This window comes from Lytechinus pictus, chromosome 8 (assembly GCF_037042905.1).
Source record: "Lytechinus pictus isolate F3 Inbred chromosome 8, Lp3.0, whole genome shotgun sequence".
Lineage (NCBI taxonomy): Eukaryota > Metazoa > Echinodermata > Echinoidea > Temnopleuroida > Toxopneustidae > Lytechinus > Lytechinus pictus.
The window spans coordinates 10395811-10680436 of record NC_087252.1 but is presented as its reverse complement, the minus strand read 5'-3'; the positions used below and the strand labels follow the sequence as shown (position 1 = coordinate 10680436).

The 284626-nt window shown below is 36.2% G+C and overlaps 10 protein-coding genes and 1 long non-coding RNA gene across 12 annotated transcripts; 5 read left to right on the top strand and 6 right to left on the bottom strand.

Annotated features, from left to right (window-relative positions):
• The first annotated feature begins 6108 nt into the window (after window positions 1-6108).
• LOC135154997 (uncharacterized) lies at window positions 6109-13230 on the top strand. Its single transcript, XM_064103268.1, has 2 exons — window positions 6109-10261; window positions 10430-13230. Exons 1-2 carry the CDS (start codon window positions 6109-6111, stop codon window positions 13228-13230), a joined length of 6954 nt encoding a protein of 2317 aa, XP_063959338.1.
• A 4842-nt stretch (window positions 13231-18072) lies between these two features.
• Window positions 18073-22623, top strand: LOC135154996 (uncharacterized). The gene is made up of 7 exons (XM_064103267.1): window positions 18073-18364; window positions 18740-18987; window positions 19465-19593; window positions 19693-19855; window positions 20122-20155; window positions 20547-20815; window positions 22589-22623. Exons 1-7 carry the CDS (start codon window positions 18118-18120, stop codon window positions 22621-22623), a joined length of 1125 nt encoding a protein of 374 aa, XP_063959337.1. The 5' UTR covers window positions 18073-18117.
• A 698-nt stretch (window positions 22624-23321) lies between these two features.
• Window positions 23322-30036, top strand: LOC135154863 (uncharacterized). The gene is made up of 7 exons (XM_064103084.1): window positions 23322-23558; window positions 23974-24081; window positions 26158-26475; window positions 26766-27014; window positions 27115-28212; window positions 29296-29430; window positions 29889-30036. The coding sequence occupies exons 1-5, from the start codon at window positions 23447-23449 to the stop codon at window positions 27498-27500; spliced, it is 1173 nt and encodes a 390-aa protein (XP_063959154.1). The 5' UTR covers window positions 23322-23446; the 3' UTR covers window positions 27501-28212; window positions 29296-29430; window positions 29889-30036.
• A 764-nt stretch (window positions 30037-30800) lies between these two features.
• On the top strand, window positions 30801-34934 carry LOC129266813 (uncharacterized). The gene is made up of 3 exons (XR_010294405.1): window positions 30801-30835; window positions 31360-31652; window positions 33724-34934. It is a non-coding gene; the product is annotated as an uncharacterized LOC129266813 (long non-coding RNA).
• A 9307-nt stretch (window positions 34935-44241) lies between these two features.
• LOC129267238 (ankyrin-3-like) lies at window positions 44242-46716 on the top strand. Its single transcript, XM_064103266.1, has one exon. It carries the CDS (start codon window positions 44242-44244, stop codon window positions 46714-46716), a length of 2475 nt encoding a protein of 824 aa, XP_063959336.1.
• Window positions 46717-95320: 48604 nt separating this feature from the next.
• On the bottom strand, window positions 95321-124790 carry LOC129266334 (fibrous sheath CABYR-binding protein-like). Its single transcript, XM_054904177.2, has 9 exons — window positions 124319-124790; window positions 108664-108734; window positions 107954-108150; window positions 105512-105710; window positions 101534-101878; window positions 101049-101180; window positions 99450-99854; window positions 98592-98626; window positions 95321-95404 (listed from the first exon to the last, which is right to left on the bottom strand). Exons 1-8 carry the CDS (start codon window positions 124470-124472, stop codon window positions 98615-98617), a joined length of 1515 nt encoding a protein of 504 aa, XP_054760152.2. The 5' UTR covers window positions 124473-124790; the 3' UTR covers window positions 95321-95404; window positions 98592-98614.
• A 5990-nt stretch (window positions 124791-130780) lies between these two features.
• LOC129266335 (protein sel-1 homolog 3-like) lies at window positions 130781-172998 on the bottom strand. Its single transcript, XM_064103562.1, has 22 exons — window positions 172547-172998; window positions 166460-167129; window positions 165670-165796; window positions 164779-164903; window positions 163555-163670; window positions 160528-160722; window positions 159822-159960; window positions 157451-157662; window positions 156579-156716; window positions 156174-156291; window positions 155586-155647; window positions 155079-155198; window positions 152694-152837; window positions 145870-145932; window positions 145245-145418; window positions 144791-144915; window positions 142805-142979; window positions 141994-142081; window positions 140618-140724; window positions 137055-137188; window positions 135983-136082; window positions 130781-135113 (listed from the first exon to the last, which is right to left on the bottom strand). Exons 1-22 carry the CDS (start codon window positions 172637-172639, stop codon window positions 134820-134822), a joined length of 3519 nt encoding a protein of 1172 aa, XP_063959632.1. The 5' UTR covers window positions 172640-172998; the 3' UTR covers window positions 130781-134819.
• Window positions 172999-181699: 8701 nt separating this feature from the next.
• Window positions 181700-191442, bottom strand: LOC129266336 (zinc finger protein 91-like). The gene is made up of 4 exons (XM_054904180.2): window positions 191369-191442; window positions 189445-189535; window positions 187408-187651; window positions 181700-185611 (listed from the first exon to the last, which is right to left on the bottom strand). Exons 2-4 carry the CDS (start codon window positions 189472-189474, stop codon window positions 182700-182702), a joined length of 3186 nt encoding a protein of 1061 aa, XP_054760155.2. The 5' UTR covers window positions 189475-189535; window positions 191369-191442; the 3' UTR covers window positions 181700-182699.
• Window positions 191443-206653: 15211 nt separating this feature from the next.
• LOC129266337 (zinc finger protein 11-like) lies at window positions 206654-223240 on the bottom strand. 2 transcript variants are annotated; one of them, XM_064103561.1, is made up of 5 exons: window positions 223104-223240; window positions 215545-215823; window positions 214829-214969; window positions 213392-213469; window positions 206654-212260 (listed from the first exon to the last, which is right to left on the bottom strand). In XM_064103561.1, the coding sequence occupies exons 2-5, from the start codon at window positions 215821-215823 to the stop codon at window positions 210092-210094; spliced, it is 2667 nt and encodes an 888-aa protein (XP_063959631.1). In that variant the 5' UTR covers window positions 223104-223240; the 3' UTR covers window positions 206654-210091. The 2 variants fall into 2 exon arrangements, with proteins under 2 accessions (XP_063959631.1, XP_063959630.1); XM_064103560.1 differs by having other exon boundaries at window positions 223092-223218.
• Window positions 223241-228912: 5672 nt separating this feature from the next.
• On the bottom strand, window positions 228913-246975 carry LOC129266338 (zinc finger protein 184-like). The gene is made up of 5 exons (XM_054904182.2): window positions 246400-246975; window positions 241886-242081; window positions 239995-240423; window positions 237265-237792; window positions 228913-232247 (listed from the first exon to the last, which is right to left on the bottom strand). Exons 1-5 carry the CDS (start codon window positions 246480-246482, stop codon window positions 230112-230114), a joined length of 3372 nt encoding a protein of 1123 aa, XP_054760157.2. The 5' UTR covers window positions 246483-246975; the 3' UTR covers window positions 228913-230111.
• Window positions 246976-260129: 13154 nt separating this feature from the next.
• LOC129266339 (TLC domain-containing protein 5-like) lies at window positions 260130-277582 on the bottom strand. Its single transcript, XM_054904183.2, has 4 exons — window positions 277400-277582; window positions 267946-268193; window positions 265728-265948; window positions 260130-262217 (listed from the first exon to the last, which is right to left on the bottom strand). The coding sequence occupies exons 2-4, from the start codon at window positions 268181-268183 to the stop codon at window positions 261768-261770; spliced, it is 909 nt and encodes a 302-aa protein (XP_054760158.2). The 5' UTR covers window positions 268184-268193; window positions 277400-277582; the 3' UTR covers window positions 260130-261767.
• Between the last annotated feature and the right edge of the window lie 7044 nt (window positions 277583-284626).

Genomic DNA, 284626 nt, shown 5'->3' with positions numbered 1-284626 from the left:
ATTTTTTCGTCATCACCAATTTTTCCAAATGGCAGATAGCTCTGGGGAACCTTGATTTAGTGGTCTTCCTTAGGGCAGGGATTGAGGACACAAAACAATACATATTTGTTTGTTATTTTGTGTCCTAAAGCCATGCCCTGAAGCAGACCAATAGCACAGGTCGAAAGCTTGGCAACAAAACTACGTTGGCATAATATTATAATTGCACTTGCTCGTTTGTATGTAATCCCTTAGAAGGTAAAACATCCACAATAATCTTCAAATTTTATTCCTTTTTTCACAGTGGGTAGCCCATCTAAGACCAACGTTGCCCAGCGCGTACAGGAAATTGAGTCAAATATGTACATGGCGTTCAATTGACCGCGAGAATGTTAAGCCGTTACATCTTGAACTGGATAGTCACTATACGAAAATCGACGGTCCCGAGTGAGCGTTTAACAGAGGAGAGTGTTCCGCATGCCTCTGTGGGCAGACTCATGCTTTTCTCCTTATACCTGACCGGACTGAAAAACATTTTTTTTTTGGGGGGGGGGTGGGGGCAGTATCATATTTATGCTGGCGTTATTCAGATTTTCACATCGTTCACACCTGATTCAGTTTCTGCCGCTGACGCGATCCAGAACCTCCAAACTTCTGTAAAGGATGTGTACATAATTGGTTGAGCTCACATTCTTTAAGGGTATTTTTTGCCACTTGAAATTCTTACTGCAAGACTCCAAGACTAGTTGTTATCTATTACGTCCATTGACATGGCAGGTCTCATTTTGACATTTTTCATGTTTATGGTAACCTAGGAGTTTTTCTTGATTCAAACATGACAATGTGCACACACGGTATCATGTAGACAGATTCGTGACACCAACTCAGATGAGTGAAGCATTTAAAGTAAAACTGAAGTATTACTCTGCATAGTAGTATATAGTTTGATGTTGTTTTGTGTTGTGTATTAGATAGGCTATTCCATTCACTCTACAAGCGGTGATATACAGAAAAAAAAATCAATTAAAAGTCTATGCGAAATCAGACTCTTGTGCATTTTATTTTTGAGAGAGACTCGACTGGCATTGTCTTTAATTCTGTTTTTAATTTATCAGATATATCCAGTTAAGATTATAGTTTGTTATAGAAATTATCATAGTAGTTGATTTTTGAACTGAATTGTAAATATTGTTGTGCTTTCACCTTTTCTTGCAATAATCAAAATAAATATTAATTATTGTAGGATTAAGAATCATAAATGGTTGAAATTCTTCGATGATACTAAATACAGGAGGTTGAATTATTGTATTTTTCATCAATCATTGTTTCCCTGTTTAATGTTATATATTAGATTAATTTGCAGGATTATAATTCTGAAATAAATGATAACTGTCTTATAAGTATTGTTTATTAAAACAATTCATTAATTGTTTCAACTGTCCTGTGCCTTTTGATATCTCACACTGTTAAAAAAAACTGATTTTACAGAAAAAAAGATAGAAGATTTTGCAAAAAGCAATAACAGAATCATTCTGTAAATTCATAAAACAGGAATTTTTCTGCAGGTTAACAGAACAGGTCTGTTTAAAAGGGGAAAGGTTGTTTTATCAATTGAAATGTGTAGGGTTAGATAGACCAAATACCAATTTCCTGTAAGATTACGCAATCTGGTAAGATTACAGGTGTTCTCGAGACTCTGCTGTAGGGACTTCTTTTATTTTAAGGATACATTTACTACCAGTGCACCTATTCAATATGCAAAGATATCTATCAAAATTATGTAAAAATTGTTTGGAGATTTGTTCCGTCCTACATTCTACACCGATATTAGTTTTGAAGTATTTACTTATTTTGACTGTCCATTAACCTGAGTGTGTTTGTTTTCATTGTACATGTACAGCAGTAAGGTAATGTGTGATTTTTCACTTAGCATAGAAAGAATATTTCAGTGGTAATTATGAAATTCTGTTCATAAATGTAAAATGGAAGGAATAAAAGCAAGATCTACGTTGATGAAGGTATAAAATTGCCCGGTATCAATCATTTCAATCACTATCCAATGAGGATAAATTATACTAGATCTGCCATTTATCTGCATCAAACAACACACATAAATCCCATAAACATGATAAAGGTGAGATTTAGGAGAGTTGAGAGTTATTGTATTGCCAATTTTTAACTTGAATTTGTAATGTATAGTCTAGTAATATGTAAAATGTAATGTTCACGATGATTTATAACAAAATTAGACTCTCCTCATCAATCACAGAAAAAAAAATCAAAATGTTTATTACAATAATAGAAATAACGATAACAACAATACTGTGGCTTGTTACATTCCAATGTGCAGAACAAAACTATATATCTTTTCGCTAAATTCCATCCATTTTAAATATTAAAAACACCTTGAAAATTGTGTTTAATAGCCTTCATTTGAACATTATTTCAATTTAACCTTGATTTAACAATATTTTATATTATACATGTAGATCAAGTGATGTAACTGTACATATACATGTAGTTAAATCATGTGTTGGGTTATAATTCTGACGTTGTGATGGTACATTTCGATCAAATCTATTAGATTTTTTTTTACTTTACCTTATAAATTTGTCATTCAAAATGAGTCTTTCAATGAACAATCAGTGTATTTCGAGTAGGTATTTTTATGTCTTAAAAAATGAAATATATTTGTATATTAGAAGTGATTGTAGAATATATCTTAAATGCTATATTTCTTGATTAGTAAACAAACCATGTGAACGATTCACTATTTATATTCTAATTCAATTGTGTGTACATCTATGAGATTCTATTCATTGTAAATTTCATTGTGTGTTGTGTGTATTTTGTACAAACTATTTTCGAGAAATAAATTCTAGATTCAGTTGCATTTAATATCTGGTTTTAGTGTGTTTTTTCCAACTTCAAAACTGGAGATTGCAGGTACTTATTGTAATCATGACTAGATAGATATCTAATTAAAGATTTGATGGAAGCCCAAGCTGAAAATTTTTTATTTTCCGATTTGACAACTTGACACACTATGTGAACGGCCACCTCACAACTACCAATAATTTGATTTTTATTGGAATTAAAAAACACATCCCAAGCTTTAAAGTTATATAACTTTTCATAATCTATCTAGAATAGCCCACATAATTACTTGATTGAATGGAGAAGAAATTCCTTGAGAGCTTCATATAATAAGGAGAAAATTAAGATTTGAAGTTTGGGGTTCACTCAATCATGAGATGTACACACCACAAATCTCATTTAAATTTTGAAGTAGTCTGAACAAAAAATGGTGTCGGACAATTTTATCTCGTGTTTTGCTTAACTTGACACTTTAAATTTTGGCTCTGGGAAGAATTAATCTTTCAAATAAGTTAATACTAACATTTTTTATTTTCTGAAGAACAAATCACTTTTTTGGCCACTTACACAGGGTCTGGGGAGTGTTTCATCAACATTTTTGCCTGACAAGTCGTCAAATCTGACGTCTTTCCTTGATGTTGATTGGCTAAGAAGCACTGTTACTATGGCAACTGTCGGATAAAGTGGGACTTGTCGGGAAAACCGTCTGACAAGTCCTTTCATAAAACACTTCCCAGGTCACCTGTACTTAATGTAATGTAATCATGAACTGGATAGGCATCTAACAAAACAATTGATGTGAGCGCGAACCACGAGCTTATTTTTATTTCAATTTGTAAACTGGGCATTCAAGGGACTTATACATAATTTGTATAATAAACAGGATAGGCTGATGCAAACGCGATGCCCAAGCTAGTTTTTAAATTTCCATTTGCAAACTTGACATTCTAAACACTTTTTGTAATTAAACCATGACGAGAATGAGTATCTGATTAAACAATTGAAGTCAAGCGTGAAATGAACTTTTTTTTATTTTCCGACCACAAATCCTATGCACTTTCTAGCTATTAACATAATCTTAACTAAATAAATGGTGCAAGCGCGAAGCACTATTTCTTTTCATCTAAAAAGATATTTTAAGCAACTTGTTTTAAAAAATGCTATGTGTAATATAATTCGAGCGCGAAGCACGAGCAGATATTCTAAATACTGACTTGAAAGGGTTCTTTATATAATAAGCGCTCATTCCCCGGGGGGGGGGGGGCACTGAGTATATAATGCATAGTGGGTATGTGCCGCAGAGGGGACCCCCATTTTCACACTAAAATTTCCGTTCCAAGGCATAGCATTTTTGTCTTTTTGAGAAAAAGAACAAAGAAAGCCGCTCCAAAGCATAGCATTTTCTTCTTATCGAGAAAAAAGAAGAAAGATATCCGCTCCAATGTCGGTGCGACATTATCGGTTGTAACATGCCCGTTCCATTGGGATGCACACGCAGGCGACCCGTTCCAATGACCCCCGTTTCCACAAACATTTGCAGTTCCGAAGCCCGTTCCGAGGACCCTCCTTTTTACAATAAGCCCGCTCCAAGGCCCCCGTTTTTTGTCTCGCCCGCGGCACACCCCTACCACTTTTTTGGTCGAGTGCCCCCCCCCCCCCGGGCTCATTCCACTTCTAATTGTTACTCTTTGTTCTTACTTCTCTTTTTTTGTCTTCTTCCCTTTTCTTTTTATTTTCTTTTTTTGGATGCGGCTGTTTTGGCCCAATGGATCTGCCTAGACCTAGATCGATACTCCATTCGATACTCCAATACATATATATGCGAATAAATTACATTTAATGAAGACATTTTAACTCGAAAGGAAGATACAAGAATTTGTTTCTGTTTCCCTATTAAGTCAGTCCCACTGGTAGCATTTTAAAATATAAAAAAATCCTAGTATTTTCCTATTTCTCTCACTCATACGTCAATGTTTACTTTGTCATTGTCTGCAATGTTAACCTTTGTCATTGTTACCGCTTCCATTTTTTCCTCCGCTTATATTGCCATTTTTACCTCTGAAATTTTTACCTGATACCTTATTATTTCCCCGGTCACCAGATGCTTGCAATGGCCGCACACAATGTATAACTCCACTCCCTTTGGAGCATTTCAGCCAGAGTTCCAAGACTCAATTTATAAGGCATACTATTAGGCTTTGTAATCTTATCAGATACACATTTAACATCTGGGTGGAGAGTGGCAAAAATGAAAATATGATAGAATTATGATTTTGATTGATAAAATAAGGAAAAGTGGAGGACATGCCATCATAAATAATGAATATTCATGAAAAAATGCATATTATTGTTTTCACGTACCAAACATTACCGAAATTCGAAATAAAATAACTATATACCATCTTCTAAATCTTCTAACAGATTTCGATGATATTTTAGCATTTTTTGGTTAGATTTTACTATATTTATTTATATTTTATTGTTTCCAGCCTCTTATACCCCTTTGAAGAATATCTTACATTAAGCACGTGTTCAGTCCATTCAAATATAATCAATCTCAATTCATGTCTTCTTTATATATTTTTGTTTTTGCTATTCTCTTTGGTCTCTTTTACTATTAGATTTTTTAATTTTGATGCACGCAATTCTGACCTTACCTCAGCATTTTATGTATCCCCCATGTGTTTTCTCTCGAAATAAAGATGATGGTTTTAGATCTCATTACATGCATGATAACAACACATACCTACATGTACGTTTTCACAAAAGTATGCATTCCGACATTTGATTAAATGCAGTCATCTGTCCCTTCATGAACTTGTGAATTCACGTTATTTTTTTTTGCATAGTAGCTGCTTTGAATATAGGGTGGTTGTGAGCTGTGAAATGCCCTATTGAATATGTGACGTCAGTATTTGGTACATGAATGAATAGTTGGAAACGTTGTTTTCATGGTGGTAACAATAGAATGAATTAAGGCGCTGACACCAATCAACTGGCTGATTCAGCTATTCCGCGAGGTGTATTTCTTCATAACATAATGAGTTTCGAAATTGCACTTGAATGGCGGTGAGCAGACTGTCATAGGTTTCACAAAACTTCGTGTATCATTTACCTCGCAAGGGATACAGAAGGGACGGAAACACTTCAACTATGCCACCAAATTAAGTTCGAGATTCCGAATAAAACATAAATTTCGAAGCTACATGATGTGTTCAAGGCTTAACTGCAGTAGCCAGTATATTTGACAGTATGGATTTGCTAACGGCAGTATCGGAAGGGAAGATTACACAAGTAAGACAACTGATCAATCAGGGTGCTAACATACACCAGACAGACCAAGATGGAAACACGTGTTTACACATTGCAGTGAAGAAAGACCAACTGGATGTCATCGATTATCTCATTAAACATAGAGCTGATGTCAAAAAGACTACGTCAACAGGGCAAACACCCTTACATCTTGCTGCCTCACAGGGACTCCAAAAGGTGATGAAAATTATTCTCAGTCATGGAGCTGAAGTGAATAAAGGGGATGAGGATGGGTTGACTGCATTACACAGTGCATCTAAGAATGGTCATCTTGATGTAACCAAGCATCTCATCAGTCATGGAGCTGAAGTGAATGGAGGGGATAATATTGGGAGGACTGCATTACACATTGCAGCTAAGAATCGTCATCTTAATGTCATCAAATATCTCATCAGTCAAGGAGCTGAAGTGAATAAAGGGGATGAGGATGGGTTGACTGCATTACACAGTGCATCTAAGAATGGTCATCTTAATGTCATCAAATATCTCATCAGTCAAGGAGCTGAAGTGAATACAGTAGATGAGACCTTTTTTACTCCATTACACAGGGCAGCTCAAAATGGTCATCTTGATGTTACCAAATGTCTCATCAGTCAAGGAGCTAATGTCAAAAAGACTACGTCAACAGGGCAAACACCCTTACATCTTGCTGCCTCACAGGGACTCCAAAAGGTGATAAAAATTATTCTCAGTCATGGAGCTGAAGTGAATAAAGGGGATGAGGATGGGTTGACTGCATTACACAGTGCATCTAAGAATGGTCATCTTGATGTAACCAAGCATCTCATCAGTCATGGAGCTGAAGTGAATATAGGGGATAATACTAAATGTACTGCATTACACAGTGCAGCTAAGAATGGTCATCTTAATGTCATCAAATATCTCACCAGTCATGGAGCTGAAGTGAATACAGGGGATAATACTAAATGTACTGCATTACACATTGCAGCTAAGAATCGTCATCTTAATGTCATCAAATATCTCATCAGTCAAGGAGCTGATGTGAATAAAGGGAATGATACTGGTTTGACTGCACTATATATTGCAGCAGATTATGGTCAGCTTGGTGTCATCAAGCATCTCATCAGTCAAGGAGCTGAAGTGAATAGAGGCAGTGATACTGGTTGGACTCCATTACACATTGCAGCACATAATGGTCACCTTGATGTCATTAACTATCTCATCGGTCAAGGAGCTGAAGTGAATAGATGCAATGATACTGGTTGGACTGCCTTACACAGGGCGGCTCGGAATGGCTATCTTGATGTCACCAAATATCTCATCAGCCAAGGAGCTGAAGTGAATAGAGGCAGTGATACTGGTTTGACTGCATTACACAGGGCGGCTTGGAATGGCCATCTTGATGTCTCCAAATATCTCATCAGCCAAGGAGCTGAAGTGAATAGAGGCAGTGATACTGGTCGGACTGCATTACACATTGCAGCACATAATGGTCACCTTGATGTCACCAAGTATCTAATCAGTCAAGGAGCTGATGTGAATAAAGGCAATGATACTGGTTTGACTGCATTACACAGGGCGGCTCGGAATGGCTATCTTGATGTCTCCAAATATCTCATCAGCCAAGGAGCTGAAGTGAATAGAGGCAGTGAGACTGGTTTGACTGCACTACACATTGCAGCAAAGAATGGTCATCCTGATATCATCAAATATCTCATCGGTCCAGCAGCCGAGGTGAATAGAGAGAATGATACTGGTTTCACTGCATTACACCTTGCAACAGAGAATGGTCATCTTAATGTCATCAAACATCTCATTAATCAAGGAGCTGAAGTGAATAGAGGGGATAATATGGGTAGGACTGCATTACATCTTGCAGCTCAGAATGGTCATCTTGCTGTCGCCAAATATCTCATCCATCTAGGAGCTGAAGTGAATACACAGAATATAACTGGTGGGACTGCATTACACAGTGTAGCTGACAATGGTCATCTTGATGTAGCCGTATATCTCGTCAGTCAAGGAGCTAAAGTGAATAGAGGGGATAATATTGGTAGGACTGCATTACATCTTGCAGCTCAGAATGGTCATCTTGCTGTCGCCAAATATCTCATCCATCTAGGAGCTGAAGTGAATACACAGAATATAACTGGTGGGACTGCATTACACAGTGCAGCTGAGAATGGTCATCTTGATGTAGCCAAATATCTCATCGGTCAAGGAGCTGATGTGAATATAGGGGAAACAGATGGTTGGACTGCATTACACAGGGCAGCTCATAATGGTCATCTTGATGTCACCAAATATATCATCAGTCAAGGAGCTGAAGTAAATAGAGGCGATGATACTGGTTGGACTGCATTACACATTGCAGCACGTAATGGTCACCTTGATGTTTGCATATATCTCATCAGTCAAGGAGCTGATGTGAATATGAGGGAAATAGGTGGTTGGACTGCATTACAGATTGCAGTTCATAATGGTGATCTTGATGTCACCAAGCATCTCATCAGTCAAGGAGCTGAAGTGAATAGAAGGGATAAGAATGGAGGTACTGCATTAGACAGTGCAGCTGAGAATGGTCATCTTGAAGTTGCCAAATACCTCATCAGTCAAGGAGCTGAAGTGAAAAGAGGCGATAATATTGGTAGGACTGCATTACATCTTGCAGTTCAGAATGGTCATCTTGCTGTCGCCATATATTTCATCCATCTTGGAGCTGAAGTGAATGCACAGGATATAACTGGCGGGACTGCATTACACCGTGCGGCTGAGAATGGTCATCTTGATGTAGCCAAATATCTCGTCAGTCATGGAGCTCATGTGAATATAGGGGAAACAGATGGTTGGACTGCATTAACGATTGCAGCTCATAATGGTCATCTTGATGTCACCAAATATATCATCAGTCAAGGAGCTGAAGTAAATAGAGGCAATGATACTGGTTGGACTGCATTACACATTGCAGCACGTAATGGTCACCTTGATGTTTGCATATATCTCATCAGTCAAGGAGCTGAAGTGAATAGAGGCGATAATATTGGTAGGACTGCATTACATCTTGCAGTTCAGAATGGTCATCTTGCTGTCGCCAAATATCTCATCCATCTAGGAGCTGAAGTGAATACACAGAATATAACTGGTGGGACTGCATTACACAGTGCAGCTGAGAATGGTCATCTTGATGTAGCCAAATATCTCGTCAGTCATGGAGCTGATGTGAATATAGGGGAAACAGATGGTTGGACTGCATTACATCTTGCAGCTCAGAATGGTCATCTTGATGTCACCAAATATATCATCAGTCAAGGAGCTGAAGTAAATAGAGGCAATGATACTGGTTGGACTGCATTACACATTGCAGCACGTAATGGTCACCTTGATGTTTGCATATATCTCATCAGTCAAGGAGCTGAAGTGAATAGAGGCGATAATATTGGTAGGACTGCATTACATCTTGCAGTTCAGAATGGTCATCTTGCTGTCGCCAAATATCTCATCCAACTAGGAGCTGAAGTGAATACACAGAATATAACTGGTGGGACTGCATTACACAGTGCAGATGACAATGGTCATCTTGATGTAGCCAAATATCTCGTCAGTCAAGGAGCTAAAGTGAATAGAGGGGATAATATTGGTAGGACTGCATTACATCTTGCAGCTCAGAATGGTCATCTTGATGTCACCAAGCATCTCATCAGTCAAGGAGCTGAAGTGAATAGAGGGGATAAGAATGGAGGTACTGCATTAGACAGTGCAGCTGAGAATGGTCATCTTGAAGTTGCCAAATACCTCATCAGTCAAGGAGCTGAAGTGAAAAGAGGCGATAATATTGGTAGGACTGCATTACATCTTGCAGTTCAGAATGGTCATCTTGCTGTCGCCATATATTTCATCCATCTTGGAGCTGAAGTGAATGCACATGATATAACTGGCGGGACTGCATTACACCGTGCGGCTGAGAATGGTCATCTTGATGTAGCCAAATATCTCGTCAGTCATGGAGCTCATGTGAATATAGGGGAAACAGATGGTTGGACTGCATTAACGATTGCAGCTCATAATGGTCATCTTGATGTCACCAAATATATCATCAGTCAAGGAGCTGAAGTAAATAGAGGCAATGATACTGGTTGGACTGCATTACACATTGCAGCACGTAATGGTCACCTTGATGTTTGCATATATCTCGTCAGTCAAGGAGCTTAAGTGAATAGAGGGGATAATATTGGTAGGACTGCATTACATCTTGCAGCTCAGAATGGTCATCTTGCTGTCGCCAAATATCTCATCCATCTAGGAGCTGAAGTGAATACACAGAATATAACTGGTGGGACTGCATTACACAGTGCAGCTGAGAATGGTCATCTTGATGTAGCCAAATATCTCGTCAGTCATGGAGCTGATGTGAATATAGGGGAAACAGATGGTTGGACTGCATTAAAGATTGCAGCTCATAATGGTCATCTTGATGTCACCAAATATATCATCAGTCAAGGAGCTGAAGTAAATAGAGGCGATGATACTGGTTGGACTGCATTACACATTGCAGCACGTAATGGTCACCTTGATGTTTGCATATATCTCATCAGTCAAGGAGCTGATGTGAATATGAGGGAAATAGGTGGTTGGACTGCACTACAGATTGCAGTTCATAATGGTGATCTTGATGTCACCAAGCATCTCATCAGTCAAGGAGCTGAAGTAAATAGAAGGGATAAGAATGGAGGTACTGCATTAGACAGTGCAGCTGAGAATGGTCATCTTGAAGTTTGCATATATCTCATCAGTCAAGGAGCTGAAGTGAATAGAGGCGATAATATTGGTAGGACTGCATTACATCTTGCAGTTCAGAATGGTCATCTTGCTGTCGCCAAATATCTCATCCATCTAGGAGCTGAAGTGAATACACAGAATATAACTGGTGGGACTGCATTACACAGTGCAGATGACAATGGTCATCTTGATGTAGCCAAATATCTCGTCAGTCAAGGAGCTAAAGTGAATAGAGGGGATAATATTGGTAGGACTGCATTACATCTTGCAGCTCAGAATGGTCATCTTGCTGTCGCCAAATATCTCATCCATCTAGGAGCTGAAGTGAATACACAGAATATAACTGGTGGGACTGCATTACACAGTGCAGCTGAGAATGGTCATCTTGATGTAGCCAAATATCTCGTCAGTCATGGAGCTGATGTGAATATAGGGGAAACAGATGGTTGGACTGCATTAAAGATTGCAGCTCATAATGGTCATCTTGATGTCACCAAATATATCATCAGTCAAGGAGCTGAAGTAAATAGAGGCGATGATACTGGTTGGACTGCATTACACATTGCAGCACGTAATGGTCACCTTGATGTTTGCATATATCTCATCAGTCAAGGAGCTGATGTGAATATGAGGGAAATGGGTGGTTGGACTGCATTACAGATTGCAGTTCATAATGGTGATCTTGATGTCACCAAGCATCTCATCAGTCAAGGAGCTGAAGTAAATAGAGGCGATGATACTGGTTGGACTGCATTACACATTGCAGCACGTAATGGTCACCTTGATGTTTGCATATATCTCATCAGTCAAGGAGCTGATGTGAATATGAGGGAAATAGGTGGTTGGACTGCATTACAGATTGCAGTTCATAATGGTGATCTTGATGTCACCAAGCATCTCATCAGTCAAGGAGCTGAAGTAAATAGAGGCGATGATACTGGTTGGACTGCATTACACATTGCAGCACGTAATGGTCACCTTGATGTTTGCATATATCTCATCAGTCAAGGAGCTGATGTGAATATGAGGGAAATAGGTGGTTGGACTGCATTACAGATTGCAGTTCATAATGGTGATCTTGATGTCACCAAGCATCTCATCAGTCAAGGAGCTGAAGTGAATAGAAGGGATAAGAATGGAGGTACTGCATTAGACAGTGCAGCTGAGAATGGTCATCTTGAAGTTGCCAAATACCTCATCAGTCAAGGAGCTGAAGTGAATAGAGGCGATAATATTGGTAGGACTGCATTACATCTTGCAGCTCAGAATGGTCATCTTGATGTCACCAAGCATCTCATCAGTCAAGGAGCTGAAGTGAATAGAGGCGATAATATTGGTAGGACTGCATTACATCTTGCAGTTCAGAATGGTCATCTTGCTGTCGCCATATATTTCATCCATCTTGGAGCTGAAGTGAATGCACAGGATATAACTGGCGGGACTGCATTACACAGTGCGGCTGAGAATGGTCATCTTGATGTAGCCAAATATCTATTCAGTCAAGGAGCTGAAGTGAATAAAGGTGATAATATTGGTAGGACTGCATTACATATAGCAGCTAAGATTGATCGTCTTGATGTAGCCAAATATCTCGCCAGTCAAGGAGCTGAAGTGAATAGAGGGGATAATATTGGTAGGACTGCATTACATCTTGCAGCTCAGAATGGTCATCTTGCTGTCGCCAAATATCTCATCCATCTAGGAGCTGAAGTGAATACACAGTATATGACTGGTGGGACTGCATTACACAGTGCTGCTGAGAATGGTCATCTTGATTTAGCCAAACATCTCGTCAGTCATGGAGCTGAAGTTAATAGAGGGGATAATATTGGTAGGACTGCATTACATATAGCCGCTAAGATTGATCGTCTTGATGTAGCCAAATATCTCGCCAGTCAAGGAGCTGAAGTGAATAGAGGGGATAATACTGATTTGACTGCATTACACCTTGCAGCTCAGAATGGTCATCTTCATGTTTCCAAATATCTCATTAGTCGAGGAGCTGACGTGAACAGAGAAGATAATGATGGTCAGACTGCATTGCGATTTACTGACCAGAATAGTCATGTTGAAGTTATGGAATACTTGATAAGTCGAGGAGCGAAAACAGACAAATGGATGGCTTATGGCGGTGCTACAGTAATCTCTACCGTTCAGGATGATCGCCGTGATATCGTTGCTGATCTCCAGTCACCAAGAGCACGTCCTGAGGTAGACGAAATCCACGGAACGATTCATCTAGAGCCCACTTTGCTGCCTGGGTTCCAAAATATCGCTGAGAGTTTAGTCACATGTTCCACGTCCGAGGTAAGATCTTTATATTAATAACACTTCAATAATACAATACAATAATACATCAAACATCAGATGAAAGTTCAAACAAAACTTCAAGCACAAAATATGTGCCTCAGTACAATTTTCTCGTCCAAGTCTACCACAACAAAATTTGATTTTAATAAAGATTCAAATCAAACAAGTATACCACTTAGAATTTCATCAAAATGTAATATAAATAGGAATAAGTTATGGCATTCAAAAGATTCGCATAATTTATTTACATCCTGGTCGGTATGCATATGAGGGAACTGAAATTTCACCCAGTCACTTTTCGATCTATTATGTTCAAATATAATACAAGGGAAAGATCAGACCGTACAAAGAGCGCGCAATGAAACACTCGGAAAGAGTGCCATACAGCGTTAAATATATATAACGACCATTTTTTTTACCTTTCCGTATCGCGATATTATTATGTGAAAAACATATGACAGAAATAGTGAAACGGAGAAGGAATAGACGATATTTACATTTCAGGATTTTTTTTCCTTCAGTTTTTGTTAAATCTTAAAGTAGAGATGAATATATTTCAAAGGTTTCTGGGTAATAAGAGGTGAAATTGTCCACATGCGTAGCCCTTGTGCCTTCTCCAAATTCTCTCATTTTCCCCATATGTTTCATACACAGTAGCGTGCCGATGTGCGAAATATTTACCTACTCAGCGCTATTGGGCGTCCTTCCCCATGAGCATTACTAGAGCGTTTTGAAAAATTCACCGAAGTGTCCAAATCTTCCCCTTATCGTATCTTCAATGGTATGATAAAATATATGTGATACTTTAATTTTCTCCTCATTGTCATGTGAAAAAAGCTCCCTGAACATGTTAAATTAACAATTTTTAGTAGTCTATTGTTTAGTAAATTTTGTCCTTATTGTCAAATCTGTAATGAAAAATGGAATATTCCATTACTAAATCAATGAATATCAAAATGAGGGATGCCATTTATTTTTTTTTTCATTTTGATATTATTGAGTTAGGCATAACTTATTTTGTATTAAAAAAAGGGAAAAAGCGAAAATTTTAAATGTGATAACATTCTTATTTTACATCCGACTTTGAAGAACTTTTGAGTATTAAATGTATGTTTGTTTGATATTCTCTCTATTAACTGAAACCAACATTTTTCTTGGGTGGACCAAGGAGGTTTCAAATGAGATGGAGTAACAGCATATAAAATCTCTTTGAACAAGGTTAAAAGCCGCCAGCAGAACGTATGTCAGGCATGCACTTTGCTCAACATCTCTTGCAATTATGTAGACAAATGATTCCCGCATGACTCGCAGCTATAGGTCATACATAAAGGGAAATATGCTTTTGTGATGATAATTACTTTTTCGCGGCATCTTCATGAGCTTGGTCTGGTTATATGTGTAGTACATAATTCGGAGGCATGCGAAAATAAACTATGCAATATGTCCTGAAATATGACTCAAATTTGCTCAACTGGGCATATGCGGGCACTCATCTGGCATATACAGTAATGAACAACAATATTCCACCGACCACATTTGAATTTTTTATTCGCCACAAGCGATCGGAAAAGTGTTAAAATCTGGTTTCAGTAAAGGTCAAATTCTTTCTTTTTTCACCAATTAAAGGTTAATTGATATAGTCTGGGCAAATATCTTGTTGTAATAGTGGGCAAATATCTTGTTGTAATAGTGCTTGGTTATTGATGTTTTGTCATGAATTCAAATTTCAGTTGGTTATTAATAGAAAAGATGGAAAATCGATACAAATGAATATTCGTAAAATTTCACGCCTCGGATTTCTTCACTGAAACTGGCGGCTTCGAAGGTGGACATCAAAAGGGTCCTTATTGTCGTTCTTTCTTTTGTGCTTCTTTAGAAATGAACAGCTGCTTGAATAAATTTGTTGACTATTGTTACTCCAGTCATAGAATCTTTTTGGGTGGACTTTGTACAATAATGGAAAAGTAGACATTTCCCCCCAAAAAATGTGTCTTCGTTTTTCCTATATATGAGATAAACATTCTCTATGCCCAGGTCACCCGGAGTAATTTTCATCACGCGATACAAGGCGGTCATACCTCTGATGTTGAGGATCTAGTCAATCATGGAGCAGATCTTAATGTCCAGTCAGCAGACGGTCAGACGTGTCTTCATGAAGCAATCAAACTTTGCTACAGGACAGAGAGAAGTGTACAATATAGTGACACACTTAGGAATGTGAGTAACACTGAACATTTTTAGCCTACAATTGGCCCATGTGCAAGATGATTAGTGCTGAAAGTGTCAATAAACATTATCTCACTGACGCTGCTGAACAAATCATAACGTTATGTTTGTCTGAAGAGGATCTTTAGGGTGTTCATAGTACTCTACAGTTTAACAAGGCAGTTATATAACAAAGACAATTCATCCTGCATATGAGAGCTATTCTCATATTATTTTGCACCTTTCATATATTTGAAAACTTTACAAACTATATTTTTATTTATTCAAATATATGAAAACAACATAACAAGCTCATGTTGGTCCTGTATAAAAAATATTATGTACTCATAATATTTTCTCGTAAAAGACTAAATACATATATGTGACATATACGTGTAAACCAAGACTGTATCTTATCTTTGATAGATAATGAAGCGTAAATGAAATTAAGAAATTGAAGCAATCGAACAATTATAACTGCAATCAGTTCAAAAGAAAGAAATGTTAACACGAGGATATGAAAATTACACAAGTAAACAACAGAACGGTTACGTTAAATTCATTTACGAGGGGGAGGTCGCTTAAGCATTTAGGAACAACGTTTTTTTTTTCGAATTGAAGCTGTTTCCGGAATTAGAGTTTTGCAAATTATTGGGAAGTTCATTCCAGACTTTCGCACCGGCATATTTGATCGTTTGTTAAAACAATTCTGTCACATTTTGGTATAACTACTTTGAGGGAACCGGCATTTCTAGTATCAAATTCGTGAGATGAATACCATTTCAATTTCGTTACACAGACGTGATGACATTAGGGTGGCTAGAAAATAATCACGCCTTTTTCCAATACTTGGCCAAGATAAATTCTTCATTAGGTGGTGCCATTCCTAGTCTCATGATTAAAGTTACCTATGACATTTTGAGCAGCTCTTGTTTGCATTCTCAAGCGTTTCTTACTGAAAAACATCAGGGCAATTTGCACAAGCGCTAGTGTTTGTACATGGATGTCAACATTGTAACTTGGGCACTCTTAATAGTTTTCAGCAAGAGGCATATTTCTTGAAAGTTGCAGATTTCTGCTGAGTTTTACGGTGGAGAACTTTCTCCCAAGAGGGCCTTAGTGTTCCATCTTCTTGAAAATGGAGCCAAGATAGATGTGGAAGATAAGTCAGGCAAGCTACCAATCCATTATGCCAAGGATGAAGTGGTCAAACAGATGATATTGACAAGGTATTTTTTCTTTAATCCTTATTTGAGTCACCTTATCTATTCAGTATTTACAATTCGGTATATACATGATTTACAGAAATATATAAATGAAGAACAATTATGAAGAAGAACATTAAAGACTCAAAGTAGGCATATTTCGACACCATTTTACATCAAATCCCATGTGATTATACTTTCTTCCCCCCAAAAAAATAAATAAATAAATCTGCCATTAATTCTTTGCTAAAATAGAGAATAAAGTTTTGTTTTCAATTCTAAAATATTATCCGTTGTAATTTCTAGAAACGACAAAATAAAAGTCAAAATGATTAACAGCACTCCTTTCTTCTATCAAAATAATGACCGTTGGCATATTTTTAGTTAAAAAATATAAGCTCGAAATGAACAAAGCATTTGATAACTATGAACAATTTTCAAAAAGAACTTTGTAAAAAAACAAAATAATGATTTTTGACAATAATATGGCAAGTGATTTTTTTTTTCAGGTTGAATTCCCTTGAAGACATCAAATCTTACCGAGGTAGGAACTCCTGCACATTAATATGTTTCACGTTTCTAAAAAACTGTGAAGTAGGTTTAATTGCCTACTGTAACCCCATAAAGAATTTTCATTAGTCAATAATGCTATGATCACAATCATCACTGTAACATTATTAACCCTAAATGCTTGAGAATTTCATAACTTTGACGCCTAACTAAATAGGAGGGGGTGATGATAAAGTCAGCAAAGATTCCGGACAGAAAAACGACATTCATGTACGTTACTTTACAAATTCTAGTTTATTGATCCAATTTTTTTTCATTAGTTATTAAAGGTAGTTTATAGATGACAATCACATTCCGGCTGTCTGTCTTGCATGTGCGTAACGCACAAAATTACTTCACAAATTGAATGGGGGATTGATCCAATATTATCAAAGTTTATTTTTATTAATTAGTTAAGATAGATAGGTTGCAATAATTATTCTGATGTCTCTATTTTATGACTTTTGGTGTTTTTAACTTTTTCGTTTGTTTTTTACTGCTATATTTCCATGTAAACCACGATAGCACTTTACTTGTCGTAATTAATAAAGAGTGTGTCAATGTTTAATAAGTAGAAAAATAATAATGATACATTAATGACTTTAAGCTTGATAAAGAATTCGAAATGGATTCGTATAACATGATGAAAAGTTTATGAAGATTTGGGATCCATCATGCACCTGGAAAAAATACCGTGAAGGCTTGAATATCACTTCTTCTTACTTGGGCGTGGCAAATTTAATTTTAAATGTTACATTAGAGTTACGAGCAACAAACTATTAATATTGCCTGATTGAATTATCAAAATTATTTTCATCAAAATGATATTTTCGACTTAATGGTTATTAACAAAACAGAAAAACAACCGGGACCTTCTGTAAGCTGCGCCAAAGTCGAAGAAGATCTCTCTCAGAAGATTTCACTTGATGACCATGGCGTATCAATGCTCATTCCACCCGAGGCTGTACATCTGGGTGAATCGCAAGAGATCACCCTAACCCTTCTACGGGACCCTCCTTGTGTTGACATCCAGGATGATGAATCAGTGGCCTGCTATGGGGTCAGATGTGATCCTCCAAACATGATATTCCTGAAACCTGTTAAGATCAGGATACCTCATGCTGCACTGGTCACCAACCCAGATAAAGTTAAGCCAGATATCGTCTCATATGAATGGGATCCAGTTAATGGTAAGCCTATTGGATGATGTAAAGGTTAAATTTCCGTCTTTTGGCTTCAGTAAATAACCCAGGGAACATTTAGGTAAGACATTGGTTGAGCTATTGATGATTACATGTTTGTTCTAATCTTAAATCGTCTTCAATCTTTTGTCTGCAGTCGAGTTTGATAATACGGGTGAAAGTCGAAAACGCCTGTCTTAAAATCTTCCTCCAAAGATGTCACGCCAAATTCTAATAACTTTTCTCCACCCCCTCCCCTCTTAATGGTTTGTGGTTGACTGTTGCCTTTACGTACCAACTCCTCTAAAAACATTACCAATTCAGAAGCAAGCATCCCCGGCTCTGTTCCATCCTCTTAAAGCCATAATCTATTATCATACATAGATCTACCAAAAACCTCACGAAGGAGATCATCCAACTCTCCCGACAAACCACCACATTGCAGGGTCTGCAAAAGCCATCTTGAGCTGTACATCTTACACTCTGCAAACTGGTTGGTTCTAATTCCCCTTGAGCAAAATGTGGTTAGACACCGACTTTTGTGCACGCCGTATATTCCAGATAGAATAAGAGAACTAAGGGAGATTAAAGTCCACCTTCGACTACATACCAACCTTCCTGGAATTGATGTGGTACGTATCAAAGCATGGCAATGATGACGACAGTTCATTAAAACAGTGACAATTGAAGGATATAGAATTGTTCTGATAAATCTCGGATATTAAGTAGAAGTAATCCTAGTATTAGAAGTAGTTAGTATGACTGGAACAAGAAAAAACTCGGAAAACCGTCGAATACTGAATAATCCCTTGTACAGTAATTATGGTTGATTAAAATGTAAGTATCTCGTATCGGCCGGGGAAAGATGAACGGACAGTACATCTAGTCACGTTTTATCTGTCTACGATTATTCATTTTCAGTTTTTGTTGCTATGTTGATTTGTTGTCACATTCCTTAAGCTTTATATGTTATCATTTTTTTAGTATGCATATTGAGCAAGAGAGTCTGAATTTCCGCCTCATCTTGAGATGCTGGTAAACTTTAAAATGTAGCATTACGATTATATTCCATCTAATTTCTGACATCCTATTTAATTTTGGTTCAACAGGAAATACAAAAGGAGGAAAAGAAGCAATCTTACCACAAGGCTCATCCCTCCATTCCCATTAGCATTGCCTCCAAGACTGGGAATGTCAATGTAGCATGTTATCGTGGTGATGAGGAAGTGGACAAGAAGGTAACTGCTTTGTTTGACTCTATGATTACATTGAAATTACTTTATCATCTTGCCATTAAAAATTTTCACCTTTTCCCCTCCTTGCGTTGTGGACGACAGGTACTCCTACTCAAAGACGTTCAAAGTAGAATGCAACACCGAATTGTTCTCTCCGTACCTTCGCATAAAGATGACACGGATCCCCCAGTGACAATCAACATTACACAGACGGGGAAACGGGTCGATGTTTCAGTAGCTATCAGTTTTGTCATTAGATGCTCTGGTATGTATGGTCGTGGTAGTGTCCATTCGATTTGTAAAGAGATGCTATTATCTGCCCAGTTTGAATGCACCACTCACATACAAAACCATTTATAAGACTTTATTCATGGACATTTATCTTTTTTAAAACTCATTATGGTCGAATTGTATATGTTCTTAAGGTGGCAGTTGATTCACCCCATGATGTCAATGACAGTGATTTAAAAGAAACATGTCAGTCAGAATGCAGCTGTGATTTTATTATCTCTTTTGTTTTTGTTTGTACAGATGAACAGGAATTGGAACCCATTGCTTTTAGACGGTAAGATGCAACTTTTTTTTATATCAAGTCGTTAACTACTGAGTTAATTCATTTTCCTAGGCTTTGTACTAGAGCGACCACGTTGCAGCTGTAGGGAAGGGTCAATATGGCAAGAGGCTTCTTAGATGACACTATGTACTATTTTGAACTTCGAAATTAGCGTCAAGTGTGATTGTGTCATTGTGAAGTTTTGGTTAATGTTGATGGAGGCAGTAATTGTCCATGATATTTATCTGAAAAGTGGACTTTTCTATGTTATGTCCTATTTTTGCAATATCTGCATTCCCGTTTTGGTCAACTATAAAGCGAATTGGAATTTTACTTCGTAAGCGGATAATGATCGTCTAACTTTGATTACTGCACTTTTATTACCTTTACCCCATCCTTTCAGAATTATTGAAGAAGTCTCAAAAGGTTGCCTCAATGAAGTTCATGTCCTCGACATTGCTGAAAAAATGACAGTGAATCAGTATTATGATTTAGGAGTAGCTCTCGGTTTCCCGATCCCACAGTTGGATGCTATAGAGTACCGAAGTTTGGGAGACAGACAGCAGGCCTTCTATGACATACTAGTAAAATGGCGGCAGACACAAGCCTCTGGTCAAGCAGCAGTGGAGAAACTAATCTCAATAATGACATCATTGGACTCCATGGATGAAGGTATGGAGATTATAGAGACGAAAATAAGAATGTGTTCTTTTTTAGTGGGTGGGGGATGTGTGAGGATCGATACACGTACGTGTTTGTGCTTTGTGTGTGTATGTCGAGGATGTTCCACGAGGATGTGGATGTTTTTTATGGGTGTGGGAAGTGTGTGCGTGGATACACATGCTTGTGTTGGCCTGTATGTTTTGAGGCTGCACGAGTATAATGAGAACGAGGTGAAAAAGGGTAAAATAAAATGACAAGAAAGTAAAGACATTCAAGGTCTCTCTTCAACGAAGAACAAAAATAAGAAAGTTGAGACACCATCATATCTATTACTCAAATGGAAAGAGTTCCAAAGTCTTGGAAGGCGTCTAGAGGGTGAAAAGGAAATAGACTGGAGGGCGGTTCTGGAGGGCAAATGACGATAATAAAGTTTTTTTCAAGATGACGGGGGTAGATAGTTGCAATTCCATGAAGACGCTTAAATGCAAATGGACATAGGAGACAATTCCGTCGAGAAGCGAGGACCAGTGAATAGTTAGAGCCTATAGAGCATCTCACCACAACGCTGTTTTAGGGCAAGTCTCGTGGCTATACTCTGAAAACGCTCAAGCTTGTATACCTGTCTTGAGGTTGTTGGATGTCCAGCAGCCAAACCATACTCTAAGATGGGTAACATGTTATTGATTCGGATGGAGGTCGGAGGATATATACCTAGGATGCAGAAGCACCGCGTGCTAACAGTTGTATGAATCCTAAAATAGAAGATTAGCGCTTGATACAACCAAGTAAAAGTGGGTTGAAGAACAGATCGGGGGAGAGGATCACGGTTCCATGTATCTGAAAAAAAGAATCAGACCTTAAATCTAAGGGCAAGTCCAGCCATAGAAAAGGTTGATATTAATGAAACACGCGTAACACGGAAACACTGTTGGTGTTCGTGTTGGCCGGTGTGTTCCGGTGGTGTATAATGAACATGTGGGTGTGGCAGTGTGCGTATACATGTATATGTTTGGCTGCGTGTTCGAGAGTTTGCACGAGGATGGGGGTGTGTTCAATGTGCGGGGATTTGTTGGCATATGTGTTCTGTCCGGGTGGTTCACATACGACGATGTGGGTGTAAGACATGTGTTAGGATTTGTGGGCAGAGTGTGTACATATATGTTGGCCTGCGTCTTCTGCATGGGTACCAGTATGTGGGCAATGTGTGTGCATGTGTTGGTCTGTGTGTTCTTAGGGCACGAGAATGTGGGTGTGGGCAGTGTGCGTGTGTTGGCCTGTTTGTTTTGGTGGTGCACGAGGAGGTGGGCGAGTGCAAGTGAGAAGATGTGTTGCCCCGTGTGTTCTGTGTACGAGGATGTGGGTGTGGGAAATGCGATGGAGTGAGTTTGCCTGTGTGGGTAGGGTATGAAGGTGTGGGGAGTGTGGATGGATGCACGGATGTGCGTGCGTTGATGGAATGTATAATTTTGGTTGTGAGATATATGAATGGTGTTTTAGGATTATTGTTTAGTGTCTGAGAATGGAGTTTATAGGCGTGTGCTTAAGAAAGACATAGAGAGAGAGAGTAGAAAAGGTGATATTACAGCAAAGCGAGAAGAGATAGGTGAGCGCTTTGGGGATGAAGGCAATAGTGGAAAAAATGTAAGGCAATAGCTCGATGGTGTATCTTTGTGGGAAAGTATGAAAACGGTTTGGAAGCTAGATAAACATAAAAATGGATTCAGATATCATTTGACCGAAACCCTTCTTTTGTCACTTTTCTTTCCTCATTTTCTGTAACAGATCGGTGTGCATTACAAGCAAGTTCATCGGGGTAAGCACTTCATTTCACAGTTTGTAAATATGTTATACTGTTTCTATATCTGAACTTATCCAATTATTTGTTTGTATTTATACATTGGTCACATTTGCTCTACAGCGGCCGCACGGCGAGTCAAAAACAGCCGTTTTATTCATTTTTATTCGAACCACCTATATGTAAATGGTACAAAAAATGTTAAAACGCCTGTTTTTGACTCGCAGTACGGCCGCCATAGAGCAAATGTATTACGATTTCTAATTTGTTTGTAATAATCTGCATCATCCTCAATCATATTCTGCTAAGACTGTACGATTCCAGTCGATTAAAACGGGTAAAATCCTCTCTTACAAAGTTTGAGCAAAGTCAATCAACACATTGAGATTTGAGAATTGCAAACCTTTTTCATTATGAAAAACAAAATCATTAAATGAAGATTCATTTCCTCGTTTTTTTCCTTACAATCATACACTCTTAACACAAATCAGTCAAATTGACTAGACCAGTAGTCAGCTGGGAGCAACTGATATGGCAATCACTGATATTCACATTTCTGACATATATTCTAGTCAGAAATAACTATGTTCTAGTAAAATATGACTAAAAAATAGTCAAATATGACTAGAATAACAGTTGCACACAGCTGACCCTATTAACTAGTCATTTTTGACTGATTTGTTTTTAGAGTGTACACTGAAATCCCAGACAAGACGCTACTCCATTTATCCAGAAAGATAAAACAAGAGAAGTACTTCGAGACTGGAATAAAACTTGGTCTCACTTCAACAGAGCTTGAACACATAAAACACCGGACATTTCCTAACAGGAGAGACACCAACATTATGATGCTTTCTAAATGGAAATCATCTCAGCCTCCCGGAGAAAAGGCGATAAAAACTTTGAAATGTGTTTGGGAATCTGTACAATCAGTGGAAAAACCTGAACATTTAGAAGGTATGGGGGGGAATTGAAGACGGCTAATTTTATTGTTTAATGGGCTCGCTTGGATTGAATTTAAACCGATAAAAGAGTAAAACGACGAAACTGAAGACTTGTATTAAAACAGCTTTTGTATTCAATTGACAAATACGTGGAATGCATCGGGGAGATTTAAGTTTCTCCACATTAAAAAAAAAGAAGACTTTGCAGAGTATATCAGTTACTGCATAGCGATATAACTGTTAAATCAAATAGGAATGCTGTGCAATTTGCCCATTCCTGGCCAAATGTTAATATGTAATCCTCGCTATGAAAAAAACGAATACGAGAAAAGACATTTCCATTTTTTTTTCTAAGAATGTAAACTACCTTCAATAGTACCCTTTTACAAGTTGAATAAAATATTGATGTCTTTAACACTATTTTTCAGAAGAAGATACTACTACAGTTCTCAAACAGACCGTTGTAGAAATGACCAAGCCAAATGAACTGGAAAGCGATCTTGAAAAGATGGAGATCATTGACTTTTCAGAAACGGGTAAGCAGAAACGAATAAAGATGTTTCGGGAAACGTTTGTCGAGGTGATACAATAAATTTCTGATATCTAAGCAAGGCGGGCATAATATCCCCTGTTGCTTTTATCGACACGTCGAAACCGCTCGAAATTTCACGCTCTTTCATGAATTTTTCGCCTCATGAATACCTGCTCATTGATTACATCTTTTCTTTTAATTTCTATTTTGTAATGTTTATTTGACGGTCATTCGAAAAGTATAATTAGGTGCATATTATTTCAATTTAAGCTTTTAAACCCGATCATATGTAAATGATGTCACATAATTATTTGTGTGAGAAAGGTTAAAGATAAAAGATACCATCAGTTTGTTTCCTAGAGGTTACTTTATAATCTGTATCAATTTATTTAGTTGATTCTGCCATCTATGCCTTGGAAGCATAGTAATAGCGATAGAAATATAATATTTTTAAAATAAATTTCCGTTACTGTCTTCAGTGAATAGACATTACTGGCATAGAGGATGCTATGCTCGAGATATTGGAGGCACATTTCAATACTGCTGTGAGTGCTGGATGCTTTCAATATTCATTTAATAATGCGAAGTTTTGGCTTAATTCGACAGGGTAGAAGAGGAAAATAGTGTGTAAAGAGTATAGAAGAGTAATGAGAATGTCATTAAACTTTGGGGACCTGCGTTAGAAAAAATGCGAAAAAGGGCACGATATACGTGACAAAATGAATTCGCAATGAATTATTACTATTAAATGGTTTATTTCCGAAATACACAGAAAATGAACTGTTTAACAATAATAAACATCGATAATGTAATATACTATGGAGCTCTGGGATTCTCCAAAGAGTCACGGATGGCCCAACTAAGGACCGGTGACCCACTCTTTACTGGTACTAAATAAACGCCAGCCCTATGAAAATCCAAAGGTTTAACACATGAAAATGGTCACATGCCGTGACTGGGAAAACGGGCCTAGTTTGTTCCCCTGGGGACACCTCCGTTTGTTGAAAACGATGTATCAATCGTTGCTTAATGGGATAGTATTTTAGAAAGAAAAGGCCTTAACTGCGTTTGCACATTTGAAAATAAACCCAATATATACTTTTTTAGATATCAGTATGACCGATACAATATTTATCATTTTTATTGAATAAGGAGCATGTAGTAAAAACAGTTGTAAAATAAGTATTCGGAATTATATTTTCGAAATAAGGTTCGGAATTCTATTTTCAAATCAACACATGATTATATGTTGCTAATATACAGTGCGTCCCAGAAAAAACGAAACCGAGATTTAGCGATGATTTATCATAAGTTAATCACAAATAAAATAGACAAATGACCTACCAATGTAAAGCTTAGAATCTCCTCTTTCATCTGATATTACTTAGGTTATTTCTTCTTCAGGCTTCATTGAGCAAAAACGATTTGAAGGGGGGATACCAAAAAGTCATTTGGCGGGTTGTATCTGGCTTTCAAAAAGAAAACCACATTTTTAAAAAGTTCAATATCTGCTCTTCAATTTGATACCTCAATTGCAGAAAATGGTCAAAAAATAACAAAGTTCTGGTTATTTGAAATAAGGCTTGAATTTCAATAATTTCATAAAATGAAGAGGTTTTACAGGCTAGCGTTCAAACTCACTCGACACTCCGTTTTGTTTACGATCAGCCATGCATTAAGTCTTTTGTTAGCGTGCGATAGCTTCGGTGGGAAACCGGTTTATTTAATGAAATTATGGAAATTCAAGCCTTATTTCAAATAACCAGAACTTTGTTATTTCTTGACCATTTTCTGTGATTGAGGTATCTATTAAAGAGCAGATATTGAACTTTTAAGACATGTGGTTTTCTTTTTAAAATTCAGATACCGCCCGCCAAATGAGTTTTTGGTATCCTTTCTTCAAATTGTTTTTGCTCACTCATGCGTGAATGAGGAATATTCTAAGTAATTTCAGATGAAAGAGGAGATTCTAAGCTTTACATTGGTAGGTCATTTGTCTATTGTTTTTGTGATTAAGTTATGATAAATCATCGCTAAATCTCGGTTTCGTTTTTTCTGGGACGCACTGTATATTTTTAAGATGATGATCCACTTGGGCCTTCTTGTGAGCAAGTGGTAACGCATGAGGATCTCGATCAACACGGTGGAATACCAAACACAGAAGAACTTTCTAGTGTGGCTCATCAAGTCAAAACCTTCCAAATAGCATGTTCACTTGGTAAAGCCCTTCGTATTGATGACATCAGCATAGTCGGTTACGTCACTCAGCAGAATCCTTCATCACTGGATGCAACAGCAATGCAAATCCTACTTATGTGGCATGATGGCCTAGAAGAAGGAGTAAAAGAGGTTGAACTCCACGAGTTGTTGATGAAGTACATCTCCGGTGACAAAACAGGTTATTTGAAATCTCTTAACTAGCTACCTACCTGTGAGTTTAAAGAAATTTTGTAAATTTTAATTCTAAAGCCAATTGGTGATTAATAAAGAACATACGTCTTGGTTGCAGCTGGAATGCATAACCATGGGTTAAATATCTTTATCCGTTTACCCGAACGGCCTTTTTACCTGGTTCCTGTAAATTACTTTTATCAAGGCCTCTGTCAAGAGTATTTTTATCCACTTGTAATTGCATTCATATGAATATTAGGGTCATAATTGTTTCAAATTTGTGTGCTTACTTGTCAGGAGGCTACGACGAAATAGCAAAACTCATTCGGTCTGAGGTAGACCTCCTCGGTTTAATTCGTCATTTGGGTGTACAGCCTACCAGTGTCATGGAGATCATTAACACATCTGTAGACTTTGCACCACACATGGTTGTTTCTGCTGCCCTACAAATGCTGATAGAATGGTCCAGCAAAGGTGGAATTCGGGAGAGGCTTCTTGCAATAGCTCAGGCTTTTCAGCTCAGTTGTGCGGACCTCATAGCAAAAGGTAACACGTCATTCGTACATCGCCTCTGACGCTTTTCAATTAATTCATATTGTGAATTTTTTTGAATAACGTTTTTTTTTTTTTTTATCGACCCCCTCAGGCCTGGCATGTCACTCGACCTATCCATTTTTCATCTCGTACGGCATCATTGATCATAAGGGACAAAGGGTGACCCTCGATGAACTTGGAATTACTGTATCTATTCCTGAAGGGGCTATTCCGAAAGGAACGAGATCAACCGTCACCCTTCGCGTATCAATCCACAATACTCTCAGACTTCCCATACACGACGATGAAGTTCTTATTACTCCAGTTTTAGAGACTTCTGTCCATCAAGAACTTCTCAAGCCGGCATCGATAGTACTGCCACACTGTGTAAAGTTCCGGGAACAAAACGACGATTCTTCTGTTGTATTGTACACCAAAACCGAGTCAGGTATGAATTTAGTCATGAAAATCGTCCAATTCACCTTGGTTGTAGTTTGAAATCAGAATGTATCCACTCTTAGAAGTTCAGCTGGGTGTTTCATAAGGCTGTTCGTAAGATACGAATGATTTTACACACGACTGGTGATCCTTTCTTGTGCTAAATGATATCCCTGTATATTTGATTCATGACCTTAAAAGACATGTTCCAGTCGTGCGTAAAGTTGTGCGTAATTTTACAAATATCATTATGAAACACACACCAGGTCAAGTTTGACCCAAAGTTATTCCGTTGACGGCCACAATCTCATCAGGTGAACAATTACCTCATAAGGATAAGAACCTTTAGGATAATATCTGCACCGAATCCGCATCATTTCGAACTCACTTCCACAGAACTAATGTATGCATAGTTAAGTAGAAAAAACTCAATTACTGTAAAAGAGAAATGTCTGATTTTGAAATATATTCGTCTTCCCGGCACTTTAGCGCGATACACCAAATTTTAATGAAGATCCAAAATTCACAACTCCACGTCCATTTCCAAACTTCAGGAAAATTCGGTCGCAGAATGCTGACTGCTAACGATTCAACAATCTCAAAATCTACGATTGAGTTTTGTACGCGTCATATTGAAGTTTTGGCTGTGTCTTCAAAGAATCTTCGAGAAATTCAACTAACATGCTTAGTCTTCCAACCCACTATGAAGACACCAGCAGAGCAACCATCTCTACACGTGTACATAACCTATCCATATAACACATATGATCAGGTATTTTTATTAAGTTTTCACCATTTTTAACATCTTGACGTACGCGTCTTTTCAGGATTTTCAAAATATTACCGGCGTACAAATTTATTTCAATATATATTCAAAATCTTAACATTTGTTCATGAAAAAAATGAACTTTTATGCAACATTGAATTAGTCATTATTCGTAATTATTGATATCATTTCTGCTGCAGCGATAAAATACGATGGTACACCTTAACTCAGGAAAGTTATAAAGAGAACGAAACAGTATTCTGATTAAATTTTATAAATCATCTTTATTTCATAATCAAATAGAGAAGGTAAAATAAACCCAGGTCCTTTACCAGTGATGATGGGACAAACTACCCTTCTATCACTGGCAATAGGCGGGGGGGGGGGATAATACATGTATATACAATTTTGATTGAATAGGTACAATTCATAAGTTAAAATGCATAAGACTTATCACATAAAATGTTATGCATTACATAAGAAAGCAGAATATTAAGATAATACTTGCCTAAATGGAATGAAGTACAGTATGCGGGAAGGGACAAGCATGTTTAATGAAAAAGAAAGGTAACTGTGTAAATGAAAGAGAGATGGAGAGAGGGGTCAGATAGTAGGAAGTACAAAATGGAAACCATCACTTTTGTAATGGAGATATATATACATTCATAATACAAGGCATGTAAGCGTCGCCACAACAAAAAGAGTGTTTGTAACGTAGTTTACAATTATTCATATTCATAGAATCTTGTTATGAGAGATATTTCCATATAGTTAACAAGTGCAGTTATGATATTGTAAAATTATATTTCAAAATATTTTAAACATTAAAGTCAATTAAGAGCCAAATATGGACAAGTAATTATAGCCTTTAACTCATCATTGCTTACACTTGCCATTAACTATAAACTCTGAATCAATTTTGAATTTGTAAAATACTAGCGGATTTTATCTGATGGAAATAGTGGCGCATCTTATTGAAGCACCCTGCGATAAAGGCGATTTTTACTAACCATTTTAACACTTTAATTCTCTGTCATAAATTATCAAGAAATTATTGTGAATCAACTTTCAATCTTTTACATGTTCCAGGATATAATCAAGACGGAACTGGATTCGTCTGTACCTTACTGTCAAGTCGAGGAGGGATTCAAATTCTCTATAGGGTTAACAACAAAACACCTGAAGGTTATTTGTCATGAAGACTCGAAGCAACACAGACGAATGGTATGGTGTTTATTACAAGTTTTAATATCTATTATCATGGAATATCCTTATGGTTTTGCAAGGCAATTTATATATGGCACTGTGTTGACTTAAAATGATTCCTAAGAAATATAGAATTAATTATAGCTGCAAAATGCAGCTGACGTAATTTATTTTTCAGATGCATCAATATCCATCAATCGATTAAATTAGATGCGTTCCAATTTTACATCTTCTCTCTCAACCTAACAAACCCGGCAAATCCTCGTTGATAAAAAAAAAAGATAAAAAAATATATTTTCATGTCTTTACAATACTTGTGATGTGTTACTGAACTTGTTCCGCTTTTACCTTTGCTTTAGTAATTAATCATTTGTATAGTCATCGTACTCATTCGGATATTATGACAATTACTTAGAATATTGTTTTGATTTATTATACATGTATAGTTCTTTTGTATATTATTTTCTCCAACGAAGATACACATCAAAAGTGTGTTGAGTGGTCATCAGAGTACTCCTCTGAAGTTCGTGCTTCAGTTTACCCCGGAGGACAATGGAAAGAACATTGGCATTGCAATACACGAAGGACACGAGGCCACATCAGTAAGAGAATTCAACATAACAATGGAAGGTATAATGAAAACAATGATTCAATTAGAGCTGTTTAGTTTAGTAAGGTATAGGCACTTTATTTTCTTTTTAAGGTAACCCTAGATTGGTTACCATCACCATCTAGAAAAATATCACACCCCCATTAGTAAATATTTAGCGAAAAATATCACGATGATTAGACAATATATCTACCTGGTAAGTCAGTGTGTCATCGTAATCAAACTTATCATTCCACTTACATATTTGTTTTTTTTTTACTTTAACAATGTCTTTCATTGTCAGAGTTCAAACATAAATAAAAGGCTTATGTACTACGTGTAGATTCTTAGTGCACACAACATATTTAGGTTTCCTAATACTTTGTTTCTTTGGTTGCTCTTTGTATTTTGTAGTTTTTTATATTGTTATTCTTTTGTATTTTTGTAATCTTTAATCAACTCTTGTTTTATTTATCATGTTTTTCATGTTTTCCAAATTGAATGTGGAGATAAATTAACTGAATTGATTCAAAAGAACGTAATAATAGTAATAATAATTACATTTAACACAATGGGCAGCTGCTCGCATGTGACGTCATAAAATCAAATCTTTTAAGATTCATAACTCTGTTATTCTTGGATATATGATTTTTTTACGAAAAATTTATCAACTGTTCATAATAATGATACTTCTACTGCTACCACCATCACCACTATTACTACTACTACTACTACTACTACTACTACTACTACTACAAGTAAAAATACTACTACTGCTGCTGTATTCTTTTTTCTTTCAGATGAACCGGATTACGCGACCAGCCGTAGGGATTCGTAAGTTTTCTTGTCAAAACCCAATTTTTAAAACATTTGGAATAAGAATTTGCGGTAAACATATTTCAACTTTTAAGTAGTTTCGATCCTGAATACATACAATGCATACGAAGTTATTATAGGAACTGCAGGATTTCACTCTATATAATTTAGCATAATGTTCTCTTTTTTTTTTTGGTCATTCTGGAAAAAGGTGAAGTAATATTGATATTAATAATAATAATGAAAAAATAGAATCATGAACTTGTAAAATATAATATATCATTGTAATAGAACAGTGATGTCACGATCATTTTCAATAAAACAGTACTCAATCGTTTGCATAGCAAACCGATGATATGCCAGGAGGGGAGAGGTGGGTAGAGAAATAAATAGCGAAACTCCATCCTCCCCTACGCAAAAACGCAATAAGTGAACAAAGAAATGACAGGAAAAACGCATAATATGGCTATGCCAAAACAAATATTTTATTTATCAAATTACATAAAACAATTTTTTTGGCGTTATGGATTTTGTTTACACAGGCAAGGGCGAATAAGCTGTTTATCCAATAATCTCATTGAAACCCTGGCTGATGTGATTCTCAAGCATAGCGAGGCAATCTCCCTAGGCCGCCATCTTGGTTACTCCCACTCGACTGTAAAGAAATATTTCAATCGACCAGATTCATCGTTTGATAGAATCTCAAGATCAGGCTTTGTTGACATGCTGAGTGATTGGAGACGAAGAGTCCGACCTAGTGAGCAGGTAGAGAAGCTTTACCAAGCCCTGAAAGATGCTGGTCTGAGCTATGTAACAAATACCATCCTGCATGGAGGTGAGTCACTCTATATAGTTTTATCCTCAATATTTATATTTAGAACCCTCGGGGAAAATGTTTCCTAAAATACTATTTCTGTACAAAAGAACCTGTAATTATTGTTTTAAAGAATTTAAGATGGTTCCAAAGTGGCTGCTTAAAATAATTTAGAAGCTTTTCGGGAACCTTAAGATGTGCAATAATAAAGAACAAGCTTATAACCCTGTAAAAAAAATGTTCTAAGATTGTAACATGATTAATTTGGCATATCGTTTTTATTCAGCATATTGATATATATATCATCATATTGATATCAAAACAAGTTGACAATTACTTATAATTTTATTAATAAGAAAACTATAAATTGCAAGCTCTGTATCGGCCGCACAGAAACGCTGTTAGCCAAACATTTCACTAACACTGCGCTAACAAATGGCCCTGTTACAACCGGTAATCTCGCCGCGATGGCTATAATGCATTATTTACATCTGAGATCAACGCTTGACATCACAATCTGTATAGTATTATCCATTAACAACTCAGTTCCTAACAACATGGGTAGAATTACCGCACAGAAGGCACAGAAAGCTGTTGTTAGGGGATTAGAGTTAGGCAAAATCTATAATTTGTGCGTAGTGATCTAGATTTAACTTAGATTTATTTATGATTATTTGCACATCCTACAAGTTTAAAATCTTGTCTAGGCAAGGGTAAAGGAATGTAATTTATTATCATATAGGCCTACAAAATTGAATTATTATTACATTTTAAACATAAAATGTAGTAGCAGGTAGTAAATATATATTTACTAATTTAATTTTAAAAATATCGAATAAGCTTCAAAAAGATAACAAAATATAGCCTATCATGATATAACGATAGAGATTCCTTTAAAAAAATGCAATCCCACTTTTCATCAGTTTCTTTTGTTTGAAAATGCTCTTCACAGACTTCACTCATCATGCTCATGATAGAGTATAGGCCAATGATGGTTATCATGCGATAAATTTCATCAGCTATTGTTCTTCTTTCTAATGCAGGGTATATTCAGAATGTCTTCAAACACCTAAATAAATGATATATCTTGGAAGAAAAAAAAATCTTTGAAAAGTAACAGAATATTGCTTCAAAGATCATCATTTTGTTACTCGGGCGAGATACACACATTTGAGACAATTACGAGTTCATTTCAATAAAATCAGAAAAAGGGGAAAGAGCTAGAGGATATGGCATTATCGTTCCATTTATTGCATATTCATGGCCACATGCTGCTCAGTAATATCAGTTGCAAAATACAGTGTTTACTTTTTAATATTCAATAATTTTGTTATTTCTTATCAGATTTTGATGAAATTTTCAGCAATTTGCTCATCTAATTTTACTCAATTTATTCATATATTGTTGGGCCCAGAATACCCATTTAATTCGGTCGAGGTATATTTTAAATTACTTGGTATAAGAAAGGGAGACAAGTTTTAAAGAGAGAAATTATTCACTAACATTATCACTATTGGTGCCCTTGGCACTGTTAGTGATTTGTATTAACATTAGCGCCACTGTTAGCTTCTGCTAAGCCTTTTATTGTTAGACCATAGAGCTATTAGCTCTATGGTTAGACTATTAGGAATTCGGCTAAGCTTCTGTGAGTTTATCGATACCGGTAGGCCTACTATTAGTGCCCTGTTAGTGAAAACAATGCTTCAAGGCGGTGGTCACCCGTGAAAGGTGTGACTGGCCCTAATGTTAGCCTTCTGTTACGCTAACAACGCTTCTGTGCGGTCGCCACTGATGTTTAATAGATTGTCCTTTATACCCTCATTTTATTGATATATCTGTCTCCAATCTGAACGTTTATTGTATAACATTGTCTTTTTTATTATGAATAATGGTGGAGTATTGTATTATTTTTGTATTAATGATTTACTGTCTTTTGATGAACTTTACGTTGTATTTGATATTTTGTGAGATATGAAAAATAAACCAAACTGAAACTGAAATATCTTTTTATTTGATCGATTGTATGTGATCCTCAGGAAGTAAGACACACACAATACACAATGTTCCAATTTTATTTATACTATTTTTATAGTGGCTAGCTCTTCTAAGACCAGCGTTGCTCAACGCGTACGAGCACTTGAGTCAAATAGGCCTAAATAGAAAGCGACTGTTCCATTGACCTCAAGAATGCTAAGCCTATACCTCTGGAACTGGATTGCCAATGTATGAAGATTCGAGAGTTGGGGTCAACTGGCTAACCAGAGGATGTCTGAGGGGATAGCTCACCTTTGAATTTCATCTTAACAAAATGTGTCGTGATATGTGATACTAGGGTCAATATTAAAGGGGCAATTAGGGGTAATAAGCAAGTAGCATGGATTATATGAACATTACATTATGACGTTTAGCAATTACTTCGCAGACGTTTTCTATAACGTAGATAATCTTTTGTCAAAAGTCGTTCCTTCAATGACAAAGCAGCATTTATCAAACGATCGGTGAATCAAAACAGCAGTGTCGTCATGGACTCTGGACAAACCATATAAATGTCAGGTTCGAATCCTAAGACGATGTGTTTTCCTGATCCACCGACTTTCAACAATGACCTCTATCATCTATCCATCATGATTCAAATTCAAATTTATTTATTTCACTTCCATCAAACAAAAACGAATTGTATACCATATACAGTGCGTCCCACAAAAAACGAAACCGAGATTTATCGATGATTTATCATAACTTAATCGCAAATACAATAGACAAATGACCTACCATTTTAAAGCTTAGAATCTCCTTTTTCATCTGAAATTACTTAGATTATTTCTCATTCACGCATGAGTGAGCAAAAACTATTTTAAAAGGGGATACCAAAAAGTCACTTGGCGGGCCGTATCTGGGTTTTAAAAAGAAAACCACATTTTTAAAAAGTTCAATATCTGCTCTTTAATTTGATACCTCAATTACAGAAAATGGTCAAGAAATAAAAAAGTTCTGGTTATTTGAAATAAGGCTTGAATTTCAATAATTTCATAAAATGAAGAGGTTTTACAGGCTAGCGTTCAAACTCACCCGACACTCCGTTTTGTTGACGATCAGCCATGCATTAAGTCTTTTGTTACCGTGCGATAGCTTCAGTGGGAAACCGGTGAAAACACTTTTATTTAATGAAATTATGGAAATACAAGCATTGTTTCGAGGGATCATAACTTTTTTACTACTTGACCATTTTCTGTGATTTAGGTATCAAAGAAAAGAGAAGATATTGAACTTTTTAGTCATGTGATTTTCTTTTTGAAATTCAGATACCCCCCGCCAAATGAGTTTTTGGCATCCTTTCTTCGAATTGTTTTTGCTCGATCATGCATGTATAAGGAATAATCTAAGTAATACCAGATGAAAGAGGAGATTCTAAGCTTTACATTGGTAGGTCATTTGTCTATTTTATTTATGATTAAGTTATGATAAATCATCGCTAAATCTCGGTTTCGTTTATTCTGGGACGCACTGTATAAACATAAATATTTGTATCCGTTGCGAAAGAAAAATTAATAATACATATGTTGTGAAAGAAACACATAAACAATTTGGGCAACACATTGTAGGTTTTAAATATGTATACTATTTTTCAATAGAAATTAAATTAAAATGATTTGACGGATGTTTTAATAGATTCTGAAAGTTGCAGAAAGCGTCTGCGAGTCCATGCTAAAATGTGATACTAATGATGGCAAAAACAATTGTCTTATTATAATTATGACAAAATTGTCTTTTGTAAAATTTTCTTGCGTATTTTTTTAATGAAGTTTATAATGTCATTGTATCCATGAAGAAGAAAATTTGAATATACTCTCGTCTGACACAATCGTATACCGTGTAAATCTTACTCTCTAAAAAAAAGAAAATGAGTGAATTTAACTAGCCTTTTCCATTCACAGTGAAATCAAGGACAACTCGATTTGGAGTGAATTTAGAGTGAACATAATAACAAGGCCGAACGTTTCATAAGCGATACCAAAGTATGCCTTTCTCTTTTTTTTCTATTTTTTTTTTTTGCAGCGCTTGCTTGATTTCCTCTGCATTCAGTCAAGAATATTTGAGGGTTATTGTTGATAAATATCTACAAGATATATCATTTGAAAGCTAGATATATGCTTTTCTGAGCTCAATGAAAATCTTGAAATTAATTTAGAGCCACTTGTTGTTTGTTTGCGACTATATTTATTTACTCGTAATACATTAGCTGTAATTGCAAAATTTACATATTCCATTACTGTTAACATATCATATTGTAACTTATATACATGACTTGTATCCCTTTTTTTAGTAGCCCTCAGTGTACATTTTATATATTTGTTCTTCATACTTATTGTCTAAATGTTTCTGTATCTCTTATTTCGATAACTCGTATTGTAAATGTCACAAATCTCTTGACTCATGTATATACATCTGCTTTTAGCTATTTTTTGTATTCCTGTTTATAGCTCATGTAAAATGAAAATCTAAATTAATTCTAACCTCTTAAATCATAACAGCTCTTACTGTGAATTTCAAATAATGCTTCACTCGTAAAAGCTTGTATTGTAAGTTTTTATATATCTTTAAACTTTTAAATGCAAATTTTAATGCAAATTACGTTTATCTCATAACTTAGTAGCACATATTTTAACTTTTATAATATCAATTAACTTTTATATCCTTATATCTATTATTGTAAATTCCAATATTACATCTTCATATCTCTTGTGGAGGTTCGCATAGAGTATATATTTTATCTTATAACAGCTTTTATGCAAAGATCTTCTTAAAACACTCGAAACATAAATATCACTAAGCTATACACACTTAATCAGATGCAGCGTAATTTTTTACAATTGTGCATTATTCATATCATAATGTTCTAATATTGCCTTTATTATAAATTTCATTTATAGATTTATATATTGTATTGTTTATTACATTCTTTACTCTTAACCACTCTCATTGTATAGATCGTCCATTTACTCTTCATATGGTAGCTCTTATTGTAAATACCACATTTTCCTTATATCTTGACAGCTCCTAATGTAAATATCATATAGGCCTACCTGATACCTGTAACAGATTTTGTTGTAAATTTTCTGTATCTTTAACTTCCATCGTAAGAGCCTGTTTCATAATTGTATATCATAACTCTTACAAAGCTCTTAACGAAAATTCTGTATTTGACCAGCCACCTCAAAACCAACAACAATAAATCACCAGAAAAGGTTCTCTGTAAATATTCAATTGAGTAATTTGGTCTTTAAAAACAAAAATTAGACAATTCGCTTATCTTAAAGAGCAATTCTTATTCTCTATACTTTTAGTTGTAAAGGATGAATAAAGTACAAGATAAAAACCTGTTGACACTATTTTTGCGGAAGTCTTGGAAGTTTCACCAAGGCTGCACAGTGTGCACATCTCTTGCTTGAGGGAACCCTGAACTTCAAAACATTGTTCTAGCACTCGCTGAATTTCCTCTGTATTCAGTCAAGAACTTTTGAGGGTTACTGTTGATAAATTTGGACAACTTATATCATTTGAAAGCTTATGACATGCTTTTCTAAGATCAATGAAAATATCAAAATTCATTTTGGACCACTTATTTTTAGTTTGGGGTGGCTGATATCTATTTACTCAGAATACAGTAGCTCCAATTTTAAATTCCACATAAATATTGTTTTACTGTTAACATATCCTGTTGTAAATTATATATGTGTATTTCTGAATTTTAAGTAGTTCTTATTTTGAATTTCATATATAACCTCTTCATACTCATTATCTAAATGTTTCTGTATCTCAAAAATTTAAATATCTCGTATTGTAAATGACACAAATCTATGGAGTCATATCTTCTTTTAGGTCTGTTTATAAAATCCTTATATCTTAAAAGCTCTTGTTTAGAATATTAGATATTTCTTATTGTAAATTTCAAATTTCTCCTCACTATTAACAGCTCGCATTGTAAGCTCGAATATATCTCTTAACTTTTAGTAGCTCCTATTGAAAATTTCATTTACTCTTTGTAGCTCATATTTTAAATTTCATACATTAGTTAAGTCTTATCTCCATATAGCTATTACTTTAAATTCCGCTTACACCCCATCTCTTCATAGGTCTGGTGAAGAGGTTCGCATACATCTTATCTTATAACCGCTTGTGCAAACTTAGAAACACTTGGAAAATATTATTGGGTTATGCACATATTCGTATATTTTATTAATATCAAGTATAATAAAACAAAATAAATCAGATGCAGTGTGATTTAATCCATAAAATATTATTTTTGGGACTTGAACTTCATTGCTTATTTGCTGCGTTTGTTTCTGCAACAGCCCGATAACTAGGCCTTTTTTGTATGCTGTATATAATTACATAAAAAGAAAACAAAAAGAAAAAAGTTTTTAAAATATCATCCAACTGTGAATACGAAAATACCAATGACAATCAATGCACACGTTTTATGCAACTTTATTGTCATTCTTGTCCAGCTGGAAAGAACAGTGTCACACAGTGCGATCACTGTATGTTCACAGTGTGAACCATGAGAATATACTGTTTACACTGTTAAACTTATAAAACTTAACAGTGTGAAGACGATTTCCTACTGTAGATACCCCGATGTCGTACAAATTACATTATGTAAATAGTTGTAATTTTCACTTTTTACTACTTATTACTACTCAATGAAATGAATATCCCCTCAACACTTGTTATATGATAAATGCTTTGTACTACCATATTTCAATGAATATTATATGCAACTTGGATTTCTCCTCTATCAAAGGGGTCAAGTACATGCGGTACTGTGTGTATATGTAATTCGACTGTCATCTTATTTTGCATCCATATTGAGCAAGCTAAAGTGACTGTCTTTGGAAAATCCGAATGCTGGTAGGAAGAGTCACATTGCTCCGTTAAGTGGTTCTTTGTGGCGTAGGATGTGAACGAACAAAATACATGGGTGGGTGTGTTTAAGATGGGCGGGTTGCATAAGAAAGCGACCGGTTAATGGGTGGGGCGCATAATTCTTGATAACATCGTTTTAATCCATTTTGTCATTGTGTTTTTTTTCTGTGTGTATGTACATAGTAAAGGATGATGAATCAGTCAGTAATCTGATAATGATCAATAATCCTGATTACATTATTTTAATCCATTTTTCTGATTGGTTTTCTGTGTGTATGAAAATGGTAAAATATGTTAATCAGTGCTCTGATAACTATCAATTCCTGATAACAATTTTAATCTATTTCTATGATTGGTTTTCCGTGTGTACTTAAATGGTAATATATGTTAATCAGTACTCTAACTACCATTAATTCTTGATAACATCATTTTAATCCATTTTGTCATTGTAAATGTAATTGTTTTTTTTCTGTGTGTATGTAAATAGTAAAATATGATAAATCAGTCAGTAATCTGATAATGATCAATAATCCTGATTATATTATTTCAATCCATTTTTCTGATTGGTTTTCTGTGTGTATGAAAATGGTAAAATATGTTAATCAGTGCTCTGATAACTATCAATTCCTGATAACAATTTTAATCTATTTCTATGATTGTTTTTCCGTGTGTACTTAAATGGTAATATATGTTAATCAGTACTCTAACTACCATTAATTCTTGATGACATCATTTTAATCCATTTTGTCATTGTAAATGTCATTGTTTTTTTTCTGTGTGTATGTAAATAGTAAAATATGATAAATCAGTCAGTAATCTGATAATGATCAATAATCCTGATTATATTATTTCAATCCATTTTTCTGATTGGTTTTCTGTGTGTATGAAAATGGTAAAATATGTTAATCAGTGCTCTGATAACTATCAATTCCTGATAACAATTTTAATCTATTTCTATGATTGTTTTTTTCCGTGTGTACTTAAATGGTAATATATGTTAATCAGTACTCTAACTACCATTAATTCTTGATAACATCATTTTAATCCATTTTGTCATTGTAAATGTAATTGTTTTTTTTCTGTGTGTATGTAAATAGTAAAATATGATAAATCAGTCAGTAATCTGATAATGATCAATAATCCTGATTATATTATTTCAATCCATTTTTCTGATTGGTTTTCTGTGTGTATGAAAATGGTAAAATATGTTAATCAGTGCTCTGATAACTATCAATTCCTGATAACAATTTTAATCTATTTCTATGATTGTTTTTTTCCGTGTGTACTCTTTGCACGCTGAATTAATTTTGGGGGGATAATTGTTTCCATGTTATTTTCTTTGTGTCAAGATTTCCATTTTAAACCATTGATACTAATGATCATTATATAGATGTTGCCTAAGAACTTTTTATTTATTTCCATTTATTAGCTTCTCTAATAATGAAGTTAGGGGAGAAAACTAATTATTATGATTGTTGAATTTAATTGTACGAATGTGCAAAATTGCCACATCAGCGTGCAAAGGGTTAAATAGTAAAATGTGTTCAATCAGTACTTTGGTAACAATCACTTCCTGACAACATAATTTTAATCAATTTTTTATTGTTTTTCTGTGTGTATATAAATTGTAAAAGATGTTAATCAGTACTCTAATAATGATCAATTCCTGATAACATAATTTTAATCCATTTTTGTGATTGTTTTTCTCTGTGTATATGAATGGTAAAACATGTTAATCAGAACTCTAATAAAGATTAATTCCCGATAACATAATTTCTTTTTTTATATTGACATGATAACGGTATATTATGGCAAAAACATGGTATAATTTTTGCAGTTCGGACTACTTCCTCAGTTTTCAACCAATTCTCATGAAATTTGGCTCACACATAGGTATCGCGGTAAAGATATGTGAGACACATAATTTGCGTGGGTCGGAAATTGTGTTGCTATGGTAACACCATGAATTCTGCCAAAAAAAATGGGTAAAGATCTTGCGAATCGTACTACTTTATTAGTTTTCAACTAATTTTCATGGAATTTGGCTCACACATTGGTCTTGAGATGAAGATGTGCAGGACATATTTTTCTTATGTCAGTAATCATTTTGCCATGGTAACAACATATGTGTAAAAAATTATGCAAAATCTTGCTGTTTTAACTATTTCGTTAGTTTTCAACCGATTGTCGTGATAGCTCAGACATTGATGTTGTGGTTAAAATAGGCAAGACATATGTTTTCCATGTGTTGGAAATTGTTCCCATGGTATCGACGTGCGGGGGGTGGTATTAGTTTGTGATTGTGTTTCTGTATGTAAATGGTAAAAGATGTTGAATCAGTACTCTGGTAACCATCAATTCCTGATAACATATTTTCCATCCACTTTTTGTGATGTTTTTTTTCTGTGTGTGTATATAAATAGTAGAAGATGTTGATCAGTACTCTGGTAACCATCAATTCCTGATAACATATTTTCAATCCATTTTTGTGATTGTTTTTCTGTGTGTGTATATACTGTAAATAGTAAAATATGTTAATCGGGACTCTGACAAAGATCAATTCCTGATAACATGATTTTAATCTATATATTTTTTTTTTTCGTAAATTGTTAAATATCTTGAATCAGTACTCTGGTAACGAGCTATTCCTGATAACATAATTTTTTACTCCTTTTATTTGATTGTTATTCTTGGGCATGTGATATATGATAAATGTTAATCCAGTATGCTAGCCTATTTCATCGTCTTTGTTTAACTAAATTGAATGCTGTAGACATATGTTTTATTTACCTTTAAAAGTCAATAAATCACCACATCTTCCTACTTGTCCATATCATCATGCATAATGTAATTATATTAGTTTACCTGAAATAATATCATATTTCTCAGATTAAAGATGTAATATTCAGATTTTAACCAATTTCTATATAATCAACTTGTTTATCATTGGAGTATGCCTAAATTAAGCTTTTTATCATTATGAAATAAGTCCTGTTCCTTTTATCTTACTCTCCGATTTTCCTTCTTCTATCCTTTCTACTTCCCTTCCCTTTTCTTTTCAATCATGATTAATATGTTCCTAATTGTTCTCCACACTGCATGCATATTTGTACATTGTATTTTAACAGCCAAAAGGCTGCGACGATTATCATTTAAATAAATAGGCTTCCAGTTAATATCATTATCTTGAATTTGTACTTGTTTAAATTTTGGTTCACTTTTATTTTACCTTGTATTTTTTTCACATCAAACCGGAATATCATGTAATGTTTTGTGAGAATGCAAACAAAAGGCTTTAATCGTGCCGTATACATGACCTTATGATACGATCAATATTTGCTCATTGTAAGGTATCTGTACCTGTGAATCATCTCTGACAGTATTAAAAAAAAATGGAATTTGGTCTTCAAAATTAAAAGAAAAATGAAAATTAACTTGAAAAAAGAAGTACCTATGCTTAAAACTGTCAAAATTGCAAGTTGTGAAAAAAAAGTTTCACTGAGATTGTGCAGTATGCTTAGGTGAACCTTAAAATTAAAACATTCTTTCCTCCTTGAACTTCTCATTCAATTGTTCAATAAAAATTATATTCTTTCTGGATTATTATTCTTACGGGGCACAAGTTATCCAGAACAGTGTTGTCTTTCTTTTGTTGCAATAAGACAATCTGAATACGTAGAGAATTGATGTTTAAAAAATTCTTAAAAATGGAACGTATTAGATTTATCTCAAATGTATTTATGTGTATATAGATCAAAATAGTAGATATAATAAAAAAAATGGAATGGCTGTCAAGTTGGGTATGAATGCATCATTTATTTCCAAAGTGGTAGTATAGGGTAGGCCCTATCTTCTTTAGAGAACCCGAAGCAGCCTGGCCTTTTTAATGAGGTCATAGACCAAGGCTATTTTTTCACATTCCTCTGATTAGGATTCTACTATTTTACAGAATGAAATATATCCTGTTATATATTGAATTAAAGCTAATTAAAATCCCATTAAACAGGATTATTTAGTTCATTAAATAGACAATGCGAGCACCGGGAGTGATTATATTGGCCTTTAAGCAAGTTATGTTGTTTCATAAAACTTTTCTTATGTAATATTATATAAAACAATGTCTTCTTCCCTATTAAGTTTCTCTATCTTTCTCCCTCCCCCTTCTTTTGCCAGCCGATTGGGGGTCACGTGTCCCCTCCCCCCCCCCCCCCCCGTATACGCCACTAGCCACGCCTACCTTTTTACGTTCCTCTTAAAACTTGGTTCAGTGTTGTTTTTATGGTTGAGTGCACAACCGCCATTGTTTGAAAAATGTCAAAACCCATTTGCGCCAAGTCATGTGATGACCTGCTGAAACAGTGACAAAAGCATTCACACAAACAATGAGCGTAAATTTTATTTTTAAATTTTATTAATCAAGAAAATAAACAATAGAACCAGTAAATAAATAAATTATCTTCACTGAAAAGTTCCTTTTCATTGTCATTTTTGCCACAACTTGGACAAAGCTTCCCGCCTGCAATTTTTCACATGTTGTCCATTTCTCTTGATGCACTTCTGGGCTCGATGGACGATGGGGCATTGCCCTGCGAAGTGTCTGCCTGTCTTCGTCTGGGGGTACCTGAAGTCAAAAGTGTACAGCAACCCACCTGCAGATCTGGATGACTTGCAGCAGCGCATCATCAGAGCAACATGTGGAAGATTGAAGGCAAGAAGCTTTGTCAAAGTTGTAGCCAAAATGACAATGAAAAGGAACTTTTTTTCACCGAATATAATTTATTGATTTACTGGTTCTCTTGTTTATTTTTCTTACTTAATGAACATACGCATAAACTTTACGCTCATTGTTTGTGTGAATGCTTTTGTCTCTGTTTCAGCAGGTAATCCCATGACTTGGCGCAAATGGGTTTTGGCACTTTTTCAAACAATGGCTGTGGTGCACTAAACTATAACAACAACACTGAAACAAATTTTACCAAGTGACAAAGGAATATTTACTCTATCCATACATGCTAGAAAAACATGAATAAATAAATAAATATTTTGAAGAATCTGTCCAGTCGCGATTGCGAAAACTTTCTACTTTTCTTTGATTGACGCTGGGTGATAATGTAAAGTTTCAAAGGGCACCTGCGTCTTCATCCGTTATCATTACAGTAGAATACTTTGATTTGTTTGTTCAAATGAGAAAATTATTTTATATTGACTTTATAAGGATAATTAATTAATGATTAATATCACTACTAATAATATCATTAACAATGCGAGGTCACGTCAGTAAATATCATTTCTGACGTTTATTATTTGCTCATGAGTACAAAAACATCTCGACACGATTTGGTAATACGGTATGAATAGTTGGAAAATCGTTTTGATAGTGATAACTAATAACATCAACTGGCTGGTTGAACTATTCTTCGAGATTTATTTGTTTCATGATTATGGCATATGGGAATCGCAATGCACAATTACAATTGAGTGGCGGTGCAGAGTGTCATAATTTTTTCAAAAACTTCGTTGTATCGTTAATCTCGCAAGAAATTACATAGTACTAAGGGACAACGAAAACTTCAACTGCAGATGAAGACACCAAATTAAGTTCGAGATTCTGAGTAAAACATATACATTCGACGTTATATGAAATGCTCCAGGCTAAACTGCGGTAGCCAGTATCTTTGCTAATATGGGAGACGTGGTTCAGGATTTGCAAAGGGCAGTATCGAAAGGGAAGATTAGGCAAGTGAAGCAATTTATCAAACAGGGTGCTAACATAAACCAGGCAAACCAAAATGGTAACACGTGTTTACACATCGCAGTGAAGAATGACCAAAGAGACATCATTAAATACCTCATTAAACATGAAGCTGATGTCGAAAAAGGCACGTCAACGGGGCAAACACCCTTACATCTTGCTGCCTCACAGGGACTTCTTAAGGCAATGAAAATTATTCTCAGTCATGGAGCCCAAATTAATAATGGAGATGATACTGACTGGACTGCATTACACATTGCCACTATAAATGGTCATCTTGATGTCATCAAATATCTCATCAGTAAAGGAGCTGAAGTGAACAAAGCGAATAATCATGGAAGTACTGCCTTATGCATTGCATCACTGAATGGTCACCTTGATGTCATCAAATATCTCATCAGTAAAGAAGCTGAAGTGAACAAAGGGAATAATAATGGAAGTACTGCCTTGTACATTGCATCCCTTAATGGTCACCTTGATGTCGTTGAATATCTCATCAGTCAAGGAGCTGAAGTGAATAGAGGGACTACTACTGGTTGGACTGCATTGCACAGTGCAGCTGAGAAAGGTCATCTTAATGTCACCGAATATCTCATCAGTCAAGGAGCTGAACTGAATAAAGGAGATGATACTGGGTCGACTGCATTACACTACGCAGCTAAGAATGGTCAACTTAATGTCACCAAATATCTTATCGGTCAAGGAGCTGAAGTGAATAGAGAGGATGATACTGGGTCGACTGTATTACATTATGCAACTGAGAATGGTCATCTTGATGTCACCAAATATATCATCAGTCAAGGAGCTGAAGTGAACAAGGGGAACAATACAGGTTGGACTGCGTTACACTGTGCAGCTGAGAAAGGTCACCTTGAAGTCTCCAAACATCTAATCAGTAAAGGAGGTGATGTGAATAGAGAGGATAATAAGGGAAGTTTTCCATTATGCATTGCTTCCCAAAATGGTCATCTTGGTGTCATCAAACATCTTATCAGTCAAGGAGCTGAAGTGAATAGGGGGAATGAGACTGAATGGACTGCATTGCACATTGCAGCTCAGAATGGTCATCATGATGTAACAAAATACCTCATCAGTCAAGGAGCTGAAGTGAATAGAAGAAATGATAATGGAAGTACTGCATTACACTATGCAGCTAAGAATGGTCATCTTGATGTCTCCAAATATCTCACCCGTCATGGAGCTGAACTGAAAAGAGGGAATGACACGGGTTGGACCGCATTACACATTGCAGCTCAGAATGGTCATCTTGATGTCTCCAAATATATAATCAGTCAAGGAGCTGAAGTGAATAAAGGGAATAATCATGACGTCGCTGCATTACAGCATGCAGCTCACAATGGTCATCTTGGTGTCATCAAATATCTTATTAGTCAAGGAGCTGAGGTAAATAGAGGTGGTGATACTGGTTGGACAGCTTTACACAGTGCAGCTCACAATGGTCATTTTGATGTCACCAAACATCTCATCAATCAAGGAGCTGAAGTAAAAAAGGGGAATAATACGGGTTGGACTGCATTACACCTTGCATCACAGAATGGTCATCTTAATGTCATCCAATATCTCATCAGTCAAGGAGCTGAAACAAACAGAGGTAATAAGACTGCATTAAGTACTGCATTACACTGTGCAGCTAGGAATGGTCATCTTGGTGTCCTCAAATATCTCATTATTCAAGGAGCTGAGGTGAATAGAGAGGGTGATACTGGTTGGACTGCATTACACAGTGCCGCACACAATGGCCATTTTGATGTCACAAAACATCTCATCAGTCAAGGAGCTAAAGTCAATAAAGGAAATGATACTGAATGGACTGCATTACACATAGCAGCTAAGGGTGGTCATCTTGATATCACAAAACATCTTATCAGTAATGGAGCCGAAGTGAATAGAGGGAATAATGCTGGTGTGACTTCATTACACATAGCAGCTAAGAATGGTCAACTTGGTGTTACCGAATACCTCATCGGTCAAGGTGCTGAAGTAAATAAAGGGGATGATACTGAGTCGACTGCATTACATTATGCAGTTAAGAATGGCCATCTTGATGTCACCAAACATCTTATCAGTCAAGGAGCTGAAGTGAATAAAGGGAACAATACAGGTTGGACTGCGTTACACTGTGCAGTTGAGAAAGGTCACCTTGAAGTCTCCAAACATCTAATCAGAAAAGGAGCTGAAGTAAATAAATGGAATAATACTGGTTGGACCCCACTACACAGTGCAGCTCAGAATGGTCATCTTGATGTGGCCAAATATCTTACCAGTCAAGGAGCTGAAGTGAATAGAGGGGATAATAGTGGTTGGAAAGCATTACACAGTGCAGCTGAGTGTGGCCATCTTGATGTCACCAAGTATCTCATCCGTCAAGGAGCTAAAAGTCAGTAAGGGGAATGACACGGAATTGGATGCATTACACATAGCAGATAAGAATGATCATCTTGATGTCGACTAATATCTCATCAGTCAAAGAGCTGAAGTGAATGAAGGGGATTATAGTGTTTGGACTACATTACACAGTGCAGCTGAGAAAGGTTAGCTTGATGTCGCCAAATATATCATGAGTTGAATAAAGGGAATGATAATGAATGTACTGCATTATACATTGCTTCCCAAAAATGTTCATCTTGGCGCCACCAATTATCTCATCAGTCAAAGAGCTGAAGTAAATAAAGGGGGTAATACTGGTTGGACCCCATTACACAGTGCAGCTAAGAATGGTCATCTTGATGTCGCCAAATATTTCATCAGTCAGGGAGCTGAAGTAAATAATAGGTATAATACTGTTTGGACCCAATTACGCAGAGCAGCTAAGTTTGGTCATCTTGATGTCGCCAAATATCTCATCAGTCAAGGAGCTGAAGGGAATACAGGGAATAAAGATGATTGCACTCCTAAAATCTCATTAGGCATGTTAGGGGCTGAAGTGCATAAAGGGGACAATACTGAATGTACTTCATTACACAGTGCATCTCACAATGGTCATCTTGATTTCATCCAATATCTCATTAGTCAAGGAGCTGAGGTGAATAGAGGGAACAAAAGTGGTTGGTCTGCATTGGAAATTGTTGCTGGGAATGGTCATCTTGATAAATATCGAATATCTCATCAATCATGGAGCTGATGTGAACAGAGGGAATGATATTGGATGGACTGCATTACACATAGATGCATCGCAGAATGGACATATTGGTGCCACCAAATATCTCATCAGTCAAGGAGCCGAGTTGAATAAAGAAGATAATGCTGGCCTAACTGCATTGCTCTTTACTATCAAGAATCGTCATGTTAAAGTCATCGAATACCTAATAAGCCAATGAGCCACAGCCGACAACGAAATAGCTGATGGATGTGCTCCAGTACTCTCTGCTCTTCTGGATGTTCGTCCTGATATTGTTTCTGATCTCCAGGCCCCAGGAGCACGTCCTCAGGAAGATTGCATCCAGGGAACGACCCATCTAGAGCTGTCTTTGCTACTTGGGTACTAGTCATGTGTTCCACATCCGAGGTAAGTTTTTTATTCTAATAAAACTATCTGTACTTTGATGGGATGATAGGCGGTTTAATATTAGATTGGCATTTCTAATAACCAGATTTAATCCAACTTACTCCGTCATTAACACCAGGGGGCGTTTCATAAAGCTGTTCGTAAGTTAAGAGCGACTTTAAGAACGACTGGTGATCCTTTCTTGTGGTAAATGATATTCACCTTTAATGTTCGTTTGTGATTATTTATCGCGTAAGAAAGGTTCACCAGTCATTCTTAAAGTCGCTCTTAACTTACGAACAGCTTTATGAAACGGCCCCAAGGATTCAAACACATTAGACATCAAACGCACCATCAAAAATCAAACACATCAAATGGATCAAATGGATCAAACACAAAATATGTGCTTTAGTACAATTTTGAATTCAAAGTCCACCCAAACATATAATTGATTTGAATAAAAATCGAAAAATAAAAATACATCTGAAAGTTTCATCAAAATTTGTTTTTTTATAAGCAACTAAATTCCAAAGCTTAATAATTATAACTTAAGAGTTATGTTCACATCCTCGTCGGTATGCAAATGAAGGAACTATTGACATCACCCACTGACTATTTCTTTTTTATTCTATTAAATGAAATATGTAATATTTAAATTTCCTCCTCATTGTCATGTGAAAAAAAAAAATTCCTCTTTTATTGTCAAATCTGCCAAAAACGAAAATGGAATAGAAGTCTACTGTATAATTCAAGTAAAAAAAAAATAATAATGATAATTAATGAATGAGGGACGACATCAGGTGGGTGTTTCATAAAGCTGTTCGTAAGTTAAGAGCGACTTTAAGAACGACTGGTGATCCTTTCTTGTGGTAAATGGTATATTGAATTGGCGATGGTTTAGCGCGTAAGAAGGGTTCACCAGTCATTATTAACTTACGAACAGCTTTATGAAACGGGCCCCCTGTTCTCTCAATTACATATTACCGAGTTGTACATTAAACTGTGAAAAATAAGCGAAACTTTAAAACGTGATAATTTTATCATGTAACATCCGATTTTGAATAAATTTTCAGCAATAGGCTTGTTCGATTTTTCTCTATTTCTCAAATCAGCATTTTCTAGGATGAACTTGACCTTTATTGTAATAATTAAAGTATAGACATCTCGAAAAGAATGTATACAAAATATAACTGTCTTCGTTACTCATTATGCTAATATGATATGTTTAAATGTTCTCTCTGCCAAGGTAACCCGAAGTTATTCTGTTGTTGAGTATCTATTAGTCAATCATGGAGCAGATCCCAATGTCCAGTCACCAGACGGTCAGACGTGTCTTCATGACGCAATCAAGGTTTGCTACAATTAGACGGAGAGAAGGGAACAGTATCACTTAGAAATGTAACAGTGAAAGTTTTTAGCGTACAATATTTACCAAGATAATTTTTGCTTAAAGTTTCACTGTTCAAAGAAACTATAAACATCATCTCACTGTATCACTGCGTAAGTCATAACGTATATGTATATTTGAACGGGATCTTCTGGAAGTTCAGAGTGCTATACAGCGCGTCCCTTAAAAATGTCCCTCTCGTATGCGGCTAAATTTACTTCCAAAAGTAGAATTTTTTCTCAATGAAATGTATGGGACTAGGAAGCTCATCTCATGTTCTAATTTCTATAAAAATTCAATGGTCTCGCTTCAGTGGTTTTGAATACACAGTCTCTAAATCAAACATTTAATATATCAAAGGAGAGGTGAGGGTAAATCATCTCTTGAATAGATAAGTGAAAAGTTACTTTCAGGCAAAGAAGAAAGGATAATAACAATAGAGCGGGAAACGTTAACGCGAAACTATGACAAATGGAAATATCTAAAGGTCTTTACATTGGACCAACATAAAAAGGATAAAGGAAAGGGGACCCTCGTCTGCCCACGCATTGAGTCGATCTGCCACTGTAAACTGCCCAATGTTTTGTTTGTTGGTTGGTTCGTTGTTGTCGTTGTTGGTTTTTTGTTTCTGTCTTTTGTTTGTTCATTTTTTCTCTCTCTCTCCTCTCTGTCCTGTATGTTGTTCTTAGTGTGTTAGAATGTTTAGTTTTAGGTGTAGGATTATGTAGGGGTGCTCCCGGAGCGGGAAAACGTAATTAAATACACTTATCCATTCAGTTTGCTTAGCTGGTAGTACGGTATGTCATATTTTCTCATTGTTTTAGCTGCATAGTCGTTGAAAATTTTATTTTCTACGATTTTGATTATGCCTCAGTCTGTTGTTGTAAAGTTTATCTAGTATGTTTATTTTCCAATTGTCTATAATGTTATTTGACTTGTGTGTTCACAGCTGCAATTTGTTATAATTTTTTCTATGATATTTTCTAGACTATGTATGTATGAATTTATTTGTAAAGACTGAATTAGTCCAACTACAAAACAAAACATGTTATATCCGTGTAAGTGTCAACATCTATTCCACGAGAGGGCACCATACACGTATAAAAATATTTTTTTTCAAAGGTGACCGGCGGGGAAAATGTACAGATTTCAATCATCATGACTGTGACGGGCTATGGATCTATGGATCAATCATACTTGGCTCAGTCCCGGGGGGGCACTCAATCAAATTTTTTTATGGGGGTGTGCCTCACGGAATCCTGAAATGGCGGAGGTTTATTAAGGGTAAAATATGGGGTCTTGGGAACGAAATATACTGGGTGGTGTGTTAAAGGGATGGTCCGGGCTGAAAATATTCATATCTTAATACATAGAGTAGAATTCACTGAGCAAAATGCTGAAAATTTCATCAAAATCGGATAACAAATAATAAAGTTATTGAAGTTTAAAGTTTAGCAATATTTTGTGAAAACAGTCGTCATGAATATTCATTAGATGGGCTGATGATGTCACATCTCCACTTTCTGTTTTCTTATGTTATTACATAAAATCATATTTTTTTCATTATTTCATACTTGTGTGAATAATATGTCTCTTTTATAATGAAATAAGTTGCAGCAATAAATATCTAATGCACTAAATCAATTGTCAATTCAATTTTTCTAGTTCTTAGAGGAAAAAATTTGAATAAACCTAATTTCATATAATAAAATACAAAAGAACAAGTGGAGATGTGACATCATCAGCCCACCTAATGAATATTCATGACGACTGTTTTCACAAAATATTGCTAAACTTTAAAATTCAATAACTTTGTTATCTGTTATCCGATTTTGATGAAATTTTCGGCATTTTGCTCAGTGAATTCTACTCTATTTGTTAAGCTATAAATACTTTCAGCCCGGACCATCCCTTTAAGGACGTTGCACAGTTAAAATGAAGTCCATGTCATTTTCACCAAATTTTGCAGAGAGTTACTTTGGTATCTATGCATTATGAAAATGCAAAAAATAACATAGGTTCATGTGCTTATTTTTTTTCTACGGGTCTTCAAAGTCGCCGTATTTCAATGATATGCAATCTTGCGCAATCAAGAGAATTATGCCTCCCTTAGACCTCACGAATTCACCAAATGAGTGTAAATCATCTTTACTCAGTAGATACCGCATCAAACTTCATCAAATTTTCAAGATATATAACAAAGTGTATACAAAAGAAAGAGAAAGTCTTTTAATTGGTAGAACTGTATCTATTTGGAGTCAGCAGCGCCCTCATTTGGCAAGAATGGTGCAAAAACTCGGAAAAAAACAAATCTTCAAAGACGTGAATCTACTCAAAAATTAAAAAAGTATTTTGTAAGCTGCACTTTTTTTAAAATCCATGTCATTTTCAACAAATTCGGCTAAATTGTAGAGGAATGCATATCGAAGGTGTAGGGAAGTTAAAAATATGGGGTCCATGAGCTCGTTTTTTAACTATGAGTGTTCAAAGTGATGCGAGTTGGCTTGAAAATCGCCTAAAAAGCGCCGAAAACATGCAAAAGTCTCTTAATACCCTAAAATGCAAATGGTTCCATATTACGCTCCAAAACATTCAAAATCCATGTCATTTTCATCATATTCTCTAGATTTGTAGAGGAATATATTCTAAAGACATTAAAATATTAAAAATATGGGGTCCATGTGCTCGTTTTTTAATCTATCAGTGTCCAATGTGTTGCGAGTTTGCTTGAAAATATTGAAATCCACCTAAAATGCGCCGAAAACGTGCAAAAGTCTAATATATAATACCGTCTAAAATGCGAATAGTTCCGTAGTTTTGCTCCCAAACATTCAAAATCCATGTCAATGTCATCATATTCTTTAGATTTACAGAGGAATATATTCTGATGACGTTAAAATATTAAAAACATGGGGTCCATGTGCCCGTTTTTAAGCTATCAGTGTCTAAACTGTTGCGAGTTGGCTTGAAAAAGCCCAAAATGCACCGAAAACAAGTCTGATTATACAGTCCAAAAATGTCTAAAACACGAATGGTTCCTTAGTCCTGCTCCCAAACATTCAAAATTCATGTCATTTTCATCATTCTCTCTAGATTTGTAGAGAAATATATTGTGAAGACGTTAAGATGTTTAAATTATGGGGTCCATGTGCTCGTTTTCAAATAACCAGTGTCCAAAGTGTTGCGAGTTGGCTTTAAACAGTCTATAATGCGCCTAAAACGGGCAAAAGTCGAATACCCCCAAAATGTCAAAAATACGAATGGTTCCTTAGTCCTGCTCCCAAACATTCAAAATCCATGTCATTTTCATCATACTCTCTAGATTTGTAGAGGAATATATTGTGAAGACGTTAAGATGTTTAAATTATGGGGTCCATGTGCTCGTTTTCAAATTATCAGTGTCCAAAGTGTTGCGAGTTGGCTTTAAACAGTCTATAATGCGCCTAAAACGGGCAAAAGTCTAATACCGTCCAAAATGTCTAAAATACGAATGGTTCCTTAGTCCTGCTCCCAAACATTCAAAATCCATGTCATTTTCATCATACTCTCTAGATTTGTAAAGGAATAGATTCTGAAGAAGTTAAGACATTACAAATTTGGGGTCCATGTGCTCGTTTTAAAAAATAATCAGTGTCCAAAATATTGCGTGTTGGCTTGAAACAGCCCAAAATGCACCGAAAACAAGCAAAAGTCTGTTAATACCGTCTAAAATGCGAGTGGTTCCGTAGTCTTGCTCCCAAACATTGAAAATCCATGTCGTTTTCATCATACTTTGCACATAGATACTTTAGCACCTGAATATTCAAAATATGCAAAAATTAACATGGGTCCATGTGCTTGATTTTTTGCTATAGAGCTTAAAAGTTAACCCAAAATGGATGATGTTCTTAAGAATTGCGCATCCAAAAGAATTCGAATTTAGACCTCACGAGATCACAACATTGAGATTAAAGCCCTATTAATCAGTCAAAATCCATGAAAATTTCATCAAATTTTGCAATATGATTAATAATTGTATCCGTAAGATGGATAATCTATCGATTGCTGGCAATTGTTTGCTCATTTAAGTCTAACAACACCCTCAGTTCTTAGAAATTGCGGGAAAGATACTCAACCTAAAAAATGTCAAATTTCAATAACAAACTTGAGAAGTATAAGAAATGCTGCACTTTATTCAAAACCCATGTCATTTTCACCAAACTTTGCAAAGTTGTACAGGAAGGTATACCTAAGAGGTGCAAACATTAAAAAATATGGGTTCATTTGCTTGTTTTCAAACTATCAGCACTCTTATTAGAGCAAATTTGCTTCTTCAAACACCCGAAAACGCGCCAAAAGCAGTATCTATGTGAGGAAAAATTCCGAACCACTTTTCCATTTTTTCATACTCGAGGTCATATTCATCATACTTTGCAGCACTACAGAGAATCTATTTTGAAATTGTAGAGGAATAAAAAAAAATGGTCCATGGAATAATTCCAGTTTATTAGCTTCATAAAATAACACATCAGATCTGCAGTTAATGTAGATAAGGAGAAAAATCAGCTCACATTACCTACAGCTGATTAAATCACAAGTTCATCCATTGTGACGTCAGCGCGCAGAGTGTAAAATATGCGCAGATCATGATGCGCACAAACATAACTGTGGAACGTCCGGAACGGGGTCGCGGTAAACGGATGCACGCGACCGCTGTGCATGTATGTATATTACTGATATCCACCCCCCCCCCTGTCTGTACACCAATGTCGTATATATATATTATACAGATATTGACTGATGGGATGTGTAATATAAACATTCTTTGGACCGCCGGATTTATATTTTCCCGAGGGGTTATAATATTTTTCCAAAGCGCTGAGCCTGAGGGAAAATATGATCACGAGGGAAAATATAAATCCTTGGCTTTAGGCGGTCCAAAGAATGTGTTTTTACACATTCCATTAGTCAATATCTGTTATATTAGATAGCCTTGAATGAAGAAGATAGATCTAACGTTAAATCTAAACTTAAAATTAGATAGGCCTATAGGGCTATACACAGTATACGGTGCGTGCAGTAGATTAGTTGTGTATGATATTCACAGTGACTGATGGAACTGGTACTATATAAGTAATGTTAGTCTAGCGCATTGAATGCCCATTTTCTATCAAATCAAAATCAAGCTTGTTTAGGCCTAACTTGTTAGATCTAATTTAGAGTCCAGTCCAGGTCCATGCAGGACCCAAGCCAGATCGAGAATGCATGTTGAGCCATCATCAGATGCAGATTCTGATCTAATTGGGGATGACCGTAAACATGACTAAGTTAGATCTAGATCTATCATCTAGGCCTATGACTATGTCAGACTTCTGTTGGTGGTGGTCCTGATCTTTCTGGTGTCGAACCAGGTCCATGACCAAATCTAACTTATGTTTTGCGAAGTAACACTAACTTACATTGTCGTTAGCAAGATTTAACGCTAGATTTCTCTAATTAGCCTAGATCTAGTATATTTAACACGATAAAACGCTAGACCTAACTTAGATCTTGGGCTTGGCCTAGGCTATGCCTAAATCTAATCTAGATCTAGATCTACTTACCCAATTTTATCGTCCAAAAGCTGATCTTATTCCTCATTGCTCTCAGACATCACCTCAAATCTTTGAGTTTGACGTTAGACCAAATCCAAAACTAATAGTAGTAAAAGTTTTAGAAGTAAGCTTCGCCATCAGTCTCTATCTGCTATAAACTAACTGTTGACATTGGCTCCACTCACCAATACATATCCAGAAATTGTTAAATATATCCCCATATTAATTTCAGAAATGACGGTTATTCTTGTCAACACAAATAACTGGAGAAGGCCTAACGTCGTTAGATATATAACTCGTAGAACTAGTAGGCTCGTCGCTCTCACTTAAATTCCGCGGTCCGGTACGTTCAAAGAGTGTTGATCGATTGCAAACATAGAGATGTATACTAATTGCGTTATTAGTATATATATCTCTATGATTGCAAACGACTGCTACTTTAGTCCCACATATATGTTATTTCCGTGTAATTGGTAACATCTAATCCACAAGATGGCGCCATACACGTAGAAAAATATGTTCATGGACCGGCTGCTCAATATATTCATCGAAGGTGGACCAGCTGGGAAAATACATTGATTTCAATCATATCACGTGACGCGCTATGGACCTTTTGACAATAAAAAAAAACAAAGTAACAAGGCAACAATAGTCAAAACTGACTAGTTTGCCTAATTAAAATAACAACAACAACAAATGGACCAATCGCGCTCGGCTATCTGTCTTGGCTATCTAATATAATATCTGTTGCAAGTTTTATAGCACAAACATTTAATATAATTCATCAATGTAACCCTTGCCAGGTTCATAGGATTGAGTAAATATTTTGCAAGAGTACTGTTCTTTACAAATTGTATCATGCATTTCTTTACATTTCATCTTCGTGCACTTATTGAAATAAATATTAATTTATTTCATTATCTTATATAATGTTTTATACTAGCATATTTCAATGAAAATCCATATGCAACTTGTATTTATCCTCTATCAAGGGAGTCAAGTACATGAGGTAATGTGTGCATGTAAATGGTAAAAGATGTTGAATCGGTACTCTGATATCGATCAATTCCTGATAAAAAATTTTAATCTAGGCCTAATCTTTTATGTGTGTATAAAATGGTAAAAGATGCTAATCAGTAATCTGATAACGACTAATTCCTGATAACATAATTTTAATCCATTTTATGTGATTGTTTTTCTGTGTGTATGTAAATTAGTACTCTAATAACGATAAATTTCCGATAACATAATTTTAATCCATTTTTTTTATGATTGCTTTTCTGTTTGTGTACATATTTAAATGTAAATGGTAAAAGATGTTGAATCGGTACACGGATATCGATCAATTCCTGACAACATAATTTTAATCCATTTTCGTGATTGTTTTTCTGTGTGTATATAAATGGTAAAAGATGTTAATCATACTCTGACGATTAATTCCTGATAACATAATTTCAATCCATTTTCGTGATTGTTTTTCTGTGTGTGTGTGTGTATATAAATAGTAAAAGATGTTAATCAGTACTCCGACATCGATTAATTCCTGATAACATAATTTTAATCCATTTTTGTGATTGTTTCTTCTGTGTGTATATAAATGGTATAAGATGTTAATCATACTCTGACGATTAATTCCTGATAACATAATTTCAATCCATTTTTTGTGATTGTTTTTCTGTGTGTGTGTATATAAATAGTAAAATATGTTAATCAGTACTCCGACAACGATTAATTCCTGATAACATAATTTTAATCAATTTTTGTGATTGTTTCTTCTGTGTGTATATAAATGGTAAAAGATGTTAATCATACTCTAACGATTAATTCCTGATAACATAATTTCAATCCATTTTTGTGATTGTTTTTCTGTGTGTGTGTATATAAATAGTAAAAGATGTTAATCAGTACTCCGACAACGATTAATTCCTGATAACATAATTTTAATCCATTTTTGTGATTGTTTCTTCTGTGTGTATATAAATGGTAAAAGATGTTAATCATACTCTGACGATTAATTCCTGATAACATAATTTCAATCCATTTTTTGTGATTGTTTTTCTGTGTGTGTGTATATAAATAGTAAAAGATGTTAATCAGTACTCCGACAACGATTAATTCCTGATAACATAATTTTAATCAATTTTTGTGATTGTTTCTTCTGTGTGTATATAAATGGTAAAAGATGTTAATCATACTCTGACGATTAATTCCTGATAACATAATTTTAATCCCTTTTTTTATTGTTTTTCTGTGTGTATGTATTAGTAAAATACGTTGAAATAGTACGGACCAGTCGGAAAAAAAATACGGTGGTAACGATCAGTTCCTGATAACAAAATTTTAATATTTTTAATTGTTTTTCTGACTTTTTGGTAAAAGACGTTGAAATAGTAGGCCAACGCTGGTAACGATCAATTCCTGATAACATAATTTTAATCCATTTTTTGAGATTTTTTTTCTTGGGCATGTGATTTATAATAAATGTTTATGCTGTATGGCAGTCAAATTCATTGTCTTTGTACAACTATATCTAATGCTTTAGACGTGATATAAACTATTCAACCCAACAAATTACTAATTCAACATATATTCGACTGGTCTGTATAATCACAATTATATTGTAATTATATCAATTTACATTTAATAATCAATTGTTTCTCAGATTATAAATTTCATGTATTATCTAGATTTTTAATTAATTTCTATATATTCAATTTGTTTATTATTCGAGTATTTAGCCTATACTAAGCTCCTTTATCATTATAAAGTAAATCCAGTTCCTTTTATCTTACTCTCCAATTTACATTCTTCTATCCTTTCTACTTCCCTTCCCCCTTTTCTCTTCAATCATGATTTATATGCTCGCAATTACTCTCCACGCTGCATGCATTTTTTTTTTCATTGTAATTTAGCCAAAAGACTGCGACGATTATTATTTGAATAAATACCATTATGAACATTATTTCGAATTTGTACTTTTTTCAAATCGGGTTCACTTTTGTAATTGCTTTGTAATTTTGCTCACACCAAAGAATGTAACCACGTGGTTTTAATCATGATTTAAAGATGACTGTGTGATATACGTTCAATGTTTATTTTGTTCATTGAAATGGTCATTACGATGATGTAGATGCATCTTCATGATGAACAATGATTTGGGAGATTTTTTTTTCGCTAATATTCCCCTTAATGTTAGAGCTTAAGGGCGTATTATTTGTGACCAGCCACCCAAAATCACCTGTGAAGAATCTGTTGACAAATTCAAAATAGTAACTTGGTCTTCAAAAGGCAAAAAATGAAAATAAATTAAAAAAAAATTATCAAAAAGAGTAATTATTCTTCTTTATATTGTCTAAATTTCAAGTAAAAATAAAGTTTACAAAATATAGAAAATTAATTTAAATGAAAAAGTATAGCTTTATACTGTCGATATTGGAAGTAGTGTAAGTGAATTAAATACAAGATACAAGAGTATCTTAGACACCAATTTTCCAGACTATAAAGTTTTACAGAGATTGCGTAGAACTAGCACGCAAATTTCATGCATGAGTGAACCTCAAACTTCAAACCTTATTTTCTCATTTTTTCAGCTTTCCCTTAACTTTGTATGCTTTCAATCAAGTACTAGTGTTATTGTTGATCAATTTTGACAAATTACAAATCATTTAAAAGCTTTAGATGTGCTTTTTCACGCTAAAATTAAAATATGAAAATTCTTATTGGGCGACTTATTTTTTTTTTGGGGAGGGGGCTATTTACTCACACACACTCATCTTCACCCCTTCTTCCCTCTTTTCTTTCATCTTTCCATTCTATACTTGCCAACAGTTGTACCGTAACAGGGCTCTTAAAGGGAGTGGCAAGAAATTAGAACTCCCAAAGAAATTGTATTGCAATGTAGTATTGATAAATCAATATTAAGCTGCAACAAATAGATTTATACCTCCTTGTTGCTATAAGCAGACCTAGGGACCATAAGACAAAGCTTTAGCGACGATCATAGAACATTTAACATTTAATGTAAAGTCATTTAAAAAAAAAAAATTGACAAGAAAAAAAAAGGTTATCACCCAAAATGTATTGTAGTAGGGGGGACATTTGATTGTGTGCCCCCCCCCCCTGGGATTTCCGCCCATGCTATTGCATGGCAATGTAACCACAATGTAAACTTTTATGCAAAGGGGCCTAGCAATCAGTTGTAAATTTGCAATTACAAGATATTTGATTAATTTGAAGAGAACAAATAGATTTGCAATCAGGGGGAAAAATACCCAATGACTCAGGGGGATTTGCCACTGAAATGCTCAAGAGCCCTGGAATCTAAACAAAAAAAAAAGAGCCCAGAAAATTCCCAAGCATTGCAATGTTTAGTTTATTCATTGTTGTACATTTAGGAGGTAGGTTGTTAAGAGAAGCCCCCCCCCAAAAAAAAAAAATTAATAAAACAAAAAATATAAAAATTTTGCCCGTTTTTAAATGATTTCAAGTTTCTTGCATGTCCCCGTTAAAACAAAATCATTCAATGAAAAGGCAAACATATCATGTTTAAATTGTTGCGAATATGACTTTTATTCACAATAAAAATGCTTTCTGCACAAATAACCCTATCTGAAGCAAAACCATAAATAGGTCAGGGCTTTATCCAACTTTACACTTTATACAACTTAAAAAAAAAATCAATTAACTATACATGTTTACACTTAATAATAAGAAAGTAAATGTTTTCACTTAGCTTAAAAAATAAAGGCAGATGAATTGTGTGTTTATTTTCCAAATCATATTTTGTCGTTTATGCAGAGTACTAATGTAAACTAAAAATATTACCCTTCTGACTAGAAGTTACGCCTTCAATGCTTCCTCTTCGTTCTTACAGCTCTGGGGCCCGTCTTACAAAGAGTTATGATTGATCCAATCAATCTTAACTCTATGGAAATCCATCAGTGTCATAATTTCTTCTACAGGAAATTTGTAAAATTTCCTTTGTAAACAAAGGAGAACAAACCAAATTGTCAAGATTTATATTCAAATCAAGAAAATTTTCTGAGCAACCATGCATTGTATATGTTGACGTTGCTGGCCGTCCATAGTTGCATTTGATCGGATCAATCGCAAGTCTTTGTAAGACAGGGCCCTGGAATATCAACCAAACAATATGAAATAAAAACGTTGGGGATCACAACCATTGTGTCTTGCATGAAAGGATTTTTTAAAACAAAATGAAGTTTAACACTGATAATACCTTCTTCAAATATCATTCCAAACAAACTATATGTTTATATACATATATATGTACCAAAAACATGACAACAAATACCTATCTAAATAACCATAGTATAACACTCTTTTCATCTTTTAAGACTGTAAATTGTACATGATTTTGTCATACAAATATAGTAATATCCAAAGCTTATATCCAGGAGGAGGAGGAAGTCTGTATTTTTATAACCTGTCCTGGTGGGTGTTTCATAAAGCTGTTCGCAAATAAAGAGCAACTTTAAGAACGACTGGTGATCCTTTCTTGTGGTTCACCATTAAATGTTCATTAGTGATTATTCAGCACATAAGGTTCACCAGCCGTTCTTAAAGTCGCTCTTAACTTATGAACAGCTTTATGAAACGGCCCCCAGATGTGAATGCATCCCATAATGCATCTGCCTTTCAAATTTTCAAAACCTCACCTACAGTAATTAACTACAAGGGCATACTTGAAATTCCACTCTCATAATCTGAGCAATTCCACATATGCTATCTATAGTCGCAGCAGATAGCGCGATATGGAATTAAGTGCCTCTTGATGGTACTCTGAATATTTATGCCCAAAGATAAAGATCATGATATAGGTGGCAATTGCATTTATCAGTCAAGTTTACAATCACACTGTCATGTAATATGATGATGAATACAATTCGCTGCGAATAGAGAGGATGAATAATGCTGAGTGCGTTGAAAAATGAATACATTATTTGAACTTTTACTAACCTCTAGTGTACAGCCTATTTTGTAAGAACATCCCATGATGTACATTTCAAATGCGTTCAGCAAAGCAATCTTTGATTTCATTCGTGATTGTTTTACAGTCACATGCATACATGTATAGAAAACATACTGTATACAATATATACATTTCTCTATTCCATCCTTATGGTATTTATATTTCCTTGAAAACTGGTGGAATATGAAATTCTGAAATTCTAAAGTGTACATCTACATGTTCGCGGTAGATATTTACCATTCTTCTTTTTTTAATGTGGAAAGAAAGAAGTCCAAGAGAGGAATATTGCTAGTAAGACGTCAAAAGTTTAGAAATCTACAAAATGCTATGTACCTGCAATTGCGAGTTATTTTTCACAAAGGCACTGTCTAAAAAAGTGATACAAATCTTGAATTATTTATTAGTTGGTTTATTGCTCAAGTAAGTTACATCAACCAAGAAAACAAAATTATCTATATCAAAATGATTAACAAATAAATAGACCAGATGTGATTAAAAAGATCCTTTTCTTCAAAATGATCATACAATTAAAAGTTGTGAATAACTATGTACAGTGAGACATTAAATTTGAAATGCTAAGAGCAGAATTGTTTGAATTCTTTGCATATTTTCACTTTTCCAGTCAAATCTTCAATGCCTCTTCCAATATTAAAGGTTTTTCTTTGATAAGGACAGTCGCTTTCTTAGTGATTCTCAAATCATATGCATCTTGCTTATCTTTCTAAGTTAGAATATCTAATGAAATTGAAATAAATTAGAAGGCATTACATAGTCTTAAAATATTTTTTCCCCCGATTCCTGCAATTACATCATCATTCCACTGCCATTTCCTATTTTACAGAAAAGTAATGTACTTTCATCTAGATAAGTACATCATAATGGTAGATTTCATGCAAACCCAGATATGTACATTTGACCTTTGAGCTTCAGGTCAAATATGTTGTTGTACACTTCATGTATATTCTGCTATAAAGAATTCCAATTCCAGTAATCCGCAATAACCTTACATTGGAATGTAATGCACATATACATTTCTCCTGGTATACAAAAAATGCATATTAACTTTTTAATGTGTAATTTTTACTATAAGGTGTATGAAATTCACAATGAAGTTACAAATATCATTGTAAAAGCATGCATTGCACAGCAGATATTCAATGTTACAAATGTAATTAGAATTTCAACTTAAAAGCTGATTTCTCGGTAGACTTGTTGAAAGATATAACATCTGAAAATGACTTCCTCGACTTATTAAATGGATAAGAGAGTACAAAGACTTCCAAAATTTGCAACATTTTGTGATAATATCCAAACACAACCATAAATTGCAATATAATTCCCTCCAGAGCAGACATCATTTGTTCATTAAAAAAAGTAGCCTGAATTTCATTTCGCCTTGAACGGGGCAGCAAGGCAAGAAATATTGATTTTAATGGATAATTCCTTAATGAAAAACATCGTGTTGACCTTTTTACGGTTCTAATAATTGAGTTTTGTGGCCAGGGCATGAATGCCTGGCTGGTTTTGGTATTATAATTTTTGTTTCTTGATGCGAAACTATGAACAGATGTGCAATGCATTGAAATCTAGGAATCAATGCTCTATGACAATATCTATCAAATGAAGAAATGCAATGAGTATGGATATTTACCACTTATATTTTTTACATAGCAAATGATATTAATCAGATATATAAATTATTTTCCATATGTATTGTATCTGCCACAAGTCTATGTACTACCTTTTAAAGTTTAAAGCATTTATTACAGGCATTAAACTCAGATCTGTAAATGGAATGGCTTTGAAAATGGAGGCTACTTTGAATACATGTTCTATGAAAATACCATAAAAATATGTACGTATTATAGATATAGATAGAGGTCATATGGAAATACAGGAATAACAGATTTGTGGATAATATGGAATATACACATCAAAACTAGAAATATGCATGAATATGTGCTTACATTGTAAATTACTTTGCCTACTTGAATAAAATGACTAGGTAATGGAATCTAAATTGACCAACAAATCCAGAAATTGTGACCTGCAAGTATATTGTTTGTTTTGTTTTTCCTTTATAACTGGAGGGGAGGGCCAGAACTGATCCATTACTTTGTGATTTTACAGTGTTTGTATCCTTTCAATAGATATGAACACTCCCCATTTTGGCTGTGCATGATCAATATCAAAAACACATTGCGGCTTGAAAGTGTGTTCACATCGAAAAGAAGTTCTGACAGTTTGAGCATATGAACACATTTGAATACAGAAAGACTAAAATTTAAGTGAAAATTTGAATTATGCAACAGGAATCATTTCAAGTGGAATTTTAAAATATGATCTAGGAATCAAAACATGAAAGTAATTGCATAGTGTTTTTCATAATGTGGCAAAAAAAAAGTTAAGACTTTGAATCATTCTTCGGTATCATTTTATCCAGAGATTTATTGAATCAATCATCAATTATTGCTCTCGTGTTGCCCAAGAATGGTTAAGAAAAAAAAAGGTTTTCTTCAATGTGGTAGAATTGGAGACCAACGCTGATAAGGATTGAGTGCTTAGAGTACGTAGACACTGTCAAATGTAAGTAGTAATGTTGAAGTCATGACACCAAATGCTTAAATCACACCAACCAAAACCGACTCAAAACCAATTGATGATATGCCATTTGAAATAAAGTAATAGCTTTGATTGGTCTGGTGACGGTTTTGTTGATGTAACTGTGTGCATCACCATGTGCAGACATGGACCTGCCAAAAGTAACACTGATCTGAGTTATGTAGAAAATGACTGGGAAGGACAGAAGAACTCGGCTCTCTTCAATAAAATGCTGAAGTATGCAAGTTCTATCCTTCATATGTTCCATCAGGGGTTCTGTTGCATAAGGAGGGCAATCAAACACAACACTAAAACTCAGGAACAACTTGACTTTTAACAAATCAGAAGTGTGGATTTTAGAGTTGTGTTTAATCTTTTAATCTTTTAACGGTTTGCAACAGGGCCAGGAGGATTTTTTTTTGTTTCACATCTTCTTAAAGTCATCCATCAGGGGGTATGTTGCAAATACAGTTGCAATCAAACACAACCCTAAATATTAGTCGCAACTTGAGTTTTAACCAATCAGAAGTGAGGATTTTAGAGTTGTGTTTAATCTTTTAATTGCTTTAAGTGCAACACATTTTGCAACAGGGCCTGCTGTTCATTTTCCCCTCAACATTCGCTTTCTATCAACCATGGCTAGCCCTCTATAACTCTCACGTTTCTAAATTTGTAAATATCTGATGCCGTCTACTTGACGAGTATAAATAGTGTCGGCTCTCTAGTCATTTCATAGGATTAAATAATGAGTATAAAATATTCTATATCAAGAGTTCTTGAACGATTCTAGGAACTTCCTGGCTTGCTTTCCTTGCCCTTGACGTCTTTGACTTCTTTTCGGGCCTTGATGCCGCGGAACCCTGCCTGGATTTTGAGAGCTGCGTTTTGGACATCAGGGTCACCGAGGTCAATGTCGACTTCCTCCTCCTCCTCTTGGTTTGCTGGTTTGGGGGGATCTGCCTTAGTGGATGCCTGCATCAAGAAAAAAAAATGGAAAAGGAGAGGTTCATTATTTCAATATAATGGAAACGCCGTGGTGTAGCGGTTCTGACTCTCGCCTTGTAATCAGAGGGTCGTGTGTTCGAATCCCACCATGGCCTACATGTAGCGTCCTTTAGCAAGGCGTCAATCCACAATTTGCCACTCTCCACCCAGGTGTTAAATGGGTATCCGGTAAGATGCGAAAGCCTATGTAGTATGCCTTGCAAATGAGTCTTGGAACTCTTGTTGGAATGCTCCCCAGGGAGTGGAGATGGTGCATACATTGTATACAGGCATGTATGGATCCGATGACCGGGGTAATAATATATCTGTGCAGCGCTTAGAGATGTTGTTCCGATGTGTTAAGCGTCTATAAATGCGGGATATTATTATTATCAATATCAAGTAACAAGGAATTGTTTGCAAATTTCAATAGCAAATCTGCAGTAGGTTGACCAATTTTTGCTGTACATACAATTTAAATGTAGCCAAAAAAAAAAAAAAAACAGGACAAAAACTTTTTAATAAAATATAAAGAATAGCCATCATATGCAAAACTTATGATTTGTTGACCAAAATTTATTCACAATTGATTGCAAGTTTCGTGCTATTTCGTGATTTTTATTATATAGATAACCTTAGAATATTAAAATTAGGGCACCTTATTGCAGGAAACTAACAACGAACAGCAATTGATTTACAAGTTTCTAAATTCCAAGGTACTACAATGTGCAACTTTGTGGAATAATGATATTACATGGAAGTCAATACAACTTCTCAAAAATACATAGGAAACAAACACAAAGACCACTTCCAGACATCAACGCTTGAAGTACAATCACTCAGAAACCCTTCCCCACACACAAATCTACGGCACTCTGCTGAGCTTCAAAGTTCTTCTAATTCAATCCTGTCGGGAAGAAACTATTTCTAGACGGTGAAAATCAATGTAAATTACATGTCCAACAAACCACAATGGAACATAATATTCGTCAAGAGGTTTTCAGCATGCAATGGCTCTCTCGTTTCATTCCTGTAATCTTAAACTATGTCGGTTCACTTCCACAATGCATTGTGTCTTACATTTCTGTTTGCAGTGTCGGAACATCAATGTACACCGCGTATAACAGCATGGTTACATGTATCTAGTTTACCATCACAACATGCTATCCCAAAAAGGGGGAGTTTACATGTATGTATGTTTACACCACGTTTTTTAAAAGTTGTACTGTCTATGTATTGTGTGTACAGTGTGGATAGTGAAAAATAATTCATCCCACTGATAGGTTGTTCAACATAATTATGTTCCTACAGTTTATTGCATGATAGGATTAATGGCTTTTTCCCTTCAAAATCAGCTCTTGGCCCATGAAAGCCAACGTAAACTATTAGGTCCCAGATTGCAACCAATCTCTTATACATGTATTAGTTGGTTTAATTGTTAAAGAATTTCCGAGGGTGTCAGGCTGAGCTGCCAGCTGTATGAAAAGAGGCAGCAAGAGGGCCTTTGAATTCTTCAATAATTAAACAAATTTGGGCAGGAGAATATGCCATTCTCTGGTAAAGCCCCCTCTCTCTTCAATTCTCCCCCCCCTTGCTTTTCCTCTCTTTTATATTTCCTTTTGGGGACCCTCTTCATTATTCTCTTTGGTCATAAAAAAGGATTAATAGAGGGGATGCCCATGACCCTTGTGGGACAGCCCTTAAACATACTCAATTAAGCAAATAGCTGCATAATAATAATAACATATAACATCCATGAGGCACCGATTATCTGGTTGCCTATTCAGTGGCGCACTATATATTACAGCATAACATTGAAAACCACTTCAGACAGTTGAAGAAGCGATAAAAGCAAGTGGATGAAGAAATGATGCTTGTTTTCAAAGGTTGACTGAATAAACATGGCAGCAAGAGTCCATGAAGGGAAAAGCTGTAATAACAAGGCTAATGACTCCAGAGTATAGGGGAGACCGGGGTTAGTTGGAACATGGGGTAAGTTGAAACATTGTAATTTTCTTTAACGTCTTTAAATAAATTTCTGCAATACTGCCCTCAAGTTATTGTCATTATCAAGAGCCATCCACCATATTACAGACAACACATGTGCAACAAGCCTGGTGAAGTTAGAAACAAATTTTTGTTTTTTGACCTTCTGAGTAATTTTTTTCTCGTTCAGAAATGTTTGATTATCTCAGAGAAGTTTATAGATCAAGTTGGCCAGTTTGGGGGTATAATAGACACTTATACCAAGCTACAAAATGAGGTTATTAATATGCCATGGTGAAGTCCCTTTTTTGTGCTGTAAGCTTATAAATGTCAAATGGGCCTCCGGGGTTAGTTGGAACAAAGTTGAAGGGGCTAGTTGGAACATGTTCCAACTTACCCTAAACATCATAATCAAACATCATAATTTTTCAACCAAAAGTCTTAAATGTATGATTTACTTTTGCTGGTTCAAATAGATTCACTATTTATGATCGCAAAAGACTCCTGACAAAGTCCATCGGAAAAAACAAAGTTCGGAAAACAAAAATACAAATAAAAAAAAAATAATAAAAAATACATAATAAATTAAATTTTTTGAATTTTTGGTGGATATTTGTTATAAATGTGAAAATTGATACTCTCACCAAAAATTAGCATTCTACTAGCTTAATAATTAGAGTTAAAGGCAAAAACATACCAAAAAAAGCAAATTTCAGGAATATTTAATATGCTTATTTGCATAATTAATTATGAAAAAAATATAAACAATTAATTTTTGTCTTATAAATTTGATGCAGAAGTACATGAAATTGCTGAGAGTACACCTAATTGCATGTAAACTCAAATGCACCCAAATATGCGGAATTCTACTACACAGTCTGCTTGTGTGGATGGCTGTATAATAGAAAGCCTAAATTTCAATGAATCCACACTTTAATATTTTGAACTTGAATAAGATAAAGCAAATAGGCTAAAACCATGTGATATTACAGTTTTAAGTAGTTTAAGTATAATTCTTAATTGACCATGCAGTGTTCCAACTTACCCCATACCATGTTCCAACTTACCCCGATATGGGGGTAAGTTGGAACGTTTGCGATGGTCTTGTTCAAGTTTGATTTTTTCAGTAACCATAATGGAGTTAAAAATTTTATGGGGTACATTTGAAGCCCTGAGATATATGCTTCAAGCTGATATATCGATTGTTTCTCGAATAAAATCTATTTGGATTTTACAGCCATTTCTGTCAAAAATGTTCCAACTAACCCCGGTCTCCCCTACTATACAGTGCATCAACGACCCCATTCACACTATAATAAAGCTGTAGATTTGATCGAACAAGTAAAAAAAAGTTCAATATGACATAAATTTTGTCATCAATTTGATTTCAGTTTTTTATGAAGTGTGATCTGAAAGATATTGAAGATATATTTATGCCAATTACCATGTTAGAAATACATATGCCATGATTTTTTTTACAAAACATCAACTTCCTTACCAAGTGCCCCTCCTCCCCCACCACACCCAACAAAAACCCAATTGTATCGGTACATTAGAGCTGAGCAAAATTAGGTTCAGGCAAATATGGTTATATTCTTGGACAAGAAAGGGAAACATATCCATCTAGAGAATTTCATATACCGCACCTAAATCAACAAAAGACTGCAAGATGTGAATAGTAATCATCCATAGAAATTTCCCACTTGAATAGTAATACCTTATTGTGAATTCACTGTGAAATTGGGCAGGAAGCAATATGACACGTAAAATACCGACCCGATAATTTTTTAATCACATCCAAATCTTCTCTCGCCTGGGCAGGAAGAGAAGCGCATGGGCCATGCATGTCAATGGGATAACGATGTTGAAACTAATTGATCTGCCCGGAACAGTTGAACAGAGATACATGTGCATGCATGTATTTCAATATTTTGGAGGCAAGGGCACTATTCTGTATTAAAGGTGCATTTCTATATTGGAGCACAAATGTAAAAAAAAAAAAACCTTGGCCTTTGATTTGTTTTATAAGCCCTGCATGAATATATGCTATTTTTATTTGTTTTTCACTTGTATCATGTTAAAGCTTTTTAATAGGAAGGAATGCTAACATAATTCATACAAATAAATCAGAAAGTCACTTGATAAATTCCTGTGAAACTACATAAAAAAATGTCCTTGATATTGGTATTTTAAAGCATCAATTACCAAATTTTCAGGAAGCATTATTGGCAATGAGAGTAATTATCAGCAGCCCAGTCAACAAAACTGACATTATAAGAATTTGTCATACATTTCAAAATCAAACTATCACAAGAGCCAAAGAAAGAATGAAAGGAAGTGATAAAAGTTTTTTTTTTTTGTCATGAAAGACACAAAAACTTGGACAGGGGACGAACTAGACTACTGAAATAATCACCAAAGAAATATCCATCTAAGAGAGGGAAATAACATGGTTAGAAAAAGATAAGGGAGAGTTTTATAGAAATAGGGAGGAAAACTGGAGAGCAAAAAGCTAAGCTAGCCCATTTTTAATATTATAATATAGCAATAACCTTCAGAGCATCTGATAAAATTAGGTCGCTAAAATGGTACAGAGCCTAAAGGCGAGCGACCCAGGATAACAAGATAAGAGCCGTCCTGTGCCAAGGTTTGCAGGTTTGCTCTACCCCAGGTGATAATTAGATTTTGGAGACGTTGCTGTGACATCATACATTATGTTAAGTCATCGAGGGGCAATAGCAAGTTACTAATGACTGAGGAAGCATGTGAGGTCTTAGCAGCATAGCAGGCAATAGTAAGTTACTAATGAATGAGAAAAGGAGCATGCTGAGTTTGCTGGGGGCTCGATGCAAGTAGGGTGAGAGATAAATTTATGCAATATCAAATAAAGACAAGTTGGAGATGAGATGATATGGAGACATAAAGAGAAGTGTACATTTGAAGCAAAGAAACAATGAAAAGAATCTGAGTGGCTGAGAGAGTGTAATGAACATTAAACAAAGGCCATGCCCATGAATATGAAAGGAATTAGTACAAAATAGCAAATGGGGTTTAAGTCGATCCTTCACCCAAATCTGACATTTTCTCACAAAAACATTGCATTTGCAGATTTGGGGCCTGCTATGAAAAGAACAAAAATTTGTGACCCTTTTTTTTGGCATTTTACAGTCAGTCGTATAAGGGTGGCCTTACATATTTTTTTAGGCCTGAACATTCCTTAAATTGTTTTTAAATGGCCATGCAGAGATACATGCACATGCACTGTATTATCCCAACAGGAAATGAACATATTCAGGTGTGTAGTAAGTTCATATCTAACATTGATAAGGCACTTCAGAATAAGTGTACAAGAGATACATGTAAAAGTATAGTCTGTGATATACAGACCCTTGAGGTAGGATTCTATCTATCTTCCCTAATGAATGCTATGTAAGTTAAGTATGTGGGGTTGGTATAAATAATTTGCATACAAATATTAAGTTACATGTAAATTACATATTCAGAGTTTCAATATTGCTTTGGTTTCATTAAATGTAAACTTTGAAAGTAATGCTTCTCTGATGAAAGAAGACACCTGTTACAAACATGCACAAATCTCCTTGCATTTATCCAATACAAATTAAATGATAATAGCTAGTTTTTATATAGCGCTTTTCCCATAACGGCTCAAATCGCTTTACAGAATATTACTACCCTCGTCATTGGATTCTTTTCAATCTCGCACAAAAAGTGCACAATTTGTGCCTCTGGGGACCATTCCTCGCATTCATTGCAGCCTCACAATGGCGCTGGCAAATTCAAACATATATAACTTTTGCATCCTACCGGGTACCCATTTAGCACCTGGGTCGAGAGTGGGAAAGAGTGGATTAACGCCTTGCCAAAGGATGCTAGACCACGGTGGTTTCGAACACACAACCCCCTGTTTACAAGGCGAGAGTCAGAACCACTGCACCATGGCTCTTCCACTAAACCAACATAATGTAGCCTGGTCAAACTAAATTTTTTTGTCTATTTAATGTTTGTTTAAAATGCATTGGATTGACTGACAAATAATGCAACAAAAATTATCTACTAGGATACAAGAATGATAAGAATACGTACATGTAAAAATATCACTTCTGGATCTGCCTGGAAAATGGTTATTCAATATTCAAAGAGATTACAAATTCTGTACCTCCCTCTAAACAAATTTCATCAAGCCGAGAATCAAAGCAGAGACATCACTTTATTTTCCAAAAGGGTCTGAAACTTTACACTAACCATGTATGGGTTATCTTAAATTGGAAATTCCATTAAACTTGAACCTCCATTAGACTTGCGTGTAAATAGAGTGCGTTATATTGTCTGAGAGAGCCAGACAATGCAACAAAATGATGGAAGAATGAGAAAGATCTAACGCCGGATTTAGACATCCTATCCTCTCCACCGCAAACGGTCCAAACTAGATTACCATTCACAAGACCTTTCTGACCTTTATTTTCTCTTCCACTTCAAAGACATGTGATAATGTTTCTTCTTGTATATATAGAGACACAACACTGTCTCTGTGACATGTAGGGTTTTTTTTTCTTCAGAATTAAAGGGTGGGGATTAGAGTTAGAATTAGTCATAGAGTTTGGATAGCAATTTTGTTAATGAACCTATTCAATGTTGGATATGTATATCAATTTACATTCTTGTCACCAATGCCAACACCAAACCTGAATGATACTAGTGCTATTAAAGACACTGCTGTCAATAGATGTAATTTCTTTGACCATCTCACTATGACCGATATGTGGTGTTTTGAGCTAGGTTATAAAATTAACACTCTTACTCACAACACTAACACATACAACTATAATTATGATCGAATATGAAATAATACTGGTGCTGGAATTGATTTTATCAGTGGGTGTATACATGTACTATAGATACCAATTTTTTAGACTAGTTTTTTGTATCAAACTCTACATGTATACATGTACGTATATGTTGGCGCTACATTTAGGTTCAAGAACCTAACACCGACACCATACCAGACAATAAACCTGGCTTTGATACTGGTGCTGGACTTAATGTCAATATTAGGTGTTGTGTCGGATTACTAGTATCACAATAATGTGATTTTCATTACTTTTATAAACACATTTTGAATTTTAGGTGGAAATACAGAAGCTATACTTGGATTCCAAACACCGACACCAACACTATCTCTATTAAACACCAAACTTAAAATGACCCTTTGACTCTGATCAGAATGGAGATACATCTTTCTTGTTCTTATAGAACGATAATGCATTTGAAGGATGCCAAGGGCTTAAATATCTAAGCACGACATGCAACCAATAGATTATGGCTATCCATCTATCCTCGGATTCTGAGGTCTCAATGATCTTAAGGCCTTGTGTGAAATGTTTCACTTCAGATAAATTGCATTATATGGCAATGAAAATGTATCATCTGATCTTGGAAAGTTCACTCTAAAGCTATTTTTGTCGAAGAAATATGTAGACATATTTGAAATTCTCTTAAAAATTGTCATTACAAATGCTTTCAGATAAAAAAAAAAAATCATCTACATTCTTACAAAAACAGGATGTATTTTTTAGGGGGGGGGATTTCACCAACAGATTAGTTTGAGAATAAATAGTTCATAAAACTGTCCTACTCATTGGTTTAATGTGTAATCAACATCTCTTAGATATATATCAAAAGTGTTCTTTTCATGTGCAATCACAAAAATAAATGAAAAAAAAACATTTGTGTTTCTTTACAAACAATTTATTTGTCTTGTATCATTGATGAACATACAATGTATGTTCATTCAAAAGCATAGAACAGAGAAAATGAATGTTTTTTTCTCATCACAAAATACTACATCTACTAAAATATTTCTAAAGTGAGCTTCAATATTGATATTTCAAGACTACAGCTGTAATCAGCATTACCTACTGTGGGTAATATAATATCCATTTCCCATCCCCCGAATTTCCTTTCCAAACTACAAGACAAAATTGTGCAATGAAATGCAACCTTTTATTGATCTGCACAAACGAAATCATGGCGACGAGCATATTTACTCCGCAATGTCTCCAACATTGACTGCTCAAAACCAACATAGACTCGCAGAAATTGGGAGGAAAATTTTCTGGCGGAGGAGGGCTCTCGGTCTCATTTAGATATCACTCATCGAGATTACCGAAGAGTGGAAGCGTGTAAATTTAGGAAAGGTGCCAATATCTTGGCTTATGTACATGTTCATGCATTTTGATACTGAATATGGGTTGGTGGGGTGTGTTAACACTTGAGAATTGAGCGTTTAACATGTTTGTTGCAGACTTAACACAATACATGTATGTCTACAAAACACAGATGCATCTCAATATTTCTTTTGTTTAAAATTATAATTTTTCAGCAACAGTCAATCTTGTTTTTTTTATTTTAGAAGATGCGCAGTTAACAATAAAACTGTGAAAACAAGAAGGGGGTAAAAGTCCCCACTCCAATTACATGCATGCTCCATCCAAGGTAGGAAATGATTTTTATTTTTAGGGGCTATCTTTGTTTTCAATTGGGGCAATTGAGGAATTCTAGGGGTTATTTCTTTCATTTTAACTTAAGAGCTATTTCTTTTATAATTTCCTAAAAAGCGCCTTGAGCACTCTACAGAGTGGATTTTGCGCGATATAAGTCTAATTATTATTATTATTATTATTATTATTTTTATGGGTAACAAGCAATTATGCAGTAAAGACAAATATCATTATTCTGCCATAGTTAGAATATTGATTTTCTAAATAATCTTGAAAATCGTTTGTGGCAGATCTTGGGGCGACTCTAGAAAGAATGGTAGCCCCAAAGCATGCATTTTGGGGGAATTTAAGGGGGCGATTTGGGGTAACATGAGGGCAACATCAACCGTCGCCCTCATGTATTTTTCTTACGCTGCCTCCATCAACTACACGTAGCATTTCATTGCAACTTACAGAGTGATCCATGAAATTGACTAAAAATTGGCAATCAAAGGGAAAGTTTTTATTCATTGATGACAAGTTTTTAATGTAACAAGGCACATTCAAGCAAAAAAGGAACTGGGTACTCATAATTGAGGGGTTTTACATGTAGAATGCATACACTTTCTTATCTTAGCATGTGTAAGCAACCCACCACACCAAACATTCAGAAGGGTCAGTTTCCCTGTAGCTGGACCATCCACAGCACTCTTGGTCACTATTGATTTAAGTGTCACGTTTCCACTAGTTATCCAGCTCAATTTATTGCCTTGTGTCTGAAGGGGGCTTCAGAAGGTAATAGCAGCGATAACTGGTACACCATAATCACAACAGGCTCTTTTAATTTACACCAATGAGATAACTTCACATCAAAACATTATAATTACATTTCATGAAAAAAATAATGGCCCTATAAGCAGTAATTTTGTCTGGCTTTATCTTATTTCAACTTTTAATAGAAAATACAGCCGGAAAAAATACAAAGGTCCCAAGTCTACCATATTCAAGGTAATCTGCCCTTTTTTACCCAGGTGAAAAACAGAATACTTCCAAGGGCAAAAGAGAATGTGTCATAAGGATTTGAAAAGCAATTGTGCATAAATAAAATGTTGACCGACTACAAAACTAATAGGAGTAGAGTGCATTGGATGGGTAGAATTGTCAATCCAATAACTAGGGTTATGTTATTAATTTGTAATGTAAGATGATAAGTCCGTAAAGTACACTTGTAATTTAAATTTGTTATTTGTTGCACTTCCAAGGGCACTTTCAGAAGTCAAAACTAATCTATAACCCAATGACCAATAAAATAAGAATGCTCACCTACATAAAATTGGCAATGAACGCTTAATTTAGGATGTTCACGGAGGTTTAAATCATACTCAATGCTTCACCTCATTTGGAAATAAATAACAAAGGTAGGAAAGTAAAGGTGATTGATTGATGTAATAATGGATTGATTTTGCTCACTGCATCTTGAAAGTGTAGCACTGAAGAGAAAAGTGAAAATATTTAAAAGCCTCTTTTCATTGGGGTTTACTTGAAAGAACAGTCGTTCTCCATTTGTATCCCCCAAAGAAAACTTGCTCCTAAACTGTTCATTTATGCCCAAATACAATGGCTCTGCCATTCTATGACTTCCTTATTTTGTAATTTTTTTATTTGTTTTTTTTTTTTCAATTTGACCCACCCCCCAAAAAAAAATATTGTCGCTCGGCATAATGACTAAAATGATAATGCTCAACACCCGTGATTAAAAGGTTCTGCTGCTGTACCGCATCAATATAATATCTTGCTTGGTGTGAAAGTGCCCACCTTGCTGATTGCATCAAACAAGTGTGGCACAAAGACAGCACCTGCCTCCTCAGGGTGCATTCACACCTCAGAGATAAATGTCCTTCACACTTATTAGCTTTCATCCATTTACAATGCAGATGAGATGAGAATTGCAAATGGATTGTGATATAATGAGAGGAGATTTTTCGTTGGGGCACTATCGATATGCATTGCGATGGCCTTAGTAAAAAAAAAATAATAAATTAACAACTGACAAGAATGGAATGAATAGACACGAGAAAAGGAGAAATGGAAAGGGGAGGATGTTTTCAATGGACTGCAAAGTTACAAATGACTAATAGTTTGATTAAACAAGAAGAAAATAGCAGTGGGAAGGTGGAGGTCCTTTCTATGAATGGAAAAATTAATGAAAGACTAGAATGATTAATACATTTGTTAAGAACAACAGGCTCCCAGCTCCCAAGCTGAGAGAGTTGAATGATATACATTTGATATATTCAAATCTTTTTTTTTTCTTTCAATCTTTATTGATCAAAATATAAATTACAATATAAATCAAACAAATCAACAAGCTATTTACATGATTAACCAGAGCAGCACTTTATGTATAAATTTGTAGAGACAGATAAGACAAATTAAATATCAAATCTCCATTTGATATTTGGGGTTTGGGAATTTACAATTTTTCTTTGCCAAAAATGATTGACATGATAAAACTTGATGAACTTCATAACCAATAAAAAAAAACACTCACTGTGAAAATGACAAAGCTGGAGACAAAAGAAAAATTGCTACATTATTTTTTGTTTGGCAGGGCGGATAATTTCCCGTTGTATGTTCATGTATGTTCCTGTTTAAACTGAATGAAATTCAACCTTTTCGCTGCTATTGTTTGTTTAAAACAATCCATTCAATAAAAATAACATGGTGAACAAAAATGACATGCTCTACACATGTAACAAGTTCGATAATTGACAACAAATATCTACCTTGCCACAGAATGAGTTGCATGCACCAGCACATGTCACATATATTCACAAGGTTCTATTCCCAGTCACTGATTCTCTTTCCGATCCCAACCAGCCGATTGCTCCCATTATGCATTACGTCATTCATGCCGTACCCCGTTCACATACATGACGAGGGGTGACAAGACATTTCCTCCTACGACATTTGCTCCGGACTTAATTTCGTCTAAGATGTAGGGTTAGGGTGGTAATAGGGTTTTATGTTTAGGTTTAGGGTATTAAAGGTACAGTGTTGAACCCAGGGTTGAAGTTGGTGATTTGATTTAGTAGGTGGAATTTAAAGCGGAGGAATTGTCGCAGGAGCAAACGTCATGGAACCAATTAGGGACCATCTAATTTGTTCTCAAGATTCATTACAAATCTTATTCAGTCTGGTATTTAATAATTCATTTATTTCACTTATTGGAAGTGATTGATTAAATACACAAAATTGGCCAATCTCCATAGTACTGAAAAGGCCTTTAATAATGGGGGGGGGGGGGGAGGAGGTGGAAAAGCCTTTTTCGAGGGGCTGCCAATCCAAGCTGCATTTCTTGAACTACCTGAATGTATAAGGTATACCTAGATAATCCCAAGAGGGAAAGTCAATTACATTCCGTGGTAGAGAATATCAATTCTTAATACCCAGTATTAGGGATCTGTATTCCCAGTTTATACACGTTGTGAAGTTATACTGTACATCTCTATTCTAAATTACAGATGATTGAGACAGAGCTGGTGGTAAAAAAAATATCCCTCCACGACCGATAATTATTACCATCTTTATTTCAAATTAAGAGAGATAATCCTATTTTTTTATCAAAATGAATAGACTTTGGTAAAACGTCATTAGCATTATAAAAATGGCACAATACATTAATAAAATCTGATTAAGTACTCTAATATTATGAAATAAATGAATGACCTCCTCAGTGATTTTATTCATGTTGATATTTTACTTAAGTACCCAAAAAGAAACAAGAAGGCCTCCTGCAAATATAAATTTGGCAATTTTTTTTCTTTAATACAACAGTAATTTCAACTCAAATTCAATGCAATTTTGGAGGAATGTTAATAAATGAACCAACATAATGCTGCTGCTACTTCATGTAATAGATCATCAAATGAGGGAATAGTAATACCTGCCCTATCTCAGGGCTTGACATTAGCAGTGGCGGTGGAGTCAGGCAACCAACATTTTTTGAAAACCTACACTAGGTGGCCTGGTGCCTGTCGCAGAAAGAGTTGCAATCAATCGCAACTCTAAAACTCATGCGCAACTTGATTTTCAACCAATCAACAGCGCGCATTTGGGACTTGCGATAGATTTTTTGACTTGCGTTTAAACGCAACTCTTTCTGCAACGGGCCCCTGGTCAGGCTACCAAAAGTTTTGATAAATTGTGATGTTTTCTATTGTTTTGAGGCCACCAAAATTATGAAATTGTTGATTTTGGTGGACTGATCGGGCCACCAAGAAAAAAGTTAGTGTGGAGCCTTGTCTTTCTTATTACAAAGAAAGTGCATTAGATCTGCAACTGACATGGTGTTTTATCTGTAATTAATGTGTCAATCAGCCATGTCACAAACCCATCACAGGCGGTGATTTTCATTTTGTGAAATTGTACCCTATGGACCTGACCTACATACTGTACATCTAAAGTAATTTCGGAAATTCACTTGCATGCTTTTCACAATGGAATTCCATTTCCTAAAGCATAGTTTCACAGGGAAGATCCTTATTGTTTTATTATACAAATTCCTGGGGAGCGTTTCATCAACATTTTTGTCCGACATGTTGTCAGATCTGACATCTTTCCTTGATTTTGATTGGCTGATAAGCAATATTACTATGGTAACTGTCGGATAAGACAGGACTTGTCGGATAAAACGTCCGACAAGTCCTTTCATGAAACGCTCCCCTGGATACCATGCTTTCATTGAATTTGGGTAAATCTCCCCCACCCCTGCAAGTAAAATGCAGTACATATAATACCTCTTAATGAATCATTTGAATCTACATGTCCTGTACAATCATCACACCAGGAAATCATTTTTTGTTTGAAAGGAAAACAAATTGACCTTTCATCATTCTATCTAGATGCTAATTCATTAATACTGCTCTTGCATAATTACCATCAGAACATTTAAATGCCACATTGGAATTTCCGCTTTATTGAATTCATACATTATGAGGTACAGTACTAATCAGCCACTGGGTATTTATGCACAAAAATTTTAAAAGCTGAAATATTGGAACTGGTTTGTATTTTCCCCAAAAATGAGGACTGAAAACAAGGTGAATAAGCAAAATATCATGAAAATGTATCTGTATGACTTTTGATATTACATTCCCTGTGAATTCTTACATCATTTGACTGGTATCTTTAATACATATTAATACCAGCCTGCCATTCCTTTGGTTAGCACCATGTGCATATTGATGATAATCGGTATCTACTGCCTCCATTTCCCTGTCGGATTCTGCTAATTTTCCTCTCGTGAACTTGTTCATTCATATTTCACGACCCATTTGTGGCTCTGTTCACGCATGGATTCACCGCTACCCCCTAAAGGGCGTGTTCATACCCATCAACTCACTACGGTTAACCCTTTGGCACAGGACACGTATTAGGTTTCAGAAAGTATGATAAAGAAAGCGGTTGGTTCATGCTTCAGTTTATTGCTACCTATATTAAAGGGCAAGTTAACATATCCACCAACTTTAAACTACAGTTAATCCATTCACACCTGAAAGATAGTTGGTTTCATGACGTAGGATAGTGAAACATCTTTTGATGAATATTTCAAAAATTATTTATAGGCTTTGGACTCGCATGTGTTCACTGCTTCCCACAAACTGACTAATAACCCATTTGGACCTGAAATATTTAACGTTTCATAAAGATTTATAGTCAAAGTGCTTCACACTTGGGTTCACTGCTCCCCCAAAAGCCACGTTCATACCCATCAACGAACTACGTTCAGCCCACAGGCACAAATAAACATATTAGGTTTCATGACGTAAGGTAGTCAAAAGCATTTGATGAATATTTAAATACTCATTTAGGCTTCATTCACACATGGGTTCACTGCTGCCCGCAAGGATCCCATCAACTACCTTTAACCTATTGGCACATGAAACACATATTTAAAAAACTTTTGAGGAATATTTCATTACCATTTTGAGGTTCAGCTCACGGTGACATTCAATGATATCCAAAGGGCAAGTTCATACACATCCACAACCATGGTCAACCCATTATCACATGTACATAAAGGATTCAGACAGAATGATAATCTGGGTGTATGTACGACAAAGGGCAGAGGTGTAAATTTCATGCAGGAGTGGCAAAACTTTGCTTTTGCATAATTATGTACGGTACCTCAAAAAAATTGTAAAATATTTTGAGAGGAAAAAAATTGCTTCCGAAACGATGTATCAAGCGAGATTGCCTTACCATTGAAATGGTGTTTCACAAAGCACCTTGTCAGTGACTTTTCACAGAAAAATTTGCTCTGAGCCAATCAGATGCAAGGATATAGATCAGTAGATTATAACATTTCTCAGTGAAAATCACTGTGTGTTACATGAAATGCTCCAATGGTGTTAAGCATTAATGATTTGGACAGAACATGACTTGATAGAAGTCCTTCAATAGTCTAGACAAGGGATTTTCCCCATAATTTGAAGTACAATATAAATGCCCAAGGTTTGAAAACCAATCAGTTATAACCTGAAAAAAAGCCACTTGATTAAGCGACAACCTAGGGCCCATAACACAAAGGTTAGTAATTTATCATATGCTTGATTTTTATGATTGATTGTACATTGTAGTCAATGCAATCAATCATAGAAAAATGTTCTACGATCATTACTAAGCTTTGTGTTACGGGCCCCAGAAAAGCTTTGTTATGAGCCTCATTTGTAATTAGGTGGGAACTGATTCTATTGCTGTCTAACAAAGATATGAATACACTGGACACTTGTGTCTGACAGCTAGTGTTAAAATATTAAAAGCAAAACAATTCAGTGTTCTACAGAAACCACACCATTTAAGTGTTTAAAGACACCAAAGTGTTAAACTATAATAAAAGAAACAAATGTGTAATGGGGGCTGACTTGTTGAACACCATAAATTCAACACTAGTGTTGTACAGGGTAGAGTTTGACCTTTGAACCATGGTATTGTGTGTGTGTTTTTTTTGTGTGTGTGGGGCCAAGTTACCTTTAATAGCTTCCATGCATGAAATTTTACCAGCTCTGCATGTACATAAAAGCAACCCAAAAATAATTCTAAATGAATAAAGTTATGAAAAGGGAAAGAGATTCATGGATAAGTACATATGGAAAGTGTTTATCACTGAAATATGTTTTGCTCTGACTTGAACGTGGGTTGGTGATGGTGTGTGGTAATTATCATGATTGTTTTGACCTTTTCCACTTTTCCTAACGTACTTCTATTGGATCTACATATGTACGTGTATATGTACATTCATGTAGTATGTACATGGACACATAATTAATCGTAATTTCAAACCTCATATTTTGGACAATAAGATTCTACAATAATAAATAATGGAGGAAAATGTCACATATTTAGGGCAAAATACTTACAGATTCTGGCAATTAAATAAAAAATTTGATACAGTAGTGTATACCATGAAGGAAAGGAGCTTGTAGCATGCTGTATTGAACTCACTATCCACCTTGATCTTTAAATTTCTGAGCCAAATAATGTTTGACAAGCTTTGGGCGCATCGCTACATGCACCGGTGCACTTATAAAGATATTGATACGCAGGCATCTGACATACATCTATTTCAAATGTTTTAAGTTCTGACATTCTGGGATAAGCACTTCAATAGAAGAGGGGAAAGTTGAAATAATCTATATCTGCCATCTTCCCTTTTAACAGTTGTTGAGTTTACTATACTCACTGTTCCCTGACCCGTTGCAATAATGGTGGTTTCAATAGAATGATGTATTAACAACGTTCAATGCGGGTGCGTTCACACAAACTTGTATGAATCTACCAATGCTTATGTACATGTATTGGAGATAAAATGGAATTCTTTTAAAGCTGCTTTGAAGTTAAAATTGACATACCATAAATATGAATAAAATAAAGGGTTCAAGTTTGTCACAATTACGTACAGTTTTCCAGGGGCCATATAACCACATGGTCAGAGGGAGCTTGAGCCCCTCCCCCCACCCCCACCTTAAACACTTTTTCGGTAGATGTGTATTAAAGCTTGAAAGTATCATCTTATTGTGATTTTTTGCATGGTCAGCTGCCCCCATCCCCTTGAAAACAAATTCTGAGGCCCCTGCTTTCTACTTTAGATGTGAAAGTAGTCCCCTGCAAAAACAGAAAATACTAACAAATAAATATTTTCTAGTATATCATCAACTTCTTTCATGAAATGACTACATAATTCTATTAGCTTAAGAAAACATGGTCAAGTTGCTCAAATACATAATTACAGTTGATGTCCTTTTGAGATCTCTAAAAGGTTAGGGAATATATCACAAAATGATAAACTTGATGAGAAAACAGAAAGAAGAGAGAAATTGAGGCATTTTCTCTCCAGATGAAGTTATTCTCATGAACAACAGACGCCAGGAAATCAATACGAGCCGTCATACCTTGTGTATTTCTCATTTCAGAGCTAGTCATCTGTATAAAATATCAATAAACTCATTCCTCGTGCATGAGTATTGTATAGCTTCCAAATAAGCTTTTGATATGAATTTTCTATCAATAAGCACAGGAAAACGTAAGCCAGCACAATTCAATAGCTTGAATTTCAATAAAGCATTCCAGAGTGAATGCTATATAGGAAAACGCAAGCAGGCCTAGCTTGAATTTCAATAGAGCATTCCAGTGTGAATGCTCATGGATAACTTCAGATTTTGAATTTCAGAGTAAAACAACTACAGAATTCATATGTGATATATGTCATAATCACTTTAAGATTTTAATTTGGTTTACAATTTGCAAAAATTCCATGCAAGTTTTTGAATAATCATTTAAAAATCATTTAACAACATCAAATCATCTTCCTGTGATCTACATAATCTTCCTAATTCTTTTGGAGAAGTAAACCTGTCTGAGAAGAGAATATTAAAATTGATTTTTTTTTTTTTTTGGTTTAAATTCACTCACATAAACTATAAATATCAGTTGACAATCATATACAATATCATACCATCCACACAATCATATATTCATTCAAAAGTATATGAAGCAAAAGGTTATAGGAGTCTATGGTTAATCTATTTTTAAACCAATTTTCGTTTTGTGATCAAAACTCTTTATCACTGCAAATTTGATTTCCATCTGGCGAGACTGGCGGTATTTTGAGTTCAAATAATTATATCGTTTCTGGGTTTTACAACATTATTAAAATATTGACCCAGGAAATTCATGTCCCTATTGCTACTCAGACCAAATTGCAAGAAATTACTGTCACTTCTTTCTGACGTTGCCGCTTCATCGCAAATTGGATATCGAATAATATTAATTTTATAGTAGTACAGGGTTACATGTGATGAAACAAGCTTAAATCAGATTTGTAATTCATGTGAGGTCTAAACAAATGATTAACCGTCAAATTTAATCTAAATCTCATTACAGCGAGTAGAGTGTTCTGTATGTTTTTGTTTGCTTTTATTTTTTGTTGCTGTTTAAGTCAGATATAGCTCCTGTACATGTATAGGGCTGTATCCAATTCATTAGTACATTATTTGCTGTTTATTAAAAATATCAAGAAATTCCTTATTTCTATAGGATATTCAACAAACAGCAAATGTTCTATCAAGTTATGCTCAATATCATTATTTTAGTTTTATATTTTTTTTCATTATCATAATCACATCTATTTATTGCCATTGCTCAGTATTTCAATTTATTAATTTAATAATTTACCAATTAATTCACTCATTAATTGATCTATATTCTTAATTATCTATCCATTTAATTGCTTATTTCATTATTTTAGGACGAAGGGGTATCAAAACTCTCATATACACTACTAATTCCACCATCCATTCTTTCCAACTGTAAAAACAAGTACATGATATAATAAAACAAATACAGCTGAAGACAGCTTTTTACTACACTGCATTATAAATGGAAATCTATCACGAATAAATATCTGCTTATAAATTTCAATTATTCAATCATTACAAAACGTATAACTGGAAGCAAATTATTCTACTAGACACAAAAGGTTGCGGCTTGTTTCAATCCAAATTTGTCGAGTTCAATATCTCACTGACTTGACTGCATTTCAGTTTAATTCAATTCACTTTGTGCCACTTCATCTAAATGCAATTCAATACAACTCAGTTTCATTAAACTCAGGTCAATCATAGACTGCGCTGGTGGCACAAGAGCCCATCCCAAATATAAAGTGTCACACGTTGTAAAGCGGAAGCAGTAAAAGCTTCAAATCAAATAAATAACTTGATTTCATACAAATGTCACACTCACCATTTCTGAAAATAAAGCTGGAAAATCAACCAAATCCTTTAAAAATGCAAAGGGGATGACCAAATTGATAAATCGTAGGTGAAATATCCCAAACGAGACAAGAGGAAAGTAAATTTGAAGCGGGGGAGTGCAGAGAGAGAGTTTGTCAGCAGCAAAGAGAACCTACCGGTATGACGATAGATAATGAAATGAAGAGAGCCGGCCAGTGTCTCCTAAAACTTCATTAAGCCTGTGTGCGTATTTACGATCCCGGTTTTGGGGAGATGTTAGTCTGGGCTTACAGACCCAGCTTAATTACTTTCACTGCTCAACATAGCTGTGATATGGTTAACTAAACTCAAACCATTGTATATTAACAAAACCACAGGCATGTCAAATACGACAGGAAATATACAGAGTACAGTCATTTTTCATTCTGGTTCCAAGTCTACAACATTTCTCTCTCTAAAAAAATACAATTCAAATTTTGTTGAGCTGTCAAACCCAGGCTATTGGGTTATTAACAATGTTGTGCCAAAAGCTTTAAATTGTTGATGATTTACATTAGAAATTCAAAGGTATATGTATCAATTGTTGTAATGAAATGAAATCTGGGTAAAAACTGCATAGCATAAAACCAAAGCTTAAAAGCCAAAATCTAATTAAATATTAAAGATCTCTTTATATTTCATTCATGCGGAAAATATCAACCAGATCAGTGTAGCAGGGAAATGGTTTTATTTCTAATGCTACGTTTAAAAACAATGCAAAGGTAATGATCCTTTTGCTTTTAATCAGACTGATTACTTTGTGTAAATAACAGACATTTCCATTCATCCATACTTCCATTAGTAGATCAAATATCACAAAATACCTCCATCATTTATTGCAAACAATGGCTATCTGGAAGAAAGAATGGATGCGGTCATTCAAGCAAACTTAGCCATTTGCAGAAAGAAATTGAGGTTTTCATTTTATTAAAAGCATACAGTGTAGAGCACACTTTCACTCGAAGATATACATGTACAGTACATGTTTTTTTTTTTAAGGATATGTATTTTCTATTCCTGCAATACAATAATATTCTATCAACATTTCTAACAAAAAAAAAACTAAATTAAGAGAATGGGGTTTCAAATTTTATTCTAATAAAACAATTTACAAAGTGACAGAAAAGCAAGGTGCCAAGGTCTATCTGTAAATTATTAATAAACAAAGTTTTTCATTGTTGTAATTCAGCAAAATCAATTACTGCTATTTAGGGAAAGAGCGGAGTGCTCATTTACTTTTTCTATATTTACTCAGATTGTTTAATGGGAGCATGTAAACATTACTAATGGATCCATAAATGATTTTAAAGTCAATCTTTTGTCAGATCAAATGAAATTTATGAAGCATGCAATAAGAGCAACAAAGACTAGTATAAAGCTGTGTTAAAACATTTTCTCTTCGATTAATTTCAGAGGGAATCCCCCCTGAGATCCGAGGAAAAAAATGGGGGGGGGGGGCTACAACCTAAGGCTTTTCTTTTATCCAAATTTCATTTATAGTTTTGTGAAAAATTAAGATACATGTAATTTGAAAATGACTGTTAAAAATATGAGAGTCTGTTAATATTGTATCAAAATTATATTGAAAATGGATAATAATTCTTTAAATCATAATTGAATAGAATAAGTCGTATTTGGTGGAAGTCTGTAGAAGAAGACTACAGTATCTTAGCATGGTAGGTTCTATTCTGAAGCAGGTAATTGCATAAATTAACAGTGAGTGAGTGATGGACCTACCAAAGTCTAAGGATGATGGCAGGGTGAAGGATTGGGCTAGATTAAGGATGGATAAAGAGATGGATGGAATGACAGAAGGATGGAAAATAGTACACTGTATAGTGACTTTTGGGCTCTGTAACACAAAGGTTTGCGATGAATTGCAAGTATGAAAGAACCACACTTATTGGTTCCTAGTCAGTATCTTAAACAGAGTGCGAGTGCAACGATGATCTTGATTTAATAGTCATTGGCATTTAGCGATTGATTGCAAACCTTTGTGTTGCGGAGCCCAGATCGAAAGTGGAAGGGTGGAAGTTTGAAGATAGATGAAAAATAAACAAGAGATCGATGGACAATTAGAAAAAGTATAATTTTAGAGAGGAGATGGAAGGAAGGTTGAACATAGATGAAAATTAAGCAGAAGAGATGGATGGAGTGAAACATCGATTAACAGGATAACAATGTACATGTATGACTTCATATAGAAAGTAGAGAGATAGAAGGTTGAAAATAGATGAGATAGAAACAGAAGAGATGGATGGAGTGCAAGATTGATAGACTGAATAGGAATAACACAAACTTTAAAAAGAAAGTGGAATGGTGGAATGATGAAGAAAGAAGAAAATGGAATAGATCAATAGAGTGAAAGAATGAGAGACAGAAGGATAGAAAATGGTATGTACATGTATGACTGCAAAGAGAAAAGTGGGAGGTTGGATGATTAAGACAGATTAAAATTACAAGGAAAGACATGGATGGAACCAAAGATTGATAGACAGATAGACAAAGATTGATGATATATGAGCACAATTCTATTTCATGATTACTTCATATTGAATCAGTAAAATGTATAGTGCAGTTACACCAAAAAAAGAAATTTAATAAGCAAAACATACAATTTAGATTAAATTCTAAGAGAAGAAATTATATCAGAGACGGAAAATGTAGGTCGAATTTTTTAGATGAAAATATAGCCTACCTGTTAGGTTAGACAGGGAGAAATATACGACAGAGGAGTGCAGATGGTAATGAACATTAATTACTTGAATGCATCCAGCACGTGTATCATTCTCCCGACTCAACGTTACGACAGCCGGCTATTATCCGAAAAAATATACTAACCTTGTTAAACCCATGAGAGAGATGAGATAAAAGGCATAAAAAATGAGCAGCTACGTCAAAGATTGCCAGTTCAGGCATAGTGCACTGCCCTAAATTATTTTAGAGTGCCCTATTTCTCAAACAGAGGTACAATAGCTACCTTCAAGCATGGAGTCAATTGCTAAGAATGATGGATGGATGGATAAAATGAATAGGGAAGAAGAAAAGGCTGAGCTGTTAAGTTGGTCATTTATCGGTGTCATCATCACATTACGAGTGTGGTTGGAAATTGGAAGAGTTTGGTGTCAGACACACATCCCTCAAAGAAACAAACACAAGGATAGTTTTTCAAATGGTATATATCTCATCTGTATATCTAATCAAATTTATTCATAATTTTATATTTATTATTCTACATTGTGTATGGTAGTCATTCCTTGCTCGTTTTATAACTTATATTGATTATCTATTTTCATAGGATTTCCTTGTCGTTGATTATTCTATTGATTCATTAACTTATTCATCATTTTATACCTACACTGTCTCTATCAATATTGTTTATGAAGTATTCATTCCTTCTTCATTTACATTTTTTATAATCTATTTTGATCATTTATTTCATGAGAATGCTTAGTAATTGATTAGAGAATATAAGGGGTGTAGACTGAAGCTAGATGGGGGGTGCTTTCCCTCCCTCAACCCCCCCCCCCCCCCCCCCCCGTTTCAAAACAGGGAAACAATCATATTACTAGGAGTGGGCTATAAATGGGTGATTTTTGTTTTTACTGTGGGAACAGTTTTTTTGTGTTCCTTTTACCTTATCTCAACATGAAATGACAATATTTTTTGTCTCGGGTCCGAGAAAAAAGTGTGCCGGGCCAAAATCCAAAATGGCCGCCAAAACCCCCCAAAATCACAGTTTTGGCCACAACTTTTTTATTTGGTGGTCAATTTCTCTGGTTTTGGTGTCTATTCATATGTTTTGGGGGGCAGGCAATTTGTTTTTCCTATAATTAGTACTTTTAAACCATTATTTGTAGGGTTAAAAGGTAATTATACCTAAATTTTCCCATTTTTGTAGCCTTTTTTCAGCCAAAAACTGGGTTTTATCATCCTGGGGTTCTGGGATATTAGATGGTACGAGGTCAACAATAGCAAGCAGCTTCATATAGCTATATTGGTTTTATTCCTCCACTTTGGGTTTTACGGATATTTGTGAAATATATCTTATTAAATAAAAGAAAATGTCATTTATCCATAGGGGCTATACGGTGTACAGTGCACTGTACATACTACACTGCATATATCCATGCATTGACCACCATCACCATGGCATATGACAAGGCCTGTATATAAACTATAGTGTCATAGAAATGAGCTTCAAAGGTTTAGAATTAGATTGTGAATTTGATTCCTTTTCAGCTGATGTACATGGTGAAACCAGCAATGTAAATTACACTTACATGTAAATATCACATACATGTATATATACGTACATCACATTTTTAGCCATATCTTCTTCATTTGGAGGCTTTTATTTTAACCTAGTTCTGGTGTCTAACTGGCCTATGTTTATGGGGTCAGGTAACTACTAGTATCATGGTAACGCTGATCAACAGCCAATCAGAATAAAGGATTGCATGCAAGTTACCATTAAGTTAAGTTAACATAATGATAATGGTAAATTTTTATGCAACGGGGCCCAGAATAGCTATAGTGTAAATTACCTCTCTCTGCCCCCTGAATTAGCATATTTGACAAAACATGCCCTCAATTTCTGAGACATTACATACCTTCAATTTCTGAGGCATCTAATTCTAAACCTGAGAGCTCATTTCTATGACACTATAGTTTATACAAGCCTTGTTATCTGTCATGGTGGCCAATGCATTTATGCAGTGCAGTATGTATGTACAGTACATTGTACATATGTATACTGTATTGTCCCAATGGATAAATGACATCTTTTTTATTTAATAAGATATATTTCACAAATATCGGTAAAACCCAAAGTGGAGGAATAAAAGCAATATAGCTATATGAAGCTGCTTGCTATTGTTGACCTCGTACCATCTAATATCCCAGAACCCCAGGATGATAAAACCTACTTTTTGGCTGAAAAATGGCTACAAAAATGGGAAAATTTAGGTATAATTACCTTTTAACTCTACAAATAATGGTTTAAAAGTACTAATTATACGAAAAACAAATTGCCTGCCCCCCAAAACATATGAATAGACACCAAAACCAGAGAAATTGACCACCAAATAAAAAAGTTGTGGCCAAAACTGTGATTTTGGGGGGTTTTGGCGGCCATTTTGGATTTTGGCCCGGCACACTTTTTTCTCGGACCCGAGACAAAAAATATTGTCATTTCATGTTGAGATACATTACAAGGAATAAAAAAAAACTGTTGTCATATTGAAATTACAAAAAAAGTATTTTTGACCCATGTATAGCCCACTCCTAATATTACTATCATTCTCATAATTATCATCCTCATCATTATTACAATTTAATACTTTTTAAAGAATAAAAGGCACTCTTATTTTCGCAATAAAGTTGTTCATGTGGTACAGTAACAAAGAAAACATTTAATTTCAATAGACATTCAGGCCTATTTATATTCTAATGAGTCCCTTTAAGCACTTACCTTCATTGAAGTAAGCTCTAACACGTCTTGACATTACCCGTCGACACGTAAAGAGAGAGAAAGACTTGTTTGCAATGGCATTATACTCTTTGAGTCTCTTCAAATTTGACAAATACAAGTTACATCCGTCTGACAGCCCTCGCTTGGCTAAATACCATTAAGTTTAAGTGCCATTCCTTGAATGCGATAAAGCGCACACTAATAAGTGTAATCCGTTCATGTCATATTTCATTTTGACCACTCTTTACTTGCCATTTTGGAAGCAAAATGTATTATGATTTGTGTAATAAAAATGAACTGAAATGCTTTTGTTGAAATTTTGAATTTCTGCAAAATGTAAAGCAGTACTGCCATGCACTGGGGCAAGCTGCATGGAAACATATTTGACAACTTCCAAGCAATGTACCAATACAGATTATTATATTTAGATATAACATCCCAAGAACATACATCTAGTCACATTATGTAAAAAAAAATTAATGATTTTTTTTTGGAAACAAAAGTTCCAGAAGTAATCTGATTCAGTCAATGATTATATGCTTGTCACATGCTTGTTTATTAGTACAGTAGATATTGTAAATATCAAAAAATTTAAAGGAAGTGAATTAATATCTGATCTGGAGGCATATAATTAATTACACTACCAGTCACAATTCTTTGACTCACTAATACCTGTTTCAGCCAGAGAACAATAGAATCAGTGGACCAAATCTATTGTTTTCTGGTTGAAACAGGTAAAAGTGATTCAAAAAATGGTGACTGGTACTGTATATAATTGTGTTGTAAAATTTGAATTCTTAATTTATCATATCATTGCATCTCTAAGAAATTCTTAACTCTGGGGAAAAAATACAGATTCTCTTTGACAGATTTGAAAAGGAAATCTGGATGAAATAATGTCGCCCAAAAGTTTGTTTTCTGTATTCATAATTGGCCCCTTTAATAAAAAGTTAAGGTGACAATAGACAATAAAATTACTAGACACAACTTTATAAATATTGTGTAGATTAAAAGCAAAACCTCTCAGATATTCATACTTAAATGAGATAAAGACTACAAAAAATATCATACATCTCCCCAATTTGGAAGAAGTCCAATACTTTCCAATAAAACTGTCAATAGAAAATGTCATAGCCCATTTTACAGAAGAGGAAAATTGATGGGATCGATGCACACATCTTTGGGAGAGTATCCAATACATATTAAATTGACTTCTGTCATAATTAGATTTCATTCACGTACTGCTTATTGTTTATTATCCTCCCTAAGCCATGTCTGTCTTTCGCCCTCTATCTGCCAAGCTTTTCCGCATCGCTCTGTTTGTAATTTCAAGTTTCCAAGCTCTCTTATAATATTACTTCCATATAGTCAACCAAAAAAGAGCGGGGGAGGGTAAATGCTGATTAACCAGGTCAATTGATCTTCTTAGCGTATTGAAGTTTTCATATTTTAAAGTGTTAAGACCATTATCACGTCAACTAGTCTACACATTTCTGTAATTCATAAAATCTCTTTCAAAGCTTTCTACTGTTATTGTCCCTCCTCCTCATCCCCCTTCTGCTTCTTTTATTAGTATTTTTTCTTCTATAATTACCATTTTTCTTCTTTCACCTTGCTATTATTGCTTCAATGTTTTTTTTTGTGTTAGATATATATAAATGTGTTAAGATGACATTTAAATCTCTGTCTTTTTATTGATGTTTGTAAACTATCAACTGGTGATGGGAGAACCTTTAATAGGATCTAGTGTCCTTTTGGCTATCCTTGCCATCGGTTGATGCGTCTTTTGATTTTCTTGTATATTTGTAATTGCTTGAATTCCTTTTGCCAGAAATAAAATAAATGATAGAATGAATGAATAAATGAATAAATAAATAAATTTCTACTATCCTGATTGTCTCAACTTTTCTTTCTTTATCTAATTCTCTTCCTTCTTCATTTTTACTCCCCTCATCCTCCTCCATCTTTTCATCCTCTTTCTTCTTCTCTTCCATGATCTCTCTATCCATCTCTCCGCTTACCCCCCCCCCCTTCCTCCTCCTCCCCTCACTTGCTAGAAGCTTGACGTCGAGGTGATATCAATGTCAATATGTCATCCGAGTTGAATATTAATTTAGAAGGTTAGATGCTGTTGGCTAGACACATGTCAGGATAGTGAGAGATTGATCTGAACCCTGTATCATAAACCATAGCGATTGATCATAAGGCTGATTTTTACGATTGATTGTGCATAAAAGTCAATGCAATCAATCGTAGAAATCAACACTGTGATCAATTGCTAAGCTTTATCTTACAAGGCCCCGGACATGATAGAACAGGAGGTAGCTGGAGAGTAATGGAAAGAGAGAGAAGAAGAGAGTGAGAGGGGAGGTGATTGCATTTTGTGTCCCAGAAAAGGAAGAATGGAAGATCTTTGCATGCCTTCACACTGTTTTGTTTTTGCTTACATCATTGGTTATTACAATTTTAGAGAGTGATACCAATCTGGGCTCCGTAACACATAGATTAGTGATTAATAGCTCTATTAAAATGGACTGACCAATCAAGGTCAATGCTACACATGCATTTGGTTCAAAATACTGACCAGGAACCAATCTGAAGTATTCTTTCATATTTGCTATTCATCGCTATTAAAGCTTTGTATTACAGGGCCCAGATCATTGAATTTGATGAATTGAGTTTGATTCCATGTCTATTTTATTGAAATAATACCATTTTCAAATCGTGGGAACTCAACGGACAAATGAGAAACAAATGGTATCAGAATTGACAATATTGAAAAATGTTGATGTAATAACACTTTCCAACTGATAACTAAAAAATCTGTGAATTCATTAATCATCATCATAATTATCGGTAGGAGAGGGAGGAAAAGAGCAAAAGAGAGAATGGAAGGGACAAGAAAAAAAAGAGGGAGGAATAGAGAGACACATACATAAAAGGATGAGTAGAAATTGGAGCATGAAACCAAGTGTTTATTATATTGATTATGTCGTCACATTGACTGATGAACTGGCATTTGAAGGCGTTAAATTAACAGCATGTCACACCAATGCTTGAAAATAATTTGAAAGGCATATCTAATAAAAATCAATTCCACATTATTAGAAAGTCGCCACCATGGCATCCAATCCAATAAGTGAAATAATAGGACATTGATGACTCTGTGTTGTACATGGAGAGTGAAATTTCCATAATGGTGCGATGAAGTTCTAGTTTTTCTTGAGTTCAGATATTTATGCAAGAGTATGTTTCATAAAGCCGATTGCAAAGTTATAAATGACTTTATGAATGATTATAATGAGTGCCAAAATGTGGGACCTAAGGCTTGCATGACATATGAATGAATTTTAAGTGACTTTATTTGAATAAAGGTAAAGATATAATTTCACCTGAAAATATAGCAGTTACTCCCCATTTTCTCTTTCCCCTGATCCAAACCTTCCACCTTTTCTCCCTCTCCATTTTATAGGCCTTCCCCCTCTATACCCTTTACCCCTCCCCTTGCTATCATTCCGCTACCCAACCCTGCCCCTTTTGTCTGACCCGCATTACTCCCTTTCTACACCCCCCCCCCCCCCCCCCCCGTCTTTCCCTTTGCCCCTCTCCTTTCTTCCCCTACCCAACCCCCTCTCTATTTTTCAATGTTTTTGCACTTTTCCCACCCCTACTCATTGTCCTACAACCCCCCCCCCTTTCCCTTGCTTATAAAACAGTATTACCCATACTTGGTTATCAAAGTGTTGTCACATGGATCACAAATGATTCCATTTCATTCAGTCCAAGCATAGGAATGTATTATGTATGGTGTGGTCATGGCTATATCCATACTGTGGCTAACCACAGACATGATAATGACAAGAGTACCTGCTAATACACTCCTATAGGAGTGTTCCCAATGAGTTCTTAATCTGCTATACATGCAGTTGAGGAGTAATATCTTCATATTAGTTTTATTACGAAAAGGCAATAAATTTCAGTATAGGAATATGGAAACTCAAACTCATTATTTGTACGTATATGAAGAGGGCAGACCTTTTCATAAACTGCCATCCGAAGTGTTTTACGAGGTCCACATATATCTTTGGCCTCGTTATTCATTCATCAAATTAAAACATGTCAGTTTTCCTTGTCAATTGTCATCTATGATTAATTTTAATACCAATTTGCGGAGTCTCAAGAGTATGAATATAAATGATTGTGACATACCAATCTATAGAAAAGATACTGAAGGCAGAGCTATTCAGCATACATATATGGCAGCTATTACAATGTATGTTAAATTACTTTTTTGAAAACAAGATATCCTGGAATGGGCTCCGGATAAATGATTAATTAAGTTTTTAATCATAAAACAAATTATAAACAAAATTCATTTTGTAGAATATAAAGTCACTATTCTTCTGGAATGTTCTTATTCTGTCTGGATACCTGCTGTTCTAATATTTCGAAATAGAAATATTAATTTCTATCAGCACAAGAAATATTAACCGAAAGAGTCATATGAATACAATGTTATTAAAAGTTTCATTATTTTGGGATTAAAAGCACTCTCTTCCTCTCTCTTTCTGTCTGTGTCTATCTGTCTAAAAATAATAATACTAAATGCTTAATGATGAATAGCTTTATAATTTCCCCATTCCAAAAGCCAATTTCTCTAGGCCTGTCAAAATGTTTGTGTCCCGACATAATACTGTGCAAGACACACAAATTTATCTCTTTAACAAAGTAAATGTGTAACATGTCAAGATTGGAGACTAGACTCCAAACTCATAGTACAAGAGTGAATCTCCATGTAGTCTCATTCTTCAGACTCTGGATTATGCACCATGCAAAACAACACAGGGTATGTGGCCGCAGACTAGGAGGGTACCCATTGTTAAGAGCAATGAATGAACATGTGTTAGAAAACAGCCCTTTCTCTCACATTTCCTGGCCATTGCAAGCTGTTTCGCATTTCCGTCCAGCATTTTCATTCCTTGGTCCGCTGACCATGAAAGAACACCGACCTGAGCATCACGCAGATTATTCACATTATGAACATCTCAAAATTACTTCTTAGAATCACTTTTGTAATATAGACATACACAAAAGCAAGGCAATCAAGTACAACACCATGCATAACATCATATTGTGAAAGGAACAATCATATCCCTGTTACTTGTACAATTCATTGATAAAATGACCTTATCATATAAAAACAAAACACACAAATACATTCAAATCATCAATACACATTTCAGGCACATGTGCAGACTAAACTTTGAATAACATGAATTTACTGTTTTCACTTCATTTTAAGGAATTTCGAAAATGTAACAATAATGAATATTGAGAAATAACATGCAAACAGTAACTCTTAGAACAATAGAGTAAGGGTGTTTATAGTGGAAAAAGGTGTAAATGTTAATTAGAGAGCATTCATGAAATGAAATGAATGAAGACTGTTTATAATTGAACGAAGATGAGTAATATATAACAAAACACACAAAAATGTCTTCCTCAATTCTATGAATGTGATTTTGAATGAGAAAAGGAAGACTAAAACTGTCTTCAAAGAGGAATGACCAGGAGAAAATGTGAAAAACATGCTTTGATTCTGGGCAAAATGAAGGCCCAACTAACAAAATGCCCCCACCTGAGAAAGTAGTATATCTGTTTTTTTCTTGACGGCTATGCCGAGTCCTTCCCTTCTTCCACTCCTCCCCCTTCCTCATCCCCTCCGCCACCTCCTTCCGCTCCTGTTGTACCATCTTCCACTTTGCTTTGGCTACCTTCTTCTTCTGCCATTGCACCTTCTTCTTCTGCCATTGCACCATCTTCTTCTTTGCTCTCGGCTTCATCCTGTGCCACATCACCATCATTTGAGGATTCCTTTGCAGGATCTTCTGTGATCTGACCTGATGTCTCTTCTACAGTGGGGTCAGCTACCTCAGATGCTTCTGGCGTCTCCTGGACTTGTCCTGCAGCATCAGTTGGATTTTGACCTTCTATGCTCTCATCTTGACTTTGTCCAATTGGCAGGGCAGTTTCCTGATTCCCTTCTGCATTTGAGCCAAGGTTGGCTTGTGAGGTTGTGACCGGCTCCTTAAGGTCTGACGTTTCCAGATCCTGTTCATGCTCAACTGAGGGATCTTCATTTGCTAGCACATTTGGATCTGGTGTATTTACATGTACTTCAAACCCTAATCCACTGTCCCTACCCTCATTTTCATCACCAATGTCCTTTGCAACTTCGCCTCTGGGTTCTTCTTGAGGTTGGGCACCAGCCACTGCCTCTTCGTCATTTGCTCCCTGGTCAATCTCACTTGGTTCTTGGACCTTCTCAGCTACATCCTGGCTTTGCTCTGGATCTTTGCCTTCAGGTTGTCCTAGTACTTCTTCAGCTCCTACTGTTCCTTCTTTTGTATCTTCAACAAGAGCCTCTTGTGAATCACCTTTCTCCTTGTTAGCAATGCTATTTTCCAAAGGTTCAGCATTTTCAGTATCCACTAAACTTTCAATCTGTAAATTATGTTCTTCATCCTCTTTTGGGATCTCCTTGGACTCCTCGAGGCTTGCTTCTGCAGGAACTTCTTGCACCTGATCTTCAACAGGCCCATTTTCCTCTTCTTTCTTGTCATCTGAAAGAACCTGAAGGACCTGACTTTTATTGGATCCTTTACCAACCCCTTCATTTTCTTCAGTAGTATCACCCTGAGATGTGACCGTGGAAAGTAGAGGGGTTGGAGCTTTATCTTGTACAATGGTAGTACTTGTCTTTGGCTAGTAGAAGGGCAAAAAGTACAGTTAGAGAAAAGGGGAAAAGGAATAAAAGTAAAGAGGCAGAACATAGATCGAGAGAATGTGCAGGCATACATACATTGATAGAAATAAAAGAATTTCAAGACAGAGGGTGATGAAAAATGAAAATGTGGAAAGTTTGTTGCCTCACTTAACCCTATCTAGGCAGGGGGGGGCCTCGGAGCCCCCCCACCCCAACGATTCGCGCAATATTTTTGCCACTCGCAAATTTTTTACCGCGCCGCTCGCAGACTTTTTATTTTCAAGGCATGCTCATCTTTTGAGACCAAATTTGAGACACCCCGGTACACGGTTCTGAAATTATTATGCAACATTTTGTAAGTGCATGTCAGAGCAAAAATTTCTCAAAAACATGATTTCGTGTACAAAGTCAATGCAAATTGTGTTTTCAACCAAAAATCAGAAATGTATGATTACTTTTAGATTTGCTGGTCTAAATGGATTTATTTTATGCTGTTTATGATCTCAAAAGGGTTCCTGAAAATGTTCATCGAAAAATCGATGAAAAACGAAAGGCCCAAAAAACAAAGAAATAATAAGAAATTGCAAAAACAATAAAATACATAAGAAATTAATCTGATATTGCAATTTTTTCACGTTCATTTCCTAGGAACACCACAACGAGTTTTTAGACCAAAAATTAGAACATTTGGAGCTTTGTTTAGAGAATTAGAGGAAAAAGTATGATTTCGCATACTAATTATGCATAAATTAGCATAATTAATAGCGAATTCAATGAAATAAATTAATGCAGAATTTTTTACATTATGTAACAGGCAACCTACGTGCCAATTTTCGGCGCAATAGCAGACCTGCCAACCTCTGGGAATGAAAAACTGTATTCTGTGATTAAAAAAACTGTATTTTTCCCAAAAAAGTGTATTTCATAATAAATGCTTGGCGCACTCGCTCATCGCGGCGCTCAAGCTGCATGCAAGCTAAAATGCGCACTGCTCTTGCAGATGAAAAAAAACACATTAAAACATGTGTATATCTTCACCCTGGTTTGAACAAAATGATTGAAAAAAAAAACCAAGTTACCTGATATTACATTGATCTAATAACCATATTTGTGCACGTTTTATGAAATAGAGACATAAAGAGATTATTTTTCTCAATAAATTACGATTTAGTTTAAATTTTTTTTTTTTTTTTTTTTTTTTACGTATTTTTCAAAGAAAAAACGTACTGCCGTATTTTGGTTGCAAAATCATACTAAATACGGCTAAAACGTACTGGTTGGCAGGTCTGCAATAGCGTCATCGATGGCCGAGATCTCAAGGGGGGGCTGGGAGCCCCCCCCCCCCCCCCCCCCCGCGATATGAACTCCCACAATACCCCAGCCTACATGTAGATAGGGTTAAGTATCAATTGTGAGTTTGATGGAATGGGGCAAGATAAAATATCTTTACTGGTTATTAATGCAAATTTGTTGTACCATACCATTTGACTACTGAGTTTATGTACAGTTTCACACCTTACATACTGTATGTACAAGATGAACCAATCAAAATCTGTTATTGATTTACATTAAGATGTGTTCAATGTCAAAAATGTTATCACAATGTTGACCATCGTTAAATGCAAGATGCACTGATAGTGTATGAATGACATGATCATAATTACAAAGCTGGTAATAACAATGTCAAGCAATCATAACATTAATATGTGAGAATTTTGGTAGCACCATGTGAATTAACCCAGGGAGCTGAGAATTGTAACAAAATGGCCGATCGAGACTGGGGTAGAAGGAGAGAACTTTTCGTTTTTTTTTTAGGTTCCAGTTTGTGCCCAGCTGTCAGGAAACTGCCACTCGTTAGACCTTCATCCATATAATCGTGGTAAGTGCATAATTTCTGTTTTCACAATTCATTTGGAGAAATATTTAGACCATAAATCACCCTAGTCCCGTGAGTATGGTAAAATACACGGTAAGCCCCTGGGCTCCCTGGGTTACATGTGAATGTGAAATTAGTTTAAATTAGATCCATATGTTTTCATACCCCTAAATGTGTATCCCAAAGTTCATTTAATAATCTTGTATATTATTTCAAAAGAAATTGACAGGAGAAGGTTGTAATTGTTTATTTGTTTCACAATATAATACGAAGAGAAGCCTCATCTGTCTTGGTTATTAGTATCACGTCAATTACTGTATGCCAGGTGTTATCTTTAGTGTCCATGTCCACAATTTACAATACATTTATATAATGGTAGAGTATTCACACAAATGTGGCCAATTTAAAATTTGTATTATGCTGTTATATAATCACTTTACACCAGCAACAATAGCAGGCCTCAAAGACACCATAGAAAGTATCATAGTCTTTATCATCCTTCAAGTTCCACCTTAGGAGTTGTCACACCTGAAAGTTTTTAGCCAGAATATGGGGACATACAGACCTTACGTATGGCAAGCTGTTTTCTTATTTAATCCTACATGTGTATCTGTGGAAGCGTTGTGGTGTAGCGGTTCTGACTCTTGGCTTGTAATCAGAGGGTTATGTGCTCAAATCCCACAATGGCCTAGCATCCTTTGGCAAGGCACCAATCCACGCTTTGCCACTCTAACCCAGGTGTCAATTGGGTAGCGGTAGGAAACAACCGTCATTGTGGTTGGTTTAGCAAGTGAGTGCCTAACAGGCTGCTAAAAAAAGCTATGAAACCAGTGACCGGGTAATAATAATTGTGTAGCACTTTGAGCAGTGGTAGATTGATATCGTGCTATATAAAAGCCAATCATATCTTAATATCACGCATTCCATTCTTGATATCAAGAATCACCTTTTTGTCAACATTAAAAAAATCAAGAAATCAATTTCTTTATATCAAGAGATCCTTTGTATTGTTAACGAAAGGAAATCTTCAATCCCCCAAAATAGGATCAAATGAGAGTACAGCTTGCCAAAGGCTGGCTACATGTACATTATAATGGGCAATTGTGGCAGTGGCGGCCCCTTTAGGGGCCAATTGTTCACTTCAAAATAATCTGCCTCAAAAATATGTTTTGAAGCCTGCAATGTTAATAAAGTATGAAAAAGAGTGAATAGTATAACAGAGTAAGCATGGTGAATGATGTTAAAGAGAGTTGCAGATGTACTTTAGTGTGTGCAATGAAGAGAATTGAGTCACATCACACCAATCCTACCTTGCTTTAATATGAGTTTGTTTTTATGCTGTATCCTGTAAAAACAAGAGATGTGGATTGCAGTATTTAGATCAGATTACAAGTTTTGTTAGTCCCAAATTAAGGGCTCAAATTCGAAGAGGTGGTACTGAATCAATGCTTCGTAATCATGGTTTGTGCAGACTTCATTCACTAATTTTCAGTGTGAATATCAAAAAAGGGTCTAAACATTATTCATACTTGTTACTAAGGTTATAGCATTAATGAGAAGACTTTTGATGTAAACATAAACAGTAGACCAATCTTTTACAAAGAGTGAGATAATAAATGCGGTAATCTAGATATCAAAAGTGAATGATGTATGCTGTTTATCACATCATCAAATTATTAAACTCTTCCTCAATATACATGTACATGCTAAAATATGTGTATTAAATGAAATCTGCATAAAAGATAATTTTCATACCACTGATTCAAAACATCTTTGCAATTTCATGTAAAAGTGAGTTTTATTGGTAAGTGTAATATTTTGTTAGTTGAACCAAATACAATTGAGAATGGTCAAAAGACTTATTCCTGCATATATTTCAAGATGACATTCAAGATGATTAGCTGACCCTGTTACAGAAACCATTGATCTTTTGAAAGTTTGCCGTCAGCAATAACGTCTATTAAACTTTCAATATCTTGAATTGCCATTCATGTATGGACAAGTTGACACTAACGGTAAGGTTTTATGTAAAAGGGCACTTGCATAGATATTATACAAGCTCAACTTTGTTGTCTCAATAATGCAGTCTTTCCACCAGACATCTTTTCACTGAAGAAAGGCATGTTACATAAATTTTCATCATTTTCAAAATATTCAACGATCCTTACCTCTGCTGGTGCCTCCGCCTGCTCTGCTGGTGCTGCCTCTTCTCCTTCAGCAGGCGCTGCTTCTCCTTCAGCTGGTGCAGCTTCCTCCTCCTTTGGAGCCTCCTGCTCTGCTGGCGGTGTCTCTTCTGCCGGTGCAGCCTCTCCTTGTGTAGCTGCCTCTTCCTGCTGCGCTGCCTCGGCTTCAGGGGCGTCCCCCTCCGCCGTGGGCGCCTCCTCGGCCTGACCAGCTTCAGCCTCTGCTGGTGCTTCTCCATCTGCAGCCGGTGCCTGCTCTCCCTCCTGTGGTGCATCTTCTGTGGCTGCTGGTTCTGCAGCAACTTCTTGTGGTGCATCACCTTCTGTTGGGGGTTCTTCATCCCCTGCCTCGCTCTTCCCCTCCTTCATTTGCTTCCTCACCTTCATACCCTGGAAGTGGAGAAAGTCATTGCAGAGAAAAACAAATAAAGGATCGCTGAACTTAAGTCATATCAACTTCAAGCATTATCAAGAAACTTTGGCCCCAAAATTTTCTCCAAACTAGATGGATTCTCGACAGTGTGCAGATGAAATTTATTCCTTTGCATTGCCAGTCCAAGAATATTTTTTATATCTAGTTAAGGCCGAAAAATTCTCAACTAATGACGTCTGCGACCTTTGCCCTTGTGATCCTAAAAGCTACTCAGCTCATCCTCACTCACATAGCATACAAGAACCAAGTTTGAAATTGATACTTTAAACGGTTCTTCAATAATCCCCAAAATCCCCAAAATGTGATATTTTCAGGTACGGATGTGACCACCAGCCACACCAAACCAAAAATAAGCAGCCAGGGAAGATTCTCTGAAAGAAACAATAAATGTTTCTTTTTGTCTTCAGAAAGTAAAAATGAAAAAAATTAGCTTGTCTGAAAGAATCATTCTTCTTCTCCTGTCAAAATATGAAGTTGTATAACTAAAAACCAAGATACAGGAGTTTACTTTATCAACTTTTACAAGTTATCATTTTAAATGCTCTTTCAATTCCAACAAAATCTTACAATTCATTTTGGGCGACTTATTGGTAGTTTTGGGATGGCAGAAAACGTATTTAGCAACCATCGTGACCTTCTACCTCATGATTTCAAATCTTATCAGATCATTTTCTTTCCAATATGCATTCATGAACCTAGATTGAAGATGGTCCATCAAACGGTTCCTCAATTATTGTGGGAATAAAGAATTTAATTCAATGACCTCTGTTGCCTAATGACCACGAAATCTACTCAGACGATTGTTATCCCATACAACTGATCTGAATACTTCTGTAGTTTAGTTCAGATTTATATTCAGATCAGCATCCCATTAGCAAACATGTGACAAGTTTGAAATTGAATCCTCAACAACTTACATTTCTGGCTGCTATTTATTCAAGCTTTTTCGCTTACAATAGCTGGCCACTGCAAACAATTTTATTTGTGTTTGCTTATATTAATTATGTCTTATCTCTTATTAATATGTAAATGTCACGTTTGTAATTTGACCAATAATTCTGTATATTTTTTCTTCTAATATTATTGTGAACTTGTAACTATCATTTATCAACAAATGCAGAAACACCTGCTGAAAAAATAGACTTCAGTACCTTGAAGCCAGCTTGGATCTTGACTGCTGCATCTTGGACCTGGGGGTCGTTGAGATCGATGTCGACCTCCTCTTCTTCCTCTTTCTTCAATTCCTCGGGTGCAGGAGCTTCTTCTTGTGCTGCTTCTGCAGCCTAAAAGAAAAGGATAAAGAAAAAAGATAATTAAAAAAAATCACTTGTTAAACATGTATGCCAAAAATAGGGTTAATAGATTGAAAACCATAATTGTTCAAAATGCATCCTATCAGAATTTATTATATATTTATTTCCTTTTTTTTTTCATAAAAAGTCATGTGATTAACTTTTGGCTAATAAATCAAAAACCAAGATACTAATGTTTCTTCATATTCTATTTTTGTATTAAACAGAGCCCCAGATAGACTGGGATCATATCTTCTGATAAGACAGCTCTGTCAAAATAATACAAATGAAATATTATGTGGACTTTGAATAAAGCTGTAAAAAAAAGTAAAAATAATGCATACTGCTTCTTCTGCTTGGGCTTCTGCTTGGGTTTCTCCTTCTGCAGCTTGAGCCGGGGTCTCACTTGCTGGCATCTCCTCCCCCTCCTTCGCTCCTTCTTTCTTTCCTTTCCTAACCATCATACCCTTGAAGCCAGCCTGGATCTTGATAGCTGCCTTCTCCACCTCTGGATCCTCCAGGTCAATATCCACCTCCTCCTCCTCCTGAGCTGGAGCCGCTGGAGCATCTCCCGATGGAGCCTCTGTCGTTGAAGCTTCTGCAGGAGCTTGCTCCGCTTGTGACGTTTCTTCCGTTGGTTTTTCTGCTTCTTGTTGGCTCGGTTCTGCCTGTTCCGTCGTCTCTCCCGCCTGTAGGGGAATCAGATGTATAATATTTTACATATCAACCTATAAGATATAGTCCAATCCTTCCTAACAAATTTCTTTTTTATATCTATGTTTTTATCATAAATCATCAAGAATCACAATATTTAGAGGAGGTTGGCCCTCTTTCTTTTCCCATGATAAGTCTTAAGAGACCACGAACTGTATTATGCAAAAATCAGTGGCGTGATGAGCTGAAAATTTGGAAGGTGCCAGATATTGCAGATGGAGGAAAAATACTAAAAATATGCAAGCAAATCAAGTAATATTCAAGCTTTTCAAAACAAAAATGTAATTTTTCATAAATTTAGGATATTCAGGAAATAGTATCATCTTTCACTCTTTTCTTTTCATTTTCTTTCCTTTCTTCCTTTCTTTTTCTTGGTCCTGAAACTTTTTGAGGGGGCTATGCCCCCATTTGTACACCAGTTCTAATATCACCATGGCTAAACCACTTGGGACTACGATAAATTTGGTCTAATTACTGTTTGGTCCAACCATCACTTAATCTTCAGTTCCTGTAATGTTCACTTGTTGTTTTTATACCGTATACATGTACGGCATGTACAGTGTACATGTATCATTCAGCAGTGAATATTTGCGCCATACTTGGTCTGTCACGTAGTCTTATGTCCAGATGGACTACTTGTTTTGATGGGTTTTTTTTACTTAAATTAATGCAAACTTGGTTCATAATCAATCATAAAAGATTAATCCATGACACAGCTAATTATTCCAAAATTTATTTTCCAAAAATAGCAATAAGAGCTGATCGGTAATAAAAAAAGAACAGGCTATACAGTGTTGAGGACATATGCCTCCAGTGTATAGTCTGATTCATATTCAGCCCCGAAACATTTTCATTTGGCTGGAGAAATCTTTAAATAGATGAAGGTGCAAGAAATCATCTTGAGCTGCTCACATCCTGGAATGATTCACCATACAAATGGGGAGTGTTTTATGAGGCATATCGTCAGAGATTTACTTTGTTCTCAGCCAATCAGATGTACGGATTTCAGTAGCTTATAACAGTCATCAGTGAAAAATCACTGACTGACTGTTCCATGAAATCCTCCCCTCTTCTACTTGGTTAATATACAAACAGTATTAAATAATAAATAATAATATTGAAATGCAAAGCACAAGTAAAGACTGCTATTCCTGAAACAAAGAACTATAGAACTATGTTTACCTATAAAATTTATGTGCAATTAGTGTGTGAATCTCATTTTCAATGAATTTCTCCCTACAATATGTGTTTCGTCTTCAAAAACCTGATAATCAAGCCATTCACGAATGATGGAAATGGTTCGTAGATACCCATGTATTACTTTTCCACAGAAGTGCTTTACCCATTTGAGGCATTATTTCATCGGTAAGATTTTGTGAAAACCTTTTTTCTCATTATTAAAAAATAATTGAAGGCAAGTCAGAAAAAGCTGTATTATAGAAATATAAAAATTGTGGTAATTACACATCATCTGAAAACAGTCTCCTAATTAGATAGAGAACTCTTTCTATGCAAAAGAAGGTTGGTTCCCATGTCAAAACTTTAAAATCAAGCTTTTTTTAGTCGTCCTCAAAAACTTTACATGTATGAGGTAATGACACCCCCAGCAGTGATATTTGATTAGCTTTTTATGTTTCCACAAAAATAGCTTACACATGTTTCACTGCTAAATGACTGTGACATTTTATATCAGCAAAAAACACTCCTCAACACCAAGGTGAATTAATATGAGCAAGGCATAATGAGTTTGAATTATCTTGTGACATCTTCAGGTTGCCATGGTTACAAGCAAAATACCTGGAAGTCACATCCAGTCTCACCCAATTTTGTTTTCCATTCTAATGAAAAATATAGTGTGTTGCTCAGTTGTAAGCCTCAACACCTTGAAATTTTCCTTCAAGAAAATTAAATTGTGCTAATTTAGTTTGTGGTAAAGCAATCCCATTCGGGTCTAATTAGAAATTGCATCATTCCAAATGGCTGCAGTGTGTTGCTCCAAGATTAAGAATAACTTCCTAATTTTTTTTCAGTGGGAATATACGTATACTTATTTTGGGGACACTAATGAGATTTTTCATTTGGTTCTATTTTTATTGAAATATACTAGTATTTGTAAATTACATTTATCTTTGCATTATTTGTTTAATTCTGTTTTTATAAAGAATGTTTCACCTACTACTCATTTATCTATTAATCTACCTAGAAATTAATCCATTAATTTCAATATTTGCTTGACTTTTTATAAAATTCTTTTATTTACTTATATTTTACATATTACTGAAGTCTTAAATTTAGGTAATTTTTTTTTTATTTGTATTTTTTATAATCCATTCATTCTTATTTTAATCACAATATCTTTTGTTACATTTTTAAAAAGCATTTACTGAAATAGAGATTAATCTAATAGTCCCCCATACTCTAATTCATTGTTCAAAGTCATTCATTTCTAATTTGCATCTTGTAGGAAAACAAGCATGGAGGAGTGCACACTGAATTATATACTGTGTCCAAAAAAACAAACCACAAGTACTCATATTAAATCTACTTTTAGACCATATTTAATTCAGCATAATTGCCTTTAAGCCTCCCAGACAGCCATTTCCTTTATAGTATTAAAGTACACCGGTTTCTATTTCTATGCCAATTAGAGTTTCAAACCATCTTTTCCCAAAACATTTTTCTTTTCTCTTTCCCCTTTCTTTCCCCAAACCAAAATGAAATGATAGAAAACTTTACAGACCTAATACCCCCTGTGCTATTAGCAGACTATAGCTATAGATGTAGGTCTGTTTCCCCCCCTTTTCCTGCTTTTTATGGTCCCTCTGTGCCCTTGCACCAGCCTAATATAATTCAGGTAGAATTTTGATAATTTTTTTTCTTGAAATCAAAACCACAAATCTAATTTCCTGTTTAATAGGGAGTGAGCACGTTTTCTTTTGAGAGCATGCTTGCCAATAATTCTGGATCATTTTTCAAAGAAATCAAAACTTTTGCTTCTGATTCTTTCATGTTAAAGATTCCATGATGGAGTTAACAGTGAGAGATGCAGTTAAATATTGAATGGTGCTATTTCAAAGTCAATGTATACTTGTGCATATGTATCTTCATCTTAATGTATATTTGTAATAGGCTTGAGACATTGGGTTTATATTGAGAAACATTTTTAACAATTTTTACTAAATGAGCAGTTAGGGTTAACTACATGTAGCAAAAAAAAAAAACTTCCTCAAAAGTTGCTGAAAATTCACATTTTATATCTTTACATCCATGACATGCCTGTACATGTATATTTCCTTTAAAGACCCAGACCAGAGCTAAAAGTGAAATCGACAAATGGGAACTACATAAGCTACAGAGTACAACATTGTAAATTTTATGCATATTCACCGATTAGCAGCCAAGTATTTTGTTCATAAAGATAAACCCAAATTAACAGGTTTCAACAAAAGGCTTTATTGAGATTCTTAACAGCCTGAATTACGTGACATCATAATGTGTCAGGATTGTGACTACATAGGTTTGTACATGTAGAAAAGAATTTTCTGATTCCAGGTATTAATGAAATTGATTATATTTTTCTCAGTTTGCAGAAGAAAAGCAGTCCTTACCACTGATGTTTCTGATTTTTTGGCTGACATGTCTCTTCTCGTCTTGAAACCTTTAAACGAGGATTGGATTTTGATGGCGGCTTTCTCGACCTCTGGGTCGTTGAGGTCAATGTCAACTTCCTCTTCCTGTGGCTGCTCAGGAGCCGCCGCTGCAGGCTCTTGCGTACCGCCCTCTGTTGTTGCAGCTGCCTCACCCTCCCTGGAGAAAAAAAAAATGGAATTTGAAATGAAGCTTGTCCATGAAAACAAAAAGATATAAGACCAAATTATGGTAATGACGTAAAAGTATATTTACAGTCCACAGAACTTCTTCCTCACTCATGTACATGTAGAGTTTGAAGAAAAAAAAGTTCTGATCAATAGATAGGCATATCACAATATAATTGCGTCTAAAATCTCAGAAAGAGCTCGGCCCATATGCCATAACTGAAACTTCCCTGGAAACCTTACTTGTGATTGGCAACTGAGCCCCAGATAATATCAAAGTTACCATAGTTGTCTTTGTCTTTGGGAAATGCAGCCTACGTTTCTTGCACATTTAATTCATCAATTGCAATTATACAATATATGGGGGTTTTATTGTTGTGATCAAACTTCTTTATAATCAAATGCCACTGAAAAATAAAATGTGACCTGAATTCTAACCAATTAAATTCACATGTTTCTACCTCCCCGTCTTCTGTGGTCAAATGAGACCTAGAAAAAGAAAATACTGGAGACAAAAATCTGTCTGCTGAAGAGAGTGTAGGAAAAACACTTATTTTGTTGTTGTTGTTTATGAACTGTGAATACATTAAAACTTAAAAATCAACCTTTAAACTAAAAGAAAAACTCACAAGTGAAAATTAAAACAATGCAATAAAACAAGGTGAAAAAATAAGGGAAATAAACATGCCAAAATGTGATGCATGCAAATAAATCGTGCATAATCTAAACTATAATAGTGCAACCAAAAAAAAAAAACAGTGCTAAACTCAAATCAAACTGCAGGGGTAACAGGCAAAAAATGAAGAGAAAACAAGTCATCTCGACTTAATGCAACCTGGAAATGATGTTGTAATATATCAAAAGCTCAGTCTAAAACAATGGGAGGGTGCTAATTAAGGAAATCAGCAGCAATTGCATGCAAATGACGATGAACCATGCAAACCAAACTGGTATTAAAAAAAAATATATTCCAACTTCCATAAATTATATCCTTGAACAAGAATCTAGCCCCTTTAAAAAAAAAAATCCCATTTTGATCTGTGCTCAGTTAATTTTTTTCCTCAATATTCAATTAAAGCCTTCTACTCAGTCACACCCATGTGACCAACTAAAAACCAGCTGATTGTATGTCATTGGAGATTTCCTATTTGAAATTCTTAGTGTTATGCTAGTGTGATTTTCTCTTATTTATTCATATAAACATTTTTCTAGGGTGGACTTGACCTTTAAGTATTAGCTATGGACGATCTGTTGTCGTTTATACTAGTATGACTGGAGCATAAATGTTGATCAACATGAATTCCTTTAATATATAGGTTAAAAAGGTTGGGGGAAAAAAAGCAAAGTTCTGAAGGTTTTCCATTACAAATCACAGAAAATAGTTGCAAGTCTTTATGAAAGGAGGCCCTGGACATTGGGACATGTGGAATGTTTCAATTTTGAAATAAAATGAAAATTTGCAATTGACAAATCAATCATAATTCTTAAATATGACTTCAGGATTTTTCAATTTCAAACTTTAAATTAACAGCAAATTTTCTGAATAATTGGAATGACTTGAGATTGATTACTACATGGATGTAGTTTTAGAACACCCCTATACCGTATAATAGTACCTCACTTCAGAACTTTGCTTGATTCTTCCTTGGGGTGTTTCATAAAGCTGTTTGTAAGATACAAATGACTTTATGAGCAACTTGTGATCCTTTTTTTTGCGGCAAAACAGATTCTGAATAATCTGTTTTCTCACCAGCTTTTAAATTTGAATTTCATTTTTTATAGGCTATTAAAATCTTTGTTGCTAAAATGCATTTCAATGCAAAGTTCATAATTTCATATAATAAAATACAAAAGAACAAGTGGGGGTATGACATCATCAGCCCACCTAATGAATATTCATGAAGTCATGCCTAGAACTGTTTCACTGCAATAATGCAAATCTTTAAAATTCAATAACTTTTTTATTTGTTATCCAATTTTGATCAAATTTTCTACATTTTGCTCTGTGAATTTTACTCTTTTTTTAACGAGATATAAATATCTTCAACCTGGACCTTCCCTTTAAAATGGGGAATCATCATGCATCTCATTTAAAACAAGAAAAGAAAGGATCACCAGCCGTCGCAGAGTTGAAAGTCATTTGTAGCTTATGAAAAGCTGTATGAAGCGGCCCCCGGATAAAATACAGATTAGAATTTAGATAGAGAAAATCAAACCAAACAGTGTTAGACGCACTTCAAAGCGTGAACGCGCTTTCGAGCCTCATACCCCCGATACGCAGCCTGGATTGTGACCGCCGCATCTTCTTGTGACGGTTTCGCTTCGGGCTCGGGTCGCGATGATTCTCGCGACTGATGACCTCTGACGGCTGATTGTATTTTGACAGCGGCTTCTTGCTGCTGAGGGTCACTGACGTCACCAACATTACCATTCTGTATAATGTCATATGAAGATAATGGGAAAAAATGAAATTAGGGTCTTGATAATGAAAACAAACTAGCCTTTTGTACATCATTCTACACCTTTTGCATATTCAAATATTTGAATACATTTCTGGAGACATACGTGCATTTCAGAAGTGTTAACATACAGTATATGTACTTAAAACTTTCAAATCTTGTTATGTTAGACACTCTAATATGGGGCCCCGTTTCATAAAAAGTTCCAACTGTTGTAACTTTTCCATTATGGCAACTACCATGGCAACAGGGCTCAGCAGCCAATCAAAATCAAGGTGACCATGGTAGTTGTCATAATGGCAATATTACAACAGTTGGAACTCTTTATGAAACGGGGCCCCTGATAAAAGCTTCGACATTTCCTATTGTACACTCCCATTGTACACTCCTTAATAACAGTCCGACAATACGCCAAACAGAGGCCTGTACTTGTAGAGAAGACGATAATCACCACCCCTTCCAATCCAAAAAAGTATTTTTACTGACCTGATAGGCTTTGTTGTTGTAGTAACGATCTTCATGTCTTGCTCCAATATCTGCTGGATCAATTCCTTGCTCTAAGATGCAGAAAAAAAAAAGAAAACAGAAAAATATGAATACTGGTTTTTATTGATTTCTTACAAGTCTAATCAAAATCATGTTGTCTCTTTTCTTCTGTTGTCCATCCTGGACATATTTGAAACAAAGTATATTTTGTGCTTTGGTGAAATAGCATTTCATGCAGTTGCCTGTTTAATTAAAAGGTGTATGAAAGAAAATTTGAAAAAATACTGAATCCATTTTCAATGCATCAGAATTGTTCATTCAATGATTTAAAAAAGTCAAATAAAAACAGGCATTAAAATATTTTAAATAGACAACATACATACACATGTAGTTAAAATATCAAAATCATTATTTTTACACAAATTTCTCATAATTTCTGATGATTAGGAACATGATATATTATGATCAGATTGCTGATATCACTTCTTTTAAAGTGATGCACTAGTTCATACTGCTTTACTTTCATATTCACTTAACTTCCATGTACAACTTTTGTTCTGGGCTGAACTTTTTACATACAATTTTCATAGTTTGTTTTTACTTTCCTTGATGTTAAACTGGTGACTGATGACAATTTTAAGAATGTTGTGCTTTAACAATTAATTATTGAGAATATATTAATTCTCTGATTTCTATCACTCTGCTTTTTATCCTGTGATCTCATCAACAATTTGAATCTGGAAAAACAAGTAGTTCAGAATCATTCACCACACCATACTGCAATTCATGATTTCACTATTAAACTACAAGCAAATAAATCAAATTAACTTCTTTCCCTATTGTAATTCTAAAAATTTTCATTGACGAAATGTATGATGTATACTTAAGCATCAATTTCTAATCTTCCCTGACATATAATGTCCATGTATCTATTTGTTGGAAATAATTTCTGGCAAGCATACTGAAACCTTAACCACTGACTGACATGAACTTGTTTCTTGGCAATTTGACGAGTTTCATGTTTCGATGACAACCCAAATTTAATCTTCATGCAGACATACTTAATCCCAAAGATATATGATACATTCAGTAAGGCTGACTTGTGATAACGTTTGGCAGGAAATGAAAGGGGAAATACAATCTTGGTTAAATTTATTTTATCTGGGGGCTTTGAAACAAAATTTTTCCTTTTCCCTTCTCTCAAAGTGTCCTGTTCTGCAATTTTCTTTTCAGCTTCATTTTTACGTGCCAAAATTTAACATGACCTCTCTCTCCAGGAGACCTTTTCCCCCTTCAAGTTTTTGCCTCTCCTCCTCTCCTTTCATTTTCTCCTTATTTGTCCTTCTGCTTCTCCACTTTGCTCCTTATGTTTCTCACATTCTTTTTTTCTCCTCTTCTTCTTTTCCACCTCTGCCTTTTTTTTTATTTTCTTCTTGTTCGCCTTCTTCCTAAGTTATTAGTTTCTTCCTTCCCTTCTTTCCCCCCTGTACTCCATCATTTTCTAACCTTCTTCTTCCTCCTCTTTCTTCTACTTCTTCTCCTTCAGCTTTTGTATGTTTTTTTTTTTCATTTCCTTCTCCTTTCTTCCTCTTTGTCTTATTCCCCCCCACTCCTCCTTCTACTTCATTATCTCCCCTTTTTCTTCTCCTTCTTCCTCTGAACCTCCTTCTTCTACTTGTTCTTCTTTCATTCTTGTCTTCGTCTCCTCTTCCTCCTTCTTCTCCTTCCTCCCCCTTCTTCTTCTTCTACTGCTTCATACTTTTCTTCTATTCATTTTTATTTCTTATCTCTCCTATTATTCCTCCTCCTTCTCTTTCTCCTTCCCTTCTTATTTTCTTCTTCTTTTCCTCTTATTCTTCTTCCTCTTCTTCTTCTTCTTCTTCTTCTTCTTCTTCTTCTTCTCCTCCTTCTTCTACTCTTCTCCTTCAGTTATTCTTTCATTTCCTACTTCTTTCTACAATTACTATTCTATTTTTCTCATTACCATCCCCACTGCTCCAGACTATTCTTTTTTTTTGTTCACTTTTATTCTTTATCTCTCCTACTCCTCTACCATGTCCTTCACGAATATTATTTTTTCCTCCCTTCCCCCCACCTCCTCATTCTTTCTATTTTTTTCTTTATTTTTTTTCTATGTTTTCTTTTTCATTTATCTCAACAATTCTCCAGCTTCTCCTACTTATTTTGTTTCTCCTCACTCTCATACTTCTCTTCAATCCCTTCCTCCTATTCCATCTCGTCCTATTCTCTTCTCCATTAACTCGTCTTCTTCTATTTCTGCTTCTTCTCCTTCCTTCTTTCTCTTCTTCCTCCTCTCATTTGTATTTTTTGTCTCTTTCCCTTGTCTTATTTCCTCCTCCTTCATTTCCTACTTGTCCCCCTTCTCCATTTAAATTTCCTTCTTTTTCTTCCCCTCTTTATTCTATCTTCTCCTTTTCTATTTCATCCTCCTTCCTTTCTTCCCTTCTTCATGATTATCATTCTGTTTCTCCATATTCATATACATGTACTTCTTCTCCTGACTACATGTACTTCTCTCAGTTTTCATTTTTTATTCCCTCTCCTCCAACTTGTCATTAAATTCTCCTTAAACTTTTCCTTTTATCATTTCCTAATAATTATTCTCAGTTTCTTTTCATCTTTTCTCATTCTTCTTCTGCTCCTCCTTTTCTTTATTTCCTCCTCCTTCCTTCATTCATCATTCCCTCTCACTTTCTCCTGCTTGAAATTCTCTTCTGCTTCTTCTCCTTCTCTTCTTCATACGCTATAAATTCACTAGCGTACACGAACCATAACCTGAGGAAGACTTGATCTAACATTAGGGGTCTAATAAAAAAAGTGAGATTTGTGATATTTTCTCCTTGGTTAAGGATCCTTAGAATATTTATCACAAATTGAAATTGGTGAAAGATAATTTGTTCAAATATCAAAATTACCATCTACTGTATAGGTAGTTTTATTGTTTGTATACAAAGTGCGTAGCTTTACATGTAGGTCCCCCATCATATAATGGCTATGGAAATTCTCCAACCCTTCCCTTTCTTGACTCTTAGATCTAATATGGTAAGTCTGTCCAGTGCCCTTGTCTGCGCACACGCGTATCTGCGCGATTCTATTAATTATAATAAAAGATATGCAACAAGCACAAACTTTACACCTAAAATACATAGACAGATATTCATTATTAAAATTCTGACTCAAAATGGTGGAAAAATAATGAATTTCGGGCATTTCATGTGATGGCTTCAAAATGCAGCCTTTCTCGTCAAAATCCTTGAATCGTGTGTAAAGTGAATTGGTGACGTGGGGCACCATAGTTTTGTTCAACCTGAAAAAAAATGACTGTCCCAGTGTTTTTCCAAGAAAATCATGCATACTTTCAAATTTTCATGAAAATTTTGGCACACTTAATCTACTAAGAATATAAGGAACATCATTAACATTATTGTGGAATAAGAATAAATTCATGTTTAGAGTCTAATTTTAAGTTAAAGTTTTAAGTGCGCAGACATGGGGCTCCCCTTCATAATATTATGGCAGTTTGTCAAACTTCGCGGAAGGTCAATTATGTATCATCAACATAGAACTAAATTAAAAATCAACCGAAATTATGATGGCGGTCCCCAAGTTTGCGCACCTAACGATTTGAGTTAAGATCTAACATGAATTTCTTTTTATTTCACAAAATCTTTCGGTTGATAATTATGAGTAAGTGTGCCAAATTATGAAATATCTCATAAAAAGTTGAAAGAAATTATGATTTACTTGGAAAAAACCTCAAGCAGTCATTTTCAGATTGAACAAAAAAAATGGTGCCCATGTCTGCCCACCCATTCACTTTGCACATGATTCTGGTATTTTTATGAGAAAGTCTGCATTTTGAGACCATCACATGAAATGCCCAAAATTCATTATTTTTTCACCATTTTGAGTAAAATTTTTAATGAGTATCTATGTACATGTATTACATGTGTTTTTATTTGCACGCTGTCAGCAATTTTTTATCAGATTCTACATACACTTGCACACTGCACTTCACCGGTACGATAATACACCAGACGGCGGCCTGTACTGTTACCAGTGTAATGCTTGTTTGTTGCATATATATCTCCATTTACTAGAATCGCACAGATGCGCTGATGCGCAGACAAGGGGGAGTGCGCAGACTTGGGGAATCTTGCCGTTGCCAATTTGCCATACCATATGGTGATGTGACCTTAATTCGCGCGTTACCTAATTTTGTGCACGGTCAAATATCTCAATATCTCTTCTAATCAAAATCTTGAAAAACTGATACCACCAACAGAAAAAACGACCCAAAATTATGCAGTACGGTAGGCCTATGTTGATTTTCTTGAAGGTAGGGTCTCAACCCGGGGGGGGGGGGGGGGGGGGCAGTCAAATATATTGCTGTACACACGCGTGACCAAAAAAACGCGATTAAAGGGGTGTTTTTTCAGTTTTGGACGCGGTCCGCGCGTGGACTTGTTAAGGGTATCAAAAATACTGATTTTCAAGAAAAAGGGTGGTTTTGAAAGACTGGTCAATGGTCAGTCCAACGTTCTCGCTACCACGCGTCACGGTTGGCGGGCGCCGCCAAGCCTGAAAATTTTCAGGGCAAATCCGCCAACCCTGAACTTCCCCGACAACCGTGGCCGACAACTGTAAAGCAGGCCTAGATCTACACAAAAACTGAATAATATATAAAAAAAATAATCTGCTTTTCAGATCCTAAAATAAACTTGTCGATTATTTCGTCCACGATTTCTTCCCGGGATTTCTTTGACTCACTCACTACTACTAGTGCGCTATATATACGATACGACCTCGACTCGAGGCCCAATCTCTTTTGTGGGAAGCGCGAAGATGTTTACCTCGCATTTGCGTATCGCATTGCTCACATTATTTACGTCTTTAAAATGGTAGTAAATACGCTCAAAACAAGTGAGGGGAGAGGGGTATCGTGGGTTACTGGCTTGGGCAATGTAATTTAGATTATTACGAATTTCAGTTGATATTGTCACTTATTCTGTCAAAAATAAAGTGTGTCAAAATTACTATCAAAATTCGATCGAAATATAGTTTCATCTCGTCCCAGGCCCCAGCCTTTATAGCTACATCTACATGAATTCATTGAATGCATTTCTGATGACACATGCCGTAGAGCGAATTGAGAAAAACTATTCAAAGATCACGTTAATAATGACAAAGCCAATGGAATTGATTGATATAATGTCCAACTCATTTACTTACATCAAAATGATTTATTCACATTTAAATTCCGATTTTACTCCATTATTTCCAAAGTCTTGATCTCTACGTCGATCTTTTGAAACTGTTGATTAATTTCGCGACGGCATGTTTACCAAGTTCTGTGCCACTGCATTCACGCTCGCAACGGTCAATACAAATCGCACCTGCACATGGCATCAAAATACTTGATCCGGGGATCCGATAGTCTTCCAAAATTAGATGGGATCCAAAACTAATTTAATTTGATTTTTTTTCATATATTCATTGAATCTGTTATGATTTTCATAATTAAAGGGGTGGTCCAGGCCAGGTTTAATTTATATCCACTAGATAGACAAAAACCTTCTCTTTCCTATACTATATTTTTTTTAAGAAATAAGAGGCACAGTTATTTTTTATTGAATTTTCAATTTTGCCAAAATCATATTCTGGCACGAGTCTGTACGATCCCAGAATGCAATGCGCAGCTTTTTCTGTGACGTAGCATCTCCACTTTGGCTTCGCTGGCTGCTGCTACGAGCGCGAGCGAGCTAGCTAGCTAGCTAGCTATCGCTCGCACGTACGTATGCGTATAGATCATCAGCGCCGGCCGCATATACGTACGGTATTAGCTACATGTAGTTTTCGACTGCCATTGATTGCAGCCACCGTCGACCCTGTAATTCACAATTTGTTTGTTTCTCGCCGTTTATTTCATAATTTGAACAATTAATATGTCGGGTCCTGCGGGATATGCATTCCAACCAAGGTGGAATGCGGAAGAGTTGGAGAACCGTCGAAGAATAGAAGAAGAAGAGGTGGAGGAAGATCCGATCGTACCGCAGCCAGCGGCCGATCGAGTGGGGAGAAATGACTGGTGTCGGTGCGGGAACTGCCCGGTGATGCCGACGGCCAGAGAGAGCATTTGGTCCTCGCAAACGACTCTACTCGCGTTATATTTGTATGTTTTTATGTCAAACTTGTCCGTCCCAATATTGTGAAGCCACTGGGCACATCTCTCTCGATCTCGGATCGGATTTGGTCTAGAAAACGCACTTTTATGGTTATTTTCTCCCGGCCGAACCGAGCAGCCGTATGCCTGACACATAGGCATATTGCAGCTGTGAGACGTCGCGCGCTGGATTGTTGCGAAACCAAAGTGGAGATGGTACGTCACAATCACGTGACCGATCTCGCTACATGTGCGCGAAATTTAATTCTTTTTGCCCCAAATAACCGTTACAAGAAATGCTCTTAAAAATCTCCAAAGTCGAGTAAGGAGATAATACTTTTTGAAATGGCTCCTGTAATTATTTACTACGGGCTAAATATTTTTTGGAGCTGGCCTGGACCACCCCTTTAATAATCTTTATTAATATTATTCACATTTTTTATCATTACGACTCATTTTTTTTAATGTGAGTTATACGTACAGTGTATTTTCATTTGTATTGTTCTTTATTACTCTTTACCTGCCAATTAAATAATGAGCGCACCTGTCGCGGGCCTGAGAAATGTTTTTAGTCATCACAGTGAATGCTTTATGAATTTGTTGTACAATTGCTTAACTACGATTTAAAACAAAATATCATTTGAAATTAATTTGTGTAAGGGAAAAAAACTTAAGAGAATGGGGGGGGGGGGTGGCCGTGGGCAATGTAAATGAAAATGATGGGATGTTTGTGACTTTGTGGGGAGGGGATTTAGTTCGTAGCGAATGAAATTAATATTCATTTATGGATGTGTCTACTGTGATTGTGGCTGCATAATCTTTATGGCGATTGGAAAATCCACCTTGGGTCGGGAGAGATACGTGATTCAATAGATTTCGATAGAAGTACACATTCAACAAAGTGGAATTGGCAATTCATTCACATGCAGATATTCGTTTCAAGTACGAATTATTGAAGTTGATATGTGTGAACGTTTTAGAGGATATCGGATATGTATATCGTTTTTTCACGCCCACAATGAGTTGCTAGTATAATTTGAATATCGTTGGATGAATTTTTCAAGTTCACTTATGTCTTTATGTTTTATATCGGAATTGTGCTTTTAATATATGAGTTATATCTTGGCAACGTCGTTAGCCTATAATTATACTGCGAGTGGATGATATTTATGAAATGAGTTGGAATGTGAACGAGACGCCCCAAAGCCGATAGCACGTGATCTAATTAGTATTCACTTTCTGGGTTGAGCCAATCATTGTGCTTGAAAACGGGTTTCCCCGAATTCCCGCCCTTGGAATGTGTCCCACGTGTGTGACCTGTTAACCTGTTGTTTGAGTGCGAATCAGCTGATTTCGTGACCTCAAATACTCTTCATGGTGTTTACGCTGGATGGGGGCTATAAAATTAAGAAGATCTTTCTCTTTTATTCATTTTTAATAAACTGTTCGTGATTTTCAAACTACACCTATAGTGATAATTATTGTGATGCAATTTATTGAATCACGTACCTCGATCATCCCACTCATGGTGCAAGAAAATATTTTTTAAACTCACCAAAATATACATGTAAGAAAGATTATTCGGCCGTCATCATCGGTAGAAGTATAGACACGTCTATAAAAATGTATTCGCTTCGAATATTGACTTCTTCACCAATCCCACACACACGATCTCAACATCCCCTTGTCATTGTCCACGCCACGACCCCTCCCCTATCGCTCTCTCCCTTCGACCATCCTACAACCCCACCCCTCTTCCTCTCTTTCACACACGCTGTATTTGTAGGCCTACAGAATGTATTATGTAAAAATAGAAATCTTATTTCCTGTCAATTAACCTATACTTTCAAAACATTTTAAGTCGCAGTTAAGAAAAACAAATTCGTAATATTAGAGTATAATGAATGACTAAAAATATTTCTCACGCTCGTGATGAGCACAGCACATTCATTATTTTATAGGTGAGTAACGAACAATACAAAGGAACACAGCAATAATTGACAGTGATAAAAGAATCTCGATTGGAAATTATTAGTATAAACATCATCAACAGAAGTCTTATGAGAGTTATAGTTTCAGTGAGTATCGAATAAACCAAACAAAAAACCATGCAAATTATATAAGTTGGGGACCCCGTCTCATGAATACCGATGCCCATTATTTGGAAGCCTCGGAAGAAAACTTCCGAGGCTTCCAAATAATACCTCGGTCACATTTGCTCTACGGCGAGTCGAAAACAGCCGTTTTATTCATTTTTATTCAAACCACGGTAACCACCTATATTCAGCTGGTACAAAAAATGCTAAAACGGCTGTTTTCGACTCGCCGTACGGCCGCCGTAGAACAAATGTGACCGAGGTATAAAGTCGGAACAATCTTTGGATTTGTAAGGGCGTGACGCAGCGCAAGCTCAAAGGGCTACGCATGCGGTCCGTAGATGCAGTCGGTCATTGACATAAGAAACAACACGCATTCACAAAATTAATCGCACTTTCTAAGGATGTAGCGATATCGATCTGAACATTGGAAAGTATGGAGTTAATCTATCGATGTAAATAGTCTATAAACTGTAAGTATAAAATGAGATTTACTTCAATTTTTAAGTTATCAGTAATTGCCTTTCTGCTTCAATCGCAATTCGCGCAACCGTTACGGCTGTGTGGCCGGAGAAGCATTAAATAGACATAAAATGTGGTGCATTTAGCAGCAATCTAAGCTCGTCGATATTGATATTTTCGATAGCTACCGCGCTTTGCGCGGGAGGGGGGACACCCCCCTCCCGAACCCTCCCCCCGTGCGTGCTTCGCACGCACCGAGGCCGCTGCGCGGCTTGCGTCACTTCGCGCCGCCAAGCGTCAGAGTGAACCTGGCGAGAACGTTGGGTCAGTCGCAGGGTCAAACGTATTTAGGGTATGCTTTTTCCCAAAACTTTTTTTTTAAGACTAGCCAAACGTGTTTAGGGTATGTTTTTCCCCCCAAGCTTTCTCCCCCGAGGTCATATTTTGGCGACAACTTGTTTAGGGGCCAAAATGAGTAAGTTCTAAAGCCCGCGAAAAACTTGTTTAGGGGGTTATTTTGCACACAGAGAAAAACTCGTTTAGGGGGTGTTTGGAAATTCCTTGGTTACGCGTGTGTACAGCAATATATTTGACTACCTTGGGGGTCTCAATTCTGTTACCTTTTGCGTCTGCTCTGAGAAAATCTGAACTTATCAACAAGCTTCAAGAAATCACCAGTTTGCAAGCAGAGGTCTCCAAAAAAGTAAGTAAAATGTGATAGGCCTATCAACCGAATTTATGGCATTTTAACTCCCATCTGACACAATTATCTTAATACCTTTGTCTGCTTGATTCCTTTTCTAAATCTTTGCAAACGATCGTGCGCAAATTTAAGGTTAGCCTACACTTTTAAATACTTTTTCAGCCGAGCACGCACCAGTCATCGTCATGGAATTTTGAGATCGCAATACCAGCCAGACCCTTGTCCTACATTCCGTCAAGCAAATTATACTGTGTGGGCTAGGGGCTAAAAATAGGCATTTTAATGTCTTTATGCTGACCTACATGTAGACTGTTTGAGCCTCTGTGAGGAGCCGTGGAAACATGTCATATTTATTGTCTTGATAATCAACTTGGCTGCCAGAAAATGTGAAGATGTCGCTACATTTACTGCAACTATCTTGTTCACTCAAAATCTAGAATGGAAATTTGAGGCCAATTCGCCTCGGCCCTATTGCTTTTTGGGCACATGTCTAACGTTACAGCACAATTCTGGTGCCATTGCCTACCCTAAGCTAAGGGCCTAACTTTGGCAAAGTTTGGGATCTTGCCTTGCTTCCGTTTGGCATGATGATTTTGATTAATTTTGTGTGAACTGTGAGAAATTTTTGATTGAAAATCAACTTTAAGTATTTTTTTAAATGTGCGCAAATTATTTTCACCCCATCATACCACTCTTGAGCAACTTTATAAACGTTAAGTTACAAAACTTAGGTAGTTACAATACATTTCCTTTAATATTTTTTTTAGTTTACGATCTTGCCTTCAATTTGGTTGCTACGGTATGGCATTGAGTCCAAACTTCGCGTGTGTCCATACTACGCGGACGGTCATTTTCTCAAAAACTAGACAATATTCTTAAAATCTGACATCATCAACGTGAAAAGCGACTTAAAATTACCCTTTGGCGTAATTTTCTTTAGGATGAGTTCAGTATTCATGAAAATATTGACAAAAGATCGGCAAATTTGTCACCGTTAGCGCCCGTTCTGAAGAAATCTGATATTCTCAACAAGCATCACAATATCATTTTGCGAGCAGATATCATCAACAAGTGGAATGCCTCTGGCCGTCTCACCTGCATCACGCGATTCAATATAGCAGCAGTCAGGGTTGTAATAAAAAACGTTTTTTATAAAAAAAAACAAATAAAACGTTTTTTATTGTTTTAAAACGTTTTAAATCGTTTTAAAACGTTTTTTTTCCAACGAACGATGAAATTTTCTGTAAATAAATTAAACTATACACTTAATACAGTACAATTTAAGCTGTTGATGTTTTAAATTCATTTTTAGAGTAAGTAAAAGATAACTACATTTTTTGTTACTGAATTTCCAATAGAAAAGTTCATATTTTCCCCCAAATTACTAAATCATTGAAATTGAATGCAAACAAGTAAGTTGACATTTTATAAGTTTATTCCTCATACATTTACATACATGTACATACTTTTGGGTCTCGTCAATCTAGGGGGTGAGAAGAATTCGCACAATGTAAGAAAATAACATAATCTATAGACTATGTGCTTTCAAAGCTTAAAGGGATGGTCCGGGCTGAAAATATTTATAGCTTAATAAATAGAGTAGAATTCACTGAGCAAAATGCCGAAAAATTTCATCAAAATCGAATAACAAAAACAAAGTTATTGAATTTCAAAGTTTAGCAATATTTTGTGAAAACAGTCGTCATGAATATTCATTAGATTAGGTGGGGAGATGATGTCACGTCCCCACTTGTTCTTTTGTATTTTATTATATCAAATTAGGTTTATTCAAATTTTTTCCTCCAAGAACTAGAAAAATTGGATTGACAACTGATTTACATTGTAGTGCATTAGATATTCATTGCTGCAACTTATTTCATTATAAGGGAGACATATTATTCACACAAGTATGAAATAATGAAAAAAAATATGACTTTATGTAATAACATAAGAAAAAGGAAAGTGGGGATGTGACATCATCAGCCCACCTAATGAATATTCATGACAACTGTTTTCACAAAATGTTGCTAAACTTTAAACTTCAATAACTTTCTTATTTGTTATCCGAATTTGATGAAATTTTTCGGCATTTTTCTCAGTGAATTCTACTCTATGTATTAAGATATAAATATTTTCAGCCCGGACCATCCTTTTAATTTGATTTTAATCAATTTTACCAATTTTAGTGCATGAAATACAAGTTTGGGTTTAAATTGATAAATAAACCCCCTGAACTGCTTATTTTTTTAATTGAGGAATTAAAGAATTTAATTTTGAGGAATTAAAAAATTTAAATATTTGTACAGTTTTTTGGTTAGTTTTGTTTTTTTTTCAATCATTTTTTAATGGAAATTATTGGCAATATTTTTCCAATCGTACAAATATTGATACAGGTACGAATGTTGGCGAAAAGTTCGCATTGGCTTTATACATGAAATCACGTTATTGAGCAATTCGGGGTCTGACATGCACTTGTGTAATATCATAATAGCATACCCATGCATGCATCCCAAAAATAGTCTTGAACAATATGGCATGGCCCTGTCGTGCTTATGGATTTATCATAGAAATTTTAGGGGGCCATTACGGTCCCCTTGGACTGTTAGGGTTAAAGGTCAAGTGCACCCCAGAAAAATGTTGATTTCAATCTGTAGAGAAAATTCAAACAAGCATACATGTAATGCTGAAAGTTTCGTCGAAATCAGATATAAAATAAGTTACATGTATGACATTGTAAAGTTTCGCTTTTATTCACAAAACAATAATAACATCTCAGTGATATGCAAATGAGAGAGTTGATGATGTCCCTCACTCACTATTTCTTTTGTTGTTATTGTTTGAACAATACAATTTCAATTTTTTCAGATGACCTACTTGACTGAACCAAAAAATGTTAAAACAATGGTAGTTCCATATGTTCAGGGAAGAATTAAACTTTATTTCACATGACAATGAGAAAATAACGAAATACAAAATAAATAGTGAGTGATGTCATCAGTCCCCTTCATTTGCATACCGACCAAGATGGGCATATAACTGTTTTGCAAAATTAAGCAAAACTTTATTATTTTGCATCTGATTTTGACGAAATTTTCAGCATACATTTTTCTTGGGGTGGACTTGTCTTTTAAGGTTTGCTTGCTGACTATTTTATACTGAATTTAAGTACTTTTCTTCATATTTACAAAGCGCAAAGTTTCACCTGCTTTTGTGTGTACCTCAAGAATACAATGTCAGTTTTACAGTCTATTTGTAAAATATTATGCTTGTGCAACACTTCCATTTCATTCAAGTTCCATATTTGAGCTTATTTTAAAGCACAACACTCATGTTTGTTATAATGAGAATATTCTTAATATAGATTGATGTGCACAATTGAACAAGAGGATTTCAAGGGACATGACAAAGGGATGGAGAAAGGGGGATAAGGGGGGGAAGAGAAAAAGAGTGGTGTCGAGAAAGAGATCTAGTTAGAAGAAAATAATGCGCCACTTAAGAAATAAAAGTATAAAAAAATATTCATCTAAAATCACATCCATGACCATGCATATTTATAACACACAAGTCTATGAGGTGTTTTAAAACACGTTTTTTTTGTAAAAAAAACGGGTGTTTTAAAACGCGTTTTAAAACATGTTTTAAAACACACCGTTTAAAACGTGCCAACCCTGGCAGCAGTGCTGATTTTGAAAACTACTATAACTCGCACAAGATGTTCAGTGATACTTGGTTACTCTTATTTCCACGTTTTATGAACTAGACCAATACACTTATAGAGATATGATGGCAATTCAACAAATACCCCCAACGTGGCCAAAGTTCTTTGACCTTACATGACCTTTGACCTTGATCATGTGACCTGAAACTTGCACAGGATGTTCAGTAATACTTGATTACTATTATGTCCAAGTTTCATGAATCAGATCCATAAACTTTCAAAGTTATGATGGTAATTCAACAGATACCCCCAATTCGGCCAAAGTTCATTGACCCTAAATGACCTTTGACCTTGGTCATGTGACGTGAAACTCATGCAGGATGTTCAGTATACAAATAATGAATGTGTATGCGTGCAATGGGAAGAATATTTTCATGAGATGAAAGATGTAAAGTTCCATTCAACGAGGCGTTAGCCGAGTTGAATGGAACTTTTAATCTTTCATCGAATGTAAATATTCTTTCCATTGCACAAATATTTGCATTCATTATTTGTTTTATATAACTCATATAAGTTACAAAGTTTTTTAAAATGTAAAAAAAGGAATAACAAGATAAAGATTAGGTTGGCCTATTTCCAGCAACTAATTTTTCTCTGATAATTGCTAGTCGGTGGATAACACCATGTATCGACAGCTCATCAGCCCTTTGCTTTCATGTTTGTGACGCGCATTGCTTCATGGATCTGAGTCGAGTGCGCACAGTCAGTTTGATCTGCGCTAACTTCATGCGCGCGAACACACACACACACATACACAATAATTAGACATACAAGGATTATACTGAGCGAGCGCTAGCGCGCGTACCGTGCAATGGAAAAATAAAAAATGCACGGTCACCGTGCAATGGAAAATTACAAAATGCACGCAGTAAAAAATGGACCAAATATTGAACACCTTTCAACCAATCAGATGGCAAGAATCTTCGTTTGAGTTATATAATGATACTTGATTAACCTTATGTATAAGTTTCATGAACTAGGTCCATATATTTTCTAAGTTATGATGACATTTCAAAAACTTAACCTTAGGTTAAGATTTTGATGTTGATTCCCCCAACATGGTCTAAGTTCATTGACCTTAAATGACCTTTGACCTTGGTCATGTGACATGAAACTCAGGCAGGATGTTCAGTAATACTTGATTAATCTTATGGCCAAGTTTCATGAACTAGGTCCATATACTTTCTAAGTTATGCTGTCATTTCAAAAACTTAACCTCAGGTTAAGATTTGGTGTTGACGCCGCCGCCGCCGTCGCCGTCGCCGTCGGAAAAGCGGCGCCTATAGTCTCACTCTGCTATGCAGGTGAGACAAAAATGTGAGTTAAATGTGGTATGGCAAGTTCCCCCAAGTCTGCGCAGTCCCCCTTGTCTGCGCACTCGCATATCTGCGCGATTCTATTATTAAGAAGATACGCAACGAACACAAACTTTACACATGCAATACATAGACAGGTATTCATAAAAAATATGACTCAAAATAGTGGGAAAATAATGAATTTAGGGCATTTCATGTGACGGCCACAAAATGCAGCCTTTCTCATCAAAATCCCCGAATCGTGTGCAAAGTGAATGAGTGCGCAGACATGGGGTACCTTTTTTTTTTCAATCTGAAAATGACTGCCCGAGGTTTTTTCAAGAAAATCCTATATTTTCTTTCATTTTTCATTGAGAAATTTGGTACACTTACTTGTCATAATAATATAAGGAACATTATTAACTGAAAGATTTTGTGAAATAAGAAGAAATTCATGTTAAATCTTAACTCAAATTGAATGTTAGGTGCGCAGACTTGGGGCCCACCATCATACTGACTGATTCTATAGCATTTTGTCGTCAATCTGATATAATTTATAAATATCTCACTTTTTTAGATCGATTTTAATCGATTTAAACAAAAAATTAAACAAAAGTTTAAATTTCCTCAAAAACTTTGGTCCGCTAAGTTAGGCCTAGGTCACATTTTTTAAAGAACGGTTTTCCAGCACAGCATGCATTCGTCGATGTGAATAGAATTTTGAGATCGCGATACCGGCGAAACGCCTTGACCTAGGCCTAGGCCTACTACACATTTTCTTCAATGATTTTACACTATAGTTTAGGACCTTGCCGTCAATGTGGTAACTATTTCTTGAATTGGTTTTGTATAAATTGTGAATATTTTGTGAACGAAATTAAGCCTGAACTTTGAAGTTTGGACACCCCATCATATATTAATATTATTTGGTCTTGGATAAAATGTGAATCTAGGCCTAGGTCTTATCATTAATCAATAATTTTAGGCTTACATTAACTTAGTTAGCTGATGAATATTTTTTACTTTTAAAATTTAAGTCCATGACCATGACCATGTCCATCAACGTTCAAAAATGACAAACATGACAAAATGAATGATCAATTCAAGGCTTTGGTGAGTTTGGCCTTTGAGTTTGACTTTGGACACCCCCATCAATTTTTTTCATCTTTAACAATGCTAAAAAAAAGGTAGGCTTACGTTCTCTCATTTTCAGCAAGTTGTCAAAATATATCGCTGCAAAGGCATAAATATTGTCAGGTTGATTCCTCAAGACTTCACGGGCCAATCCTTCCAGAAGATTTTGAAAACCTCTCGGAACTCGAAGTTTTGTGTTCGAAAAAGGCACAGCCATTTTCACTGGATATTCTTCAACTTTGTCCTTGAAAAGGAAATATTCAGCAAGACTGAAGTGAAGAGAGTTCTCGTTCACGCCTGTCGAATTAATGAATTGAATCGGTCCTAGATCTGATTGATGATTAACTTCAACTGCTTCGCTCACGTCTTTCGCCTTCTGCTGCAATGGCACGTTTGAGTTATCGCCGCTGGTAAGTTCCCCGGTCGGACAGCTTAGCGTATGCTTCGTCGTCCGATCCGATCCGCTGAACTTTCCCGTAGAATTCTTATCAAAACATCACAGCTCAGTGGTTCGCGAATGAAGCGCTGATCCGTCGTTAGGGAACTCGTGTCAGAGGTCAAAAATCAAGCGCCATCTACGTTATGAATTCGTAGACTGTCTTTTTTATTATTTTTTGTTTGCTTTTCCTAGCTGATTTCACATTTAAATAAATTGGCGGCGGCGGCACCAGGATTTTGTTGGGTTTTTTTTTGTGAAAGGGGGAGAAGGGCAAAAGAAAAACTGGGCGCATTTAAAATACATTCTTTTTTCATTTTTCAATTTTGGGGCAACTCTATACTGACGGCGGAAGGGGGGGGGGGGGCAAATGCCCCTGCAAAAGTAAAACCACCGACTCGTATATCCCTCACCCGATGTTAAATCAGCATCACGTTACGACCGAGAAAAAAATAGTAGAACATGGGAAGAGGAATTATTGTACAATAAAGGGGGAAAATCCACAAGAGCATACAACATGTTAAAGGACAAAACGAATTGTCAGCGGTATCGGGAAAATAAAGGCGCAATATTGTGAATTCTTATATTTCGTCACACTTATGGGAGCCAGCATGGGAGGAGGACTTTTACATGAAATTTGTTTGTAAACGTTTTGCAGCCGCCGCTAAATAAAATTAGGAAATAGGTCTATATATGAGCAGAAACTTTAAAAAAATAAATAAAAACAGGCCGGGATGATACCAGGTCATTTTTGCAGTGTAGGCTCAGTTCTCCACCCCTGTTATTTCAAACTTAATGGGCTGTAATTATTGTTCCTAATATAATATTGATTTAATTTTTAGTAGGGCCTAATAGCCTATATATATTATTTAGCATAAAATTCTAGCTTCGAAGTTGGTCGTGATGCTGTGATGTATCGACAATTTGGCACCATCCGTCACCCTTTTTGTATACCCAATTACTTATGAAATGCGACCATTAGGCCTATCACTTATCATATTGACGATGGTAACTATATTACAGTTGTCGATCACGAGCGTCACGGGTTCAAATCTCATGGTTTGGGGATTTTTTAAATGAGATATAAGAGGTTTTCACTCATAATAAGGGACCTATAGGCCTAAAAAGCATTTTCGCTTCCGGGACGGTATATCCACCCTGAGTAGAAAGCACAGGCCTTCTCTAGCTGTACGAGACCCCCATATTTGCAGGACTCAATAAAAAAAATCACCTCCCACTTCACATTGTAAATCTTTAAAATATCCATGCAGTTAAGAAGATATAGGGATATTACATCCCTATCTCATCTGCATGGATTTAAAAAAGTTCAGATTGCGCTTGGCACTCGATTAAATCTATTTTATCATTGGAATATATAGGACCACCCTCTTGATAAATTCATACAAATTGATTAGTCCTTAAATGTTTTCTGAATTTCCGGTTGACATGATTGATATGCGAACAAAATCGGCCTGGATAATTGAAAAACGCTGTTTAAATTCTAAACACGTCAATTATTGTTTATGTCCGCCACTCCAACAAAAGGTTCTATAACATTAAACACTTTTAATCTCTTTAAACAATTAATGGTGTGATGGGCTTAAACAACGTGGTTAAAATTTTTAAAAGCGCCTTTGGTGATCTAATAACGTTAACAAAATTGTGATATTCTACACCCTTTTACAGGAAATTTGCATTATCAACAAATAGTAGCGGAAACTCCGAGAAACGTGATGTATGAACAAAAATCCATTAATCAAAATTGATTTGGATTTTTTTTCACTTTTGTGACACTTCGCACATTCAAGCTGTTTTCCCTTAATTAAAAAAAAAATTGGTGTTTCGTCAACTCTAAATTTTCAATTTTGCAACGAAAGGTCATTCCAAAATTAGATTGAAAATCCGAAAATCGAATTTTGTATAAGCCCCTATAACCACAATCTTGTAGACAATTTCTAATAATTCTAAGGAAAATAGCGATAATCATTACGCCTATTTATTCTTAAAATCACTAAATTTTAGTGGGGATCGCCTCGTATGACTTTTTAAGGCGTGAATTGAAACATGGGGCAAAGAAGAAGAACGAAAGAAGAAATAGGAATAGAGAAAGGGGAAGTCTGGGTGGTGCAAATCTAGGTTCTTCTTTCCTTTTTCCTTCTCTTTGTATCCCTTTCCCCCTTCTTTTTCCTTTAACCTCTCCCTTTGTTTTCTCGATCCCTCTTTCCTCGTCCCTTTCCATTTTCTTTCTTTCTCCTTTCCCCTTTTTTCTTTCCCTCTCCCTTTTTTTTCTTTCATTTGTTTTCCTTCTCTCTCTTTTCCATTTTCCTCCTTTCCCCCCTTTTTTTTTTTTTTTTTTTTGGGGGGGGGAGAAGGCCCACTCTGTCCCATAAAAATGGATCAACACAAGTATAAGTCTAAAAACAACCTTCTTACATCACAGTTATTCCAGTCACACCAACACAATCGATACCAAACCGTCATTTGTAATATTATGATAGCTTTTGTCACTCTATTATAGAGTCATATTTGCCGGTGTGACTGATCATTAACGCAGAGCTGCCAAACATAATTGTCAAAAACATTATTCTTTATTTCATCTTATTTTCAAGCCTAAAAATCCAATTTTCTTCAAAATTTTGAAGAACATAACACCAACTTCATTCTTATAAGTATAAAAATCAAATTTCTAGGGGAAAAATCCTATTTGGTGTCATTTTCCCCTTAAAAATCCCATTAAATAGGATACAAGTCTACTTATTGGCAGCTCTTTTAAAGCCCATTTCCGACACTACTGAGAACAAACAAAGCGAGGAACATAATACATGATTCTGATCACAGTTGAAAGTTCTAGTTAATTCGGCTTTATTTTCTAAGATAAATTTGCACTCCAAGGTCCGACTTCACAAATGTTGTTTCAATAAGCCTGTTCACGGTTGTAAACTGCGCACGAGCAGAAAAAGGTCATTGGAGACAACAATGAAGGTGGCTTTCAAATTCACTGACATAGGCATTTGTGAATTGATGATTATTCATGTATTCCTTTCAAAATATTTATCACATCCAAGCTGAAGAGTAATAAATAGAGCCTTCATAATCACTGGTATTTGACAGTAGCCTAAACAATAGTCAAATGTGCCAAAGGCAGACAATAAAACAGATTTCCAAACTTTACCCCTGATGTACTTTTCTAGTCACTGGTCTATACAATGCCTTTTGTTCTTAGAATTTGAATACTCTACCGGTAAAGCTTACGCAACATCTACATTTGAAAATGATAGTGCTTATCCTAATGAAAAATCACAAAGGTCATTTGAGAAAAGTTGATCATGAGCTAACCGTGAACTGGCTTATTGTACTATGGTACAAAACCATGGACTAAAGCAGATAATTACACTTATTTCATTGAATATGCTTAAGAAAAGTCCAATTATAAATGCACGCTTTTGGCAAATGGTCTGTGAGTGCTAATTCAAGGTTGAATGAAGCATGATAATACAAGATTTGTGTAGTAGTCCATGGCTATATACAGTGCGTCCCAGAAAAAAACGAAACCGAGATTTAGCGATGATTTATCATAACTTAATCACAAATAAAATAGACAAATGACCTACCAATGTAAAGCTTAGAATCTCCTCTTTCATCTGATATTACTTAGATTATTCCTCATTCACGCATGAGTGAGCAAAAACAATTTGAAGGAAGGATACCAAAAACTAATTTGGCGGGGGGATATGAATTTCAAAAAGAAAATCACATGTCCTAAAAGTTCAATATCTGCTCTTTAATTTGATACCTCAATTACAGAAAATGGTCAAGAAATAACAAAGTTCTGGTTATTTGAAATAAGGCTTGAATTTCCATAATTTCATTAAGTAAACGTTTTCACCAGTTTCCCACAGAAGCTATCGCATGGTTAACAAAAGACTTTATGCATGGCTGATTGTAAACAAAACGGAGTGTCGAGTGAGTTTGAACGCTAGCCTGTAAAACCTCTTCATTTTATGAAATTATTGAAATTCAAGCCTTATTTCAAATAACCAGAACTTTGACTTTATTTCTTGACAATTTTCTGTAATTGAGGTATCAAATTAAAGAGCAGATATTGAACTTTTTTAAAATGTGATTTTCCTTTTGAAAGTCAGATACAACCCGCCAAATGACTTTTTGGTAGGTCATTTGTCTATTTTATTTGTGATTAAGTTATGATAAACCATCGCTAAATCTCGGTTTCGTTTTTTTCTGGGACACACTGTATAATGGGACAATTGGAACAATGTTTGTGAATTCAGGTCCATATGATTAATACATTTCTTTTCTTTTCTAAGTACATTATTTATATCGGTAAACATGTTATACTGATTGCCAATATATTTCTACTTTTTGTAGTGTAAAGTATTTTTAATAGAGTAAATTTGAAGAAAAAAACACATAAGCCTCTTTGTGTTGTATTATACAAATGTATGGTGCATCAATGTACTCTATATTTTTCAACATATCAATTATAATATTCATAATAAAAAAAACTTTATTACGTGTAAGGTTTGTTCTATTATTTTACTTCAACTTGCTAATCAGTTTGATGTTGACAAAACTAGAGACAAAGAAATATAAAAATGAAGATGGATAGGGGCATAAATAAATATTAATAGGCATTTATATAGCGCCATCTATCTAGAAATAATCTATTCCGAGGCGCATTGTTTATCATTATTATTACCCCGGCTTTAGCTCGAGCTGCCTCTCAGCGCTCAGTGCATTCAAGGAATTAATCCTGACGGGTACCCATTCACCTCACCTGGGTTGAGTGCAGCACAATGTGGATAAAATAGAAAGAGAGCAAGAGAGGGAAAGAGAAAGGGAGGGTAAGGTGAGAGACAGAGAGGGAGAGAGGATGAAGGAAAGGAAAGGAGTGAGAGATTGAGAGAAAAGAGAATGCAATTTGAAGGCATTGTAAATATACAAATACATGGATATTATCTACATACAAACATTAAAATACATCATCAACTATAAAATGTTTTAAAACTTTCTAAACCCTGAAATCTTTTGAAGCAGAACTCGCTGAAGAGCAACTATCGCCAAATTCTAGAGAATATATTGATAAATATGTATACGAATATCTAACCTAGATGAATGTGCTTAAAAACTGCAGTTGGAAACCTAAACTATATGGACAGTGGTGTTATAAACTACACCAGTTAGTGTTTAAGAGGACCACACTAATCAGCTTAATCACCAGTGTTAGTTCATGTTGTTAATTCAACTCCCATTGGAGTTCTTCTGTTAGTTATATCTATATTATAATGTAACACCATGTTGTATCTTTAACCCCAATGACCTGTATTCTGAACTTGGGTTTAAATTATACCATGGTCTAACTACCGAATATGTGCTAAAATTATGAGAATCCAAACGTCAAGATCTGTTCTCATGGTTGTATGTTTCTTATGTTGACTGTGCTCTTTCCTAATCCCTTAATGGTGAAGACAATTATCTTATTTATCCTTCCCGGACAATTGAGAGTGATTTGACAGTCAAATGAGCTGATACTATGAACTTCTACTTTTAGGGATTTATGTCACAATTGGCTATCCATAGTTAAATCACAACTTCGGACCAGATATTAAATTAAACCTGCGTTTAGAATTTGGGCTTAAGAGTGTAGGCCTCTTACAACACCGACTGGTGTTGCTTACAACACCCTAGATTTTACAGTGCAGTTTAAATGGAGATTCAACTTAAAAGCAAGCTGTTGAAACACACACTACCAGCAATGAAAGAAATCCATAAATGGATAAATAAGCAAAAATATGAGTTATTTACAATGAAAAATATATGCATTAACCTTATTAAGGGATGCTCTATACAAGATAATACAATTTTAGTCACTTTTCACCCTTCGGTGTTTAGCATGTTATGCTAAAAATACATTAGAAATGGGCCTTAAACTATTTTTTAATATACATACAACATAGTATAAACAACACATCAACAAAGTACATTCTTAATAGTACTACAATACTACAATACATGTGGTGTGAAGGAACATTATCATGTGGTAAATTTCAAGGGTAGAATATTATTTTTTTGTACTTTTAGTACATTAAGCATACTAGAAAATTACAGCATGTTTCCAATAAAATATTGTTCATGTTCTATGACAATGAACATTTTAAAATAATGACTTATACATCAATATGCACAATCAAACGAAGATAGTTTCACAAAGGAATAATGCAAAAGCTAAATCCTGTTTCGTATCGAGAATTGTGTTAATCCTCCCTGTTGCTCACTGAATCTAATGGATCTTGATTTAATTCTTTAGTATGACAAGTAGTCATGGTGAATGCATTACCTTTTGAAAATAGAACTCAGTAACATATTATGGCACTGACTATCAAAAGGGCATAACTATTTTATGTACAAAATCTATGAGAATAGCAACCTTCTGCATTTCGACTATATACAGTATTTGTTCATAAGGCACGTCTGGTGACCAAGGAAGCAACCAAGATTAGGAAGACCTGTTCACATTCAAAATATAATGTCATCTAAAATATCTATAGACAATAAAGGTATAATAAAGAGTAATGTAGGCAATATCAATTCCATGTAGCTTCTACATGGAAGAGGAATATATTTCCATGATAAAAGGAATATATAAGGAAATATAACAGACAGGCAAAGAGAGACAGACAGACAGGAAGATGGAGAGTGATAGTGAGAATGAAAGAAAGAAAGACAGAAAGAAAGACAGAAAGAAAGACAGACAGAAAGACAGACAGACAGAAAGAAACAAACAAACAAAGAGAGAGAGAGAGGTAATGATTTATAAATGTAGATCTAATGAGAAAAGGAATATATGGAGAAAGCAAGAGACAGTAAAAATATAAATCACAAGAAAGAGAGACAGAGACAGACAGGAAGATGGAGAGTGATAGTGAGACAGGAAGAAATAAAGAAAGAAGGAAAGAAAGAAACAAAGAGAGAGAGAGAGAGGTAATAAAGATTCATAAATGTAGAATATATAATAATGTAGAGTATATACCCATCTTATCTAATGAGAGAAGGAATATAGGGAGAAAATAAAAGACAGGAAAATGAGAAATCACGAGACAGGGAGAAAGAAAGAGAGACACAGGGAGAAAGAACAAGAGAGAGACAGAGGGAGATAGATAATATTCCAAGTCACTACATATTCAAATTTTCTATAAAAATGTATTGAAGCATCAAAAAAGGAGAAAACTGACCATTAAGCATTGGAAATAGACACAACAATTAAGTACAGAGTAGTTGGTGAAGAAGGGAGAGAGAGCATGAAAGAAAGAGAAAAGAGAAAGAGGGAAGTGAATCCTATGTACAAAAGAAAGATACACATATAGAACAATGGAAATTACATAAAAGGACAATTCTACACAAACTAGAAGAATAAAAACAAAGTGTCCATCTGACAAATAGTTGCAATTCATTCAATTTAAGATCAAATTCAGATCATTCTCAACTCTATCTCTTAAGTACACAAGTGAAAGCAATCGTAATTCAATTTTAAATCAATAGCAACTCCTTGTCCAACTGGCCCGAATAAGCCAAACAAAATTTCTCTATTGAAGTCACTGCAATAATACTGATAACTATCATTCAAACTAGAAAAAAAAAGTCAAGAATATAATACTTCATATATGTACAGTATCACAAGGCACTATGGCCTGTGGAAGATCACAATTTTGGAAGACATTTGTGATTTTGTTGCTTGTGCAATACAAGGCACTTTTAAACTTAACTACAACATTGGAATGTATTGCACAAGAGTATAATATAATGCTTACATCATAAATAAGTACTTTTCATATATTTACAACATACTCTTTAAAGTGTTTGAAAGTTGAAAAAAAAAGAAAGACAAAACTGTTAGACACTAAGGGGGTGTTAAAGGAAAATATCTGTAATCGACTGCAAATATTCTGGTGTCATTTTACAATTGATAGATCAATGTTAACTGTAGCAAAGCAGATTACACTGCTTGTTTCGCGAAGCAGATTAACAATCAATCACAAATTTGCAATTAATTTCAAAACATTTGATTGATTTAGGGACCAAAAATAGACTTACAATTGATCGCAAATTTTCTTGCAACACCCAATTAGTCTAGTACTAATATGATTTACAAGGGATGACAGATAACAAGAACATCTCAACTTTGATATATAAATAGGTACATTTGATACATTCTAGCATACATGTAAGTCTAAGGGAGAAGTTAGATACTTTGATTGTCTGGTGAAAGGGTCCCAAAATCTTTAATTTTTCTTTAAATATGGTCAAAATCATGAAAAAATGGCTCAATTAAATAATATCATTTCTTTGAACATTAAACACAATTAAAAGTTCCATCTGTGGGAGGATATCACAAATCTGAACATGATTCAGTATAAAAATATGGACATAACATAATCCTATACAAAACGCTGAAGAAAAATACGAACATAGCTCTTAACACAATTCTAAGCATTTCTTTGAACATAAATCTGAACGAAACCCTGAATACATCAGAACCCAGTAATAACTAACTTTCTTATATAACTCAACTCTCTAAAATAGAAAGAATTTGAATTTCCTTAGACATATCTTCAACAAACAATTGGACACGAAAAAACAATACAACACTCTGAACAAGACAATTTCTGTGTATACCTATATATTAATGACAATCATAGTGCACAAACATAGTCATATAAGTCATTCAAAGCGATAAAGTTTTAAAAGTGAAAGAATGCAAGAATCAATATTTTTCAAGTATTATACACGGAATTAACCATTTTGGCACATACACATGGTTTGATAACACACAGGACAGATGCATTATTTGATTTTTTCACAAAAAGGATGAATATAGGTGTAAACACATGTATGACAGGTCAGGCACCTAAATCACAAGCAACCACAGATGTGCCTTTCTCACAGGAGCCCTGCAGTGTTTTATTTATCATGGCTTCAGCTACATTCACACCAACGAAACCGAACCCAGACCGACCAAAGCTATTAGACTATTACCAATGGCACATCATTGGTCGGTTTGGGGTCAGTTTCATAAGTGAGACTGGGGCATAGGACACACATTTCATCATAGACAAATCAATAGGGAATCATACAAGTATTCTAACATCAAGGCCTCTGTAACACTACAGGTAGCAATGAATAGCAAATATGAAAGAACGCTTCTGATTGGTTCCTGGTCAGTATTTTGAACCAAATGCACCTGTAACATTGATCTTGATTGGTCAGCCCAATTAGCAATTGATCGCTAATCTTTGTGTAACATAGTCCAGTGGCCCGTCTTACAAAGAGTTGCAATTGATCCAATCAATCGCAACTATGGAGAGCCAGCAAAGTCAATATATAAAATACATGTTTGTTAAAAAAAATATCTAGATATGAATGTATATCCATAAATTCATTGATTTCTTGACAATTTGGGGTGTTCTTCTTTGTTTACAAAGGACATTTTGCAAATTTCCTGTAGAAAAAATTATGACGCTGATGGATTTCCATAGAGTTACGATTGATTGTATCAATCGCAACTCTTTGTAAGACGGGGCCCAGATGTCTGAAATTTCAGGAAATTAAGGGTCAGTGAGTCTCACAAGAAGTCAGTCAATACGTAATACCAATGTGAAAAAATAGAGCGGTCAAACATTTGCAGAAATTTTAATATTAATTACATGTAAATGATTTTTTTTTTACTGCAGCATGTCATGGGCTTAGATACAGGGATACAGTTGAAATTGATCAGAGGGTCTGGAAATCACTAAGAATATAACATTCTGTACTCATGATTGCTTAAGCCTTAAAATATGGCCTGATAATAAATTGCAGGGGTCTTAATTCAGGATTTGGCCTGAAAATTTACATCCCTCTTAAAAATAAATGTAAAGCAATAAAGAATAGGGATCATTTAGTGATATCAAACAATCAATAAATCAATCAATCAATCAAACAATCATATTGCACAGTTTACGGAAAGATCCAAATCACACAATGCATACTATACACATGATTATATAAAGTAGCAGGCGTGTTGTAAGTACTATTTCAGTGATATCCTTATTGCTGCAACATCGTTGTGACAACTCAAGACGAGGACCCACTTGTGCATGGAGACTCCAATGTTGCAGGATCCCGCTCAACACCTTGTGCTGATGATGTTGTTGTTGTGGTAGTGGTTGTACTAGTTGCAGCAACACTTAGGAGAGTTGTAGGTGATTGATTTGATTCTACATCTTCTTGCTGCTCTGTTGAGGCATCAGCATTGTTGTTGCTATTATTGTTGTTTATGTTTTTAGGTGTGTTGCTGCCTCCGAGGAATCCAAGGAACGTTGCAGCTGTGTACAGTGTCAGGAGACATACCATACATCCACTGGCAACCTGTACAGAGAGGGTAGCGAGGTACTTTGATGATTTGTTGAAGAGATTGGAACACTGCAAATTTCTTCATCATTTTTCACTACCACGTCAACCACAGACTGCAACGCCAATGCCACATCTTATTGTAAACATCACTATCTTTACCATGTGACAACTCATGATTTGTTGAAGAGATTGAAATACTGCAAATTTCTTCATCATTGCCACTACCACGCCAACCACATACTGCAACGCCAATGCCACTTCTTATAATTGTAAACATCACTATCTTGCGCATAAACACATTACCATGATCACTAGCATCCAGGGACAAATATACATGGGGGCTGGGGCCGATCTTGCCCCTGAAATGCTCAAAAAAGCCCTGGAAACTAAAAAAGGGAGTCCTGGAACATTCCCATTCATTGAAATGAAAAAGCCTATCCAATATTGCAGAATTAGGCACTCAGTTGTGAAAAGTAGCCCCTGGAAAAAAAAGGCATCAGTTTCACCAAACATTTTGTCATCATCATCATCATCATCACCATCATCATCATCATCACCATAATGGTCCTCATCATTACGTTCTTTGTCATCATTTTCCCCTTTATCATTTTATTTGTTTCCATTATTACTGATCCACATCATCTATCACCATGACAACAATAGCCTGTCTAACCGTTGTCCGGCGACAATCGCTCTGCTGTAAATTCCACACACTAACGGAATTACCAACTTCATCCCTTGATTTAATACTATACCCTATCCCTAAACCTAACATAAAACCCTACTGCAACCTTAACCCTATTCCTATATCTTAGAAAAAATAAAGCCAGGAGCAATTATCGCCTGAGCAAATGTTGTGTCACCGTCTCACCACCAATACTAACCTGTATAGACAAGTTGTGTTCCTTCCACACCTGCCTGAGTTGGAGATTAAGAAGGGCCAATCCACAGGGAAAATATGCATCCTCTGAGCTATCTCGACATCTGAAAGACATGAACAATAGAGTAACATTTCATCAACATTTGATGTCCGACAAGTTGTCAAATCTGACACTTTTTCTTTCTTTTTTACGGGCTGAGCACCAATACATAGTCAGTTATGTGCATTTTCTAAATCCTTATCATAATAATTACTATACATGGAGGCTTCAGTGTGTAGGGAGATTCTCATCTCTTAATCAGAGGGTTGCAGTTGGGTTCAATTCCTAATCCACACATTAATTTCCTTCAGCAAGAAATTCATGCTTACTTTGCTGCACTAAACCCAGGTGAGGTGGATAGGGACCCGACAGGAATTTATTCCTTGGAACAAAAAGCAAATATGGTACATTTATTGCACTTTCTAAATCATTTAATATCATAATAATTATACATGGAGGCTTCAGTGTGTAGGGAGATTCTCAACTCCTAATTAGAGGGTTGTAGTTGGGTTGGGTTTAATTCCTACTCTAGGCGTTACTTTCCTTCAGCAAGAAATTCATGCTTACTTTGCTGCACTAAACCCAGGTGAGGTGGATAGGGAATTTATTCCTTGTAACAAGAAGAGTGTAACAATGCTTTGCAAGTATGGCACATTTATTGTACAATGCTTAGCGACTTCTGATAAAGTAAACGCTACATGTATACCAGCAAATATAATACCTATCATCAATATTTTGGGGGCTTTGTGGTCTAGTGGTTACGGCTCTCTTCTTTCTATCAGAAGGACGTGGGTTCGAATCCCAGTCATGGTGTGTTTTCCTTCATCAAGAAATTTACCCGCATTGTGCTGCACTCAACCTAGGTGAGGTGAATGGGTAACCAGTAGGACTTATTCCTTGACGCTTTGGCGCTGACATGGCAGCTCAGCTACGGTCAGGGTAATAATATGACATCACGTATCAAAGTGCAGTCGAGTATATGCACATAGCAACAGCGCTATATACATGGACATATTACATGTATTATCATACTTACATGCGGTACAGCTCCATGACCTTTGAGATGTTGTTCTTGCTGCTGAAGATGTTTGTTGGAACACCTAACCTTATCAAGACATCATCCTTCACGTTCACTCCATTCTCAATTAGATTGGCTAAATTGAACACAGCCTGAATGACGAAAAGAAGGTGAAAATGTATGAAAACATAGGCCCTTATTCTGAAGTCAGGTTTAACTTAGACCATGGTCTAACTCTGTGCTAAAATTATGGGGAGCCAAAGGCTCAAAAATTCTGTTTATATCTTATATTTCTTATGTTTACAATTTTGTGTCCTTTTGCTTTCACAAGGAAGAAAAATACTTCAGTTGTCATTCCTAGATAATTCTTATCTTTGTATTGTATTTTTTGTATTGTATATATCTATATGTCCACAGGCGTATCCCGCAACAAGCATGTGCTTCTAGGGACCTACGCCTTCTTCTCTACACATAGGTTGTATACATATTCTTTATAGTAATTGATTTCATATGAATTCTTGTTAACAACAAGTGGAACGCCTCTGGCAGTCTCGCCTGCATTACGCAATTTAATATAGCAGCAGTGCTAACTTTGAAAACTACTATAAAATAATCATTCACAAAAACATCATTCATATAATGACATAATACCACGTTCATTGACCATAAATGACATTTGAACAGAGACTTAAGACTGTCAACTACACCCATGTCCACATTTCATTCACTCTATCCATAAACTTTCAAAGTTATGATGGCACTTCAACAATTACACCAACATGGCCTAAGTTTATTGACCTTAACTGACCTTTGACTTGGTTTTGTGACCTGAAACTCACAGGGGATGTTCAGTGATGCTTGATTACTCTTATATCCCAAGTTTTATGAACTAGATCCATAAACTTTCAGAGTTAGGATGGTAATTCAACAAATACCCCCAACACGGCCAAAGTTCATTGACCTTTAATGACCTTTGACCATGGTCATGTGACCTGAAACTCGTACAGGATGTTCAGTGATACTTGGTTACTCTTATGTCCAAGTTTTATGAACTAGATCCATAAACTTTCAGAGTTATGATGGTAATTCAACAAATACCCCCAACTTGACCAAAGTTCATTGACCCTAAATGACCTTTGACCTTGGTCATGTGACCTGAAACTCAGGCAGGATGTTCAGTAATACTTGATTAACCTTATGTCCAAGTTTCATGAATTAGGTCCATATACTTTCTAAGTTATGATGTCATATCAAAAACTTAACCTTCGGTTAAGATTTTGAAAATAATTTTCCCAACATGGTCTAAGTTCATTGACCCTAAATGACCTTTGACCTTGGTCATGTGACCTGAAACTCAGGCAGGATGTTCAGTAATACTTGATTAACCTTATGTCCAAGTTTCATGAACTAGGTCCATATACTTTCTAAGTTATGATGTCATTTAAAAAACTTAACCTTAGGTTAAGATTTGATGTTGACGCCGCCGCCGCCGTCGCCGTCAGAAAAGCGGCGCCTATAGTCTCCGCTCTGCTATGCAGGCGAGACAAAAATGAAGAAATTTTGTAAAATGGAGGAAAATAAATGTTTATTTGAAATGAACAATTTGGGTGTCATATGAGTTAATAAATTGAATGTGTACTGTTAGGGATTTGTGCTCCAGTTGGCTCTCCATAGTTAAACCACAACTTAGTTTAATTTAAACCTGAGTTCAGAATATGGGCCATAGTGTTGATGTGGTTCTTACTTTTCTACATATAATCAAGAGATGGCATGGGTTTATATTCACGAATGTTGAAAAGTTCAAATTGCTTTTTAAAACTACATGTATCTTGTGAGCTTTGAAGGTTTGCACTCCTGATATAGAGCAAAGCATATCTGCTCGAAACATCAAGAACATTTCTTTTAAGAGCTACTTTAACCCTAATTCTCCCGGGGGGGGGGGGGGGGCAATAATGGCCCCCCCCCTCGACAATTTTCGCGATATATCTGCTGCGCAAAATTTTTTGACCTCGCCGCTTACCGACTTTTTACTTTCAAGTCTCGCGCAAATTTTGAGACCCAATTTGTGACACCCGGGTACACGGTTACGACATTACGCAACATTATGTAAGTGCATGTCAGACCCAAAATTGCTCATAAACGTGATTTCATGTACAAATCCAATGCAAATTGTGTATTTAGCCAAAATTCATAAATGTATCATTATTTCTACTTTTACTGATTAAACTTAATTAATTTTGCCTTGTTTATGGTCAGAATTAAGTCTGGAACGATTTCCATTGAAAAAACAATAAAAAACAAAAAGTAAAAAACAAAGAAATACATAAGAAATTCATAAAACAATAAAATACATAAGAAATTGATTTCCAAACCAAAGTTTTTTTCATTGCGATTGTTAAGAATGCTACAAAGAATATTTTTACAAAAAATTAGCATTCTAGGAGCTTTATTTAGTGAATTAGAGCAAAAAGTATGATTTATGCATAAATTAGCATAATTAATTCATATAAAATAAAATCTCATTATTTTGGAAAATTCTACCATACAGCCTTGTAGATTACATCGCAAACTACCAGCGTGCAAATTTTTGCATCGCTCGCTCGATCGGCGGCCGAGATCTTAGGGGGGGGCCATAATGGCCCCCCCGGGAATGACAAGAATCAAAATACCCCGGGAGAGTGAGGGTTAAGAAAGATAAACAAACGGTCCTTTTCAGGACTTACTTACATGGCGCATCCGCAAATCTCATCATCTACATGTATCTTAGGAACTACAATTTGACTGACTTGGAATGAAAGAAATAAAACTTGGGAGTCGAGTCATGTTGTTGGAATCCTTTCAAATTTTAGTTTTAGTATACATAATTAGTTCCTGAAGATGATCTAAATGAAAGGCAAAGAAGTTGGCTGGGCTCCAAGAACATGACTACTCAATTGATTTCTTTTCATTTTATTTCATGTGGGAATAATGGATAATTACGGAGCCTTTATGGTGCCATAGACTTGACGACTTGGCGAGATACTTTATCTTGCCATGTCGACATAATAACCTTAGTATGTCGACATGGCGAGATACGTTATCTCGACGTTATCTCGCCAAGTCGACTTGTAAAAAGTTATATGTCGACATGGCGAGATACGTTATCTCGCCAAATCGACTTATAAAAAGTTATATGTCAACATGGCGGGATATTTTATCTTGACAAGTTGACTTATAAAAAGTTATATGTCAACTTGGCGAGATATTTGGACTCTCGCCGGGCCTCGGACACTTCATATCTCGCCATGTCGACATATAATGTTTTATAAGTCGACATGTCAAGATAAAATATCTCGCCATGTTGACATATAACTTTTTATATAAAGTCGACTTGGCAAGATAACGTATCTCGCCATGTCGACATAATAAGGTTGTTATATCGACATGGCAAGGTAAAGTAAGTCGTCAAGTCGATGGCACTTTAAAGGCTCCGTAGATACTGGCTGACTTATTGTAGGGTTTGAGATGGTCCTTCCCAATACATACAAACATATGGCAACGGATTATTCCATTCAGTTATTTTAGGGGTGTTAAATACTTACATGTGACTGCCTAGTCTCTGCAGCTTGGATGTAATACTCCACAGCCTTGTCTTGGTTTGAGACATTCTTATAGCCATACCAGTGATAGTCTGCGACTTTCAAGATGGCTGAAAAAGAATGAGAAATTCGGAAATGCAAAATATTTTGCTAAAGAATGAAATGCCGCGCCACCCACCAACCAGTTGATCTGCAGAATTGATTACACAAGACAGCATAATAGCATAATAAGGAATGATGTGAACATCACAGTCATATCTTTACTGCAGGAAAACCTGCATGCTGGTTTTCATTACCAATTCTTACATTTCATTATGGACAAAACAAAACGGAAAATAGGAGACCCACTAAAAAACCAAATCGCACTAACAAACCAGGAGGCATGTCTTTAAGTTAAGAGTGACTTTAAGAATGACTGGTGATCCTTTCTTGTGGTAAATGATATTCACCATTAAATGATCATTGGTGATTATTTAGCATTCCAGAAAGGTTCACCAGTCGTTCTTAAAGTCGCTCTTAACTTACGAACAGCTTTATGAAATGGACCCCAGGAATCCTGCGAAACAGATACTACGCATAATTTTGATAAGGTGCCTAAACACAGGCAATATTATCAAAATCAGATGTAAAATAAAAAGTTATGACATTTAAGTTTTGCAGAATTCCACAAAGCAGTTGTATACACAGCAAAAGTGATAAATAAAAGTACTTAAGAGTTGATAATTTAATTTATAGTTTAAGTCGTCCCCAGAAAATTGTTGAATGGAAATGATAGAGAAAAAAAAACACAAAAAAACAAGCATAATGCTGAAAATTTCATCAAAAATGGATGTAAAGTTTTGCTTATTTTACACAAAACATTTACATGCACAACTCAGTGATACGCAAATGAGAGAGTCGATGATGTCCCTCACTCACTAATTTTGTTTTATTGTTTGAATTATACAATATTTCAATTGTTACAGATTTGACAACAAGGACCAACTTGACTTAGTCATAAACTGTTAAAATAATGGTCATTCCACATGTTCAGGGAGGAATAAAATTGTTTCACATGCCAATGAGGAGAAACTCAGAATTTTTCATATTTCATATAATAAAATACAAAATAAATAGTGAGTGGGTGACTTCATCAGTTTGCTCATTTGCATACTGACCAGGATGTGCATATAACTGTTATGTGAAACTTTAAAATGTCATAACTTTCTTATTTTACGTCCGATTTCGATGACATTTTCAGTGTTATGCTTGTTGGATTTTTTTCCCTTTTATTTGAATCAACTTTTTATTGGGGTGGACTTGTCCTTTAAACTCACATTGATAGCTCAATACCCAGTTAGAACGAAAAGCGACTAAAGAAGGGGAAAATAAAATCTTACACGTTAGATGAGGATGAACTGAAGCAGCAGCAAGATGCCAGTATTTCCAGGCGCAGTCTTTATCTATGTATCTCTCAGCAATACCATCCTGTATTCGAGTATTCGAGGAAAACCATTCATTGATGGAAAATTAATAATTGAATGCTGATATTAATATGGCAATTATTTGAAATATATATGGGCAATTCCATAAAATGATCAACCTTTTTGTATGTCCGACCCCCATTTTTCTCAAGTATTACGTCACTTCATAAACTGACCAAGTCATGGTCCCTTGAGAACATTACAGACTGTCAAAAGAACAAGAAACCAGACACAGAAAATTTCATGAAGATCCCACATAGAGGGGGTCGGACGTACATATTTTAAGGAATTGCCCATATGAAGCTCACTTTATAACATATGCAAAAAAAAAAAAAGCTAGCGATAACAACAAGATTGAAGCAAATGGGGAAAAAATATTTTTTCAAACTCCACAAAATTTGAAGTTGAACCCTCAATGACTTTAGTTATTATTATTTGGCAAAGAAAATTACAAACACCACAGTTTAGATGGATGGACGGACACCTGAATACATAATGCTTCTGTCGACCAACTACTGTAGAAGGAGGCATTAAACTATTTTTAATTCATTTGAAGTCCACTTATCTGATTTTCTGAAATATAAATGCAACCTTCATCCACATGGTCTTTGTTTTGCTAAGAGCCAAAAGATCTGTTTTTAGGTCTTCTCTGAAACTGTTTAGTTGAACTTCGGGATATTTCATTGAATGAATTACAACATCTCAAACGGTTACTTTGGACACTCACATGATTCTCATCACAGAGGTAGGCCAGATTGAACTGGCCCACTTCTAGACCAGCCTCGGCTGCTATGGCGTAGTAGACCAGGCTCTGGGACCAGGAACTCTCCAGATAGGCATCCAGAGCCCAGCGTAGGACCCAGGCCACATCACGGTTCTTCTCTGCCACATACCGGGCCCATCTAGAAAGGAAGGAAAATGATTAAATCCCATCTATTTTGCGAAGAGGACAATGAATTGTATGGACTAAGCAGATCACTTTGAAGTGTTGAATTATTGTTTTATTTGCCCAAGCATGGCGTAGTGTGTATGTATCGCATTGTAGGCAAAAGAAAAAGGTGTTATATCAATGACTAATGGATTGGATTTCAAAATAACAGAGTCATTGTCCGGGAGAGCGATTCATCAACATGTCTTTGACAAACTTGCTTGATTTTGAATGGCCAACAAGGCCAGTTCCTATGGTAACTGTCAGATGAATAATATTTTGTGAGATAAAATACCTGACAAGTCTTTTCATGAAAGACTCCCCTGAGCTCGCATGTCCGGGGAGTGTTTCTTCAATATTTCTGTCCGTCAAGGTGTCAGATCCGACAACCTTCCTTGACTCTGATTGGCTGACAAGCACTGTTACAGTGGGAACTCTCAGATAAAATAGGACGTGTCGGATGACACGTCCCACAAATCCTTTCATGAAACGCGCCCCAGGTGCAAAGGACTTGTCAGCCGTTTTATCTGATGAGTACTGGGGCCCATCTTACAAAGAGTTGCGATTGATCCGATCAATCACAACTATGGACAGCCAGCAACGTCAACATTTATTATACATGTTTGTTTAAAGTATTTCTAACTATGATGTATATTCATGCATTCATTGTGCAAATTTCCTGTTTAAAAATTATGACACTGATGGACTTCCATAGTTATTGATTGGATCAATCGTAACTCTTTGTAAGACAGGGCCCATTTTTATCTGACAGTTAGTAACAATGCTTCTCAGCCCATCAGAATTGAGGAAAAATGTCAGATCAGGGCCCCATTTTATAAAGAGCTGCGATTGATCCAATCAATCACAGCTATGGAAGGCAAGCATCGTCAACATCTAAAATGCAAATTTGTTCAAAATAATTTCTAGACATGTTGTATATTCAATATTCATACATTTATCATTCTCTTGAAGATTCAGTGTGATCCTCTTTGTTCACTATGTAGATTGTGCAATTTTTTGGTAGAAAAAATTACGGTATGGATGGATTTCCATACAGCTGAGATTGATTGGATCAATCGTAACTCTTTGTAAGACGGGGCCCAGGATAGCATTTCATCAATATTTCTTGTCCGACTATTTGTCAGATCTGAGAACTTTGACTTTACTGGCTGCGAAGCACTGTTTCTATGTTAACTCTCAGATAACACATACCTTGGACAAAACATCTGAAAAGTCCTTTCATGAAACACTCCACTGACATCATATCGGACAACAAATGTTGATGAAGGGGAGTATTTCACAAAACATAAAGTCAGTTATTTTCACAGACAACTGTTATAGGACACTAAAATCATTCCACCTGATTTGATCAGTAAAAATTACTGACAACATGCTCCATAGAAAATTTCCCCAGACAGGCATATACGAAGAGTTACGCCAATATTGCACGAATTGTAGATGAGTGCAATAATTGTCCTAACGAGTGGAACATTTCTGGTAAAACATGAAATAAAAACATCCAATATGATAATTATTGTTATTATTTTCTATCCCCCCCCCCCAAAAAAAAAAACAACAGTGATTGAGCCTGGACATGTGCACTAGACTGTTCTATACGATAACATATCGAACAGCAAGTTTTGTACAGTAGCCTATAGGATATTTGTCGCATTTTGGTACTTTTTTCAATATGCTCTCGTGTTGAACAAGCAAATGATGCAGACCATGATATGCGTTTTTTATGCATTGCTAAATCACTATGTACAAATAATAATAAAAACTTACGCAGCAGCCATGGCGTCGTTCCTTGCCATCTGTTCGTTGCCTTGGTTGTAAAGTTCAGCGACCTTCACACCTGAATCCCAATGATCAGCCTTGGCTGCCTTCAAATAGTACTCAAATGCTTTCATCTGAAATAGAATTGAGGAGATTAGTAAGAGTACCGGAACACAGTGCTTGTCATCGTCATCATCGTCATCACCATCATCATCATCATCACTATTACTATCATCATCATCATCATCACCACCATCATCATTGTCATTATCATCAACATCACCATCATCATCATCGTCACTATCATCATCATCATCACCATCATCATCATCATGATCATCAACATCCTCACCATCACCACCATCATCATCCTCATCATCATCACCACCACCATCATCATCATCATCACCACCACCACCACCACAACCACCACCACCATCATCATCATCATCATCATTCTTACCCTATCAATAGATTTTCCAGGGTATCTCCCATATAGATGCATATATCCCAGGTTATGTGCAGCATCTCTATGCCCCAAGGCATCACCCCTCTCAAAGTAGTGCGCCGCAGCCTTATCATCATGATCAAAATTCAGCTTGTACCAACCGAGGGCGGTATACGCTGGACCGTGACCCTAAGAGTTCAAAGTTCAACGAACAAGTTTATAAGAAAACAGGGCAGAGAACACTTCAGTTTTTTTTCAGGTTTTTAAATAATTAGTAAATGAAACATATTGCATTATACTTATCTATCATCGTTATTGCTATAATTATTTTTTATCACCGACATTATAATTTTTCACTATCACTATTTCTACTCCCATTCATCATTGTCATCATCATAGTTATTTAATTTCTATACTTGCATTATTATTCAGTATTTTTTAGCACCTTGACATCCCAAGTGAATTTTATAGGGTGGTGCCTTTCAACATCAAATACTCTTGGAAACGAAATACTTCTCTCTAAAGTGGACATGAACTCAATTGACAAGAAAAATCAATTAATATTCATGAATATCAATGAGCATTAATGAATATTCATTGATTCAGATGATATTACATAAATAATTCATATCAAGCTCACCAATGCAGCTGACTTGTTGAGGTAATCCATTCCTTTCTCCTCATCCTTCTCCACACCTTGACCCTATCAGGAAAAACAAACAAACAACAAAACATAGGATGCATACAATGACATCTGTGACCTTTTGACCTTGGGAGACTAAAGGCGACCGCACACCTTACGATTGGTCTGCGACCCAATTTCAGAATAAAATGTAGTAGAATTTGATGCTAATATTGAGACTTGGAATATCTTTAACCTGCGTAATGTTCTAAATCATCATACGAATACCTGTATTCAAATCTGTGAATGTGCTATCATCCTTCTTAGAATAAAAGCGAATTTAAAATCTAGTCGTAATGACGTCATAGCAGTCGTACGATTGCCTACGATTTAAAACTAATTTGGCCTTTACTCTAAAATAAAGGCTTGTAATCTATCAAAATGGTTATATCAGTATTCTTTCAATAAATTTCAACCTCACATAATAGTATCCCTAAATTAGACCCCAAAAGAGCCAATCTGGAATAAAATTATTGGAAATGGTTTTTTGACTGATTTGAGTAGGTATGGGTGTCAACATTTACCCAAAAAAAGTTAGGAGGAATACGGGTTGGGGAAAGTGCCTTTTTTCAAGGTCAAAGGTCAATGACCTTTTCGTACATACTGTATAATGGTATCTCTGAGATGGAAAGGCGCAGGTTGGTGATAATGGTGTCAAAATGCACAAATTCTTACCAGAATATCAAATAGAATAAAATTAATGACCTAGAATGCACATTCACCTATCAAATTCAAGGTCAAAGCCTTTCAAAAGGTCAATGACCTTTTTTACATTATATACCATACCGTATAATGGTATCTCTGAGATGATAAGGTACATGCTGGTGATCATTGTGTCAAAATGTACAGATTCTTACAAGAAGATCAAATAAAATAAACTTAAGTACCTAGAATGCACATTCACCAATAAAATTCAAGGTCAAAGCTTTTCAAAGGTCAATGACCTATTTACATTATATACCATACTGTATAATGGTATCCCTGCGATGAAAAAGCACAGGTTGGTGATCATGGTGTCAAAATGCACAGATTCTTAACAGAAGATCAAATGGAATAAAATTAAGTACCTAGAATGCACATTCACGCATAAAATTTAAGGCCAAAGGTCAATGACCTTTTATACTACATATACCATATTATATAATTGTATCTCTAAGATAAAACGATGCAGGTTGGTGTTCTTGGTGTCAAAACACGCATATTCTTACAGGAAGATAAAATAAAATTAAGCATCGAGAATGTACATTCACCCATAAAATTCAAGGACAAAGGTCAATGTCCTTTTTAACATGGGATAATAATAATTAATGGTATCTCTGAGATAAAACACAGCAGGTTGGTGATCTTGGTGCCAAAATCCAAAGACTTGTACAAGAAGATTAAACAACACTAAAATAAGTATAAAGAATAAACTTTCACCCTTGAAATCCTAGATCAGAGGAAATATATAATCTATATGATACAAAAATAACCAAAAACAATATCTTTTGTGTTCATATTTTATATCTGAATAATGTTAATAACCATGGCTAATTTGTAATGAAAACATGGAGGTTTCATAATTTCGGTCTGAAATAATGAAGGCCATGGAGAATGTATTTAGGGGTCAGAGGTCAATGAGCCCTTTCCAAAATATCAGTGGAAATTAAGTTTAAAAAGTTGATAACAATAACCAAATAACACTTTTTCATATACTGCGATGCATTGCCAAAAGCACTGAAAAATAAATGAAATCAAGAATATAATTTGAAATGATTTTTATCTTAAGTAGCAGCATTTAATGCATCATTTTATCTAAATCAAAGTTGTCGTGTCTTTTCTCTCCAGCGATAAGCCACTCACCTCAATGCTATAATAAATACTATAAACTATTGAAAATGGATAGGACAGGTCTAACTCTCATGTCACAGCTAGCATCATCTGAGAGCATTTCCAAACAGCAGAGGGATGATGATGATGATGAAATGAAGGCCATCATTAGAGCTGCAGCTTCTGTCATATACATGTAGTAAATTATATATATATCAACTTCAACAAACTAAGGTGAATTCCCGTATTATTAGTACCTTTCATCAGTTCATTGCGAGCTGCCAGAATCGCTTGTGATGCTAATGCTGCAAGACAAAACTTCATATCTGCTCTCTGCCGTACGTCACCCATGATGCTATTTCTACTAGGTATCAGTTTGTACAAGGATCATGTTTTTGGTCCAGAACAACTGATTATTATAATGCACAAATTAGGCATATAACAATGAAGTTCAAAAGGAGATAATAGCTTACAAGTACACATCCACCGACCTAACAAAACTCCTACAGCACCACTTCCAGTTCTTGAGAATCAAGGTGTGCAATTATCAGTAATGATATAGATCCTGGTCTGATATCCCTTGACAGAACGTTAGGCTTTCATTGAATGGGCCAGATCAAAGTCTTGAAAATGTCAGAAGGTTTTCAAGAGTTCAATTACTCTTTGCTGAAGTTGAGACACTTAACTTCATCTATGACAAAAAAGCTGCAGCTCTAATGATTGCCTTATTTTAATTCTTCGTCATTGTCCCTGGCTATATGAAAATGTTCTCGGATGATGCTTGCCATAAGACTTAGGCCTATCCTTTCCATTTACAGATTAAGTTATAGCGTTATAGTATTGATTGTAGCATTTGAGGTTAGTGACCTATTGCTACAGAGAAATTAGCACCTTGATTTAGATTTATAAAATGCATATCTAAATGCTGCTACTTTAGGTAACTTCACCATTGTCACCATTTCAAATTACATCACACATTATTTTTTTTTTACACTTTTGTCAATGCATTACAGTATATTATAAGAAAAAGTGCTATTTGATCCAATTTTACCTCGAACTTGTATTTTGACATCATCATTGGTCAAGGATTCAACTATTGAATTTGTGTTCTTTTTCCACAGAGGTCAGTCTTTTTCCCATCAGAATCACTATACCTACATGCCACAATCACGTTATATCGACCTATTTACTTAAATTCCCTGACGCTATTGACATAGTTGATTGACCTTTAACTCCTAAATATATTTTCCATGGCCATTTTTTATCCTTATTTCTTTCAGAGTGAAATTATTAGACTTCCAAGTGTTCATTACAAATAGTTATCTTTCTTTCTATTATTCACAAATAAAATGTGAATATAATGGATAAATTTCTTTTTTGGGGGAATCATGCATGGATATATAAATATTTATCAACTTTTGACCTTTGACTTTGGATATTGGATTATGTTGAGTCTTTTTTATCTTCTTGCAAAAATTGCTTTTTGACATCAAAATCACCAACATGCAGCGTTTTATCTCAGAGATACCTTTATACGATATATAGCCTATGTAAAAAGGTCACTGACCTTTGACCTTGAACTTTATGGGTTAGTATGCATTCTAGGTAATTAACTTTATCTTATTTGACCTTCCTGTAAGAATCTGGGAATTTTGATACAACGATCACCAACCTGTGCCGTTTCATCTCAGAGATACTATTATACAGTGTGATACATAATGTAAAAAAGGTCATTGACCTTTGAAAGGCTTTTACCTTGAATTTTATAGTTTAATATGCATTCTGGGTACTTAATTCTATTTTATTTGATCTTCCTGTAAGAACCTCTGCATTTTGACACCAAGATCAACAACCTGCACCATTTCATCTCAGAGATACCATTATACCGTATATGGTATACAATGTAAAAAAAAGGTCATTGAGCTTTGAAAGGCTTTGACCTTGAATTTCATTCATTTGGTGAATGAGCATTGTAGGTACTTGATTTGATTTCATTTGATCTTCTTGTAAGAATCTGTGCATTTTGACACCAAGATCACCAACCTGCGCCTTTTCATCTGAGAGATAGCATTATACCGTATATGGTATATGATGTAGAAAAAAGGTCATTGACCTTTGAAAGGCTTTGACCTTGAATTTTATTGTTTAATGTGCATTCTGGTAATTAATTTGATTTTATTTGATCTTCCTGTAAGAACCTCTGCATTTTGACACCTAGATCACCAACCTGCACCTTTTCATCTCAGAGATACCATTATACCGTATATGGTATATAATGTAATAAAGGTCATTGAACTTTGAAGGGCTTTGACCTTGAATTTCATGGGTGAATGAGCATTGTAGGTACTTGATTTGATTTTATTTGATCTTCATGTACGAATCTGTGCATTTTGACACCATGATCACCAACCTGTAATATTTTATCTGGGAGATACCATGATACGGTATATTTAAAAATGTCATTGACCTTTGACCTTGAAAAAAAGCACTTTCCCCAACCCGTATTCCTTCTAACTTTTTTTTGGTAAATGTTGACACCCATACCTACTCAAATCAGTCAAAAAACCATTTCCAATAATTTTATTCCAGTTGGTTACTAATTACGGGATACTATAAAATGATATGTTCCATTCACTTTTTGAGAAAATGAGCAAAATGCGAGTTGTTCCAAAATCGGATCGCGATCAGTCGTAAGGTGTGCAGTGGCCTTAAGTCCCCATTTCATGATACAATCACAATTACAATATATGTCAAAGCTGCTGGTAAGATTTTAATATGCATGACTTTATGCATATCTGGTGACCCTTTCTTGTGCTACTTGACGTAGCCAAATTTGTTATCTTTTATCATAATGGGAGTGAACTTCTTCAGACAAGTAATACATTTTCCATTCAAATGAGAATTCTAATCTAAATAGATTGCTTTTCACAAGAAGCAGAAAGGGATATAAATTGTCGGGCATCTGATTTAGCACAAGAAAAGGTAAAAAGTTGTAATATGAACAGCTAATATAAAACACCTCAAAGATGTGTATTCATGCCATATATGTACCTTGATTCTTTCAAACAATATAATTGTAGTCAATTGTCATCGGAATTTGATGCTATCAATATGACGCTTTTACATTGATTCATATTCTACAGTAGTTACCTCATTCTCTTTCAGTATATGTACTTTAAGAATATATCATATTTCAAATTAATTTGATAAAAGGTTGATGATCAGACATGTTTATCCACAACTTATGCCCTGTTGGATTAGAACAATTCAAGGGCGCTTTTCATGAAGTATCCTTTCAGTGATTTTCACTGACTAATTTCATCTGAACCAATCAGAAGCAAGGATTTCAATAGCTTATAGCAAATAGTCAGTGAAAAATCACTGAATAGTTCTTTAATGAGATGCTCCCTTTTTACATCACAATGCTATTATCAAGACAATTTCCTTGATAATTATCTCTTCTGGATATTATTTTAAATTACATGTACATGTATACTGTACATGTATGTTACGACTGTATTTTCTTCATTCTCATGCAAATTCTACATATATTAGTTTTATTATTGTCATGGGGCTAATTTACACTTGTATTTAATTAAGCAATTAGGTTTCCTTAAACCCCTCCACAAATAAAATAGCTTTTTTTTTTTGCCAATGATTTATCTTTCAATTGTGGAAATGAATTTGAATTGAATTGAATTCAAAGAGAAATCTTGTTGGCCACTTTTTTCCTCACCCGTAGAAGCACAATACCGTAGTCATAGAGTGCGATCTTATTTATTGGATGCGTCTGTGCCGTCTCGGCGTAATACGCTGAAGCGTGTTCCATGTTTCTCTTCACTCCACGTGTTCCCCAAAATAGAGTCTGGGCAATACTGCTCTGTAGTCATGCATTTTGATCATTATATTCAAATATATTCATATTCATTTTGATATATATTCATATATATTGATTTAAACATGTATCAAGGTTTTTGGATATGTCAAAAAATATTCTAATTTTTTGATGTACATGACTTCAATACTGCTCTGAAGTAGTCGATTTTGATAACAATATTCAATAATATTCAAATGATATATTCATATTAATTGACGCATCAAAATATTCAAATATAGTGACAAACTTGAATGCATCAAAAATTGTGGATATGTAAAAAAATAATCAAATTTATTGATTAATTCAAATTTATCAATATAAAGCCAAATTTATTGACATATCCAAATATACCAAGATTCATGAATATACTTAAATATTGTGCAATTGTATGAATTCAAATGTGTTTGTTCTATTTAGTTTGCTCTATTCAGCTTCTAAAAGTTTTCCTTTGACAGTGTGTATACTACAGCCATTTTGAAATAGAAAATAAAAACATGCACATCTGAAGCACCAATTTCTCCACTACAATGCACTCCACTATAATTAGCAAGAGACAAAAGATTGACACAGTTTGGGGTTTAGAAAATCTAAGCATTGCCATTGGTACAATCTTGGCTGAAAATGGGTTACTTTAGGATTACCTTATTCTATTCGAAGTATATTGATGTATTTTCAAATACATGAATATGACAAAAAAATAATTTCATACAGGGATAAGCTTTTTCATTGCTGTGGGTGACTCCCATTATCAATACACTATACTGTGAATCTCAGCACATTCAGCTTGTGTTGCCTTACTTTTGTAATCATTCCTTACATTCATTTTTCAGAGAAAATTGAGATCACTTTATGACTAGCCGCACTACATTTTTTAACATGATCAAGCAGTCTTCATAATACACAGGGCGAGTAATCAGGAATGTGTACCTGTATGGCAGTCAGTTTTGTAACTGGGCCTGTAAAGCCAGAACATGTTAAAACCCATGTGCTAGGAAATATAAGGTCTGAAAAAGCCAGAAAAATCGCATCTCCAAGTAGTACAACCCCAAACTGTGCCATGACCTTTGACCTCTGACCTCCACCAGAGAATACCCACCCGGAGATGAAGGACAGCATAGTCGTACTGAGCGACGGGATCGGCAGGGTTCTGTTCCGCATTGAGGCGATAGAACTCTGCGGCCGCTGCCATGTCTCTCTGCACCCCTGCCGCACCATGGTAATACATGCGAGCTAGATTGAGCTACGATGACGGGATGAATGAAGGGGAGAATGAGGGAGGGAAGGGGGAGGAGAGAGAGGTACAAAGAAAATGATAATGAAATGTAGAAATGGGTCCAGATATGAGTAGAGACAGAGAAGGGAGAGAGAAAGAGAAAGAAATAGGAGAGAGAAGAGTGAGATATGATGTAGAAAAAGGCATCAGAAAGTGCGGATTGGGAAAGATGTATTAAGACAGAGAAGAAGTATTTGGAAGTGAGAGATTGCGGGATGTGTTTAGAGGGGAGGGGAGGAGGTATTGGAAAGATATGGAAAATGAAGAAAGACATGGATGAATTACATGCATTCAAAATTGGAAGAAAAAAGGCAACTTGTTTTCCTAATGAAATTTCTAATACTATCATTTCTTTAAAAAATCTTATCATTGTCATGAAAAGTCCACACCATTCCATATATCACATGCATAATTATTACAACATTCAGTCATGAACTTCTCTGTCATATTGTACAGAATATCAGCGGTTCTCAGCTGGTGGTCTGTGTTCCATTATCAATGTGATCAAGTCATATGAAATTGGGGACAACCTGTACACGTAGGCAATGTCACAGTGTTGCGATTCAAAATGGTATATTTTCTATAATTTACCAAATTTGTTTGACGTCCCCCTTCTTGTTGCGTATTTCAATGACCAAACTTTGGTAGAGCATGATTAAAAACCTCAAATTTTGACTTGAATAGGGCCATGGTTGCCAAAGGTATGGCCAAATGAATGGTGACACAACATTTACTCCTGTGACATTTGCCCTGGTGGCCTGGTCATAATATCTAAGAGGGCATAGGGTTATAGCTAGGATTGTAATAATTTTTGGTTCAGAATGATGTGAAGATAAGGATTAGGGTTTATTTAGTGTTGGATATTATACTTGGCTTAAAAGGCAGATTTTCAATCGGAGCAATTGTCATGGAACAAAATGAATACCCAATAGACCCCATCAAAATCAGGGTACATTAGAATTGTTCCGAACAAGGCAAAAAAGTGATAAAAACCTTTCTGGGTCTACATTTTGAGATCACCAGGAAAAAATTTTCTACATTGTATTTACAGTTTACATTGGATCATATACATATTTCATGGGTTCTTTTTTAGTTTTTTAATATCTCTTGGGGCATTTTGAGGGTGAATTAAGAACCATCCCATATGTAATTTTTCCCTTTTCCAAACAATTTATGAACCAGGCCAATTTACACTCATTTCAACAGGGCTAAGTGGGTATTCACAGGGCTACATCTTAGGCCCCCTTGAACTCTTCGCATCAAATTGGGTTCATCCTCCGCTGGGATATGATATCAAGAAAAATTAAAAAGCAAACAAAAAAGGGTAACGAGACATCACTGATTCTGCACTCGTTTGTTATGTTACTTGAAGATTTTCTTTTTATTCAGATATGTGAGATGGGCCTCAAAGTGAAATTAAGAATGGAGGTGAGCCGCGGAAAATAATTAATGAAGCGACCAAAGTGGGCCTTTGGGGGAAGAAAGTTGAGAAACACTAATGAGCATGCATATATACATGGAGCAATTCTGTAAGCTTCTATTTTCTTTTATGATTAAAGACAAAATGAATGTCAAACTTTTCACCAGCCATGCAATCTACAAACTATTCTCCAAGTTGATTTTTAGTTGATCTTAAATGCAATGAAATTAAGAATTCTTTAAAGACAATACCAAAACTATGACAATTATAGATTATATCACAGTATATGAAAGCATACATGTTTATAATTAGAACATGAATATCAATCATTTTAGCATGCATCTATTTTGTATGTTATAAAAAAAAACATTCAGGCTGTAAAGCAAATTATGCTGAGGACAACAAAAAAGAAAAGGGCAGTTAACACAATTAAATATCACATAAAGAATTAATTATTTCATTGTCACATCATACAATAGGGTCACCTTAATACAAACAAGTATTTGAAAATAAAAAAATAAGCCATTTTGATCTTGATCAGAATTATGACAATATTATCTATCTGAGACTGAAAGGGTTAAGCATTAAAAAACAAGTTCCCGAACTCCCCTTGTTTAGTTTTATGTTCAAGCCTAACTTTACTTCACCAATTTTATAGAGAAAATTCATGCAAATTTATCATCAGATATGAACAGCAATACTCATCTTTAGAAAATCAAGCCTAAATTCATTACCCCTCATAAATTAATAAAGAATGGTGACATATCTCAAGAGAATGGTGTCCCTACCTGTGCATCTGCCACGCCTTGTTTGGCTTGATGTTTGAGCCATTTAAAATAGTCACCACTCTCACCAGTCTGGGTCTGTAGCTGCTGCTCGTCCGTCAGACGTATCGCTTCAAAATGAATCTGGATGGACAAATAATGGTCACAAGAGGGCACTCTTCACTCATTCAGTTTCTTGTGGTCCATACTTTAATAGAGTTATCAACTGCTTGTAATGTTTTATCTTTCTATAAAATATATTGACATTGTGTAGTAGCACTCTTTTTATTATTGTTAAACTATCTATCTATCTATCTATCTATCTATCTATCTATCTATCTATCTATCTATCTATCTATCTATCTATCTATCTATCTATCTATCTATCCATCTATCCATCCATCCGTCCATCCACCCACCCACCCACCCACCTACCTATTTGGCACTTTTATATCATATACACATCTCTCTCTGTTTTTCCACACATCCTGATGATAGCGAATATGCACCATAGTTACTTTCTATACTTACATCATTTTCTGTGTGCTTTGTCCTATCCAACGCGGTTTCCTGAGCAATCTTGTAATAATAGTCTGTATAGAGAGATGAAATGGGATCAAAGATTAGATTCTTGACTGTCACCACCATTGCAAGATCAAGAAAATGTTACACACCTAACTTCTAAAATCCTATACAAATTTGTAGAGTGAGCATAAAGATGGGCATTACATCGGGGGAGGGGGGGGGGGTTTGAGCATAAAAGGCACCAATTTGTGAATCCACCACTGACATACATTATTTAATACATACAATAACTATTTTTCAAATAAGACTTAATAGGGGAAGTTGGTAGAAAATATATATGCAATCCATTGCAAATTACTATCACAACTTTACAATTGATAGACTGATTGTGATTATAGCAAGTTGATTCAAATTTCTGTTTCAAGAAGCAGATCATCAATTGCATCAAAATTTGTTATCAATTTCCAGATTTAGGATTGATATTGGGACCCATAATAGAGTTGCAATTGATCACAACGTTCTTGCAATACCCCATTAGATAATAACGCACAAGAGCATGAATCTGCTTCAAAATGAGAATGGATTGTTCCTTACTGAAAGCATAGTCCATGTCAACGGGGACGCCATCAATGCCTTTGTGATGTTTGTTAGCTAAGGCTAGCATAGCAAGATGATTGCCACCTTGCGCTGCTACCAGCCAGTAGATCATAGCCTGTGTAAATGAATAGAAGAAATAAATTCAAGGCAGATCAGTGAAATAGGACTCAGCACATTTTCAAATATAATAGCTAAAGCTAACAATGTACTAAAGGTGATTACTACCCTTGCGCTGCTACCAGTCAATAGATGAAAGACTGTGTTGATAAACGGAAGAATCAAGTCAAAGTGGATCTGCGAAATATCACTAATTTTTGTTTCATTATCTGTGAATGAAAACATATATATATATATAATAAAGGTAAAGCTTGCATTGGAGAAAGTAAATTCAGAATGTCTCACCTTTGACACGTTTGTCTGTACTCCAAGTCCAGCATTGTATACCGTTGCTAGGAGACTAGCAGCATCCATGTTACCATAGCAACTAGCTTGTCTAAGCCACGGTATATTTCTTTTCATACCTTCAAGGCCTTCCGTCGGCTGTGAATAGAGATCAAAGATTAAGGTGCTAACTGGTAGATGTTAAAATGTAATAATACACATTAGCAAACAAACAAAAAACATTGCAACAGGAAAAAATTGGTATATTTGTGACTTTGAAAGGTGAGTTAGAAAATCATCATCACAAAAATAAACAAATTAGAGCTGATCAAGTCTACTGACAGCTATTTCAGGAAAGAGGAAGGAAAATTAAGCAAATAAGCTCAATAAGCACTAAAAATAAGTATCAAGAAGAATGTTGCAGATGTAAGAAACTTTTTTTGCTGAAAAAATGCATACATATGTTGGGCAATCACATTTTCAAGGAAGTTTGCATGCAAAATCGTTCCAGATTTGCATAGAAAAACTCACGACAACATGGTATTACTGTACTCATGAATAATGAAATTCATAACCACGATGCTCCCATTTAAAAAAGTTCCTTCAATTTCTCGCATCACATCTGGGTCTTGTAACACAAATGTCAGTGATTAATTGTATGCTTGATTTTGCAATTAATTGTACATTGTAGTCAATGCAATCAATCGTAAAAATGTTCTATGATAATTGCTAAGCTTTGTATTACGGGCCCCTGGGTCGTGTTTCATGGAAAGTGTCATTGATTTTCACCGATTTGGGGGCTCTCAGCCAATCGGATGAAAGGATTTTCAGTAGCTTATAACAATACTCGATACTATTTCATTCGTGCAATGCTCCCCTAAATGGGGCCTTACCAGTCTTTGAAGAACATGCTGGTAGAGCTGATGCCCAATCCACTCATGCGTTGCTGCATAGCTGTTGTTTATTACAGCACTTTGTTGCAGCAACCTCCAGAGCCTGAGTTGTCTTCTGGGAGCAGGTTGCTCCCATAATCTGCAAGATTCTTGATCGTCTTCTCCTGCACCAAGGTTATCGGCAAGATATGGAGGATGGCTTGGGCAAGTTACTAAATACAAAAAAATAAAATAAATAAATGAACAGATACTAGCATATGAAGTCTGCTGCATAAAGTTTTGCAATGTGGTAATCGTCAATGGCAGAGGGTTTTTTTTTTTAAGTTTTTTTTTATGGCAAAAGTTTTATGCAACAGGTGTTGTATCAATAAGAAGGAAACCCAAATTTCATGATATTTAGTAAAAGAATATCGAATGACTTGGGTATCCATATGACTTTAACATTAAAATTCAAATATATATGTAAACTATATTTCTTTGACCACGCATAAATAACAAGTGGAGCGCCTCTGACAGTCTCACCTGCATTACGCGATTCAATATACATGTAGCAGCAGTGCTGACTTTGAAAACTACTATCAAATTATTATTTACAAAAAACATCATTCCTATAATGATACAATACTACATTCATTGACCCTAAATAACATTTGGCCTTGATCATGTGACCTAAGACTTGTCAGTGATACTAGATTACCCCAGTGTCCACCCACAATTCATAAACTATATCCATAAACTTTGAAAGTTATGACAGCAATTTAATAATTACCTCCAACACGGCCAAAGTTCATTGACCTTAATGACCTATGACCTTGGACATGTGACATGAAACTCGCACAGGTTACTCTTATGTCCAAGTTTTATGAACTAGAACAAAACATTTCAGAGTTAAGATGGTAATTCAATAAATACGCTGAAAATGGTCAAAGTTCATTGACCTTAAATGACCTTTGAATTTAATTTTTAGTCGTAATGACGTCATAGCAGTCGTACGATTGGCTACGATTTGAAAATGGTTATATTAGTATTCTTTCAATTAATTTTAACCTCAAATAAAATGATATGTTCCATTCACATTTTCAGAAAATGAGTAAAATGCGATTTGTTCCAAAATCGGACCGCGAACAGTCGTAAGGTGTGCGGTGGCCTTTACACGCATTATAAAATCAATGTAAGTTTTCCTGATTCGCAACAACGTGCACAGTATATACAGCACATTATCCACTAGAGCCAGAAATACCTATCCAGTTTAATGGATTTTATTTAGCGAGATGAAAAAAGGCCTGACCTATTAACACTAGGTTGGCCAGAGTGTTACTCGCATGAAATGAAAACTACATAGGAAAAATCATAACCACACAATGCTACATTTAAAATAAAACATTTAGGAGCTTTATATTTCACATCATAACTTGCTGAAAAAAATTCACATTTCAGATTCCATATATCGATGAAATACCTAATGTCAAAACTTTCAAATCTTGCATATATAAAATGTCGAACAGTATCGTCCATAATTCCTTTAAAAATATTTTGATTGAGTTGGAAATAAGGAATATTATCTTCTTTCTAACTGTGAAAGAATGGGAGAAGTTCAAATCATGAAGAAGCCAAAAAAAGATGTTCATTTTATTAAAGGGTATAAATCAAGAAAATACTGATTTTCTTATTTACGAGATAATCCAGGCCCCGTAACACAAAGGTTAGCGATTCATCGCTAAATGAAATTGCCTATCAAAATCCTTGTTGCACGCGAATTTCATTCAGTAGACTGACTAGGAACCAATCAGAATTGTTCTTTCAGATTAGATATCAATTGCTATTAACCTTTGTGTTACGGAGCCCTGATGTATCCATCTACTTCATGCTAGTTCATGTATCATGAATTCGCCCTTGAATATATGTACATGGATTTAATGCGCAACAGTGCCATCTCCCGCTGAACTATAGCCATGCACTTGTGCATTGCTGTGTAAAGATTACTTCCAAAGAGATTTATTTTTATACATTTCAGTTCAATTTACTTAATATGCACATTGACTAGACTTCTTGATATCTTTATATTTGAGTTTGAAGATGTTGAAAACCCTTCTCCATGGATAAATGAAAGTGATCACATTATTTTAATGCCTGAGATATCAGAGGTATAACACAGCTCATAGGCCTAATCTAAATTGGCAATGCGATGAAGTGAACTAAATCACCATTCATTAAATGCAAACAGGCAATTTTTCACCAAGACTTTTGATATATCGTTCATTTTCGCATTTCATATCCAGACAGAATAATTTTCGAAAATTAAACTTGGATAGAAAATCAAAGATGCTGCCAATTTGATGAACAAAACAGATGAATCTTGACCTTCACTTACCCTTCTTGAGTTTGTCTTCATGTTTGAGTTTGAAGATGTCAAAGATCCTCTCCATTGATAGATGAAAGCTGTCACATTGTTGGTAATGCCTTGAGATCTCAGAGGTATAATTCAGATCATCAAATGGAGTTTTTGCAGCCTAAAGTAGGGTAGGAAATAATTTGTATCTTTAGCGGCAATAGAGTACCGGAGTGAGGATGTCACAAAAAACTTTTTTGGCATTTCAGCATTTTTGATACCATATTTTGGTAGCGCATTATAAAAAAAAACCGACTACCAAAATTTGGTGGCAATCTAGTTTTTTTCATTTAAAGGTCTATTTTTATGCAATGTTTAATTATACTGTAAAGGCAAATATCATTCTACCTTATGTATGTAGAATATTGACCTATGTTGTATTAGACGGAATGGTAAAGCCTAACTGGAATTAGATAAAATGGTAAATGGGTCAAATGGCAATTAGACCAAAGGTTCAGTAGACGAACTGGTCGTCTCATAAAGACTCACAACTGTTGTAACTTTGCCATTATTGTAACTACCATTGAATCCTTGACTGTGATTGGCTACTGAGCATTCACCATGGTAGTTGCAATAACGACAAACTTGTAACTCTTTTATATGAAATGGCTCAAGACCGTGTGTGACGAGACCAATGGAATAGACCAAGAAGGCATACAACAAGTGGCAATTAACTCATGCATATTACCTGCTGAGGGTCTATTGCTTGATGTCGCCAGAGTTTAGCCTCTACCATGAAACCGTTGAAAGACCTGACCGCACTGCTGCCCCCAAGGTGATAGAAAGCATCAGTCTCGTTGTAGTGGACATCGTTGGTGTACGTACTCCTCCCCACGAGATGGGTGGATGTGGGCGAGGCCTGGGTAAAGAACTGAATTGACCACTGTAATGGGAAGGGGAGGGTTAAGAATGGATTAAGGAGGGGGGGGTTGGAAATGAAAGGAGGCGGATGGACTGTTAGACATCAGGTAATGATGGCAACTATTAAAGTAGTGAAAGGGTTCTATCTGAGTTGTGCAAAGACATAAAGTAAGATTTTCATAATCATGATATTATACCTGTTTCGGTATTAATTTGGGAGGCTGTAAGCGAGCTTCATCGTACTTGGTCACTCTGCATCAGCACTTCGCCACCTGTCACAGTGGTGTAGGTCTGATGAGCTAGCAGCCTCACAAGTCACAAGAGAAAGCTTTACCCAAATCTGGGGCCCGTTACATAAAGGACCTACAACTGCTGTAACTTTGCCATAATGCAGAGCTGCCAACCTTGTGCAAGCAAAAAAAGGAATCATTATGGCAAAAAAAAGGAATTTCCAACAAAAAAAAGGAATGTGTTAAAACGAACCTTAAAACCACACGCGACAAATATCCAATGCAAAAAGTATGTATGCAGTGAACAATAAAAAAAATTAATCTCTAGGACTAGGCCTAGTCTGGGCTAAGTAACCGAGTGTTACAAATTGGACCCTTAGTCTTGGGCCTGTTTTGACAAAATCTACCAACTTTAATTAAGTCAGTAGCAGGGCTCGAATTAAGAATTGAGAGGGGCAAGGCAATTCTTAAAAGGGCACTTTCAGCTTGGGGCAACCGGCAAAGTGGCCTTGGATGCCCCAAAATTTCAAGGGGCATGAACTATATTCTAAAGGGCATGAAGGCCACTTTTATTCTAGTCAAAAGGGCACCAAGGCAAATTTTTCAAAAAAAGACAAGTAGGACTTTAATTTTGTAGTGCAACCTACTCCGGCACTTCCTTATCAGAGTAAAGATCTGTCGAGAAAAAATTCTTTGAGGGGCACTAAAATCAGTTCTGGTGAACATTTTTAGGGCTCCATTTTTCTGGGGCTACCTTTCCACTTTTAAAATAATACATTGTTTTGTGTTGAGTTTCCTGAAAAACTACCAAATTGTAGACTAAGAGAAATTAAAAAAAAGTTCACATCAATTCAGACTGCTCTTCCCAAGTAATTGTTTTTGCCAAACAATACCCTTTAAAATTAAAGTGTCATAAAATGGAAGTACATGTAACATTCCACAAATATAAAAAAATTATTCATAAATCAATCTAATCTAAAATTCAAATAGATCTAGAAGTTGAAATCATTCCACAAAAGTCCCATCGTAGATCACTTCACGATGTACACAGCTCAGCCTCAATCACACTGCACGCACACTCAATCATCCCCAGCAGTGACAGCACTATAGAGCAGACATCTAGGCCGCCAGAACCGGGAAAGAAATCTTCCCATTCCTGCTAAACTGAATGCTACAGTGCCGACTTTTTTTAAAAATTCCAAAAGCAGTAGGACATCTCTCTAGTATAAATCATGTGTAACTATCAATAAATGTTGAATATCACCCATAATTAGTACTTCAGGGGACAATGAAGAGCTTTCCAAGATCAATACATAATCATCCTCGATCCTTTCGTTGGTCATCGTAAGTTGCCATCTTGGATGACGTCATCATCTTTACAGACGTATTTACCAGTCGCTATACATCGCGATTCGTGCCATGCATGCCGCTCGCATGTTCAACTATAAACGTATATGTACGCGCGCGCTATCAAATTATTAAAGTGCGTTGGAAAACCGGCCGGCGGGCGACTACGCACGCGCAAGTACCAGGCTCATCTCGGGCTCAACACGCACTACACATACATACAATTATGTACACACATTATCAAAATTGTCAAAAAACGTAATTTGAAAAGAAAAACCATAATGCCGTAATTTGAATGAAAAAACGTAATGATTACGGCAAAAACGTAATGGTTGGCAGCTCTGATAATGGCAACTACCACGGTAACAGGACTCAGCAGCCAATCAGAATCAAGGTTTCCATGGTAGTTGCCATAATGGCAAAGTTACAACAGTTGCAACTCTTTATGAAACGGACCCCAGGTAACATTTCATGATTGTGAAGAATGTTTTTCTTTTATTATTTATAGGTAGATTATTTGGGACTTAGTCGTCTGCAGAGTAAAAACAGGCACTCCATCATACAATAGCCCTTTTCTACCCTCCATTTTTAGTACAAAATCAAAGACATAACACAGTAATATGCTTTTCACACTGTATTTCCTTAACCCCATACTATCTGTTTTTTTTATTCACACTGTCTTTCTTAACCCCATACTATTTGCTTAGCCGGGGTTAATGCCTTAATCCCGGACTATCACACAGCTCATGAATATTGATGATTTTACCACACAGAGCGCGATTAACGTGCAATTTCGACTGCTGTGATTGGCTAATGCTTAGCCCCACTTTTCCTTAGCCCAGTTTCGTTTCACACTGCATCTTTTAGCACCGCAATTGTGGTGCTAGCACCACAATAAGCTGGCTAACCCTGCTTTTTTGCAGGGCCAGATAGTACCGTACTATATACCGTGCTAGCCCACATTGCTAAAACGTAGTGTGAAAACGAAGTGGGCTAAGCTTAACATCGGGAAATTGGTGGGGCTAAGACCCCACCTTAGCCCCACCAATTTCCCGGGATTAAGGAAAAAAAGTGCAGTGTGAAAAGCATATAATTCAACTCTCTCACAATCACTAGCTAGTCATTGCGCTAGCATGGTCAACAGCAGAGACCATGGGGGTTGGTAGGGGATCCGTTATACAAAGACCCTTCGGTTCCAGTTGAAAACACTTATTTAGGTAAACCCAAACATTGGCTAGAACCGGCAGCAAAGCAATCTACCACAGGTTCATAGATACCTTTCGACCGTCCTGTATATAGACCATCTGAATCCATTCCTTCAGAGGTAGTGTGATCTTATTCAGCATACTCATGTAAGACTTCTTATCATTCTCTATCTGGACAAACACTTGACCTGGACAAAAACAAAATAAGAATAAGACATTCTTTAATTTGATTCATTTGTGGGGACAGTGATTTTCTGTTTTCCTCTACACAAGAATAGAATTACGAAGTATAAATAGTACATATAAATGTGCCATATAGACAATTTTATTGCCCTAAGCTTGCCCTTAATATCACAAAATTCAAGGCTTCTGATCAAACAATGCAGCGAGTATAGTTATCATATATTCCATGTATTTCATTGTTATAAATATAATCATCATTCTCAGCCTTCAATATATCCATGCGCTTTCATCTAAATGGCCAACGATGCAAAAAAAATAAATATAAAAATATAACCAAATGAATTACTTTACTTATGGGAAGAACAATTCCAAGGCCATTCTTTGATAAGGTATGCAGCACCAAAAGCCTTTATATATCCTTATACTCTTCTTGGTTACCTCATAGTGTTCCCACAAAATTTTCTCAAACCTAGGGCCCGTATTCTGAAGTTGGGTTTCATTCAAACGCTGGTCTAAAGTTGTGGTATAACTATGGAAAGCCTATTGTGACATAAATCTCTAACAGTAGAGGTTCATAGTATCAGCTCATTTGACTCTCAAATCATTCTCAACTGTGTGGGAAGGATGAAATTAGATAATTGTCTTCACCATTTTAGAATAAGGAAAGAGAAAAGCACACCAAAGAAATATACCATGGCCCGTATTCTAAAGTCAGGTTTAACTTAAACTCAGGTTTAAAGTTGTGGTTTAAGTATGGATAGCCAAATGTTACATAAATCACTAACGGTAGAGATATCATATTTCAGCTCATTTGGCTCTCATATCATTCATAGTTGTCTAGGAAGTATAAATAGATGATTGTCTTCACCATCGATGAATCAGGAAAGAGCACAGTAAATATAAGAAATATACAACTTAGTAAACATTTTGACACTTTTGGCTTCCCATAATTTTAACACAGAGTTAGACCATGGTCTATACAATTAAACCTGACTTCAGAATATGGGCCCATGTGAACAAACTTTGACATGTTTGGCTTCCCATAATTTTAACACAGATTTAGAGCATAGACGAGACCCGAGTAGAGAATACGGGCCTAGGTTTCTGACTCACCATCTTGTTTTAAAAAGATTAGCGGGGTGACATATCTATTGGTGTACTGTGTCTTACGATGGATCAGGCTACACAAGGAATGCTTGCAGTAATCAAGAAGGAAGATATATGCCGATATTGTAAATCTGAAGAAAAGAAATTGAAAAGAAATAGTAATTAGCGACTGCAATATGGCATACATATACATGCATACATGTACACAATTTTGTTTGAAAAAAAAAAAAAAATTATTGGAAAAGGTTTTAAGTGGCTCCAGGCTTTATATATATCGTCTAAGATATTGGGTTAGGGATGCACAAGGGTTTTATGTTACAGGTTTAGGGTTCAGTTTAGGATAAGGTAGTGTTAAATCCAAGGTTGAAGTTGATCATTCCACGAGTGTTTGGAATTTACAGCAGAACAACTGCCGCCAAAGCAAATGTCATGGAAATGTTCACAGTATGGTTAGACCTAAAACAAACTGTTTAGATTGATGGAATGAGGAGAAGTTATTGAGGGGTGAAAATGAAAGAAAGAAATGGTTATCTAATAAAGAAACCTCAATGAAACTACAACTTCAATATGCAAGGTAAAAATCACTCATTTGATCAGGATCCATGTCATCTTCTGGGAAGCATTTCATGAAAAGTTTTGTTTCTGGTTTTCACTGACAATTTGTTCTGAGCCAATCAGATGAATGGATTTCAGGAGCTTATAATAGTCAGAGAAAAGTCAGACTATTTGATCAATTAAATACTCGCCTGGTTTACATCAGTGGAGCATCTCATGAAGAGTATTCTCAGTGATTTTCACTGACAAATTTCCTCACATCCAATCAGATACAAGTATTTCAGTAGCTTATAACAAAGAAACATTGACTATTTGTTTCATGAAGTGTTCCCCTATACTCACTTTGGGTTATTGATGTTGGCATCCATGAGCAATCTCAGACCAGGTTCTTTGTAAGGAGCAATGTTTCTTGAGATACCGTGGAAACCACTGTCTAATGCGACGGGAAAGGTCATAAGGTCAACAACCTCTGTAGGATGAAAAAGCGAAGTAAAATCATTAAATCGTACTGTGCATCTAGACACATACTAATAGATTACCAACTGGAAATGCTTGGATGCTTTGGAATTCTCTACCAATCCAACATCGTGATTGTAACAACATTGAGACCCTCAAATTCAAACTAAAGACCCATCTTTTCCAGCAACTTTGTGAATTATGTGTGAAATATTGGGGAGCCGGTGCATATGAACGATTTAAAAAAAAAACATCAATGGCGCTATACAAATGCTGTTCATCATGCTGTTTTCATTAATCTAATCATTTCATTCTGCAAATGAATAAGGAAACTGTGGAAGTCAGCCAGCCCTATAAATTCTGTTTCTTATCAGAGCATTAGAAAAAACCAATAGTAGCTATTCCACTTTTTTCAACATGGATTAGCTTTTTGATTAGCTTTCAACCCTTTCAAAATTGAACGAGCATACAAATATGACCCAACTTGACTGACTCAAAGTAAAATGAGATATATATTTTATGAAAGACTAATAAAAGACAATCTAAATATGTTTTTGTTTCAAGTTAATTTTCATTTTATATTTTACCACTTTGTCCATACCGTAATCTGTCTCCTTACATGTTTACTGGGACTTTTTTGTCAGTATCATCATTGTGAATACTTAACGTGAATTACCATTTTCTTTATTGCACTGTAATATTCCATTCCAACGCCGACTGTATTTCAGCATCATCTCCGCATCCCACGTCAAGCATCCGATGCTATGATGTTTCTTCCTCGGCCTGGCATACGTGGGCAAAACCTGGACGCTATATCTCGCCTTGGCACTGGACAAATCAAAATAGCCCCTCTTCTTGGACCTGAAAGCATCTATACTTAATATCCATACAGACAATTCTATCCTCTCGATGATTTTCACATCCCGGTTCAGGAAATCTGGTTGGTAAACGATGCCGTCGGGTAACTGCAACGACTGAAAAACTCTCCGCGTGTGTTTGGAATGCTCACTGCACAACCAGGTGTGCCGGATTGGGCGAGAGCGTTGGTTGTAGACCGTCCACACCTCGACTTCAACGGCGGCCATCTCGCCCCCCAAGCATTCGTACTCGATCAGAATGACGTTGTTCGGTGGGTAAATGGAAGGGGAGGATTGCACTTGGATGAAGCGGTTATGACGTTTCTTGCTGGTTTCCATGACGACGGAGAGTGTCTGGTATTGGGACGATTGGGCTGGGGGAGAGAGTTTCTCCTGGGTGAAGGTAGGAGCCATCTGGCTGCGGAGCCGTCGGTAGGTCTCGTGGGCGGTCTCATGGGAGGAGTGCTTTAAACTCTCAACGGTTATGAGCTGAAAGAAAAGTACATGTAGTAGAGGATGAGAAAATCAGGGCCTTGTCTATGAAGGCCTGACAACAAAAGCATTAATGGGTGGTGCGTCAAAAAAAATTTGACTGTGACTATATAACGTGACACTTTTAGATTTCCAGTCGGTTGCATATGCAGTAAAACACATGCTCAAGAGGGCACACATTATCCCTTAATAATCAGCGAGGTTAATATGTGTAAGATACCTTGTGAACGTTGGCCCGCGAAAATGACTCTAATTGGGTATTGCAAGAAATGCAAATGGTTTATTTCCAATTGGTCTAATGCCTATTCGTCCAATTACCAACTCGCCTAATATCATTGGTCGACGATCATTTCATCCACTACCCACATGGTCAAATTGCAATTTCGTCCACTCACCAATTGGTCTAATAACCAGTAGGTCCAATTGCCATCTAGTCCATATACCATTTGGTCTAATTGGACTCAGGCCTAATGTTAATTGGGTTTAAATGAATGAAAAGAAAATGGGTATTCGACCAACTGGTTATGAGACGAAATGGTCATAGACGAACTGGTGATTAGACGAAGTGATACGGACCAAATGGTTGTTAGATGAAATGTTGATGGACGGAATGGCATTAGACTAAAAAATGAAGGTAGACCATACATGATGAGTGGACAAGTTGGCAATAGACGAATCGGCAGTTTACCGTGCAAATCAGATTTCATAAAGCTCAAATTGATCTACATACAATGTATCAAATGTAAAATTGAAAAAAAAAATCCAATTGACTTGCAAAAAAAAAAAAAAAACCTTAGAAGAAAAAAAAAATTTTTGTACCTATTCCAGGGAGGGGAAGGGGCTCGTGTGAATACAGATCACTTGACTTGCATTATTAAAGCTAATTATAAAAAATTTAATATGCTTTTTGCTATAAAAGTTTGTATAAGGTGGATGGGCAGAAAAGCTAACTATATTTATATATTGTAACTGCCAAAAAATAATGTAACAGAATCCTTTTGAAATATTTGTAAACAATGTTGGTCTCTTTACAGGATTAAATCTGTCTAATAAACTGAAAATGCCCTCCCAATTCTCTGGATACGTGATGTACATAAAACTGCAACAGCTCAGAGTGCTGAAGTCGTACAAGAATTGAGACAAAGCATAATGTAAAAAAAAAGACAAACTTGCAGTACTAAGTCACAGTTAATTGTGGGCTGTAATACTACACTTATATGGAGGTAAAATTACATGTACCTCCATGATGCAAACTAGGGCAATTCCATAAAATACAGTATGTACATCCGACCCCCTATATGTGGGACCTTCATGAAATTTTCCGTCTCTGATTTCTTGTTCTTTTGACAGTCTGTAATGCTCTCAAATGACCATGACTGGTCAGTTTATGAAGTGAAGTAAAACTAGAGAAAAATGGGGCTCGGACTTACAAAAGGGTTGATCATTGTATGGAATTGCCCAACTGTATGTGTGCAATATTTACAAAGCTCAGAAAAACACTTGTCAATGAACACTTTCGGGACAACTGCTGATCACAGAATAAATAATCATGATTAAACAGTGTGCAGGCTGAATGTAAGTTAAAGGGGAAGTTTAATATGATATAAAGTTGGTTTTAATTAAAAAAGGAACACATAAAGAGAAGGTATTTTAAGAAATTTAAAATCAATTGAAAGTCAAATTTTAGGTGCAAAAGTTAAAAGTCAGGGAAAATCAATTTCATTCACAAAATCAGGCATAATTACAGGATTTTCGCCCCCCCCAAAAAAAAAAAAAAAAAGTTTGATTTTCAAATTGAATGAAAATCAACTGCAATTAACGTGCCTGTCATTAGATTTATGTATCTTTAATGTTGGGACTTTAATAGATACATGTGTGCTTGATTTGGAATTGAACATAATTTACACATTTCTTGCCATGCCATATCAGACTGATAGCAGGGCTCCCTAACACAAAGATTAGCGATCAATCGCTAAATCAACTGACCAATCAAGATCAATGTTTCATGCCAACTACATGTAGGAACCAATCAGAAACTTCAACGTGTTTTTTCATATTTACTACCCATCACTAATCTTTGTGTTATTGGCCCCAGAAGACTAGAATGTACATGTATACTACAATGTAGAATAACATTTACAGTAGCAAGGAAAAATAGGGTCTGTTCACCAAGACTACTGGAAGCACAGATGGGGCACTTCACACCAGCTGTGATCATGATTTTTATATTGACTGGTAAACAACCATGATTGCATTCTAATCATTGATGTGGAAGCCACTTGTTTGCTATGCAAATGAAACCCAACTTCATCAAATAGAGAGAATTATAAAGAGAGAGAGATTGATGACAAACTCTCATGGAGAGAACCACACTATATACGAAGCTGTGTATTAACGAGGAAAATTCAGTTTTAAATGTTAACCTACATGCAGCCATTTCAATTACATGTAAATGGTATGGCATAGGGCATGGGGATAGGCATGGTGATGACTTTTTACCTGATTACTAAAAAAAAAGCAAGCAATAAGAGGACCAAAAGTGAAGACTTAGGCCCGTATTCTGAAGTCGGGTTTAACTTAAACTCACGTTTAAAGTTGTTACATAAATCACTAACAGTAGAGATGTAATATTTTAGCTCATTTGGCTCTCAAATCATTCATAATTGTCTAGGAAGTATTTAAATAGATGATTGTCTTCACCATTGATGAATCAGGAAAGAGCACAGTATTACATAAATTTTGACACTTTTGGCTTCCCATAATTTTAGCACAGAGTTAGACCATGGTCTCAGTTAAACCTGAACTTCAGAATACGGGCCTTAAGGTCCTATCTGAGGGAAGGATATATTCCTTATAAATACTACAAAGGGGCTCAAAGCAATGAATAAAAAATTGTACTCATTGCGCCACGGGTGTAAATCACCAGGGGGGATGGGCGATATATCCCCCCACTTTTCAGAGAGGGGGATGGCACGTACAATATCCCTTTCCCCAAATTTTCAAGACAGAAACAATATTTTTTTAGATCACCAAATGATTAATTCTGATATTGCGTGGATTCAATCTAATCTTTCATTTTGGCCATGACAAATCCTTACATTTAGCTTATTACATCATGGGAGTATGGTTATAATACTAGGTCCATTTATGATTTGTATTACCAATGACTTTTAAATATTGTTATAACTTTGATCTTAAACCAATCAAAACATTCTTTGAATACACCGATGTCAATGTGGGGGAGGGGGAGGTCATTATCCTAGCAACTTTGTGGAAGCTGAAGGTACTTTAATAGTACAAAAATGTTAGACATCCCCTATACTTCAAGTTAAGTGGACAATGAGTAATTGGCATTGACCAAATCAATGGGACATTCCATGTCAAATCTTCAAAGAATCTTTCGTCATCTCTCAGAATTTTGTAAAACTTTGGGAACCAATTGGGACTCATGAAAAACGGCTAAAATTCAAATACATACATGTATGTACATGTATTTTCGCTAACAGGCTCTTAATTAGTGAGATACGGGCTAATGAACTTTTTACTACTTAGCGTGACGTCGTGAATTCAAATGGCCATATCTCTATAAGTATAACACCTAGAGAGCTGGTTTTGGTGTCATTTTAAAGGTATTTTCATGCTCTATAAATTTGTCTGAGCAACATTTTCCTACCTCCAACTACAAAAAAGGTCGTACAAAAATTCATCCCAGAGGTACCTTATGATGTCAAGAAGCTTCCACGTACAAGTTTTGTGATGGACACTCCAATAGTTTGTGATAAAAATGAGCAATAATGTAAGTATATGGCATATGTACAAAAATCGGCATTGTCATGTAGTGGTGGGTTAAATACATGTTGAATGTTAAATGTTTCAGATCAGAGGACCAGCTCAAACGATACAGCTTGTGCTCCTGGGCATTTTGACACCGTTTTCTGAAAAATTGGTCGTTTTGGGGCTAAAAGGTTGTTGACTCCAACCTATTTTCATCGATGCTAAAAATATCCCGCACGCTAGACCAGTTGAAGCGGGATTTAGCATCTAGGTGAGATTCATGATATTTATCGGCAAATGCACGCATTTTTTAATCTAACACCGCTCATGATTTTGCCGCCCTCTATATGCGTCTGGTAGCTAGGCTACATAACAAAGAACTTAAGAAGACAAGATGGCGACAATAAGACTAAAAGAGACTGTGAGTAAACACCCATGCTCTTAATTATTTTTCGTAATTTTTTCGATTTATTTGAATAAATACATGCACCATTAGTGCATGCGGGGTAAATATACTTTTAGCCCATTTACATAAGTTTGGGCTCAAAACCCTAAAGAAAACAAGTATTTTGGGGCAACATTATTGTCTCCAAAGTACTCAGTACGTGTAGAGAAATGGCATCCTGTCCCTGGCTCCGTGGAGATTAAGCACGTCAGTGATTAGACCAAAAGCTTCGGTCTCTGTTATGTTGTTTGTTCCGCTGAACTCCGTTGGCTCCACTCACCAAATACAGAGACCGAAGTTCTAGCTCGATCTGTACAGGGACTCAATGGCCATATGTTTTTGTATTAAGTTCAGATCAACCAGGGATCGAAGTGGGAGTTGCGTGACAGCCGAAATAAGTCACTGTTTTTTCCCCTTTTAAGTTTATTTTTTCACGTTTTGGTGTATTTCAGGCCAAAACGGAATAATGTTTATTTTGGTAGTTATTTTTATATATTTTTATGAAATAAAAACAAAAATCAATGAGCCCCGTCGGGGGGATTTTGCATTGTTAACCCCCTAATGGTGGCTGCACGATAGCGAGCCGTCTGTCTCTGTGTACGAGGAGAAATAAAAAAAATTAAAAATGTTAAAAAACACCTCGAAACAGACGGGTGCCATGCCAGCTGTCTAGTCAGTGATGACATTAACCTCTAGGAGCCTCCTGGCTCGTCTTACTTGACCGAAGCTGTAATCAGTCAAAAACACATCTTTTGTCAACATTTTTGGAATACAAATATCCACCATAATCCAGCCAGGAACAACACAACTTCAGTTCAGTCACAACCTCACATTGCCAGTTTGCCAAAACTTTTTGGAGAATAATATGAATAATCATAAAGAAACTTGCGTTTAATCTTAGTTCAGTGTGCAGACACTCCCCAACCCCCCTTTCATTATAATATTATTTAGCTTTCCACTCCACAGTCACAGCTCAGGCACCGTCACAATGAATGAAGGTGGACCGTCCACGATCCCCAACCCCAGCCAGGCCCCATTGAGCTCTGCTGAGGCTATGAAGGGCTAAGGCAGCTGATCGCTGAGCGAGCAAGATTTTCATGTTAATGTTACTGTTAGATTTAAAATATATTTGAAATAATCATGCAAAACGCAATTTTTTCCAATTTCCAGATAGATTTCTTCACGAAATTATTACCTTGGAATCACCGATCTCTGATAACCAATTGATGACGAGAAAAGTCAGCAAATATGAGCCCAAAGTCCAGCCTCGATCCCTCACCTCCGCCATCTTTCGTCGTGTTTTAGTACTGTATGAATACAGCTAGCTGGCTAGCTAGCCGCGCAGTGCGGAGCTAGCCGGAGAGTACGTGTGAGCCGTAGCGGAGCTCGGGCGAGCCGAGTCGAGAAAAGAGACGCCGTTTTTTTTTTAATCAGACAGCGAAAAACCATAAAAATTGCTTGGAACTATGCGCGAATTCAGATTCTTTTATATTGGGGGGGGGGGGGGGACTTAGGGACAATTACAGACCTAGCTGTGGCCTGGCCAAAACTAAAGATTTTGAGCCGCCCCCCCCCCTCCCTTCGTGATCTTGAAACCACGATCACTGAAGAATCCATGTGACCACGCCCCGACCACGCCCATATATCAAGCAGCGCGCGCTGTAGAGCCCTCGCAAGCTCAGAGATGAAGCGATCGAACGTCATATCCATGTACTTGCAGCAAAGGGCTAGAGATCGAAGTTCACCCCGACGAAAAGTTTGCTGTAAAAATAACCAGAAAATCCAAAGAAGATTACGAGCAGCTACCCCATATGTTGTGTATTATAAAATGCAAATTTTTTTAAAAGTTTTTTTAATGCTGATCAGTCATGCAGATGACTAAAAATGTGTTTCTATATAGGCCTACTTAATAGGAGCAGAGTGAAATAGTTTGTCTGTTGAGAAAATAACATTCTGATTTTTATATAGGGGGCCTATAGCACGAAATACGGGGGCGATCGCTAGAGCTATCATGTGACATATAAAAATGAAAACAAAAACAAAATATACTAATAAAATTCTTAACCTTCACCAATGTTATTTTTAGCTAGAATATCGTACCGCTGTTGCGCATGGCATAAATGCTATTTTTGATATCCAACTAATCTTTCAGGAGGGGGCTGGGGGCAGGGGCGTCGATCCATTTTTCAGATTGGGGGGGCAAAATCATTAACGTTCCAAAGGCGCTCGATCGTATAAGACACCCATCCACACCCCCCTCACACACACACACACACACACATATATATATATATATGACTCATGTGACACAGACACGTACGTATCTCACCAACAAATTAATGCGAGCGCGAAGCGCGAGCTGATTTTTTTTTAGCATACTGACAGGAAAAGCGTGCCTGTTTAGGGCTGTTTGTAACTCATGAGGATACATATCTCACTACACAGATAGTACAAGTGCCGAAAGTGAGCTGAAATTTCTTTATATTCTGACCTGAAAGCTTGATATTCTAAGCATTTTTGGTAATAATGATTAAGATTGGTATCTAAAAGAAGAATAGATGCGAGCGCGAAGCGCGAGCTGATAATTTTGATATTTCGATTTGAAAAAAATGACAGTTTAATGAAAGTTTTTGATAAAGAACAAGATATATATCCAAGAAAAGATTATTGCAAATAGAAGCAGGAGTTCTTTTGAAGCTTAAAACTGAAAATGGGACATTTACATTCACCTATTCAATCATGAAAAGTATAGGTTTTTACTACAGAAATGATGCGAGCGCGAAGCGCGAGCTAAAAAAATTTATATTCCAATCTGAAAAGCAGACATTTTGAGCACGATTTTAAATAAAGAACGAGTTGTGTATCTCAATCTCGCTTGCTGAACATTACAATCTTGTTTTTTTTTGGTATATCCGGAATCATTGGGGGGGGCAAAATGATATGTTTGCCCCCCCAATATTTTCATCGGTGGGGCGATCGCCCCCCCTGCCCCCCCAGGATTGACGCCTCTGGCTGGGGGTCGGACATGCATGCACTTTTGCAGAGAGGCAGAATATATATAGATAAAGAGTGTATCATTAGGGAAGAAATTGAATTAATTCATATGGAGAGGCCTCACAATTTTTAGGAGTTATGAGATAATGTATACTGGTAGTAATATTAAATATAATAAATAAAAAAGAGGAAAACTTCTAGAGAAGTATAAATCAACAAGGGATGTTTAAATAATAGTTAACTTTGATCAAAAAGTAAATGATCTAATGATTTCCATAAGAGTTGTGATGGGTGTTGGGAGATCTTAAAACTGTTTGACAAAATATTTCATTCTCTTCTCTTTCTCCTTTTTTTCTTGGGATGTGAAACATTTTTTGGGCCCATGCCTCTGGCAAGCCCCTCCGCCATCTGTATAGGCCTACAACAGTGGTTAAAATCTGTCCTACAATGTAGCACTGTTAGCTTTGCTGTTAGTATACAGGGTACAGATTCATCGATCATTTTGTTGTCTAAAAACAGACCTGACAACTTTTAATTGGCCGAGGTAAAAGCTCTTACAGATCAGACTTTGTTAAATCATATAACGAATCCCCTTAGTGTACGTGTTTACGGTAATGATGGTTTTACAAAATAATTTTGTAAAAACGTAGTCATTTCATGAAGAACTTGTCAGATGTTTGTAAAAAGTCTGTTCATCCAAGTTTCCTTATTAACAGTTTCATAAGACTGTGCTTCTCAAACAGTCAAATTCAAGGAGACTTTTAAAAATGGGAAGTGGGGGCTAATCTATAAGGTAAATTGCCTATTCGTACTGTCAACTCGTCCTCTCACCAAATGGTCTTTCATTTTACAGTCTAATGCTGCTGCGTCCATCAACATTTCATCTATTCAAACATTTGGTCCAATAACCATTTATTGGTCCAATTATCACTTCTTCTAACCACCATTTTGTCTCATAACCAGTTGGTCTAATATCCATTTCAGTCCAATAAGACCAAAGGGTATATGGACTATTGGACCAACTGGTTAGACGAAATGGTGAGTGGACGAATTGGCAATTAGACCATGTGGATATTGGACAAATTGATGGTAGATCAAATGATAGTAGACGAGTTGGAAATTGGACGAATTGGAAATAAACCATCTATAAGCCTGTAAGTGTATTCATGCATGAATTTACAAGACTTCATATGTGCCAAAATTTCTCGAGGCATACATTGTGGCCAATTATTCTCAAATATTTAAAGTTTAAATCCAATTTTCTAGATTAGCAAGCAGCTGAATGGAAAATTATGTAACCTGCAGAGCGCAGACCATCGAGGGCTTGTTTCATAAAACTTGTTATAATAACATATTTGCAGCAACAGTAAGCTAATGAAGTCATTCAATTCAATTGGCTGATACTAAACTTGTTATAGAAATTGTGCATTTGTTATTATAACAAGTGTTTATGAAACAGTACTCTAGTCTTTTCTTCAGGGTTCATTATGTCTACAGCTGTTTATCTCTTTTTTAAATATATATATATATAAAATATACATATATATTTAAAAAAGATATATATATATATATAAGATATTTATATATATATAAGAGGAAGGGAAGGGGGGGGGGATCAGAAAGTGTATCAAGACATGTCACCCCCCCCCTGGTTTTTTAACATTTTGTTCAAAATGAAGAATTCAAATGGTCAGAGATTAACAAAGAAAACAAACAACCTACTTGATTCTATGGCATCTGGTTTGAGTTTATTATAACATTACATTTTCAGCCCTAGTAGTCTACTACGAATACATACACGTACGTAATACATGGTTCTACTTTTAGTGAAAAAGTACATCAGCCGTTAACATTATTTACAGAATACAAAAAAAATTTACATGACTTATAGTCATACCTGAAATATGGACATCATCAATAAAGCTGATCATAAGTGAATATACACTACGTACATGGATTAAAACATTAAGGTTAGGACACAAAGACTACACTACTAACACATAAAGCAACAAATATCACAAATATTCATTATTGCTATGAACCTACATATGCGCTATGAGCTAAATTATGATGAATAGTTCATGAATACATTCTGCTCATTTTTTTCTATCATGATGAACATGTACAACTCCTTGTCATTTACAAATAAGCAGTTATTCACAAAAATATACATACACCGATTATGGAATCAATTTCATTGTTTAAAAATATTTGGCCACGATTTCGAATGATGATGTATAAAAAAATTACAAGTCTGGATGCATGCACCTACATCTAGGTAGATCTATACAGATTTAAAAGTTGGTTAACATGGGCAAGCAACATTCTGAAAAAAAATAATAAATTGAATAAGAACTTGAACACTAGTACTGAAATATTAAAGGAATTTAAGCATGAAAATCTATTAATAATAACAAAAATAGGGAAGTGTTTTTATATACAGTATATAAAACTATACCCCCACCCCTCGCAGGAGAGATAGTAAAATGCATGGATTCGTTTTACGTGTAGAGTAAAAGTTTTACTTAGTTTTACTCAATTCAGAAGTTGGTGCTGTATTAAATCCCTGTAAACATTTTTGTTTGTAAATCTGTGGTCGAACTATACCAAGAGCCAGGGACCTGTCTTTCAAAGAGTTACGATTGATCTGATCAGCCTCATCTATATGGAAATACATCAATGTCATAATTTTTTCCAAAGGAAAATTGTGCAATGTCCTGTTGTAAACAAAGAGGAGCACACTGAATACAAAAAAAGATGAATGTATGAATATACATCATATGAAGAAAATACTTAGAACAAACATGCATTATAGATGTCGATGTTGCTGGCTTTCCATAGTTGTGGTTGAGCGGATTGATCACAACTCTTTGTAAGATAGGGCTTGAATGTTACATTATTTTATAACAGCAGTCAACATATCATTTGAATAATTATCTGGGAATGGTAAGTAAAATAGCATTCCTTACACAACTGATTCACAAGGTATGAGCCAAACTACAAACAAAATGCAACATGATCACTCTAGGATTCTCAGCATAGACTGGAATAAACTTAAACACAAAATAAATTAAACCGTCGTTTGAGTAAAACCAGAGTTGTACCTCTCATGCTTCCTACACAGACCCTCTGCCAAGGCATAGCTCTTTATTTGCGATTCCATACACTGGAGAATACAACATGGGAAGTGACCCCAAAGTTGCTCCTGACATATCAACTTGTCAACTGTTAGTATTAAACTAAAAAGACCTTATGTACTTCACGATCAGGTTCATAGATGCAATGAAGAAGCACATGCATGGATGACTTAAGGACACCGCACACCTTACGATTGGTCTGCGACCCGATTTTGGAATAAAACGTAGTAAAACTTGATGCTAATATTGAGACTTGGAATATCTTACTGTGTAATGTTCAAAATCATCGTACGAATACCTATACGTTCATATCTGTGACTATGCTATCATCCTTCTTAGAATAAAAGCAAATTTAATATCTAGTCGTAATGACGTCATAGCAGTCGTACGATTGGCTACGATTTGAAACTAATTTGGCCTTTACTCCAAAATAAAGGCTTGCAATCTTTCAAAACGGTTATATTTGTATTCTTTCAATTAATTTTAACCTGAAATAAAATTATATGTTCCATTCACATTTTCAGAAAATGAGCACAATGCGATTTGTTCCAAAATCGGATCGCGAACAGTCGTAAGGAGTGCGGTGGCCTTTAGATGTAATGGGCGGTGGTGTTGGTAGTGGTGGTGATGATGGTGGTGGTGGTGGTATAGATGAGGTTGGTGATGGTATTGTTGATAATTTGATGATAATGGTGGCGATAACACTCATTATGGTAATGATGATGACTAAGATGATGATTCTTGGCTGATTGCTCATTCAAAAATGTTTTCACTCAAGCATAACTTCCAATAAGGGCGGAATAACATGCCAACGAATGAATTCCTTCTGGATTTGCTTTTGGTCAAGGATGGCAAATGTAGATCTATATCTTTCCAAATTGCCTTATTGTAAGTCTACAGACTTCAACACAACATCCATATTTATTAAGTATTATTTACAGATTAAAAAACACATGTCAATCATAGCAGTGTTGCCTATTATGTCATTGATAATAATACCATCATTTCAAGAATCCAACTAATTATATTGGCAAAAAATTATGACTCTAAAATACATCTGCTGCAGTAAACTTGGCAATACTAAATGAAAATCACTGAGTATTAATCTAGGTTGGCAATTTGGAATGGAGAATATATTTCTGTACATATTATTCATGTTGCATTTACATAAAAAAATTGTTCCATCGATAATATCCCCCCACAAAAAAAGTAGAGCTACAATACAACACCATTTGATACGGCAATTAGTTCTGAATTTAGAAGAGTGAAACAAAAAAGTAAAATGCTATTTGATTACAGAAAATAATGCCTCTTAATATCGAGGCACAATAAATTCAAGGTTCACAATCATGATTTTTTTCTTTTAACTGAAATAAGCTTCAGCCTTTCTGAATTCTAACAGATAATTCAAATGAAATTGAATTAAATTCAAAGTGGATTAGTTGCTCTGCTTGCATAAACTTTCAAACTGTGAAATACTGAATCTGCTAAAAGCTAGCAGTATAAAAACTGTATACGACTATATGTGTATGTTTGCATTCAATTTATTCCCTTTACTCACAATTGTAATTGTCATTCAATATATTAGGCATATATAGTCAGTTAGTAAAATGCACTTCATATTTAGGAATTAAAAGCAGGAATGACTACTAATTTTGTACAACAAAGATCCACGTAACATTCTCATACATGTAATTTCAACCTTGTGATTTTGGCAGGCTTCTAATTGACCTATTAAAACAAGAGAAAGTTCAAATCATTCAAGTTTGCATTTCTAGACCACAGATAATCATTACAATTTTGCTTAAAGGACAAGTCCACCCCAGCAGAAAATTAATTTGAATAAAAAAAATCTAACAAGCATAACACTGAAAATTTGATTAGAATTGGATGTAAAATAAGAAAGTTATATTTTTAAATTTCGCTAAATTTCACAAAACAGTTATATGCACATCCTGCTTGGTATGCATATGAGGAGGCCAATGACATCATCCACTATTTCTTTTGCATTTTATTATATGAAATATTCTAATTTTCTCCTCATTGACGGTGAAACAATTAATTCCTTCCTGAATATGCGGAATTAGCATTGTTTAATACAATATGGTTCAGTCAAGTTGGTTCTTCTTGTCAAATATGTAAAAAATGAAATATTGTATAATTCAAACAATAAAAAACAAAATAAATAGTGAACGAAGGACATCATTGACTGTCTAATTTGCATGCCACTCAATTGCACGTATCACTATTTTGTGAAAAATAAGCGAAACTTTAAATGTCATTACTTTCTAACTTTACATCCTTATTTGATGAAATTTTCAACGGAATCCTAGTTTGATTTTTCTCTTTTTATTCAAATCAACACTTTTCAGGGGTGGACTTGACCTTTAAGATGACGACACGATGACACTCCATGTAATCTCATGTATGAATTTAGTACAAAATAATTCAAATAACATTTATGAAATACACATTCGGATCACTTCCATTTGTGGTTCAAACCAGCTGTTACATGTATATCATTGAATTTTCCATGCCCTCCCTTCTCACATGTAGTTAACGAAACATTTCACTCTGCTGCAAAAAAAGGTAAGAATCAATTATATACATACATTTACATTTAATTGTGATGCCCTGTATATTTCAGTAAAATTGGTATGACCTGGGTTTGGTCTGCAATGAGTTAAAGATAAATTCCAGTATTGGTAACGATCTCAAAATGACTTTTTACAGAATCTAATATAATGACCACCCAAGTGTCTGTTTGTATGAATAAAAAATATGTGCCAAAGGATTCTGGAAGAAATTGTGTAATTGCTGAGAAATAAGCAAAATAAGCGCGGATTCGGTCACTTCCGTCGGGTCTTTATTCCAGCAATAATAATACACTGTCCCACGTGTGCCTAACTGTGTTGGTGATCTTGAGTGTGAACATTTTTCAGCGTAGATTTCAAGATTTCACGAAGTTCAGTTTATGTAACTGTACCAGATCTAGATCCTCGATGATATACTGACAATTAAGCCTGGTTTTACAGACTTTCTCATGAAATCAGTGTTTACTGCAATTACTGGCATTTCTCTTTAAAGTCATGCTTAGTGCTGACCAGCACATGATTATGTAACGAGCAATCTTATTGATTAATAGGCAGCAGTGTGCGTCCTCTTTACATGATTTGACCAATGCGGTGATGCTTTTTATCCGTTATTGGACATAAAAGTGTGACTCTATTCAATTCGTACTTAGCTCTCTGTGAAACACTACCTGGCTTTTGATCTGTTACTTTCTTGTGCAAGTTTGAACGATTTTGATGAGATTTTTCAGCATTGTGCTAGTTTGAGTTACTTCTTTTTAACTACATCAACCTTTGTTAGGGAGGACTTACCAATTGCCTGGTATGTTCTTCTTGATAAGACAAGTTAGAAGTGTCAATACCCGTAATAACAAGGCTTATGTCTCTAAACAAAACTATTATGAATTCTTTAACGAGAGCAAGAGAGAAAAGCTGGTTTATAAAAAAATATCTCTAAAATGAATTTTTTTTAAAGTAAATAAATAAAATTAAAAAAACAAGTAAATAAGAATACCATTAAAATTGAATACAAAGTTGGCAGTTTGTACAGAAGTAAAATGAAAACAATCTGCCCCATTCACCTTTTAAGTATGCATGGGCACTTGTTATGTTTATCTCAAATTGGCAACCTTTTGTTTGTGGATTTGTCATTAATGCCAAAATGAAATAAATGCACTATCATATGATCCCCCAAGGGAATAATAAAAACCCAAAGACTCAGCCTTTGGAATAAAGTGTAAAACCATTTACAAATAAGAATAACCCTGTACATACAAATTCTTTGTTCGAGACATAATTATTATGATGAAAAAAAGATAATTGCATCGAAGGAAACTTGTGACTCTAAAGGCGACCGCACACCTTACGATTGGTCTGTGACCCGATTTCAGAATAAAATGTAGTAGAATTTGATGCTAACATTGAGACTTGGAATATCTTACTGTGTAATGTTCTAAATCATCGTACGAATACCTATGTTCAAATCTGTGACTATGCTATCATCCTTCTTGGAATAAAAGCGAATTTAATATCTAGTCGCAATGACGTCATAGCAGTCGTACGATTGGCTACGATTTGAAACTAATTTGGCCTTTACTCCGAAATAAAGGCTTGCAATCTTTCAAAATGGTTATATTAGTATTCTTTCAATTAATCTAAACCTCAAATAAAATTATATGTTTCATTCACATTTTCAGAAAATGAGCAAAATGCGATTTGTTCCAAAATCGGATCACGAACAGTCGTAAGGTGTGCGGTGGCCTTAAGTCAATCAATACAATTTTTAGTTCAGAAAAAGTCAAGAAGTGCTTGCAAAATGAGTACTTTATATTCAACATTTTTTTTAAAATTATTTATCACAAAATTAGAATGATTAAGAATTCAATTACTTCCCAGGTTTGGTAAAATTCATCATCATCAAGTCAACACTAAAAAGTCTAAACCTTTTAAACTTAAAAAAATCTTTTCATAAAAAATACCTTTTACAAAGGTATGTAGCAAAAATGAAAATGCAGGAACTCTTAAAAAAATAAAATCATAAGTCTCCAGACTTAAATGCAATATCACACGTGTGATGTTAATGTTATTTTGATTGAAATAGTCAATCTGTGTTCCTGTAAACGCTAGTAATACAAAGAATGTTGAAAATATCAATAAAACAAATGAATAAATAAATACATGTGTAATAAGCAAAAACAAATAAAAGTAAAACACATATTTGCCTGGCACATGCATCAGTTTGATTACAAAAACCATACAGTAATGTACAAAATATAAATCATTTTTGAATGAGTTGTTGATTATACTTTATTACAAATACCTAGTTTTGACTTGAATGATAGTGTTCAAACCAAACACAAATTCACTTTCACTTAATATAATGGAACTGACCTCTATTTAATACTGAGCCTGAAGCAATTTAGAAGCTTGCTATAAAGAATCTTTGAGACCAAATGGTAATCATTGCATTCAGAGAAAAAAACTTTTGATTCAAGATAATCACGATAAGTACATAATTCATTCTCCACCAATTACCGCTACGTCTACATGTACTTAATTTTCAACTTTCAAAATATATATATATATACTTACTGTTCGAAAATAGATATTCACTGTGGAGCAACTACTCTCTCACTGTAATTATGTGTTACAGTGAAGACATATGAGTGAGCATAGCTGCAATGGCCTGGTTTGTCGAGTCTTGGACATGATACTGTTGCTCTGCATACATGTTCCGGTCTTGCATCATTGGATTCGGGAGATAGTGATGATGGGGTTGGCCAAGACCTGGACCATGACCTGGACCCGACATTGGGGCTTGGACCTGTCCTGGAAGAGATGCTTGGCCTTGATGTGGAAGAGACATTGGCGCTTGATGATTCGGGACCTGGGTTCGATGTGGAACCTGTGGCAGGCCTTGGTGGGACGGAGGCATTTGATTGGTGAGCGGTGACTGCATCTGATTGGGATGGGACATTGTATGCGACATCCTGTGCATCTGGGCCGGGTTGGAGAGAGACATCAGTCCACCTTGGTTTGACCGAGGCATTGGATTATGATTCGGTAGGGACATTGGTATTTGGTTTGAATGAGATAACGAGACTTGATTCGAATGAGAAGCAGTGGCTTGGTTAGGAAGTGACATCGAGGCTTGATTTGGTAGTGACATTAGAGCACGATTGGAGTAAGACATCCTTACATGTCCTTGATTTTGAGCCTGACCAGAAGTGTGAACCTGATTTGTAAGAGATGATGACATTTGACCTTGTGGCATCTGACTTTGCATTTGAGCTGGTATCTGACCCTGCGGCTGCACATGAGCATGATGCGGGATGGATCCTTGGACCTGGGTAGGCATCGACACTGGGACCTGTGGAGAATGAGATTGGCCTTGTTGGAGGGTGGGCTGTTGAATTTGACTTGGAACTGTGTGCTGACTAGGACCAGGAGCAGGCATTGGACTCGATAGGGGACTGTTCGGGTCCACAGGCATATCCAACATCATCTTGTTGGTTTTCCAGCTATGGTCCGAGATCAGTTCCTGGACTTGTGTTGGGACTATGCTCTGCGTCTGGTTGCTTGGAGAGCCTGATCCGTGCATCTTGGCTGTATGGTTCTTCAGGTCTGCCTTGTTCTTGAATCCTTCATAGCACTGTTCACACTTAAATGGCTTTGTGTGAACATGCATATGCCTCTTCAGGAAAAGAGCTTGAGAGAATGACTTATCGCATTCCTGGCACTTGTAAGGAGCCTCACCAATATGACTGCAGGCGTGAGCCTTCAGACCCGATGCCCAGGTAAATGATTTCCCGCACTTCTCACACATGTAGGACTGTGCATTTGCAGAGTGCAGCTGCGTCTCGTGAATCTTGCGATGCTTTTCCGTCTTGAATGTCTTGCTGCAGTGGCTGCATGGAAACAGCCTCATACTGGTGTGCTTTGCCTGATGAACCCTCAGCTCTGTCCTCCGAATGAACTTCTTGTTGCAGATATCGCACTCGTGAGGGCGTTCTCCTGAATGAATACACATGTGTTGAACGTATGTAGAGCGCTGTGCGAAGGACTGGTTGCAAATGTCACAGTTGTAAGGCTTTTCCCCAGTATGTGTGCGCATGTGAGTCTTCAGGGTTTCAGCATGCTTCAGCTTCTTGTCGCAAATGGGACAGGTGAATTTTGGCTCCTGGTGTACCAGGATGTGGCGGTCGAGACTCTTCTGGCTCATCAGTAGCTTACCACACAGATCACAGCAGTATTTCTTTTTTCCTTTGACAGCATCATCACACTCCTCTGGGTGCGCCTCTTCCATATGCGCCTCAAGGTTGGTAGCCCTTGAGAAGGCTCTGTTACAAATTGTGCACAGAATGTTTCCAGGTCTTGGCTTGATGATAGGCTTTGAAGGCGGCCTCCGTCGAGGATAGTCACCTCTTTTGTGGATCAACTCATGGCGTTCTAAGGTGTCTTTCCGGCGGAAGGCAAAGCCGCATTTCTTGCAGACAAATCTGCGTTTGATGAGATCCTGGTTGTAGGAAGGCAGAGACTCCATTGGGTGTTCTCTCCTCATGTGGTGGAAGATAGAATAAAATGAATTGAAAGGCTTGGAGCAGATATGACATGTGTGCTTCTCTTTCTCCTTCTGAGAACTGCCTTCGCTCATCTCATCACTTTCGTCATCCTCCCCTTCCTCAGGCAATTCTTCGAGCTCTCCTGTATTCATCTCGTGAATCTCCAAGTGCTTGTTGTAGCTGTTTCGTGAAAGACACTGCACCTTACATATCTTGCAGAAAAGGTGGCCCTTGTGCTCACGCATGTGGAATGCAAGATGGGAATATTCTCTGAAGCCACGTGAGCAGAACGGACAACGAACCAACAGCAGATCATGCTTCTGCTTGCAGTGCCAACCAAGGTCTCTCATGGACGGAAACTCGCCATCGCAGAAGGTGCACGGGAATGAGGTATATGCATGGATGTGTGTGATGATGTGTTGAAGGATGCCAAAGGTCTCTCCACAAAGGACGCAATCGATGCCCTGTCCATCCTCCAGCTCGATATCCACCTTGGCACCATCCCCTTCGTCATGATTGTGAGTGAAGTTAGAACCTTCAGAGTTCATCAGGTACTGCTGATTCACCGCTTCTTCAGGTCGATCCTCGCTGGTGCTTGGTCCTATCACCTTGGGTACATAGGCAATTTTACAGGCAGAACACTTGTGCATCTCTTTCCCGCAATGCTTGATGTCATGGGCTTCCAGGTTCTTTTGGCCAACAAAGCTTTTGGAGCAGTGTGTGCACTCCGGAAGGTCACCGGTACAACCTTCCCTGTCCGTTTCTACTTCTCCATCACTCAACACTGCACTCTCTCTCTTCGCCTTCTTCATTTCCACCTCAGAAAATGATGGCAGTGAATCACTGCTGGCCAATGCACTCTTCAATAGTTCACTGCTTTCAGAGTTTAAGTTGGCGTCTGAGTAATTTGTTTCACTTGATAATCGTCTCTGTCCAACAGTCGAAGCAGGACCAGGACTACTTATGTCTAGGTCTCTCTCTAGTCCAAGGCTCCCACCTATGAAAAGAAAAGAACACATAAGAAAATAAAACTCCAAGTTTATTACTAGTAAAATCTTTTAAAAACTGCTTTATTGACATATTTCTCACTCATTTGTTTTTCTTCTCATATGAGCGATTTCACTATTTCTATAAATAAGTGCAATGTTATTCAAATACCAATTTATATGTTTGCATGATTACTACTTTGCTTTTTAAATACTTTTCACCATTAAATTCGTCTACATACATTTACTGCACTATTACTTTAACTTAAAAAAGTAAACCTTTAAAGGGCAAGTCAACCCCGAGTGTATTTGAATGAAAAGAGAAAAATCAAACAAGCATAACTCTGAAAATTTCATGGTAAGCAATTGTAATGTAAGAAAATTATGACATATTAATTTTTTGCACATTTTTCAGCAAAAAAGTTGAATGTACAACAGAGTGATGCAAATAAGGGTCAATGATGCCACTCACTGATTTTGTTCTATTGTATAAAATGTGCTCAAATGTGAAATTCAGTAAACCTTTAAAATTATCTTAACTTTCTTAGTTTACACCAGATCTTTAAAAAAATCAGTGTTAAGCTTTATTGATTTTTCTTTCTTGATTCAAATCAACTTTTGTTGGGGTGGACTTGACCTTTTACTACCATTTAGCTCATTTTACCACTTTTTCTATTCAGTCTATAGTATACCCATTCTGTCAAATATCCACTTCAAGTAAAACACCACTTTTACAGTTGTCTATATATGATTTAATCAGATCTCTTCATGAACAAAAACTCTTCATATAACATGGTATAATGGTATAAGAGAAAGTGAAAATTATATTTTTTGCACATAAGACTAAATGACAAAAATATAGACTGAGTATTAGACTCAGTGATGGTAAGACCAATGGTAATTAGATCAAATCAAGTTTATTCATGACTGAGTTTGGCAATCTAAAGATTACCATCTGCTTGCAGAGCAAGGAGATACAAGCCCTTTGGCAGTGCATTTAATTTTATCTACATTTGCCACTATCCACCCAGGTTTAATGGGTACATGTATGGTAGAAAGAAATGCCTTGAATATTTGAAAGCCTGGGTAGGCCAGCTACAATGTAGGGCTTGGGGAATATCATGTTCAGCAGGGCACGCTATAATATTTTTCATAACTGAAGTAGCTACCCTGGGCAATTATGATGTTATTATCATTATAATGAAAGGAAAACTTAAAGGACAAGTCCACCAAACAAAAAGTTGATTTGAATAAAAAAAAAGAAAATCCAACATGCATAACACTGTAAATTTCATCAAAATCGGATGTAAAATAAGAAAGTTATGACATTTTAAAGTTTTTCTTAATTTCACAAAACAGTTATATGCACTTCCTGGTCGGTATGCAAATGACGAGACTGATGACCTCATCCAATCACTATTTCTTTTGAATTTTATTGTATGAAATATGGAATATTCTAATTTTCTCTTCATGGTCATGTGAAATAAGTTTAATTTTTCCCTGAATATGTGGAATATCATTGTTTAAATATTTTATGGTTCAGTCAAGTTGGTCCTTCATGTAAAATTTGTAAAAATTGAAATATTGTATAATTCAAGCAATAAAAAAACAAAATAGTGAGTGAGGGACATCATCGACTGTCTCATTTGCATATTACTTTGTGAAAAATAAGCAAAATTTTAAAATATCATAACTTTCTTATTTTACATCCGATTATGATGAAATTTTCAGCGTTATGCTAGTTTGATTATTCTCTATTTATTCAAGTCAACATTTTTCTGGGGTGGACTTGACCTTTAATAATTACCTCCAGAGGACATATTCTCCATGTAGTTGTGCTTTGCCTGAGCATGACATCTGAGTTGTGTTGTGTGTGTAAAGCAAGCCCCGCAGAGCGTACACAGGTAGGGCTTGTCGTGGATAACCTTGAGGGTCTGTTGACCTTCAGCTGCACCAAAGACCGCCACCAGACGACCATTGTGAGAGAGTTGGAGTTTACGGGCAAGAGCAGTGAAAGAAAGACCCGCTGCTTCGTTGACTAGCAGCTGAGCCTGGAGTTGGAAAGATGGAAAGTACGGTAAGGAAAATCCATATTTTATTGTTCCAAATGAAATCTAAAATAGAAATACTCCAAAAATTATTTTTGCCCAATTGATTGTGGGGCCCTGGCAGCCACTGTGCAGTGCCAGATCGACATAGCTCTATCCATTGCATTGTCGAACGCCAAACATGGTAGCAGCAACTCCCATCTTTTAATGCCTTTTGGTATGATGCAGCCGGGACTTGAACCCCTGACCTACCAGTTGTGAGACGGATGCTCTACCAACTAAGCCAACACACCAGAACTATGAAAATTTGTGAGAGAATTGACATTCATGGGCAAAAGATAAGAATAACATGGGGGTGTTTCACAAATATTCAAGTATGAATTTATAGAGTCGTGTACATAATATGCACCGTGCAATCTTATTGATCATCAATACACAGTAGTGCGCGTCCTACATGTATTCACATACTCTGACCAATGCAGTCATGCCTTTTATACCACACGCAACTAGACATTTAAGTGCGACTCTATGTCATACTAAAATCTTTGTGAAACACCCCCCTGGACATGTAATGGCTTGGAATACAAATTTATATGTATGTATGTTTCAGAATCAAATAAAAAGTGTCATGTCAAAATCAAAGTTACTTTCACACAGCCGACATGTACTGCTTGTAGTGAGGGCTAAACAAATGAATTTGAGCTCGACTAGTGGCGACCACCAAAGTACCGGTAAGAACAAAAACACTGACGGCGACCAAAATGATAATCATAATTGTTTCATTTTTCATATGTGAATAATGTATCTCCTCTGTAATGAAATAAGTTGCAGCAATGAATACAGTTGTCAATCCAATTTTTTTTTGTTCTTGGTAGAAAATATTTGAATAAACCTAGTTTCATATAATAAAATACAAAAGAACAAGTAGGGATATAACATCATCAATTTGCTCATTGCATATTCATGAAGACAAGCCTCGAACTGTTTCACCGGAGTAATGCAAATCTTTAAAATAATAATTCGTTGTCTGATTTTGATCAAATTTTCAGTGTTTTGTTTGTCTGATTTTTCTTAATCTGTTTAAATCATATTATGTTCAGCCTGGAGCATCCCTTTAATGTTTTTTCAGCTGTTCAAATTCAAATTTGACATTTTTTAAAGGCTCTGTTAGACTTTCAATTCTGTCTTACGCCCTCTATCATATATAATGCTTTTGTTTTTCAATTTAAAATAGCCCTATGAAAACATACATTGTACTTTAGAAAGATAATACTCTGAAAATTTCATCTGTTTTATAAACATGACAAAAACATGCAAATATTCTATCTAGGTGTACGTTGTACACATGCAAGTGTATTCAAATTTAACACATTTCTATATCCTTAACATCAAAACCATTTTAGGGCACATTCATAATCCTAATGAATAGGACAGAGATATGCACTTTTGGAGAATTTAGTATAAGAAAGCTACTGACAAAATTATGGAATTTTTATAACATGCAAATATGCTACTTAGGTGATATTACAAGCTGTACATGTATGCAAGTGTAAAGTTATCAAATGTTACACTTCTATTTCATATCCTTCACATCAAAACCATTTTAGGGCACATACCGGGAAACATTTCTTGTTTCTGTTTATAAGGCGCACCATGTTTTTTTACCCTTTCCAGCATGAAAAAATGTGCGCCGTATACACGGTAATTTACGGTACATATAAATAATCCTAATAATAGGACAGATATGTGCACTTTTGAAGAATTTACCAAAACTAATGCTAGATTTTACGACTTACCAGTAGATTTGATGGGGCGTCCTGCTCCATCTCACTGAGAAGTATTCACTTCATGGAGCGCTCCTCAACCATCATCTAACAATCTGAAAAACTAGACAGGAAAGACAATGAAAAGAAATTATTTTACATTTGTTTTCATACTTCAATCTAATTTGCGTGTTGTCTAAACATCAACAATCTGAAAACTAGGTCGGAGAGAAACTATCAGAGAGGAAAGTGTGTTTCATCAGTAGGCCTATTTTTTTACTTCAATCTAATTTTCTTTATAAATAAATTTCTCTTTTCTTTATTACCATCATGTAACAATCTGGAAACTAGGTGGAACGAGAATAAGAGGAAAATGGGTCATATGCTTTATTCTAATTTTCTCTATTTTCTCTAACCATCATTTAACAATCTAAAAAACTAGGTCAGAAAGAGAATAAGAGGAAAGTGTATAAATACATTTGTATTTTTACACATGCACTTCAATCTAATTTTCTTTAATATTTGTTTGGTATTAATCCCTCCATAAAAATATATTTTATTTGTCTCTTTCTCAATGTATAATGCAGGATTCCTTAATTTTTCAAATGAAGTGTAAGTAGTTGATTTCCAATAAAAGTGAGAACTGCATGTATTTTCATACCTGTCATAGGTAGCGTGTGATCCTGATAATTAAAATATGAGCAATTTTATTGTAATTTTGGAAATCATCTCAAACTTTGGCTTTTGCTCATTAAATTATTGCTTTAATAATTACTCGTAATCATCATAAAACTGAAGAAATCTGAAAATAACATAACACAAAAAAGGATATTTTACAACTAAAATCATTGCCAATGTTACGGACGCATGCGTCCGTAACGTTGGCGAAGAACAATGAGAAGCAAGATGGCAGCATAAACATCGGGCAAGTCTCTCCAGTCTTTTCATATTTTTCTCATTTTTTTATGAATTCTTGTTTAAAAATGAAATTGATAGTGTAGAAATGTCAGAAATTAAGTTGTATCCCATTTACATACATGATTTAGGACTAGATCTTTTAGAAGGAAAGTAGAAATCTTGGGGGCGAAAGTTTCAGGTTTTTCGGCGGTACACACAGATGAATGGGATGGAATACCTGGCTCCGTGCACTCATTCAATGAACAAGGTTACTCTCCGTGGGGAGTAAGCATACCTTAGTAAATGATTTTTACTCTCGAGAAGCCTTCTGGCTAATCATGCTAGACAGCTGGCAGCCGTCTGTTTTGAGGACTTTTTTTAACATTTTTAATTTTTTTTTTAATCTCTCCTCGTACACATATTAGGCCTAGGCCTAGGGCCTACATAAAAATGTCATAAGTGCCTGTACTTAGTTAGGCTTTACAGATCGAGTTAGAACTTCGGTCTCTGTAACTGGTGAGTGGAGCCAACGGAGTTTAGCGGAACCACCAATAAACAGAGAGTGACCAAAGCTTTTGGTCTATCATCATGCATGACAACACTGTCAACAGTCAACACTTTTTTTCTTTTTTTTTGTAATTCATGAATTTTGAAGAAAAAAAAATCTGCTTTCATTAAATTCATGTAGGGCCTAGATCTAAAATTGAGCTTCTTCAGATGAACCAATGGTTTCCTAAATCACTACACGGCCATTATGTGTTCAGACATTCAACTTAATTCACAAATCGCACTTACAAAGCAAAGAAAGGAACGCGAACAGACACTTTGTCTTTGAAGGCGAATTTTACAGCACGAATCCCTATATGTGGGGCCACATTATGCAAATAACACACGCACTACCGCGGGATTCACCGATTAATGAAAAGAAATAAAATCATTCATCACAATAGTACAATTTATTAAATCTGTTCACTCATTTATATTTAGAAAAAAAATCAAAATGGGATATGGCCTATTCATTATTGAACAGAAAAGGAATACAAATGTGCTATTTTCTTACCAATAAAGCACAATTTCGTCATTTTGTGCATGCCGTGGATTCGCGATCGATAACCTCTCGCACTCGAATTCGATATTCTCGCGTAAGATTTTGCTATTCTCATTTCGACGACGTCATTAATCATTTTCCAAGGACTTTTTTTCCGGGTGTCCATGCACTGCTCTCTCGAAGAACACACAGAAAAGAGACACTTGATCAATTACCATCACCACCATCATCATCATCATCATCATGATCATCCTCATCATCCTCATCACCATCATCATCATAATCATCATCATCATTATTCCCCGGTCATCATGCATCATCATCATCATCATCATCATCATCATCATCAACACAATCATCTGCATCATCATCATCATCATATCATCATCATCAAATTGATCAGCAGCAACATGCATATAATCATCGATCATCATCATCATGCATGATGAAAGAAATCTTAAGCAAAATTAAAACACTCTTGAACTTTTGGAAGCTAATAAGGGACATAACGCTTATAAATGGGGAAGATTCAACTATTAAAGGTGCATATCTATTCTAAAGTCCTCTATCGAGCGTCTCTTACTCCTGTTCCTAAGTGGGTTTATGAATCATTGGATGAATTAACTTTTGATTTCTTATGGAAAGGTAAGAAAGACAAAATTAAGAGGAATACAATGTTTTTAGACTATAAGCAAGGAGGATTAAAGATGTTAAACTTCCCTGTGCAGGTAAAGGCACAGCGAATAATGTGGATTAAAAGACTTTTAAATAAAGATGAAGATATGAAACGGGAAACAGTAGGCCTACTTTAATTTTGCCACTAAACATTTGGGTGGAGATTTGATATTTTCATGTGACTATATACCAGGTTTATTGAAAGTAACAGCTTCCAAATTACATGGACTTATTAGAAGAGTGGGTAAATATAAGACATATTAGAAGTACAGAGTTTGGGAAAGTGGTGATTTTTAATAATAAGCTTATTCGATAAAAAGGGAGTTGTATATTTGATATGATTCTATACGATAAAGAGGTTTATAAATTGCATCATATTTTGGATAATAATGGTAAACTAAAATGTGATACACATTTTCTTAATTTGAATTTAGATGCAAATGATGTTGAAAAAATCAAGCATATATATGCCTGTTTACCCGTTAGTTGGAAGAACAATATCGAAATAAATGCTTTAAGCATAACTCTGGAATCGATTTCAATTTGGGTAAGAAAACAACTAATTTAATGCTTTTAAAATCAAAAGAAATATACGAACAGCTGTTGAATAAAAATGACATTAAACCTTCTATTTTCGACAAAATTAGAACGAATTATGATCTTACCAATAAGGAAGTAGAAAGTATATTTTTAAGACTAAGATATTGCACACTGAATAGTCGATTAAGGGAGTTTCAGTATAAACTCTTGCATAATATTGTATACACTATAACCACCACCTTTTCCGTTTTGGTCTTGTTTCGACCAATTTATGCTCATTTTGTGAAAAGGAAGAAGAAACGTATGAACATCTATTTTATACTTGTGAATTTTCACATTCACTTTGGGATCTGTGTGCAAGAAGTTCAAATTTTGAAATGAATAAATTTAGTTGGCAGGAAATTCTTTTCGGGAAGCAGGAGAAAAGTAAAGGTAAATATCAATTAATTAATCATGTTTTGATTTTAGTTAAATATCTTATTTACAAAAACCGAAAATTAAAAAAACCTCTTTCATTGAATGAAATAAAAAATAGTATTAGGGGGATCAAAGAGAAGAAAATAATTTAGCAACAAAGAGGGGGACTCTTACAATCCATTTCTCTAAATGGGAAAACTTAATTATTAGACCATTTATTGGAGCCCAGAGCCAGCTCTCCACCGGATAGGGGATGGGGTGTTTTAGGGAGGGTCGGGGGAGGGGGGTAGGGTCCAGGGCAGTTGCGTAACAGGCGGGGGGCAGGGGGGGCAAGTTGCCCCCCTGGCGGATTTCACCGGGAAAATAAAAGAAAAACGGGAAAAATAAAAAAGGGAGGGAGAAAGAAAGGGAAAGGGGAAGGAAAAGGGAAAAGGAAAGGAGGAAAAGGAAAGGGAAAGTGAAAAGAAAACGAAGAAAAAACTTTTTTTAAATGGAAAAGGAAGGAAAGCGGGAAAATGTACGAAATAAGAACATTTGAGAAAGAACAAATCATTCCGAAATAAGCCTATGTAATGCAATAGCATGGTGGGAAATAAAGTAAAAGATGACAAAATGGCAAACAATAGCGGGAAACGAATGTAGAATGTAATTAGTCAAAAGCTAAATTGGAAAATAAAGAAAAGGGACAAGGAAAAAAATAATAACACGACCGGGCTGCCGATGATTGAAATTAAAGAGCGGGAATAAAGATGGTCTGCATACAACATTTTGCTATAAGCTTGCTAAATTTTATGCAAATAAGCTACCGGGGCTTTGCCCCAGACCCCACTCAGTAAGGGCTCTTCACTTATAACTTTCAAATGGCTCTATAACGCCCCGTTCAATCACTGGCATACAGGCGCGGTCTTGGTTCCACACCCAATAGGAAATAAAAGAAATTATAGGAGACAACGTATAATGAAATGAATGGAACAATGAAACGTGTTATTTTTTATTTGATTTATTTATTTACCAACAATATTCACATGTTTACAGGTTATAAAACAAATTGCATAACAGTTACACATGTATAAAAATACAATGGTAAATGGGACCAGAAAATAGCACAAGTGCTAATCGAGCCTGGCCCCACAAATATTACAAAATGCACATTTAAGAAGGAAAAAAAAAAAAAAATTAAATTACAATATATTCCTTGTAAAGGGTTATCATCAACATATTTTGAAGTATCTTAATTGTATTAATTATCTACTGTAGACTTACACGTTGATGGTGTGAATTTATGAAGACAAATAACTTTTTAGAGAATTCCTAAGACTTTTTCTTGATTTCTTCAATTTGATTTCGACTGGTACTTTATTCCAGAAATTGCTACCTAGAAAAGAAAGTGAAAATTGGCCTTGAGTTGTTTTTAGTTTTGGAAGATTTACTTGTTGGCCTTTCTTCTGTCTAGTAGGATAATTGTGCTCAATTAGGTTACAATAATCTGCTAAGGAGTGAGGTAGGTTATTATTACGCAGATCATACATGAAGGTACATACTGATAGATTATGCAAATCATAAACATTACGAATTTTTAAATCATTAAATAAAGGGCGAGAATGAGCTTGCCAGTGACTAAATGTAATTGCTCGCACTGCCATTTTTTGGGAAAGATATATATATATATATTTGCTGAAAACAATGGAAAAATCTATCACATAATTAGAATTTAATTTCAAAAGGCAATTTTTTTTCCAGCTCGCTTTACACGCTTGCGACTTCTTACAAATTTTTCCCACATTGCTATGTTTTGCCCCCTCAAAATATTTGGTTCATTACGCAACTGGGTTGAATAAAAGTGTTGTGTAAAAGCTATATTCTGTATATGCCCGCGATTTGATTAAAAGAGCGGCAATCTGCGAGGTTAAAATGGCTTTGATATCAAGAAGTTCCGGGGGCTCTGCCCCGGACCCCAACCGCACAGCACAGCGTATGGAAGGGTTGGGCCATGCATGGCCCAAAAAAGTTCAACAAACAAGAACAAAAAAAAAGGAGGAAAGAAAAGAAAGGAAAAGTGTAGGATATAATTTTATTTACTGAATATAATGTCAAAGAATAGCTCAAAGTTAGATTCTCGATCATGAAAAGGTGATTTTTTTTCTCGCTCGCTTCGCTCGCTCGGGACTTATATAAATCAGCTTTTTAGCACATGTGCTATACTGCGCCCATCGTTTTTTTTACTCTTCACGCTACTGCCGCAAAGAATCCTGTTCACAGTGGCGTACAGACCACAAAAAATGAATCTAAAGAGAGAAGAGTGAAATATATATTCTCTGGATATCATGTCAGAGTCTATCATAAAATTGGATTTTTGTATTAAAAAGGTCAAAATTTTGGCTCGCTCGCAACTTTTTTAAAAAGATAAATTCTACCTTATAAGCAATATCTGGCCTTCTCAAAATAGTCGCCTCATTACTCCATTACGCCTGTTCATACCAAGATATGACCGGGAAATTTTTGGCTCTTGCCCCCCCCCCCCCCCCCCCTGGCCACCGACCCCTGTTACGCCGCTGGTCCAGGGCTCAGTTTGTTGTTGAGATTGATTTTATTTGAGTGAAGAGGCCGAGGCAATGGGTTTTATATAAAAAAATATGCTGATGGCTTCAATTCGTTAGGTTTTATTAATGATTTATTTTTGTGTATTTGACACTAAAAAAAAAATCAATATGTAACCTTTATCGCATACATTCGTAATTCCGAAGCTTCGTAATTCCGAAGGTTCGGTTAATCCGAAGGTTCGTATTTCCGAAGGTTCGTAATTTCGAAGGTTCGTAATTCCGAAGGTTCGTTAATCCGAAAACGAAATAAGGTTCATAATTCCGAAGGTTCGTCAATCCGAAAACGAAATAAGGTTCGTAATTCCGAATTCGTTAGGTTTTATTAATGATTTATTTTTGTGTATTTGACACTAAAAAAAAAATCAATATGTAACCTTTATCGCATACATTCGTAATTCCGAAGCTTCGTAATTCCGAAGGTTCGGTTAATCCGAAGGTTCGTATTTCCGAAGGTTCGTAATTTCGAAGGTTCGTAATTCCGAAGGTTCGTCAATCCGAAAACGAAATAAGGTTCGTAATTCCGAAGGTTCGTTAATCCGAAAACGAAATAAGGTTCGTAATTCCGAAGGTTCGTTAATCCGAAAACGAAATAAGGTTCGTTAATCCGAAAATTAAATAAGGTTCGTATTTCCGAAAATGAAAATTATTCATTTTGGTAACAAACACGGTGTTGTCATTACAAGATAACACGATATTATGCAATGATAGTAATAACGATCGATGATACTTGCGTGTGTTGTGGCCAAAAGCATGTATTTTATTAAGAATAGGCGCCCGGATCAAGCATAGGCTAATTTCGATTTTATCTGAGCAATTGCTGCCTTTAGCAAATGGTTTAAGGATGCAGCCATGCAGGGGATTAAGTTTGTTGGTCGCGTGCGAGTAACCTCCAGATAATAGGATTTTTATTGGAGGGGATGTCATTTTTAATAATGATATGTGATATTTAATGTGATATTCCAACCTGAAAACTGGACATTTTATACATTTTTTTTGTAACCAGGAATAGAATGAGTTCCTCAATAAACAATACTTGATGCGAGCGAGAAACGTGAGCCAAATTTTTCCGATTTTCCAACCTGAAAACTGGACATTCTAAGCATTCTTGTAAAAAAAAAAAATTGATGCAAGTGCTAATAAGCGCGAGCCCAAAAGGGTATTCCATTTTGAAAAATGTCACTTTTTCCGACGGGATTTTTTGGGGCAAGTATCCACATGCATAGAATGTCCACTTTTAAGGTTGGAATATCACACATTTTTGGTTCGTGTTTTGCGCTCGCACTAATTATTGCTCATTAAGGTAGTCATTCTGATCCTGGTGAAATAAAATTCCTAGAATGTCCAGTTTCATGGATAGAATATCACAAATTTTCAGCTCGAGCTTCGCGCTTGCATTAATCGATTGGTGAGATATGTAGGCCTAGCACATATCCCATTCATGAGTCACCAAATGCAAAAGGTTCCTCTCCTGGTCAGTATATGAAAAATTTCAGCTCGCGCTTCGCGCTCGCGTTTGATTCTTTAGTTAAATTCACATCCTTTTTTCATGTTTACGAAATAAAATCGGAACGTTTACTTTTTATGTGGGGCGTTTTGGCCCAGTGGATAAGTCTTCTGACTTTAAGGCAGAGGGTCGTAGGTTCGAATCCAAGTCATGGCATTATTTCCTTCAGCAAGAAATTATTCACACTGTGCTGCACTCAACCCAGGTGAGGTGAATGGGTACCCGGTAGAAATTCGTTAATGCCTTCCTTTGGGCGCCTAGGCAGCCCAGATAAAGCCGGGATAATACTAATAGCTGGGAGAACAGTTTTCAGAACTGAAGTGGCTTCCCTGGATATCCATATCATTATTATCATTATTATCATTTTAGGCCTACATGAAATTTCCAAAAGTTTGAGCACGTGATCCGCTCGCAACATCTCACAAGGATGCCATTTTAACAGTAATTGAGACCAAAAAGGTGAATTTTACATCTTCAGATTTGATTTTTTCCCCAAACCGCTTGCTCGCTACGCTCGCAGAAATGAAACGTAAATATATAACTTATCAATCAGAGATCACTTAAAAAAATTTGCTCAACTTAATTACTACAAAACACACAACCTCTTTACACAGATGATAATCTTATGGCGAAAATATCCGTTTGCACCAAAATGCCTCTATTGGCCCCTTTTTTGGCTATGCCCCCCCCCCCAAAAAAAAAGGAAAATACGTTCCGCCGCCACTGGTTTAAAAACACGCATCGTCTTCATGGCTAACTGCAAAAAGTTCTTAAAATGTCCCCTTTAGATCAGGTCAGAGCTTATATTTCAAATTTCTGTTCGCGCTTCTTGCTAGCAGTTTATATTATCTAGTTACATATAGGCATCTCGTTTTGAAGATCACAAACATATTGCCCATCATATTTAAAAAAAATATAGCTCGCGCTCGCATTATTTAAAAAGGGTTCATCATGTTATTACGTAATTACTTTAAGCTGCCGATCGAGGAAAATATGGCTGAAAAAAAAATTTGCCCCCCCCCTATTTGACAAAAGTTAGATCCGCTGGGAGGGAGGCAGGGGGCACTTGCACCCCAATAATGAAATAAAAAACAGGGAAATGCATATTTTTCCAAAATGGGAAAGTTCCTTTTTCAAAAATAAATATGCTGTTTTTCATGTTTGTCGAAATAAAATACTCTTAAATTTTCAGGCTGGAATATTGCTAATTTTCAGCTTGCGCTTCGCACTCTCAATTATTCGATTGGAGAAATATGTATCCTAAAGAGGTCACTAAATGCTTTCTTTAACAGGTTCCTTTTCTGGTCAGTATGTTTAAGCTCGCGTTTTGCGCTCGTGTTAATTCTCTAGTTCGATGCACATCTTTTTAATTACAGCAGAAATCTGCTCGGATTTTTAAAAACTTATTTTCATTTTTTATTGAAATACCCTTAAGTTTTAGCTTGTGGTTTACGCTCGCAACACCTCGTAATAATGGCATTTTAAGAATAATTGACCCCTAAACGAGTTTTACAACTTCACCTTTAAATTATTTTTTACCAAGCCGCTCGCTCATTATACTCTCTCCCGAAAAATAAAGCCTAAATATACATTTTGCCATAATAAGAAGTCACTTCAAAAAAGTTTTTCTCTACTTAATCACTATCAAACACACAATGACTTAAGGTGATTATATCACCAAAGTGCCCATTTTGACCTATGAGTTTCATTTTTTGGCTTTACCCCCCGAACGAAAATTCGTTCGGCCGCCCTTGCCTTCCCATCCTCATAACAATTGAACGGCAACAGTGTCCCCCGCCCCCCCCCCCATCCCTTGCCTCTGCCTCTGCTTTCCCGGTTTTCATTTTTCGGATTAACGAACCTTATTTTGTTTTCGGATTAACGAACCTTATTTCGTTTTCGGATTGACGAACCTTCGGAAAAACGAACCTTATTTCGTTTTTCGTTTTCGGATTAACGAACCTTCGGAACAACGAACCTTATTTCGTTTTCGGATTAACGAACCTTCGGAACAACGAACCTTATTTCGTTTTCGGATTAACGAACCTTCGGAACAACGAACCTTATTTCGTTTTCGGATTAACGAACCTTCGGAACAACGAACCTTATTTCGTTTTCGGATTAACGAACCTTCGGAACAACGAACCTTATTTCGTTTTCGGATTATCGAACCTTCGGAACAACGAACCTTATTTCGTTTTCGGATTATCGAACCTTCGGAATAACGAACCGTCGGAATAACGCCACAAATGTTCGGATTAACGAACCCTTTTTCTTTTTCGGATTAACGAACATCGAGGTATAGGCAATTTACGTGTTTCGGAATTACGAACCTTCGGAATAAAGAACCTTCGGAATTACGAAGTGTAACCGAATTTATTGTAGAAGTTTATTCTTAATGCATATTATTATTAACAATGTTATTTATAATTATGTTTGAGAAGATGTCTGACATGATTGTGTTTTATTGTAACATTCAAGAAAAAAAATGATGTTAAATTTATAATTGTCAAGGTATTTATCAATTTGTAAAGACATCAAACTTCTATTTGTTATATATAATTTATTTTGTATATGAATTGAAGTTGTCAATAAAAACTACTTAATACAAAAAAATTGATCATTAATGATCATATCACGCCAATACCATCATCATCACCTGGCCGGCCACCACCACCGGCACCAGCATCCATGCAGGCGCGGATCCAGGATTTCGTAGGGGAGCCGGGGCCCAAATTTGACCTGATTTGGCACCCGAGTGTGTACTTTTCGAAAAATGGCGCCCCCTCCCTCCCCGCCAGGCAAAAATTTAAAAAAAATGTGCCTGCATGTTGAATCATCTTATTACATAATCACATTTAAAAAGGGCAATTGAAGAACCTTTAATGTGTTCATGAAGAGAAAAAAAAAATCCATATATGTAATATCACTTATGAATAAATGCGAGCGTGAAGCGCGAGCGATTTTCTGCACTCGTTACGGGTATCAAACGTGTCAAAAACACTGTTAAAAAAAAAAGATGGTGTTGAAAGCCTGGTTAATGGTCAATCGCGGGGTCAAATGTATTTAGGGTATGTTTTTTCCCCAGGGTCATATTCTGGCGACAACTTGTTTAGGGGCCAAAATTTGTAAATGAAGCCCGCGAAAAACTTAATAGGGGTTATTATTTTGCACACATAGAAAACTTCGTTTAGGGGGTGTTTGGAAATAATTCGGTCACTCATGTGTGCAGCAATACATTTAACTACCCCCCCCCCCCCCGGGAGCGGGTGCTGTATTTTCTTTAAATTTTTACTACTTGTTTTTTTTTATAATAGCCTTCAATAATATTATTGATAACCCCTGGGGATTAATGCAATTCGACTCAATCTCCTCATCAATGACGTAGCTGGGATTTATTCAGCAGGAGCGCACCGGGGTGGAGAGGGGGGCTTAACCAAGATTTTTTTTTTAATGGGGGGTATACAGACCAAAGTTAAAGAAAATCTGATATTTTATTCACAAAAACACATTGATCGAGGTATCTCACAAGGCCTAGGCCTATACAACGCGAGCACGACCTATTTTTTGCGGTATGTTTCTCAAAAGATTTAATATTCTGAACAGTTCTTTATAATCATGAATAAGATGTGTTAACTAAATTTAATGCGAGTCGAAGCGCGAGCTAAAAATTTAGCAGTGACTCCTGAAGAGGAATTGCGAGTGCGAGCTGAAAATTACTGAATTTAAAAAGCGACCTGAAGGTTTAATTCCATCGACTCATGATGCCACCAATAATGCGGGTGCGAAGCACAAGCTTAACATTTTCATTTTTCCGACTAGAAAACTGGAAGACAGGTATCTAACTAAGCAATTTGTGCGAGCGCGAAGCGCTAACTGATTTTTTTTGATATTTTGACTTTTCAACTTCAATTTTTAGCACTTTTTAACAGAATACTAGGTGTCAAACTAAACAACATCTTTGATTTTCCGACTTTTAAACTGGCAATTTCCAGCAAATTTTGTAACTATAGAATAGGCATCTCACTAAACAATTGATTGATGCGAGCGCGAAGCGCGAGCTTAATATTTAATTTTCCGACTAGAAAACTGGAAATGTACTTCTCGTAATCATTAAAAGGTAGGTATCTAACTCAACAATTTATGCGAGAACGAAGCGCCAGCTGAAAATTTTGGATTTCCCAACTTTTAGATCCGAAATTTTTAGCACTTTTTGTAACTATGAACAGAATAGATATCTCACTAATTGATGCGAGCGCAAAGTAGGAACTAAATATTGATAACCTCTTGGGAATAATGCAATCTCGAAGGCAATCGACTCAATTCTCTTCGTAGCTGGGATTCATTCAGCAGCTAGGGGCGCACTGGGGTTAAACTTTTGAAGAGGGCACCAAGATAAAAAAAAAAAAATTGTAACCATGAAAAGAATCGGTATCTCGCTAATTAAACAATTGATGCGAGCGCAAAAGCGCGAGCTGAAAATTCATGATTTTCTGACTTTTAAACACGAAATTTTGGTGCATTTGTAACATGAACAGAACAGTAGCATCTCTACAACTGATGCGAGCGCGAAGAGCGAGCTGAAAATCTTAGATTTTCCGAATTTTAATCTGGCAATTTTTATATCACATATATTAACAGAATGTGTATTTCACTTAACAACTGATGCGAACGGGAAGCGCGAGCTCAAAATTTTCATTTTCTGACTAGAAAACGTACTTCTCTAATCTAACTCAACAATTTATGCGAGCGCGAAGCCCGAGCAGAAAAAATTGATTTTCCAACTTTTAGACCAGAAATCTTTAGCACTTTTGTAACTATATGAACAGAATAGGTATCTCACTAATTGATGAAAGCGCATGGTAGGAACTAAAAAATAAAATATATTACCTCGATCTTGGGAATAATGCAAGCTCGAGACACTCATAAGACGCAATAAAAGTAGGAACTAAAACATTTAGATTTTTTAGTTTTAAACTGGAAATTTTTACCTCTTTTTAACCATGTGTTTATCGTACGATATGTTATTTTATCATGCACAGTATTATATTATGTCTTAATTTCATATGTATTGCTTTTATATTGGTAAATAAGATAAAATAAAAATACCGCCCCCTGTCCGCAGTGGCATAATGAGCAAAAAAATAAAAAATGAGGGGGCTAGATGGCGTAACGCGTAAACTTTATGAAAAGTTGGTGACATTTTTATTACAAAAATCCAATTTTGTGATAAATTTTGACATAATATCCAGAAAATGATATCATATATTTCACCCTTCTCTCTGTCCTTTTTGTTTTCCTTTGGTCGTGAAAAAGTTGGAGGAGAGCCCCCCCCCCCCCATCTGTACGCCAGCCAGTGCCTGTCCGCCCTAAGATTTTTGTGCCTCTACATAATTGCACACAAGCAAAATGTATCATTTTCTAGACAATTCCTACTTATAACATTGGGTCGATGTTTTCGAAATTATGACTTGCAGATCAAGTATTATATTTTATGAAATGAAACTTATCAGCTATCGTTTTGATAAGTTTCAACCCACAAACCATTATTTTAGAATATTAATAAGGTTATCAAAATAATGTAACCTAACTGGACAATAACGAAGATAGTATTTAATGCCACTTCTAGCCATATATCGAAGGTAATTAGGTTATTAAACCAATAAGCTAAAAATATAGTTCATGAGCATAATTATTTCAAAAGCAGGGAAAGTACAGCTACCAACGGGGACAGGGCATGCAGGGCCCTAAATTAAGGAAACGATTTTTTTTTCAGAGGGTGCTGGTTTAATTTGACAAGTAAAAAAAAAGGGTTTTCTGCAAAAAGAAACTTATTCTGATCACGAGAAATTTGACAAGAAAAAAAAAAGTGTTTCGCTACAAAATGAAAGTGATTAAAGTGAATAACTAATGTAATCCTGTTGATTATGCAAATGATGTACCGATGACGTCATCCATTCGCTTGATTTCTCTGTATTTTGTGATATAGATTATGAAATGTAGCTTTTCCCTTTTTTCTCGTCATAATGTGAAACAAGATTTGATTCTTCCCAAAATATTTGGAATTGTCATTGTTGCATAATCTAATAAGGAATTTCCTCATCAAATCTGCAAAAAATATGAACAGATACTATAATTCATATAATAAACTACAAAAGAAAAAGTGGGTATGTGACATCATCTGCTCTCTCATCGCCAGAAGGCAATACCTTTTTCTAAAAAATATGCTAAACATTGAAATGTCATAATTTTCTTATTTTACATCCGATTATGATTATTCATTTTTGAATTATGCTCAGTTGACCTTTTTTCTATTTGTTCGATTAACTCATTTCTTTGTTGAAGTGGACTAATCATTTCAAAAGTGGTACTCCGATATGATTAGAACAGATAAAGTAAAAATAAAGAGAAAAGGAGAAGAAAAAAAATCAGTGAAATTTCAGCAAATTGGGCAAGTAACAACAATACAGATTTTAAGCGCTTTGCATTATTTTGGTGAAACAAAAGCATGACGTCGTGAGTGACTAATGAGCGAGCCGATTGTAAGCTGGGAGAACAGTTTTCGGAACTGAAGCGGCTTCCCTGGGTAAATATACCTGTATTATTATTATTATTATTATCCCCACTTATTATTGTGTAGGCCGACTTAATTATATGAAATTATTTGTACAAGTTATTTAAGAATGAAAATGAGATTGACTAATGATTTAATGTCCAAGATAATCATTAAAATAACATGATGAAATCATATAAATAATTATTTCATGTAAAAACATGAGGAAAAAAAAAGAGAAAAAAAAGAAAGTGGGGTCATGACATGACCAGCCCATGATCCTATTTTATTTCGCCATGTTGACATACAACTTTGGGAGGGGGTCGACTTTGTGATGGCGTGCATACAACCATTTTTCACAAAATATTGATAAGCTCGGAATACATAAAATAACTACACATTTATAAAATGCCATTCCTTTTTTTCAAAAAGATTTTTACTAAAAATTATATAATTCCTTACTCGAGGACTTAAAACAATGTGCTCGCTTGGTTATATTTTGATGACAGGCCCAGGGAATACGTACTTAAAGGAATGGTCCAGGTTGGAGATAATTATATCTCAATAAATAGAGTAAAATTCACAAAGCAAAATGCTGAAAATTTGATCAAAATCGGATAACAAATAACGAAGTTATTGAATTTTAAAGATTTGCATTATTCCGGTGAAACGGTTCTAGGCATGTCTTCATGAACATTCATTAGGTGGGCTGATGATGTCATATCCCCACTTATTCTTTTGTATTTTATTATATGAAATTAGGTTTATTCAAAGTTTTTCTACCAAATAAATTGACAACTGATTTAATGTATTAGATATTCAATGCTGCAACTTATTTCATAATAAAGGAGACACATTATTCACTTAATTACGACAAAATTAAATAATTATGATTTCATGTAATAACATAAGAAAAAGGAAAGTGGGGATGTGACATCATCAGCCCAACTAATGAATATTCATGATTTCGTGCATATAACTATTTTCACAAAATATTGCTAAACTTAAAAATTCAATAACTTTAACTTCGCTATTTGGTATCCAATATTGATGAAATTTTCAACATTTTGCTCTGTGAATTTTACTCTATTCATTTAGATATATTTTCAGACCGGAGTACCCCTTTAAATACATGGCCTATGGGAAAGTTGCCCCTATGCCTACCACTATAGTCATGATTTTCTTAACCAGTTGCCAATGTAAAATTTACAGTCTCATGATCTCAATTTTTAATCAACCATAACTTCTTTATTGCTTGTCCGCACTGGTATACAGATGGGGTGGCATTGGGGCCACGGCCCCTCAAATCTTCATTGATTTTTTTAGAGCACGATCAACATAATCAAGCAAAAATAAGGAGAAAAGAAAATACGGAAAAAGGGGTGACATTTTATACTGCTTTCTGAACTTTGTCAAAGTCTATCCCAAATTTGGATTTTGATATTAAAAGGTCAAAACTTTTTCTCGCTCACAGCTTTTTGGAAATTTGGCCCCATATACCATTCTTGCCCCCTCAATAGTTTTGTTTCATTAAACTTCTGCTTTTTTTCAATTCCTTTCACATTTTCACCATTCTCATTTACTAATTTTTCTCCTTTCTCACACATTTTATGACCAAGGTGGGATTCCCCTTTAATAGGTCAACAAATTGTAAAAATAAGTCCTATGAAACACTATTAAAGGCCACCGCACACCTCACATTTTCTGAAAATGTGAATTAAAATTATTTTTATTTAAGGTTCAAATTAACTGAAAGAATACTTTTAACAATTTTGGAAGATTGTTAGCCTTTATTTTGGAATAAATAAAAAATTGATTTCAAATCGTAACCAATAGTACCATTGCTATGAGGTCATTATGACTAGGTATTAAAGGGATGGTCTGTGCTGAAAATATGTATATCTAAATAAATAGAAAGTCAAAAGGGGCCTAAGCTTTCGATCCTAGCAGAATCTTCGTCGGAGGCAAAAAAAAAAAAGAAAAAAAAAAAAGAGTAAAATTCAGAGCAAAATGCTGAATATTTCATCAAAATCGGATAACAAATAAAGTTATTGAATTTTACAGTTTATCAATATTTTGTGAAAACAGTTATATAAACATCATCATGAATATTCATTAGGTGGGCTGATGATGTCATATCCCCACTTTCCCTTTTCTTATGTTATTACATGAAATCATAATTGTTTCATTTTTTCATACATGTGTAAGCTTCATTATGTGTCTCCATAATGATGAAATATGTTGCGGCAATAAATAACTAATGCACTTAGTCAGTTGTCAATCCAATTGTTTTAGTTCTTGGTAGAATTTTTTTTGAATAAACCTCATTTCATATAATAAAATACAAAAGAACAAGTGAGGGTATGACATCATCAGCCCACCTTATGAATATTCATGAATACATGCCTAGAATTGTTTCACCGGAATAATGCAAATCTTTAAAAATTCAATAATTTTGTCATTCGTTATCCGATTTTGATGAAATTTCTAGCATTTTGTTCTGTGAATTTTACTCTATTCATTGAGATATAAATATTTTCAGCCTAGACCATCACTTTTATTCTAATAAGGATATAGTCACAGATTTGAACATAGGAAGATATTCCGTGTCTCAATATTAGCATCATTAAACAATTACCTTGAGGTGTGTGGTGGCCATAGGACAGACTTCATTGTACTGTCTATTTTGGTATGATATTCTTACAGCTTACTAATAATTTCACAATGATACACTCATTCAAGCCAAACTGACTCAAGACTTGTTATAATAACAAATGTACTGTTTCTATAACAAGTTAATGATCAGCCAATCATAATGAAGGATTTTAGAAGCTTTTAACTGTTATAGCAAATTTGTTATTTTAACAAGTTTTATGAAAAGGGGTCCAGACTGATAAAGCTATATTACCAATGGCATACAAACAGTTTGGAGTCAGTTTCACTGGTGGAACTACAGCATTAATACTTAATAGGATTATAGGTAAAGTGAAAATGAATGACACTTTGAATTGTTATTTGATCTTTTATTAAAATGAAAATCAATTCCTTTGAAAATGAAATTTACACAACAGTTCATGCAAATCATGCGTATAATTCATCAAATATACAAAATGACCAAAATGGAAGGCTTCTAACAAATAGATTAGAACTGATTATAAGCAGGTATAATGTAAGTGCATTTCGGCCCCTCTTCAGATTAACCCTAAAATAACTGGGATATGTTGCACCCGAGAAGACCAGGGGAAGGGGTTGAATCAGCCCCCCCCCCCCTCGACCGATGGTCTTCGCTCTGTGCCAGCTTTAGTGATGCAATTTTTCTTGGTGAGGCAATATACATAAATTTTCTATTATTGGTATATGACCACTCACCAGAGGTGCTGTGCCTTTATGGGTTAATCATGGCTTTATTAAAAAAGTAATTTGGTAAAGCCATTGCCTTACTCCCTTTTGATGAGAAGCACAAGAGCTTGAGAACTATGTCTTTTGGTTGGGAAATTATTTCTTCCCATGAAATCTTAGGACTAGCTTACAAGTATATTAAAGGCAAGATTGTGTGTTCTGTCAATTAATTTCTTGTTCTAAATTACAATATCTGGAAGCTATGAGGCACATTAAGGTAAGTAAAGCTCACAAATCTTATATACTGTAGTGTCAATAAACTTCATTTAGAACAATAAGTCTGAACTACTATGTAGGCATTGAGGGGGTATCCTGTTTCATAAATTACCAATTCGTCTATTGCCAACTCGTCCACTCATCACAGGGTCTAACTTCATTTAGTCTAATGCCATTCCGTCCATCAACATTTCGTCTAACATTCATTTGGTCCAATAGCCATTTGGTCCAATCATCACTTCGTCTAATCACCAGTTCGTCTATGACCATTTCATCTCAACCATTTTGTCTAATATCCATTTAATTTTCTTTCATTTCGCCCAATTAACATTCATTCCAATTAGACCAAATGGTATATGGACTAAATGGCTATTGGACCAACTGATTAGACAACGAAATGGCAAGTGGACAAAATGGCAATTAGATCTTGTGGACAGTGGACGAATTGATGGCAGACCAAATGATAGTACACAAGTTGGTAATTGGATGAGTTGGCATTGGACCAATTGATAATAAACCTGATCTAGTGGCTGGTCATTCAATCTGAGGGACGTGGGTTCGATTTCCAGTCACGGCATGTTTTCCTTTAGCAAGAGATTTACCCACATTGTGCTGCACTTGACACAGGTTTGGTTAATGGGTATGTTGAAGATTTATCAATAAAAACATAAATTAAAAAAAATACAAAAAAGAAATACCTCCAATGCTTGAGCATTGGCAGCGCAGCTATAGCTTGGGTAATAATAATGTTATCATGTTAATCAAGGCCCGCTGGTAGAAACGGTTTCGGAACTGAAGTGGCTACCCTGGATAAAGTCCATTTAGTCCATACACCATTTGGTCTAATTGGACTAAGTGTTAATTGTGCAAAATGAATGAAAATGAAAATGGATATTAGACCAACTGGTTATGAGACGAAATGGTGATCAGATGAAGTGATGACTGGACCAAATGGTTGTTAGACGGAATGGCATTGGACTAAATGAAAGGAGTCCATATTGTGAGTGGACGAGTTGGCAGTAGACATATTGGCAATTTACCGCTGATTCAGGCCCTCACCCTTGATTGTTGAAGTCGCTCGCAAACTTTTTACTTTTAAGTCTCGCGCAACTTTTGAGACCAACGGGTACATGGTCCCGAAATTACACAACATTTCGTAAGTGCATGCAGACCCGAAATTGCTCAAAAACGCAAATTTGTTTACAAATCTAATGCAAATAATTCAGCTAAATTCATAAGTGGATACGTATTTTTCCCTTTACTGATTAAAATCAATTAATTTCATCTTGTTTATGGTCAAAATAAAGTAAGTTGAAAAACAAAGAAATACAAAAGAAATTTAGAAAATAAAATAAATGTGATGTTGACATTAAAAAAAAATACATTTGATCAGATTCCTATAAAGAGTCTGTGAACTGAAAGTTACCATTTTTGGTGCATTATTTTATTCGGGCAATCTTTTGATTTCAAGCATAAATTAGCATAATTAATGAGCAATGAGATTTTTGCAGAATTTGATCTTTATTACAGTTTTGTAGATTATGTCATGGGTAACACGCATGTTAATTTTTGTCGCAATCGCGATATCAACAGCCAAGATCATAGGAGGGGAGGAGGCTGAATCAGCCCCCCCTCCCCATCTTCTTAGGAGGGTTAATGTGGACACATGAGGAAGAAAGGATATTGCCATGAATAAAAGAAACATAAAAGCCCGTATTCTGAACTTGGGTTTAAATCAAACCCTTGTTTAAAGTTGTGGTTTAACCCTAAAAAGACTGGGGGGGGGGGGGGTTATTCAGCCCCCCCTCGACATTTTTCGCGATAAATCTGTAACGCGAAAAGCTGGCGCCGCGACGTTCCATGACTTTTTTCTTTCAAGTCTTGCACAACTTTTGAGACCAAATTTGCGACGCCCAGGTACGTGGTTCCGAAATAACGCAACATTTTGTAAGTGCATGTCGACCCGAAATTGCTCAAAAACATGAATTTGTGTACAAATCCAATGCAAATTGTGTTTTAGCCAAAATTCATAAATGTATCATTATTTTCAATTTTACTAATCAAACTCAATTAATTTCATCTTGTTTATGGTCAGAATAAAGAAGCAAACGATTTCCAATGAAAAAACAATAAAAAACAAAAAGTAAAAAAACTAAGAAATACATAAGAAATTTTAAAAACAATAAAATACATAAGAAAATTATTGTGATATTGAATTTTTTAAAAAGTACATTTGATCAGAATCCTTCAAAGAGTCTGTGAATAAAAAATTAGCAGTTTAGAGGCCTTCTTTAGTTAATTAGAACAAATCTTTGATTTTACGCATAAATTAGCATAATTAATGAATTATGAGATTTTTCTGAAAATTTGATCCTAGTCTTGGAGATTATGCCATGGGTAATGCACGTGCCAATTTTCGTCGCGATCGCGCGGTCGACGGCCGAGATCATAGGGGGGGGGGGGGGGCTGAATCAGCCCCCCCCCCCCCCCCAGTCTTCTTAGGCATCAAAATAGCCCAGTCTATTTAGGGTTAACTATGGAGAGCCAATTGGGATACAAATCCCTGAAAGAACACATCTAATTTATTAACTCATTTGATTATCAAATTGTTCAGAATTGTCTGGGAATGATAATTGAAGTATTCTGAAGTATTTTTCTTCATTATGAAAGCAACCAGAAACAAATTAGTAAACATAAGAGATGCAAAATATTAGCACAGAGACCATCATCTAAGTTAAACCCAACTTAAGAATACGGGCCACAATGTTTAATTGACTATTTGATTTCTGAATATAAGGGGAATCCCCACTACATGTATATGTGGGTCATTCTTAGCCCTGTAACTCCGAGACAATCGCTGCAATCGCTCTATCTGTTGCTTCTTGATCAGTACTGGGGTATTCCATAATAACAACACCTGAATCCTGAACCTCGATCTGTATGCTAGTAGTATCAGCATCGAAATGCTGAATACTGTCAGGGGTTTGTTGCGCAGGAAAAGCATGTTCTTGGAGATGGTGGCGTTTTAAGGCATCGGCACTGTCTAGGACGTCTTGGCAATAATTGCATTGGTAAGTCTTATTGTGGACACGCATGTGCTGTGTGAGGAGTCGCTCTTCTGGGAACACGCAGGTACAGGTTTCACAAACAAAACCCTGGAGGTGCTCGCTGTGTACCTTAGCATGAGATAGGAGCTGTGACCTTGAACCCAACTGCATATCACAGACACCACACGTAAACAATAACACTTGCTTGTGGACGTCATTCATGTGCTTGGCAAGGTTAGCGCGACCCTTGAATTCTAGACCGCATTTATCGCATTTGCCCCTTCCTTCTGTGTGGGTTCTCCGGTGGAGCCGCAGTGAGCCGGAATGTTTGTAGGTCCTCCCGCAATCCTCGCAGAAATATGTGGGGGCACCCTCGTGGGTCTCCATGTGCTTTTTCATCATGCTCCGGGCCCAGAACTTCTTAGTGCACCCTGGATAGGTGCAGGGAAATTTCTTGTCATGTATTTTCTTGTGCATCATCAAGTTCGTCTTGGACCAAAACACGTTGCCACAGATATCGCAAATGAATGATTTTTCCATGGGTCGACCTTGATGCCCTGGATGCACTTTGTTCATATGCCTGGTGTAACCGCCCTTATTGAGGAATGTGGCATTGCAGAGCTCACAGACCATGACAACTAGTTCTCTATTCTGATGATCTGTGATGCCACTCGATAAGAACGGCTTTTCAAAAGAAATCTCTTGGACGACCTTTTGGCGCCCCTGGAAGTGCTCTGGAAACTTTTCGTATTTCTTTAAGTGATAATTGAGGGACGGCTTCTCCACAAAGTTCCTCCCACACCCTGGGCATCGGTACTGCCCCATGTGACCAGCGAGGTGATAGTTATACTTCCCTCTGTCATGGAATCGCCTTGGACACCAAGGGCATCTGAAGACCCCTGGTCTGTGCTTATCAAGACTGTGAACGGCAAGGGCCTGCATGTTCGGTAGTGTGATTTGGCATTCTTTGCATGTGATGCTCGAATGCGCTTTGGCATAGTGATTCCCAATATGACTGCTGTGGTAGAACTGTTCGTTGCATTCGTAGCAGGTTGAGACAATTCTGGAATTGGGATATTTTCTCTGGGCAGTCTTGCCAGTGTCACAATCCACATCCTGAGGTCGCCTGTCCTTGGATAACATCCTTTCACCTAGATCCTTCAGTTCGTCCAACATCAGATTTTCCCACAGACGAATACCCTCCCTACATATATCACATTTGATCCCAGGGTTACCACAGTGAGCTCGCATATGCTTCTCATAGGTAATATTGTCAAAGACGTAGGACTCACAGAACTCGCATTTGATAATTTCACCTTCGACATTACCAAGGGAATCCATTGAGACATCCTCCTGCTCCCTTTGTTCATTCGAAACTCCATCTCTGCATTCATCAGCTCCATTCACCACAGGATCTTCTCCCCTTTCCTTCATTCGCTTCCAAGCTTTCTCTGCAGCCTCCCTGCTGGGATAGATATTGTGTGCTTCGGCAAGGTGCTGTCGGCAGATCACCCTGCTCTCGCAGTGAAGATGGCAAATGACGCAGAACGGCCTCAACTTCCTCACTTCCCTTGGCTCCCCATTCTCATCCAGCTTCTGCTTCTTCCGCTCACTCTCTTCACGCTCCTTGACAATATGCTCCGCGTTCACCACAGTGTACTTGTCTCTCCGCTGTTTCTTTTTCTTCTTTTTGGGCTTTTTTCTTATGACCGGAACCTTCTGAGGAGCTATTTCTTTAGAAGGCGAGGTGCCATTGAAGAACGGCCCTTTCGCAGTTTCTTCTTCTACTGTTGTCGGAACCTCTTCTTGGCTTGCCATTTCAGATAGAAGCAGTTCAACACCATCGTCAGTAACACTGCCGATAGCAACAGGTACTATACCTTCCTCTTCTGCACCTTGTCTATCTGGTTCTGCATCTGATACCACCGCAGGTGCAACCGAATCACCATCATCCTGCAAATACAAGTAAGCATCAAAACAATATTTACTATACGGTCTTGACATAACATAGATATTTACACCGTTAACTGGACATTTACAGTGTATTATGGCTATTGATTGTTTAAAGTGAGTATTGTGGACATTTATAAAATTGATATTGACTGTATCAAGTGGATGTTGCCTACAATAGAGTGGATATTGACTGCATAAAGTCAATATTGCCTGTATATAGTGGATAATGACTACAAAATGGAGTTTCGAATGTATGAAGGTGAAAGTGATAGTGTAATATAGATGTTGAATGTATGACATAATTGACATGGATATTGAATGTATAACATGGATATTGAATGTACATGGGCAATTCCACGGTCAGTCGCATTACACTTTTACGTGCCTCTTCTGATACTTGGTGCTGTCAAATTTACAGGGGCGAGTCTTTTTGTCAAGTGTACTGTCATGTATTTTGACAAGTGAGGCTTTAAAATAATACATACAAAAAGCTTGTATGCTGTATATTAAGGACGCCATGACTGCTCAAAAATCAGTCTCATTACATAAAAGGACATGGAAAAAAAGTGACTGATTACCTTTTAATAGTTCTTAACATATCTAATAGTTCTTAACATAATTTCAATACATGCAAAACATTACTTACATATAGAAGTCTCAAATAAGACATTTGAATTTGGGAAGCAACACCAAATTTCTTTTGTGGACACAAAAACTCTGGTCAGTTGTATTTATACACTTTGTCCGGCACCACAAATTTGAAATTTTTTAACTCTTCCCACAACTTATATTTAAAATGTCGTTTGACATGATGTAAAATGATGATCTTTAGATTATCCAACTGAAAATTTTACAAAACAAACAATTGTTTTCTGTTAAATTTAAATTAAGTAAAAAAATGTAGTCCCATGTATATAATTTTTTGTATGGTTTGGATTCTCCTATCAGGAGATGCATAAGAAAAAAATTGAGGCTAATTTATGATCACCCTTTGTATTGATGAACTTCCATATGAGTTTAATAGAAAATTTTAATCCAGATTTGAAATAGAGCCAATATGACTTTTGGGAAAATGTCCGATTTTGCTTGGAATCGCCCACATCTATAATATGGATATTTATTTCTACTTACATTTTCGTCATCAGAGTTGTCAAGTTGATCTTGTAGGGCATTCTTCTCTTTCCGTCCAAAATTCTTTGCAATGATGATCTGAGAGAAGAAACATCAAACAGAAATAAACATGTATAACAACACATCTTTTAACTTTTTAAAAATGATATTGAAACAAAGAAAAAAATCTTATTTTTAAGAAAACACACACTAAGAGCATACTACATATTCTTACAAATATCTCATGTTGAATTTTTTTTATTTGCTCAAGAACCCTTTTTTAGACATTGAACACTTACAATATCTGATAAAATCTTACTGGCTCGCAGGTTTGTAACGATATGAAGGAAACTGACATAGTTGGGGAAGGTCTTTAAAAATATGAAAGGAAAATCTATTTTTAGAAAAAAAGAGAAAAAGAAAAGGAGTCGAGACCAGGGTGGTGTTTCGCAGAGACAGAATCTGTTTTTTGTGACAGCTACTGCCCAACATTCCAAAACTGAAATAAAAAAAATTGTCATTTGTCAGGACTTGCTTTACAGTATGTGAGGTGCAATAAACTGAATCTACATCATGTATGGGGGGGGGGGTGTTTAATGAGGATTTTTGTCACTGACAACTCCATTCAAGCCACTGAATTTATCGCAAAATGGCACAATTGTCTGTGACAATCAATAACAAAAGCTTAGAAAACTACATATGCTCTCTTCTGGTACAAGTAAACAGAGCCCCTCTCCCCCTCCCCAGGGGCCATTACAAGTCGCCATGCTTGTAGTATTGTACATCATCTTTAATCTTGATTCACCTCAGCATACAGCATCCCCTTTTAATAACAAGTATTTTGTCACCCTACATGTCTCATATTATCTGTTTCCACACATATAAGGCTGTTGGAAAGTATCTTCCCCTCTCCCCCCTCCAATTTGGACAAGTTTGATTTACATGTACCCTTGTCAAGTGCTGTACATTGTCTGACCATGAAATACAACACTTTTTACTTGCTTTTAGTACACAAGAATGGTGTCTGTCTCTTAATGGCAGTGCCCCCCCCCCCCTTCATGGATAGAGCCCCATTGCCCGGGGGGCCAGTCAAATATATTGCTGTACACACGCGTGACCAAAAAACGCGTTTAAAGGGGTGTTTTTTCAATTGTGGACGCGGTCTGTTCGTGGACTCGTTAAGGGTATCAAAAACACTGATTTTCAAAAAAAGGGTGTTTTTTAAAGACTTGGTCAACGGTCAATCGCGGGGTCAAACGTATTTAGGGTATTTTTTCCCCCAAGCTTTTTCCCCAAGGTCATATTTGGCGTCATCTTGTTAAGGGGCCTAAATGTGTAAATAAAGCCCGCAAAAAACTTGGGGGGGGGGGGGGGGTGTTTGGAAATTTCTTGGTCACGCATGTGTACAGCAATATATTTGACTGGCCCCCCCCCCCCCCGGACCCCATTGTTACTCACTGGCTTTTTCCTTGGTGCCTGAAGATCGATATTTTCCTGAAAGTAGCTGTGCTTCTCTTCTACATGATCCTGTAATGGTCGAGTGTGAACAAATGTCTCTCCACACAGAGTGCACATGAAAGGGAGATTCTCGGTAAGTACCTGCGATGAAGGGCATTTTGAAGTTTTTATGAAAAATTTCAGCATCTGGGCCCTTGGTTTCAATATTTTCAGGTCAAAGACACTTCTCTGTAGTAGGGCTTACATATAATTTCCAAAGCCATCCATTAATTGTCATTTCCTATTAAAAAAAAGGTCTTAAATCTCCCTCTTCTGGCTTTGGATAAGAATGTGGTCCGTTTGTAGAGAAGCCTTGCCCTAAAATAATATTGGCCTCTTTGGAGGGCACATTTCTACAGCGTAGTAAAAAATACATGCGTATGTAAGAAATATTGAAAAGGGGATAAAAATTAGAGGGTAATGAGAGGGGCATTGGGTGCAGTAAGTAAATCATCTATGGCCTATGGCAATGGCCTTGGTGACATTTGTTTCATGCTCCAAGCATACAATATGAACATCATTTAAATGCAAGAACTGTAGGCATCTTTATTTCTTTTTTAAAGAAGGATTTTTATAGAGCATCCAATTTTCTATTCCAGATTGTGAAATGTAAATTCATTTAAAAAAGAGGAGGCGCATAACTATGTTTCTATGTTTTATTTGATCGTTCAACTTACCACTCGAATAAGTTTATCATCACTGTGGAACGAAACCACCGAGTTAGTCTCAAAGTTCCGCTTGACCTTATTCGTGCTCTTCCTCCGTACTGCATGCAGTGCCAGAGTCGCACGGCTGGCCATCGCAGTCTCAAAGGTTTCCTGGGGCATCCTACGTAGATCAACGTTGTTTGTAAAGCGGTACATATTGGCAACCTTCTCCTTCACGAGGCGATCTTTGGTTTGCCAATCCGTCAGCCCCTCGGCTTGAGCTTCTGCGTCTGAGGAGGCGTCAGACATCTTTGTGGAAGAGATTACACAGTTGAAAGACAACTTGAGGCATATATTTAGTATTTTATCGTACAGGTACAGTGTATAATTTGCTTTCTTTTTCATTCAGAGTATTAAAATTGGTCTTAAAATTTGGGTAATTGTAGGGCAAAATCAAAGGCAAAGCACAGAATACAAAATCTTGACCCAAAGCTGAGGTTTTCTCACAAACGCACATGTGCGTGAGCAGCATGACACTCAGGGGGGGCCAAGCACCTTGAAAAGGCATACAGGGTTACTAGTAATGGCAAGTTCCTCCAAGTCTGTGCATGTGCACTCCCCCTTGTCTGCGCATATGCCAGGGTTGAAAATAGACAGGAGCGACGAGCGATTCCGCCCTCGTGTGCTTTGGAATCGCTCTCGCAACTGCCTAAAACTGCCAATTACCGAGCAACTCCCAACATAAAAATCGCTCCCGTCCCAGGGTGACCAGACGTCCCGTGTATCCTGGGATCGTCCCGTATTTTGCTTCTTTGTCCCGGCGTCCCGACAAACCCTTCCCGGGACGCCTATATTTGTCCCGTATTTCAGAATATTGAACAAAATGTAGTTAATACATTTAAAAGTGACAAATTTTCATCAAAATAACAGATGACGAAGCAGAGACAATAATAAAATCGATAAATAAACTTTTGCAAGTTCTGCGGTGATATCTTGCTAACCCAATACATCGCAAAGGAACTGGCCTCCTGCCATTGTGTGACAGGCTACTAGCTAGGCATGTAGGATCGGGGCAGATTCTCTCCACCATAGTCAGGTCCAGATTTGATAAAAGTAAACTGCCTTAGGCAAATCGTGTTAATGCTGAATTGAGAAGTGTTTTAGCATAATTTGAGGGCGCTGAGTCCAAATTTGCTGTTTGCCAACCTTGATTTTGATGTTAAAATCCTCAAATTGGCAAAAACAATATGGCCGCCATTCTACACCCTTTTTGCTCTATTCTGAACCCCAAAACTTGTAACAAAAATGTTTGTCAATGGTTTTTGGTACCATTTGATCTCAGAAATAACAATCTAAAAATCTACCAAAATCCGGAACTGGGGAAGTGGTTATTTTCAATGGCATCTAAGATGGCCACCATTAACTGAAAATTAAAATAACCGACACTTTATCTACCATAGACATCTTTTTCGGTGCATACATGTATTCAATGGTGTAGGAGGTAAAAGGACAGAGTGAACATTCATGTACACTCCAGGGTACCTGAAAATCCAAAATTGCGTAAAAATGGCTGCCATGGCCTAAAAATTCACAATTCATCTATTACCTATTTTAGTGTCTTTTATTTGGGTTCTATTAATTGGTGATTTCAAGGGTCAGGGAGTAAACTGGGACAAGTTACAAGGACAGTCAACGGTCCACTATGTCCAAAATCCAAGATGGCTTTCAAAATTGGGGTCTAAAATAGCTGTTGTCTAAAAACCCTAAAACCCAACATACATGTAGTTTGTTTAATATCTGCCTTGAGGATATGATGTTAGTGTCTAACCCATGGTTTAATGGGTCAAGAAATACATTGGGACAAGTCACAAAGACAGTCTATGGTCCTCCATGACCAAAAATCCAAGATGGTTTGTAAAAATGGAGTATAAAATGTCTGTCGTTAATTTCAAACCGATAGTTTGTTTAATACCCGCCTGGAGAATATGATTTTTTAGTACTATAACACATGGTTTAAAGGGTCGAGTATTATATTGGGACAAGTTACAAGGACAGTTAGTGGTTCCAGTATGTCCAGAAATCCATAATGGCTTCCAAAATTGGAGTTTAAAATGGCTATTGTTACCTAAAAACATATTATGTTGTCTAACCCTGGGTTTAAATGGTCAAGTAATACATTAGGATATTAAAGTTACAAGGGCAATCCATGGTCCTGTATGTCTAAAAATCTAAGATGGCTTCCAATAAACGAGTCTAAAATGGCTGCTGATACTTAGAAGTTGACATAATCCATTCAGAATCCATCTTGGGAGATATGATTTTGGTGATTGAAGGGTCAAGTAATAAATTAGGACAAGTTACAAGGACAGTCAGTATGTCCAAGAATCCAAACAGGCTTCCAAAATTGGAGTCTAAAATGGCTATTGTTACCTATAACTGACATAGTTTGTTTAATATCCGCGTGGGATATATGATTATGTTGTTTGACCCTTGGTTTGAATGGTCAAGTAATACAGGGCAAGTCCAAGAATTTGCGTGCGTTATGTATGGGACATTTCAGAGGCTTTAATGACCTGAAAAATAGTGTTAAATGACTTTGATTAGATTGAATACCCTCATGATGGTAGAAGAATAATTTATAATCATGCAAAAAATTGTGACATATTTCCTTGACCTTGACCTTTTAGAGAGAAAAGATATGCCGTTACGTATGGCGCAGAAAAAAGACAATTTTTAAAACATTTTTTTTAAGTTGAGAATTCTCTGAAAGTATTTAATTTGACAACTTGTAACTTAGTTTGATAGAAGTCACAATACTCTAGTATATCTACTTAGGCAAGTTTCATGTCATAAGCCAAATCCCTCTAATTACAGACTCGATAATTAAACAAATTAATCACATGTTACGTATGGGACATTTTGTCCCCATAGAGAACGTACACAATTTCCCCTATAATTCAAAAAATTGAAATAATCTACAATATGGAAATAACAAAAGTTTCTTTCTTTTAAAATGTTCTATTGAGACATATTTGATATGACTGAAAAGGAAATTAGCCATTTCAACATTTTTTTTCTTGTTTTTCATGGTTTCATGAATTTCTTGTGTATTTCTATTTTTTGTTTTTCTTCATATTTTTCAATTTTAACAATTTTTCACTCCGATTGTTTTCATTAATCAGTATTCATAACAAATTAGTCTTTAAAAACTAAAGAAAAGGTAAATCTCTTTTTAGAGCACTCATGAAATGTGTTTTTCTCCATTCACTCTGTACACAAATCTCCCCATTGACATTGTGTGTAAATGTCCCATACGTAACATGTTGTCCCATACGTACCAATTTCTTAATTAACTTTTAATTAAAAAGTAAACTCTATTTTTGAAACTTTTTGTGGTATAACATTTTCATACTTAATATATTAGAACTTCCCAGAGATGCAACAATACAAGTATTGCATTATGAGAAATAACTTAAAAAAACATCCTCAAAATGTTACGTATGGGACATTCCATCCTTGGACAAGACCTAATTTGCATAATTAATTAGATGACACCACTTTTTTTCCCCCAAAAGTTATAAGATGTTTGGGGGTCCATGTCCCACCTATGACTAAATCTCACAAGTTTTGTTTTTATTTTCTATGAGTTTTTATAATTGTCCCATACGTAACACCCATTTTACCAATTATGCAAATTAGGTGCCCCAAATTAGCATAAATATGCATATTATCAAATTTTTCTTAATGAAATTTTAAAATTCAACATTTGGGCATTCTTACCCCACCAAAGGTAACTTCTTAAATTAAAGATGAAATTTGGCCTTCTGGGGTGACCTTTTCTTGGACTTGCCTTACATAATAGGATATAAAAGTTTAAGGGCATAGTCCTGTATGTCTGAAAAACCAAGATGGCTTCCAATACAAGTGTTTAAAATGGCTGCACTGATACTTAAAAATTGACATAATCCATTTAGATTCCAACCGGGAGATATGATTTTCGTGTCTACATTGTGGTTTCAAGGGTTAAATATACTTTTGGATTAGTTACAATGGTATGAAGCTGTCTATTTTGTCTATTATTCAAAGATGGCTTTCAAAATGAGTCTAAAATGACTTCCATCCCCTAACCATAGTCATAATTAGGTGAACAAAATCTACACTATTGTGGTTTGAATGCTAAAATAATAAATTGGGACAAATAACAAGGATGGTATGTTTTCCTTTTCGTCGTAAAAAGTCCAAAGTGACTTCTAAAATTGCGTAAAAATGACTGCTGTCCCCTAATCATGAAATAGGACAGTCCTAAACACTAAAATGACGTGTCTTTAAATACTTCAGTGAATTACGGAAATTTTTAGGTGAAAGTGAACCTTATATCTTGAAGTTTGTTTACTTATTGTTTTACCACCATCTAATTATGTCACAAACTCTTGTAAAACATATTTTAATGAGTCTTAAAAACAGAGACACCAAATAGTGGCGCTAGATGGGATATGAATTGTAATTTTTTGTCAATGGTGGCGAATTCAAATGTAACTTTTGGAGCATTCTTCAATTTTTTGACAAAATAGACATCATCACATCCCTGTAATTCGTCTTCACCTATATTATTTGACCCCTGACTTGCTTGAAATCATGAGAAAGAAACAAAAATGTCTCTAGGTAGATAGTATATGCACTTTGCAGCCAAATTTTTAAGAAATAGGAACTATTTTTAAAGCCATAATCATTTTTTTGCAAAACTGCACAATTGATGAACCTTGTCATTTTTCCAATATCATTTTTCCCTATGGAACCATGATTTTTTGTTTTATTCTTTTCTCGGTAGACCCCAAGTTATTTCTACCAGGTGGATATTATATGAATTTGGACCATTTCAAAGTTACAACGTCCATTATAGACACCATTTTGGAAGGTCATCTTGGATTCTCTGACACACTCACTGACTATCTTGTAAACTGATTCATTATTTGCCTTGAAAGCTTTTTAATGATTTTGATGATTTACTTTAATTTTTGGAGTTGATGGTATGACTGACATTTTGGACGCTATGTTTGATTTCCAGGTACCCTTGACGACTTTTTGTAAAGTATAACCTGTTCTCAATAGACTTTGATTAATCCTAAGTTTCATGAAATAGACATCTATACCCTAAAAGTTATGACATTTCAAAAACTTAACCTCGGTTAAAATTTGATATTGACTTCGCCGCGCCGCCATGGTCATCGCCGTTGTCGGAAAAGCGACGTCCATGTCTTGCTTCTGCTATGCATGCAAAAAAAAAATGGCGGACATATTAAAGATATCACAATGTGATTATGCCAGCATCGCCCCAAAATTATCAAACATTTGGCCATATTATTCATCAATCAGCAGCTGTGAATCATGGCAGCTATCTTGGAATTAAAAATGGCTTACGATTCAATCAGAAATTATGTTTGCAACCCTGGGTATAAAGAATAACGCATAGACCCATTTCTGAAATATAATCACCCATAAAAATCGTTTAATATGGGAAATTGCATTCAAAATGCCGCCATTTTGTTTTTTGCCGATTTGAGGATGAAAACGTCGGAATCAAATTTGGCAAACAGCATTTTTGGATTCAGCACCCCTGAATTACCTTACAACAATTGATAAATCAGCATTAACACAAAATGCCTAAAGCACTTTTTATGAGCACATTTTTTTAAAATCTGGACCCGACTACCAAATAATCACAAAATCGGCGAGAAATTTGTATAATGATATTATGGATTAGAAAGTCAAAAGGGGCCCAAGCTTTCGATCCTAGCAGAATCTTCGTCGGAGGCAAAATTATGGATTCTTACTGATTTAGAGATGTAATCGGAGGAACAAGTTATTGATTTTTCATAATACATGTAGATCTAGTTGTTTCAGCTTTCGTTTCGAGTCTTGTTGTGTATTCTAAATTTTTTTTTTTTTTTTTAAATAGGCCTATATTTGAAAATCACCAAATATCATTATTTTTGTTTAGATGATTGGATTGTTTTTTTGTTTGCTTGAAGTTTTAACTTTTTTCCTTTCTTTCTTTTCTATCCTTCTTTCTTCATCCTTCTATCCTTCCTGCTTCCCCGTTTTTGTTCCATCTATCTTTATTTCCTATTTGTCTTTCCTGATCCTTTCTCTCTCTCTGTTCATTTGTCTATCTTTTCTCCTTTTTCTTACATGTCTTCTTTATCAAATTTCCTTTTTTTATTTCCTTCATTCTTTCTTTCTTTAAATTAATTAAACTTTTTTTTACTTCCTCCTCCCTTCCTCTTTTAATTCTTTTTCTCCTTTCATTATGTTTTCATTCTTCCTCTCTTCCCTCCTTTTTTTTTTTTCCTTAATTCTTTCCCTTATTCTTTCTCTCCCTCCCTCCCTTAATTCCTTCCTACTTTACCTCCTCCCTTCTGCGGTAAGTGCATAATTTCTGTTTTCACAATTCATTTGGAGAAATATTTAGACCATAAATCACGCTAGTCCCGTGAGTATGGTCAAATACACGGTAAGCCCCTGGGCTCCGGCCCGCGCAGCGGGCCAGAGCTCCATGGGTTAAGCTTAAGTTTAGAAATAGTTGACATGTTGACGTTAGCTGTGGAGCTCGAGTCAGGCTGTGATTCAATATTTCATAAAATAATTTTCAAGTGAGTTTTTTTCAAAAAGTAATTATGAATAGGATTCCTCTGAATACAAATCATTCTGTTCAACTTTGATGAACTTCATCCTATCCAATTTGATGGACAAATTACAGTCAGTAGAGGCACACGGCCAATATGGGAGACTCTCTCCAATAGGGGAGACAATCTCCCACATTGGAGACTTGCTTTGCAAAAGGACAAAGAAACAACACCAACAAAAGCATGATTTTTTCCACCCAAAATTTTGTCTCACTGAGGCCAGAAGCCCATTTGTTTTGTGTGTGATTGACAACAAAAATCCTTATCAAACAAGTAGACGGTGAATTTTTAAAGTAGGTGAAAAGGGGTAATTTCTCATGAGGAATCTCCTTATCAAATTTTTATTTGCCGCCAAGGTAATCCTTTTGCAGCAAATGTAAACAAAGGAAATTGGTCTCCAAAACTGGAGACTGTCTCTGAAATTGGATACCCAAATTCTTTACAAAAGTCTCTGATATTGGAGATAATCTCCAGTCCCATTGGAGACAGTCTCCAAAAAGTCCAATATTGGCCGTGCGCCTCTAGTCACTGACAGTCGAACGTCCAATTATATTAATCTCGTTTTTTTTTCAAAATGGCAAATATGTTTTATGGTTCCCTAAAATTTTTAGTAAAAATAAAAAGTAATTTAAACACTGGACTCTACATGTCTTCTCATATCCCAACCCCACCCCCATGACGTCGACAGAAATGTCACGTTCGATCATTCACCCATCATTCATCAATCCTCCTCCTCGCTCAAAACTCGCAGCATGCATGCAGAGGACACGCAAAAGATAGCGCACGTACGGTTACTGTCACTAAAAATAGCGTGAACAGGGTTGAGCCTCATTTATACATAATTGCCAATAAATTGATACACAATCGTCATCAAGAATAGAGTTTCAATAATACCTGCATTATTACCTTGATTACTCGTTAGATAATATCAAATTTCCACTTCTAAGGTAGAAAATTCGCTGGTTTTATTTATGGTTATGGTGTAGCCTACTTCCATCACTCGGTCACTCCAACGTACTGCATGTAGAATATGGCGGCCGCCGCGCAATAATACACGTAGGTCTATTGCAATATTCGGCGCGTGCATTTTATCGGCTGGTAATTGTGTCCGTTATACGAAAATTTGCTCGAGTAGTGCGTCTTTCTATTCTCACTTTTACAGGGATATATATCTTTTTGGGTGCTCCGAGATCTCTGGACAAGCGGTCTCCCAGTCCAAGAGAATCAAACTCGACATAATTTTTATTACCGGTATACGGGGTTTTACGAAAAGTTTCAAAGAAAGGGCACAAATATGACCAGCAAAATAAAATAAGGGTTTCAAACAAAAAATGAAGAAATGAAGGGGGTATTTTTTGTCCACGAAAAAAGTTGACAAGCAAAAAAAAAAAAAAGGTCAAGGGGGGGGGGGGGGGGCACACTATTGTTTAACAGCATTTTTACATTACAATTTAAAAAAATTTTTTAATGGGCCTCTCAAATAGGGGGGGGGGGGGGGGGCACGGGCCGGCTGTGATCCATCTCGATTCGAGGCCGCTGCCAGTTTTATATGTTGAATTGCTATATGATAGGGGACAATTATAGGGCCGGGCTAATATATCAGAGCTGTATCTATTAAACACTTTGAGAAAGACACTAGCAATTACTTTTTAAAAACACTAGGTAGCTGCCCTAGCCTACGCTTGGGGGCCGGGGGGGGGGGGTATATCCTGGCCCTATATAAATTGAAAACTTAACAAAATTCACCAAATTAAAGCAGGCACAAAATCCTTCAATTTCACTAAAAATGTAAAATTAAAGGAGAATGAAACCCTTGAAACCAGCTGAATCCATATCAAAGAGAAAAATCAAAGAAACATATTGTTGAAAGTTTGAGGAAGATTGAATGAATAATAAGAAAGTTATGAGCATTTGAATATTGAGATCACTAATGCCATGTAGTTCCTCCCATTGGCAATGCGACCAAGATCTCTGATGTCACACACGTACAACTCCCTCATTACTTTAGTACTTATTTCACTTATATTCTCACTTTTATAGAGTCTATCACAAGGTGAGGTGTTCTCTTTATGAGAGGACAAGTACAGAGGTTTCACAACATTATATCATTGATGAATCGTTTGTCATATGATTAGAATGAGCAAAAAGAGATGTTTTGGGGTATATTTTCAGTGTCCAAAAGGGGCGAGTTGTTCATCTGTGACATCATAGATCTTGGTTGCATTGCCAATGGGAGGATCTCCATAGCATTAGTGATCTCGACATTCAAATGCTCATAACTCTTCTATTGCTAGTCCTATTTTACTCAAACTTTTGTTGATCTTATTCTTTGATTTTTCTGCTTTCACAAAAGCTAACTTGCTCCAAGAGTTTCATTCTCCTTTAAGTACAATCTTCCCGAGCTACAGAAATCTGTTCAATTTAGAAGAATTTTTCCCTGGGAAATTGACTCGGTTTCAACTGGAACCAATTGACACTGGATTCCTGGGTCAGAACAGGTTTGTATAACACTTTTTTTAATAATCTGATCTCACTTTCAAAAGGGGGAGGGAAACACTTGGGTAAAATATGGCATAATAATTTTTATTATGGCTCCCATAAGGGGGGCATGAGCTGGATGTGCCCCCATTGATCCACCAGTGTTAATTCCATTATTCCATTTTGTTAAGTCAATTTCTAATAAAATGTCATGATTCTTGCAGTATCTAAAACTTGGCCCCAAGCTTGTCAACTTTGTCCTTATTGTCCAAAAAGAATGATTACTCAGCCATCCATGACGGTGTATGAATAAATCAATATCAGACATTAGAAAGAGGAGATATGTGGCTTTAATGTGTTACTACTCACATTGTTGTAAAGCTAACACAATTTTCACAAATTTGAAATAAAATCTGGTTATATAAATATGTATAGATTGACCGATTTCCTTATCTTTCATAATTCTGCTTTTTTCTTTAAAACAAATCACTGAGGTTGAACTAGATTTTAAAACAAACGATTAATTCCTTACTTTTTTAATAACATTTTAATTGATCAATATCAAGAAGCAAATATTTGGTAGATGTTACCCTATTGACCAACCTTTTTTGAAAATTAAACCATGTAGAGATTGTGAATATTCAAAGCAAATATGTCATTTTCAAAGATCACATGGTCAATAGTAGTCTGCAGGCATAGACCCTGGATACATGATTTGACAAAATTCTGTAATTGATGGAAATCTAATTGTCTTTTTTTCCTGACCTCGCTACACTAACCTCTCCTGAAAGTTTTTATGAAACTGTTCGTACATTTTCTAAATTTTGAAATCATAAAATCTATTGAGGTTTTTAGTGCATAAAAAAGTTGTTTTTTCAGAAACAAATCTCCAAATTATTGAAAACATGTCACTTATTTTGGCTCACACTTAATAACACTGACTTTTAAAAAGTGACAATTTTGCCTGCATAATTTGACAGATCTGATTTTCTTTTGAAACTTCCAAATGATTTTGCTTAAGGACGTTCCACACAAATTGTGCGCATCATGATCTGCGCATATTTTACACTCTGCATGCTAATGTCACAATAGATGAACATGTGATTAATTAAACTAATTCTACAATTTCAAAATACTTTACTCTGAAGTGCTGCAAAGTATGATGAATAAGACCCTGAGTTTCATAAATGGTAGAGTGGTTGGGAATTTTTCCTCATATAGATACAAAGCATAAGGCACATTTTTCAAAAAAGCTTATTTGCTCTAAGCACATGAACCCATATTTTTTAATGTTTGAACCTCTTTCTTATAGGTACACCTTTTTCTACAACTTTGAAAAGTTTGGTGAAAATGACATAAATAAAATGCAGCATCTATTATACTTCTCAAGTTTGTTATTGAACTTCCACATTTTTGAGATTGGGTTTAATCTTTCACACCATTTTTTTTAGAACCGACAGCGCTGTTAGACGTAAAAGAGCAAACAAAAAGCAATACAAATAGAACCTCCATCTTAAGGATACAATTACTATAATTTTTGCTAGAGGATTCTAAAACCTACTTCTACTGTTCTGCTCTTTCCACAGCTGTGAACATTGCTGATTCAGCATCTACTGGATAAAGACAAACGGTACAAGAACCCATTTAATTGCGAAAATTTATGAAATTTTCATGGATTTTGACAGAGTAATCGAGGTTTAAACTCAACGTAGTGATCTCGTGAGGTCTAAAAATGCCCAATTCTTTAATGAATGCATAATTCATAAACACATCTACTTGGGTGAACTTTGAAGCTCTAATAGCAAAAAATCAAGCACATGCATTAATTTTTGCATATTTGGAGTATTCAGGTGTTAAAGTATCTATGTGCAATGTTTAGTGAAAATTTCCCCTTAACTTTAAATTCACTTCAATTGTGGAACTTCCTGAGATCCTATTGCTAAACTATTGCAATTTCAACAGAAAGAGGGGGTGGGGTATACCGTATACTTATAATGTAATTAATATGACATAGAACTCGAATTAAATACAAACAACATATCCTCAGAGAAATTTCATAATTTAATTAAAATTGAAACTTTCGGAAAACAAAGAAAGAATCATTTACTTTAACATTAATTAACACCACAGACGGACCTGTGTGCTGTAAGTATAATCCATTCCATTCTTTTAAATTTAAACAAGAAAAATTTGTAATTTTTCCTACATATTTGATCAAACAAATAATAATCATTACATGGTCAATTGTTTAAAGGACAAATCCACCCCAACAAAGAGTTGATTTGAATAAAAAGAGAAAAATCCAACAAGCATAACACTGAAAGATTCATCAAAATCGGATTTAAAATAAGAAACTTACCACATTTTGAAGTTCATTTAAATTTAACAAAATAGTTATATGCACATCCAGGTCAGTATGCGAATGAGGAGACTGATGGCGTCACCCACTCACTATTTCTTTTGTATTTTATCACATGATATATGATATTTTCCAATTTTCTCCTCATTTTCAATGAAACAATTATTTATTCCTCCCTGAACATGTGGAATTAGAATTGTTTAATACCATATGGTTAAATCACATTGGTCCTTATTGTCAAATCTGTAAAAAATGAAATAATGTATAATTCAAACAATAAAAAACAAAAGAAATAGTGAGGGACATCGACTGTCTCATTTGCATGCCACTGAGTTGTAAACATCACTGTTCTGTGAAAAATAAGCGAAGCTTTAAAATGTCATATCTTTCTTGTTTTACAATGATCCCATTTTGATGAAATTTTCAGCATCTATATGCTAGTTTGATTTATCTCTATTTATTAAAATCAACATTTTTCTGGGGTGGACTTGTCCTTAAGTAAGTTAAATGATGCATTGCTATGCTTCATGTCACACAAGCAAAGATGACACATTTCTGCAGCATTTCTTTTTCATAGATTATTTTCTTTGAGACATAATCTCTCAATAATCACATCATTACATGCACGGTCCAAAAAGACTGTTTAACAGGAAAAAGTTGTGTACTTCTATGGCCAGTTGTTGACTAAAAAAAAAAACTAATTGAAATATTACCAGGAAAAGATAGTAATTTTTCAAGACTTGAGTATGTGAAGTAATGACAGGTAGGAAGCTTAACCCTAAAAGGCCCAGCTCACTTTTTATTTTTAAAATCTGGCACAACTTTTGAGACCAAATTTGCAATGCCCAGGTAAGCGGTTACGAAATTACGCAACATAAGTGCATGTCAGACCCCAAAACTGCTCAAAGACGTGAATTTGTGTGCAAATCTAATGCAAATTGTGTATTTAGCCAAAATTCATAAATGTACATGTATCATTATTTCTACTTTTACTGATTAAACTTAATTAATTCTGTCTTGTTTATGATGAGAATTAGGTCTGCAACAATTTCCATTAAAAAAAAAGGAAAAACAAATTAACACTTCGTAAGAAAAAAATTGCGATACCAAATTTTTTTTGAAGTACATTTGATCGGAATCCTACAAAGAGCCTGTTAAAAAAAAAAATAGCAGTTTTGGGGTCATATGATAGTTGATTCGAGCAAATGTTTTATTTCATGCATAGTTTAGCATAATTTATTCATTAAATGAAAAATCTTATTAAAAAAAATTTAACCATACACAACCTTGTAGATTATATCGCACACTACCAATGTGCAAATTTTCGCGGCGCTCGAATGACGAGATCTCGGGGGGGGGGGGGGGGGGGGGAGGAATCTCCCCCCTCCCAGGCTGTGAGAGGGGTCCAAATAACCTGGCTCTTTTAGGGTTAATGTGACTGTAATAAGTATGACGACCATACGATCCTGTTGCATTTTTTTTTTAATTATCACCCAGTCATCAAATTCTGGTTGGCCTGGTTTGGCAAATCTAGGGTTCGGTATATATCGGAATTTGGTACAACAGTTTAGCCAACAATCATTTTTTTTTTACATTGAATTAGATTCATCAAGCAAATTTTCATACGATAGTGAATAAGGCGGGGGGGGGGGGGATACTTAGAAATTTACGGGTCATTTTGGGCTAAAAAGGTATCCATTATCACCCAAAATTGGAGAATATGGACCCATGATTAAAGCCAGTATCTAAAAATTGGGGCCATGTTCAGGGATTTTCCAGCATAAAACCATACCCCATGTTTGAGGATTTCTTTTAAAAAAAAAGCGACCCATTCCAGCAGCACATCCCTGTATGCCTTATTTCGTGAGTACCCCCCCCCCCCCCCCCCCCCCCGGAATGAGGACACTGCAGCAAGAATCAATCACACCAACCATACAGACTCCAGACCAAAGACAAATTGATTTAAGTTATTTCCAATGACATCATTTGGTTTGGAGTTTGTTTCATCGGTATAACTGGGCCCCCGTCTTACAAAGAGTTACAATTGATCAAATCAACCACAACTTTGGAAAGCCAGCAACGTCAACATCTAAAATACAGGTTTGTTTAGAATATTTTCTAGATACGATGTATATTCACATTTTTCTTGAAAATTCAGTGTGCTTCTTTTTGCTTACAAAGGACATTCTAAAGAAAAAAATCATTACATTGATGGATTTCCATATCAGATCAATCGTAACTCTTTGTAAGACGGGGCCCAGACGAGTAACCTGCAACATAAAGGTAGCTACTTTTTCACCCCCCCCCCTAAAAAAAAACAATATATAAAATAGAAACTCTGTAAGCACTTTCACAACATCTTGTATAAAAAGGCCACCTGACTATTATTATAATAGTAATGGAGAATAATTATAAATATGATTTGCTCATTGCAGTGCACATTAGAACAAATTAAAGAAAAGAGAAAAGGAAATACAATACAGATTTGAACTTGGACAATTAATAAAAACCCATAACTTTTTTCTCCCTCACTTCCAATTTAAACGTGTGCTTTATAAACTGAACATGTGTATAAAGACTAGCTGCTCAACAACATTGTTTTATATAAATAGGATTCACCATATTTCAAGGTGTACAAAATGCTTCATTACAATTTTGTTGTTGAGTTCAGGCTTGCGCAAGTCTACCCCAACACAAACTTGAGTTGAATGATTATATAAAAATCAAATAAGCATATGACAGACAGTTTCATAGAAATGATATTGTACCTGAAGTGACAAAAACACAGGATTTTAAAGTTTGGTTTATTTTCATGAAAAAGTGATGCACTTCATGAGCAATAAGCAAATGAGCAACCCCATGATATCATATATGTATTTCCTGAAAATAAGTAAAAAACAGGTTAGAACCCTTACGAAATTGTTAATTGCTATTATATTTTTCATTTGTCTTGTAAAGAGCTATCTATCACTGAATCTGTAAAAATTGATATATTTCATATTGCTCGTTTCATTTTTCTCTATTCAACTTGACATTCTGTTGGGGGTGGCTACCGTGGCTTGACCTTTTAACCTGCTTCAGTACATGCCTGCTAATATCTTAGAAATCATCTCTTTATCTCCACTATCAGCAGTGATGACAAGTGTGTCGCTCACATCCATATCCTCTAATTCCATCTCTTCTTCTGTCTCAGCACTGCCCTCATCTGATCGCTCTGCTTCATCTGGAGTGGGATGCCTAACTTTGCTTCTGCTCATCGGCATATTGATACCATGGACTTTTAGGAGATGATTCCTCCTGGCGCCTTGCTGGGAGAAGCCCTCACCACACTGGGAACACTTGAAGGGTTTGGTGTGGACTCGTACGTGGGCGCGGAGGTAGAGCTCTGTTTGGAAGGTCTTTGAGCAGTACTTGCATACGAATGGCCTATCAGCGGAATGGATCTTCAAGTGAACCTTCAGGGTTGAAGGGTCAGCAAAGCCTTTACTGCAGACCTCACATACATGATCCAGCTGACCTGTGTGCATGCGCTTTTCATGGTACACCATGTGAGTGACGTTGCGGAAGCTCTTCTGACAAAATCTACAAGTGTGCGGCTTCAACCCGCTATGAGTCCTCATATGCATGTCAAGGTATTGCTGCGTTTTAAATGATCCGCTACAGATTTCACACCTGAACCTGCGTCCAATGGGGTTGGTGGTATTATTGTGTAACTTCAAATGGTATCTCAAGGAGTATTTGTTTGAGTACACCGCTTTACAGCCAGGTTTAGGACAAGGATGGGTGCTCTTGTTATGTGTCTGAAGGTGCAACCTAAAGGATTGTTTTGTTGCTAGGACTAAACCGCATTGCTCACAGCAGAAGCCTGGCCCGTCCGGCATAGGCACCTCCTCCTTCGGGTGAGATGATCGCATATGCCTACGTAGACCATGGATGTAGCCGAATTGTCGATCACAGAACTTACAGGGAATGCTTCTCGCTACGGGTAGGCGACGACGATAGGTTCTCTGTTGAACATATGCTCCTTCCTCGCTTCGTACAATGAAGGGATTAGAGGAGGAGTATGTGACTTGGTCCTCATTAACCTTTTGGCGTATGTGGTCTGGGTCATTTACCGCTGCTTGGATATGCTTTTCAAGGGACTGTTTAGACATCAGGGTTATTCCACACAAAATGCACCTAAACATACCAAGGTGACCTAGCATATGATAATTCAGTTTTCCCATGTTGGGGAATTTCTTTGGGCAGTACAGACAAGGGCATAGACCAACTTTATGTACCACCTCAAGGTGATTCTGGTAGTCTGTCATCGTTTTGCATTCCTCCCCACATTCTTTGCAGGTGAACTTCTCATGCATTCTGTAATGATTCTGCAGATGGTTGCGTAGGAAGAACTCTTCATTACAGTCAAAGCATTTGGCAATGACGTAGTGCTTGTTTGAAATTCTCTTGACCCGTTCCAAAGACTGTCTGATGAGGTCTTCAGCATTTACCTCTCCCTTGCTGTTCACAGAGGCTCCTTCATCATCTTTCTGTTCTGCACCTTCAGTCTCCTTCAAAGCTTCATCTTTATCCTTATCCTGTTCTCTTAGGCCTTCATATCTTCTATGCAGCTGCTCTAGCTCCATATTTCTTCCTTCATGCCACAACTTAATTCCTTCCTTACAGGTCTCACATTTGGTCCCATCTAAACCACAATGCTTATTCAGGTGCCCTTCTGCATCCTCGGCGCTAATGAAGTAGGTGTCACAGTATAAGCACTTGAATATTTCGTCAGCCGACATACCGGTTTTACTCTTCCACATATTGTTTGCATCTTCCCGGGTTTGGAATTCACTATGCACCTCAGTCAAATGCTGCTTACGTTGGGCCAGAGTAGTAAAGACCACTGGACACCTATGACATCTTTCTTTGTGCCTTTTCTTGTAGGGTTTCTTTCGTTTACGCTTCTTCGTACCTGGAATCTCCCGAGGTGAATCTCCACCGACATCCTGGTCGTCACCAAGATCGCTAGCATCATCACCAATCGGGTCATCAACCTCCGACTCAGCCACGGGAATAGGGGAGTTTGATTGTTCAACCTTCTCAAACCATCTAGGTTCACTCCCTTTGCTCACAGCACTAGATTCTGGTTTGGGATACATCTTTTGAAGTTCTTTGACCTGGTCTTTTGTTTTGAGGTTTTCCTTCAGAAACTCTCGATGAGTGACAACCTTTCATGAAAGATAGAGAAAAGGATATTGTTAGTCCAATAATTAATGCACAAACTTTAAAATTCATAAGTGATAATTATAGACAAGTTATATATGTATGGAAAGGTCTTGTCTTGTAATTCACAAATATGTCACTTAAGTCTTTATAGATGTCATAGAAAAGTGAAAAATGCAATAAGAGGCCCTTCTCAGCTTGCTGAAAACACAGACATATACATGATCAGACAGCCTCAATGATACCGTCTCACAATTAGCAATCGAAACACTGTATGCGTGCATTTCAATTGCCCTTTTGTTTTTCCCCTTAGATTTTTACGATTTTTCCATGTAAATTAGATATTCGATTTCTGGTTTCTGGATTTACTGACCAATTCTAGCAGTCTTCTGAGCTTGACCTTTTGTTTTTTTAAAACTGTTTTCCACAAAGTGAGATCATACTTTTTTAACGGTTTTTAATCACATGTACTGTACGATCGTAATTACTTCTTAACCTTGTCTTGATCTACTCGTTAAATTTTTAGTTTACGGTCTTGCTGTCACTTTGGTTTGGTAAGTATTATATCTTATATATTTGTGAATGAATGTTAGCCTGATGAACATTTTTAGATGTCAAAGATTTGGACATCCCATCATACAGACACAGTTTGAAATAGACACAAAAATATTAGCAAAGTGAATGACACAAGTATTAGCTGCTGTCAGCTGTGCTCTTGGTGTGACGTCACTCACATGGGAGCTCGACGGAGGACTGAAGAAGATGGAAATATGGACTGAAAATATATCATTTTTGAGGGCTGATTTCTGCAAACCTCATGCACTATTTGGAAAAGGAAAGGTATTTATGTGATTAGTTAGTAATACTTCCTCTTTACGGTGAAAATACTCATTATAAAATGCTTTTGAGTTTTCGAAACTTTAAACATGTCAATTCAATGCAAATGTATATAACTAATCAGGGTACTAATGGATAATTCGTTTTTCATTCCCGATTTTCGTAGAGCAAAAACGGAAGTCAACCTCATGGATTGGTCTGTAAAAACACAAAAACGAAATCACAACGAGAAAAACCCCGTTGTGATTTCATTTTTGGAGATCAAAAACAGAAGAATGAAATCAGGAATACTTTTGGTCCTCTCTGATACCTCATTCTATACCTGTGTTTGTTATATAACAAAAACAAAATCAGAACACGCTTTCTACCCCCTGATTCTGTTTGGAAAAACGCAGACAGCGAAAACGAAATCGGGTACCGCTTTCCACTTCCTGCTCTGTGATTTTGTCTTTCGCACAGCCAACAGCCACACCGGCAGGAAGTAGTCTGCTATGCAGACTCTGAACTCGACTAGGGCAATCAGATAAACACTAGCTTGACCCGGCGCATGCACATTTAGGGGGCTCAAATTAACAAAATTAAAGGGAATAAAGGGCTATTTATCGCATTTTTAAAATTAAAATAAAGTAATTTTTCAAGGGGCCCCAGGGATATCCCGACGGCCTAGCCGGGGAAACCGCGTATCCAAACTTATGGAACCTGTCTTAGGCAACAAGATAGACACTAGCTTGACCCGGTGCATGCACCTTTAGAGGGCTCAAATTAACAAAATTAAATGAATATTGGGCTATTTCAAGCATTTTTCAATTTAAAAAAAAGTATTTTTATTGGGGCCCCCAGAGATATCCTGACGGCCTAGCCGGGGTAACCACGTATCCTCATTTCTAGAACTCGACTCGGGCAACCAGATAAACACTAGCTTGACCCGTTGCATGCAGTGGCGTAACAGGGGTCGGTGGCTGGGGGGGGGGGGGGGCAAGAACCGAGAATTTCCCGGTCACATCATAAAGCAGGCAATGGAGTCAAAAGGCAAAAATTTTGAGGGGGCGATATTATGGAGTATTGGACAAAAACATATTTATGCGAGAGAGCGGAGCGATCGAGCAAAAAATTTGACATTTTAATGGCAAAAATCCAATTTTGTGATAGATTTTGACGTAGTGTTAAAAGATAATATAATATCTTTTGTACGCCACGGTGAAAAGGATTTTTGTTATGATTGTGCCCATCAGGGCGAAGCCCTAATGCTCGAGAGTGCCCAGTATGGCGCTTATGGCAAGAAGTAGCTTAATATAAGTCCGGAGCGAGCGAAGCGAGCGAGATAGAAAAAATACCTTTTCATGAGAATCTAACATGAAGATAGATTTTGACGTGATATTCAGAAAAATATTAAACACTTTTCCTTTGCTTTTCTTTCTTTCCTCTTTTTTTGTTTGGTTGTAGAACTTCTGGGGGCCATGGTCCAAACTCATACAACAATGCTTTATGAGTGGGGTCCGGGGTGGAGCCCCGGAACCTCTTGATATTAAAGCCATTTTAAACCTTACAGATGGCCACTTGAATTTTTATCAAATTGCGTGTATATTTATACAGCTTTCACACTACACATAAATTCAGTGCTGCAGTTGTGTACCGTAATCATCCAAATATTTTGAGGGGGCCTACCATAGCAAATGTAAGAAATTTTTTAAAAAGTCGCCAGCGAGCGAAACGAGCCAGAAGCCAGAAAAATGGCCCTTTGAAATAAAATTCAATTGTGTGATAGATTTTTACATCATAGCAAATATCATGTCTTATATTTTTTTATTTCATTCATCTCATTTCGCTGCCTCCTTCATATTCTTTTATTTCCCCTTGGCTGTGGAACCTATCCCCGCCCCCGTACGCCAGTGCTTCAACGCAAAGGTTAATGCAGGAAGGGTCCATATAGGGGGCCGTTATAGAGCCCTTTAAAAGTTAGAGGTTAAGAGCCTCCACTGCACGGGGTCTTGACTCTTGGACAGAGCCCCCGGTAGCTTTGAATATTGAGCAACTTTATAATAGACTTTCATACGAAATTATGCTATATACCATCCATCTTTTTCCCGCTCGTTATCTTCAATCCTCATCAGCCCGGTAGTAATATCTTGTTTTTTTTTTTCCAATTTAGATTTTGCCTCATTCCATTCTACCTTCACTCGCTTTTGTTTGCCTTTTTTTAAATCTTTAATTTATTTCCCTGTCTTTTAAAATGATTTTGAAATCAAATTATAATTATGTGATAGTCGTTTTGGAAATTTAGTCGATCAATCAATCAATCAATCAATCAATCAATGCAGTTGTGTACCGTAATCATCTAAATATTTTGAGGGGGCACACCATAGCATATGTGGGAAAATTTGTATTAAAAATAAGTCGCCAGCGAGCGAAGCGAGCCAGAAGAAAAATGGCATTTTGAAATAAAATTATAATTATGTGATAGATTTTTACATCATAGCAAGTATCCATGTATTTTAAAAAATATTTTATTCATCTAATTTCGCTGCCTCCTTCATTTTCTTTTATTTCCCCTTGCCCCCCCCCCCCCCCCCGGGAAAAAACCCTAGCTACGCCACTGTCTGTGAAGGTCCGAAAACGCTGGAAAAAGCCATGTTAACGTGAATTTTTGTTGCATCGTGTGTATAACGTATTTCGATATACTTTATTTTAATTTTAAAAATGCGATAAATATCCCTTTATTCCCTTTAATTTTGTTAATTTGAGCCCCCTAAATGTGCATGCACCGGGTCAAGCTAGTGTCTATCTTGTTGCCTAAGACAGGTTCCATAAGTTTGGATACGCGGTCAAGCTAGTGTTTATCTGATTGCCCGAGTCGAGTTCAGAGTCTGCATAGCAGACTACTTCCTGCCGGTGTGGCTGTTGGCTGTGCGAAAGACAAAATCACAGAGCAGGAAGTGGAAAGCGGTACCCAATTTCGTTTTCGCTGTCTGCGTTTTTCCAAACAGAATCAGGGGGTAGAAAGCGTGTTCTGATTTTGTTTTTGATATATAACAAACACAGGTATAGAATGAGGTATCAGAGAGGACCAAAAGTATTCCTGATTTCATTCTTCTGTTTTTGATCTCCAAAAATGAAATCACAACGGGGTTTTTCTCGTTGTGATTTCGTTTTTGTGTTTTCACAGACCAATCCATGAGGTTGACTTCCGTTTTTGCTCTACGAAAATCGGGAATGAAAAACGAATTATCCATTAGTACCCTGATTATAACTGATAAATTTGTTACTTGACTGTCAAACCAACAGGTATGGGAAATGGTCCTATCCTAATACCATCTGCTGGCAAAGTGCCAAATTCTGATCTATACTCTTAGGCCAATAGTCTGATGTTTGGTTTAACTTGGGCCATGGTCACCGTTCTGACTACCTACCTAAAACTAGTTTAACGTGTAATGAGAAAGGTCGAAGAGATCTTCCAAACCGGTTCATAAAACCACCTCGCGATGTAATTTTCAAGAATACTTTGCCTCGTAAAACTGGTTTTAGCGTGAGGTAACAACCATTCTTCGGGAAGGGATCTTCGCACATTTTGAGCCAGCTACTCCACACGACAGGTGTAGACTGCCTACGCTGCGGTTTCTAATTTTGCGCGAAGCGTGTCACCCTACTGAGAGTGTTTTCATAGCAACAAGATCGCTTTATGTGAAGTGATCTTGAAAACCACTTTTGTGTGATCAAGTGGGAACACTAGCAAAGCGATCTTCCAAACTGGTTTCCTGCATCGGTTTCCAGTAAACTAGTTTTAGAAAGCGTAATGAGAACGGTGTCCTAGTCTCAATCTGTGCCAAAATTATGGAAGGCCTAAAATGTTCAAATTTTGTTTACGTTGTATCTTCCTTTATAGAAATATATTTTTTTTTTTATTAGAAATCAAAAGTTTCATTGGGCCATATATTTCATCTTGCACTTTTCATACTGTTAACAGTTCCCGGGCTGAGTAAGCATAGTAGTCTACTGGACTTTGATCTTGACATGGAGCAGAGCAAAAATTTAGCTAGAATAAAGACATATTTCTTGCAACTCATGCTGCATTCAAACTGCATTTCAAATAAATAAAATTGTTCCATGCCTTTTGGAGAAAACATGTATAATTTCTACTATTTTTTCCCGTTGCATCGGGACTCATTTGAATGTATAAAAAATAATCACCTCTGACACGATTTCACTTGTATTTATCTCCAGGGGCTCATAGTAGTTGTGTTTCGATTCGACATGTTCTTTCAGCACGCTCGCGTGGGTGAAGGCCGACCCACAATTGCCACACAGGTAAGGTAGATCCTTGGAAGAGATGACCCGTACCATGGAATTCTTTCTGTAAATGGAGATGACCATTTTGCCCTTTCGGCCTGTCTTGGTTCCTTTCCCCTTTTTGTCTTTACCCTTGGTCCTCTCCCTTCCCCTTTTTTTCAGTGATTTCAACAACTCTGGAGTGATGAGCGATTGCTGCGTTGCCTTTCCTTCGACAGCCGTCCAGCCTTTTGATTGACTGCTGACGTCCTGATTATCTGTGTTCTGGTGACCTGCGACCTTACTAGAGGTAGGAGTGCTTCCTGAAGATTCTTTGTGCCCTGCAGAGGAATCACTTTCTTGGGGCGTAATAAGAGAGTTCAGGACGTCCTGGAAGGTCAGAGATATCATCTTCTGGTTACCGACTTTCACGGCTGACAATGATGCATCCTGCAAATACAAAAGGAACAGTAAAAAGGCAAGGAGATTGATATTCATGCTACCAAATCTAAAATTAACAACTGATTATTAAATGTAAAATTTTTAATCCCTGTTGGATAAAAACCATTTTTTTTTCTTTCTAAACTGAGAGGGGCCAATTAGCTTCCTAAATACTTTCTATGAGTGCCCTCAATATGCAATTATATCCTAAATGAAGTAAAACCTGCACATACAGTAGTATAATGTTTGGTTCACAAGATCAAACATATTCTAGCTATGCTCTTGTAACAAAAACGCCTCATGAAAAAAATTTGCTAAATATTCTGTGACATCAAATAATAGTGCACTATTCCATTACTGACATCACAGATCGTGCAGTCTCTGACGCGCCGGTCAGGGAGGTGTCTCTACTGGGCAAGTCACGTGACGGCGCAGGCAATAATCTGGTTCCGCTGAGTGCGTGGCTTCAGGAAAAGTAGGTCAGTCATCGCAATGGGTTCTGCAAGCGCAACACGTTATCTATGTATTGGTTCAGATTAGGAATGACCTATGAGGACTAGATTATCAAGATCTGTCAATATACCAGGTCTTTATTTCGAAAAATTGAGGGAGTTATTCATCCTTTGATGTACTGGCAAAATTACTTGAGGAAATAATAGTTATTGCCAGTCCAACCTCGACAAATAATTCCTGCTCTACTTCCTCAAAGCCACGTATATTTCATATCATATCCGTCATAATAATAATCTAAACAGATGATTGGTCTAAACCTTGTCATGTGACCAAAGGTAGTTCCCACCAATGTCACAAAATTGGCAAAAATGCCATGAATCCCAGCATCTGATGTGACAACCTGGGAATGGTACCCGAGCCGTGATGTCAGACGTAAATAGTTCAAAAACTATTTACGTGTGGGAGGGGCTTTACCCAAACTCATGCACACGTACGATGCGCGATCAAGCCAGGCCAGGGCCTCACCGAAGCTAATAAAAATTCTCTCTCAAAGATTGCCATTCATTCAGCTATAATACATTCCTTTCTGATGCATCTAAATACGATGACGGATATAAATCAAATACGGCGTTCAATCGGTCGCGAATGCGGCCATTTTCCTTTGGGGCTGTGCCCCTCAGGAAAATAGTCCAATTCCAACGTCACTTCGGGAACCATAGTTCCAACCACCTCCTCTGCCGGCCATACATATTTGTTCACTATTCATGGCACTTTGAGTACGATAGGTTCCCCTCAAACTCTCTTAAACATTTGTATAATTTAACTCCAGGCAGGCCTCTACAAATTTTTTTTTCATCACTTGCCCTGTCGGGCAAGTGATAAAATAATTGGCTTGCCAGATAGAAAAAGCTGCTTGCCCGATTTTTTTTCAAAAATTCTTTTGCTCTTAAATATTCTTTTCTCTCCTGGTTGAACTTGATTTACTGGCACTGGTCTCGGCATTTCTTTTTCTTGACTCTTGTTCAAGTTGTTCTGGTCGCCAATCTTGACGACAAAAGTCGCCTATTTTAGTCTGACGACTCATTGTTTATTTGGTTTGAAGTTGTAGCCGAGTCCTGGCCGAGTCAGTCCGAAGCTTGCATGCATTCAGCGCGATCTAGCTCGAGAGTCGGCTGGCTTGCGATCGCTCGTGTACATACGTACATGTACTGCATCGCCGATGTATTAGAGCATGCGCTAAGAGTGCGAGAGAGGGGTTTCCCCAGCTAGCTCCTTTGTCGATTAGTAGCGCATGCGCACAGTATAGTTTAGAAAGTAAGATGGCAGCCCCCATCGAACGGGACCGTTGGCGATAAATTTTCGGTAAATTGGCGCTGATTTGACATGTTTCCACTGTTTTTTGACTGGTATGACATTTTATATGAGAGATAATTGGCCGATAATAGCAATTTATCGAAAAATTATTAAAATTTACTGTAATATCGTTTTCATTTTCAAAACAACCACTTGCCCGATCGGGCAATTGACTTTGAGAAATGCTTACCCGCACGTCATTTTCACTTGCCCCGGGCAAGCGGTTTTGTCGCGCCTTGCCAGGTATATTAGGTTGGACTTGGACAAGTAATGACACAATCACACCATTAGAACCGACTCAAGACTGACCAAATATACCAATGTTATTTCCAATGACATACTATTGGTTGGTTTGGATTCAGTTTCGTTAGTGTGACTGTCACATCAGAGATGAAATTCACTTACCATAGTAACTGTATCAAGAGTGATCTTATCACTTCTACGAATGACGTCTAGAGCACTCTGCGTCGTACCATTCTTTGCTGGCACATCTGGCTGCACTACTCCTGAAGATCGTGATGCTACTCTAGTCCTGTCCTCCAAAGCCTCCTTCCTCGAATCTTCCACCTTCTCTCTTTCGTCATTCTCCATCTCCTCTCTTTCGTCGTTTGAATCTTTGTCATCGTCCTCAACCACCTCTATTTCGTCGCTCAAGTCTCCGTCATCGTCCTCATCTTCATCCATGAGTTCCTGCATTTCTTGAAGTCCTTTGGATGCATCAGTCTGTCCATCTGCTGTCGTTGAGCCATTCTTGTCTTTCAAGCTGTGCCACCTGCTCCAGCTCTCACGCTCCCCATCGCTTGATTTGTCATCTTCCTCTTCTTTCCCCACGACCTTCATTCATTAATAAAAACAAAGACTGGTACACATAAATAAATGAAAATGAAATACTAATCTTAAAATTTATAAAAAACAATGTGAATTCTGTAAGTTCTGTACAACTACTACAACAAATATAGGATTTATGAGGCACTAATTATCATATTAATAAACACAGCATTCATTATGCGCTATCTATCTAGTATTTAAAACTATTCCGAGGATATTACCCCAGCTACAGCTATGAAAGGCGCTGGGTGCATTCAAGGAATTAATCCTGCTGGGTATCAATTTACCTTACCTGGGTCGAGTGCAGCACAATGTGGATCAATTTCTTGCTGAAGGAAATAATGCCATGGTTGGAAATGAAATCATATCTCCAAAGAAGCTGTTACCCTTGGACACTTTTAAAAGCACATGTATGCTATGTATATGGCAAGCCGTTTTCTCATAAAATCCCATTTTTTAATATGAGAGTAGCTTTTTGTTAAAAGCACATAATCATTTTAAGATACAGAATTAAATTTCTTTTTGTGCTAAAAAAAAAAAATCATTTATTCAAGAATGGAATGGCCTACCAGCCCCTCCCAACTCACCCCCCCCCCCCAGTCTGCTGTGCAAACCCTTCACTCAAGTTAAGGGTCTGAATTGCAGCCTACTCATGCCTTGTGTAGAATAAGCCTGTTCACGGTTGTAAACTGCGCACGAGCAGAAAAAGGTCATTGGAGACAACCATGAAGGTGGCTTTCAAATTCACTGACATAGGCATTTGTGATTTGATGATTATTCATGTATTCCTTTCAAAATATTTATCACATCCAAGCTGAAGAGTAATAAATAGAGCCTTCATAATCACTGGTATTTGACAGTAGCCTAAACAATAGTCAAATGTGCCAAAGGCAGACAATAAAACAGATTTCCAAACTTTATCCCTGATGTACTTTTATAGTCACCTGGTCTATGCAATGCCTTTTGTTCTTAGAATTTGAATACTCTACCGGTAAAGCTTACGCAACATCTACATTTGAAAATGATAGTGCTTATCCTAATGAAAAATCACAAAGGTCATTTGAGAAAAGTTGATCATGAGCTAACCGTGAACTGGCTTATTGAAACAGCAAATTTTGTATGTGCTATTCTTTGCGTGGAGACCCACTTGTTGATCAAAGTTTCAATCAGGGTCTATGCCTGCAGACTACCTGTCTGCAGGCACAGGGCACAGACCCTGATTGAAACTTTGATCCACAAGTGGGTTTTCACGCAATGACTAGCACATATACAAAACTTGCTGTTTCAATTAAGCGAGAGGGCCTTCAGTAGACAACGCATTATAGGCTGCACATTCAGACCCTTAACTCGAGTGTTCAAAGGGTTTGCACAGCAGACTACCCCGGGCCATATTTCATATTCCAAATACCCTGAATTTAGCTAGAATAGCATTAATCATAAAAACAAAATATCATTATCATGAACCCACCTTGGTGTTCCACTGTCTAGAAAACAGCGTTGGTACAGCACCATAACGTAACTGGGGGGGATGGGTGCCAGATTTAGGTTGAAAGCAGACCTTTTTGAAGTGCTCGGAACAGATTACTGACCTTGAGGTGGGCACGAATCCATCTCGCTGAAGGTACTCAAGCCATAATTGTCGAGTTGCAGCATCAGCTGGAAACCTGCAAGATCGCAATTCAATAATAATTTTCAAAATAAAATCTATTATTTATACTTTTAACCCCGAGAAAGCTTATTATAAGCTTTTAAATGACACCAATTTCATGACAATACACCTGTAACTTTAGTCACAATACATTTCTACTCAGCTAATTAATCGGAAAGAATTCCTCTAGCGACAGCCAACCAAAAGTAACAAAATCTGTTGAGACTTCTGGTTCATTAACTTCCTGTTTCTCCATCGTTTATTTTTTTTTGTGTTAAACTTTCTTTTACCTTAGCTGGGACTCGAACTCATGATGTCGTAATTGCTGTCAAGATTCTTCCTGCTATGCTAGCGAGAAGAGCTGATCTCCGATGGAGTTTTCTAGCGATCATAAGCTGATACTTCGACTAGTCTAGCCTCTAGGTTTTCAGACCCTTTACTCAATAAATAAACCGATGTCTATGGACAAATACACGCACACACGATTCTGCTCGAAAATTTGACGGAATAAAGCCATGTATTTCCACTCTCCCATCATATTATTAGGGCTAGATATATTATTTTGAACCTTCTCCATATTTTGATTTTCAATTTTGGGTGGCTGTCGCAAACACTCTTCCCACTATTAAAAATGTTGGATTATAACATTCATGTTTAAAATACAAAACATGTCTTTCTCCTACTTTGTGCACTGCAACCTTCAGGGATTATCAATAGAAATTGCCACTTCGATGCACAAAAGGTGTGATTTTTGGTTGACTAAAACGTATTGATGCAAAAACATGACCTTACCAAGAATCTATAACATGTAGACCCTAATCCAGCATTTCACTCTGGTCCAAGCTTCTATCACTAGTATCAATCTCAAAATCGGTGATTTAAAGCCCTTACCTACATGTCATTATCTTCGACTTTGCATGTTATAATTTTTCGCCAATTTGAAAACATCGCTTCCGCAAGTATCGCCGCAGCGCCCGCTGGCGACGTATTGCGGAAGCAATGTTTTTTTGAATCGGCGGTGAATTCATAACGTGCAAAGACAATTACGTGCGGGCTTTAAATCACTGATAGAACATGGAAAATGAGTGAACATGAGTGAAATGCTGAATAACATTACATGTTATAGAATCTTACATGTAGTATGGTCAATAATCACAAAATCGGCAGGAAATTTTTTATAATTATATTATGGATTCTCAGATTACTGATTTGGAGATGTAATCAGAGGAAAAAGTTATTTGAGTTTTTTGGACTAGATCTATCTCGTTGTTTCAGCTTTCGTTTTGTTGTGTATGATGCCGCAATTTTTAATCTAATTTTTAAGTTTGACAATGTTTCACTTTGAAATTTTATTAATTTCTAAAATATTTCATTTTTTTTATTCTAAAAATACTTAAACAAAAACACCAAATATCATATGATTTTTGTTAGATGATTGGATTATTTTTGTTTGCTTGAAGTTTGAATTTTTTCCTCTTTTTTTCTATTCTTCTTTCTTAATTCATCCTTCTATCCGTCCTGATTGCCCTTTCATGTTCCATCTATCTTTATTTCCTATTGTTTTCCTGAACCTTTCTCTCTCTCTTTTTTTCATTTGTCTTTCTCTTACTTTCCTTCTCTATCTAATTTCCTTCATTCTTTCTTTCCTTGAACTTTTCTTTGTTTCCTTCTCCCTTTTCTTTTCGTTCTTTCTCTCCTTCCATTATTTTCCTTTTTTCCCATTCTCTCCTCCCTTTATTCTTTCCCCCCTTTCTTTCATTCTTTATTTTTCTCTTCTAATTCTTTTTCCTTATTCTTTCTTTCCCTTCCTTCTTCTTTCTTTGTTTTTCTTTCTTTCGAAGAATGAAGGAAACCTTTTTCTTTCCTACTCATTTTTTCTTAAGTACTTTCTTTCTCTCCTTTATTTTATCTTTCACACATTTATTCATCTTCCCTTCCTTTCTTTCTATATTCATTTCACAGAATGATGGAAACCTTTTTTCTCTCATTTATTCTTTCTTTCATCCTTCTTTTATTGTAAATTATTTTTTCCTTCATTTTTTTTCTTTATTTCTTCTTAATTCATCTCTTTTCTTTCTCTCCTTCATTCTTTCGTTCACCCTCCCTTCCAATTCTTGTAATTTTTTTACAAGTCTAACACAACAGAGTACAGTGTAGCCTGTAGGTCTAGCCTTCTTTGTTGATTTTTTTTGTCGATTGTCCCGTATTTCATTTTGTGAAATCTGGTCACCCTGCCTGTCACTGTGTCAGACTCAGAGGTAAGGCCTGTCTAACTTAGTCAGCATCACTCATCAGTGAATTTTCTCTTTCCATACTAACCCAGAGAGCTCCGGCCCGCGTAGCGGGCCGGAGCCCAGACGCTCAGTGTGCAATCGGGCATTCAGACGAGAGTTCCGTGAAGTTTGGTCTAAATCATTTTCATAATAAATAATTAAAACAGAAATTAAGCACTTACCACGATTGTATGGATGATAGTCTAACGAGTGGCAGTTTCCTGACATCGAGGCACAGACTGGAACCTCAAAAAACGATAAGTTCTGTCGCGGTAGCTCTCCTCTTTCAGAATTCAACACAAAATGGCCGATCGAGACCGAGGCTAGTATAGCACTAGCGCATATAGACTTTGTCAAATTCGCGCATGCGCCCTACACCCTCTCGAACGGCCATTTTGCTATGAATTCTGAAAGAAGGAGAGCCACCGCGACAGAACTTATCGTTTTTTGAGGTTCCAGTCTGTGCCTCGATGTCAGGAAACTGCCACTCGTTAGACTATCATCCATACAATCGTGGTAAGTGCTTAATTTCTGTTTTAATTATTTATTATGAAAATGATTTAGACCAAACTTCACGGAACTCTCGTCTGAATGCCCGATTGCACACTGAGCGTCTGGGCTCCGGCCCGCTACGCGGGCCGGAGCTCTCTGGGTTATTTCCATACATGCCAAACACGGCGTAAACATCGGGCAAGTCTCTTCCGTCTTTACACAATATTTCTCTCATTTTTTTGATGAATTCTTGTTCAAAAATAACAACGAGAGCGTAGAAATGTCGGAAATGAAGTTTTATCCCATGTACATGATTTAGGGCTAGATCTTTTATTTAGAAAGAAAGTAGAAATCTCGGGGGAGAAAGTTTCAGGTTTTTTGGTGGTACACACAAAAGTATATGACGGAAGCCCTGGCTTCATGAGAGTGACCTTACGTTAGTAAAAAATGATTTTTACTCTCTAGAAGCCGCCTGGCTAGTCCAGACCAAGCCCAAGGCAATAATTAATATGGGAGATTGTCTCCCAGTCCCATATTATTGGAGAGTTATCGGATAGACCGTCATCCAAAATCGTGCAAGTGCATAATTTCTGTTTCCACATTTTATTAAGATTACTAAGTAATATTGAGACCCCAATCTACCCCATTGAATCGGGCCATTCATTGTCTCCCTCGTTTTGCACGGTCGACTCCTGGGCTCCGGCCCGCGAAGTGGGCCGGAGCTCCCTGGGGCTGGGTTGGTTACACCGGCGAGGCGCGAGGTAGCCTGGAGGCGTCTGGAGAGTGAGGGTACGTATAGTACCATGATTTTTACTCTCCAGACGCCTCCAGGCTAGCGCGAGGCGGAGACAAAAAAGTCAAGACGTTTGTTTTATGGCAGTGAGTCCAAACTTCGCGCGTGTCCATACTTCGCGGACGGTCATTATCTCAAAAACTAGCCAATATCCTTAAAATCTGACATCATCAACATGAAAAGCAACCTAAAATTACCCTTTGGTGTAAGTTTCTTTCAGATGAGTTCAGTATTCATGAAAATATTGACAAAAGATCGGCAAATTTGTCACCGTTAGCGCCCGTTTTGAAGAAATCTGATATTCTCAACAAGCATTACGATATCACCATTTTGCAAGCAGAAATCATCAAAAATGTGAGTTAAATGTGGTACTAACCGATTCTATAGCATTTTGCCGTCAATCTGATATAAATATGTCACTTTTTGAGCTTGAGTTTTTGTTTAAATCTCCACAAAACTTTGGTCCGCGAAGTTAGGTCACACTTTTTCAGAACGGTTTTCTAGCATAGCGCGCATTCGCCAATCGGAATAGAATTTTGAGATCGCGATACCGGCGAAATCCCTTGACCTACTTTACATTTTCGTCCACGATTTTATAGTTTAGGATCTTGCCGTCAATGTGGTAACTATTTCTTGAATTGGTTTTGTATAAATTATGAATATTTTGTGAACAAATTTAAGCCTGATGAATATTTTTGAAAAGTCCGCGAAGTTTGGACACCCCATCATACTTTTAAAGTTTTAGTGAGACAAGTTTGGCATTTGGAAATACTCACTCATGGAAAGAAAACATTCGCCCATCTTTTGTCTTGAAATTCGTCGTTGAATTCCGGCAGTAGATATGAGCACAAGACGGCATGTTTTCGAAAATTTCATCAAACTGACCAAGTCCAAGCAAATGATCTCACATTCAAAACCACTCTCACAGTTAATTGTCCACGCAGAGCAAGATGGCGGATGTGATACATCGCGTACATAGAATTCTGGATAGCTAACGCCATATGACCATATTAGCGCGGTACATCTCCACCTTATCAAAGTCGGCCAATTTTCTTTTCGCGATGTACAGACAGGCTCCACATTGCAGCGATGCAGAAGTTCTCAGGATGGAGTTCAAAAGCCACTTTTCAGACCAAGGCTGTTATAATCCAATTGTAAGAATTCAAGATTTTTTATATGCATATGTTTTGCTCATAAAGTATTTCCATTCGGGTTGGATTTATTTAAAATGCGACGAATTTACTGTTATTGCAGTAATGGACGATTGTACATACACAATGAGTTGATCGGTGGACGAATCGTATAGAAGACACACTAAATGCTGCGCGCGCATCATTTTGCAAGCTTGGAGTGGCGTGTGCATATCCATATAGCTCTGCGCATGCACTATCCAACTCTATGGCATGCCTTCAGTGCTTTGTTAGTGGAAGAGTTCAGTGGTGCGCCTGTACTGTGCCTATATCATAGAGATATAATTAGTATACATCTCTATGGCCTATATGGCGAAAGCACAAAAAGGCCTACGTACACGTCATTAAACTTTTGACCAATGGAATGCGATGCGGGTAAGAGACAGAGGACAACACATTTTTCTTAAGTTGACCTATAAACTTTATTAAAGTGGGAGTTCACCCGGCCTGCAAAAAGTTTGTTATAAAAATAGCAGAAAAAAAGAATATAAAAAGATACCGAATGTTAGAGAGAAAAAAAAACAATATAAAGTTATAATGATTTTACCTTAAAGTGATCATTTCACTTTGTTCTGATTTAAAAAATTCTTACTTTGGTTCTTGAAAATGGGCTAAACATTAGGCTTATAGTGTAAAAATACCATCCCAAAAGTTTCAAAGTAGGCCTATTATATCTACAGGATCAATTTTAAAACCTTGGAGATGTAAACCAAAGTTTGAAAATATTTGGGAGTTGGTTATAGAGCGAATCTGTGCAACACAACACAGCATGACCTACATACAGTGTACAAGGTATACACTGAATGTACAGTGCAGCTAATAATGGCGTGTGTGTATAGGAGATACACACAAGAGAAGGCAGTCAACATAGCCAACGGACTTTTTGAATTGGAGAAAACTGGTCATAAGCTGGAACCCATCTACTAGACGGTTTTCAAAATCAAGCTAATAAATTGCTACTTGTATCTTAATTAGAGTTTTTCATCCTATATTGTGGTCGGTTTCAGGGTTTTTTAGGACAAATACAGGCACTCATCTCATACACATGTTTTGTCTCAGTTTGAGATTTTTTTAAATCAGCTGCTCACAAAGTTAAACGATCCCTTTAATCTGCGAGGAGCTTTTCTACATATCGTATGGTAAAAAAAAATCATTTCTCAGAAAATTGAAAATGTTTTTGCTGTTCCTTCAGTGTATCAATAGAAATTTATTTCACCCCTGTTCCTAAAAAGAAAACAAAAAGTCATCAGCCTCATCAGGAACCATAAAAACGGAAATTTATGCATTTTATATGGGGCAGCTGCTCGTTTATGATGACACAAATAAATAACTTGAAATTCTAATAATTTTCTTAATCTTTAATGGATTTTCCTCAAACCTTCACATATAAACTATTCTTGCTATTTTTACAACAAACTTGCCTTCGGGGTGAATTTCCCCTTAAAAGGGAGATACTTGCTTAAACCTGAATAAAACGAAGCATGCATATCTTGGCTTAAAAAAAGTAAATAAGGTTGGGTTAAGTTAAACAATTAATTTAGAAGATGTTATCGTTTTAAAACAAGAATTCAAGTGTTACAATTACCCCATAACACGGGTTAATTTGTAACACACATATGGGGCAATTATTGCAACACATGAAATTGTAACGTTTTTGTTTATCAAAGTTAATGCACAACAATAAAACATGACAATGCTAGACTCATTTACATATTATTTTCCACTTGCTATATGGGGAACGTTTTGACTGTTTTTTTGTTTGTTTGTGTTTTGTTTGCAGGTTGCTGTGGCTTCACCATTTAGCTGTAGAACTATCAATGTCTATTTGGCTTCTGTATCTACTTTGAATAATTATGTACCTACCATGCATCCACTAGCGTACCTACGGGGGGAGGACACTGCCACCCCCCCCCCCCCCCCTGACGAGTCACAACCCATGCAAGGGACATATAGACTAGACCCATTCTGGAAAAAGAGGCCTGTATAAACTTTAAGAAGCATTTTGGGGTAAAAGTTGGGAACCGGTTTATTTCACACAATTCAAATATGCTGAATCTGATAAGATCGGTTCCCAAGCTAATTTCTCATGTTTTGACCACCTAATTTGCATAAACAAAATGGCTGCCAAATTGACAATTCAGAATATTATTTCGACAATGTTCTTTAATTATATTCGCTTTCACAGACATGAATACTGCAAAATCCTGCATACATACGTGTACCTTTCGGGAAAACTTGTTATTTTTGTTTGCGGCTAATTGATTATGCAAATTTATGCATATTTTGGATCATTATGCTATAATTTGATAATTTCAGCTCAAATGTTTATATTTCTGGTACAAATTGCATTTACATCATTATAAATAATTGTAAGGCCCTTATAATATAATATCACAGTGAATAATAATGTATTTTATTGTTTTTGAATTTTTTTATGTATTTCTTTCTATTTTGTACCTTTTGTTTTGTACATGTTTTGTTATGGGATCTGTCAAATTATTGATTATCAGTGGAAGAAAATAACTAACTTAGCTTTAATGATTTAATTGTGTAATCACATTTTTATTCGCATATATCTATGGGCATAAACAGATGCACCCACTCCCACACCCACATCTGCATACAAAGGTAAACTCCTGCACGGAGGGCCTTCCCATTTAAAAGCACACTGGTGAAGATTCAATGAATTTCACGAACCTATCTGTATTTAAGCGAATGTCACTATTAATTGCTTATATTTTTATTATAAAATGGTATCTTGAGTTATGATATCAATCAATTCATTTATATTTACAATTACGGATGATAAATTGTCAAAACAGTACTGTAATTCTCACGTCCTAATAGTCAATCAGTTGCATTTAATATCCTTTGGAGTAGTTATGTTCCCGACCAACAGAATCTGATCACACATAAATGTATTTATATTTAGTGCATTTTCTTCAGCAAAATAAAGTGAAAACTGTCTGCTGAAAATGAGAGATGTCCTGTGTTTTTATCCATTACGCTCGTCAAATTGTCCCAATATTGAAAAAAAAAATTCTCAGAACTGAATCCACATATAATCCATTTAATTTCTAATTTTGGCTATCAATTAGACCGTTTTCCGTGTTTTAAAAGCCAGACTGTGATGTTCTAAAGTTTCATAACGAATAAGTCACTGCATATCCCTTTAGTAACAATATTTTTTAATTGGACTTCATTAACGGATTACATGTGCATCTCCATAATATATATTTTCCAATGCAGTACTGCACCTGTCCTATCAAGGATTGCCACTTCATCCAACTTAGAGGCATCCAGCCTCCCCCAGCTTGATATACACCTTTATTTTCGGGGTGTTGAATGATCAATGTCAGTCATCATCGATTTGGTGTTCCATTGGATAGCTTGATTGATAGGGCAGCCTCATATTATAAAAGTCATCTCTAATTGTTGAAATCAAACCAGTTTAGTACAAGTATTCTGCGGAGGCAGTTCGTATCGAAGTAATCGTGTTTGTGTTCTTGAGATATGTCCGATTCTCATGTCACAGATCCTGGAGAAACCTTAACTTTTGTCTTGAGAGAGAATCTGCTGTCTAACCAAATCTTGTTTCAGGTGTTAAAATGCTCGGAGTGCACATTCTCAATACCGCAGTGAATTGTGTAATGTCTTCTAGGCCATTTATCGAACTACTAATATTCACACATCTTCATATCTTCATAAGATAGACTATTTCAAATTGATAACGAAGATATCTTTCTGAGGATGGTCGGTTCCTGGCATGTTTGGCGCTCCTGTAGGTGATTATTAATCCACTTATTTTGATCGGTTTTAAACCCAACAGCATCCAATAGCTCACCCAGCTCTGATAGGCTACATGCGAGTCTGAGATAACACCATCAAAGTCTAGGTCGAGAATTTCTTCGATTTTAGAGCCAGGATTTCTCTTTCTATGAGAAAAGCAGTTGCCTCAGTTATGTTTGACTTGTCAACCGGTTTTGATACCAGTGGACATGTCATTCTCTTGGGAGACTGACAGTCTGTTTTGGAATTGATGATTCTGCACTCCAATGGCAGGTTTCCTCTTACCTTGCCAACATAGCTGTATGAAGATGTATTCATCACTTGCATGCAGTCTCCTGTGACTACCCTTTAATACAGAGTTCCTTGGGAGTCTGTCCTTGTCCCTTGTTCTTCAAACTATACATCACTCCTCTTGGCTCTGTAATGTGGCGACATGGTCTTGGTATACACTTCTATGCTGACGACATCCAGCTGTATACCTCACTTTTGATCCAAAAGGTAAATATACAGAGGTTTGTGCAGCTGCTATTGTTGGTGCTGCAATTGAGGATTCGATGTTGGATGAAGGTCAACTTCCTGGAGCTTAACAATAAAAAGCGAAGTATCTTGTTCTGTCATCTCCATATATGCGTAATTATGACTACAACTCCAGTCTTAATAGGCAAGGAAACTATATATCTCCAGTGTGCAAGGCTAGATCTCTTGGCGTAGTCTTTGATAAAACAATGAGCATGAAGAAACACACATCACATGTCTACCAATCTGCATATTACCTGCTCCACAGAATTGCTGAGATCAGACATTGTTGAGGTGGTGCAGAAAATATCATCCTTGACCGGATAACCTCTAGACTGGACTTCTGCAACTGTTTCCATGCTGATTTATCTTCAACAGGCATCTCTAGCACTTTTTAACCATAGAACACACTGAAAATTTGTTCTGCATTGGGTAGTGACTGGGCTGGAAACCCTGTTCTGCCCATGTTTTAACCATTGAGCTAATTTGTGTTTAGCCCCATGTTTTTATAATTTCCTCTTCTGTATTCAGTATCGTTCGTCAAAGAATCTTCCAAGGCAAGGACTAGATAAAAGCTGTGGTTTTCAGTTATCACTTTGATGGTTGACTTGGGGAAATGTATCGTTGCCAAATAAATAAATAAATTGGTAATGACCAAAAAAAAAATAGTAAGTGATCCAGTAATACAGACCCTTTGCATTTATTACAAATTGTTCTTTGGTTAACTGCCGTGATTGCAGTTCTGATGGAGCTGAATCAAAGACATAATTTTGCTACAAGGATAATAACAATGTACTGATACTTATATCCGATTGATAAACTACACTGCGTAAATTATACGTTTAATTGATTATTTGATCTGTTATAAAACATTTTAATATATCTATTTCAAGAAATTTAAGTTCAGCATGATTACAGGTTTTCCAACTTCTAAACTCTTCTTTTCTTACGGGTTCATTGAATTTGGTAATTGTCTTGATTATAGGATCAGCATCAATGTTTTCATATTGGGCATGTCTACTATACCTTGCAAGTATATTACTTTCTATGTACAGGTGTGGGTGTGGGAGCATGTGTGTGTATTTGTTGCTGAGTACAATTAACAGTTATGGCAAAAGAAGTTTATCAAATGATTCAATCATTGAAGCTTGATATTTGTCTGTCATTGATATTAGTTTTTTTAAAGATTTCATATCAAACATATACAAAGCAAATGGCAGAAAATACAAGAACACAAAAGAAATATCAAAGAACAATAAAATACATACAAAAATTGACTTGAGTATTATATTTAAGGGCCAAACAATTATCATAATGATACAAATGCTATTTGTACCCAAAATAATAAACATTTTAGGTGTAATTATCAAATTATAGCATAATATTGCAAAATATGCATAAATTTGCATAATTAATTAGCCGCAAACAGAAATAACAAGTTTTCCCAAATGTTTCATGTTAAGTATGCAGGATTTTGCAGTATCCATATCAGTGAAAGCGAATATTATAAAAGAATATTGTAAAAATAAGATTAGAAATTGTCATTTGGCAGCCATTTTGTTTATGCAAATTAGGTTGTCAAAACATGAAAAATTGGTTTGGGAACCGGTCTTATCAGATTCAGCCTATTCAAATTAGGTGAAATAGACCGGTTCCCAACTTTTACCCCAAAATGCTCCTTGAACTCAAGTTCTCCACATATTGGTCTTGTCTAATATCCCTGCCCCCCTGACGAGTCTTGAACAACTTTTTTTTTTTTTTTTGCTTGTCAAATTTTTTTCTGGTACGAAATCCTTTATTTGTGGTTGAAGACCTTTTTTTTTTTTGCTTGTCAAATTTTTTGGCGGACGCTTTTGCCCCCCCCCCCTGTGGAAAATCCTAGGTACGCCACTGCATGCATCTCTTTAAATGGACGACTGTGGTAAAACACTACATATTTTTTTTCTCCAAATAAAGTGATATGTCAAAAGTTTCATGGAATAGGTCTGTACTTTTAAGTTATAACCTCAGGTAAAGATTTCGACGTTGATTCCCCCAACATGATCTCAGTTCATTGACCCTATAATTTGTAAATGACCTTTGTCATGTGTCCTGAAACTCAGAGAGGATGTTCAGTAATACTTGATTACCCTTAGGTCCAAGTTTCATGAACAAGGTCTGTATAATTTCTAAGTTATGAAGACATTTCAAAAACTTAACCTTGGTTCAGATTTCAATGTTAATGACATCGCCGCCGCCGTGAATTCTTATTCAGAATATTTTTTTCTTTACATGTATGTTATATCTTCATTATGATACACCCGGGGGGTAAGATACTTCGAAAAAAAATGCTACAAGACAAAAGGTATAGGTGCCATTGGTAGACTTGTTAGATACTCACTCAATGGCCAATTTGAGATGTGCGTGATCTAGTGGTCTCAATTTAAAAAAAATTGTCCATCCAAGTCCGATTTTATTTATCAAAGTTTCACAATACTGCATGGGTTTTTTTTCTTATCTTTTTCCTATCACACAATTCCTTTCAACACCAGCGTTGGTTCCCACTTTAATAACGCAAAATAAACAATTTAGATATTATGTGACAGTGCACAACCAGTTTTAATCAATTAAATTTTATCACAATGTCGAAAGATGGATCACAAATTTCCATGAAATTTCTTGAAATTCACATAAGGATTGTCAAAATAACCAATACATTGGAGAACATTGTGTCCATGACAAATAAAAAAAATATAATATCTGGGCCCCGTCTTACAAATAGTTACGATTGATCTGATCAACCACAACTATGGAAAGCCAGCAATGTCATCATCTAAACTGCATGTTTGTTCAGAATATTTTTAAGATATGTGTTTTCATACTACTTCATCGTTTCCTTGAAAATCTAGCGTGCTTCTCTTTGTTTACAAAGGACATTTTGCAAACTTCTTGTAGAAAAAAATTATGTTGACGGCTTTCCATATAGTTGAGGTCGATCGGATCAATTGTAACTCTTTGTAAGACGGGGCCCTGGTTGCTTTGGCATTTGGGGTGGGATCAATGTTCACCGACCATTTGTTATTTTTGCCATATGACTTGTAATATAATAACCCATACTTGTACTAAGAAAACTAAGGTGTTAATTTAATGCCAGCCAGTATCTAAAGAATTCTAAACACCATTTTATAGGCAAAATGATGTTTCAAAATTGACTAGTGTTGTTTAAATTCAGATCTGGGCCCCGTCTTACAAAGAGTTATGATTGATCCGATCAATTGTAACTCTATGGAAATCCATCAGTGTCATAATTTTTTTCTACAAAAAACTTGCACAATGTCCTCTGTATGCAAAGAGAAGCGCGGTGAATGTTCAAGAAAACAACGAATGCATGAACATACATCATAGCTAGAAAATATTTTGAACAAACATGCATAATAGATGTTGACGTTGCTGGCCGTCCATAGTTACGATTGATCGGATCAATCGTAACTCTTTGTAAGACGGGGCCCAGGTGTTAAGGTCAAACTTATACCTCTGCAGTGTATACCTAGCTGGTGTTAAAAGTATCACCAGTGTTTTTGAACTGCAGTAAGCATTTGTGCATTTTCTTGTGTCAATTGTTAATGATAACAAATCGAGTTTCTGAATATATTTCTGCATTTAATAGTTAATACCATGTACACTTTAAAAACATTTCTTTTGAGTTGATGAGTTTTATACAGTAGGTCTATATCACTGGCAACCTGACAGCACATCTTTAAAACTATATAAATTAAATAGGCCTATACTAACATACCATTGAGTGCTATTTGAATTAAAATATGTGCTTTGTGTACAATAATTTCAATGCTCAGTAATCTGCAAAGAGGCATTATAATTTCATTAACTTTGTATTTCATTTCATTCCATAGTTGTTTGGGAGGGTGGGTTTCTTAACTCTGATAAGAGTTAACATCTGAGGGGGGGAGCATCAAAGGAAAGGACACTTTATTACCACAGAATATAGTAATACAACTACATGCCCACCAGTAATGAATGCCTTATGCTCAATGCAAATTCATAATACAACCTGCAAATAGACATAAAGGCCAAAGTCGTGAAATACAATTGAAAATTTCATTCTGAGATAGGCATACATGTACTCAGTTGTGCTCAAAGGCTAGTGAACCCCACCACAAAATGTACTCCTTCATGCCGAGTGTTGAATGTCAACAACAACACTACCATGTTCAGAGAGCCAAGAGAAACAAACTTTATTGAATGTAATTATCACCTGACTTCACAATTATATCTAAAACATGGCAGAACTCGAAAACTCACATTTTCATTTTCGGGATTGGGGATGGGGGGGGGGGGGGGGCCTGGGCTCACCAACTTGTCAGCACCACTGTATATATATCTTTTGTGACCACTGTACAGAATTTGGTATGATTAGATTATGCACTCCTTGTATGTAATAATACATAATCATCTCTACCAGCTGCTATACAAATTTAAGAAATACCAAGTTAAAAAAATAGTTACTGATCTTCACCAATCATGCATAAAATACCCTTGTAGTTCTCAAATAGCAAATTATATACAAATAAATGAAAATATATGAACTGCATATGACAGCAATTAACACACAAAGAAGCAATTAAATACTAGTAATACACTTGGATAGAACATGCAAAAAAATATAATTGCCATTAAATTCATTATAGAATCATAACAGATTTTATGTATGATTATTCATGATTTACATAAAACTGATAAATGTCTACAAAGATCTATCTTAAACAACACAATATTCGCCTTTATGGATAGAAATTATTAGAAATTTTGAAATTACACAAGTTACATGTATTCATCAATGGAATAAATCATGCACCCTTATTAAATAGATCAAGGGAAAATGCTTATTTTATTGATCTGTTTAAAAAAAGATAATAAATTCATGTATCTGTTTTTTTATTCAATCCTAACTCCACCAAAATCTTACTCACAAACAAGTTATCATGAATGTATATTCAAGGGTCCTTTTCTTATAGACTTAAAAACCAGAAACTTTGCCATTCCTGTAATCACCATGGCAAAAGTACCCAAATCAAATGTAGTATCTTTTATGCAAGACGGCTTCAGTGACGTGAAGGAAATGTTTTGTGATAAAGAAAAACAAAAACAATGATTTTTAAATGGTGAAGCAAAAGGTTGCACAAATTAAATGGTAACAGTTTGAAAATGGACAATTCAAAACATATTTCAGACTTCTGTTGAAAATATTAATGCACATACGCATTTTACATAGTACATGTAGGCAAGTTCTATAATAATTCATAGTACAATATCAATTCTAAATTTACCCCCATCCTTGCTGGAAATAACTTAGTCACACCGCATATTCACAGTGTGCTCACAGTACGTACAGTGTGTTCACATTTTGCTCACAGCACATAGTGTGTTCATTGTGTTCACAGTGCATATAGTGCGTTCACATCGTGCTTACAGTGCATACAGTGTGTTCACATTGTGCTCACAGTGCATACACTGAGCACACTATATGCATATAGTGTGTTCACATTGTGCTCACAGTGCATATAGTGTGTTCATTGTGTTCACATTGTGCTCATAGTGCATATAGTGTGTTCATTGTGTTCACATCGTGCTTACAGTGCATACAGTGTGTTCAAATTGTGCTCACAGTGCATACAGTGTGTTCACATTGTGCTCACAGTGCATACACTGAGCACACTATATGCATATAGTGTGTTCACATTGTGCTCACAGTGCATATAGTGTGTTCACATTGTGCTCATAGTGCATATAGTGTGTTCATTGTGCTCAGTGTGTTCATTGTGTTCACATCGTGCTTACAGTGCATACAGTGTGTTCACATTGTGCTCACAGTGCATACACTGAGCACACTATATGCATATAGTGTGTTCACATTGTGCTCACAGTGCATATAGTGTGTTCATTGTGTTCACATTGTGCTCATAGTGCATATAGTGTGTTCATTGTGCTCAGTGTGTTCATTGTGTTCACATCGTGCTTACAGTGCATACAGTGTGTTCACATTGTGCTCACAGTGCATACAGTGTGTTCACATTGTGCTCACAGTGCATACACTGAGCACACTATATGCATATAGTGTGTTCACATTGTGCTCACAGTGCATATAGTGTGTTCATTGTGTTCACATTGTGCTCATAGTGCATATAGTGTGTTCATTGTGCTCACAGTGTGTACAGTGTGTTCATTGTGTTCACATTGTGCTCAGTGTGTTCACATTGTGCCCACAGTGCATACAGTGTGTTCAGTTTGGTGACTTTGTGTTTAATTTGAACTTAATTTAACTTAAGTTGTGGTTTAACTATGGAAAGCCAGTTGTGTTATAAATGTCTAACAGTAAAGGTTCAATTTATCAGCTCATTTGACTCCAAAACATTATTGTCTGGGAATGATGAATAATATAGTTGTCTTCACCATAACAGAATTAGGAAAGAGAACAGTAAACATGTAAAACATTCAATGCAAACCAAATGTTGACACATTTGGCTTCCCATAATTTCAGCACAGAGTTAGACCATGGTCTAAGTTAAACCCGACTTCAGAATACGGGACAATGTGCTCACAGTGTGTTCAGTGTGGTCACATTGTGTTCAGAGTGTAAACACAGTGGACTATGCAAAAATGTGATTGAAACTTAAAAAACTCCTCATATTTAACTATAAAGCGAGAAGATAATTTCAAACTGTGGACACCTACAGTGTGAATGTTCAAACTGAAGAGAGTAAAGACAATGTCACACTGTGAAGTGTGAACACACTGTTTTCTTACAAGGATAGCAGTTACTCTACATGTTATGACATATCAAATGAGATGATGAACAAACAGAAATTGAGTTGAATTCACACACTGCATATCAAACACTAAAATCCACCAGACTGGTATATATTACAGAATAGAGCTCGGCAAACACTTCAAATATAGACCCACTTTCATAACACTACTGTACATATTGTAAGAAAATATACATTTTCAATCTTATTTGTGAAGGTAAAGGCAACATCTAACCCCATATTCACTTGTACATCAAATTGATTTGAATAAAAAGGGGGAAAAATACACAAAACTTTGAAAATTATCTAAATCAAATGTAAAAAAAGTTTATAGAACCTCTAGCTTTTAAAACAATTTTAATACAAAAATAAAATAATAATAATAATATGTTAATAATACTACCAATGACAATATCTATAGCAATTTAATACAATGTTTTTAGGTGCTGCATACTATTTTTAACTCTAGCCTTTATAGCATTGCTATCCTGATTGGGTGCTTGAACATTCATCAACTCCTTCTTTCTACTGGGTACTCATTTACTACACCTGGGTGAGGAATGGCAAATGTAAATAAATTCCTTGCCAAAAGATATAACTTAGGGTGTGTTTATGCTTCCATTACGTAGACAGAATCAGCGTTTTCAAACGTCGTTTCAGAACGCCGATCGTAAACGTGGTTCTGGGAGTGCTGTTTATGCTCACTGAACTTTTCAGAGGCGAATACTCACACATGCAAATGTATAATGGTTATTCAAAAACCAGGGAGATGAGAGGTAATTCCATGGAGGTAGCCATGCAACTCTATTTGCCCACAGATTTTCGTCTCACCGGAAGCATGTACCAAATGACGTCATTTAAACACGTTTACGAACATGGTTCTGTTTATACTTCCCCAGACACACCTCATTCTGGTCAAACGTTTTAAAACGTACCAGCAAAATACCAACTGCCTTGAAATGGAAGATATACTCGGTGATAGAAATACAAAATGACTTTCAAACTGACATTTCTTATTCTATAGTCTATACATATTAAAGTGGATTTTTTAAAATCTGAATCACTTGTCTCGGTATCATTAAAATTGATTCACACCAGAGTTTCATTTTCATTCCAATACCCTGTAAAATGCACAAAAAAACTCAAAGAATGAAAAGTAGATCGGTCATAGATTAATTACTACATGACAAAAAGAACACATGCTGTTTTTTTACCAATACGTTAAACTTATAAATAGAGATGAGATGGTTTAATGTAGCAGTTCAATACATGAACACTTCATGTAGACATATTTCAGTTATAACATCTGAAACAGTCAACTCCTTCAATAAACCAAAATAAAATGTTAAATAACAATACCCCTTCCCTGAAATGGAATCTGAGTACCGGGTAGTAGTGGAAAGCAACATTTATTAGGATTATGCAGTTAAGTTATGAAAAATAGGAAAATATAATATTGTCCAAAACAAGGGCTGAAAACTGATTTTTTTTTGTATTCTTTCGTCCAAATTCAAAATTTAAAGGAGAAATTCATCGATTATAAATATGGTTTTAGTCGATTCAAAGGTAATTGCATGGAGATCATTTTCACGCTATTCCAATATTTCAAAAAAAATCTGGAGAGCAGATATCTTAATGAGGTTAAATAACAATATGTATTCACACAAGAATCTGACCATTTCTGGTCCATATTTTCTTCACAATACATTAGATTTTAGGATTTCCCTTTTTCAGATCATGAGAAAAGATTTAAAGAAACAAAGAGAGTGAAAAATTAGTAAATTAATAAATATAGATTATCAAACAAATAAAAATAAAAGATATACAAATGTGAATAAAAAACAAAACAAAAGAATAAATCAGCAAATAAGAATATGAAATAAACGCATTCATGCATTAATTATCAATTCAAAATTATTTGCATAGAATTATTAAACTAAAAATATATATTCATTTTGGTTGCATTCTAATGGCAAATAAATAAGATCATTATTTTTAAAAAGTAAAGAGAGGGAGGTGAAAACATTGCAAATATTTTATACAAAGAAATGAGGTATCAAAAATACAGTGATCATAGCCATAAAAATATAGGCCTACTGTACATTTAAAAATAGCCTTTTGAAGGTCCTATACTTTAAAAATGTGGTTTCAAAAAATCTTGCTTTATCTTGTACAGCAACAAAAAATTGCATTTTTTTTTTTTTGGGGGGGGGGGGCGGGAAGTAATTATGCAGCATGTGCATATCTTTTTGAAATATCAAAACCTATGAAACGGTACACTCATGATTTGAAAAATATTCATAACAAATAACTGGTTATTGCATTTGGCAAGTAAAATTGTTTAATAAAAATTGAGTTGTTTCCAGAATAAAGGAGCCCTGTGAGTGACAAATAAACAGAGCTGAAATTACACTTTTGTATGGAGGATATTTGTAAAACATCAACAGACAAAAGAAAACAAACAAAAACAAAAACAAAACAAACAAAAACTGAACTCTCACACCCCTGATAATAAGGCGAATTGCTGTGTAATATGGTGACACGACATTTGCTCCTGCGACATTTGCTCCTGCGTCAATTGCTCCTGCGACATTTGCTCCTGTCTTAATATCTCAGGGGGGCATAGGGTTAGAGTTAGCGTTGCAATAAGAGTTTTTGGTTCAAAATAATGTAAAGATGAGGACTGGGTTTATTTAGTTTTGGTGGCTTAACGTGCAGATTTTCCATCGGAGCAAATGTCACGTACCAGTGTTAGGTATCATGTGTAATTATGCATGTTTTCACTTTAAATAGCACATGCTTATTTGTGAAACACCCATACCCCAAACACTAAAACGCAACTTGAAAACAGTACTTGGATTGTCACATTGATGTCAGAAACCAGGGGACCGTTTCATGAAAGTTGTCAGCACTGACAACTGTCTTTCTCCGACAGTTACCATAGTAACAGTCAGAGGCCAGTGCCTGTCAGCCAATCAAAACCAAGGATTTCACTGAAATTGTCAGCACTGACAATTTAGTCAGTGCTGACAACTTTTATGAAACACCCACCTGGGGTCCTTTTCATAAAGGACTTGCAACTGTTGTAACTTTGCCATTATGGCAAAACTACCATGGTAACCTTGATTTTGATTGGCTGCTGAAACCCTGTTACCATGGTAGTTGCGATTATGGCAAAGTTACAGCAGTTGCAAGTCCTTTATAAAACGGACCCCTGATATTTTAAAGATGAAGACATCAAATATGTTAACAACAAGGAATAACCTGACTTAGGAAAGGGAAAGCATTTCTTAATATGGAGCAAAGAGAGGAATTATCAAGAAAAAGACAAAGGGCATATCAAAATGGATTACAGTAGACTGAATTGATATTCCTTCCTCCAAACTGAGAATTCAGAGATCTGAAGCAAAAGGGGTGCAGGGGAGAATTTCATGAAATAAATTTTTTAATGAAAACTGCTATAAGCTACTGCAATCCTTGTCTCTGACTGGCTAAGAGCAAATGACTGAAAAGACCCTTCATAAAATGTTCCCATGGAGCCTGCTTCATGAAACTGCAGACAAATCAAGAGGTGCTTCATGAAAGTTGGCACCAGCGACTTAATTGTCAGCTTTTCTGAATTTCAGTGGAATCGTGAGTTTGTAATTGGCTGACAAGCACCTATCTCTGACTGTTACTATTGTAAATGTCAGAGGATGACAACTTGTCAGTTCTGACAAGGTTCATGATATGGTGCCCGGAACCTTCCTATCACACTATTCTGGTTCTCACAAATATATGGAATATTTCATTATATCTACCATTGCACATCTTGAGCAATGCACACCTATTGATCCATAATAAATACTAATCCGTATGTTCATGATCGTTTGCATGCCCATTGAGTTGCATACTTCCCTGGCCTTCCGGCGCTTCTTTGACCGGACCTCCTGTGACCTGCTGACCTTCCGTGACCCCTTTCACTTGACCTCCTGTGACCCGAGTGACCTGCTTTGAAGCATCACCATTCCTAACCTTGGCGTGGGACTTCCCCGCCCCCACCAACCTCTTGAGGAATCCCCCATACTTCCTAACGGCAAGACGAGCTATACCATACATGAAGATCAAGCTGACAATGTAGAGGCCAATGGAACCGACCCGGAAGATGAAGAGGGGCGCGGGATGCCGCAGATAGGAGTAGATGAAGAAGGTACCGATCCCCATTCGGCAGACGAAGAACGTTATCATGAAGGCAAGGTCGTTGATCTCATACACCAGGGTTTTGGTGTACCCAGTCTCTCGCATGAAGTATCTTGCCTGTGAATGATACACAGATTCTTTCATTTTAGAATCCTAATTGTACATCTTACCATCAAGTAATGTAACTCTGTCAAGTTTTGTGCAACTTTGAGACCAATTAATAAATAATTTGAAAGACAAACAGATAAATGAGAAACAATATAAAACAATATATAGGAAATTCATTTTGATAACTTAATATTTTCGTAGATATGCCAAGGCTATAAAGATGATTTACATTTCAATAAATTTTCCTGATCTTGCCATGAGTAACATTTGTTTCGGCAAAATTGTGCGGTTTGGTGACTGAAATCCGGGGGGGGGGGGGACCACCTCCCACAGTCTGCAGGCACAGACACCAATTGAAAATTTGATCAGCAAGTGGGTCTTGACACAGACTAGCACACATACAATTTATTATTTCAATTCATGCACAAGTCACTGCTAGGGACTATATGCTTCATATTTAGATCACTTTTCTTGAGTGAAGGATTTGCACATTACTGTGCATTAATACTATTAATAATAATGCAGTTCTTCTATAGCGCATTTCAGACCTGACAGGACTCTCAATGCACTTTACAAAAATAAAAATAATACAACATAAGGAATTACTTAGAATAACACTTAAACAACATCAACATTAATCAGTTACATATGGCATATAAGTATTGTAAAAGGTCTATTTGAATGCTTCATTAAAGAGAAATGTTTTAAGTTGAGATTTTAAAAGTCCAGGATTATTTTTTGATCGGAGAGTACTGGGGAGGGAATTCTAAAGGGTTGGGGCACTGTAGGAGGACCTTTCGCCATGCGTCTTAGTTTGGGTACTTGAAGGAGTTGTTGAGTTGATGATCTAAGTGTCCTAGAGGGGGTGTATGGAGAAATAAGTTTAGAAATATATTGAGGGGCAAGACCATGGACAGCATTAAATGTTATTAGAAGGAATTTGAAGCGAATTCGTGATTTGATGGGTAGCCAGTGAAGTTCTTTGAGGATTGGGGTGATGTGGTTGTGTTTCTTGGATCTGGAGTAAGTCTTGCGGCTGAATTATGGATTCTTTGGAGCTTTGCTACATCTTTGTCCGGGGTTCCGTACAAGAGACTGTTACAGTTATCAAGAAGGGAAGATACAAAAGCGCGAATAAGGATCTCAGTCACATTCTTACTCAGGTACGACCGAATCATTCCAATACGTCTCAGAGCAAACGAGGCCTTGCGACAAACCATGTTTACGTGTCGGCGCATGTTGACATTCTTATAAAAAATGACACCCAGATCACAAACTGAAGGGGATGGCAGAGCCTGGCCAATCATTGATGTCAATAGCAGAGCCTCCTGAAATATTAAAGTCACTGCAAGGGACTATATGCTTCATATTTACATCACTTTTCTTGAGTGAAGGATTTCCACATTACTGTGCATTACTAAGTCACTGCAAGGGACTATATGCTTCATATTTAGATCACTTTTCTTGAGTGAAGGATTTGCACATTACTGTGCATTACTAATACCTTGGTCACATTTGCGACGGCCGCCGTAGATTCTAAAATTTCTACGGCGAGTAGCAATTCTACGGTCGCCGCAGAATTTCCACGGCCATTTACTCTAGCGGTCACATATGTTACGGTCGCCGCACGGCGTATTTTTTAATTTATGGAGAAAAAAATCTGCGGCTGACGCATGTCCTTGAAATCATGACGTACGGTCGCAGTAGGGCGACCCTGCGCTGGCCGTAGGTTTTTGACAAATACTACGGCAGACGCAAGGTGGCTGCAAGGCGCCCTCACGGCGGCCGCAGGGGGACTATACAGTGAGTATACCATGAATTGCCTGTCACACTGATATTTTACATTAGACATTTCATTTCAGAAAGTTTTCAAAGTGTCGCACCATGCCCATGCCCGTATTCTGGTTGGGAGGGAGGGGGGGGGGGGGGGTCGGGGAAAAGGGGGCGCCAGAAAGAGGGAGGAAAGAAGGGAAAAGAAAAGGGAGATAAAAAAGGAGGGGAAAGAAGAGAAAGAGAAAAGGGAGAAAAGAAAGATAGAAGGAAACAAGAAGAAGAGAAAAGGAGAGAAGAGAAAAGGGGAAAGGGGGAGTAATAAAAGTGTGTGTGGGGGGGGGGGGCAAATTGATGTTCGACCTAGGAAGGGGGGGGGGTTCGCCAAATTAATGTTTGACACTGATCTGAATATATATGATCAGTAATGTTTGACCTAGGAGGGGGGGGGGGGGCATATCGAACTTTGGGGTGATTCGCGCTTCGCGCTCGCATCGAATGATTAGTTAGATGGACATCCTGTTAATGATTACCTAGTGATTACCTAAATTGTGTAGAATGTCTAGTTTTGGAACGGAATATAAAAAAGGTTCAGCTTGCGCTTCGCGCTCGGATCGAATAATTTTTAAGTGCCCATCCTGTTCATGATTGCCAATAATGCTTAGAATTTCCAAACTTTGGGTCATTTTAGAATATAGACAATTTTCAGCTCACCCTGACATATAGAGAGATACCCATCCTGCTCATGCTTACAAAACTTCTCAGAATATTCTATTTTCAGCTATCAAATATCACGTTCGCATTATTTATTTGGACTTATGAAATAAATCTCCCTTAACCATGTTAACTTGTTTGTATGAATAAAGTTAAGATGTTAATAAACGCGTTAGTCTTAAGTAAGAACTACACCCTAGGAAACAACAAAAATCAGCATTTAACTCCCCATGATAATACTAATAATAATGATAATAACGTCATATTTTACCCAAGTTAGCCGCTGGTGAAAGGGCAATATCTGTGCTTCCTGGTCACATTTGTTCTTTAAATTACATCATATTCATGGATAGATTACTTTTTATCAAGTCATTATTAAAAAAGTGGTCTGCAGTTGCCCTTTTTCATATGATAATGAAATAAGATAATTCATCATGCATTTATGGCACCTGTTTGCCTGACAAGGAAGGGTCGCCATTTTTTTTTGAAAAGTACACATGCATATGGGCCAAAATTATAGGTCGGGCCCCCGAGGTGCAATATTCTAAACACGCGCCTGGTGGCTCCCGAGCAGATCACACAAAAGGAGAAGGGGAAAGGAGGGAAGAAAAACACGAGGGCAGCCGCACGGCCACCGTACGCTCGACGTACGGCCGCCGTAGACCGTTCTACGCCATGCCTACGGCTAGTCTAATTTCTACGGCGAGCGTAGAAAAGAAAAAATGTTATAACTCCGAGTTAAAATTCTACGGCCACCCCTACGGTCTGTACAATTAGGAATCCGCCGTACGTCGACCCTGCGGCCACCGCAGATTTTCTGCGGCTGCCGCAGAAATCTCTCGAATTCAGGTATCTACGGCCGCCGTAGAGCAAATGTGACCAAGGTATAAGTCACTGCAAGGGACTACGGTATATGCTTCATATCTAGATCACTTTTCTTGCACATTTCTGTTCTCTTTCCCCCCTTGTTAATCTATAAAAATAGCCCATCCGAGTTAGGGTTGATACAGGATATGACAAAACGTAGAATAATACCTGTAGCATGGGATTGCTGACCTCTGACCCAAAGATGGCCGCCCCGACCTCCGTCCCGGATATCCCTAAGGCAAGCGATGCAGTGACGCAGACAATGGTCAAGAAATGATGGGCGATCATGAAGACTTCCTCCCGAAACCAGAGGCACCAGCAGAAATCAAACAGGAAATACCCCATGCATATCACCAGAGTGAGGATCTCAAGATTGTTGTTACGTCCACCTGGGGGGGGGGGGGGGGGGGGTATAACATAAAAAAAGTGATCCATTTTATAATTACACCCATGTAGACTTAATAGGTGGTATGCTGATAGTTAAAGGACAAGTCCACCCCAACAAAAAGATGATTTGAATAGAAAGAGAAAAATCAAACAAGAATAACACTGAAAATTTCATCAAAATCGGATCTGAAATTAGAAAGTTATGACATTTTAAAGTTTTGCTAAATTTCACCACACGGTTATATGCACATCCTGGTCAGTATGCAAATGAGGGGACCGATGACATCACTCACTCACTATTTCTTTTGTATTTTATTATATGAAATATGAAATATTGGAATTTTCTCCTCAATGTCCTGTGAAACAAAGTTTTATTTCTACCTGAACATGTGGGGTTTGATTGTTTTAACATTTTGTGGTTCAAACAAGATGGTCATGATTGTCATATCCGTAAAAAATGAAATATTGTATAATTAAAACAATAAAAACAAAAGAAATAGTGAGTGAGTGACATCATCAACTCTCTCATTTGCATATCACTGAGGTGAGCATAGAACTGTTTTGGGAAAAATAAGCAACACTTTAAATTGCCATAACTTTCTTATTTTACATCCGATTTTGATGAGGTTTTCAGCATAATGCTAGTTTGATTTTTCTCTGTTTATTCTAATCAACAATTTTCTGGGGTGGACTTGACCTTTAAACCTGGGTTAACTAGACCACACTTTTATGGAGTGCCAATGGTAAACTCATCCACCAATAAAAAATAATTCTTAATCTGCTGCAAAAAGTTATCAAAAAATGATTTGAGCCCTGAAATGGGAAAAAAAATATAAGTAATGAATTTGGGTGACTTAATTGATACATTATATTTGCCACAAATATGGATGAATTACCCAGCATTCCATAGAATTGTGGTTTAAATTCTGTGGTTTGAAATTTTCTGTGAAAATTTTGTGACTGAAATTATGAGCTAGGGGCCACAGTTGTGGCCCCTGTCTTACAAAGAGTTATGATTGATCCAATCAACCACAACTATGGAAAGCCAGCAACGTCAACATCCAAAATACAAGTTTGCTCAAAATATTCTCTAGATATGATGTATATTCATACATTCACTGTTTTCTTGACAATTCAGTATGCTTCTCTTTGTTTTCAAAGGACATTGTCCAAATTTAGACAAAATTAAGACATTGATAGATTTCCATATACTTGAGGTTGATTGGATCAATTGTAACCCTTTGTAAGACGAGGCCCTGATGTGCTCTTGAATCTCCGCTTTTAAGTATGCATGCTGCTCAGGGACTTTATGTTCAATAATATGTTTCTTCATTTTTTGCATGGATGAACAAAGCTAATTATCAATTCTTCTCCAAAGTACTCATATTTTTACTATCTTTTTCTAGGCGTTGTATAACACAAAGAGCAAATATTCCTCTTTGTGTGCATTTCACATTTGATGAAAGAGAGACAGTTTATTCATCTTTCTTTCTATTGTGATTGGAATTTTTGTGTAGGACTCTTAGCTAAATCTGATGTAAAACGATGTGCGCTTGAATCAGTGGTAAAGTTCTCAGGGATTTTACTGTAACAGTATGTTCCTCATTTTTCTTCATGGAAAAACCGGAAACAATTAACTACTTATAAACTATTGGTAAGAAATCAATGATTTAAAATATTTTGATATAGAAAACTTTTATCAGTTGGGTATGATAAAATAAATCATGTTTAAACTTCTAAAAACTTGTGTGTGGCTGAAAATGTGACTTGAGAATGTCCACAGGAGTGGATGAAGCTCGCAACAAATAATTCTAAAGATCGGTAGAAATGTAACATTATTTAATATTCATATTTTTTGGTAAATTTTTTGCGTTGTACAAACATAGCAAATATTCTTCATGCAATGGAGAAAGATTCGGTAAAAAGAGAGATGCCCTATTCATCTTTTTTTTGCCATATATGACACCTTGTACCATCACACATGCCTATCACGCCTCACCTGGATTTGTTATGAACCAAGGATTGTAGTACATCCCAAAGACGTAACTGAGGGTCGAGATGACAACAGCATGAACACCCGTGACCACTCGACAATGCCACTCATAGCTTCGTTTAGAGTTTGCCAAGCACAGGACGCAGTACAGAGAGAACCAACCTAGGAAACTGGCAAGGACAGACATGGGAATGCCAATTCCTTCAAAGTCAAGGGCGGAGTCCAACCGCTGAAGTACGCCCATCGTGCTGTGTCTGGGATGAGAGTGAGAAGCAGATAATATTGCAATCTGGTGACATAACATTTGTTCTGGGCTTTATAGGGTAAGGATTGCAAGAGGGTTTTATGTTAGGTTTAGGGTTAGGTTCAGGATACCAGGGTATAGTGTTAAATTCGGGGTTGAAGTTGGTCATTCCATTAATGTGTGGAATTTCCAGCAGAGCAAATATCGCAGAACCTACAATTCTATCAGTGGAGGTGCTGGTCCAAGGATATCCTCATAAACTGAGACAAATCATGTCTTGATAGATTGAGATTGTCGCCGTGCACAGTAAAAATCAAGGCACGATGCATGCAACTCTCTCTCTCTCAGCTGATCCTTCCACTTTTTTGGAGATTCAGGAGTCCAGACGAAACACTTCCATGGGATTGCGCAAAATTTGATACTTTGACGAAATATCAAATCTAATCAAATTGTTTCATTGCACTAACCAATTGATGTAAAGTCTCTTTTGTGCCTTTTTTTGGACTTGACGTTTAAATAAAAAATATTTGTCCTCGCAGTTGATGTCGGTGCTTCAGACTTTTGTGCAGACTAATTTACTAAGGAGGGTGTGCGATTTATATTCATAACAAAGACACTACGCAAATCGATGCCAAGCGTTACGCAATGTCGGCAAAGTGTCCAATCTTTTTATTGTAGACTTTGATGGACGTTTGTTGACAAACGAACAAAGGCTCGCACTGCTGGCTTCGTTCAAGGCACGTAGAATTTTCTATTTTTGGGTTTGATTTGTCATCGCTTTAAATGATATCCAAAAAGTGTTATCAGTGATAATAATATTAAAGAATGTTTTTGAAGATATTGCATTTATTGGTGTCCATATTGATATTTCATCAAACAATCATAGAAATTTTGCATACAACTGTAGAGGCGCCGCACAGTGGGCCAGAATGAACCCAAAGTGCGCCAAAACCCATTATTCACACATTTGTATGATTAAATTTGGTAGATAGGGGTAATTTCACCGGTCCGTAGAATTCAATAAAAGTATTTTCAAATATTGATGACGTCGTTAAAATACTGTTTTCTGATTGGCTGTTAACATTTGAGCAGAAATTACATGTTTCTAATTCTACAATAAGTTTCAAATTTTCAGAAACTAGTTTTAGATAAATTTCAGCAATAATTAAGCGTATCAGCAAACAGCAAACACACAAACAGGCAACCAAACCAGAAAAGTCTGTGCTCGGGGTACAAATAATTCAATTGGTGACCTGAGTATCGCTTAAAGAGGGCGTCCTACCATGAATCCGGAATTGTAAAATTCAAAGTGAAATTGTAAAAAAAAAAATGAAAAGGAGTATTTTTATTCCCTGTGTACAATGATTAACCACACCTACATGAATTAAAATGGATTGATACCAGAAGTGGACAGTGAAATCTTTAAAATAATGATTCCAGTGATTAGAGGCCGGGTCCTCTGCAGGTTAATCAGTACAAGGCCCTACAAGGCCTACCAAGAACGGCGTATACAAAGTTATTCCGAATCAGAGTCTCTCTCTACTATCTCAACAACTATTGTGTCTTTGGTGAGAAGATCTTTTTAGCATACTTTGAACATCAGGGGGAAGAGGCTGTGATTGTTGTACTCTTAAAAACTTGCTCCTAATCACAATGTCACCTGTTACCATTAGCATGTGGAACACATATAAAGTCAATGAGAATCATAAACCAAACAATCATTGAAATAATAATATACACTTCCTTCTTGATCGATACCAACAATTATAGCAAATTTAGAATGAACCAAGAGATAAACGAATTCATACGTGTATGTGAAGTTACAAACCCTTTTGGGGGATAAATACTAATAATGATAATGCAATTTATACATGTAATAGAGGCCACGTATATCCCATCTGTGTCCTATACACATTTTCATATTTTGTCAGAAAACTGCGAGAGACCTATCACATCCCTAGTCATGTGTGTTATAGCGATATACAGTAGCCTCTACTTGGTTTATGAACAACAAACCAAATATATAATCTTACCCGGGAATCTTACCTTAAGAATTAATCTTCTCAGTATGACAGCATATCAAATATGGAACACGGGATGGAACAGTTTGGCATCAAAATGAAGTTGCGTTACATGTATTATTATATAGTTAGTGGAATTGGAAATGAAAGCTTGCCTTTACGTATGTTTAACGAAAATATTTTAAAGGTAGACACCAGTCACAAGAGCCACACACATGAGCCAGCTAGACACGGTACACCCCCCCCCCCTCTCTCTCTCTCTCCCAGAACGCGACGGGGAGTTTGATGTTTAATGTCACCCGCAACGTTCGGCATGCACGCGCATATAATGGGACAGTAACTTGGACCGATTTTTGTGATAAATACGGCGAACATGTGGTTGAAAAATTGGTTATATCTCCAGAAAATGCACGTATATGCAGCTAAATTTGGTATCAGTGTAAAGCATGAACTATAACAAAGACCGCCATGGTATTTACAGCGCAGCAATCGGCAGCAATTTGTAAAAGAAATGCTCATGAAAAAAAAAATGCTAAAACACCCCCATTGTCAAATGGTTTCGTCCAAAATTGCCTCTGAAGGGATTATCATTTTATCTTAAAAATATTTGATCACTTAAGGCCACCGCACACCTTACGACCCGACTGGTCGGCGACTGGCTTGCGACTGAGTGAGGGGAGATGTGACGTCACGGCTCTTGTCAGCTTGTGCGTCGCAGACCAGTCAGAGACAAGTCGCAAGGAAAATCGGAAGGATTTGACATGTCGAATCCTTATGACTGGATCGCAAGCTCAATCCAACTTCCAGCCAATCACACAGCAGAGTTGCACGATGCGTATTATGATAAACAACGCGCATACGCAGTAGTAAGCGCACTTTCTCAGTTGCAATGCCAAAAAGCAAAAAGCGCATGCGTGAGTCGCAGATCGGATCGCAAGGTGTGCGGTATCGAGGCTTATGACTGCCTTGCGATTCATCTCCCCTCTCTCAGTCGCAAGCCAGTCGCTGACCAGTCGGGTCGTAAGGTGTGCGGTGGCCTTTAAAACAATTATTCATCAAAAAGCACCGTGAATTAGAAATAAATTAAGCAATTCGTTTTGTCAAAACAGTGAAATATCTAAAACGTGTCATTTACACATGCGGTAGCCGTAAAGAGTCATTTTCCGGTAACATTGAATAAAAATGGGCAACTAATATTCAATTTAATGGAGAAATATTGTACGGAGGCATTCTACAGGTTCTTATCTTTGCTTAGAACATGAAAAAAACAAAATTTGTTTCATGACCAAAAACCAGTTTTGGCGCACTTTTGCTCTCTCCTGGCCCACTGTGCGCCGGTCCAAAAATAGTGATTGTCCCAGAAAACAAGGATATCCTCATAAACCAAGACAAATCATGTCTTGATAAATTGAGATTGTCCTTGTTTATGGGGACAGTTTCTCTTCACTTACCCCTGCGGGACATGGACGGCAATTACAGGATTGAGAGTGCTAAGAATAGATTCAGTAACCTCGATTCCCCCCAGTGCACAGTCTATTTTTCACGACTGACTTGCCGTCTTCCAATAATCTTGTTATGAAACCTGATATGTTTACATTGACTAGCGCACTCGATTGATGTCGGCACTTGACAGGTGAATGAACTTTCCTAGATTTCTTGTGTGGAGAAATCTTTGAAATCTGAGACAGTCCCTGTAAACTGGGACGATCCCACTTTTCTGACCAGCGCCTCAGCTCTGCTCTGCTGTAGGATGGGGGGGGGGGGGGGTCGGGTGTCCGGACACTTTATATTTTTGAAGCCTTCTTTTTTGTCTTTGGATTACGCTAAAAATATGAATTCAATAGTTGTAATCATCTTCTATTTTGTTCTCTATAATAATTCCTAACATTTTACTAAAAATTGATGAAACTTTGTTTGTAAATTTTTCCACATGACTTTCTAAAATTAATTGATTGATTGATACAATTACAATGTCACAGTTATAATTACCAACGCGATGAGCTGAATTAGGGTTGTGAATTTTATTAGCACCTCCATCGAACTTCCTCATATCTCCGTGGAAGGAATATGCGAACCCAGTTTCCAGGCAGAGGTAAGCGATTTTGCTCTGCGTCAGCGCAGTCTGTCATGTCCATCATGTCTAGCCTGGAGGCTTCTGGGGAGTAAAAGTAATCTACTATACGTATGATTACTCCCGCATGAAGCCTGGCGCGGCCGTATATAGGCTTCCACACACCAAAGAAAAAGGCAAATTCTATAAAAATGCGCCAAACTGCTAGTTATGCTTAGAATCTGAGGTTAACACTTCTGTACATGGGTAAAAATATCGGTTGGCAACGTTTGGCCGAAAATGGATAGTTATGGTTGCAAAATGACGCCAAAATGCGATAGAATAATAAAAGTAGAATTGAGTTTACTTACATCTGTTGACATCGCCATCTTGGATCCATTGTTATTGCAACCTAGTTACGTGACGCATATAGAGGGCGGCAAAATCATGAGCGGTGCTAGATTAAAAAGTGCTAAAATGTCCCGCTTCAACTTCAACTCGCCTCAACTGCTTCAACTCGCAAGTTGAAGCGGGACATTTTAGCACTTTTTAATCTAGCACCGCTCATGATTTTGCCGCCCTCTATACGCGTCACGTAACTAGGTTGCAATAACAATGGATCCAAGATGGCGATGTCAACAGATGTAAGTAAACTCTCTTCTACTTTTATTATTCTATCGCATTTTGGCGTCATTTTGCAACCATAACTATCCATTTTCGGCCCACCCATGGCTACATCTCAGCCGCCGACTACAGAATAATTGAAGGCACGGCGCATTCAACAAATAACGTTAATTTACGAAAAATTAATACGAGGACTTACAGAATGAAGTCCTCCTACGAAACTTACGAAACGATGTGAAGTCGGTTCCTCATAATTTGATGAATATCCCTCAAAATGCGTCATTTAAGCGTTGATTTTTCTTCTCGTTGACAAAATACAAGAGCCATCTTTCTAGCTCTCAAATTTTTCTTCTAATGAGCGAAAGAGGGCGCGCGATTTATCTTCATATCAAAGATACTAGGCCTACAATTGAAAGACTAGACACAGAAATTATCTTACACCTAAATCGATGCAAAGCATTACGCAAAGTCGGCAAAGTGTTCAATCTTTTTACTGTAAAGACTTTGGTGGAACGTTAATTGACAAACGAACGGTAGCACTTGCAGGGCTTTGTTCAAGGTACATAGAATTTTCTATATTTTTTGTTTAATTTGTCATCGTTTTGAATATTTTTCAAAAAGTATAGGGCCTAATCGTCAGCAAAAATAATAAAAAAGTATGTTTTTTAAGTTATTGCATTTATTGGGGTCTCTATTTTATCAAACAATTATTGGATTTGCGCATACAATGAATCATGAATCTAGTTTAAAAAATACCACCAAGCTGAATTAAGGTTGCGAACTGTATTAGCACCGCCAACGACCTTCCTTTTATTTCCGTGGAAGAGACATGCGAAGCCACTTTCCAGGCGGAATTAAGCGATTTTGCTCTTTTTTGTGTCCTTTTTCAATTAAAAAAATATGTTAAAAATTGATAATGGAACGCTTTCTACCAGAAAAAGCCCTGGTGAGTAGCGGAATGGGTTTCAGCTAACATCATTCACGTTATGAAGCGATGTTAACGACAACTCTAAAATCCACTACAAAAACACGTTGGTTGTGCGAGGTTCGTATAGCATATACTAACCTCGCAATAGTGTGAGTGCAGAGCTGCCAACCTTGTGCAAGCAAAAAAAGGAATCATTATGGCCAAAAAAAAGGAATTTCCAACAAAAAAAAGGAATGTGTTAAAACGAACGTTAAAACCACATGCGACAAACATCCAATGCAAAAAGTATGTATGCAGTGAACAATTAAAAAAAAGTTAATCTCTAGGCCTAGTCTGGGCTAAGTAACGGAGTGTTACAAATTGGACCCTTAGTCTTGGGCCGTTTGATATAATCTACCAACTTTAATTAAGTCAGTAGCAGGGCTTGAATTAAGAATTGAGAGGGGCAAGGCCATTTTTAAATGGGCACTTCCAGCTTGGGGCAACCGGCAAAGTGGCCTTGGATGCCCCAAAATTTCAAGGGGTATCAAGGCCATTCTAAAGGGCATGAAGGCCACTTTTATTCTAGTCAAATGGGCACCTAGGCAAATTTTTCTAAAAATGACAAGTAGGCCTTTCATTTTGTTGTGCAACCTACTCCGGCACTTATCAAAGTGAAGATCTGTCGAGAAAAAATTATTTCAGGGGCACCAAAATCATTTCTGGTGAACATTTTTAGGGCTCCATTTTTCTGGGGCTTCCTTTCCACTTCTAAAATAATTCATTGTTTTATGTTGAGTTTCCTGACAAAACTACCAAATTGTAGACTAAGAGAAATAAAAAAAAAAGTTGACATCAATTCAGACTTCTCTTCCTAAGTAACATTGTTTTTGCCAAACAGTACCCTTTAAAATTAAAGTGTCATAAAATGGAAGTGTACATGTAACATTCCACAAATATAGAAAACTTATTCATAAATCAATCTAATCTAAAATTCAAATAGATCTATAGATAAGAAGTTGAAATCATTCCACAAAAGTCCCATCGTAAATCACTTCACGATGTGCACAGCTCAGCCTCAATCACACTGCACGCACACTCAATCATCCCCAGCAGTGAGAGCACTATAGAGCAGACATCTAGGCCGCCAGAACCGGGGAAGAAATCTTCCCATTCCTGCTAAACTGAATGCTAAAGTGCCGACTTTTTTAATGAATTCCAAAAGCAGTAGGACATCTCTCTAGTATAAATCATGTGAAACTATCAATAAATGTTGAATATCACCCAGAATTATTACTTCAGGGGACAATGAAGAGCTTTCCAGGTCTTTTCAAAGCCGAATTCATCGTACTTGTTTGATACGAGTTGATGAAAATTAACCAGACAGTACCGTTATCCGAAGGGAATTGATATTAATCAATTCAAGAAAATAGCCTCAAAATTTCATTTCTTTATCACTACAATTAATTTTAAAGTATATGAAAAATATATTTTGATGATTCAATCTTTAATATATATGATGAGTATTTTTGTAAAATTTTGCAAATGGAATAATAATTTCCCTCAAACCTCCAAATCCCCCTCCATTACAAATTGACTCTTCTCTTACTACATTTGGGGAATTACCCTACCCAATTCATCGTACTCCTCGCTCTGCGCTGCACAAACAAACGTTGGCTCCACTCACCTGAAGAGTGTTGGCCCGTGCGTAAAGACAACGCAGTAACGTTAGATCTAACATTCGGCGGAAATCTGATTTTCAGATCGTTTTTTTGTACATAAAACATCACTTTATAGGAAAGAAATTACATGCAAATTTAAGATAACATATATCAAATTAAGAAATATCGTACCTTAGACCGCAGTTACTGTTATTTCCTTTCAAATGATGATCAAACATAATCATCCTCGATCCTTTCGTTTGTCATCGTAAGTTGCCATCTTGGATGACGTCATCATCCTTACAGACGTATTTACCAGTCGCTATACATCGCGATTCGTACCATGCATGCCGCTCGCATATTCAACTAACGTATATGTACGTGCACGCTATCAAATTATTAAAGTGCGTTGGAAAACCGGCCGGCGGGCGACTACGCACGCGCAAGTACCAGGCTCATCTCGGGCTCAACACGCACTCCACATACATACAATTATGTACACACATCAAAATTGTCAAAAAACGTAATTTGAAAAGAAAAACCATAATGCCTTAATTTGAATGAAAAAACGTAATGATTACGGCAAAAACGTAATAATGGTTGGCAGCTCTGTGAGTGTTTTCGGCAAAACGTTGCAAACCGATATTTTTAGTTTACCCATGGCCATGTACAGAAGTGAATATTGTTAACCTCAGAATCAGATTCTAAACATAAATTAACTAGCAGTTTGGCGTATTTTTATAGTTGCCTTTTTCTTTGGTGTGTGGAAGCCTATAATATACGGCCGCGCCAGGCTTCATGCACTCCTAGTACCAATGAGGTCCAACATTACATGTATGGACCTCATAGGCGACATCAGTAGTATTTTTGGTTAGAAATCTCTGAGAACAGGATATTTATATATTATATCACAAGTACAAGCTATATTCCTTTCTCTTATTTAAATTATAATTTTATAGTGTAAATGCATCGTTAGCAACAACAAAAAATGAAAGAAATGAAGGGGAACTTACATTTTCACGGCTTTTTCCTGATTTTCTGGGCAGCTGCTCTTCTCTTCTGACTCGCGATCGAAGCTGATATGAAGATCACGTGATTCGCGTTCTCGTCAGCTGATCGGTTGGTTATTCTTTTCGTCAGACGTTAATAATATATATTTTATAATGCTAGCATTCATCGCTAATTTAGGTGAAAGAGATTGAAGTTAAACAGCGCCAGGTCGGAATCATAATTATTTTGGAAGAGTGTATTTATACACTCGATCTCATACCTGACGTAGACGGCGCTATTCAACAAATGCACAATCTTCAATATAAAAAATAAAACAGAAAGAACGCCTTGAACACAGGCCAAAATGCCTAACAATTTCTCCGCGGCATTAACAACTATCGTAAAGGGCGCTCCATTTATCAATAAAGATGGATGCTAAGCTGTCTATGGCGACAAAATTTGCCGCAAATATTTACGAAGAATTGTGAGAAATGGTCTGAAAATGCAACAAAAGAACCGGTGAGTACCGATTAAACATTATTAAAGTTTTAAATAGATTATACATACCTTGTAGATTTAGTTTTTAAGGTGATATTAGTGCTTAGTTCTAAGCTAGGGAGGCCCAAACGCGCGTGAGTGGAGTCCCAGTTTATTAGCACGGGTAAGTATTGGGATTTGGGGTGTCGCCTAGAGTGGGCTTCATGCGGGAGTAATCCTACGACTTAGTAGATGACTTTTACTCCCCAGACCATTTAGACCATAAATCACCCTAGTCCGGTGACAATGGCCAAATACGCGGCGGGCGGGAGCCCCCTGGGTTAGTCGCCAAGCAACATTGTGCATTTCAAGAGTTACACTAACAGAAAAACATACATGTGGGGCTTGGGACGGGCGGGAATACCAATTTCAATCAAAGACTTGATCTAGTGTGGATCTGCATTCAAAAGACCAATATAAACTTACCAATATTGATGATAATAAACAAACAAACGCGGTCCAACGATTTTGGCATACACTTGTAACAGGAAAAAAAAGCAGATGTATTAATTCTAAAATAAATCCAAGTCAAAGTCAAGACAAGACGTCAATTCGTAATTCATCCTGCTGTGTGGTTTGCTGTGTTAGCGAGCTATAGCTAGTTGGGCAGAAAACCAAGGCAGAAAACGAAATGTCTCCCTCACATGGTAATTTTGGGCAGAATTTTTTATTTCATTTCCATTTATAGTTTTTTATTTCTTAAAAAAAGCGAAATAATGACCCACAATCTAATCACGTTGCACTCGATCACAATGCGGCTACAATAAAATGAATTGGCATTTATAAAGGAATCTCCTGAGGGATAAAATTCATCGCCTGAAACAGTAATATAGCCCCCCCCCCGATCATTCCGCCAATCAAAATATAGTTAATTCCAAAGTTGGTGATATTTCTTCCGAGTTTGGGAAAAAGGAAGTTCAGTAAATACCATAAATGGATAGTCAATCAACCATATCAAAATAAACCAAAATTGATAATGGGTTGGCTCGAAAGAATATCTGTCGCCCTCCCAATGTTAATAGGCCCCTGCGACCCTAAATTGGAGAATTAACATACAGAAGTAGGCTATTATGTTTCGTAGGCCTACACACATACACACGTACCCTCTCTCTCTCACACACACACACATCTTATGTGTCATTCTTGGTCATGTGTGTGACCAAAATTATGAAAAATCTTGACTTTCATTTGTTATAACTCTCAGGTTATAGATTTAGCAATTCGATTTTATATGAAAGTAACATGTTGGTCAATTATCATTTTGGAAATATTTATTGGTGACAACAATGTGCATGTTCAAGGTCAGAGGTCAAAAGAAGTGGGTCACGTGTGTGACTCCAAAGTGTCACACACGTGCCCCACCGTTCTTTTGACCTCTGGCGAGCATGCATATTGATGTCAGCATGAAATATTCCCAAATGATAGTTGACCAAACATGGCGCTATTGGTTCGTAACTGCTTTAACAACAAGTAATTTTAAAGAAGTTCATAACTTATGATAACAAACCTAAATCATTATTATTGTTTTTTTTTAATGATATGATTAGTTTTTGTTGTCAAGATTTATTAATAATTTGTTGACAAGAAATCAGAGATGTACTTTAGTAATAATTCGTATGCAGTTTTGGCGTTCAAATAAGCCATATACATATACCTTGGCTTTGCCCATACACCATTTTCAATCCAATAAATCTGCATATATTTTGAATAACCTTTCTTTTATGTAAAAATGCATATTTTTACACTTCAGTTCCCCCTTTTTAATCTAATTGTTGACATAGCTATTGATATGTGATTGTATTTTTGTAGTTAAAAAAAAAATGGAAATAAAGTCTGTCTTGATTTGTTTTTAGTTAGTTCAGAATTTATATAAAAATCTTACGTTTAAAGGGTTATCAGTTTTGAGGTATAATTCGCGGAAAGTTAATTTCTTATAATCTGTCTGGGTAGGGGATGTTCCGTGTAATCCACGTTGTTCATAATATTCGTATACAATCTGAATACTCTGCTGGTCTTCTTTGATCGTCGCAATAAACTTCTTCAAACATGACCCAGGAGAAACTCGTTTGTGTCCTGATTATTTTATGTGGATGGTACTTTACTCTGTATGTTTGTTGGAAACATCAACCTGGAATTTGTTTTATTCTTTGGAATAGTCAATATTGCGTGATATTATACAGCCTTATGTTCTAGAAGCAATATGGCGCCCAGTGTTACCACAACAAATGTAAAGGCAACCCAGGTACAAACTAATTTTCATTTAAACCTCCCTAAAGGAATAACAATTTCGAGCATTGGTTTTGCTATAGACATAGACAATGAAATTGTTGAAAATAACCTGGTGAACGTTTACCCGAACTTGAATCGTACAATCTGCCGCCATTTTATTTTGGTTCATAGTGAGCATGAAGAGGTAACACATGAAGTCAACTATGCCACGAAATGGGACGTTCATTCTCTGAAAAACATTGACTTTGGAAGCTGCTTGATATGTAAAAATAGAGGTAACAAACAGTAACAATGTAGTTTGTGAAAATTGCATGAATTTGCCAAATAAAATGCAATCACAGGAATCTGCAATCATTGACATTATATCTAGATTGGACGACCAGCATTATAAAATAGATGTGAACTCGAAGTCAATGGATACTCCCGCTAAAGCCGAGAATACAAACAAAAGAGATAAAGAATGCAAATTAACGATCGTTAATATGATGGAAGACCTAGTCTTCAAACTACCCCAAACTTTCAACGTTCCCCTACAAGATCAACTCGATGAATACAAAATCAAACAAATATGACGGAAAACAGTCGAATCGGAGCAAATGATAATGCTTCTCCCAACACTAACATTGACACTACAATAGACACTGTGATGAAAAACGAACGTCTAACATTGAAAGCCCAATGACCATAATAATTATATTGAACACCATGATAAGTCTACCCTAACAATGACTCCAATGAAAGCAGACGTGCTAATCATCGGAGATTCAATGACAAAACAGATCAGACCATCTAAACTATAACGAAGGAAAAAAAAGTAATCTGTAAAACTCTGAATGGAGCCAAAATAGAAGACGCATGCAGTGATGCATCATGGGGCTATAAAACACAGATAGCTCGATCCATGGATGGATGTAATCTGGCACATCAATGCGAAGTCAGCGGAGTAATCGTACATCTCAGGACGAACAACTTAAAAAGTGACGAGACTGATGAAATAATTGCCAAGACATTCTCACTTCTTGATCAAGTCCATCAGGTTCCTGGCCTAAAATCAATCGCTGTATCAACAATTATACATAGGTTAAATGAGACGAATCGTCAACGCGCTAAAGTTGAGGAGGTAAATGGCACAATTAAACTTTCAGCCAATCAGCCTGATTGGTCGGCTATTGACAACAGTAATATCGACCCTGTCCTCCATCTGAACGCAGATAGCGTACACCTCAATCGGCGGGGAATAATCACATTCGCGGAAAACATCATACGATTCCTGCGTAACTCGTCACAAACCTATGAAGATGCATTCCCAGTGTTTTCCCACCTCTAATAGCGAGATCCCACGCTCAAAAGCTGATCTAAAATTAGCTTCCTATCCTAGAAGTTAATTACTTTTCAGTCGAACCTGAACAATGAAATCGGATGAACCAGCCCCCTTTTCCGTGGAATGAGTTTTATCCGAGGTCTCGACGCAAAGCAGCTAGCAGCAAGCAGAGAATTTCCGAGAGACTGGGTAGATTGTCTGTCCACGGCGAGGAAGCTCTTGAACCCCAGACACCAACAGATAACCAAACAAAAATCCACCACAACAACCCGCTCAGAGAAGTAATTCCGTTGAAGATAACACTCACAATGATCCTGAGGAACATATGGATAATGAGATATTTCCACACTACGAACCCGACGATGGAATCTCTCTGAACAAATGTCAGACAGAAATAAGATCGTGCCATATAAAGGAAAAGAAGCATGGCTTTAGAATAGCACAGTCAAATATAAGAACTTTATTACCAAACATCGACAACCAACTTATGATTGAAGACCTGATTGCATTGAATGAAACTAGATTAAGCAGTGATATAAATGATGAACAGTTATGCATTCAAGACTTTGGTATTTATAGAAAAGATCGGAATAACAAAGTTGGAGGAGTTGCAGTATACGTCAATGAAAATAGGCTTAACCACAAATTCAGACCCGATCTTATAAACAAGGATATTGAACTTATAGCTATAAGAAGTAAAACAACAAACTTCATCGTCTATAATTGTTTTGGCATGGTATAGACCACCTGGATCAAGCATTGAAGTGTTTGGTGTTATTGAGAACGTTCTATCAAAAACCAGTGATGAAGAACAAAAGGATGTCATATTCACTGGCGGATCCGGGGGGGGGGGGGGGGTGGTACGAACTATCCTTCATTTGTGGTTGAAAAACTTTTTTTTTTTTGCTTGTCAATATTTTTCGGGTACGAAATATTCTTAATTTGTGGTTAATTTTTTTTTTTGCGTGTCAAAAGTTTCCTCCGAAAAATTTGCTCCCCCTTTTCTCGATCCGCCCCTGGTCATATTTGTAGGAGATTTTAATTGTGATATCAATGGATACCCATTGTCTTGTTATACAAAACGATGACTTGATATTTGCCAAAATTATTGTCTTACTCAAGTGATAGACGATAAGACGAACCAAAAAGGGTAACCCTCAATTCATCTACCCTCATTGATTTATTTTATACCTCTAACTGTATGAAAGTTGTCGAAAGTGGCGTCCTTCACATAGGAATGAGCGACCACTCACTTGTTTATATCGAATGGGGTAAAATCCGGAAACCATCTCCAAGGCATGTTTATAGAACCTATAGAACTTATAAGAATTTCGATGAAAATATTTTCTCCTTTGATCTACAAGCCATCGATTGGCAAAGTGTATACACACGTAGTGATATTAATCATTCTCTTCATCAATTCCAAACGATATTTTCTTCATTGTGTAATCTTCATGCCCCTATTAGGAAAAGCCGTATTAAGAAACACCGAAAACCTTGGATAAATGCTGAAATTATTGATCTAATTCGTAAACGAGACAAATTGAAAGATCAAGCGACTCGAAAGCGTACTCGCGCAAATTGGAAAGTTTATAGAAAGAGTAAAAATGATGTCACTTACAAAATAAAGCAAAACAAACGTAAAAAATTCCAAAAAAAAATTAAAGATTCAAAAGGGAATGCGAAGAACACATGCCCTAGACTTGCCGATACCATCGACAGCACAGGGACTGCAAATGAAAATAATAATGCAATGCAATTTCACCCGCACTCGTTAGTCTATATCTTTCAACTTGTCCCAGTAACTATAAGCGAAATAAAGAAATAATTATTGAAAATGTCTAGTGGCAAAGCGACAGGATGTGATATGATACCAATGAAACATACAAAAATAGCGATAACATATATAACTGAACCCTTGGCACATATTATAAATATGTCTATTACTTAACTGCATGTGTACGGAGTGGAAAAAGGCAAGAGTTAGTGCCTTACATAAAGGCGGTACAAATGAACCTTCTAATTTCAGACCAATTTCGATATTACAGATTTCATCTAAAATACTAGAGCGTATAGTGTTTGATCAATCGTATGAATACTTAAACAGGAACAACTTGATTAATGCCAGTCTGGCTTTCGGCACTTACATTCTACAGCAACTGCATTACTCAATACAACAGATGAATGGTTAAAAAGCTTTGATGAAGGCAAAGTAGTATGCTCTGTCATACTAGACTTAAAAAGGCATTAGACACGGTTGATTTCGAATTGCTTATCCAAAAATTAAAACAAAATGGAATTGGGGATCTATCATGGTTTAAAAGTTACTTATATGGAAGATGCCAGAAAACGACAGTACATGGTAAATCATCTGATCTACATTATAACCCATTAAATCTGGAATCCCTCAAGGGTCTATTTTAGGGCCGCTTCTTTTAATTTTACATATAAATGATTTGCCTTCAGTTCTTAGAAATTGCAAAATAAGTATGTATGCAGATGACGCTATTTTATATGCAAGTAACAACTACTCTGATCTAGAAAACGAAATCAATGAAGATTTGCAAAATGTGAAACGATGGCTTGATCACAATAAGCTTAGTTTGAATATCAATAAAACTGAATTATATTGTTCTAGGAACTAGAAATCGATTGAAACTATTCAAAGATAAATCGCTAAATACTAACATTGATGGAACCCCCCTAACAAGAGTTACCCAGTGGATAAAACACAATCAAAATGTATAGAAGAAAATGTAGTAGCGGTTTGTTTATGCTAAAATCGATACGAAGCATGGTTGACAAGGATACAATGATATTAATCTTTCATCTCATCTATCATATTGTGATGTAGTATGGGATATGTCTAAAAGATAGCCTCCAAAAGATTCAAAATCGGGCAGCTCGCGTTATCAATAATACACACCCTGGGATTCGTCAGGAAACGATAATCTAAGTGAACTAAAATGGGATACACTTGAAAAGAAAAGGAAAGAAGTGTTGCACAAATGATGTTCAATATACTCAATAACTTAGCCCCTTCATACCTAATCAATAGATTTTCCCTTAAAGAAAGATCACATAACACAATAAGTGGGAATCTCAATGTGGAAATAATGCAAATAAAGAATGAATCTGCAAAGCGCATGTTTATGTATCAGAGGCGCCAGTATTTGGAACTCGTTACCCACAAATATTCAAGCGGCACAAACGAAACACAATTTCAAGGCAGGTCTTAAGAGATTATATCTGTGACGTGGAACACAAAAGTTCTATGACTATTATTTTGTTTAATTGTTTTCATCAAACATCAACCGCCAGTAATTAGTATTAATAAAGATAATTTACCAGACGGAGTATTGAGTGGGAGTGTGTGGTTTATTAACAACACGGCCAAGAGGCCGGATAAACGGATATCCGCGCGCTGTACAATGTAGCGACAATGCACGTCAACATTCATAATAAACACCTTGGCGTGACTCATTTTTCCTTCATATTTTCTTCTCCCTCAATATTGAAAGTAACTATCCAACCAATGTAACAAAAACAACTCTACGAAATCTAACATAAAACGATTCTATGTAACACCTACTAATCCATTAACATACCTAAAATTGTGAAACAGACCTCATTTGTTTTACTTTCACTTTACAGCATAGAATATCAAATTGCCTTTCAACACTTAAATCATCTACAAACTGAAAACCAATAAAATGTTTTTCAAGACACAAATCATTTCTACTTGCATATAATTTGCATAAAAGGGTCCCACTAAACTTAAGCAATCATCCAAAAATACACATTTCAAATCTTCATACCTAAGCAGCTTTAAACGACACATACAAATCATTTGACATTCGTTCTTTATCTCCTTAATATCCACTAAAAGATGGTGAATGGGACAAGTCTGCTAAAATAATAAAACACAAAAATAAAATACCACAATGATACTCAAAAAGGATAAATGAAGCTATATGAAACTCCAATCAAAGTCGTATCCATGAAGAGCAAGAAACTTTCAAATGATAAAATTGTCTGCATACATTATAAATCCTGCCTATCAATTGACATACAAATATATTTACAAAAATGCACTGTTAAAG

What these genes read in the sequence shown, in the direction of transcription:
- LOC135154997 (XM_064103268.1), top strand. Translation starts at nt 6,109, where the DNA reads ATGGATTTGCTAACGGCAGTATCGGAAGGGAAGATTACACAAGTAAGA. An exon ending in AAATAGAGGCAATGATACTG is followed by an intron (nt 10,262 to 10,429) that starts GTTGGACTGCAT and finishes TCATCCATCTAG; the next exon opens with GAGCTGAAGTGAATACACAG.
- LOC135154996 (XM_064103267.1), top strand. Translation starts at nt 18,118, where the DNA reads ATGCTCATTCCACCCGAGGCTGTACATCTGGGTGAATCGCAAGAGATC. An exon ending in TGAATGGGATCCAGTTAATG is followed by an intron (nt 18,365 to 18,739) that starts GTAAGCCTATTG and finishes TATCATACATAG; the next exon opens with ATCTACCAAAAACCTCACGA. An exon ending in GAACCCATTGCTTTTAGACG is followed by an intron (nt 20,156 to 20,546) that starts GTAAGATGCAAC and finishes CCATCCTTTCAG; the next exon opens with AATTATTGAAGAAGTCTCAA.
- LOC135154863 (XM_064103084.1), top strand. Translation starts at nt 23,447, where the DNA reads ATGATGCTTTCTAAATGGAAATCATCTCAGCCTCCCGGAGAAAAGGCG. An exon ending in CATCTCCGGTGACAAAACAG is followed by an intron (nt 26,476 to 26,765) that starts GTTATTTGAAAT and finishes CTTACTTGTCAG; the next exon opens with GAGGCTACGACGAAATAGCA. An exon ending in TGCGGACCTCATAGCAAAAG is followed by an intron (nt 27,015 to 27,114) that starts GTAACACGTCAT and finishes CGACCCCCTCAG; the next exon opens with GCCTGGCATGTCACTCGACC.
- LOC129267238 (XM_064103266.1), top strand. Translation starts at nt 44,242, where the DNA reads ATGGGAGACGTGGTTCAGGATTTGCAAAGGGCAGTATCGAAAGGGAAG.
- LOC129266334 (XM_054904177.2), bottom strand. Translation starts at nt 124,472, where the DNA reads ATGGCTGTGCCTTTTTCGAACACAAAACTTCGAGTTCCGAGAGGTTTT. An exon ending in CTTGCTGAAAATGAGAGAAC is followed by an intron (nt 108,735 to 124,318) that starts GTAAGCCTACCT and finishes TCTGCATCTTAG; the next exon opens with AGCAAGGAATTGATCCAGCA. An exon ending in AAAAATCAGAAACATCAGTG is followed by an intron (nt 101,879 to 105,511) that starts GTAAGGACTGCT and finishes ATTCCCCTACAG; the next exon opens with GCGGGAGAGACGACGGAACA.
- LOC129266335 (XM_064103562.1), bottom strand. Translation starts at nt 172,639, where the DNA reads ATGGCGGAGGTGAGGGATCGAGGCTGGACTTTGGGCTCATATTTGCTG. An exon ending in AGCATGTTCTTCAAAGACTG is followed by an intron (nt 156,717 to 157,450) that starts GTAAGGCCCCAT and finishes CTCTATTCACAG; the next exon opens with CCGACGGAAGGCCTTGAAGG. An exon ending in GTCATGGAGCTGTACCGCAT is followed by an intron (nt 136,083 to 137,054) that starts GTAAGTATGATA and finishes CATGTCTTTCAG; the next exon opens with ATGTCGAGATAGCTCAGAGG.
- LOC129266336 (XM_054904180.2), bottom strand. Translation starts at nt 189,474, where the DNA reads ATGGAGCAGGACGCCCCATCAAATCTACTG. An exon ending in ACGCCCCATCAAATCTACTG is followed by an intron (nt 187,652 to 189,444) that starts GTAAGTCGTAAA and finishes TTCCAACTCCAG; the next exon opens with GCTCAGCTGCTAGTCAACGA. An exon ending in GGAGAATATGTCCTCTGGAG is followed by an intron (nt 185,612 to 187,407) that starts GTAATTATTAAA and finishes TTCTTTTCATAG; the next exon opens with GTGGGAGCCTTGGACTAGAG.
- LOC129266337 (XM_064103560.1), bottom strand. An exon ending in AGGCACCAAGGAAAAAGCCA is followed by an intron (nt 213,470 to 214,828) that starts GTGAGTAACAAT and finishes TTCTTCTCTCAG; the next exon opens with ATCATCATTGCAAAGAATTT. An exon ending in ACAACTCTGATGACGAAAAT is followed by an intron (nt 212,261 to 213,391) that starts GTAAGTAGAAAT and finishes TTGTATTTGCAG; the next exon opens with GATGATGGTGATTCGGTTGC.
- LOC129266338 (XM_054904182.2), bottom strand. Translation starts at nt 246,482, where the DNA reads ATGCCGTCTTGTGCTCATATCTACTGCCGGAATTCAACGACGAATTTC. An exon ending in CTCTTGATACAGTTACTATG is followed by an intron (nt 237,793 to 239,994) that starts GTAAGTGAATTT and finishes TTGTATTTGCAG; the next exon opens with GATGCATCATTGTCAGCCGT. An exon ending in CAAGTGAAATCGTGTCAGAG is followed by an intron (nt 232,248 to 237,264) that starts GTGATTATTTTT and finishes CTTTCATGAAAG; the next exon opens with GTTGTCACTCATCGAGAGTT.
- LOC129266339 (XM_054904183.2), bottom strand. Translation starts at nt 268,183, where the DNA reads ATGGGCGTACTTCAGCGGTTGGACTCCGCCCTTGACTTTGAAGGAATT. An exon ending in TTGGTTCATAACAAATCCAG is followed by an intron (nt 265,949 to 267,945) that starts GTGAGGCGTGAT and finishes CCCCCCCCCCAG; the next exon opens with GTGGACGTAACAACAATCTT. An exon ending in TCAGCAATCCCATGCTACAG is followed by an intron (nt 262,218 to 265,727) that starts GTATTATTCTAC and finishes TATCATTCACAG; the next exon opens with GCAAGATACTTCATGCGAGA.